At 50.1% G+C, this 240578-nt stretch overlaps 2 protein-coding genes and 1 non-coding gene across 3 annotated transcripts; 2 read left to right on the forward strand and 1 right to left on the reverse strand.

Annotated features, from left to right (window-relative positions):
- Positions 1-50768: 50768 nt before the first annotated feature.
- On the forward strand, positions 50769-50932 carry LOC138755900 (U1 spliceosomal RNA). The gene has a single exon (XR_011352612.1). It is a non-coding gene; the product is annotated as a U1 spliceosomal RNA (small nuclear RNA).
- A 29380-nt stretch (positions 50933-80312) lies between these two features.
- On the forward strand, positions 80313-205350 carry LOC138754754 (regulator of G-protein signaling 3-like). The gene is made up of 7 exons (XM_069919539.1): positions 80313-80414; positions 121832-122332; positions 191592-191671; positions 192492-192560; positions 196023-196084; positions 200869-201035; positions 202013-205350. Exons 2-7 carry the CDS (start codon positions 121832-121834, stop codon positions 202196-202198), a joined length of 1065 nt encoding a protein of 354 aa, XP_069775640.1. The 5' UTR covers positions 80313-80414; the 3' UTR covers positions 202199-205350.
- Positions 205351-214835: 9485 nt separating this feature from the next.
- LOC138754755 (prostaglandin E synthase-like) lies at positions 214836-220656 on the reverse strand. The gene is made up of 3 exons (XM_069919541.1): positions 220475-220656; positions 218770-218852; positions 214836-216866 (listed from the first exon to the last, which is right to left on the reverse strand). The coding sequence occupies exons 1-3, from the start codon at positions 220589-220591 to the stop codon at positions 216617-216619; spliced, it is 450 nt and encodes a 149-aa protein (XP_069775642.1). The 5' UTR covers positions 220592-220656; the 3' UTR covers positions 214836-216616.
- Positions 220657-240578: the final 19922 nt, after the last annotated feature.

Below are 240578 nucleotides of genomic sequence, written 5' to 3' on the forward strand. Positions count from 1 at the left end.
TTTCTATGATGAACTTCGCTGGCATTTATTCTCTGCACCCCCCTCCCCATTAAGAGATCAATGAAGATTCGGCCACGTTGGTGGGTGAGAAACTGCGTGTTGACCAAAACTACACTTCTCTCTGAAAGGTTTCGTTAATCAGATGGGGATGATTTTATTTTGGATTCGGCTTATTTTAGCCCCCAAGAATAAATCTCTATTGTAAAACCCCTGGTACCAGGAATTCAAGCGACCGGCAAAAAAATAGGCAAAATAAAGTTTAAAAAATTCAAATAAAATAATAGGTAAAACTACACGTTTAAAATTGTAACAGTAAATGTTCTCCAAAGTAACTCATAGACCTTTGGAGAAAATATTCAAGTGCCTTTGTCGGGCTTTGTTCGTTTGGATAAAGTTGTGTCAAACAGCATCGGCCTTGCCCGGGATGAAGCGCCAGTCAATGCCTCTCACCATTGGGTTGCCTCTCTTAATGTGTCTCCCTATCCCTGCTGAGTAAGAGTTGCCTCCGTCAGAGGCTCTATCTGTAAACTTGGTGGGGGGGTTTTAATTATCCATAATGTTATTGTTCGTCTTCCGGGAGGCTCCGTGGAGGGGGAGGAACCGGCAGATGCAGCAACGGTTAAATGTTTTCAAAGAAAGTGACTGAAAATAAAGTAAAAATGCTTTCAGGCTTATGAAAATGAAGTTTGTTCAGTGTATTTTTGTCTTTTAAACTGTTTATTCTTGAATGCAGGTGCATAGTAATCTATGTCTCAAGCAACCAGAAAATACACTTATCCGGCATTTACCAATCCCCATATTTGCCAGATAATAGGGGTTTTACTGTATATTTGAGTATCTTAATTTAAATTATTGCTAGGGGATTTTGACTCACTGAATCCGGATCAGAATTTATTGTCATGAACATGTCATCAAATTCACTGTTTTGCAGAAAAATTACAGGTGCAAGTATTGCAATAAATTACACTTTGAAAGAAATAAATTCATGCAAAAGAAGAAAAGTTGGTGTCTGTGGTTCATTGTCCCTTCAGGAATCTGTTGGCAGAGGGGAAGGAGCTGTCCCTGGGCCGCTGGGTGCTCGTCTTCAGGCTCCTGGACCTCCTTCCCGATAGTAGCAGAGTGAAGAGGGCACGGACTGGGAGGTGGGGTGGTGATCCTTGGGGATAGAAGCTCCTTTCTTAAGAGACCCCCTCCTGTAGATGTCCTCGATGAAGTGGTCTGGTGCCCGTCGTGGCGTTGGTCGAGTTCGCGACTCTCTGCAGCATGTTCGAGTCCTGTTTTTTTTTTAGGTCCGTGCCAGAAAGGGATGGAACTTGGAACTGGTCAGAAATCTCTCCACAGTGCACCTGTCGAAATGGTCTTTGGTGATGTATCAACTCTCAGATTTCAGATTTATTATCAGAGTACATACATGACATCACATACAACCCTGAGATCCTTTTATCTGTGGGTGCAGCAGAATGACCACTTATTCAAGTGCTAACAAAAACTGGGCATGTGTAAACAAATAAAGAAATGTAAACAAACTGACTGTGCAATACAGAGAGAAAAATATAAATCAATAACGTGCACAAATAAGAGTCCTTAAATGAGTCCCTGATTAAGTTTGTCAAGGAGGAGTCTGAAGGTGGATGGGGAGCAGCTGTTCCTGAACTGGTGGTGAGAGTCTTGGGGCACTGATACTTCTTTCCTGATGGCGGCAGCGAGAACAGAGTGTGCGCTGGGTGGGTGTGGGATTCTTGATGATGGCTGCTGCCCTCCGACAGCAGCGTTCCCTGTAGATGTTGTCGATGGTGGGGAGGGTTTTTGCCTGTAATGTGCTGGGCTGTGTCCACTACATTGTGCGGGGCTTTACGCTCAGGAGTATTGGTGTCCCTAAGCCAGACCACGATGCAGCCAGTCAGCGCGTTTCCCACCACACCTCTGTAGAAATTTGCCCGGGTTTCCATTGTCATAGCCAACTCCCGAGGAAGTCGAGGCGTTGACGAGCTTTCTTCATAGTGCCATTGGTGCGTTGGGTCCAGGAAAGATCCTCCCAGATAGTGACTCCCAAGAACTTAAATTTTCTCATCCTCTCCACCTCTGATCCCCCGATGATCACTGGATCATCCACCTCTGGCTTTCCATTCCTGAAGTCAACAATCAGCTCCTTGGTTTTGGAAACATTGAGTGTGAGGTTGGTGTTGGTGCACCATTCAGCCAAGTTTCCAATCTCCCTCCTGTACACTGACTGATCCCCTTCCTTTATACAACCCACCACCGTGGTATCTTCGGCAAATTTGTAGATGGTGTCACTGTCGTATCGAGACACACAGTCATAGGTGTAAAGTGAGTAGAGCAGAGGGTGAAGAACCCTGTGGTGCTCCAGTACTGATGGAGATTATGGAGGAGAAGTTCTCACCAATCCCCACTGATTGGGATCTGGAGGTGAGGAAATCCAGGATCCAATTGTACAGCGGGGTCCTGAGTCCCAGGTCTTGGAATCTCCTCAAATTCCTCACGAAGTATAGCCACTAGCGAGCCTTCTTCATGACTGCATGAGTCAGGGATGACAAGCCCAGCAGCCTAATCAGGGGGCTCACTGCTTTAAAAGGCAGAGGGTGGGTGAGGGGGGCCCATGGTTCAAAATGAGAGCTGCTATCCTGTTTGTCCCCGGCTCAGCAAGTGAGTTCCCTGGTAGTGGGCTGCACTGATCCATGAGCAAACTGGGTCACGGAGGTACAGGCTCGCACTGGGCTGACGTCTCAATGGTCCTGGTGGGTGGGGCCAAAAAGAATCATGGGAGTGGTGCTGATAAGCTCTCGGAGAGTTCCAGTAAAGCCAGTTGGTTGGTTCAACCCACTCACAGCTTCTGAATGGTTTTTTTTTCTTTTGTTCACTGCACAGCACACAGTGGTGACCCCAATGGTCCAAAACTTGGCGCAGACTTCCTTCAAGCCCGCTGCCTCCTGGTGGACCTGAAAGAGCACCGTATAGTCAATTCGAAGACCTTGCAGACCTTCACCCTTCTAGAAGCCAAGTTCCTGGCCCCCACTCCCCCCCACCTCAACTTGGTAACTTTATCGGGCAATGAGTTTGCCAGAATCCTGGCAGGATTTCCGACCATTATAACACCACAGTTCTCCACCATGGTCACAAAACATGACATCCAGAATCACATCCCCACCACGCTGACTGCTGCCACACACCCAGGCATGCAGGCTTCTTCCCGACACGCCAAGGAAGATGGAGGAGATGGAAATCATTTGGTGTTCGGACAGTCCAAGTCTCTTCCTCCACACATGGTGCCAAAGTCTTCGGAGGGAGGGGGGGGGGGGAAATAGGGACCTTGTAGGGACTACTGCCGGTTCAACGATGAAATTACAGCTGATCAGCAACCAGTTCCACACATCCAGGAGATCACAGCCAATCTACATGGAACAAGGATCTTCTCAAATATCGACCTGGTCTGGGGGTACCACCAGATCCCCAAGCGCCCCAGCGACATCCCCAAGACAGCACTCGGTACTCCGTTTGGCCTTTTCGAGTTCCTCCACATGCCATTCAGCCTCAAACGTGCAGCACAGACTTTCCAGAGACTGATGGGCTTGGCCTGGATTTTGTTTTTATTTACCTCATTGCTAGTCGCTCGTGACAGGAGCACCTAGTACACCTGCATCTGCTATACAAAGCACTGAGCTACTACGGCCTAGTCACCAGCCCAGTGAGATGTGAGTTCGGCCTGGCGGCCATCGATTTCCTTGGGCATCGATCGACACGGGACGGACCCTCTTCCATTAAAGGTTGAGGCCATCCATATATTCGCCAAGCCAACTGCTTTGGTTTGCAGGAGTTCATTGGGATGGTTAACTTCTACCACTGGTTCCTGCCGTCGATCACCAGGATCACGCAAACTCTTTTCAAGAACTCAGCTGGGACGTGGAGACTTTGGCAGCCAAGGATGCTCTGGCCAGAGCCACCCTTCTAGTGCATCCATGCATTGATGTGCCCTCCCAGTCTGTGCATCCAATATGGCCGTCGGTGGCATCTTGAAGCAGCTGATTGATGGAGGTTGGAGACTGCTCACTTTCTTCAGCAGATGCCTGCAACCCTTTCCCTCCCCACCCCGGAGCAATAAGTATTAGACAGTGAGTTGCTCGCCCTCCACCTCACCGTACATAATTTCCGCTATTTCCTCGAAGGACGGGATTTCATGGGCCTCGCCAATCACTTTTGCCTTTGGACCCATGGCAGTGGCATCGCCTCTCGGCCACCAAGCACATTTCCGGCAAGAGCAATCTCAGTCCCCCCCACCTCTGCCCGTCCTGTCGGCGCGCTCCGTCCTGGGACTGACCAAACCAGTGCTCACAGCAGCAGGACGGCGAGATGCCGGCCCATCGCCACACCACAGTCTCAGGGTTACAGCTGGGAGACATGCGTCTCGGGCCATCGCTGTGGCATGCCCACTGGCCATGCGCTCCCGCCACGTGGGGTACGTTTTCCTCCCCCGCTTCTGCGTGGTTTATTTTCTCTCTCTTTTTGTTCGCTGCTCAGCGCACACTGACCACAGTCCCTTCAACAGCTGCAACCACAGTAGATAAGCCTCTGCTGTGAACGGAAAGAAAAATCCCTCCATCTTCCATAAATGTCGGAGGGCAGGCGGAGAATTCCCTGGAATTTTTTTAAAAAGTACGCAGAGAAACAGGCTTTAGCAAAGAAACAAAAAAACCAAAAAGTGGGGCTGGAGGTTGAACGAAGGAGAGGGGAATGCGATCGATCACATTACAAGGCTGGCATAGCCCCAGAGGTTGACAAACAAGGCACCGCCCTGCATTCCAATGCATCGCACTTAGCACAGTACAGGCCCTTCGGCCCACAATGTCATGCAGACCTAAATATACTTACCAAAAAAGTACTAAACCCTTCCTACCTCTATTTTTCTTCCATCCACGTGCCCGTCTAAGAGTCTCTTAAAGCCCCTAATTTTCCAACCTCCACCACCAAGGCGTTTCAGGCTCTTGCGACTCTCCGTGTTAAAATCTTACCCCTGACGTCTTCCTTTAAATTTCATTTTATCCTCTGGTGCTTGTTACCCCCCGCTCTGGGGTGAAAGGTGCTGGAGGTCCACCTTGTAATCTAGTAGACCTCCATTAACCATATAACAATTTACAGTACGGAAACAGGCCATATCGACCCCTCTAATCGCACTGATTTACGTGAAACTCCATCTACCCACTCCCTTGCCTGTAACCTTCCAAACCCCTCACATCCATGTACCCACCTAACCTCCTCTTAAATGACAGAATTGACTCTGCCGCAACTACCTCTTCCCGAAGGTCATTCCACTCAGCCACCACTCTCTGAGTGAAGAAGCATCCTCTTATATTACTCCTAAAGTTTTGCCCCCTAACCTTTAACTTATGACCCATCATTCCAATCTCCCCTACCCTCAGGGGAAAGAGTCTATTCTATCTATCTATTCCCTTCATAATTTTAAATACCTCTATCAAATCCCCTCCCAACCTTCTACACTCTAACGAATAAAGTCCCAGCCTACTCAATCTTTCTCCGTATTCAAGATACTGCAATCCAGGCAACATTTTTGTAAACCTTCTTTGCACCCTCTCTACTTTATTGATATCCTTCCTATAATTTAGAGACCAGAACTGCACACAATACTCCAAACTTGGCCTCACCAATGCCTTAAACAGTCTCAACATCACCTCCCAACTTTTATATTCTATGCTACGATTTATAAAGGCCAGCATACAAAAAGCCTTCTTCATGGGAATCGCCTTCAAGGAACGCTGAACCTTTATTCAAGATCCCTCTGTTCCTCAGCATTCCTCAATGCCCTCCCCTTCACTGCATACATCCTATTTTGGTTACCTCTCATCCTTCTTTGTACAAAGAGAAAAGTCCCAGCCCTACTAACCTTACTTTCCAATCCCGGCAACACCCAGGTGGATCTCCTCTGCCCCCTCTCCGTAGCTTCCACGTCCTTCCCATAATGAGGCGATGCGGGTACAAGAGGCTGCCTGGAGGGGCGACCTGGAGCAACTGCCTGTGTGTCGCCAGCACTTCGGGCCAGTCGCCTGCCTGCATCGGGCCATCCCTTTGCTGCTGCTTGGCCCGCTGAGTTCCTCCAGCAGATCACTTTTTTCTCTCGGCATCTCAGCAGTGCCCAACCCCCACCCCCGCAGAGGCAGGTGTCCCCACAAAGTTGTCCAAAGCTCCGAACAAGCCAGCCAACAGCAGCCAACTGCCACGGACTAGAGGGAGGGAGAGATTTTACACTGGAAAGTGTGCGGTTTTATGCTTTGGTAGAAGATGGGTGGACTATTATTTAGATGGGGAGAAGTTCAAAATTTGGACATGCAGAGGGGGCCAGGAGTCCTCATGCAGGTTGCACTAAAGGTCGAGTCGGTGGTGAAGAAGGCAAATGCAATGCTGGCATCCATATCTAGAGGGTAGCGTACAAGAGCAAGGATGTGATGTGGAGATTCTATCAAGTGAGACCTCACTTGGAGTACGGGGCACATTTTTGGACACCAAGTTTGAGTGTGGGCTTTGGAGACAGTTCAGAGATTTACTGGAATGATACCTGGATTGAGTGGGTTAGCAAGCAAGGAGCATCGGATGGCTCTTGGACTGTACCCAGGAGGACAGAGGATAAAGGGGAGACCTCATGGAGGCAATTTGAAGGCTGAAGGGCCTGGACAAAATGGCAAGGGGTTGGGGAGTCTTGGACAAGAGGGCGCAACTTCAGGATGAAAGGGCATCAGTTTCTTTCACCGGAGACAATCATTCCCTCCCATTGTGCCGAAGGGGACCACCAAAGGATTAAAGCAGTGGTTCTCAACCTTTTTCTTTCCACCCACATCCCACCTTAAGCAGTTCACAGAGCACCGATGGCCTCAGGAATACTTGAAGTGGGATGTGAGTGGAAAGAAAAAGATTGAGAACCACTGGATTAACGGGTGTCATTTTAAAACAGATGCCAAGAATTTCTTTCCCCAGAGGGTCGCGAGGCTGTGGAACTGGTTGCCATGGGAGGCTGTGGAAACGAGGCCATTGGGTGCACTTTAAGGCAGGGATTGACATCATTCGGGGCATTGAGGGTTACGGGGAGGGAGGACGGGGCTGAGTAGGAGGAATTTGTACTTCCTCCCCGTGTCTGCGTGGGTTTCCTCCGGGGGCTCTAGTTTCCTCCCGACCTCCAAAACGTTTCGAAGTTTGTAGGTCAATTGGGTGTAATTGGGCAGCTCAGGATCGTGGGCGGGAAGGGCCTGTTACTGTGGTGTATTTATAAACTTAAATTTCATGCAAGCAGCAAGGGCCTTTACTGGGGACTGTTGCCATGCTGTAGAATCCTGTGACTGTCCTGTTAAAGGATCTGTGGTCATGCACTTTGAATGACAAACATTTTCACTGAAATTCATACTTGTTGCAGTCAAACAGGTGGTTATAAAGAAAATCCAGTTGAGTTAAATCAAAAGAAACAGTAAATGCATAAGATAGATGATAAATATTTGTCTGCACGATGGGCAGGTCACTTTTTGTACAACGATCGAGGCTGTGACCTGCCCACCTTGCAGACAGAGCTGGGAGCTGTGTTCAGATCAGTTTCTCACGGAGTAGCAAGGAAGTACTTAGGATGGCATTGAGAACCTAGAGTCTGTGTGATTTGCAAGCACACACACGCGCACGCTCTCTCTCTCTCACACACACACACACACACACACACACACACACACACACGCACACACACACACACACACACACCCACATACACACAATCACACTCACAGACAGACACACACACAAACATAAACACATATACACATATACACACACTAACACAGACACACATGCACAAACACAGACCCACACACATGCAGACACCCACACACACATACACACACACGCAAACACACACCCACACCCACACACACATACACACACACACACACACACACACATGCACGCACACACATACACACACACACACACACACACACACACACACACACACACACACGCACGCACAATGTTACATAGATGGTGTGCAATCTGTTTTAATGACCATTTTGTAGACACTCACATTGGGAAGAGGAACAGCTTGGAGAGTCGTCTGATCCTTTGTGGGGGGGGTGTGCGTGAGGGGGGTTGATTGGGAGAGCTAAAAAGATAGATTAGTCAGGGGCCACCTCCGGTGGGAGATGAGCAGAGGGGAGGGTGGTCCAAGTCGAAGTGGGCAGTGCCCTGGGAAGTTCCATCCTCATGGGACTTCCCCCTGCAGTACACACGTCTCCATAGGTCACCGACAAGGCAACACCATCGAACTTCTCCATCGAACTTCGCCTCAGCCAGTGCGAGTGCTCCCTGCTCCAAGTCTCTATAGGGGTTCTTCAAAGTTTTTCCAAAGGCACCCAGAGCCTGGACTGTCTGGCTTGAGCTAAGCTCTTGCATTTCAAATAAGATCTGTTTTGAAGTGTTTGTATCTGTGTGTGACCTTCACTAAAAAAAATCTGCCACAATTTATCTCCTTTAAAACATATCAATATACAATATAAAATACAACGTAATCTGTCACTCCACCGATACCCAACAATAATATTAAAAGTGTTTGGAAATTGGAATTCCAAGAATTGCTTCCAGACAATCAATGGGATTATATTTTTTGACAAGTACATACTTCATCAATCCATGCCCATCATTCCTTGACTCAGTTCAAGGTGGTACATGGGGCCTGTACGTCTAAAGATAAGTTGGCCCGTATTTTTTCCCCAAGGAAAACCCTACTTGTGACAGGTGCAAAGTTGAGATAGCCACTTTAACTCACGTGTTCTGGTCTTGTTCAAAGCTGGGTCATTTCTGGAAAGGTGTCTTTGAAACCCTGACAAAAGACCTAGGGTTCAAATTATAACCCAATCTACTGGCACACCACCCCAGCGGAGGCTGGGCCTGTCTCTGCACAGCCCCTACAACATTATCGGCTTGAAAACCCCGATTACTCAAATAGAACCCACCGGCTCGACTTCCATGGCTCTCTGCTGGTCGCATCATGGTTAAGCTTAGAGAAAATGTGGAGTTGGGCGTTTAAATTCGAAGATGCTTGGTGCCCGTTCAATCAATATTTCCACCTAGTTTAAGAATCATTACCTTACACTGGATTCTCTTCTTGTCCCTTATGGTAAATTTGGTTTGGACCAGGAAACCCTTTGCTTTCCCACTTTGCGCTCAGAACAGGCAGCCCAGTCCCTCTTTAGTTTGGATTAGTTAGAGGGGGATTTTGTAATAACAATTATTTTTTCCTCTTAATTTTATGAGAATGACTAATATATACAGGGAGCCATCGACTTCCAAGCTACAGGAATTACGTCTACCCACACAAACGACCAAGAACAATTTTTTTTCAATCTATATAGGGCCTTGAGAATTTTTTTTCAATCTATATAGGGCCTTGAGAATGAGGACCTGACTAAAGATACATTTAATAGATATTTGGGGTCAGGTAGATGGGGAACTTGGAAGTATGTACCAACCTATACCCCTTTGTTTGATACCTTTCTTGCGAGATAACAAATTTTTGAAAGTGTGGTCCGATAAAAGAGTTAGACTTATTGAAGGCTGTCGTGAACAGAGACAGTAATGTCCTTTATTCAAATATGGAATGCCAAGAAACACACTTTTTTGGCTACTTTCAAATAAAAAAATTTTTAAGAGACAAATTAGGATCAGGAGTCTGTTGCCCCCCCCCCCCCCCCCCCCACCACCCACCTCCCATGAAGTGAAGTGAAAACTCTTATTAGACGAGGAACAGCAGGGAAATTTACTTCTGCAATGTACCTTCTACTACAAAGGGAAACTTGTAAACCTGGACTTTATAAATCTAAACAGAAATGGGAACAGGATTTGAGGATTATCATCGAGGAACAAACATGGATGAATCTGTGCAATACAATCAATGTATGATATAGGTTGGTCCAATGTAACTTTTGGCACCAATTATATATCACACTGTACAAATTGCAAAAAATAAAATCAGATTTATCAAATATGTGTTTTAGATGTGATTTAGAAGGTACTATTTTTAACATGGGCGTGCCCAAAATTGAGCCCTTTCTGGGTGAGAGTAGGGGATTTGTTAGAACAAATCATTGGGATTTTATCGCCACAAAATCCTGATATATTTTTATTAGGGAATGTGGAAGGGACAGCCCTTGAATGGAAACTTTCACCAAATCAAAGGACGATTGTGAGAATAGAATCGGCAGTGACAACAAAGTGAGTTGCGGTGACTGGGGAAGTCGGACTCGTGTCTGGGTGTCGACATGCGGAAACTCAAAAGTCCCTCCCGTTGGGGAAAAAAAAATCACTTATACTTTGAGAAATAATTACAATATATAGTTACAAATGTGGAGCCCATGCGATAGGGTATTGTGGTTTGATCTTGTCTTTTTCAATGGCTGATTCCTACAATCCCACCCGACAGTGCAGATAACTACTTGATGGTTCAGTCTTTGGTGAGCCATGGCCTACCCTAGAACAATCCAGCAGGGTTTCTTGTCCCTTCTTTCTTTTTCATTAATGTGTTATTATACAACATAAAATGTATAAGTAATGCAATGTATAATGTGTAATGTGTCTTTCTTTCTCTTCTCTCTTTGGCTTGGCTTCGCGGACGAAGATTTATGGAGGGGGTAAAAGTCCACGTCAGCTGCAGGCTCGTTTGTGGCTGACAAGTCCGATGCGGGACAGGCAGGCACGGTTGCAGCGGCTGCAGGGGAAAATTGGTTGGTTGGGGTTGGGTGTTGGGTTTTTCCTCCTTTGCCTTTTGTCAGTGAGGTGGGCTCTGCGGTCTTCTTCAAAGGAGGTTGCTGCCCGCCAAACTGTGAGGCGCCAAGATGCACGGTTTGAGGCGATATCAGCCCACTGGCGGTGGTCAATGTGGCAGGCACCAAGAGATTTCTTTAGGCAGTCCTTGTACCTTTTCTTTGGTGCACCTCTGTCACGGTGGCCAGTGGAGAGCTCGCCATATAACACGATCTTGGGAAGGCGATGGTCCTCCATTCTGGAGACGTGACCCATCCAGCGCAGCTGGATCTTCAGCAGCATGGACTCGATGCTGTCGACCTCTGCCATCTCGAGTACTTCGACGTTAGGGATGAAAGCGCTCCAATGGATGTTGAGGATGGAGCAGAGACAACGCTGGTGGAAGCGTTCTAGGAGCCGTAGGTGATGCCGGTAGAGGACCCATGATTCGGAGCCGAACAGGAGTGTGGGTATGACAACGGCTCTGTATACGCTTATCTTTGTGAGGTTTTTCAGTTGGTTGTTTTTCCAGACTCTTTTGTGTAGTCTTCCAAAGGCACTATTTGCCTTGGCGAGTCTGTTGTCTATCTCATTGTCGATCCTTGCATCCGATGAAATGGTGCAGCCGAGATAGGTAAACTGGTTGACCGTTTTGAGTTTTGTGTGCCCGATGGAGATGTGGGTGGGTTGGTAGTCATGGTGGGGAGCTGGCTGATGGAGGACCTCAGTTTTCTTCAGGCTGACTTCCAGGCCAAACATTTTGGCAGTTTCCGCAAAGCAGGACGTCAAGCGCTGAAGAGCTGGCTCTGAATGGGCAACTAAAGCGGCATTGTCTGCAAAGAGTAGTTCACGGACAAGTTTCTCTTGTGTCTTGGTGTGAGCTTGCAGGCGCCTCAGATTGAAGAGACTGCCATCCGTGCGGTACCGGATGTAAACAGCATCTTCATTGTTGGGGTCTTTCATGGCTTGGTTCAGCCTTGGTTTATGTGTAATGTGTAGTGCAATGTATAATGTGTAATGTGTAATGTGTAATGCAATGTATAATGTATAACATGTAATGTATAATGTACATGTAATGTAATGTGTAATGTAATGTTTAATGTGCAATGTCTAATGTATGTGTAATGTAATGTATAATGTGTAATGCAATTTAAAATGTGTAATGTATTATGTGCAATATCTAATGTATGTGTAATGTAATGTATAATGTGTAATGTAAAATGTGCAATATCTAATGTATGTGTAAAGAAATGTATGATGTGTAATACAATATATAATGTATAATGTGGAATGTGTAATGCAATATATATTGTGCAATGTGTAATGTGCAATGTAATGTATAATGTAAGTAATATAAAATATGTAAGTAATGACTGATTTTGTTTTGGGGTTTGGGGTTAGGGAGGATTTTTGTTTTAATGGGAGGGGGTGTAATTCTCTTTTGTAGTCAGAGTTCATCTGTACTAATATGATAGATGTTATCGAATGTTTACACATTACACATGTGAAAATTCTAAAATGAAGTATTCCAAAAAGAATCTTTATTGAAACTACTGTGCAAGTTCATATTTTATATTGAAAGTACTGTATAGAATGGTCACCACTCCCAGCGGTTGCCCAAAGTCCCCGCTCCCCATTGGAAGCCCAAAGTCCTCAGTCCCGGTGGCAGCCCGAAGTCCCCGTTCTCTGCAGTAGTGCAAGATCCCTGTTAAAGGTTCATTTGTTGAATGTTGCATGACCTCGGGCATGGGCAGGGGTGCGAATCCAACTTATGGCCAACCCAAGTTATAACCAATCCCTCGGTCCCCATTACGGCCATAAGTCAGGGACTATCTGTATTTGCTAAATACTAATACGTTCCTTTTCTTGTAAATATATGAATGTAATGTAACTGTCCTCTTGTATATATCTTCGATATAACTCAATAAACAGATAGAAAAAGAAAAAAGAATGAAAGAGAGGTGAGAGTAGACAACTAGAAAATGATGCTGGAGAAATAATAATGGGAGACAAGGAGACAGCAGAGGAACTATTTTGATCAGTCTTCACTGTGGAAGACACGAGCAGTGGGCCAGATGTCAAAGGGTATCAGGGAAGGGAAGTCAGTGCAATTGCTATTTCAAGGGAGAAGTTGCTCAGAACGCTGACTGGTCTAAAGGTGGATTAGTCTCCTGGATGGATTGGACCCTTGGGACCTGAAAGAGGTAATGGTAGAGATTGTGGAGGTGTTGGTGATAATCTTTCAGGAATCGCCAGAGTCTGGCATGGTCCGGGCGGACTGGGAAAATCGCAAATGTCACCCCACTGTTCAAGAATAGAGGGAAGCAGCCCAAAGGAAATTCTAGATCACTTAGCCTGACGCCAGTGGATTGTTAAGGATGAGGTTACGGAGTACAGGTAGTCCCCAACTTAGGACCATCCATAGATACGACCAGAAAAAAAACTATAATTTTTAAACAATAAAGAAAAAATATATTAAATATAAAAATCACACATTTGGGGTGAAATTAGGGGTGGGAAAATGCGGTGGAGGGGGCTAACCTCCCACGAGAGCTGGCCTTGCGGGCCGCCACACTGCGTTTGACGCACGGCAAAATGGGGGTGGAGGGTGGTGAATTTCCGACTTACATCCGTTTCAAGATATACGACCAGCCGGTCAGAATGGGTCATAAGTCGGGGACCACCTGCACTTGGAGGCCAAGTGAAGGGAGAACTTGCTTGATGAACCTATTGGAATTCTCTGAGGAAGAGACCAGCTGGCTGGTTAAAGGGGGATGTTGTGAATTTGGATTTTTTAAAAAAGGCATTTGAAAAGACATGGTTGTGGAAGAGGTTTAAATAGGTCAACAGAACATTGATTGTGTGGACAGCCAGAGGCCTCTTCCCCGGGGCTGAAATAGTTAACATGAGGGGGCATCGTGAGGTAAAACAGCAAAGTCCGCAGGCTGTAAAACCACACATTGCTGGAGAAACTTGGCAGCGTTCTTTACACCGCAAAGATACATAGCTGAGGTTTCGGGCTTGATCCCTTCGTGTGGAAATATGTCGGCAGGCATCTGAATAAAAGGGGTAAAGGGGAGATGTGGCCGCAAAGGCAAGAGGAGAGAGGTGGAGGAGGGAGGGAGGACATAGTAGTGAGCAAGGGGAGGAGGGACGGCCGGGTGAAGAGAGAGGGAAGGGGGTGGGGGGGGAGAGCTCACAGGGGGGAGGGGAGAGAGGAGAGCAGGTGAGCGAAAAATGGAAAAGTCAACGTCAATGCCACCCCGGCTGGAGAGCGCGACCGGACAGAAAATCAGGTGTTCCTCCAATTTACACGTGGTCTTGGTGGGATAGAGCCACGGACAGACATGCAAATGCAGGAATGTACACTGCAGAATTGAAATGGTTGGTCACTGGGAGGTTCCTGTCACTGGTGCGGCCAAGCAATCTCCCCGTCTCCACCCAGTCTCTCTGATGTGGAGAAGGCCACAAAGGGAACACCGGATGCAGTAAATTAGTCTTGCCAATGAACAAGTGAAGTGTTGCTTCATTTGAAAGGCCTGTTTGGGGCTCCCGGGCCATGGTGAGAGAGAAGGAGTAGGCCCGAGTGTGGCACCTCCTGCGGCCACTGGAGAAGGTGCTGGGGGGAGGTGGGGGGAGGGATAAGTGCTCAAGGGAGTCACAGGTGGAGTGGCAGAAAGGGGGAGATGTGTCCTGCCGTGGAATCCTATTGCAGTATCTAGAATATGGAGAAAGATTGAGTAGACTGGGTTTTTATTCATTGGAGCGTAGAAGGTTGAGGGGGGATTTGATAGAGGGATTTAAAATTATGAGGGGGATAAACAGAGTAGATGTGAATAGGCTCTTCCCCTTGAGGGTAGGGGAGATTGGAACGATGGGTTAGGAGGCAAAAATTTAGAAGTAACATGAGAGGGGGCTTCTTCACTCAGAGAGGGGAATGACCTTCTGGAAGAGGTGGTTGCAGCAGGGTCAATTCTGTCATCTAGGAGGAGGTTGGACGTGCATGGATGGGAGGGGGTTGGAGGAGCAGGTAGGTGGGACTAGAGGAGATCACTTAAATCAGAGTGGACTAGAGGGGCCAAGATGGCCTGTTTCCAGACTGTAATATCTTGTTCTATTAGATAGGCCCGCGGAACTGAGGTACGCAGTAGGGAAATTCTCAGCAGCTGTTCGAGTTGGTTATTGGGTCTGCACATCACTGTGGGCTGGAGGGCATGTACTGAGCTGCAGACTGTTATCTTGTATCGTGGGCTGAAGGGGTACACTCTGCTGTAGGGCTCAGTGCTCGAAATGCCACCTTGTATCATCATGACTGCTTCCCACAAGCGAGTCCTCACTCTTGAGTTTTAATTACCCAAGCCCACAGGCAGATGCCTGCTCCGCCCATTCCCATGCGAGAGCTGCGGCTGGGAGCAAACCTGTGGGTGCCGTTCACCCTGTCCCTACTGACACCAGCACTTGCTGCCCGTTCTCCGACGTGGAAGTTCCAGGAGAGGCTGTCAGAGCCTGTAGAAAACCGTGCGCAAGGCAGGGAACACACGGTATGAAACCACAGATCTTCTCCCCCCCCCCCCACCCCTGCCCAATTCGTTCTCCCTTCCTGCTGTCTCTCCCGCTCCTGCGTCCTCTGCTGCACTGAGGTTAAAACTTTGGCCCATGGTATTTCACACCCACTCAGGTTTCCTTTCCCTTCCAATTCTGACCTACATTTCGTGACCCAGCTCCTTAAAGAGAAAGAAGACTTTCTGCTCGGGCACCTGCCTGTGTTGGGCTCAAGCCTGAAATGTTGGTTCTGCATCTCGATCTTTGCTATACACAGTTTCCCTGCTTGACCTACTGAGTTTCTCCAGCTTTGTGTCTTTTAATTTGGTGTAATTTAACCTGTGGTTCGGTCTTTTGGCTGAGATCTCCTCCACAGTGGCTCACCTGAGCACAGACAGTTGGTCTAAAGAGGCTCTAGAGTCAGCAGAATGAACATAGCTTCCAATTTAATGGTCCTTCCCACCCCACCCAACCAAGCTCTCTGTCTGTGTCCTGTTACAGCAAGGCCCTGAGGAACCAAACATCTGGACTGTTAATGAATTCTCCACTCCTCTTTTACCGAACAGGCCCATCGACCCTCGATGTTGTGCCGACCTATACGTTCCTACCAAAAAATAACCAAATCCCTCCCTACCTCCTAACCCTCCAATTTTTCCTTCGTCCATGTACCTGACTAAGAGTCTTTTAAATGTCCTTATTATCCAGCCTCCACCACCATCCCCTGCATTCTAGGCACCCATAACTCTCTGTGTAAAAATACTTAGCCCCTGATGTCTCCCCTAAACCTTCCTCCCTTCACTTTGTGCAGATGTCCTCCGGTGTTTGCTATTCCTGTCCAGGGAAGAGGCACCGGCCGTCCACTTTATCTATGCCTCTCGTGATCTTGTCGACCTCTATCAAGTCTCCTCTCACCCTTCTTCGCTCCAGAGGGAAAAGTCCCAATTCTACTAACCTTGCCTCATAAGACATGTTTTCCAATCCAGGCAACATCCCCTCTCCACAGATGAGGTGACCAGAACTGAACACAATATTCCAAGTGTGGTCTCAGCAAGATTTGTAGAGCCGCAGCAGGGCCTCTCCAACACAGTCGCCAAGCTAATGAAGCCCAGCATCCCGTAGGCCTGCTTAACTATCTTTCTGTCTGCATCAGGACTGCGCTGTTCATCTGCAATTCTGCCTTCAATCTGATGTGGCGCACTGAGGTAGCAGTGAGCAAGCACAAAACTCGAAATATTGTAGAACAGGCTTTATTCGGGTAAAAGTCTGAACACCAGTTCATGCTTCGGAGGCTCCCTATGTGACCAGCTCAGGAGGGGGCAGCTCAGGTCTCTATTTGGGTTGGCTGATTCACAGCTAGCCAGGTGGAGTCAGCCTCCTAGGAGGGGTCTATTCAGGTCGGCCAGGTGGAGTCTTAGGTGGTCTTCCCGTAGGCTCAGAGATGGCTCCATGCAGTCGGCAGGTGGTTGTATCACCATAATTGAGACTGCTGGTAACTGCCTATTTACCCGTTTGACCTGGTCTCATCCTGTCGCAGATATTTCCTTCGTTCTGCCAGTCTCTGTTTCCTCTGTAGCTTTGCGTCTCCCTTCCCCAGTTCTGGCCCGAGGTCTGGGATAGGAACAGCCACCGTTTTCAGATGGCTTTGTGAGTCGGGTAAATACAGGCGATGATCTGAGTCCTGTGGAGGGGAAAACGAAAGTCTGCAGATGCTGCGATTGTAGCAAAAAGTCACAGAAATGCTGGAGGGCCTCGGCTGGCTGCTCTGCTAGCAGAAAAACAGGCAGGCGAAACGCCCGTGGAGGCCTCCTCTCCGTTGGAGAGGCTGAGCGCAGACTGGAAGACAGCTTGGTGGACTGCCTCGGCTGCGACCACCGCAGTAGCGTGGATCTCCCAGCGGCCACCCATTTCAACTCCCCAGCCCACCCCCTTGCTGATGTGCCTGACCAGGGTCCCGCGTGCCGCCAGACTGAGACCACTCTCAAACTGGAGTAGCAACACCTCATCCGTCTGGAGCTCCCCTCCAACTGGATGGCATCAACGCCGTCTTCAGTTCAACCCCGTCTTCCCACCCCCACCCTCTACCTGTCTCCTTCCCTCTAGTTCTGACTCTCTCCCTTTCACCGCACCACCCCCCCCCCAACCACCACTCCCCCTCTGTTTCCTTTCACGGAGCCAAAAGCATTTCTCACCTTTTCCTCTTATTGAATCAAATTAACACCTTTTTTCTGTTGGTCTGGACTCCCTCCCCCTCCCATTCATCCCCCCCCCCAGTCTTTATTCAGACCTCAGCCTGCTTTTCACTTCCACCTTGAGGAAGGGTTCAGGCCCGAAACGTCAATAATATAGATTTACCTCCTGTGAATGCACATTAGTTCCTCCAGCATTTTCCATCTAAATCCCGTGACCTGGACAGGAGATGCAGCGGGAAGATGGTGATGGTGGTGGTGGGGGGGTGGGATCTGACTTGGGACTTGTGGGTCTGCACCCTCATTTTCATAAAGGCGATCATTGAACTAAATATTACAGAGCAGGAACAGGCCCCTTTTGGTAATTTTTATTTGCCTTGTCCCACTGACCTGTCCCCTCCCCAGTCCACACCCCTCCCCCATCCATTCACCTGCCCAAATTCTTCTTAAATGTTAAAATGGAGCCTGCGTTCATCACTGCCACTTGTTCCACACTCCCACCGCTTTCTGTGTGAAGAAGCGCACCCTCGTTTCCCCCGTTCACCATTAAACCGTCCTCTGATTTGTATCTCACCCATCCTCAGTGGAAAAAGCAAACCTACGTTTACTCTGTTCATCCCCCACATTATTTAAATACCTCGATCAAATCTCCCCTCATTCTTCTATGCTCCAGAGAATAAAGTCCTAACCTGTTTAACCTTTCCCTATAAACTCAGTCCCTGAAGTCTTGGCAATGTCCCAGTAAATTTTCTCTGCACTCTTTCGATCTTACTGATATCTTTCCTGTAGTTCGGTGACCAAAACTACACACAATCCTCCAAATTTGGCCTCACCAATATCTTATGCAACTTTACCCAATTCCTATACTTAATACTTAGATTAAGATGCCAAAAGTTTTCTTTCCAACCCTGTCCACCTGTGACGTCACTTTCAGGGAATGACGTATCTGTATTTCCAGATCCCTCCGTTCTACCGCACACCTCAGTGCACTATCGTTGACCATGTATGTCCTTTCTTGGTTTGTCCTTCCCAAATGCAACACCTCACACTTGTCTGTATTCAATTCCATCTGCCATTTTTCAGCCCATTTTCCCAGCTGGTCCAGATCCCTCTGCAAGCTTTGAAAACCTCCTTCGCTGTCCCCAACTCCTCCAATCTTAGAGTCGACCGCTCTAAACATTTAAAAATTTTAATTAAAAAAAATTTTTTTAATCACAATCTGGTTGCTATGTGGTCAAGATTTGTAACTCTGAATCTATTTAAGAAACTTTCCAATAAATTCACGAGAGGTCACTATGGCACTGGCGTCACTCAGGAGGAGGGGGGTCAGACCGCACTGAGCGACACCATCAGAGAGGGTGACACCAAAATGACTGTCTATAAAATTTTTGTACGGATATTTAGTATTTTTATTTTAAAAATCTCTGTTGTTAATTATATCATCAAAAATATTTTCCGTCAGCCCAGCTGACATGGATCAATAGACCCACGAGGTTAAAACTTGAGGCTCATTTACTTTTTGAACTTCATCAGAGGTCAGAGCTGTTGTTATGAGTCAAGGACAGCGACGCTTCGAATCCCATGGCTTCGTCTGCACAAGCAAGCGCTGTTGTCTTTGTGGCTGCCAATGTTTTTAGAGTCGCTGCTTTGGTCAAATGTTCTGGTGTTTTAGCTACAATCTTGCAGTCACTAGTATTTGTGAATGGAGATCAAGAACTGTTTTGAGAACGAAGTCGCAAATAAAGGAAAAGAAGGCAGAAAAAAAAATCAAAAAAGATGTGTGCTCAGTTACAAATAATGTTGTGATTCAATGTAGAAATACCTTACAAAACAGTCTTGTTAGAATTCATATAATCTGAGAAATATTACATTATTCTGATGTAGTTCTTAAACATTTTTAAGAAGAATTCAATTGTCTCCATACCAAATTTTCACTTTAACCACATGAAAGGATGGAAATGTAAATACTGATACGAGCCCAGGGAACCCCAAAACCCAGCAGCAATAGATATTCACCAAGACAAATGGTTACTTAAACAAAAATTGCTTTTAATTATCTTTAAACATGCAAACAGAATCACACCTTAACTTAACTTACCTAACTTAACCCCCTTCTAATTCTAAGCGCAAGTGTGTGTAAGTTCAGAAAAGTTCTTTGGTTCACAGTCCAATCTCACTTCTCATTCCTCCCAAGTTCACTGGTTGCAGGCAATTCTTATACTGTGCATAGAATTTAACATTTATAAAGTTCACCAGGCTTTTGTGCTTGAAAGGTAAATGGTTACTGCTCAGGAAGGTTCTTGTTGGTTTTCAGAGAGAGATTTGTTGTTCCAGGACATCTATAACTGATGTACTTCCATCAGCCACTTCAGTGTCTTGCTGACGAAACTTGCCCCATCAGGGTTTTCCAGATGATAACCTCTTTCTTTCAGGTCACCACAGAGTTACTTTTTGTTTCCCTTATTCCAAGTGTAACATTAGACAGCCAGTCCTCTCCTCTTGCATGAACCACAAGGGCTTTGACCAGGCCATCTTCCAAATGGGGCTTTCCATAAGCTTGCCAGCTTGTCCTGTTCCAGTTTCAGTTGCTCCTGCTGGCTATAACACTGTACAAGTGATCTCTCTCTCTCTCTCTCTCTCTCTCTCTCTGAGAGAAAGCCTGTTTGACTCTCTGTTTGCATGACCATCATAGAAAAACAAGTTCTCTTCTAGACAATCTGTGGCTCCAACAAGATCTTTCATCTGTTGCCTTTTGTAAATAACAATCCATTAGTGAAGTCTCTTGGGCGCTCTCCAAAGGTTTTGCAAAAGCTCTGTAGCCGATATGTCTAGCATGGGTTAGAGCTCCAGTATTTCAAATAAGATTTGTTTTAAAGTGTTTGTATGTGATCCATTCAAACAAACCTTTCCCAATTTATCTCCCAAAACCATATTTATATACTCTGTCACATTCCCACCATTCAAAAACTTAGGGCTTTGTAGGTTAATTGGGTTTAATTGAGCGACATGGGCTCATGGGCCAGAGGGTCTGTCATCTCATTGTTTGTTTATGCCTAAGTTCATCAAAAGGCTGAAGTCCACTGTTCTTGGCTGATTGGAGAATGCATGGAGGGACTCACTGAGACTTGGTGCAGTCAATGCAAGGGGCTGTGGAAGGGCTACAGTGTGGGCTGGGGCCTTTTCCACTGCTGGGCTTTGAGGGGCTGAGATGGGTGAGGAAACTCATCAAATGAGATTCAAAGTTCCTTTTATTCTCGCTTAATGTGGACATACTTCAACTTTCGCCTGTCTTAAGGTAGACAAAGAATCACTAATATCAATGCCCTTAGCCCCTAACAACAAGAGAGAGCCCCTTCAGGGACACTGAGTGTTATGGGATTTGCCTGCAGCTCTCCCACAGCTGCACAGACTCCTGTTCAATCCATCGCCTGCCCAAGCTCCCTGTCCGAACCTCCGACAGCGCCCACGGCCCTTCGAAAAGCCCTTCTTGTTCAGCACCCTTTCAAATCCCGGTACCTGGTTTCCATGATCCAGCAGCCTATGTGGGTTCCCTTTGAGCCCATCGCAGGTCCACCACCATGGTCACAGTCCCGTCGGGTCGTCTCCTCTGCTTCTCCTCAACGGTGGGTGGGGGGATCTCTCCACAGTTTCTGGTGCCCAGCGTCCATCCGCTGCATCCCCTCAAGGCACGCTGCCCAGCACGGGCGTACCATCTTGGGCACAAATCAAGATTCAAAGCCAAAACACCGGGTGGGCTCCTTTAGCAGACTGTTTAAAACCTGTCTGGAGCCATTGACATCAGAACCAGGCAGAAAGGCCCCGAGGAGGAGCGCTGAGTCTCCGCTCCCAGATCCTCCCAGGTCCACAACAGCGGCAGTGCTGCCAATGTATAATACACAATATCTTGGCTGCTGGAAGGATGTCTCCTTTCACGGAACGTACAGCACAATACAGGCCCTTTGGCCCACACTGTTGAATTACCTATGTAAACCAGTGGTTTTCAAACTGCCCCTCCCCCAAGCTCATATTCCACCTTAAGTAATTCCTATGCCATCGGTGCTCTGCGGTTAGTAAGGGATTGCTTCAGGTGGGATGTGAGTAGAAAGAAAAAGTTAGAAAACCACTCTTTTAATTGACTCATTATGTGCAGTTTCAGAAATGGGTCAATGACAATTTTTCTCAAGCAAAATATTTCAGTAACAATTGGGTCTAGAGCAGGGATCTCAACCTTCCCTTCCCACCTGAAGCAATCCCTTACTAATCACAGAACACCAACGACCTAGGGATTACTTCAAGTGGGATGCAAGTTTCGCGGGCCCGTTTTAATACCTCTGACATAAACCAACTCCACAGCAACCTAACCCTTCCCACGTGCCAGTCCAAGCATCTTTTGAACATCCTCTATCGTACCAGCCCTCCACCACCACCCCCTGTGAGGTATTCCAGGCCCCTCTACCATTCTCTGCATCCAAAACTTACCCCCCACCAACGTCTCCCCTAACCTTTCCTTCCCCCCCGCTCAAAGTTCGCGGGCCCCCTTCCCTGCAAGGCAGCCACATTTTGGTCCCTACCAACGACAACACAGGGGAGAGAATTTTTCATTTAAAGGCAGCACGGCTAGCGCAGCGGTCAGCGCGACGCTGTTGTGGCGCCAGCGATCGGGGTTCAAATCCAGCACTGTCCGTGAGGAGTTTAAATGTTCTCCCCATGACCTGTGTTTCCCCCCCACTGGGTGCTCCGGTTTCCTCTCACCCTTTGACCCTTTGAAATGTACAAAATGGTGGGGGTGGGGGGGTTGATGGTCAATTGGGAGCAATTCAGCACCATGGGCCAGAAGGGCCTGTTACCGTGCTGTGAGTCTAAATTTTTAAAAATATGAAGAGATATTCTCCAGTATTTGCTCGCCGGCTAAACGCAGCCCGCTCTTGTCAGCTCTGCAGAGAGCCCCTCTGGGTGTGCTTCTCTCCCTCCAGCTCATTGCCTGCTGAATATAAATCAGTCCCACAGTGCCATGAGTCAGAAGGTGAAAGTGCTAAGGTTGAGACAAACTAAAACCCCAAGAGCACTCAGCCATCGCAAAGGCTCTGTGTACGTCAGCGATTCCATGACGTGTCCAGGACGTTAATAGCAAAAAACTGACTAAATTTATCCCCAACAGTTAGAAGAATCCTTTGAATGTGGCTGGCAAGTTTGACAGGGTGGACCAGCTTTACGGCGAGAGAAGGCAAGCGACCCTGGTTCCTTATCCCATCCCTCACCATGGAGTGTTGCAGTCCTTGTAGTCTGTGCCAAAATATAATTCTGCCTCGTCCCACTGACCTGCACCCAGTTCATAGCCCTCCCGCCCATAGGCCTGTCCAAATTTGAGGCCGCATTCACCACCTCAGCCGGCAGCTCGTTCTCCCACTCCCGCCGCACTCTGTGTGAAGCAGCTCCACCTTGCGTTCCCCTTAAACCTTTGCCCTTTCACCCTCAACCCATGCCTTGTACCTCACCTAAAAGTCTGCTTGCATTTACTCCGTCTATAACCCTCCTAATGTTGTGCACCTCGATCAAATCTCCCCTCATTCTTCTACGCTGGAAGGAATGAAGTCCTAACCTGTTTAACCATATAACAATTTACAGTATGGAAACAGGTCATGTCGGCCCTTCTAGTCCACACCGATCTACGTGAAACTCCATTAGTTCCACCTACCCACTCCCTTGCCCATAACCCTTCAACCCCCTCATATCCATGTACTCATCTAACCTCCTTTTAAGTGACAGAATTGACCCTGCCACAACTCTCTCTTCCGGAAAATCATTCCACTCAAACACCACTTTCTGAGTGAAGAAGCATCCTCTTATAGTTTTGCCCCCTAACCCTTAACTGTCTCCTTAACCTTTCCCTGTAACTCAGTATATGAAGTCCGGGCAACATCCTAGTAAATCTTCTCTGCACTCTTTCAATCTTATTGATATCTTTCCTGTCATTAGGTGACCAAAACTGCACACAAAGCTCCAAATTTGGCCTCTCACAATGACTTGCTCCCTTCCCTGTATATCTGCCTTCTGCTTTAATGTTCGCGATGAGGTGGACCAGAGAGCGATTAAAGGTTGGGGGGGGGGGGTGGAACCAGAACCAGGGGACATCGCCTCAAGATTCAGGACGGAGATGAGGAGGAACTGCTTTTTCCGGGGTGGTGGGGGTTGGGGGGGGGATCTACAGAATTCACTGCAACCTCAGTAAATAGATTTTAAATGACTTTGGATAGATTTTTACATAGTCTGGGATTTAAGGGATATGGGGAACAGGCAGGTGGGTGGAGATGAGCACATCGTCAGATCAGCCATGATCTCATTGAACGGCAGAACAAGCTTGACGGGCCGAATGGCTGACCCCTGCTCCTGTTTCTTGTGTGAAGGAATATATTTGGGGACTGGTGGAGGGACCTACAAGCAGGGCTCATATTTGCCTCCTCACCTGTACAGTTTGAAGGATTCCAATATGGTTCAACAGCGTTGATTCAGGCCCTTCTGCCCACGTTGTCCATGTTGATCAGTTGTAATCCCATTACCCAGCACTTACATTCAAATGTACACAGTAACAGGCCCTTCTGGCTTACGAGCCTTTGCCGCCCAATTACTCCTACAATCCCGGGTACATTTTTAAAGGTGGGAGGAAACCGGAGCCCCTCCACCGGAGGAAAGCCACGCAGACATGGGCAGACGTCCTTACAGACAGCGGCAGATTTGACCACAGGTCGCTGGTGCTGCAACAGTGTTGCCTTATCCACGAGGCTAACTGAGCTGCCTCTTCTTTTTAAAGACGCACAGCGCGGTAACAGGCCATTTCGGCCCACGGGTCTGTGCCACCCAACCCCGGCGCGCTTCGAACGGTGGGTGAAAGCCAGAGCCCAAAGGGAGAACCCACACAGGCCTTGGGGAGAACGCACAAACACACAGGGCTCCAACCCTGGCTCTGACCCCTGATCGCTGGTGCGGTTAAGGCGCATCTCACCCACCCTTGTAGCTTTCTAGACACTTGCTTGGATGCTTCTGAAGGAGAGGATGGCCTGGTCAGCGCAGCGGTGAGTGCCACGCCATTTTAGCAGTAGCGGCCGGGGTTTCAATCCAGCGCTGTCTGTACTTTCTCTCCGTGTCTGCGTGCTCCAGTTTCTTTCCAAGAAAACATACTGAGGATGTAGGTCGATTGGCTGTAATTTGGTGGCACAGGCCAAAAAGACCCGTTACTGTGCTGTATGTCCGTATTAAAATAAAGATAAGTTTAAATACAGTGCAGGAGAAACTCAGCAGGTACTTTATACAGCAAAACTATGACCAACATTTCGGGCTTGAGCCCTTCATCAAGATATATCCAACGTATTTTATCTTTTCTACATACAGATAGTTACTTGCAGTTTTGCGACTTACGATATTTCGAGATCCACAATGATCAGAATCCATTTGGAATTGAGGCAAGTCGGGGTCGACCTGCGCCAATATGGTGGCTCTCCCTCCTCCTGTCAAAGATCACCAAGCGCCCGTTTTTCTTGAAACGCAGCTTGCCATTGCTGGCGAGGGAGGGAGAGAGAAGGGGGCGGGATCGGCCCGGGCCATGTGCTTCTGAGTTCCCAGATGGCGCCAACGCCCCCTAGTGAGGAGAAGGTGGTGAGTGAGGGGGGGGGGGCGTCTCAGTCTCCGCAGCCCGTCCATTCAATAATTGTTTCGACACTTGTGTCGCCGACTGCTGCAGCCCTCGTTAGTTCCACTGCTAACAGGTGGACTTACGATCGTTTCCACTTGCGATGCAAGTCCCGGGACCGAACCCCATCATAAGTTGGGGTCCACCTGCCTAGTATGCTGTTTGACCTGCTGAGTTTCTCCAGAGCTGGTTTTTTTTTATTTCAATCACGGTGTCTACAGACAGTCATATTTTATACCTGACGTATATCTGGGTGTCTTAACGTAATTAATGGGACTTAATTCGAGCTCACTGAATCCAGCAAACCAACTAAGCAGGAATGCTAACCTTCTGCATGCATTGAACTTTTGAGCCTTTTGGCTTTAGAGGCTGGGTGTACATTTAAGATTAAAGAAATGATAAGCTAAAGGTCAGAACCTAAACTTGTAATTTGGAAACCCTAACACAGCAGCCCAATCTCTGCTACCCTCAACAGGAAGGAAAGAACAGGCCAAGTGAGAAGAGGCCCCAATTGACTAATCTCAAGCCTTTGGTATTGAGGGAGCTTGTGGGTTGGAAGGTGTGGGTGGGGAATTCTCTTGCCATCTGAACGCAGTGAGGGAAAAAAATCTTTGGGCTGTTCTTCCCCTTCTCTCTCTGCTCTGTTGAGTTAAAATGGAAAGGAGTTGTGGAAGGTGAGATCAGGGCTGCTGTGGCTGGGAGAGATGTTTCGCTTTGAATTGCCTTGTTTGTGATTTGCAAGTGACTGCTTAAAATGTTAAATTTAGACATGCAGCAGGCCATTTCGGCCCATAGGCCCATGCCACCCAATTTACACCCAAATTAATCTACAATCCCTGGTATGTTTCGAACGGTGGGAGGAAATCGGATGCTCCCCCCCCCCACCCCGCCCCACCGAGGAAAATCCATGCAGACACGGGGAGCACATACCAACTCCTTACAGACAGCGCGGGATTCGAACCCCGCTCCCCGATCGCTGGCGCTGTACTGTGCCACATCAAAACCTATGGGTAGTGTCAAGCCCGTTGGAGAGGGAAGGAAGGTGGGTGCAACGGGTCAGCGCAGGGGGGTTGGCGCCATGCCCTTACAGCGCCAGTGGCCGGGGGTTCGAATCCAGCTCTGCCCCGGGAGGAGCTTGTACATTCTCCCCGCATCCGCGTGAGTTTCTTTCAGGTGCTCCGGTTTCCTCTCACTGTTCAAAATCGTACCCGGGGGTGTCGTTCAATTGGGCAGCATGGAATCGTAGTACGAAAGGGTCAAAAAGTTTTAAATCTTTTAAAAAATCTGCAAATGTACAGGGATAGGAGGGATATGGTCCGGGTAAAGGTCAATAGGACGAGGCTGAATAAGAGTTCTGCACCGACTAGATGGGCTGAAGGGCCTGTTTTTGCTCTGTAGACCAGCCATTCTCAACCTCTTTTGGCAATATCTCCCCAAACACTCTGCTCAGAGTTTATGGGCCCCTTTCCCTGGGATGCAGTCTCTCTTTTTAAGATATTTTTGCAGTATAACCAATAAAACAGAACAATTATACAAGGTGTTGCAAGATTCAAAAAATATAGATATTTGGATGTAATTCTCATGATCAGGAAATCCAGAGCACAGTCAGGACAATAAAGTAAAATTTAACAGCCAAAATAAAGCCCCCAAAAAAGGAAAGAGAGAAACAAATTTCAAAACCTCATCCTCTTAGCAAGGTTAAAAGTTGACATGTATAAATCACGTTGGAGAGGGATGACACGGCACCAAAATCACACAGCAACACTACCATATTTGACAGCATATAGGACCCACCGGCGTATAGGACACCATTCCCAACCCCCTCCATTTTTAGCGCGAGATTTCAGGAAAAAGTTGTTTTAGTGTATTTATCTCATTCAATTTACTCAGGGGTCTCGACTCCCCCTCCCTCCTGTCACCCACTCCCTTCCTCCCCATCGCACACTTACTCCCTCCCATCACTCATTCCCTCCTCGTCGCTCGCTCCCTCCCACCCTGTCACTCGCTCTCTCCCTCCCTCCATTCTGTCGCTCCCTTCTGTCATGCTTCTAGGGGCTTCAATTATCAGGCTTTGTTCGAAGACCCTGTTCAGGAGAGAGCAAGCGACGAGAGGAACAGAGCGATGGGACACCCTCTCCCCGAGCAAATTGAAAGAGGCATGGTGGGGGTGGGGTGGGGGGTGGCAGAGAGCGAGTGGCTACCCGCCCCTCATTCAGTCTGTTTGGGGAGCCATGCTCATTCACCGAGGCTCCTCAAAGCACTGTGGGAGGGAGTGAATGATGGGAGGGAGAGAATGATGGAAGGGAGAGAGAGGAAGAGAGAGAGAGAGAGAGAGAGAGATGGCGGATGGGAAGGAGGGAGGGAGAGAGAGATGGCAGGCAGGGAGAGAGTGAATGTCGGGAGGGTGAGAGTGAGTGACGGGAAAGAGAGAGAGAGAGAGAGATGAGAGATGAGAGAGAGAGAGAGAGAGAGCTGACGGGCGGGAAGGAGGGAGAGAGAGAGAGACCTGACGAGTGGGAAGGAGGGAGAGAACGAGCCTTCTTACGGGGGGAAGTGAGCGACAGTGGATCGGAAAGCATGGGCGAGTAGTTTGAGCGCTTTCCTCCTGCTGCCATCTTGCAAAATGGCGGCTTCAAAATGTCACCTTTGCATATAGGACCCGGGGTGGTTTTTGAGGCAATTTTTTGGGAAAAAAGGGGGGGTGGTCTTAAATGCTGTCAAATATGGTAAGATTACGCGAAGAGTCCATAATGGGCACCATATCTTTTGAAACCATATTTGAATCCTTGATAACATGTTCAATTTTTTCCAGAGTTAAACAAGACCTAATATCCCTTATCCATTGTGTACGGACAGGTGGAGTATTATCCGTTGTGTACGAGCAGGTGGAGTATTATCCGTTGTGTACGGGCAGGTGGAGTATTATCCGTTGTGTACGGGCAGGTGGAGTATTATCCGTTGTGTACGGGCAGGTGGAGTATTATCCGTTGTGTACGGGCAGGTGGAGTATTATCCGTTGTGTACGGGTAGGTGGAGTATTATCCGTTGTGTACGGGTAGGTGGAGTATTATCCGTTGTGTACGGATAAGTGGAGTATTATCCATTATCTGCCAATTTATTCAAAATTGCACGTCTGGCCATCAATGAAATAAAAAATAAAATTTGCTTTGAGCTGAAGTCAATAAAACATCATCACCTTGAAGTGATCCAGAAAGAGCAATTAACTGGCAAGGTTCCAATTTCAACTTTAAGAATTACCGATAATGTTTGAAAAACATCTTTCCAAAATCCTTCTAGGCTCAGGCAGGTCCAGAACATCTGAACTAAAGAAGCATCAACTATTTTACTGTGAAGCAGTCACGTTTAGTTGGTTTGTTCTGTGATTCTCTCCCACCGACTACGTAAAAACCATAAAAAACAGTTTATTTTATCTTTTTTTAAGACAGACATGAGTCCATGCTGCCCAGTTACACCCCATTAACCTACACCCCCGGTATGTTTCGATCAGGGAGGAGGAAACTGGAGCCCCGGGGGGAAAAGCCCATGCAGACACGAGGGGAGAGCGTACAAACTCCCTGCAGACAGTGCGGGGTTCGAACCCAAGTCCTGATCGCTGGCTGTGAAGGCTGCAATGCCAAACTTGCTGCCCGGCATATGAATACAATCTGTGCTCCCCCCCCTTAAAAGCACTGTGGCTTCCAATGTGGGCCTATTGCCTCAGTTGAGAGTGGTTGCACGATGGTTCCGTTGCTGACGAAGGTTTGAAGCCTGATCCGTGGTCGCCATTTCCTTCCTGTGGACGCTGCAAATCCTGGTGAGTTTCTCCAGCACGTTTGTGTAATTGTACTTCACACCAGCACTGCCAAAGTTCTTGCTTGACTCTTGACAGCCATCAATCCTCCCTCCTCTCCCTACCCATGTTACACTGCTCAAAAATTGACAGCAAGCAGTCCGTTCAGCCAGCCTACGAAAGAAACTTGGGTTCTTTTATAACAACCCTATTAGCTACCAAACACGCGACTTCGTGGAGGCATCCATTTTGAACCAACTCCTAGCTGCAACATCTCATCTCTGACTCCCTCTTGTGGTCAGGAGGATCACTAGCACTCTCTCATTGCATCCCTGTACCCTGAGATGTTTAGCAACACGACACACTAATAAGATGAAGAAAACTAATATGGATATATGTGTAATTAATAAAGCCAGTATGAATAGGATAAGGATAGATAATAAAATGTAGGAAGTAAAGTTAGTCTGAATAAGATAAGGGTCTTCTAGCCTTTTAGACAGAATTAGCAAGTTCTGCTATTTCTTTGGCTTGGCTTCGCGGACGAAGATTTATGGAGGGGGTAAAAGTCCACGTCAGCTGCAGGCTCGTTTGTGGCTGACCAGTCCGATGCGGGACAGGCAGACACGGTTGCAGCGGCTGCAGGGGAAAATTGGTTGGTTGGGGTTGGGTGTTGGGTTTTTCCTCCTTTGCCTTTTGTCAGTGAGGTGGGCTCTGCGGTCTTCTTCAAAGGAGGTTGCTGCCCGCCAAATTGTGAGGCGCCAAGATGCACGGTTTGAGGCGATATCAGCCCACTGGCGGTGGTCAATGTGGCAGGCACCAAGAGATTTCTTTAGGCAGTCCTTGTACCTTTTCTTTGGTGCACCTCTGTCACGGTGGCCAGTGGAGAGCTCGCCATATAACACGATCTTGGGAAGGCGATGGTCCTCCATTCTGGAGACGTGACCCACCCAGCGCAGCTGGATCTTCAGCAGCGTGGACTCGATGCTGTCGACCTCTGCCATCTCGAGTACTTCGACGTTAGGGATGAAAGCGCTCCAATGGATGTTGAGGATGGAGCGGAGACAACGCTGGTGGAAGCGTTCTAGGAGCCGTAGGTGATGCTGGTAGAGGACCCATGATTCGGAGCCGAACAGGAGTGTGGGTATGACAACGGCTCTGTATATGCTTATCTTTGTGAGGTTTTTCAGTTGGTTGTTTTTCCAGACTCTTTTGTGTAGTCTTCCAAAGGCGCTATTTGCCTTGGCGAGTCTGTTGTCTATCTCATTGTCGATCCTTGCATCTGATGAAATGGTGCAGCCGAGATAGGTAAACTGGTTGACCGTTTTGAGTTTTGTGTGCCCGATGGAGATGTGGGGGGGCTGGTAGTCATGGTGGGGAGCTGGCTGATGGAGGACCTCCGTTTTCTTCAGGCTGACTTCCAGGCCAAACATTTTGGCAGTTTCCGCAAAACAGGACGTCAAGCGCTGAAGAGCTGGCTCTGAATGAGCAACTAAAGCGGCATCGTCTGCAAAGAGTAGTTCACGGACAAGTTTCTCTTGTGTCTTGGTGTGAGCTTGCAGGCGCCTCAGATTGAAGAGACTGCCATCCGTGCGGTACCGGATGTAAACAGCGTCTTCATTGTTGGGGTCTTTCATGGCTTGGTTCAGCATCATGCTGAAGAAGATTGAAAAGAGGGTTGGTGCGAGAACACAGCCTTGCTTCACGCCATTGTTAATGGAGAAGGGTTCAGAGAGCTCATTGCTGTATCTGACCCGACCTTGTTGGTTTTCGTGCAGTTGGATAATCATGTTGAGGAACTTTGGGGGACATCCGATGCGCTCTAGTATTTGCCAAAGCCCTTTCCTGCTCACGGTGTCGAAGGCTTTGGTGAGGTCAACAAAGGTGATGTAGAGTTCTTTGTTTTGTTCTCTGCACTTTTCTTGGAGCTGTCTGAGGGCAAAGACCATGTCAGTAGTTCCTCTGTTTGCGCGAAAGCTGCACTGTGATTCTGGGAGAATATTCTCGGCGACACTAGGTATTATTCTATTTAGTAGAATCCTAGCGAAGATTTTGCCTGCAATGGAGAGCACCGTGATGCCCCTGTAGTTTGAGCAGTCTGATTTCTCGCCTTTGTTTTTGTACAGGGTGATGATGGTGGCATCACGAAGATCCTGAGGCAGTTTTCCTTGGTCCCAACAAAGCTTGAAAAACTCATGCAGTTTGGCATGCAGAGTTTTGCCGCCAGCCTTCCAGACCTCTGGGGGGATTCCATCCATACCTGCTGCTTTGCCACTTTTCAGTTGTTCGATTACCTTATATGTCTCATCCAGGGTGAGGACCTCATCCAGCTCTAGCCTTAGAGGCTGTTGAGGGAGCTGGAGCAGGACGGAATCTTGGACTGAGCGGTTGGCACTGAAAAGAGATTGGAAGTGTTCTGACCATCGGTTGAGGATGGAGATCTTGTCGTCTGACTTTGCCGTCTGAGCTGCGCAGCGGGCTTTGGACTTGGGGTGAGGGGCCGTACACAGCCTTTAGAGCCTCGTAGAAACCCCTGAAGTCGCCAATGTCCGCGCTGAGCTGGGTTCGTTTGGCGAGGCTAGTCCACCACTCATTTTGGATCTCCCGGAGTTTGCGCTGAAGATGGCTGCATGCGCGACGGAAGGCTTGTTTCTTCTCTGGACAGGACGGCTTTGTAAGGTGAGCCTGGTGGGCAGCTCGCTTCTTTGCCAGCAGCTCCTGGATTTCCTGGCTATTTTCGTCAAACCAGTCCTTGTTTTTCCTGGAGGAGAAGCCCAGTACCTCTTCAGTGGATTGCAGTATGGTAGTCTTCAACTGATCCCAGAGGGTTTCAGGGGACGGGTCCGTGAGGAGGGTTGCATCGTCGAGCTTTGCTTTGAGGTTTGCCTGGAAGTTTCCTCTCGCTTCGTCTGACTGCAGGTTTCCAACATTGAACCTCTTTCTGGGGGCTTTACTGTTCCTGGGCTTTGGCTTGAAGTGAAGGTTGAGCTTGCAGCGAACCAGCCGGTGGTCAGTGTGGCTGCTAAAAGAAGTTAGTAAAGCCGTGAGGGTTGGGAAGGTGTGAATAAGGACAAAGGCAGGTTTGTGAATAAGGACAATAGGGACAATGACATGATGGGACACCGACAGGATAACCCCACACAGAAACACCTTGAGCAGGAAAGGGCTTTGGCAAATACTAGAGCGCATCGGATGCTGCCCAAAGTTCCTCAACATGGTTATCCAACTGCACGAAAACCAACAAGGTCGGGTCAGATACAGCAATGAGCTCTCTTAACCCTTCTCCATTAACAATGGCGTGAAGCAAGGCTGTGTTCTCGCACCAACCCTCTTTTCAATCTTCTTCAGCATGATGCTGAACCAAGCCATGAAAGACCTCAACAATGAAGACGCTGTTTACATCCGGTACCGCACGGATGGCAGTCTCTTCAATCTGAGGCGCCTGCAAGCTCACACCAAGACACAAGAGAAACTTGTCCGTGAACTACTCTTTGCAGATGATGCCGCTTTAGTTGCTCATTCAGAGCCAGCTCTTCAGCGCTTGACGTCCTGTTTTGCGGAAACTGCCAAAATGTTTGGCCTGGAAGTCAGCCTGAAGAAAACGGAGGTCCTCCATCAGCCAGCTCCCCACCATGACTACCAGCCCCCCCACATCTCCATCGGGCACACAAAACTCAAAACGGTCAACCAGTTTACCTATCTCGGCTGCACCATTTCATCAGATGCAAGGATTGACAACGAGATAGACAACAGACTCGCCAAGGCAAATAGCGCCTTTGGAAGACTACACAAAAGAGTCTGGAAAAACAACCAACTGAAAAACCTCACAAAGATAAGCGTATACAGAGCCGTTGTCATACCCACACTCCTGTTCGGCTCCGAATCATGGGTCCTCTACCGGCATCACCTACGGCTCCTAGAACACTTCCACCAGCGTTGTCTCCGCTCCATCCTCAACATTCATTGGAGCGCCTTCATCCCTAACATCAAAGTACTTGAGATGGCAGAGGCCGACAGCATCAAGTCCACGCTGCTGAAGATCCAGCTGCGCTGGGTGGGTCATGTCTCCAGAATGGAGGACCATCGCCTTCCCAAGATTGTGTTATATGGCGAGCTCTCCACTGGCCACCGTGACAGAGGTGCACCAAAGAAGAGGTACAAGGACTGCCTCAAGAAATCTCTTGGTGCCTGCCACATCGACCACCGCCAGTGGGCTGATATCGCCTCAAACCGTGCATCTTGGCGCCTCACAGTTCGGCGGGCAGCAACCTCCTTTGAAGTAGACCGCAGAGCTCACCTCACTCACAAAAGACAAAGGAGGAAAAATCCAACACCCAACCCCAACCAACCAATTTTCCCCTGCAACCGCTCCAACTGTGTCTGCCTGTCCCGCATCGGACTTGTCAGCCACAAACGAGCCTGCAGCTGACGTGGACATTTAACCCCTCCATAAATCTTCGTCCGTGAAGCCAAGCCAAAGAAGCCCTGAGAGTCGGGAAGGTGTGAATAAGGACAAAGGCAGGTTTGTGAATAAGGACAATGAGGATAATGACATGATGGGACACTGACAGGATACCCCCTGGTCCTCCAAGTTCACAGAAACAGCACGAAGGCAGACAGGATTGCCTAATGCCAAACTCATCCAGGAGGCAGAAGAATGTAAGGGGGAGTGTACTTCTATACTGAAATAAACTGTATAAAAGTTGGATGAGCCCCAGTTTATGTGTGTATTCCAGGGTAAGGGGAAGCACCCAACTTTGCATTGTTGTATAATAAATGTTTTTTGTTCTCAATTCTGTGAAGGTACTTCTTTTTCTCACAAATGGGGGCTCGTCCGGGATCCCACTCCCTCCACTGACAGAGTGCCCGACGACGAGGGTAGGTGCACCCCAGCTGATTCAGCTGGACTCATGGACGGCGGGTGACTTATCAGTGGACAAAGCGAGTGATATCCGAGAAGAGGCATTGAGAACAAACGACGGGAGGATGTTAAGGAAGCGCACTAGGAATAGCTACTGGATCCCGGTAAGAGGAATTTTACTTACCTGTTAGTATGGGAGGTGTGGGTAGCAATGGAAATAGTCCTAAGGAAGGACGGGACAATCAGATAACTAAGCAAAGTCCGTTAGGATTAATGCTATCTGATTGAGGTGCAGGGAAAACCCGTGGGAAAGACAAACAGACCATGGTCAGGTATTGCTGTCTGGAATGGGTTAAAAAACCCGATAAAAGGGAATTCGGTATATTGGCCAAAGTTCGGATCTGATGAGGACTGGATGTATCAGGCATTGAACATCTGGCTCTATCAAAATCAAAGAGATAATATTGAGAGCAGAGAATATACAGCCTGCTGGCTCAGTGGATCGGTTGATCAACTGGTTTTGAATGAAAAGGAATGAAGGATGAAGAACCTTTTGTCCCTGAAACACAAGGATGGGATGTGTTACATTCCCTTCCTCCACCTTATGCTCCTCCTATGCCGGCTCCTATCTTTCCCCTCTCTCCTATCCTATGCTCTACCCTTCTTCACCTTCCCTTCCTCCCCCACAGCTAAAGAAAGGAGAAGAAAGTAGGGGTGGTATGATGACCTGTTCACAAAGTACTCGATTACCACCTCAATTGACAAGAGAGGGAGGAGACTTTGATTCAAAACAGTATGAGACCCTCCCGGAGGGAAGGGCAGAACCCTTTGATTCATTTCCCGGAGATCAGGAATCAAGACATTATAAAGGAGAGGATAAGCCAGAAATTAACTGGATGAGACCTTTACGTGAAGTTCCCATGGGAGGGGGTCTCAGTTTCGTAAATGTGCCCCTGACTAGTACGGAGGTGCGTAATTTTAAGAGAGAATGCCCAATAAACAGAAAGGAAAGGCTAAGATTTTGATGCAGGCAGTCAAGGAAGTCGTTGAGGGACAGCAAGGAAAGGGTAGGGGCTGTGTGCCAGCTCCTGGACATTGGGAGGAGCTCCGGGAGTGGGAGAGTAGAGACCAGAGCAGGGGCAAGGTCGAGGGGAATTCCAGGGATGACGACCATTCCCGGGACCTCATGGTAATCCCAGTAGGAATTGGGAAACAGGAGCATTAGTTTGCTACCATTGTAAAAAGGAGGGACATTTTAAGAGAGAATGCCCAATGCAAGCCAGGGAGACGCGATCTTACGCACTGATATGTTGGAATATAGGGGTTAATTAATCATAGAAAATATGTAGAATATATGCTTATGTACTATTCAGTTTGTATCATGAATCCAGTACTATGTAACAATTTAATATTTACCTCATGGTGAAGGGAAAGAGTAATGTAAGTAAGGGGCAGCCACAGTATGTAGCAAAGTTGGTTTAGAATTGCCTGCTCCCAAAATACAAAAGAGAGGATATGTATGAAACAATTTAGTAGGAAGGTTAAGGCAAAAGGAGGTGTTGATTAGCACAAACAAAAAGAATCCTGACAGAGACTGTCAGAAACAAAGAGAATGGAGTAAGAAGCTAAGACAGAAGGAGGTGTTTAGTAGAACAGAAGAATATGGCCAGATGAGAACAGAAATAATTAGAAATATCTGGGGTATGAATTGATTTCTGATCAAAACAACAGGATATTCTGACCTTGAGGATTAAGATGGGAGCTCTACACCCTAGATAACTGCAGAGCAGGAAATTACTTGTGATAAATCTTATGCAAGAAATCTAGCAAAGAAAGCCAACTTTTGTTCTGTATGATAAGGTTGAGCTATATAAACTGTAGAGACTGGATAGTATAGGTCAGTCTTGGGGAATAGCTCACTGTGCAGGTGATCTACGAACTAACGACTGAACCAGAGCTCTGTTAAGCTTTATTCTTGTGGGGGGGGGAGTCACGTGATGGAGTAGTGGCCGGACGGTGAACTCCAGCCCTCTCCAGAAAAGTCGGGAAAAACAAGAGAAAACACAAAGGCACAGAAATAAAAGTTAAAGAAAAGTGAGTATAAAGGTGGAAAGAAGATGGCGACAAAAAAAGAAAAATCGAAAGCAACGGCAAGAAGAGAGGAAGAGAAGACAAAGGAGGAAAAAGGTGAAGGCCTTACCTGTCCGAAGAGGCCCGCTGCGGAGAGAGAAACCCGCTCCCTCAGGTCGGTAAATAATGGACTACAAAAATGGCTCGCTGAGCCGAGTAAAAGTGCGCAACCGCGCATGTGCGATATTTCGCGCATGCGCGATGCGAATGAAAAAAAACACACCGACGGGAGGGGGGACCAGCTGGGGAGTCGATCTCCACAGCCGGCAACGACAGCTGCAGAACACCTGCAGCAAGAAGAGACCACAGAAACAAGAAAGAAGAGGAGGAAAGGGCACCAAAGAAACAACAGATGGTCAACCCAGAGGAAGAAGAAGAGGAAGAGGAAGAGTACAGGGAAATAGAAGAAGAAAAGAAAGGCAAGGTAAAGGATATACTTGCTCTTATTAAAGGATACATGGAGTCATTTAAAGAATGGCAAACACAGGAATTTAAGGATTTAAGAAAAAGAATAAACAACACAGAAGAGAAAATAAATAAAATGGAGATGACCTTAACAGAAATGGGAAAAAAAATGGACAAGATGGAAGAGCGGGCAGTAGCAGCAGAAATGGAGGTAGAAGACTTAAAAAAGAAATTGGAGAAATCTAATAAAAAAACTAAAGAGACACAAGAACTACTAGCTCAAAAAATAGATACAATGGAAAACCATAACAGAAGAAATAACATAAAGATAGTGGGCCTTAAGGAAGATGAAGAAGGCAAGAATATGAGGGAGTTTATAAAAGAGTGGATCCCTAAGACCCTAGGATGTCCAGAACTACAGCATGAAATGGAAATAGAAAGGGCACATAGAGTATTGGCCTCTAAACCACAACCACAACAAAAACCAAGATCTATTGTAGTAAAATTCCTAAGATATACTACAAGAGAAAAGGTACTGGAGAAGACAATGGAAAAAGTAAGAGAGGGCAACAAACCACTGGAGTATAAAGGGCAAAAAATCTTCATTTATCCAGATATAAGTTTTGAACTCCTAAAGAAGAGAAAAGAGTTCAATACAGCAAAGGCGATTTTATGGAAGAAAGGGTATAAATTTATACTAAAGCATCCAGCGGTATTGAAAATATTTATTCCAGGACAACAAAACAGACTATTCTCAGATCCAGAAGAAGCACGAAAATTTGCAGAACAATTACAAAAATAGACTGAGGGAGGAAGACGGGTAATGAGAGTTAAAATAATCACGATTGATATGTATGTGGGTAAAGACAAAAATAGACTGAGGGATGAAGACGGGTAATGAGAGTAAAAATGATCACGATTGATATGTATGCGGGTAAAGAGGTATAAGAGTGAATAGAGACAATGAGCATACATGAATGTATCTGTACTTAGAGGAAAATATAGATAGTATAGACAAGAATTAATAAGGGAAGGTAATGGAATAGAGAGAATAAAGAGGGAATTAAAAGAGTGACCTTTGTGACATATGAAATGAAATCTTTTCTGGGGGAGGCGGGGTGGGGGGAAATAGCGGTCACTGCAAAATCAGTTGACGCTTGCGAGTGGATTCGCAAATCCAAATGGAGAGATGTGGTTGTCTGACAAGGGATAAAGGACAACTCAGGAGGTGAAGGGGAGATTGGGGATAAATAAGATAGAAATAGGAGAATAAGGAAAATGTTAGATGTTGTAGGAATGTTGTCTTATAAAGAGTTGAAAATAAGAAAACAGAAATGGAAAAGGAGGAAAGGTAATGATGGAAAAACGGAAAGAGAAGATAAACAAAATATAAAAGGGCTACGCTGAACTATATGTCTTTAAATATTAATGGAATACATAACCAAATTAAGAGGAAGAAACTACCAAATTTAAATGAATAAATGTATTCCATTAGAAAAAATAACATATTGGTTAAGAAATAATATTGAAATATTCGAACAAGTATAGGAGCCTTACATTAAATACAATAGCGAAAACCTACCGGGGACAAACATTACCTAAGTTGATGGAAGGAGAAGGAAAGAAAAGAATGGACTCAGTAGAATTTCTGGTGTAATTTTGTTGAATGACAACATTGTCTGACTGGCTTAATGCAACCTAGATTGTATACCTAAAATGGATGAGAGTGGGGGTGGGGGGGTGGTTTGGGAGGAAAGGGGGGCGGAGAAAAAGTCACTGTATATGTGTGAAAAAGAAATAGTGTATATCATGGCTAATGTGATTTATGGTGTGAAAAATAAAAAAATTTAAAAAAAAAAATGCAACTGAGTCAAAAAAAAAAGCTTTATTCTTGTGCTGTGTAATAAACTGATTGTTGAACCGAATACCTTCTCCTATCACTTCATTTAACGAACACGCTGGACTCAGATGACACATAGACTAAATTAAGGGTAGGGTAAAGCCAGAGTCCGACAGATGGAAGCAGATTATGAATAAGGGGGGTCACGGTTCTCAGTCAATACACACCGTGGGGCTGCACAGAGAACCATTGGTAAATTTAAGCATAGAACCCCATAGTGACAAGATGACCTTTTTAGTAGATTCTGGGGCAGCCCAGACTAGTATTTTACAACCACCCTTGGGTGTTAAGATAAAGGGGACAGTGATGATTTTGGGAGTAGGAGGAAGAGATTTTACGGTTCCTGTATTAAGGGATGTAAGAATATAAATGGGAGAGAAGATAGTAACGGAGGACATTCTACTGGTTCCCCAAGCTGGAGTTTGTTTGTTAGGACGAGATTTACAGGACCAATTGGCTATCGGCACCAGACCACAGGAATCAGGTATCGGGGTTCAATTGTATGTATTAATCGAGGAGGATCGGTAACTAATAAATCCTGGAGTATGGGCAAAAAGAAGCAATAGAGGAGTGTTAGATATTCCTCCCCTGCAAGTTCATTTAAAAGATCCTGAGCAAGTAATTAGACGAAAGCAGTATCCAATTCCGATGGCTGGCCGAAAAGGGCTGCTGCCAGTAATTGACCAGTTGGTGAAAGATGGTATACTCGAACCTTGTATGTCACCTTTTAATACCCCTACCCCTGAGGCGAACGACCAGTACATATCCAAATATTTAAAGGGACTTTCTGCCTCTCTATATGAATTAAAATGGAAGGGATTATTAGCACAAAACCCACCCCTGGAGCATCCTATTCATTTTATTAAATATGGTGATTGGGTATATGTAAAAGCATGGCAAGATCACCAACTAAAAGCTGTCTGGGACGGCCCCTATTGTGTACTTTGGATTACAGACACTACAGTGCGAACGAAAGAAAAGGGGTGGACTCACATAGAATGAATTAAACAAGTTGCTGATCCATGGACTAAAGATTGATAATCTATCCTCCACCTGGCATGCAGTCCTTCATCCTTCTGATCTGAAAGTTACACTACATCGGGAAAAAGTGCTGTAATGTTGTTTTTACCATTTGCTGTTTTGTTTAATTGTTGGTTCCCAATTTTTGGGAAATCACCAAATTACTCACGATGTATTAAGTCCTCCTGGAATAGGGGCAGCAGAGGTGACAATTATTTACCTTTAGAATGCAGACAGGGCGCAGGTATAGAGTATAGTCATAGTGGGGTATGGGTTAATATAGGATCCCAACATGGACCAGGGGAACAGAACGGCCCTAGGGGAGTAGACTTGGTTTGTATTCCGGCCTCTACAGATATTAAAAAGAGGAGTTTTAAAGAGATAGCACAAAGAAGATGGTGGGACAATGACAGACAGAATGTTAGCTAATGTTCACAGACAGGCTGCAACTCACAGGTTCAGTGACAAGAAACACCCCTCCCCAACTTGGTCTCCTGTAAATCATCCTTTAGGTCACACAGACATTCGGAATGTTAAGAACCACCACTGTAAGGGGAGTTCCAGTTGTAAACGACATAAGCTGCTCCGGAACACCACAGCTGCTTGGCATTTAAATTGTTTAATCAGACTCCAGCCTTGGCGATCATCACCGAACAGACAGTGATGGCCCTGAATTTATGGGCTGAAGAAAGACGACAGATACGAGCCACAGTTCAACAAAACTGCCTGGCTCTCGATTACTCGTTGGCTGCTGAAGGCAGCGTTTGTGAAAGACTGGTTAAGGACAATGCTCACAACGGTCAGGCGGTTAAAGACACTTCTTCAGGAGTTCGAAAGATCTTCCCATGCCCAGGTTCAGACTTGGCAACCTTGGTCCGGTGTGGGATGGGCTAGACTTTTTATTAGTAACTGGAGTCTGATACCCACAGCCCTTATAGCAGCTGGACTCGCTATTCTGGCCATTATGGTGCTCCCCTGCCTAAAGACTTGTGTGCAGTATTTAATTCAACAGTCCCCTCGTCAGATCACTATAACCCAAAGGATGTATGTTTCCCAAATTCTGTCTGATGATGCTGAGACTGCAGTTCGTTTACTGACTCGCTGGGAAAAAGACCAAGTTTACAAGTAATACATTCCAGTTGAGAATTCACGAAGCGTAGCTAAAAGAAAAGTGAGGATTGTGAGAGATGAGTAAAACTAATATGAAAATATGAAAGATGAAGAAAACTAGTATGGGATAATAGAATGTAGGAAGTAAAGTTAGTCTGAATAAGATAAGGGTCTTCTAGCCTTTTAGACAGAATTAGCAAGTTCTGCATATAAGAAGTTAGTAAGCCCTGAGAGTCGGGAAGGTGTGAATAAGGACAAAGGCAGGTTTGTGAATAAGGACAATAAGGACAATGACAAGATGGGACACCGACAGGATACCCCCTGGTCCTCCAAGTTCACAGAAACAGCATGTAGGCAGACAGGATTGCCTAATGCCAAACTCATCCAGGAGGCAGAAGAATGTAAGGGGGAGGGTACTTCTACACTGAAATAAACTGTATAAAAGTTGGGTGAGCCCCAGTGTGTGTGTGTATTCCCAGGGTAAGGGGAAGCACCGAACTTTGCATTGTTGTATAATAAATGTTCTTTGTTCTCAATTCTGTGAAGGTACTTCTGTTTCTCACAATTTTAATTTAAAGTTCAACACAAATGTAAACACAAACTTTTAGAGGTTCAGCCTGTCAGGTGCTTTGATAATGTGTTCTGGATCTTCTTAGCACAAGTGCTCTGCTAATAATTATTAATGCACACTCCTGGTACCCTTCACACTCCTGGTACAATGCACACTCCTGGAGCCATGTTATGTTTATTTTATTGTACGAAAGCAACTTGGGTTCTTTTATAACAACCCTATTAGCTACAGAACTGATGACCTCGTGGAGGCATCCATTTTGAATCTACTCCTAGCTGCAATAACTCATCTCCAACTCCCCCTAGTGGTCAGGATTATCACCAGCTCTCCAGCATTACCCTTACCAAAACACAATGGACTTGGTGAAGAGATTAGCGTGTGAGGAACGTTTAACAGCTCTTGGACTCCTTGGAGTTCAGAAGAATGGAGAGGGGAGGGGGGGTGGAACCTCCTAGAATGTTGAAAGGCCTGGACAGAGTAGATGTGGCACACCTTTTTCCCATGGACAAGAGAGCCATTGTTAAAGGGTGCCCTTTAAAACAGAGCAATTTCTTTGGCCAGAGAGCGGTGAACCTCTGGAATTTGCGGCCACGGGTGGCTGTGGAGGTCGGGTCGCTGGGCGTGTTTAAGATTTCAGATTTATTGTCAAAGTATGTCCATGACATCACATACAACCCTGAGGTTCTTTTTCTGGCAAGCGAGGCAGTGTCCAAAAATAATCTGTATTCAACGCACACACATAAACAAATAAAGAAATGTTAACAAATTGACTGTGCAATACAGAGAGATTTTAAAAAACAATAAAGTGGAAAAGTAAGGTGAGTCCCTGGTTGAATTTGTGGTTGAGGAGTCTGTCAGTGGAGGGGCTGCTGAACCTGGTGGAGCGAGGCTTGTGACACCTCCACCCCTTTCACAAACAGAGCATGTGCTGGGTGGGTGTGGGATCCTCGATGATCTTGGCTGACCTCCGACGGCAGCGTTCCCCATAGGCATTCTCAGTGGTGGGGAAGGGGGGAGGGTTTGCCTGTGATGCCCTGAGCTGTGTCCATTACTTTTTTGGAGAGCTTTACACGGTGGTGGGGAGCGTGGGTATTGGTGGCCCCTGTACCAGACCATGGTGCAGCTGGTCAGCACACCTCTGTAGAAATTTGCCAGGGTTTCGGATGTCACGGGCCACTCCTGCACCTAATGGCCTAAATGAAAATCTGCAGACACTGTGCTTGTAGTTTACACAAAAATGCTGGACACACTCAGTTGGCTCCACAGTGGGGTACTAATCACAGAGCGCCGACGGCTTAGGGAATACTGACAGAAAAAGGTTTAGATTGTTGAGTAGGTTTATACAGGTCAGCACAACACCATGGGCCGAAGGGCCTGCAGTGCCCTGGAATGTTCCATGTTTCTATTATAGCACAGGAACATTGAGTCCACGCCAAACCGTTATTTCCCTTCCGTGCACCCATCCAAATTCCTTGTCAATGTTAAGATCAACCCCGCTTTCACCACTTCGGCTGGCAGCTCGCTTCCCACCCCCACCGCCCTTGGAGTCAAGAAGGCTTCCCTCCAACATTTTCACCCTTCGCCCGTGTCCTTTTCACTCCTTCCTTGGCCAAAAACCCGATGGAAGAAAAGCCCACTTGCATTGGGAAATTTGTAAATCCCCAGAGCATAGGACAGCTGGGAGTCCTTGCACAGGGTTAGGGTTAATGTGCGCAGGACGGCTTGAAGGGGAAATGTCCAGGATAAGTCAGAGGGTGAAGAAGGCAAATGAGATGCTGGTGTTTATTTCAAGGGGAATAGGATACAAGAGCAGGGATGTGGTGTTGAGGCTTTATAAGGCCCTGGTGAGTCTTAACTTGGAGAATTGAGAGCAGTTCTGGGCTCCTCTTTTAAGAAAGAATGTGAAGACTTTGGAGACTGTTCAGAAGAGCTTCACTGGGATGATTCCGGGAACGAAAGGGTTAACACACAAGGAGCCCATGGCCTGTGCTCGTTGGAATTTAGGAGAATGGGGGATGGGGGGGAAATCTCACTGAAACCCTTCAAATGTTGAAAGGCTTGGACAGAGTTGATGTAACAAAAGTTGTCCCCCCCAAGGAAGTTGGGGGTCCGGCTCAAGAGGACACAGCTTCCGGATTGAAGAGGCGCCTGCTCGGAAAGGAGACGCGGAGGGTGGCGAATCCATCACAGGCGGCGGCGGAGGCTGGGCCACTGAGCGCGCTTAAGGCGGAACCTGACAGGCTCTTGATTGGCCAGGGGGTTGTGGGGGCATCTAAGGTTCTGGGGAGAAGGCCGGGCAATGGGGCCAAGTGGGAGAATGGATCAGCTCATTGACTCAACAGCCTATTTCTGCCCCCGTGTCTTATAGTTTTGTGCTAGTATAATTTTGCATAACTCAATGAAATTTCCCCCATTCCACAGGGAGTAAAGATGTAACCTAATAAAAACCCTTCCCGTTCACTGAGCTCCATAGCTTGAATCATTTTTATTCTCCCAGTCGGTTTGTTTACATTCATTTTCTGTTTACAGCTCTTTTATTTGTTTACACGTTTTATGCTGTGTCCCATTTATTTTTTTGCGCTACCAAGTGGTGGTAATTCTGCCGCTCCCGCGGGTATCTCAGGGTTGTATGTGATGCCATGTACGTGCTCTGACATGAAATCTGAAATCTGAGAATCTCAAGTTCTGCAATGTCCTTGCTGATTTTCTCTGCCTGCTTTACGTTTTATCAATAAATTTTCCTGTAGGCCTTTGTCAAGGCCCAGTACGTTGGCTATGTTTCTCTACCTCTCTTGGACCTGCCGCATTCCGCCAGCCCCACAACCACAGTGTCTTGCCTCACTGACGGGGCTGTTACTGCGGTTAACGTCCATGGCAGCGAAACGCAGTGGGACTGCACTCACTGAGATCACAGTGAGGCCAAACGCTGGAGGAAGCTAGCCGGTCTTGCAGCATCCATGGAGGGTGGAGATGCGTCACCGACATTTCGGCCCTGAGCCCTTCTTTCAAGGTATGGGCAAAAATCGGTCAAGCATCTGAATAACTGGGGAGAAAAAGGGGGAAGGAGGGAGGAGTCCAGACCAACAGAAAAAGGTCTTAATTCAGGGAATTAGGATATGATCAAGGAATTATACCAGGGATGGAAGGACTTGCATATGAAGATAGACTAGGCTTGTATTCTCTGGAATTTAGAAGATTGAAGGGGTGTGATCTTATAGAAACATATCAAATTCTTAAGGATTTAGACAGACTAGACGCAGGTAGGTTTTTTCCAATGCTGGGAAAAACCAGAACCAGGGGTCACAGTTTAAGGATAAGGGAGAAATTTTTTTAGGAACTGAGATGAGGAAAAATTTCTTCTCTCAGAGGGATTCTTTGCCACAGGAAGTCGTTGAGGTAAGTTATATTTAAAAGTAGGTTAGATTTGGCCCTTATAGCTAAGGGGAACAGGGGGTCTGGGGAGAAGGCAGGAACCGAGGACTGATCGGCCATGATCATATTGAATGGCAGGGTAGGCTTGAAAGGCAAAATGGCCTTCTCCTGCACCTATTTTTCTATGTTTCTGTGAGAATTAATTGGGCTCTGTGAAAGGAGATGGAGGTGGGGGGGGGAGAAGGGAAGAGAGAGAAAGAGAGAGAGATCTGGGGGAAATGGAGGGAAAGAGAGGAAGGTGAACGAAGATGGGAGTTGGGAAGGGGGGAGGGTTTTAATGGAAACCGGAGAAGTCGATGTTCACATCATCCCAGTGTTTCTCCAGGTGGCTTCAGTCTGGCCACGGACAGACACGCCAGCAAGGTGGGGGGGGGGGGATATTGAAATGGGTGGCCACCGGGCACGTTGGAGAAAGAAATAATTTTGGCCCAGTTTCTGCATTTTACACTCGGAGAATAGCTGCGAAACCTGTCTTAACAGCCAATCTCCCCAAATAAACGCCTGCAAAGTTTCATTTCCTAACTGCCCGTCTCTCATCGAGAATATTCGAGAACTCTCTTAAAACGAAAGCAAAACTCGCAGGAAAACCATGCTCACGAGCAAGAATGTGGGTGACTGTCACAAGGGTGATGGTGGAAATTCGATTGCTTTCGTTGGGGGCAGGAGAGGGGGCCTGTACTATTTTTGGGAGTCAGAGCGTGCACAAATCTGACATCTTTCCCTGTGACAACAGTATGTGCTCCCTGAATGCTTGTGCAGATGTAAACTTGAAACTGTTTCAAGATCATTTTGGCTTAATCAAAACTGGCACGTTTTGAAAGAATGTATGTATAATTAACATCATGTTTAACCGACTGATGAGTGAACAAAAACGGTTCGTTGTTGTGAGTGAGGAAACAGGTTTGGTAGGTCTCAAAGGCAAGGACTCTGAACACAGTTTTGATGTAGGGAAGGATTTTATTTACAGAAGGCAACTGATGCTGAGCGCACACACACACACACACACACACACACATACACACACACACACACACACACACACACACATACACACACACACAATGAAATGGTGCATAAAATGATCAGGGAAAAATCACTCCGATGCCCCACCACCCCTAGACTCAGGCTCTAAGCTACAAGGGACGCTAATTAAATGCTCCCAACCTTTTTAACAGTGCACATCTTACCAACAGTTTCTCCAGCACCCTTCCACATTTCTAGGCCTGGAGTGAAGCAGGGTGGTCTCAAGCTGGCAAAGAGAAAGAACAAAGAACACATGGCACCTTTCTAGTGCTGGAGGGACAAGCCCAAATCATTTACTGGAGGAGCCAATAGCTCAGTGGCAGGAGGGTTAATCTTATTACAACAGCAAATGGCCCAAAGCTAAGTCCAGGCAGGCTGGAGAGTGCAGTCCAGGTCATTTACATGTGCCCATCAGCAAGGTGTGCACTAATAGGTGGGGCGGAACCAAACCTTGATTGACAGCTGGTGTGACCTCTGACTTGGTAGGGGGGGAAACAGGGCTGTCACATGACCCTTCCCAATACAAAGTGGTTATTTTCAATAATTATTAATTACTGCATTATTTTGGGCTGCAAGACGTGCGGCGGGTTCAGAGCATTGGGGAAACCCTGGTTCGCTGTGCAGAGGAGGGGATTGGAAGGGAGACTCGGAAGTCAAGGAGCAGCAGGGGGTCTGATAGCTCCTCGACTGTGGCTGATCCAATGCAGCTGTCGAATGGTGGGTGTGGACCCAGGAGATCAGAGAGCTGAGACCCAGTGCTACCCCTCAGGGTTCAACCGCCCGGTCCCCCCATGCCGGTGGCCCTTTCCAGGCAGTAAACGGCACGTTGAAGGAGCCCAGGGCGGTTAAATTTGGCCTGTGCCCAAGACGGCAGCGCCTGTGCTGGGCAGCATACCACGAGGTGGGGTGGGTGGGTTGCAGACTCCGGTGGTGGGGGGTGTGGGTGGGGGGAGGAGCAGTGGACCGGCGCGGAGCACCAGGAATGGGAGCCGGGATCCGAGGGGTCGCAGAATGGCCCCCCGAAGGGCCTCGGCCTTCCCGATCGTGTCGGAAGTTTGGATTTGGAGCTTGGGGTGGCCGATGGATCGAGCTGCGGGGGAGGGGCTTTTCAGCTGCAGGAGCGCTGGAACTGAATCCATGGGGCACTCGCTAACTTTGAAGGGACTCTCATACTGTGAGGGGAGCCGGGCAGCACTAATGGGGACCATTTGTCTGCCTTACTGCAGCCAGCAGGCAATGTCATGGAACATTACTTGTTCTGTGTAAGGGAATCTTGACATCTTGGATACCACGCATCACCTCTGCCTTCACTGCAGTAAAGAATTCCAAAACTTCTTAACCTCCGGGGAGAGGAAATTCCCCCTCATTTCCATCTGAACCAGGCAACCCCCTGTTCTGAAATGTGATTCGACGTAGTTCACAAAGTGCAACACCCAGCCTGCATTCACCCTTCCAGTGCTCCCCCCCCCCCCCACCCATTGGAATTCAGTAAAAAAAATCCCTGGGATCCGACACCCATGTTGTACCAGATAAGTGATTTTGCCGATTGCTTGAGATTGGGTGCTGCGTTATTTGAGAACTAACCACTGTTTCCGGGGGGAGGGGAGTCAGTTTTAAACTTCCGCGCTTTTTAACCTTTTTACTTTACTGTCGTTCATTCTAACAACAAAAACATTTTCCGTCAGCCCAGCTGACATGGAATGATAGACCCACGAGGCCAAAACTCGTTTACTTTTGGAACTGCCATTATGATCCAACACTTCGAATCCCATGGTTTCATCTGCACAAGCAAGCACTGTTGTTTTTGTTGCTGCCTGTGCTTTTAGAGTCGCTGATTTGGTCAAATGTTCTGCCGTTTTAGTTACAATCTTGCAGTCATTAGTGTTTGTGAACCTGGATAAATAACTGTTTTTAGAATTAAGTAGCAATTAAAGGAAAAAAAAACTCAAAAAAAGATTTCTGCTCAGTTACTAATGATGTAACTAAGATGTATGGGAGGGTGAGGTGGGGGATGATGCCGTGAGTTATTGCACTGGGTGATTCCACTGCTCACATGCAGACAAGCAATGCATATGCAGGATAAGTATTCATATGTCCAAATAAATAAATATCATTCTGTGAGTATGAGAGTCTTGGAGGGTCAGTGTCAGCAATTCCCTTGACCGTTTGGCATTCTTGCTGCCCGCAGGGAGAAGCCGTTCCTCGGCCTGGTGGTGCTGGCTCTGATCCTCCTAGATCTCTTCCCCCGACGGGAGCAGCTGAAGGACAGCGTGTGCAGGGTGGAAGAGGGTTCCTCAGTGCGCACCACCCACCCCCACCACGCCTGAGCGTGTTGGAAGCCCGAGCCCTCTGTCAAGCTCCTTCTGAAGAACAGGCAATAAACAGCATTCCCCGTTGATGCGGTCGATGGTGGGGACAATAGCAGTTTATATTAATATCCTTATTGAGGAAAGATAGACTGGCCTTGGAGTTGGTGCAGAGGAGGTTCGCCAGGTGGATTCCAGAGATGAGGGGGTTGGCCTTTGAGGAGAGATTGAAGGACTGTACTCACTGGAATTTAGAAGAATGAGAGGGGATCTTATAGAAACATAGAATTATGAAAGGCATAGATAAGATAGAGGGAGGTAAGTTGTTCCTGTTGGTGGGGGGGAGACCAGAACCAGGGGACATTGCCTCAAGATCCAGGCGAGTAGATTTAGGATGGAGAATAGGAGGAACTGCTTTTCCCTGAGGGTGGGGAATCTACTGAATTCACTGCCCGTTGAAGCAGTGGAGGCTGCCTCAGTGAATATATTTAAGACAAGGTTGGATCAATTTTTACATAGTAGGGGAATCAAGGGCCATGGGAAGCAAGCAGTTCGGCGGAGATGAGCCCGTTACCTGATCAGCTGCGTTCTCATTGAACGGTGGAGCAAGACCTCACAGGCAAAACCCTTCCCCACCATCGACCGCATCAACGGGGAATGCTGTCGTTGGGAGAGCAGCAGAGATCATCAGGGACCCTCACTCCCCAACACATGCTTGATTCTCACTGCTGTCCTCAGGAAAAATGGTACAAGACTCGTACCACCAGGTTCTGGAATAGCTGCTACCCCTCCACCATCAGACTCAACAACAAACTCAATCAGGGACTCATTTAAGGCCTCTGACTTGTGCACTTTATTGATTTTCTTTGTTCTCTCTGATTTGCACAGTCAGTTTGTTTGCATCTGTTATCTGTTTACAGTTTTTTTTATTTGTTTACGCTGCGTCCAGTTTATTTTTTGCATGACCAATTAGTGGTAATTCTGCCACGCCCACGGGGAAAAAGGAATCCCATGAAGGTACTGGGACAATAAATCTGAAATCCAAGTTGTGACTCAGCAGCGCCTGCTGCAGGCAGTGTCAGGGACTGCGCCAGTTCAGCCAGCTGAATACTGGTGCCCCTCCAGAGTTCTCAATGCAGGGAGAGGGCTTGCTTTTCTCCTGTCTTTCATCACCCAGGCGGGGTGCCTGAGAGTTCTTCAGGGTTGACAGAGTGCTGCCTTTGTGCACAGAGATCCTGTTCTAGCCTCACCAAAGTTGGTGGGGGGGGGGGGGGGGGCACTGTAACAGGCCTCAATGACCTCCGCCATTGGGAAAATGCTGATGGAACGAGACGCAGGGCCCATTTCAATTCATGGACGTTCTGCAGGCCTTGCCCCTTCACTCCATCCCGCCAGGCTGCTGTTCATCAGTGCTTAATACAATCATTCCCTGGAGGTGGGCAGAGATGCCGCCCCTTGCTGGGACTCCACGCCCTTCTCTGCAACTGGAACCTGGTCTTCCTAACACTCAGTGGCAGGACGCCGAGCAACAGGGCCATCAAGTCTGCAGACGGCAGGACAGGGGTCAGCCTTGTTTGCAATAACGATGAGTCGCACTGCAGAGAAGGGGTGGAAAATCTCAGGATGGTGCGGGAGGAACAACCCAAATCTCAAAGTGGACAAGATGAAGGAGATGACCGTAGGCTTCAGGAGGACCAGGAACGACCACCCTCCACTATACAACAACAACTCCATAAGGGAGAGCAGCAAATTAACTTAAATAGCAACCTATCGTGGACACTTGACGTCTCCTCACTTGACAGGAGGACGCAACAGCGAATGCACTTCCTGAGAAGACTGAAGCAGGCAAGGCTATTGGCCACCATCCAACCTTCTACAGGAGCTCTATCGAGAGCACTCTGGGCGGCTGCATCACCATGCAGGTACGGTCGCTGCAGAGAAACAGATTGGAGCTCAATCCACTGGACCATAAGAGCGGCAGAGAGGATCACTGGAGCCTCTTTCCCCATCCCAATCGATGTGATCGACCAAGATTGTTGTCTGAAGAGGGCTGAAAAAAACCCTTCCACCACGCAGTCAGCTTCTCCCGTTGGGGAAGAGATACAGGAGGATCAGAGCCAGCACCACCAAGCTGAGGAAGAGCTTCTCCCCGCGGGAAGTGAGAACGCTGAATGACTAAAGGAATTGCTCACACTCTCATATATACTAAGTAATATTTATTTATTCACAGATGAAGACTTGTCCCGCACATGCATTGTTTGCCTGTACGTGCGTTCTGTCCGGCTGTGTGTCTGCGTGTTTTGCGCCGAGGATCGGAGAATGCTGATTCATCAGGTCGTACTTGCGCAATTGGATAAACCTGAGGACTTCTCCTATAACGAGGAGGCTACGTTCAGGCAAGATCCCGACAGAGATGCGGAGATTTCGCTTGCGGAGACGAGGGCTTGCAGGCTCCGCCATGGCCTCGCCGGCAGCAGTGGATCAACGCGGCCCTCCGCCGTCAGATCGTGGACCGAAATCAGGGCACCTGGGAGAAAAGCCGCACGGTCCGTGGCAGGGAGAGCCAGCAGACTCCACGCAGTGAGCATCAGAATTGAAGCCAGGACCCTCACCGCTGCACTGGTGCATCTGCTTTGATGTGCACCCAACAGGCCAAATCATCAGCATATTGCAACTGGGTCAGTGCAAGCCAGTACCTTTTAAATGTCATGCTAAAATACTGCCCTGGTGAGTATTAAGCATGCGCCGGGAGCAGGGTGTCACTCGGGGGTGAGTGTCCAATTGCAGGCGGGCCTTCTGGTACTTGTCTTTCCTTATAAGGTATATATGCAAATTAGAGAAGCGAAAGAAACATCTAAAAGATATCAACAATTAAGAAAAATATTAAAGACTAAATATGAAGGTTAAACTTTTAATGGTGGATTTGTGCAAGACGGAGGTTTACAATTATGACTCCTAATGATGTTAAGGTGTGTGGATGGAGGTTGGGATCATGAGTCTGAGAAAGCTGAAGCATACTTACCTGGCAGGGGAGAATCGGTGGTCATGATGGCCGATCTCCCAGGACGAGGCTAACCCATTGCACTTCGGGTGTGCTGACGCCTGCGATGTCCCCAAATGCGGGATACTCGACTGCAAAATTTGTGGTAGTGGGGGACTGCGTTCGCGCTCTCCCCTGATTTTTTTTCCAAAGATAGAGATAGTTCGTGTTGGGTCCACGCACTCCCGTGTGTCTAGCAAAATTCTACACGTACTCAATATGCAGAGGGAAAATATACGTGAGGGGAAACTGACAGAAACTTGGGGAGTTACAGGAACATGTTCTTCTTTGGCTTGGCTTCGCGGACGAAGATTTATGGAGGGGTAAATGTCCACGTCAGCTGCAGGCTCGTTTGTGGCTAACAAGTCCGATGCGGGACAGGCAGACACGGTTGCAGGGGAAAATTGGTTGGTTGGGGTTGAACATACATGCTCAACAATCAGATCAAGGTGATGTTACTACCCCTTGACCGGTACAGACACGGCTCACCCCAACCCAATGTGGAAGGTGCCACAAGGAGTCCAGAGAGACAGAATGAAGGGGTGCGTGGTCCTTTATGGTTCTAGGGGGGGAGGGGGCAATCGTAAGGGTCAGTGTGGTTGCTGCGGCCAATGGCTCGAAGCCAAGTGAAGGGGGTGATTCACCTGGGCCAATGGGGTGAAGGTCTGGGCCGGGTCCGGGCGGGCTGTCTGGACTGCAGCACCTGGTGATCAAAGGTCACCTTGATGGGGTTGGGGAAGATCTTTGACCTTGACCAGCAGGGAGTGGGTCCCCTGAACAGGAGCGCAGTAGCGCCGCCCGCTGGTGGACACTGCCTGTCCATTATACTGTTCAAGCCTCGGACATTGCAGGCTTGATCTGTTGGGTCGCTCCAGTGATGAGTTTAAAAGGTTCGCTGCTTATCTTGTCCCCAATAATTCAATAATCTTTTGGCTGGTGTTTTCGCTCACACAAGAATGCTGCAGAAACTCAGCAAGTGTATTATCAAAAATAAAGATAAGATTAGATGCTGTTCTGCGGACAGGAGTTATTTATGTCTTTTAGATTGAAAAATCGTCGAAGAAAGGTTTCTGCCTGTGTGGTCGCTCAGTCAAGTCGCGTTTATTCGTCGGTTCAGCGTACAGTGAAAGCAAGATCCCGTTTCTCCAGGCCATGGAGCTAGTTATTTACGAAGATAAGTTGCCTCAGACATTTTTTTAAAATATAAATAGCGTCTCACTCATTAAACATTGTGTTACATGTGCTTGCCCGGGAGTTAAGAAGCCTCAGGGCTTGGGCGGCGGGGGGTGCCGTCTCGCAATCTGGTCGTCAGGGCCCGAAAGCTTCGGTGCCTCTTCCTGGATGGCAGGAGGGAAAACAGATTGCGGGAGGGGCCTCTCGTGATGTTTGGGGCTTTCCGTGACCAGCGGCCGTCGCGGCGGGGAGAGAGACCCCCAATGATCCCCCCTCAGCAGTCCTTCTTCTCCGCTGCAGGGACTTGCGTTCTGGGATGGCGCGGTTCCCGGACCGGGCAGCAAGGCTCTCAATGTAAAAGGGGGGTGGAGGAGGGTGGTCTTTCCTCAACCTCCACAGGAAATAAAGGCCTTTGTTGGGGCCTTCCTGGCAATGGATCTGGTGTTGAGGAGATCATCCGCCAGGTCAGCGGAAAGTGGTCCCCCCCCCCCCGGGCTCTCTTGCAGTCAACCACCATCCCCTTTGTCTTGCTGCCGTTCAGGTATAGGTCATTGTCTCTGCACCCGCCTGCTAGTGAATGCCCCCCATCCCACCCGTGAGCTGACTCACGGCCGTGCCATCAGTGAACTCGATGATGTGATGAGAACTGCATCTCGCTGCACGGTCGTGGGCCAGCAGGGTAAACGGCTGAGCACGCAGCCCTGGTGGGGGTTGGAGGGGTGGGGGGTGCGCGTGCTTTGTGTGATAGTGTTGGACGTGGTGTTTCCGATCCGGAATGATTGAAATCTTCAGGTCGGGAAGTGGAGGATCGAGGTCACGTGACGGCGTAGGGAACGCAGCGCGCCCTCTCAACTCCTGGGGACTTTAATTAAAAATTTGTTAATTAAGTTTTTAATTATTAAAGTTACTTTAAAGTCTTTTTAAACTAGTAATAACTTTAACTACAATGATCCGATAAAAGAAAAAAAAAACACCAAAAACGACAGTGAAGGAAACTCGTGAACTGACGAGAGCAAAAGAACCTGGGCTGACCTCTGTAATAGTATCACCAATGTGTCAATGTACAGATGGTCGTGTAGGATGACTGTGATTGGCTGAGAGCGTAGCCACACCTACTGGCAGGTCTTAAAGGCTTGCTCCTAGCCAGACCAGGTCATTCTGGACTGGTCGACCTACATGTGATATGCTCCAGCTTTTTAGTTAATAAAAGCTTTGGTTTGGATCAACAAGTCTTTGGGTCTTTCGACGCGCTCTACAATCTCTTCCACGAGGCCGGCCGTCAGAGTTCTTCCTCGACCTGCTGGAGGCAGCCGTGGAGGGGGGTGTCTCACGGAGCCATCCCTGCGGCTTCCCCACAAAGATGGAGCCACCCCCGGAAACTACTTCCACCCCGCACGTGCGCGGGGAGCCGCACTTGCCCACTGTGGAGGGGAGAAAGAGAACCCAGTGGCAGAGGAAGGTGTTTAACCCCCCCTCCCCCAGCATGGGGTGCAGGTTGGACGTCCAGTCAAGTGGACGACTGTCAACAAATCTTACCAGCTACGATTTCCCTCCAGAAAAAGTTGGAGGGGTCCTGCAGGATAAATCAACTCAAAATCCCTGGACATTCCCTGTGTCACGGCAAAATTCCTGGACTGCCCTGTTTCACGCCTGCAGCCCATTCCGCCACCTAGCTTGGTGTCACCCGCAAATTTGGCCACAAAACCATTCATACCCCAATCCAAATCATTAATATAAATTGTAAACTGCAGCGGCCCCAAGACCAACCCCTGCGGAACACCACGAGTTACAGGCAGCCATCCAGAATGGGAATCCTTAATTTCAACCCTTTGCTTCACTTCTCTCTCCAGTTTAATAAATTCCTTGTAATTCCATCTTATTGAGCAGCCTAATCTCATTATCCACTTCTGTTTGGGGGCCTGTAGGTGAAAACTCTTGCAATAAATCCGAAATCCTCTCCCTCAAGGCTCTCGTTCTCAAATCCAACACACCCCGTCTGTCTCTGCCCCATGATCCCAGCGATTAGAAAGCTGAGAACCTCTCTCACGATCTGGCCTGGGATCTGATGAGGGGCTGAAGCCCGAGACGTCAGTTCTGTATCTTCGTATTCACTGTGTAATGGATACCGTTTGACCCGCTGAGCGCTGTGTTTTTATTTCAGCCACAGTGACTGCAGACTCTCCCTCGCTGCCGCGATGGAACGGCATGAATTTGATTTTGTAAGGATATCTGCTTTCACTCCAAGTAACAGTCAGTTCACCCAGCTCTGGCCTCGTCTCCATCCGGCCATCTCTGCAAGGCCGGAAATCAAAATAAAATCAGACATCTTCCTGGAACTGGTGTGAGAGAGAGAGAGGGTGGTGGGGGAGAGACGGGGGAGGTGGGGGGAGGGGAAGGGAGGAGGGACTGGAGGTATGGAGAGAGCGCGAAGGGGAAAAGGGAGGAAGGACTGGGGAGGAGGAGAGTGAGGGAGGGTTGGGGGGTGAGGGGAGATTGGGGAAGGGGAGAGGGAGTACAAGGCAGGGATGGAAAGGGAGAGGAAGGGAAGAGGGGAGGGGGAGTGCAAATGTGGAAGAGAGAGAGAGTGAGGGGGAGGGAGAAAGAGGAAGGGTAAAGGGGAGGGTGAGTGGGGGGGAGGGGAAGAGTGAGGGGGAAAGTGTGGGGAGAGGAGAGAGAACGAAGGCAGGAAGAGGGAAAGTGAAGGGGAGAGCGAGGGGGAGAAGGGTGGAGGGGAGGGGGAAGAGAGAGACTTAGAGAATGAGGGGAGGAGAGAGAAAGTGTGGGGGGAGATGGGAGCGGGCCAGATGGGAGGGGGAGAGAGAGACAGGGAGAGGAAGAGAGAGGAGCATCATCTCTCTGCAAAGTCAAACAGTCTCTTCTTCCCCGAGATCAGTCCTTGTCGGCTATCTCTGTTGCCACGGAGACCAGATAAAAGATGGCAAAGTCCCTGTTGTGTCTCGGCCCCCCTGCAATTCTGGCGAATCTCAGCGATCACTGACTCCTGCCTGCCTAATCTCTGAATGGAGCAACTCCAGTTTAAATTCCATATGGAACTGAACCCAGAACCAAAAGGAAGAGAATCATAGGCCCAGAGGATGGGATGGCCCCCACGTTCTCCACAGACGGTGAAGATTAAATGGGGATGGCAATGAGGGAATTCAAACCATAGAACATTGCAAAACAGGCCCTTCAACCCTTCCAGTCTGTGCTGAGCTATTTTGCCTTGTCCCCACCCAGGCAATATCCATCCACACCCCTCCCATCCGTGTGCCTGTCCAAATCCTTCCTAAATGTTAAAACTGAGCCCACATTCACCACCTCAGCTGGCAGCTCATTCCACACTCCCACCGCTCTCTGTGTGAAGAAGATCCCCCTCATGTTCCCCCTAAATATTTTTCCCCTTTCATCCTTAACCCAAGTCCTCTGGCCTGTACCTCAGTGGAAAAAGCTAAATCTCCCCTCATTCTTCTGCACTCCAGGGAATAAAGTCCTAACCTGGTTAACCTTTCCCTGTAACTCGGTCCCTGAAGTCCAGGCCACATCCTAGTAAATCTTCTCTGCCCTCTCTCAATCTTATTGATATCTTCCCTGTAGTTTGGTACCAAAACTGCACACAATGCTCCAAGTCTAACCTCACCAACGTCTTATTCATAGCATCCCAACTCCTGCACTCAATACTTTGAGTTATGAGGACAGGCAATCCAGCAAGTCAACCCAAACATAGTCTGGCGATAAATTGTGAGGGTGCCAACCAAGATCAGTATGAGGGAATGGTGGGTGGTTGGGGAGGGGGAAGAGGGAGAGACAGACAGACAGAGACAGGGAAAAGGAGACTGAAAGGAAGGGAAAAGGAGACTGAAAGGAAGGGAGAAGTTGGAAGGGGGAGAAAGTGGGAGAGAGAAAGAGAGAGGAGAGTGACAGAGGGAGTGGGAGAGAGAGAGAAAGGGAGAAGGGAGGGATAGAGAGGGAGGGAGAAAGAGGGAGATGGAAAGAAAGGGAGAGGGAGGGAGAAAGAGGGAGATGGAAAGAAAGGGAGAGAGAAGGAGAAAGAGAGGAGGGAGGGAGAAAGAGGGAGATGGAAAGAAAGAGGAGAGAGAGGAGACAGAGGGAAGGGGAAAGAGCGGGGAAGAGAGAGGGAGAGGGGAGTGAGGGAGAAGGAGAGAGGGAGGGGAAAAGGAGAGGGGAGAGGGAGATGGGGAGAGGGAGGAGAGGGGAAGGGAGAGGCAGGGGGAAGGGAATGGGGGTGAGAGGGAAGAGGAAGGGGAGGGAGACAGAATGGAAGTGGGGGGGAAGTGAGATGGGAGGGAGAGGAGGAAGGAGAGGGAGGGGGAAGGGAGAGGGGAGAGAGAGAGAGGGAGGGGGCAGGAGAGGGGGAGGGCAGGTGGACTGCGCTTTCAGACCATCATCATTGAAAGATAAGCAGGAAGTGCCAGTGATGTCCAATCTCCCCAAAAATGAGTAATGTTTTTCGAGATTCAGGCCCTTCTTGCCCACGAACCCAGGTGGCCAAAAAATACACCCACGTGAACAATTAACCTACCAATCTCATCCGTCTCTGGAAGACATGAATAAAAATATCACTGTGGAGGGCAGTTCAGACTTGGCCAGATTGTGGGTTTCGGGTCAGAATGGATGAGATGAGGATGGCAGATTTCCTCCCCGAGGGATTGGTTTTACTTTGAAACATTCTGGCACTTTCAGACTTGCTAATCATTAGCTGCTGATTTACTTATTGAATTTAGATTTCCACGGGGGAATTTGAACTCATCAAGAGCTTTGGCTGTTCCAATGGGCGGAAAGCCAGGCCTAACTTCCTCACCTCCATCCCTGTGCCAGACAAGCTCCTCCACAGCCCGTCCCAATGATGTGATGGCGTTCTGTCTTGCGGAACTCAGGACAGGAGTTGTGGGGGGGGGGGTGGAGAGAGGCTTATCACCGGCCGGGACCCCGACCAGGGTTCTGCGAGGTACCCACCCCGACTTCCTCCATCAAGGCTTTTGGCCACCACATCTCTCGCACCCCCCCCCCCACCCCAGTCACCTCAACAATTGTGACTCTCTGCAGGAGGGTCCGCGAGGACGATTCCAGGATTGAAAGGGTTGTCGCCCTCTTAAAGGGCTGACACTGGCAATCAGCACCGGGGTTCAAATCCCACGCCGTCTACAAGGAGTGTGCACATTCTCCCCGCGAATGTGTGGGTTTTCCCCAGAAGGGGAAGGGCAGGCTCCAGTTTCCTCCAACCATTCGAAACGTTCCGGGGAGTGTAGGTCAATTCAACAGCATAGACTTGTGGGCCGAATGGCCTATTACTGCCTTGTATGTCTAAAAATATCATATGAGGAGCATTTGGCCTGCACGTTGGAATTTTGGAGAATGATTACAGATCTCAGATTTATTGTTAGAGGACACACATGGGATCATGTACAACCCTGAGATTCTTTTTCCTGTGGGTGAGGCAAAATTACCACTGATTGGCAGTGCAAAAAATAAACTGTACACAGCTTAAACATGTAAACAAATAAAGAAATCTAAACAAACTGACTGTGCAATACAGAGAGAGAAAAAATCAATAAAGTGCACAAGTAAGAGTCCCTGATTGAGTTTGTCGTTGAGGAGTCTGACAGTGGAGGGGGAGCAGCTGTTCCTGAACTTTGTGGGTGCGAGTCTTGTGGTCTCTGCACCTCTTTCCTGATGGCAGCGGCGATAACAGGGCGTGCGCTGGGTGGTGCGGATCCTCGATGATCACTGCTGCTTCCTGCCGGATATTCTAGACTGGGGGGTGGGGGGAGGGTTTTTTTGCCTGTGACGTCCACCACCTTTTGCAGGGCTTTCCACTCAAGCGGTATTGGCATCCCCCATACCAGGCCATGACACCGCACTTTCCACCACGCACCTGCGGAAATTTGCCAGGGTTTCCCGGCATCATACCGAACCTCCGCAATCTCTTGAGGGAGTAGAGGTGCTGACGGGCTTTTTTCACGACACCGTCCATGGACCCCAGAATGATTCTCCAAGATAGTGACTCCCCAAAACTTAAATTTGCTCATCCTCGCCACCTCTGATCCCCCACAATTGCTGGAGGGAACTCGTTGAAACATTTCGAATGTTGAAAGTCATCTTTCTGCTGCTCCTGTCGGGGAAAAGATCCAGGAGGATCAGAACCAGCACCGCCAGGCCGAGGAACTGCTTCTTCCCATGGGCAGCAAGAATGCTGAACGACCAAAGGAACTGCTCGCACTCACCATTCATGAAACAATATTTTTTGATATTTATGAAGACTTGTCCTGAATGTGCACTGTTTGCCTGCAGACGTGTTGTGTCTGGTTGTGTGTCTGTGTGTTTTGCACCGAAGACCGGAGTACGCAGTTTCATCGTGGCATACCTGTGCAATCAGATGGCAATAAACTTTAGAAAAGAGGAGGGGTGGAAGGGTGGAGGCATGCAAAGCAGATGAAGGGACGGAGTGAGGTAGGGGGGAGGGCACAGAGGGAGGGTGGAGGGGGTGAAAAGGGCAGAGAAGTGGGTGGAGAGAGGGAGTGCAGAGGGCAGAGAGGGAGGGGTGTTGAGGAAGGGAGCAGGGGAGGGGAGAGAGGAGGAGGGAGGGAATGGGGAGGGAGGTGAAGGAGAGGTGAATTCAGGCTCTGTGACTTTCGTTAGAAGGTAAAAGATCTCTGAGGGTGCGGGGAACAGAGGATTTAGAATTCTATGACTTTTACATGAATCACCATGGATGCAGTTGCCAACAGAATCAAGATATGGTCTTGAAATTTTAAAATAGGACTGGTTTCTTGAAGAGATTAAGATTTAATAAAAGGGCTCTGTGATTTAATCGTGCTCAAGGCCGGTAGATTCACATTTTCAGGGCACAAAGCCCTGGAAATATAAATCAGCGGGAGCTCTTAAAGGGACCGCTCCATGGCTTATGCCCAGGAGAGGCGGGAAAGGAATGGGACGGTGGGGGGGGGGGGGCGGAATTATACACCCGAAGAGTGGCGGGAACCAGGAGCGGGAATTGGGAGGCAGTGAGGGGAGAGTGCTGTGAGGTGGGAGGTTAGTAGCTGCCCGCCAGCTGCAGAAGGTGGGAGTGAGGAGAGTGGGCGGAGGGTGAAGGGGCAGTGATGAGAACAATGCTGCAGACCATTCAACTCTGTGCTAGCCCCATCACTTCTCCATCCCTCCATGAATTAACATTTTCTCCATTTAAATAAGCATTTAAATGCAGCACGGTAGCAAGCCCTTAAGCCCTCAAGCCCATGCCGCCCCAAATACCCCAGTCAACCTACAAATCCCCCCCACCCCATATATTTTGAACGGTGGGTGGAAACAGAGCATGCAGAGGAAACTCTCGCAGACACAGTGGGGAAAACATTCAAACTCTTTAAAGACTGTGCCATATTCGAACCCGAGTCACTTTTCAACAGCATCACGTTCACCATCACACTAACCGGCCCCCCGTGCATAGAAGTCCAGTTAAGGGTGACACGGTCAGTGCGGTGGTCAGTGCAATGGCTTTATAGCCCCAGCGACGTGGCCAGGTTTCGAATCCCGCGCTGTCTGTAAGGAGTTTGTACGTTCTCTCCCCGCATCACTTCAACGCAGATCTCATTTAAAATGCCAGAGCCCTGCTCAAGCCAGACAGTCCAGTCTCCAGGTGCCTTTGCAAAAACTTTGAAGGGTGTCTATAAGCACTTCACAAGTATGTGGTAATTGGAAGTGCTGTGGAGAAATGGATTATTGTTTAGGAAAACAATAATTGAATGGACTCGGAAGATCGGGTCCAGAGCCACAGTCTATCTGAGTGCAGTTGGCTGTTCTAGGAAGGTCATGTGTTTTGCAAGTGGAGAGAGTCAAACAGGCTTTTGTCTGAGAGAGAGCAAGAGAGAGAGAGAATTCAGTTCTACAGTTCAGCAGCACCAGCTGGGACTGGAACAAGACCAGTGGCTTTTGAAAGCTGGTTTGAAACCCCCCCTTTTGAAGATGGGTTGTGACTTCTGAGTTCAGCCTGTTCAAAGCCCTTGAGGTCCATACAAGAGGAGATGGCTGGCTGTGTGGTGTTTCGCCTGAGATAAGGGAAACAGAAAAGGAACTCTGTGGTGACCTGAAAGAAAGAGGGTATCATCTGGAAAACCCTGATGGGGCAACGTTCTTCGGCAGGACACTGGTCGGAAGGAATCAGTTTGTGTCCAATGTGAGCAACAAATCTCTCTCTCTGAAAGCCAACAAGAACCTTCCTGAGCAGTAACCATTTACTTTTCAAGCACCAAAGCCTGGTGAACTTTATAAATGTTAAATCCTGTGCACAGTCGGTGAACTTGGAGGAGTGAGATTGGACTGTGAATCAAAGAACTTTTCTGAATATACACACATCACATACACATGCGCTTAGAATTAGAAGGGAGTTAGGTTAATAGTAATAAGTTAAAATTTGATCCTGTTTTTAATGTTTAAAGAAAATTAAAAGTAACTTTTGTTTAAGTGACCATTTGTCTGGGTGAATTTCTATTGCTGCTGGGTTTTGGGGTCCTCTGGGCCTGTCCCACCCTGTTCTAACCATTGAAACCACTAGTTTTGAGTGTGGACTTGGGCATGGGGCTCCCCCAAGTCACAAACTGGATGACACCTCGGAGAAATCCATTTGCATATGCGTTGAGAGTGCAAATGGACCAGGAGGGCCCGGCAATTGTGTTCGGCGGGGGGGATGTCTCACACCCTACCTTTATGGTAGAGGTTTCACTCTCATTACCGGCCATCGGCATCTTTCAAGCATCGGGAGATTCCCCGCCCCCCCCCCCCCCCCCACCATCCCCCACTGCTGCTCAGCTTTGCTCCACATCAGATCGAATATCGACCTTCGTCTCGCCAGGCAGACCCAGTGAGTAGGTGTCCCCCCCCCACCCTGACGACTGCTACTCCTCATCCAGATGAGATGCACGCACACCAAACTACAGTCGACCGGGGTCCAGAAACTGCGCAGCAAATCACGGATCGAGCGAGAAAAAATTGGGTCTTTTTTTTTTTGAAAAAGCGCATGAGCACCCCCCTGTCAGGGCCAGGCAAATTCCAGTGAGGACGCGCCGCTGCCACCAGATTTCACGCGACGGCATGAGCGGTCCTTGGGAGATGGGGTTGACAAGTTGCGAGCGCCGGCACTTACTCAATGAGATACGTGAATGTCATCCTGATGTGAGCTGAGGGATCGCGTGATCGTTCATTTGGTGGCCTGGTAGCGACCAGGATATCGAAGACACAGGGCACACTCGTTCTCTTTGCGTTGAAACTCATAGCCCATCTGAACAAGTTCCATGGCTATGCTGGCCTTGGAGCCATGGATCCCGGGCAGAGAATTCACATTGGCTTTGCGAAAGTCAAAGGGAAGCAATTTCTACATCCGAAGGGGCTGAGAGCATTTCCGAGGAGTAGCTGCTCCCATCCCTGCGTGGCGATCCACTTTGGAACGCCTGGGCAGATCATAAGTGATAATGGCCTGCAATTTACAACCGGGGAGTTTGCCTCATTCCTGAAGCGTAATGGCTTCAAGCATACCCTTTACCTACCCCTCCCCCTACCAATCCCACCTGGCCAGCAATGGTCTCGCCAAAAAGCTCTTGGTCTCCAGATGCAGATCATCTGATCCCAGATGACTCTAGGACTCCAGATGTAGATCATCTGATCCCAGTTGACTCTAGGTGCAGATCATCTGATCCCAGATGACTCAAGGAGTAATGAATCTGTAGATGACCCATCTGAACCCCACACACATGTTGATGCAGTCCCGACACTCAGTTCACACTCAGCTCTTCACTCCAATCTTAGTAGCAAATCACTCCCCAGCGCAAATTGGCAAGGAAATCCCACTCGCCCTTACATGATCAGGCAGAATCATCATGAACTTTGAGCTCGCGGCATTGTGTAACGATCGGCCCATGTACGAATATACTGCAATAAGCAAAAAATACTCGGTCGTTGAGTAATTGATTTGGAATTGAAACAGCAGAAACTAAATCCTAGATATGGTTAAAAGGATAAGGTACAATACCTACTGTACCAAGTTTAAAAATGTGATCGCATATTCTCAGGACAATGCGCGAGTTATAGAAGTCATGATCTGGAAGGGAGAAAAGTCACATCCTGTAAGTCAGCGTCTGTGCTGATATAAGTATCTTGTGACTATGTAAAAATGTTGAACCATTAACCTCATTGTTTCATGCCTATGATCTGTTGTATCATTAGAACTCAGGGAATGTCCACCATTGGCCAAATGTAAGCTCTGAACAGCCATGACTGAACCACCTTGGAATGTGACTTGACCACTGCTTGGTCCTTGTGCCAGGTGAATAAGCCACTTGAGTTTCAGATCTCACTCTTCCCCAGAGGTTCTCAACCGTTTTCTTTCCACTCACCCACCACTTTATGTCATCGTCCGGTGCTCTATGATTGTTTACAGTGGGATGTGGGTGGGAAGACAAAGTTTGAAGACTCCTGTTTCAATCCTCCCTCATTGACTCGTTACGTGCACGGTTTCCAAAGGAAATGGACCAATGACAATTTTTCTCAAGCAAACTATTTCAGTCACAATTGGGTCGAGAGCAGCGATTCTCAACCTTCCCTTCCCACCTTAAGTAATCCCTTACTAATCACAGAGCACTTATAGCCTTGGGATTACTTAAAGTGGGATGTGAGAGGAAAGGTTGAGAACCACTGTCCATCCATGTTCTTTTGACTGTGAAACGGCAATGACTGGAACTTCAAACTACACTCATAGTTTCTCCAGTAACCAAAGGTTGGCCATTATTGATCGCTCCCTTGGCACCTTCCCCTGCAGCCATGGGAAGCGCCAACCTTGCGCCCGGACTTCCTCCTTCGGACGCAACAGAAAAACAGGACTCCCCTTGCCCTCGCCCACCACCCCACCTGCCTCTGCATCTGACACATCTGTTCTCCGTAATTTTCACCACTGACAACATGATCCCACCATCTATCCCTCACGAGATTCACCCTCAGCACTTCTGCAGAGTCCAGTCTAAACTATCAGTCACCTGAGCTCCAGATCCAAACCCCCGACACGGTCAGGGACCCCTTCAGTGCCTTCAGCATCCCCTTGCATCCCCGGTTCCAATACCTGGTACTCAGCGAGCCAGTCTCCAGCAGCCCACAGCCCGGCGCGAGTCCCCCTGACATCAGTCTCCACCGGTCCCCCCCCAGCCTCCGTGGGTTCCTCGCCTCGCGTCTCCAGCAGCCCCACCGCATGCGAGGGTCTTTCGGCCCCCCTCACTGGTCCTGCCACTGCGGTCATCGTCCCCCGCTTCTCCTTCTCGGACGGGGGTGGGGGATGGCTTCCCCATTTTCTGGTCCTCCACTCCCCTGAATCCCCTGAAGTCTGCAAACTCCTGGTGGCTGCTGCCGACTACAGATACCGCCATCTTGGCCACAGACCCCCCTCCACCCCCCACCGCGGTCGCAGGATTTAAAACTAAGACTACCTTGGGCTCCTTTAACGGGCCGTTCGAAGCCTGTGCAGAGCTGAGGGACCCCGCGGGAGCTCCAACAGCACTGCCATTTTCCCTCCCTGTTCCCTCTCCACCTCCCTGCATGACTCACCTCCCCCCCCTTCCACTCTGTCACCTTCCCCCCTCACCCCACCCCCCCGCACCTCCTGCCCCAAACAAACAGAGCCAGGTTGGAGGGGAACAAAGGCGAAGATAGGCGGAGGGGTCAAGGAGGCCCTGCACTCTGGGACTCCAGACCATGTTGGTTGCCAAGGGAACCGGGGGGTGTCGGTGCCTCAGAGACTTGGGTCACTGGGTTCTGACGTCACCCCCAAGGAATGCTTCAAAAGTAATCAGATTTAAAAATAAACCCATTAGGCTGCAGATGAACAGCAGAGGATTCTTTCCTGCAACGCTCCGGTTCTGGAGAGAGCAGCTGATTGACATCGTCCTCTCCTGTTTTTTCTAATCTTCCCTTCCCTCTAGCTCTCCACCTCCTTCCCCTCTCACTTCTCCTCCCCAGGCTCGAGGCTGTGCCCTCTCTCACCTGCCTTTGGGACCGTGCTCTCCCCACCGCCTTTACCTTTCTGTTCGGATGCCACCCCATCTCCGGGTCCCTTGTGCGCTCATCCCGCCCTCCCGACCGTGGCCGCAGGAAGTGCCACACTTGCGCCCTCTCCACTCCCTCCCTCCCTCACCCCACTCAAGCAGACTGAAGCAGCACCCCCCCCCCCCCCCAGCGTATCCGCAGGAGCATGCTGCGGTATCCGGCTCCATCTGCTTCAGTGACAGGGGCCTCCCAGTGGCCGGCCGTTTCAGGTCCACGCTCCCGCTTCTGTCCACAACCTCGTGTGCTATCGCACCAAGACCACCCTCAAATTGGAGGAGCAGCACGCGATTTTCCGGATGGCATTAACATCTACCTGTCCGGTTTGTGCTCACTGCTCTACTTCCTTTCCCTTCCCCACCTTGTCTTCTTTCCCTTAGCTCTCCACCCCCTTCACATACCACCCCCATTCCCCCTGTTTGCTGGTGTCCCCTCCTTCCATTCTCCACCAATTACCTCCCCCTGCCCCTCACCCCCTACCATTATGTTTGGACGCCTCCAGCGATGAAGGGCTGCAATGGCACAGGCCGCGCCCACCACCTGGTGGCGCCGCGGTGCCCCATTCGGAGGACATACTACCCGCCAATCCAGGTCCAAGGCTCACTCCCCCCCCCCCCCGAAGCCATCAAGATGACCCTTGAGTCTGGCCCACCTAAATCACCAGGTGCTGCAGTCCCCCAGGACTTGACCAATTGGCCCAGGTGAATCGCCTCGGCTGACCCCTGCACTTGGTTTCAAGCCAGCAGCCTGCCCCAAGTGATTGCCATTTCCCCCCCCTCCCCCACCCCAAGTACTGCCTGCTGAACTATAAAGGACCTTCATTCTGCCTCTTTTGGACTCCTAGTGGCATGTAATTAGCACCTTTCGATGAGTCCCAAGGTTAGGTAGCAAGAGCCATGTCCGTACTGGTCAAGGGGTGGGGGCACATGGTATCACCTTGACCCTGACTGTTGAATGTGTGTGCTCCTGTAATTTCCCCCAGTCTCTGTCAGTTCCTCCCACATTATCCGGTGTATATTTACCCCTAGGTTTGCCTAACATGTTGACCCTGTTGTTCCGTTTGCATCCCCGAAATAAATGTGTGCTTTGTACCTCAACTTTGGTCTGGTTCTTAACCTGTGGGGCCCCGCATGAACCCAAACAACGAAGGCTCAAGCCCGAGAAGTCAGTTCTGTACCCTTCCAACCTGCTAAGTTTCTCCAGCGTCGTGTTGCCACTTTAACCATGCCGTCTGCAGACCTATGTGGCTTATCCCATACCAAGTGCCCCAGATTGGCTGACGCTGCTTGGGAGGGGAGGGGAGCTTCTAAAATTAGCGAGACTTTGAGTTCTGTCTGTCTGCGGGGGATTTGGTCAGGAAGTGCCAGATCAGGCCTCCGCCTGGGTATGAGGTAACTGACTGATCAGGAGAGGGTGAGCAAGCCAGGGTCAGGATAGGCCCCATCAAGTGGAATCGCTCTGGTGTGAGTCATTTCTGCAAGGCCGTCGAGCTGAGGTCATGGGGAACATTTGCTGGCCTCACTGCTGCTGAGAGAGAGAGAAAGCAGAAGGCTGGAGGAACTCAGCAGATCAAACAGCGGGCTCGATCTATAGAATGCCTCGCTTGGAGAATAGGGCGCAATTCTGAGTCACCTCACTGCCAGAAGGGTGTGGAAGCCCTCGAAAAGGGCGCAGAGTAGATTCACAAGGATGTTTCCTGGTTTAGGGAACAGGCCTCATGAAAACTTGGCCTTTACTCCCCCCCGCCCTCCCGAGGATGACCTGATAGAGGTGTTTCAGATGATGAGAGGCATTGATCATGTAGATCGTGTAGCAGAAATGAGGACACGGGAGGAGACTTTAGGGGTAGGTTTTTTCCACAGACAGTCCATGGAATAGACTGCCGGCAGTTATTCTTTGAGAGACTTTTCAATAGGTATTTGAAGCTTAGAAAAATCAAAGGCCTAGTCATTTCCAAGGTAGTGTATTGGGAAAGGTTGTGGCTGTCACATGACAGCATTGCCCCCCCCCCCCCACCTTGTCAGAGGACACACCAGCTGCCAATCAAAGTTTGGTTCCGCCCACACCCATTAGTGTACACCTTGCCGTTGGGATGTAAATTACCTGGAACTGCACTCTCCAGCCTGCCTGTACTTGGCCTTGGACATTGGCTGTGGTAATTGGATGAACCTTCCTGGCCCCGAGCCATTGGCTCCTGCTAACGAGCTGGGATAGACCCTCCAGCACTATAGAGGTGCCATGTGCTCCTTGTTCTCTCTCCTTCCGGTTTGGGACCACCCTGCCTCACCCCAGGCCTATAAATGTGGAAGGGCACTGGAGAAACTGTTGGTAAGATGTGCACTGTTAAAAGGGTTTGGAGCATTTAGTGTCCCTGAGACAAAAGGGTTGGGAGCATTTAATTAGTGTCCCTGAGACAAGGGGTTGGGAGCATTTAATTAGTGTCCCTGAGTCAGGGGGTGGTGGGACATAGTAGTGATTTTTTTCCTTGATCATTATGTGTACCAGTTCATTGTGTGTGTATATTTTGTTCCCACACTATTTCCCCTACATTCATTATTAATTGTCCGCTATTTCTTTTCTACAACTGATGTGAACTGTGTGCGTGCGCGTGTATATATATGTGTGTGTGTGTGTGTGTGTGTGTGTGTGTGCGTGCGCGTGTGCGAATGCTTGTGTGTGTGTACTGCATCAGTTTCCATTTCCCATACTTGACTTCTGTAAATAAAATCCTTCATTTCAAAAATACCTGTTCAGAGTCCTTGCCTTTGAGACCAGCCGAACCTATTACCTCACGCACAACCTGTAGGGACATGTTCAGCACAACTTTGTGGGGCTGAAGGGCCTATATTTTTGTGGTGCAGCAAACAGCACAAAACTCGAAAGACTGTATAACAGGCTTTAATCAGAATGTAGGGATGTACGTGTAGCCTCCGGTTCCACGTGCCCGACTGGTTTAGGAAAGGGCCAGCTCGAGTCTTTATGCAGGCCGATGAATGACAGTCGTCCAGGTGGGGCCAGCCACCTACCTGCAACTACAATGGTCGCCCCCTGCAGTCGGCTGGTGGGAGTGTGGCTATGGTGGTGAACTTTCTACGTTCCTATAACCAACATTTCGGCATTGAGCCCTTCGTCCGGGTAGGGTGAAGTTGAGGTGGTTGATGTCTCGGTGACGGTTGCAAAGAAAAAAAGATCCGGAGCCGGCAACTGGCCAGGACAAGGCGTTCAAGGGGGGGGGGGGGGGAGGGAGAAAGCTTAAAGCGGGAGAAAGGGTCTTGGATGGAGGGGGGCAGAGAGTCACTGTCGTGGAAGTAGGCCTGGAAACGGAGGCGACGGAAGAAGATTTTGGCATCATGCCATGCCAAATATTCACTGAGGTATGGGCGGAGGGGACAGAGGTGCCTTGATGAAGGGCTCAAGCCCGAATCGTTGGTGATGTATCTTTGTCTTTGGTGTATAAAGGACATTGCCTGAGTTTCCCCAGTATCATGTTTTTACTTCAATCACGGTGTCTGCGGACTCTCATGTTTTACTTTCCATTTCTGAGGGTTGAAAGCTCTAAATTCCTGGGAGTCACCGTCTTGGAGGACCTTTCCTGGACCCAACAGGCCAACGGCATCGTGAAGAAAGCCCATCTGCGCCTCTACTTCCTCAGGAGCTTGCAGAGGTTCGGTGCAACGTCGGGCACCCTGGCAGATTTCCCCAGAGGTGCAGTGGCAAGTACGCCAACCGGCTGCATCATGGTCCAGTATGCTGGCACCGATTTACCCACGGAAATCCCTGCAAAAGGCAGTGAAGGCCGCCCAGGACATCACAGGCAAAAAAACCCTCCCCACCATTGAGAAGATCGACGGGGAGCGTTGCCGTTGGAGGGCAGCAGTGATCGTCAAAGACCCTCACCCCACCCAGCCGGCGCTCTGTTCTCGCTGCTGCCATCAGGAAAGAGGTGTCAGGGCCACAAGACTCGCACCCACCAGGTTCAGGAACAGCTGCTACCCCTCCACCATCAGACTCCTCAACGACAAACTGAGACAGGGACTCATTTCAGGACTTATTTCCGCATTATTTATTACTGAGATTTATTTTTCCGTAGAGCAGTCAGTTTATTTAGGTTTCTCTCATTTGTGTATGGGCCTTGAATACAGTTCACAGTTGGGACATAAGAATTAAGAGCAAGAGTCGGGCATCCAGCCCGTTGAACCTGTGCCACCAGTCAATGAGATTATGGCTGATAGGCTCATCTCCACCTACCTGCCTTATCCCTTAACCCCCACTATGATGTTAAAATCGATCCAAACCTGTCTTAAATCTATTTACTGAGGTCGCCTCCACTGCTTCAATGGGCAGCGAATTCCACAGATTCCCCACCCTCTGGGAAAACCAGTTCCTCCTCATCTCCATCCTAAATCTACTCGCCTGGATCTTGAGGCTATGCCCCCTAGTTCTGGTCTTCCCTTCCCCCCCCCCACCAAAAGAAATAATAATTTACCTCAGTCTATGTTATCTGCACCTTTCATAATACATTTCTAAAAGGTTGGTTTCTGGGTGCAGCAGGTGATCAAGAAGGCAAATGAAATGTTGGCCGTCATTGCTGGAGGGATTGAGTTTAGGAGCAGGGAGGTTATGCTGCAACTGTACAAGGTTCCGGTGAGGCCGCATCTGGAGAACCGTGTGCAGCTCTGGTCTCCTTCCTCGACGAAGGATGGACTGGCTTTGGAGGCAGTGCAGAGGAGGTTCACCAGGTGGATTCCAGAGTTGAGGGGTCAGCCTATGAGGAGAGGTTGAGTTGTCTGGGACTGTATTTGCTGGGATTTAGAAGAATGAGAGGGGATCTGATCGAAATGTATAAAATTATGAAAGACATTGATGTGGCTAAGTTGTTTCCATTGGTGGGGTGGGGGGGGTGGTTGGTGGCAGACCAGAACCAGGGAACATCACCTCTTGATCCAAGGGAGTAGATTCAGGACGGAGATGAGGAGATGAGGGTGACCTCAGTGAATGTATTTAATGGATAGATTGTTTTTTAAATGCTAGGGGAATTGAGGGATATGGGGAAAAGGCAGGCAGGTGGAGATGATTATGAGATCAGCCGTGATCTCATTGGATGGTGGAGCAGGTTTGCCCCCCCCCCCCGCCCCCTGATTAGATCTCCCCTGACATCAACTCGGCTGCCAACGTGAAACATGAAAGTCTGCAGACGCTGCGATTGTAGTAAAAGCGCATGGACACGCTGGAGGGACTCAGCCGGTCTTTTCAGCATCCATAGGAGACAAAAATACATTGCTGACATTTCGGGCCTAAGCCCTTCCTCAAGGAAATAAGCAGGATGAGCCCGAAGCCCTCCGGACGCTGAAAATCGCAGAAGAATTCCTACAGGTGAGGGCGCCACGGTTGGCGCAGTGGGCTAGCACGACATCTTTGCAGCGCCAGCGGTCAAAACTGGGGCCCGAATCCCGCACTGTCTGTAAGGAGTTTGAGTGTTCTCCCCGCATCTACGTGGGTTCTCGCCGGGGGGGGGGAGCGCTCCGGTTTCCTCCCACCGTTCGAAACGTGCCGGAGGGGTGTAGATTATGGGGTGTAAATTGAGCATCACGGACTCGCAGGCCAAAATGACCCGTTACCGCACTGTAGGTCTAATCAATTTTTTTTTAATGCCGCAAGACTTTCCTGATTTTGTAAACATCCTCTTTCAATTGATGCACCAGAGGCAGAATGAGTCTTTTGTGTTTACTGCACAGGGACGCACAGATCTCTCTGGGCACCAGCCTCCTGCAGTCTGTTTCCCCGTTACTCTGATTGAAGAAGACAACCCCACCCCCCGCACCGTCAAGGCAGTGGCATGTAAACTGCAGGTTATTGCAGTCACATCCCTGCCTGCCAGTTTATGAGAGAGCCTGCAATATCAAAACATACATTGCAAAGGGCAGCTTGCAGCGATTTCTTTTGTAAACGAGGCTTGCTTCAGATCAGATTCTCCTCTTAAAATTTGCAATAACAATCCTTCCCCAGCATCCAACACCTCCTCCCTATCTGCACACCATTGTTTACCCACAAACGCTTTCTGTTGCAGAAATTAATTCAAAGAGGAGACTTAGAAGTTCACTCCAACAGCATTGGAATTTATTGTCACGAACAAGTCGTGAAATTCGGGGTTTTGCGGCAGCATCGTAGCGCAAACATTCATCTTGTGACGTTACTATAAAAAAGTAACAATATTCGTGCTCGAAAAGTGAGGCTTTGTCTTCGGTTCATTCAGGACTCTGATGGCGGCGGGGAAGAAGCCGTCCTTGTGCCGCTGAGTGCTCGTCTTCAGGCTCCTGGACCTTTCCCCTGATGGTAGCAGAGTGAAGCGGGCATGGCCTGGGGGGGTGGGGCCCTTTTTTTTTAAAAAGACCCCGTCTCTTGTCGATGTCCTCGATGGAGTGGAGTCTGGGGCCTGTGATGTCACAGGCCGAGTTCACAACCCGCCGGAGTTTATTCTGGTCCTGAGAGTTGGCGCCTCCCTACCAGGCAGTGGTGCGACCGGCCAGAATGCTCTCCGCAGTACCAGCTGGAGAGTCTTTGGTGACGTTCCAAATCCCCTCAGTTACCTCATAAAGTATAGCTGCTGGTGAGCCTTCTTCATGATTTCATCGACATGGAGGCTCCAGGACAGATCCTCGGAGATGTTGCTGCCCCTCTCCACTGCTGAGCCTTCAATGAGGACTGGGCCGCGTTACCCCTGAAGTCCACAATCATCTCCTTGGTTTTGCTGACGTTGAGTGCAAGGGTGTTGCCGTTGCACCATCCAACAAGCCGATCCATCTCCCTCCTGTACCCTTCCTCTTTGCCGTTTGTGATATCATGGCAACCCTAACAGCAGCTATTCTCAAACTTCTGGATACCCCTTTCAGACTTTGCTCGATGTTCATGGGCCAGCTTCCCTGTGAAGCAGTTCAGTTTAGATTTCCCCTGGCTTCGTACAAAAAAAACCAGTTACATCATGTGAAGTGAAAAGAAAACAAGGATTTTACTTCAATGTGCTGTGGCCCACGTCTAAACCGCCATCGGAACTCAAAGTTTCCGCTGTTCCAAGTACATAAGATAGTTAAGATGTCCTATGGGATATTTGGCTTCATTCATCGAGGGATGGAGTTCGAGTCGGTGTTAAGGTCAGCGAGAGAACAAAGAGCAGAGATCAATGGCAGAACCAAGACAACGTACACCAGCTTCTTTATTAACACCTCTGTAACGCTAGCGGGGGAGAGGGGATTCAAGACAGAGTCCAGTGTCTCGTTCTCCACACTGAGCCCCACGCTCAGAGCATTGGAGTGTTCATCCTACAATTATACCTACTTTGGGCAGGGGTCTGCATGGGACCCTCGCAAGTTTCACACGGGCCTCACACACCTGCATTTTGTGTTTACCGTTACGTTACCCTGTAATGTCGACGGATGTTCTGGGGAAAGTCAGAGTGTCTTGAACCCAAGGTTCATTGACATACTTGTGAAGTCAGCCACCAATTCACCACAGCCCAAATGTTAAAAAGGCAATTATATTCCCTCTAGTGCAAAAACAGCCACTGTACCTTTACCTAACATATTTGTAAAACTTATTCTTTCACAGCAAGAGGTCAGGTTTCAACTGTACTTATCTCTGGTGAGACCAGAGGATTGTGTTCAGTTCTGGTCACATTATCGGAAGGATGTGGAAGCTATGGAGAGGGGGCAGAGGAGATTCACCAGGATGTTACCTGGATTGGGAAACAAGTCTTGATGAGGCAAGGTTAGCAGAGCTGGGACTTTTCTCTTTGGATGAGGGGAGAATTGATAGAGGTCGACAAGATTCTGAGAGGCCTAGATAGGGTGGACTGCCAGCGCCTGTTTCCCTGGGCAGGAGAAGCAAACACCAAGGGATGTCCGAATTCCTCCAGCATTTCTGTGTTTTGACATGTTAATCAACTGATTGATCCTGGGTCTGGATTAACTGTCGACTTAGTCTTGTTGAAACACCGCTAAGTTTGGTAAAAGACTGATTATGCTAACCCACTGGAAAAAATTCATCAGACACTTCCTACTGAAAGATTCATCAGACACTTAACGAGGAATGTGGAAACTATCTGGGCAACTATACTGTACAAATATGGAACATAGAACACCACAGCACAGTACAGGCCCTTCAGGCCTCGATGTTGTGCCAACCCATGTATTCCTTAAAAAAATACTAAACCCTCCCTACCCCGTTACCCTCTATTTTTCTTTCATCCATGTGTCTAAGAGCCTCTTAAATGCCCCTAATGTTCCAGCCTCCACCACCACCCCTTGGCAAGGCATTCCAGGCCCCCACAGCTCTCTGTGTAAAATAAAATGTACCCCTTAAACCTCCCTCCCTTCACTTTGTACACATGCCTTGGTGTTTGCTTCTCCTGCCCTGGGAAATAGGTGCTGGCCGTCCACCCTATCTAGGCCTCTCAGAATCTTGTCCACCTCTATGAAGTCTCCTCTCAGCTTTCTATGCTCCAAAGAGAAAAGTCCCAGCTCTGGTAACCTTGCCTTATAAGACATTTTCCAATCCAGGCAACATCCTGGTGAATTTCCTCTGCTCCCTCTCCATAGCTTCTACATCCTTCCTGTAATGAGGTGACCAGACCAGGACACAATACTCTAAGTGCAGTCTCACCAGAGATTTGTAGAGATGCAACATGACCTCCCTACTCCTGAACTTAATCCCCCTCCCACCACAATTTATGAAGGCCCATCGGCCTTCTTAACTATTCTATCCATCTGCATCACAACTTTGAGAGTTGTATGGATTTGGACCCTAGGGACCCACTGTTCCACCACGCTGTTAAGTATCCAACCATTAACCCTGCACTCAGCCTTCAGGTTTGACCTTCCAAAATGCATCAGCTCACACTGATCCGGATTGAGCTCCACCTGCACTTTCCCGCCCAACCCTGCCTCCTGTCCGTATCCTTTCATAACCTACGCCGACCTTGAGGACCATCCACAATTCCACCAACCTCCGTAGCATCCGCAAACTTACTGCCCCAACCTTGCGCTTTTTCATCCAGGTCATTTATAAAAGAATCACAAAGAGCAGGGATGCCAGAACAGATCCCTGCAGCCCCCTTCACCAGTCACTGGCCTTTGGGCAGAATGCTCTCCGACCACTGCTATCATCTGCTTTCTACAGGCAAGACGATTCTGGATCCACACGGCTAAGTCTATGCATGGGTCTACCCAGACCCACTGTCTGCTTATTCACTGCATTGTGTGGCATTGCTGGATAGAATCCATTTGATTTGACAGATGCTGAATAACTTGATTTTGATTGTTGTCACCAGCACAGGAAGTCTGTTCCCAAAGTTGGCCACTGGCCACACACTTCTTTTCTTTGGCTTGGCTTCGCGGACGAAGATTTATGGAGGGGGTAAAAGTCCACGTCAGCTGCAGGCTCGATTGTGGCTGACAAGTCCGATGCGGGACAGGCAGACACGGTTGCAGAGGTTGCAGTGGAAAATTGGTTGGTTGGGGTTGGGTGTTGGGTTTTTCCTCCTTTGTCTTTTGTCAGTGAGGTGGGCTCTGTGGTCTTCTTCAAAGGAGGTTGCTGCCCGCCGAACTGTGAGGCGCCAAGATGCACGGTTTGAGGCGATATCAGCCCACTGGCGGTGGTCAATGTGGCAGGCACCAAGAGATTTCTTTAGGCAGCCCTTGTACCTCTTCTTTGGTGCACCTCTGTCACGGTGGCCAGTGGAGAGCTCGCCATATAACACGATCTTGGGAAGGCGATGGTCCTCCATTCTGGAGACATGACCCACCCAGCGCAGCTGGATCTTCAGCAGCGTGGACTCGATGCTGTCGGCCTCTGCCATCTCGTGTACGTGCACAAAGTCTCTCTAACCTGTTCTTAGCACTGTGCTTGATACATCTCACTGACTCTCTAATTCGGAGGTTCTCAACCTTTATTCTTTCAACTCACGTATCACTTTAAGTAATCTGCAATTAGTAAGGGATTGCTTAAGGTGGGATGTGAGTGGGAGGAAAAAGGTTGAAAACCACTGTTTTTAATCGTCCCTCATTGACTCGTTATGTGCAGGGTTTCAGAGCTCCAAAGGAAATGGACCATTTTTCTCAAGCAAAATATTTCAGTAACAATTGGGTCTAGAGCAGTGATTCTCAACCCTCCCCTCCCACTCACATCCCATCTTAAGCAATCCCTTAATAATTACAGAGCACCGATGGCATAGGGATTACTTAAAGTGGGATGTGGGTGGAAAGAAAAAGGTTGAGAACCACTGGTCTCATCGATCATGGCACATTCCCTCTCTCTTATCGAACCATAAAAAGTTACTGCACAGAAAAACAGGCCACTCGACCCTTTTGATCTGTGCCCACCAATAAAACTAGCTGGTCCCACTGTCCTGCTCTCATTCCATAATCCTCCAGACCTCTCCCATCCCTGGATTTATCCAATTTATTTTTAAAACAAAATTTGTATCTGCATTCATCACATCAGATGGCAGCTCATTCCACACCCCCTCCACTCTCTGGAGTAATGAACTTTCCCCTAACGTTCCCCTTCTACCAGTGGTTCTCAACCTTTTTCTTCCAACTTTAAGCAATCCCTATGCCATCGGTGCTCTGTGATCAGTAAGGGGTTGTTTAAGGTGGGATGTGGGTGGGAAGGGAAGGTTTAGAATCGCTGTTCTAGACCTAATTGTGACGGAAATATTTTGCTTGAGAAAAATGGTCCATTTCCTTTGGAGCTCTGAAACCCTGCACATAACGAGGCAATTAGGGACGATTCAAAGTGGTTTTCAACCATTTTCTTTCCACCCACATCCCACCTTAAGCAATCCCTTACTAATCACCGATGGCAGAGGGATTACTTAAAGTGGGATGTGAGTGGAAAGGAAAAGGTTGAGAACCACTGCCTTATGCCCCTCCCCTTTCAGCTGAAAGCTGTGACCTCTCATATTTATCTCCCCCAATCTAAGTGGAAACATCTGACTCACATCTACACTGTCTATACCCCTCATCATCCTATAAACCTCTACCAAGTCTCCCTTCACCATTCGTTCCAAGGAGCATAGTCCTAACCTTTATTCTTTCAACTCACGTACCACTTTAAGTAATCTGCAATTAGTAAGGGATTGCTTAAGGTGGGATGTGAGTGGGAAGAAAAAGGTTGAAAACCACTGTTTTTAATCGTACCTCATTGACTCATTGTGTGCAGGGTTTCAGAGCTCCAAAGGAAATGGACCATTTTTCTCTCCCGAACACAATAGTCCAATCCCAGGCAACTTCCTGGTAAATCCACGTCAAAGTTCAAAGTCAAAGTTTAAACTTATTGTCAGAGGCATACAACCGTGAGATTCTTTTTCCTGCAGGCCAGGCAGAATTTCTATTTGTCAGTAGTTGTAAACTGTACTCCAGAAAAAAAAAGATATTTATACAAAAGAGAGATATGTAAAAAAACAAATAAATGTAAACAAACTGACTGTGCAAGTCAGAAAAAAATAAATATTTGGTTATAAATAATTTTTAAAGTAAAAGTCTTTAGAAGAATCCCTGATTGAGTTTGTCGTTGAGGAGTCTGATGGTGGAGGGGGAGCAGCTAGTCCTGAACCTGGTGGGTACGGGTCTTGGGCCCCCTACACCTCTTTCCTGATGGCAGCAGCGAGAACAGAGTGCTTGAACTGGGCGTTGTGGATATCCTTGATGGTCGCCACTGCCCTCCAACGGCAGTGTTTTCCCCCCCCAACCCCCCCGTAGACAGTCTCGATGGTGGGGAGGGCGATGTCCTGGGCTGTGCCTGTGACCTTTTGCAGGGGGCTTCACCCTCAGGGGTTCTGGTGCAACCCCACCCCCCTCCTGTCGCCAGACCGTGATGTACCCAGTCAGCACACTCTCTGCCACACCTCTGCGGACATTTCTGACAATAGAGCAGACCTCCGCAAACTCCTGAGGAAGTTGACGTGCTTTTTTTACGATGACATTGGGTGTCAGAAAGGTCGTCCAAGGTGGTAACTCCAAGGAATTTACTGCACCGTCTCCTTTGCAGTCTTCCAGGACAGCGACCAGAAATGTGTACAACACTCCAGGAATGGAACAACTCCTATCTTATAAAGTTCAACATAACATCCAAACTCTTTTACTCTATGCCCCATCTCACCACCTTAAATATAAGATATATTTAATAGGATATAGAAAATTAGGATGCCCTAAAGGTTAGCCTTCATGTTGGGTCAGCAGAGAAGGAACCGAATCCAATGTTGGCGTTCACTTCTAGAGCACAGTTCTTGGCGCCTTATTTGAGAAAGAACGTGCTGGCATTGGAGAAGGTTCAGAAATTTACTTAAATTATTCCAGGAATGAAAGGGTCTCCAAAGTGGTCGATATCGACCCTCTTGGGGGGGAGGTTCAAAGGGATTATTGAAGGAGTCAATCAATCAATGCCAAGGGGCAGTGAGTGGGGGGGAGGGTTAGATTGATCCTTTGCGGTGGAAGGCAGGGGTGGATCTATGGAAAATAGCGACCCTGGCCGTGCTGGCAGGCAAGGGCAGGCCTCGGGGGCTGCAAGTTGAATTTGGCTTTGAATAGGTTGAGAGCTAACGGGAGGGTGGACGGAGCATAGAGGAAAGATGCAAGTGTTCTTTGCACCTCTGGTAGCGCCCACCCCACCCCCGCTCCCCCGTTCAGTGCCGCCACCACTGCTCCTATGCAGTATCATCACCGCCCCCCCCTCACCTCGTCCAGTGCTGGGATTCCATGCCTGGGGGTCAAAGAGAGATCTAGCATTCCATGAAGGGGTGGATGGTTTAAAAATGTTTGGGGACCCCTGGGTTCCATATGAGGAACATTTGTTGGCTCTTGGACTGAACCTCTTGGACAGAAGGATGGGGGGTCCTCATGGAGGCATGTTGAATGCTGAAAGGCTGGACATAGTAGATGTGGCGAGGTTGTTTCCCCCGGTCGGGGAGTCTAGGACAAGAGGGCACAACTTCAGGGTAAAAGGGCATCAATTTAAAACAGAGATGTGGAGAAATTTCTTCAGCCAGAGGGTCGCGAGTCCATGGAACTTGTTGCCATGGGCGGCCATGGAAGTGAGGATGTTGGGTGTATTTAAGGCAGAGTTTGACAGGTAGCTGATTAGTCAGGGCATTGAGGGTTACGGAGAGAAGGCCGGGGACTGGGACTGAGTGATAAGGAGAGAGAGAGAGAGAGAGGGGGGAACCAGTAATCTTCTCTGCTCAGTGCCCTATCCAGCACGGTGAACACTCCCATCTGACAACAGCTGGAGAATTCAGTCCTGGTCTCTCAGACCATCTCTGTGCTGAGAGCCACATTATTAATCACGATCTTATCTCCAAGGTTCCACCCTCCAACATTAGCACAACACAGAATGTCACTGTGGCATGTACAGCACACTAAGGGCAGGCACGTGTGCACACACACATAACTCATATGCACACGCGCACTTACACACACGCTCACATATGCACACACTCACTCACACGCACACACACTCATGCACGCACATTCACACACACACACAAACACACAGGCTCTCACACGAACACACACACAAAGACACACACACACACACACACACACACACACACACACACACGTGCATATTTCACCACAAATGCATGCATGTGCCCCGTACAAATAAACATGTACGTGTACACATTTTCACAATCACACACTCACGCATGGGTTGACACCACCACGAACGGGCCTTGACCCTCTGCAATGGGTGTAGAGCTAATAACTCCCGAACCGAGGGTCACAACCAAAGAATAGAGTGTCCGCCTCAGCAGTGGGAGATGAGAAGGTGCAGAATCTTCACAATATGTTGCCCAGGAGGTGGCAGAACCTCGAACACAATGGGCCGATTACAGAGTGGGAAATTCTTGGATGGTAATCCTGCCACACTCACACAGACTGGGGGAAGGGAGACCGCTCCCTGAGTACCCAGTATGCTCTGCGCACCTACAGGCGAGGGGTGTCCGAGGAGACATGAGGAAGCTGTCCGGGGCCACACTTGCTCCTAGACCGGGTCGCTGCCATTCCGGCCTCAGCTCCACATGTACAGCTTCATTCTTTGAAAATCTATTTATCCCATAGCCTTTACAGTGCGAGCGATCCCACACTGTTTGTACGTTCTCCCCTGTCTGCGTGGGTTTTCCCCCCCGGGGGTGTCCGGTTTCCTCCCACTGTTCAAAATGTACCAGGTATATAGGTTAATGGGGTGCAAATTGGGCGTCACGGACTCGTGGGCCAAAATGGTCTGTTATCGTGCTTGAATTTAAATCAAAATTTAAAAAAAAACAACTCGCTAGGGAGAATTCCAAAGTCTCGTGGGTCACACAGATTTCGGAGCATCGGCCCATCGACTGCGCTCCACCGTTCAAATCCTGAGCTGATCCATCCTCCCACTCCCCTGCTTTCTCCACACTGATGCCCTGTCGGTCTCTGCCCTAAATAGGCCCAATGACATCACAGAGTTGAGTGGAGAAGTGCCAGATGCAGTTCAATCCCGATAGGCGTGCGGAAGGTCAAGCCTGAACAGGGTGGGTGCTAAGGGAGGGGGCATTTGCCCACCACCCCCCCCCCAGCGAGGTGCTGTTCCCCCCCATATGGCCTTTGCTCGCCGTCAGACTCCCCCCACCTCCTCCCGCATCACTAGGAGCTAATGGCTCGACACAATAAATGCACCGCTCTTGCCACTGACATCAGAGGGGCAGATGATGGTAACAGCACCGCCCCTCCCTGCTGTGCATTTATGAGCATTGCACTGTGCCCCTCCCTCACACACTAATGTCCCCCTTCTAACATTCATTCTGGTGCCAACACTGAGGACAGGGTTAATGGTAAGGTGTTCAACAGTGTAGAGGAACTGAGAGACCTTGGGGTCCAAATCCATACATCTCTCAAGGTCATCATGCAGGTTGACAGGATAGTTAAGAAGGATACTGGGCTTCATTCGTCAGGGGATTGAGCTCATGTCGAGAGGTCATGTTGCAACTCTACAAACCTCCGGAGAGACCATTAGAGGATTGTGTTCAGTTCTGGTTACCTCATTCCAGGAAGGATGTGGTTGCTATGGAGAGGGGGCAGAGGAGATTCACCAGGATGTTGCCTGGATTGGAAAATGAGTCTTACGTGGCCAGGTGAGCAGAGCTGGGATTTTTCTCTTTGGAGGCAGCGAGGAATAAGAGACTTGATCGGGGTCTACAAGAGGCCTAAATTAGGTCGACACCCAGCACCTTTTTCCCAGGGCGGGAGCAGCCAGTGAACGGCATGGTTCGGCGTAGCGGTTGCGTGCCTACCCCTCGGGGTGAGGGATGACGGGCCTTGTTAATTTCCCACTGAGTGAAGATGCCCACATGGGTAGCTGTCCAGCGTGTGTGCCTTTGATGGTGCGTCGTCCCCCGGAGGCGCACGTCGCTTCACCGGTGCATGGCGTGGAATGCGCGGGGTTTTTTTTTAAATTTTTTATTTTTCACACCATAAATCACATTAGCCATGATATACACTTTTTCTTTTTCACACATATACAGTGACTTTTTCTCCCCCCCCCCCCTCCCTCCTCCCAAGCCACCCCCCCACCCCCCCCCCCCTCATCCATTTTAGGTATACAATCTAGGTTGCATTAAACCAGTTAGACAATGTTGTCATTCAACAAAAATACACCAGAAATTCTACTGAGTCCATTATTTTCTTTCCTTCTCCTTCCATCAACTTAGGTAATGTTTGTCCCCGATAGGTTTTCGCTATTGTATTTAATGTAAGGCTGAATGCGCGGGTTGACGGGGCTTGCCGCCGCCAAGGGGGCCTTGGCCGGATGGTTCCCTGTCGGGGACCCCCGCCCAAGTCCCCCTGGGACCACATGAGCTGCTCCAGCATGACAAAGGCGAGCGACTGGTGGGGGGGGGGGGGGGTTCAAATCCGACGCTGTGTGTACGTTCTCACCGTGTCTGTGTGGGTTTTCCCCTTCCGGTGGGGGGGGGGGGGGGGGAGGGGTTTGTAAATTGGGCCTGTTACTAAATTGAAGTTCACCGAAGACTTATTTTTCTTGCAAAGTATCTGGGAGAAGTGGCCTTTTAGACAGGGAGGAAGTCTTTGGTGGCTCATTGAGGAACCAAATCTTTGGCTGTATCTGGAATCCAGCCTCATTAACTGCAGATTGGTGTGTGAGCTCTGCTGATGCAAAAATACTTGTGGGTGTGACCACAAAGATTTTCTCTTTTCAAAACACAAGGAGGTTAGAAGCAGTGTGTGTGTTTGTACAGGAGGCAAGCAGGCAGCGCCAGACCTTGTCGCTCTCCCCACGTCCCACACTGCAGCGAACCCCTGGGCTGGTCAAGGTACAGGACTGACTCTCTGATGGCTGGGATCTTGGGGGTGGTTCTGGGAAGGGGGAGGGGAGGGGGGAAGTGGGCGTGAAATTGGACCAGGGCAAAGTTTGAGGAGCCTGGGATGCAGGCAGAGACAGGGAGGGAGTGAATCCAGGTGATTTCTCAGCGCACGGGCGCCCGAACTTGGCAGCGGGTTGATGGGGAAGGTGGGAACCGTGGGAGGGGCTTCAGAGGGAGGGAAGGGGGAAGTAGAAGGGTTGGGTAAAGAGGGGAAGGGTGGGGAAGTGAAAGGAGAAATGAGGAGGGGTGGGGTGAGGATGGAGGAGGAGAGGCGAGGGTTCGAGTCCGGCGCTGCCTAGGAGGGGCTTGGACGGTCTCCCCGGGGGTCGCCTCCGCGGGCTCCGGTTTCTTCCCAAAGCGGACCGAGATTTGGCGATTTGTTCAGCTTCCAAATGCTTGGAATTGGCTGGAAATGACATTTATCTAGAGAGAGAAAGGGAGATGGAGAGAGAGGGAGGGAGAGAGAGGGAGGGAGAGAGAGGGAGGGAGAGAGAGGGAGGGAGAGAGAGGGAGGGAGAGGGAGGGAGGGAGGGGGAGGGAGAGAGGGGGAGGGAGAGAGGGGGAGGGAGAGAGGGGGAGGGAGAGAGGGGGTAGGGAGAGAGTGGGAGGGTGTGGGATGGAGGGAGAGGGGAGGGGGAGGGAGAGAGGGGGAAGGAGTGGGGAGGGAGGGAGGGAGATAAAGACCAGAGGAGGGAGGGAGGGAGAGAGAGAGGGTGGGAGGGAGAGTGGGGGGGTGAGTGGGATGGAGGGAGAGAGAGGGAGGGAGAGAGAGGGAGGGAGGGAGAGAGAGGGAGGGAGAGAGAGGGAGGGAGAGAGAGGGAGGGAGAGAGAGGGAGGGAGAGAGAGGGAGGGAGAGAGAGGGAGGGAGAGAGAGGGAGGGAGAGAGAGGGAGGGAGAGAGAGGGAGGGAGAGAGAGGGAGGGAGAGAGAGGGAGGGAGAGAGAGGGAGGGAGAGAGAGGGAGGGAGAGAGAGGGAGGGAGGGAGAGGGAGGGAGAGAGAGGGAGGGAGAGAGAGGGAGGGAGAGAGAGGGAGGGAGAGGGAGGGAGGGAGGGAGAGGGAGGGAGGGAGGGAGAGGGAGGGAGGGAGGGAGAGGGAGGGAGGGAGGGAGAGAGGGGGAGGGAGAGAGGGGGAGGGAGAGAGGGGGAGGGAGAGAGGGGGAGGGAGAGAGGGGGAGGGAGAGAGGGGGAGGGAGAGAGGGGGAGGGAGAGAGGGGGAGGGAGAGAGGGGGAGGGAGAGAGGGGGAGGGAGAGAGGAGGAGGGAGAGAGGGGGAGGGAGAGAGGGGGAGGGAGAGAGGGGGAGGGAGAGAGGGGGAGGGAGAGAGGGGGAGGGAGAGAGGGGGGAGGGAGGGGGAAGGGAGAGAGGGGGAGGGAGAGAGGGGGGAGGGAGGGGGAAGGGAGAGAGGGGGAGGGAGAGGGGGAGGGAGAGAGAGGGAGGGAGAGAGAGGGAGGGAGAGAGAGGGAGGGAGAGAGAGGGAGGGAGAGAGAGGGAGGGAGAGAGAGGGAGGGAGAGGGAGGGAGGGAGGGGGAGGGAGAGAGGGGGAGGGAGAGAGGGGGAGGGAGAGAGGGGGAGGGAGAGAGGGGGTAGGGAGAGAGTGGGAGGGTGTGGGATGGAGGGAGAGGGAGGGGGAGGGAGAGAGGGGGAAGGAGTGGGGAGGGAGGGAGGGAGATAAAGACCAGAGGAGGGAGGGAGGGAGAGAGAGAGGGTGGGAGGGAGAGTGGGGGGTGAGTGGGATGGAGGGAGAGAGAGGGAGGGAGAGAGAGGGAGGGAGGGAGAGAGAGGGAGGGAGAGAGAGGGAGGGAGAGAGAGGGAGGGAGAGAGAGGGAGGGAGAGAGAGGGAGGGAGAGAGAGGGAGGGAGAGAGAGGGAGGGAGAGAGAGGGAGGGAGAGAGAGGGAGGGAGAGAGAGGGAGGGAGAGAGAGGGAGGGAGAGAGAGGGAGGGAGAGAGAGGGAGGGAGAGAGAGGGAGGGAGAGAGAGGGAGGGAGAGAGAGGGAGGGAGAGAGAGGGAGGGAGAGGGAGGGAGAGAGAGGGAGGGAGAGAGAGGGAGGGAGAGAGAGGGAGGGAGAGGGAGGGAGGGAGGGAGAGGGAGGGAGGGAGGGAGAGGGAGGGAGGGAGGGAGAGGGAGGGAGGGAGGGAGAGAGGGGGAGGGAGAGAGGGGGAGGGAGAGAGGGGGAGGGAGAGAGGGGGAGGGAGAGAGGGGGAGGGAGAGAGGGGGAGGGAGAGAGGGGGAGGGAGAGAGGGGGAGGGAGAGAGGGGGAGGGAGAGAGGGGGAGGGAGAGAGGGGGAGGGAGAGAGGGGGAGGGAGAGAGGGGGAGGGAGAGAGGGGGAGGGAGAGAGGGGGGAGGGAGAGAGGGGGAGGGAGAGAGGGGGGAGGGAGGGGGAAGGGAGAGAGGGGGAGGGAGAGGGGGAGGGAGAGAGACAGAGAGAAAGAGGGAGGGAGAGAGGGAAAGAAAAGAGACAGAGAAAGAGGGAAGGAGAGAGACAGAGAAAGAGGGAGGGAGAGAAACGCAGAAAGAGAGCATGAGAGTGGAGGAGAATAAATGACCACAGGGTGCCAGAGAGAGAGGAAAGGAGAGGGAGGGATGGAGTAAAAGAGAGGGGAGGGGGGAGCAGGGGAAAAGAATGTGAATATAGAAGAGAGCAGAGCGGCAGGTTGAATGCTGGGGGGATAGAAAGAGACAGAAGTGAGGTTCTGATTGGAATGGAACTGGTTGGGAGTAGCTGTGGGGAGAGAGCAGGAATTTGGGGTTGAACCAGGGTCAGGGAATCACTGAGGTGAGTACAGAAGAGGGAGAGATAGAAATGGAGCCAGAGAAAAGAACAGGTAGACAGCGCAGAACAAGTCAAGGTAGAAAAACGCAGAAACGGCAGAACAGATTGAACTGAACAGCTTCTGGCAATTGTTGTGTGATGATTAATTTAATGAGGCAATTTGGCACGAGGAGCGTTCTTCTGGTGGAACTCTGGCGAGGAAGTGTTGGCATGGGGACCCCTTCTGAATCTGGGTTTTTGGATGGACTCGGTGTATCTGCAGAATATCTGCAATAGCCCAGGTTGCTTCTCAAGGGCAGCTGTGCCCACTCTGTAACCAACCCCCCCCCCCCACCCTTTCCCTGTGCCTGGCTGGGCAAGCACAGCATAACTGCTGGCAACTTGAGGGGAAACAGAACCAGGCAGTGGAAGAGGGTGAACGCTGCACTGGGCACACTGGATGCTGGCACAGTTCGGATGTTAGACCCTGGCTAGGCCACATGGACCCCATGCAGGCCACTATTTGATGTGCACTGGGCACCAGTAATGGTCAAGGACTGTACCGACCCTCACAGGACCCGAGTGACCTGACCTCTGTTCAGTGAGGCCAAGGTGGTTTGTGGATAGAGGAGTGAGCATTTATATGTTCATGTGTGTGCAACTGCATGCGTGTGTGTGTCTGTGTGTGACTATGTATGTCTGTGTGTGTCTATATGTGTGTGTCTGTGTGTGTCTATATGTGTGTGTGTATGTGTCTGTATTTATATTTGTGTGTGTGTATGTGTCTGTGTATGAATATCTGAGTGAATGTATGTACCTATGCGTCTAATTTGTATGTGTGCGTGATGGTGTGTGTGTGAATTAATGTAGGCCAGTGAATGAGTATGTGTGTCTTTGTGTGTGTGTGAATGTCTAAGTGTATGTGCATGTTTTTGTGAATTTGTGTGCATCTACTTGTATGTGAGTGTGTCGGTCTGTTGTCTATGTATGGGTGCATGCCTGTCTGGGGTGTGTATGAGCAAATTTTTGGTCTGTGAGTGTAATAGATGTGAATTTGTGTGTAGGTGTGAGAATACTTACACCAATTAAGCAAATCTTTCTCTTGATTAACTAGAGTCTACCTTAAAAATCATCCTTGGTCTCTACTTCTCTACTTCCACTGCCTTTGAGATAGAGAATTCTGAGAGAGAAAAAGACATTTCAACTGATCTTGTAAAAGTCTTCACTCTCAATGCATCATGAAAGCAACTCACTCCAGCTGTGTCACAGCACTGTACGCAGGTCACCAGCAAGGAGGCAGTGTGGTGGGGAATCAGCCTGGGAAGTGGGGGGTTGGGGGTTGAGGAGAGAGGTTCAAGGACATTCCGCTACTCTGGATGGTGGAGCCGCAGGCGTTTGGGGAGCGGTGGGAGAGGCGGGGATTGGAGGAGTGCTGGAATCTCGGAGGGACTGCCGGGGAATTTGGGAGGGAGCATTGGGAGAGCTTTGTAAGTGGGGGAAGGGGGGAGGGTGAGCACTTCAAAATTGGGGTCCAGTGGATTGGAGGTTGAATTGGTGCACCACGGGCTCTTGGGCTGAAATGGCCCGTTACAGTGTGGTCCGTCTGAATTTAGTTAAAAGGCTGGAGAAGTTAAGGGCAGGAGGAGAAGTACAGACGAGGTGGTAACTGGATGTGGAAAAGAGGACTGGTGAGATTGACCAGGGGGAAGGGAGTGGTTCGGGGCTCTGTGGAACCAGAGCTGCGGGAAAGGGGAGAGAGACAGAGCTTGTGGAAAGGAGGTGTAGGGAAAGAGAAGGGGGGGGCAGGCTTGGTAAACAGAATGCAGTTAATGCCACCCAGTCGGTGGGGGGGGGGGAGGGGTATCCAGACAGAATATGAGGCACTGTTCCTCCAATTTCTGAATCAGAGTTAGAATTGATTTGTCACGAACATGTCACGACTTGCGGGTGGTCTCAATCTGGCAGTGCAAAAGTAAATATTCAGTAAATAAATAACAAGCAATCTAAGAGTCATTAAATGAGTCTCCGAATGAGACTGACAGTGGAGGGGTGGCAGCTATTCCTGAACCTGTGGCCACCCCCACCCTTTTCCTGAGGGCAGCAGCGGGAACAGAGCGCGTGCTAGGTGATGAGGGCCGTTGACGGCTGCTGGTCTCCAACGGTAGCTATCCCCCCGCCCCCCTTCCCCCGTAGATGCCCTTGAATTCAATTCCCCTTGCCCGCTACGGGACAGCAGAAGTGATATGGCGTGACGCTGTTGCAGTGCCTGTGGCCCTGATCCGAATCTTGGGCGTTCCGCAAGGGAGTTTGTACCTTCTCCCCATATCTGCGTGGGTTTCTCCGGGTGCTCCAGTTTGCTCCCCCGCCTTTCAAAGTTTACAGGACATGAGGGTTACTTGGGAGTATTTGGGCGGCGCGGGCTCGTGGGCCGGAAGGGCCTGTTACCATGCTGTAAGTCTAAATTTAAATTTAAAATTCAGTGGATAGATAAATTAATATTCACAGTTACCTTTGGTGCAAAAGAAATAGTACAGACAGTATTTCACAGGACATTACTACAGAAAAACAGGCCCTTTGGCCCATCTAGTCTGTGCCAAAACACCTCACTACATACCACAGAGTTCTTTTGGAGGTAGGTGCAGTACAGGCTTCTGTAAAAACACACATTATCAGAATCAGAATTTATTGTCTTGAACAAGTCATGAAATTCAGGGTTTGCGGCAGTATCACAGGGCAACCATTCATATTATAACCATCTTATGACATTACTGTAAAAAATTAACAGTGCACAAAAACTAAGGCAGTGTATGTGATTCATTGATCATTCAGGAATCTAATGGCAGTGGGGAAGAAGCTGTCCTTGTGCCGCTGAGGGCTCGTCTTTAGGCTCCTGGACCTTTTCCTCGATGGTGGCAGAGTGAAGAGGGCACGGCCTGGGTGGTGGTGGGTCCTTGAGGATAGAGGCTGCTTTTTTTAAGACACCACCTCATGTTGATATCCTCGATGGAGTGAAGTCTGATGTCTGTGATGTTGCAGGCCAAGTTATTCTGGTCCTGAGAGTTGGCGCCCCCATACCAGGCAGTGATGCGACCGGCAAGAATGCTCTCCACGGTCCACCTGTCAAAGTTTACGAGAGTCTTCTGTGACGTACCGAATCTCCTCAGACACCTCACAAAGTATAGTCGCTGGCAAGCCTTCTTTATGATTGCATCAATGTGGAGGCTCCAGGACAGATCCTCGGAGATGTTGACCCCCAGGAATATGAAGTTCATGATCCTCTCCATTAACGAGCCCTCGATGAGGACTGGGTCGTATTCCTCCGACTCCCTCCTGAAGTCCACAATCATCTGCTTGGTATGGCTGATGTTGAGCACAAGGTTGTTGTTGCGACGCCATCCAATGAGCTGATCCATCACCCTCCTGCACGCCCCCTCGTTGCCGTTTGTGATTCTGCCAACCGCCGTGGTGTCATCGGCGAACCGGTAGATAGCAATGGAATTGTGAATGTTTAATGAGTAGAGGAACTCAGCCAGTCTAGCTGTGCCCATGGGAGGTAAAGCTATTATGACCGACGTTTCGGGTCTGCGCCCTTCTTCAAGGTTTAAGCCTGGCCTCTCCACCTTAGAGGGGACTGCAGCCCGGATTCAGAAGATGGAGCAATCACCATTCTTGATTGGTCATGTGTGGACCCAGTGACCTTGGTCCTTATCCTCAGCTCCTTTTGGCAAACCTAACGAGAGGGTTGAGGGGGTGGTGGGGGTGAGAAATACAAAATTTGCATTTTTGAAGGACAAACCAAGGTAGGACGTACACAGTGAGGAATGCGATGGAATAGAGGGATCTGGGAATACTGATACATAATTCCCTGAAAGTGGCCTCACAGGTGGACAGGGTTGTAAAGAGAGATTTTGATTCATTGGCCTTCATAAATCAAAGTATTGAGTACAGGATTTGGGATGTTACAGTAAAGTTGTATAAGACAGGTGTCATGGTGGGCATAGCGGTCAGTGCCACGCCTTTACAGCGCCAGCGATCGGGACTGGGGTTCGAATCCCACGCTGTCTAAAAGGAGTTTGTACGTTCTCTTCCCGTATCTATGTGGGTTTTCCTCTGGGGGGAGGAGGGCTCTGGTTTCCTCCCACCTTTAAAAAAAAAGTAACAGGAGTTTCGAAAAATTGGGTGGCACGGACACGTGGGCCGAAATGGCCTGTTACCGTCTTTAAATTTAAAGACATTGGTGAGGTCAAATTTGGAGGATTCCGTGCAGTTTTGGGCACCGATCGACAGGAAAGATATCATTCGGATTGAAAGAGTGCAGGGAAGATTTACTAGGATGTGGCCCGGACTTTGGGAACTGAGTAACAGGGAGAGGTTAAACAAGTTAGGACTTTATTCCCTGGAGCGTAGAAGAATGAGGGGAGATTTGATGGAGGTATTTGTGAAGGGAAGAGACAGAGTGAATGTAGACAGGCTTTTTCCATGGAGGATAGGTGAGATACAAACCAGAGGACATGGGTTGAGGGTAAAAGGAGAAAGGTTTCGGGGGAAGATTAGGGGGAGCTTCTTCACGCAGAGAGTAGTGGGAGCGTGGAATGAGTGCCAGCTGAAGTGGTGAATACGGGCTCAATTTTAACATTTGGACAGGTACATGAATGGGAGGGGTCTGGAGGGATAGGGACTGGGTGTAGGGAAGAATAATAGTTTGGCACAGACCAGAAGGGCTGAAGGGCCAGATTCTGGTGCTGTAATGTTCCCATCCTCGGAGATAGTTGAATCACTGCCAACTTGTGGCAGCTCCTTGAATTCTAAAAGAAGTCCCCTTGTGGTGTCTACATAATGCTCGCCAGAAAATCTTCCTCGTTGCTAAGCAACTGACACCAGGAGGCTTTGGAGAAGTGTGATCGTTATTCTTTCGCCATCCCACTGAATTTAGGTTATCACCCTCCCTCTTCTCCTCCGCTGCCACCCGCCGAGAAGGCTGGGACCGCCTCAAGGATCCGGTTTTCGCTCCTTGGGCTCCCGAGGCCCTCCTGCGGCAAGGGGCACGGAAATGAGACCCTCAAATTCTGGGACTTGAAACAATGCCGACAGCACCAAAGGCTTCCCTGGCAGAACAGACTGCAAAGGATGAGTCCTCAACTTTTTGATTTAGACGTACAACTTGATAACAGGCCATTTTGGCCCACGAGTCTGCGCCGCCCAACTTTACAACCCCCTCCCCGGTACGTTTGGGATGGTGGGAGGAAACCAGAGACCCCGGCGGAAACCCACGCAGGCACGGGGAGAGCATACAAGCTCCTCACAGGCCATGCGGGATTCGTACACCCCCGATCGCTGGCGCTGTAAAAGGTGTGCTACGCCAACCGTGGCTGCCACCTATCTTGTTACCACTCTCACCATGTCCCTGCACTTCACAGAACCATGGAAGGCTACAGCACAGAAATAGACTCTTCGGCCCTTCTCGTCTGTGCAGAACTATAATTCTGCCTTGTTCCACCGACCCACACCTGGGCCATATCTCCCCCCCACCCCCGTCCATGCACCCGTCCAAATTTTTCTTAAATGTCAAAATTGAACTCGCGTTCACCACTTCAGCTGGCAGCTCGTTCTTTGGGATTTGAAGAGCTGTTGCATAGACCACAACAGCACCATATAGGTCCTTCGGCCCTTGCTGTTGAGCTGACCCTAAAATTAAAATGTACTAAACCCTCCCTACCCTGTAACCCTCTATTTTTCTTTCATCCGTGTCCCTGTTAAAGAGTTTTTTAAATGCCCCAATGTTTCAGCCTCCACCACCATCCCTGGCAAAGGCATTCCAGACACCCACAACTCTGTGTCAAAAAGACTTTCCCCTGGGAAGGGTTAATCAGGTTCGGACTTTATTCCCTGGAGCATAAAAGAATGAGGGGAGATTTGATATTTAAATTTACAAGGGGGATAGACAGAGTAGATGTCGGTCGGTTTCTTCCACTGAGGGTCGGTGAGATACTAACCAGAAAAGTTTAGGGCAAGCATTAGGGGGAAGCTCTTCACGCAGAGTGGTGGGAGTGTGGAAGGAGCTGAAGTGATGAATGCGAGCTCGATTTTTGACACTGGGACCGGTACGTGGATGGGCAGGACGTGTGGAGGGCTGCAGACTAGGTGCAAGTCAGAGGGACGAGGCGGAATAAAGATCCGGCGCAGACCAAAATGGCAAAGGGGCCTGGGCGCCGGGCCACGGTTCTCTCAAGAAGGATCAACGATGCAGTGTGTGGGCGAGGTTTGATCTCGTGGCCGATCTGGCCACCAGAACATTGGGAGGACCCTTCCTTGGCCTCTCTGACTCTACAGGCACCTGGGAGGATGGAGCTCTGAACCCCAAGGAGAAGAGCGTTTCATCATGGTGTTGGGGGGGAGCAGAAGAAAGAGTAAGATTTTAAAAATCCTGCAGTTCTCCACCACAGTTACATCAAAACAACATCCACAGAACCACACAGAGAAATGCCTTTTGTCTGTGCTGAACTATTATTTAATCCCAGGCCTTGATAACCTTATGTAAGCTCGAACGTAGGCCACCATTTTATAGGGGTGTGAATGTCAACAATCGCACATTGTATTTATCTAGCAACCTGCTTTTCACAAATCGACTTGAGCCACCGATTCCTACCAAAGGTGATATTAATGGGATATTTTCGGCTGGGACCGAAAGGGAGGGGAGTAGGGGCTGGAAGGGACAGGGGTGAAAATGGCTGGAAGAAGTAACAGAGAGAAGGAGGGTTGCAGGGGGCCAGAGGGGAGCTACAGAGACAGTGAGGAGAATCGGGGCTGAAAGGGGTTACAGAGAGCGGGAGGTGTGTAGGGGACCGGGGGGGGGGAGGGATTCACAGGGAGGGAGTTACAGAGGCAGAGTGTAGGGAAACAGAGAGTTTTGCAGAGATAGAGAGGGATGTAGAGGAATGGAGGGAATTACAGAGATAGGGAGGGGTGTAGGGGAATTGAGGGGATTACAGAGACTGGGAGGGGTGTCGGGGAATAGAGAGGGTTACAGAGATGGGGAGGTGTATAGCAGAATGGAGGGGGTTACAGAGACAGAGAGGGGTGTAGGGGACCGGAGTAGGTTACAGAGACAGGGAGGGGTGTAGGGGAATGGAGGGGGTTACAGAGACTGGGAGGGGTGTAGGGGAATAGAGAGGGTTACAGAGATGGAGGTGTATAGCAGAATGGAGGGGGTTACAGAGACAGAGAGGAGTGTAGGGGACCGGAGTAGGTTACAGAGACAGGGAGGGGTGTAGGGGAATGGAGGGGGTTACAGAGACTGGGAGGGGTGTAGGGGAATAGAGAGGGTTACAGAGATGGAGGTGTATAGCAGAATGGAGGGGGTTACAGAGACAGAGAGTGGTGTAGGGGACCGGAAAGTCTTACAGAGACAGGGAGGGGTGTTGGGGACCGGAAGGTTTTACAGAGATAGGGAGGGGTGTTCATGGACTTGAGTAAGTTACAGAGACAGGGAGGGGTGTCAGGGTACCGGGGAGGGGGCTCCAGAGAAGGAGGGGTGGGCACATCGGAGGAGAAAATAGACTCGAGGGGGAACATCATGGCTGGAGAATGTTCCAGAGAGAGGGACCGATGTAAAGAGTTTACTGGTGGATGGTGAGAGATGAGGACATTCAGCCCCTCAGCTGGTCTGTGCTGTACTTGCTCCGGGGATATGACTCTCAGCTCCTGTCCTGAACCAGCGAAGCTGCCACTCCTGATTGTCGACATCACGTGATTTAATTCCGGTCCCAGGGCTGACCACTCCCTGACGTTGCGCCACAGTGCAGACTCAGGGGGATGGGACTGAGAGCGAAGACCTTGGCAATTCTCCAGGTCTTCCCTTCTGGCGGTCAAGAGCAAGAGACCGTGGCTTTTAGCTGATGTTGAAATCTGGCCAAAGCATTTCGAATGTTGAAAGGCGGGATGGAGTAGATGTCGAAAGGTTATTTACCCTGGTGGGAGAGTCGAGGACAAGAGGGCACAACTTCAGGATTGAAGGGCGTCCACTTAGAACGGAGATGTGGAGGAATTTCTTCAGCTAGAGGGCGGTGAATCTGTGGAATTTGTTGCCACAGGTGGTTGTGGAGGCCGGGTTATTGGTTGTATTTAAGGCAGAGGTTCTTGATTAGCCAGGGCATCGAAGGTTGTGGGGAGAAGGCCGGGTGGGGGGTGGGGTAGGTGGCTGAGTGGGGAAAATGGGTCAGCTCATGATTAAATGGTGGGTAAGACTCGATGGGTTGAATGGCCTATTTCTGCTCCTATGGTCTTCCTAAAACAGACAATCTGTTTCCTGTTGCACTGGGGAGATCCTGCTGTGCAGTGATTGCCAACTGTTTTATTTTTGGGGTGGTGTTTCATTTAGACATACAACACGAAAATACGTCCTTTCAGCCCACGAGCCTGTGCTGTCCAATTACACCCTATTGACCTATTGGAGGGTGGGATGGGAGGAAACTAGAATGCCCACACTGACACGGAGAGAACAAGCCAACTCCTTACAGCACTGTATTCGAAACCCCGGTCGCTGGCTCTGTACAACATTGCGTGAACCATGCCTCCCCATCTAATGCTGACTTGTTTTCCAGCGTTTCTCGGTGGGAAGGAATGTATTTCTGGGATTTGTCAGTGGCGAGGAATGCCAAACGGAAGGTGGTCACTCCAAAGCAGCACACAAACGTGGTGGAGAAACTCGGTCGGTCCCAGGAAGGAATGGGTAACCAAAATTTCGGGCCTGGGACAACTGGGGACGGGGGACAGAACGGTTGGCGTAGCGATAAGCGCAATGCCATTACAGCGCCAGCGATCGGGATTAAGGTTCAAATCCTGTGCTTCTCCGGGGTTTTCCAGTTCCCTCCCACCATTCAAGACATACTGGGGGGGGTTGTAGGTTAATTGGGTGTAAATTGGGCGACAATGTCATGTGGGCCGAAATGGTCTGTAACTGTGCTGTTGGTCTACATTGGTATATCTCATCAATCTCCTTTCCGCCTTTGACCAAGCATGGATTCAGAGGCACTTTATCAGAGTGGCCTCCCAACAGCCGCATTTGGGTATTTTAGGCGGCTTTACGTTGAGGTATTCTGTCCACCTGAAAGCGGCTCAAGTTTGACCTGCTGAGTTTCTCCAGCATTGTCTTTTTACCTTAATCTGCAGATGTTTTACTCAGGAGCTTTCAGTGGGGCTGTTCTGTTTTTTGGCCCTAAATTAAGAAATATTTCTTTTGTGAAATATTATCATTCTTAGGTTTTCAAAGCCACGTAATTTAAAAAAAAAAACCGACATCCAACCCAGTAACAGGCCCTTCTGGCTCATGAGGCCTGTGCAATCCAATCACACTCGATTGACCTACAGCCTCCCCTGTTATCCCAGAGGAAACCCACACAGACACATGGTGGGGGGGGGTGGTGGCGAGGGGAGCGTAAAAACCCATCCCAGACACATTTGCTGCCAACGCCACACTTGTCGGCAGAATCGCCAATGGCAATGAAGGTGGTGTGTGTCCGAGGGAGGTCGATCAGCTCATTGGGTGGCGTCATGACCTGGTGCTCAACAAGGGGATGATGGCAGACCTCAGGAAGGAGTCGGGAGGAAACACAGCCCCGGTCCTCATTGAGGGCTCAGCGGTGGAGAGGGTCAACAAATTCCTTGGGGGGGGGGGGGGTCGGCATCTCTGAGGATCTGTCCTGGGGCTTCCTCATTGAAGCAATCACAAAGAAGGCTGAACAGACAGTGGCTGGATTTCGTGAGGTGTTTGAGGAGATACAGTCCACCGAAGACTCTTGTAAACTGCAGGTGGACTGTGGAGAATATTATGGCAGGTTGCATCACTGCCTGGTACGGAGGCACCAACTCTCAGGACAAGAATAAACTCCAGAGGGTTGTTAGTGATGCATCATCAACTACTCCAAAAGCTAGAAGTTGTAGAGAAACTGACAGGCTTTTATTGACAACAGACTGGAGGCAGGTCCATCCTGGTCGACTGTCCTGGACTGAGGAGAGGGGCTGTGGCACAGCCACCTTTATTCGGGGGCCTATGGGAGGTGCTTCAGGCACAGTCCACAAATGGGCATGTCCTATCACAGCCAAACATACACACGTTAACTCGGCCTGCATCATCTCAGGCATCAGATTTCACTCCTTTGAGGACACAGGCAAGAGGCGGGATCTTAAAAAAAAAGGAGCACCTGTCCTCAAGGACCCCCACCCAGGCCGTGCCCTCTTCGCTCTGCTACCATTGGGGTAAAAAGTCCAGGAGCCTGAAGATGAGCACTCAGTGGCACAAGGACGGCTTCTTCCCCTCCGCTATTGGATTCCCGAGTGAACCAAAGACACTGCCTTACTTTTTGTGCACAATTATTTTTTTTATATATAGTATTGTGGTAAGATGGTTATAATATGAATGTTTACTCTGTGACGCTGCCGCAAAACCCTGAATTTCATGACTTGTTCATGGCATTAAATTCTGATTCTGACAGCCCGAGATTCGAACCCGAGTCGCTGGCACTGTAACAGCACCGCGCTAATCCCTGCGCTCACCGCGCTAATCCCTGCACTCACCGCGCTAATCCCTGCGCTCATTGATCCGCCCCAACTTGAAATGAATTCTGCGTCCACAATGATGAAAGTCTACCTTAAAATCCCAAATGCACAAGCCCTAGTCCCACCAAGCTCGTTAATGGTCTGTCCTGCAATCAAGGTAATAACATCGATTTCCCAGTCATCCAGGCCCTTGTTCGTGCTGCACGGGACCTCCCGCCAACCTTTTCAGTCAGATGGATGATCCTTGAAATTATGGAATGTCGGCAGCTCCGTCGCGACCAACGTTTCATACCCGTGACGGGCAGTGACTGCGGGGAGCCACACTGATGCTTCGGGCTGAGGTGGCCCAGTGGGACCGCAGGGAGTTTGGGTATTTATATCCGTCCCCTGGAGATCAGAATCAGAACCAGAATTTATTGTTATGAATGAGCCACAGTGCAAACATTCATATTAAAACCATTTTACGAGATTATTGTTAATAACAATAATCTTGCACGAAAAGTCAGGCAATGCCTTTGGTTCATCGATTGTTCAGGAATCGGATGGCGAAGGGGAAGAAGCCGTCTTTGTGCTGCTGAGAGCTCGTCTTTAAACTCCTGGACCTTTTCCCCAATGGTAGCAGAGTGAAGAAGGCATGGCCTGGGCGATGGGGGTCTTTGAGGATAGAGGCTGCTTTTTCAAGACACCGCCTCGTGTCAATGTCCTCGATGGAGTGAAGTCTGGTGCCTGTGATTTTGCAGGCCAAGTTCACAACCCGCCGGAGTTTATTCTTGTCCTGAGAGTTGGCGTCTCCGTACCAGGCAGTGATGTGACCAGCCAGAATGCTCTCTACAGTCCACCCATAGAAGTTTCCAAGAGTTTTCGGTGACGTAACGAATCTCTTCAGACCCCTTTATAGCCACCTTTGTGATTGAATCGACGTGGAGGCTCCAGGACAGATCCCCAGAGATGTTGCCCCCCCCTCAGGAATTTGAAGTTCCTGACCCTCTCCACTACTGAGCCCTCAATGAAGACTGAGTCAGTGAGGACTGGGTTGTATGGAGGACCTTTTCCATCCAGCGCACAGTTTCTTTAACTCACCAGCATCGGGAAGGAGGCCCTGCAGATAGACCACCCTTCTCTCATCCCTTCCCGGGACCCTTCCCGTACCCTTCGGCCTGAATGTTACCGGGGGCATCTGGAGCTTCTAGCTGCCCCACCTTTACAGTTGTAACAGAGCAGGGTTGGCAGTGAGTGCTGAACCCAGTATCCTGCCCTGCACCTCACACACGGCTGGTCCCACTCCATAAATACAATTCTCAATGGATCTATTGTGACTCTCCTGTTAAATATTTGGCTTGTGATGCATATGTCTGTGTTTCAGTCATGGTTTACAAGGTAACATATACACAGGGCACTTGCCAGGAATCTGTTTCCATGGAGTCTGGCAACTTTTCAGATTCACTCCACTGGGAGAATTAGGAGTAAGAGCAGGTCATTTAACCCATCAACAACTCCACAGTGGAGAGAGCACAAAGTTCCTCGGAGTTCACTTAACTAGTGACCCACCGTGGACACTCAACATCTCCTTGCTTGTCAGGAAGGCGCAACAGCGACTGCCCTTCCTGAGAAGGCTGAGGCGGGCGAGGCCATCGGCCTTCAACAGGAGCTCTATTGAGAGCGCCCTGGCCGGCAGAAATGGATGGGGGGGTGGTGGGGCTCAATCCGCAGGACCGTAAGTGCAGCATAAGTCTCCCTCCATCACCCCATCGGCGTCTGAAGAGGGGGCTCAAAATCGTTGCGGCTGCTCCCGCAGGGGAAGAGATACGGGAGGAGTATCAGAGCCAGCACCGCCGGGCTGCGTCCCACTGCCAGTGAGAACGACGAAAGGAACTGCTCGCCCTCACCACCCGAGGGCCCTCATATCCATGAACTAATATCTATTCGTACATATGAAGACTTGCCCTGCGCGTTCATTGTTTGCCTGGGTGTGTGTTATGTCTGGTTATGTTTTGCACTGAGGACTGGAGAACACAGTTTCGTGGGATCACGCTTGTGCGATCAGATGACTTGAAGAAATAGAGGTGGAAGATGTAAGATACTCAAGTTCATCATCATCTGACAGGTGACACATGCCAAAAGTTTGAAGTTCAGATCTATTGTACGTCCATGACATCACATACAACCCGGAGATTCCCTTTTCCTGAGAGCCAGGCTGAAATTCTACTTATCGGTAGAACGATTAAAAACTGCACTGAAGAAATTATACATATATAAAACAGAGAAACAAGGAGATGCAAACCAGAAAATAAATACTCAATAATGGCAACTCTTTGCCCAGGCAGAAGGCCATTTTGTTTAATATTACATGTTCCGTACGAGCTGTCATATCGGTCTCCGAGGACGATGTTAGAGCATCATTCCAGAGGGCGAACCCTCGCAAGGCATTCAGGCCCCGATGGCGTTCCCGGCGATCAACTGGGTGGGGTGTCCATGGGACATTTTCAACCCCTCGTTGCCTCCGAAAGATGTTCCCACCTCCAAGGGCTTCGATCATCCCGGTGGCCAAGGAGAGCAGCATGGGCAGCCTCAACGCTAACCACCCAGTAGCATAACCTCTGCCGTGGCGGAATGCTTTGAAAGGCTGGTCGCGGCCAGAATTAACACAGACCTGAGCAAAGGTCTGGATCCACTGCAATTCGCCTGTCGTCGCAATCGCTCCACGGCAGATGCTATATCGCTAGCTCTCCACTCAGCTCTGGATCACCTCGAAAACAGCAACTCGTACACATGGCCGCTTTTTATCAATGATATCAATGGCCTTCAATACCATTATTCCCTCAGTGCTGCTCAAGAAATTACAAACTCTAGGCCTCTGTACCCCACCTCTGTAACTGGATCTTTGACTTTCTCATCGGCAGATCACAGTCCATACGAATTGGAAACAATGTCTCCTCCTCACTGATCATCAACACAGGTGCACCCCAAAGATACGTGCTTAGCCCACTGCTCTACTTGTTATACGCCCACGACTGTGTGGCCAGACTACAATTCCATTGCTATCTACAAGTTCACCGATGACACTACAGTTGTTGGCAGAATCACAAACGGCAACGAGAAGGCGCGCAGGAGGGAAATGGATCAGCTCATTGGATGGTGTAATGACAACAACCTCGCCCTCAACATTAGCAAATCCAAGGGGATGATTGTGGACTTCAGGAGGAAGTCAGGGGAACACGACCCAGTCCTCATCGAGGGCTCAGTAGTGGAGACGGTCAAGAACTTCAAATATCTGGGCGTCAACATCTCCGACGATCTGTCCACATTGATGCAATCATGAAGAAGGCTCGCCAGCGGCTATACTTTGTGAGGTGTTTGAGGAGATTTGGTACATCTCCGAAGACTCTCGTAAACCTCTACAGGTAGTACCATGGAGAGCATTCAAGCCGGTTGTATCACTGCCTGGTACGGAGGGGCCAACTCTCAGGACCATAATAAACTCCAGAGGGTTGTTAACTCGGCCTGAGAAATCACAGGCCCCAGACATCCCCCCCATCGAGGACATCAACATGAGGGTGGAGTCTTAAAAAAGAACCGCCCAGGTCATGCCCTCTTCATTCTGTTACCATCGGGGAAAAAGTCCAGGAGCCTGGAGACGAGCACTCAGTGGCACAAGGACAGTTTCTTCCCCTCCGCCATCAGATTCCCGAATGATCGATGAACCAAAGATACTGCCTTACATTTCATGTGCTATTAATTTTGTTTTTTTTTTACAGTAATGTCATAAAATGGTTATAATATGAATGACTGCATTGTGACACTACTGCAAAACCCTGAATTTCGTGACTTGTTCATGAAAATAAATCCTGATTCTAATTCTATAACATGACAATAATTGAACCTTTTTTTAAACTTTTTTTATTTTTCACACTATGAACCATACTGACCAAAATACACACAAACATTTCCATCTTGAATATACAGTGTCATTTTCTCCCCTTTTTCTTCGCTCCCTCCTTCATCCACCCCCCTCCCCACCCACTCAACGTTCAACATATATGATACATTAAACCCATTAAACAATGTCCTCACATAATTAAAATAAACAAGAAAATTGTGTCATCTACTTTTACACACTGGGTCAGTTCATTTCGTCGTCTTCTCCTTCTGTCATTTTAGGTGGTGGAGGTCCGCGGTAGGACTTCTCTGTTGTGTTCCATGTACAGTTCCCAAATTTGTTCGAATACTGTGACGTTATTTTGTAAATTTTAAGTTATTTTTTCCAATGGAATACATTTATTCATTTCCATGTACCATTGCTGTACTCTCAGGCTCTCTTCTGATTTCCAGGTTGATATTATACATTTTTTTGCTACAGCTAAGGCTATCATAATAAATCTTTTTTGTGCTTCATCCAGTTTGAGGCCTAGTTCTTTACTTCTTATATTACTTAGAAGAAAGATCTCTGGATTTTTTGGTATGTTGCTTTTTGGGATTTTATTTAATACCTGATTTAGATCTTCCCAAAACTTTTCCACTTTCTCACATGCCCAAATTGCATGTACTGTTGTTCCCGTTTCCTTCTTACAGCAAAAACATTTGTCTGATACTGTTGGGTCCCATTTATTTAACTTTTGGGGCATGGTGTATAGCCTGTGTAACCAATTATATTATATCATGCGTAACCTCGTGTTTATTGTATTTCTCATAGTTCCGGAGCATAGCTTATCCCATTTTTCATTTTTTATCTTTATGTTTAGATCTCGTTCCCACTTTTGTTTGGGTTTACAGCTTATTTCCTCATTCTCTTTCTCTTGCAGTTTGATGTCCATGTTTGTTATAAATCTTTTAATTATCATTGTGTCTGTAATCACATATTCAAAGCTGTTTCCTTCTGGTAACCTCAGTCTGCTTCCCAATTTGTCCTTTAATTAGGCTTTCAGTTCATGGTATGCAAACATTGTACCGTGAGTTATTCCATATTTGTACTTCATTTGTTCAAATGATAATATATTATTTCCCAAAAAACAATTTTCTATTCTTTTAATTTCTTTTCTCTCCCATTCTCGAAAGGAAAGGTTATCTATTGTGAAAGGGATTAGCTGATTTTGCGTCAATAATAATTTTGGTAGTTGGTAATTTGTTTTTTTTTCCTTTCTACGTGAATCTTCTTTCATATGTTGAGTAAGTGGTTCAGTACTGGTGAACTAGTTTTTCATCCCACTCATAAAGTATATGTTCTGGAACCTTCTCCCCTATTTTATCTACCTTTCTCTTGGTCCAATCTGGTTTTACCCTTGTTTGACAAAAATCTGATAGATACCTTAATTGTGCTGCTCTATAATAATTCTTAAAGTTTGGGACAATAATTGAACCTTGATGTACAAACCAACGAAAAAGAGTTTCTCTGGACCACTGTGCACATCTTCACACGCAACACACGTGATAATCACAAACGGTAAAACTCCTGGTAGCTGGGAGTCAAGCAACCAGCAACAAAATGGAGGAAAATAAAATTTAAAAATTAAAAAAGAATAAGATTGAAATAATAGGTAAAAGGTATGTAAGTTCCAAAATTGTGAAATTAAATGTTCTCTGGAGTAACACATGAACCTTTGGTGAAGATGGGATCAAAACGTAGGTTAATGGGGTGTAAATTGGGCGGCATGGACAAGTGGGCCAAAATTGCCTGCTACAGGGATGTATGTCTAAATTTAAATATAAAATATTCAGCCAGCGATTGCTTTGCTCGTAACAGCGGTTTGGATAAAGTTGTGTCAAACAGCAATGGCGTCGCCCGGGATGAAGAGCCGGTCGATGCCATTCGCCATTGAGGTGACTCTCTTAGCATGTCTCCCCATCCCTGCTGAGTCAGAGTTGCCCCGGTCAGCGGATTTTCTGTAAAAACACAATGCTGGAGAAACTCAGCGGGTATCGTGTCAAGCCTGAAATGTTGGTTATCTATCTTTATCTTTGAGGTATAAAGTACACCATTTGACCTGCTGAGTTCCTCCAGCGTTGTGTTTTACTTCAACCATGGCTTCTGCAGACTTTCGTGTTTTTCTTTAAACTGTGTGGGGGGGGGGGAGTTTAATTATCGATAATGTTATTGTTCATCTTTCGAGCTACTCCATGGAGGGGGAGGAACCTGCAGACGCAGCGACAGTTAAATGTTTTCAAAGAATGTGACTGAAAATAAAGTAAAAATGCTTTAAGGTTTATATATTCATGCAAGTGAAGTTTGTTTAGTGTAAGGTATTTTTGTCTTTTAAACTGTTTATTTTTAATGTGGGTGTATTAGTTAGGTCTAGTTAGATAAGTTTCAGGCAACCAGAAAATACACTTATCCAGCATCTAACAATCCCCATAGGTGCTGGATACTGAAGATTTACTGTATGGACATAAATATATAACTTTACATAAATATTTATTAATATTTGGGATGATTTGCTCTGTTATGGGATAAATTTAGACATATAGCACGGTAACAGGCCCCAACAACCGATGAGCCCATGCTGCACAATTATTCCCAATTCACCTACAACCCCCCGGCACATTTTGAACGGTGGCAGGAAACCGGAGCCCCCCCACCCCAGGGAGACACTGGGAGAACATAAAGATGGACAGTGCAGGATTTGAACCCCCCCCCCAGTCCCAATCGCTGGCGCTGCAATGCTGCCACACTGATCAGGCCACCCATCGATCTCACAGCCCGCGGGAAGGAGCTGATCCGTAGCCTGGCCGCCCCCAATCCTGATGCTCCTGTCACGCCCTGGCTGGCTTCAGGGGGGGGGCTGCTTCCCGGGGGTGGGGGTGGGGGGGGGGTCGGCAGCTGCTCTGTCACGAGCAGGGGTGGGCCAGCCCATGTAAAATGCCGCCCCTGAAACTGTGGACAGCCTGCTGCTTGCATCCCAGTGGCCTTGGCAGCTCATTAGCACAGCTGCTGCCAGCTGGAGCGCTTCCCCTCCCAGCCTGGAGACGCATTGCCGTTCAGAGTCAGAATTTATTGTCATGAACATGCCACAAAATTTGTTGTTTTGCAGCAGTATCACAGGCAAACATTTCTGTAAACCACCTTGCAAAATAAATGGAAATAGTACAAAAGTCACAGTCGGGCAGTGCCTGTGGTTCATTGTTCACAAGATAACAAGAAAAAAGGAACGGAAGCAGGCCATGGCCCATCGAGTCTGCTCCCTGAGCTAAACTGCTCCAAGTTCCGGCCTAGTCCCTGTGTCCCTCGATACCTTGGGTAATTAGATACCTGTCAACTTCCCCTTTGAACTCCTCTGGCCTCATATGGCAGCTGCATATGGCAACGAATTCCACAAATCCACCACCCTGTCGCTAAAGAGATTTCTCCTCCTCTCCGTTGTAAATTGGTACTTTCTAATTCTAAGACTGTGCCCTCTTGTCCTGGAATCACCCGACAGGGGAAGCATCTCATTTAGATCCAATCCATTCATTATTGGACATGTTTCTATGAGATCCCCTCTCATTCCTCCACGTTCTAATCAACGGAGTCCAAGAGCCGCTAAACGTTCCTCATACGTTAACCTCATTCTTGGAATCGTTCTCCTCTGTACCCTCTCCAACCTTGCTATATCCTTTCTAAGATATGGGGCCTAAACTGCACCCAGTAAATAAGGTCTCACCAGGGCCCCATAGAGTCTCATCAACCCGTCTTTATTCTGATACACCATCCCCTTTGAAATGAACGGCAACATAGCATTCGCCTTCTTTACTGCTGACCCAACCTGGCGGCCAACTTTCAGGGTATCCTGCACAAGGAGCTCCCCCCCCCACCCCAAGTCCTTCTGAGGTTTGAATTTTCTCCCCATCCAAATAATAATCCGACCGTTTATTTCCTCGACCAAAGTGCCCAACCGTACGTTTCTCAACATTCGCCATTTCTTTTCCCCGTTCTCCTAAGCCGTCCAAGTCTCTCTGCGAGCTTTCGGTTTCTTCTAAACCGATCAGTGTGGGGACATCTGTAATGTACTTCAAATTTTGGCTAGGCTGTGATGTTCAATGTCTCCCGACAGCGCTGTATCGGTCCCCAGACTGATCCCACTGCCCCGCTCCCCACTGTCCCCGTGTCAGTCCCCACACTGATCCCACTGCCCCGCTCTCTCCCCACATCCACGTGTCAGTCCCCACACTGAGCTCACTGCCCCACTCTCTCCCCACATCCGCTTGTCGGTCCCCACACTGATCCCACTGCCCAACTCAAGCCCAAAACACTGGTGATGTATCTTCACCTTTGCTTGACCAGCTGAGTTTCTCAGATGTCGCGATTTTTTTATATTATTTTACTCTGAGCTGCTCAAAGAAGGATCAGGAGGAAGTTCTCGGTATGGATGTGTGTCAAGGACAGGTTGGATTCTTACTACCGGCCCAAGAGTGTCCTCAGGCTGCCCCCGGTTATGTTTGAGAACAACCTTTCATACGGAGTATTATGTTCGGTTCTGGTCACCTCATTGCAGGAAGGATGTGGAAGCTGTAGAGAGTATGCGGAGGAGATCAGCTAGGATTGTAGAGTGTATTCCTATGTAGCAAGGTTAACAGAGCTGGGGCTTTTCTCTTTGGAGTAACTTAATGGAGGTCTACAAGATTTACGAGGGCAGCTCTTTTTACCTGGGGTGACGATGGCAAATGCCAGAGGTGTCTGTTCGAGGCGAGGGGAGGAAAGCTTAGAAGTGTCGAGAGGGCGAATTGTTTTAACTCTGAGAATTGGGGACCCCTGGAGTGCATTGCCTGAGGTCCGAAGCTCTGGCCTCCCCGTCAATGCAATCATGAAGAAGACTTGCCAACAGCTCTGTAAGGGGTCCGAGGAGGTTTGGTAGGTCACCGAATGCTTCTGCAGGTTAACCCTGCCAGCTGAGTCGCACTGCTGCCTGAAGTGGGGTGCCAACGCTCTGGACAAGGATAAACTCCAGGGGGTCATTAACTCACAGGCACCGGGCTTCACTCCACCGAGGACATCGACACGAGGCGCGGCCTTGAGAGCAGCCTGTAACCCCATCAGCCGGTCATGCCCCCTTCGCTCTGCTAGCATCGGGAAGGAGGCCCAGGAGCCTGAAGATGAGCACCCAGCGGCACCAGAACAGCTCTTTCCCCTCCGCCATTGGACTCGTGAATGATCAATGATCAAAAGACACAGCTTCACTTTGTCTTTTCCTTGCACAGTTTTTATTTATTTGGTCAGGCAGTTTGCACGGTGATGCTGCCGCAAAACAACGAATTTCTTGGTGTGTTCATGGACAATAAATTCTGCTTCTGATTTTTTTTTATTTTTATTTTTTTATTTTTTTATTTTTCACACCATAAATCACATTAGCCATGATATACACTATTTCTTTTTCACACATTTACAGTGACTTTTTCTCCCCCCCCCCTCCTCCCAAGCCACCCCCCCACCCCCACCCTCATCCATTTTAGGTATACAATCTAGGTTGCATTAAGCCAGTCAGACAATGTTGTCATTCAACAAAAATACACCAGAAATTCTACTGAGTCCATTCTTTTCTTTCCTTCTCCTTCCATCAATTTAGGTATTGTTTGTCCCCGGTAGGTTTTCGCTATTGTATTTAATGTAAGGCTCCTATACTTATTCAAATATTTCAATATTATTTCTTAACCTATATGTTATTTTTTCTAATGGAATACATTTATTCATTTAAATTTAGTAGTTTCTTCCTTTTAATTTGGTTATGTATTCCATTAATATTTAAAGTCATATAGTTCAGCGTAGCCCTTTTATATTTTGTTTATCTTCTCTTTCTGTTTTTCCATCATTACCTTTCCTCCTTTTCCATTTCTGTTTTCTTATTTTCAACTCTTTATAAGACAACATTCCTACAACATCCAACATTTTCCTTATTCTCCTATTTCTATCTTATTTATCCCCAATCTCCCCTTCCCCTCCTGAGTTGTCCTTTATCCCTTGTCGGACAACCACATCTCCCCTCTCCATTTGGATTTGCGAATCCACTCGCAAACGTCAACTGATTTTGCAGTGACCGCTATTTCCCCCCACCCCGCCCCCCCCAGAAAAGATTTCACTTTTCATATGTCACAAAGGTCACTCTTTTAATTCCCTCCTTATTCTCTCTATTCCATTACCTTCCCTTATTAATTCTTGTCTATACTATCTATATTTTCCTCTAAGTACAGATACTTTCACGTATGCACATTGTCTCTATTCACTCTTATACCTCTTTACCCGCATACATATCATTCGTGATCATTTTTACTCTCATTACCCGTCTTCGTCCCTCAGTCTATTTTTGTCTTTACCCACATACATATCAATCGTGATCATTTTAACTCTCATTACCCGTCTTCCTCCCTCAGTCTATTTTTGTAATTGTTCTGCAAATTTTCGTGCTTCTTCTGGATCCGAGAATAGTCTGTTTTGTTGTCCTGGAATAAATATTTTCAATACCGCTGGATGCTTTAGTATAAATTTATACCCTTTCTTCCATAAAATCGCCTTTGCTGTATTGAACTCTTTTCTCTTCTTTAGGAGTTCAAAACTTATATCTGGATAAATGAAGATTTTTTGCCCTTTATACTCCAGTGGTTTGTTGCCCTCTCTTACTTTTTCCATTGTCTTCTCCAGTACCTTTTCTCTTGTAGTATATCTTAGGAATTTTACTACAATAGATCTTGGTTTTTGTTGTTGTTGTGGTTTAGCGGCCAATACTCTATGTGCCCTTTCTATTTCCATTTCTTGCTGTAGTTCTGGACATCCTAGGGTCTTAGGGATCCACTCTTTTATAAACTCCCTCATATTCTTGCCTTCTTCGTCTTCCTTAAGGCCCACTATCTTTATGTTATTTCTTCTGTTATAATTTTCCATTGTATCTATTTTTTGAGCTAGTAGTTCTTGTGTCTCTTTAGTTTTTTTATTAGATTTCTCCAATTTCTTTTTTAAGTCTTCTACCTCCATTTCTGCTGCTACTGCCCGCTCTTCCATCTTGTCCATTTTCTTTCCCATTTCTGTTAAGGTCATCTCTATTTTATTCATTTTCTCTTCTGTGTTGTTTATTCTTTTTCTTAAATCCTTAAATTCCTGTGTTTGCCATTCTTTAAATGACTCCATGTATCCTTTAATAAGAGCAAGTATATCCTTTACCTTGCCTTTCTTTTCTTCTTCTATTTCCCTGTACTCTTCCTCTTCCTCCTCTTCTTCCTCTGGGTTGGCCATCTGTTGTTTCTTTGGTGCCCTTTCCTCCTCTTCTTTCTTGTTTCTATTGTCTTCTGTGGTCTCTTCTTGCTGCAGGTGTTCTGCAGCTGTCATTGCCGGCTGTGGAGATCGACTCCCCAGCTGGTCCCCCCTCCCGTCGGTGTGTTTTTTTTCATTCGCATCGCGCATGCGAGATTCCTCGCGCATGCGCGGTTGCGCACTTTTACTCGGCTCAGCGAGCCATTTTTGTAGTCCATTATTTACCGACCTGAGGGAACGGATTTCTCTCTCCGCAGCGGGCCTCTTCGGACAGGTAAGGCCTTCACCTTTTTCCTCCTTTGTGTTCTCTTCCTCTCTTCTTACCGTTGCTTTCGATTTTTCTTTTTTTGTCGCCATCTTCTTTCCACCTTTATACTCACTTTTCTGTAACTTTTATTTCTGTGCCTTTGTGTTTTCCTTTGTTTTTCCCGACTTTTCTGGAGAGGGCTGGAGTTCACCGTCTGGCCACTACTCCATCACGTGACTCCCCTCTGCTTCTGATTTTTGAAGGGTAATTCAATAGGGGCATCTTTTAAAGCGCAGGCAAATGGATGCCAGAACAATGAGTTAGATTGTTGAGTAAGTGATGCGACCACCAACCGACTGCAAGGGGCGACCTTTGTACCTGCAGGAAGACTGACTCCACCTGGCTGGCTGTCAATCAATATGGGTCAGCACAATATTGTGGGCCAAATGGCCTGTCCTGTGCTGTTCTATGTTCTCCTTTCTACTACTGTATACGTGTCAGAGTAGACTTGCGAAACGAGCCCTTTTTCACTGCATGAAAGAATGAGGAATTCAGAGACGTCAGTGCAGAGCTGATTGGCCACTCGTTCCAAATTCCCTGTGGGACCGGTGCCCTGGATCATGCCCTTCGTGTCTCCAGAGAGGGATCTGACCCTCTGGAAGTGAGAAAGCTAACATTTCATTAGAGACCAGAGAATGTGCTGGTTTGTATTGGCAGGAGATTCTGACAAGGGAGTAGCTGCCCAAATTAAATTAGTAGCTGATTTGTTCTGGCACTCAGTAGCAGAGTGACAGCACTCGCTTCTGATCGCAAAGGAAGCTTGGACTTAATTCCTCTGTCTAATGTCTGTCTGTCTGTCTCTCTCTCTCTCTCTCTCTCTCTCTCTGTCGTCTCTCTCTTTTTTCTCTCTGTCTCTATCTCTCTCCTCTCTCCTCTTTCTCTTTCTCCCTCTCTTTCTCTCTCCCTCTATATCTCTCCCCACTCACTCCTTCTCTCCATCTCCATCTCCTCTTTCTCTCCCTCTCTATATCATTCTCTTTCTCCTCTCACTCCCTCTCTCCCTCTTTCTCTCTCCTTCTCTATATATCTCTCTCCCTTCTCTTTCTCCCATCTCTTTCTCTCTCTCCCTCTCTATATATCTCTCTCTTTTCTTTCTCTCCTCTCTCTCCCTTCTCTTTCTCTCTCCCCCTCTCTCTAATTTTTTTAAAATTTAGACACACAGCACAGTTACAGGCCCTTTTGGCCCATGCTGTCCAATTACACCCAATCGACCTACAAACCCCCCCCCCCCAGTACGTTTCTTTGAAGGATGGGAGGACCACCCCCAGGGGGGAACCCCGCACGGGCACAGGGAGAACGTACAAACTCCTGCCAGCGCAGGGATTCGAACCTCCACCCTGGTCCCAATCTCTGGCGCTGTTAACAGCGTGGCACTAAACATGACGTTAACCATGTCACCAAGGTTCCTGGGACCAAGGGCTGACAGAGTTTTTTTTTGACCAAGGACTTCCTGTTTCTTTGTTAAAACACCCCAATTTTGTGCACTATTGGGAGCCCAGCCAAAACGATGTCATCAAACTGCTCGAACAGCCAATCAAATTGAAGGATTCTCACAAGTAACATGCAGGAAATCAGCATTTTCACTAGTTCATCAAAGTGTATTTGGGACTAAGTTCTCGACCAAGGGGGAAGTTGACTAATCCAGGCAAATTTTATTTATATTTTTAAATGTTGAAATGATTATGTGAGGATAAGTCTTTTAGAACTGATATGAGAAAAAAATTCTCTCAGAGACTGGAATCATAAGTTAAGGGTTAGGGTGGGGGGGGTGGGTGGTTTGGGGAAAAGGAAGGTACAGGTACTAAGTAGACAATCAAAATGAATGGCAGTGCTGTTCAAGAAAGGTTGTGCTGGTATTGACAAGGGTTCAGAGAAGATTCATGAGAATTCTTCCTGGAATGAATGGATTAGGACATATGCCCATATAACGATTACAGTACGGAAACAGGCCTTCTCGGCCCCTCTAGTCCGCACCAATTTAAGTGAAACTCCACTAGTCCCACCTACCTGCTCCCTGCTCCTAACCCTCCAACCCTCTCACATCCATGCACTCATCCAACCTCCTCTTAAATGGCTGCGACCACCTCTTCTGGAAGGTCATTCCACTCAGCCACCACTCTCTGAGTGAAGAAGCTTTCTCTCATGTTACTTCTAACATTTGGCCCCCTAACCCTTAACTTATGACTCCTCGTTCCAATCTCTCCTACTCTCAAGGGGAAGAGTCTATTCACATGTACTCTGTTTATCCCCCTCATAATTTTATACACCTCTATCAAATCCCCCCTCAACCTTCTACGCTCCAATGAATAAAGACCCAGTCTACTCAATCTTTCTCCGTATTCTAGATACTGTAATCCAGGCAACACTTTCTCTGAACCCTCTCTACCTTATTGATATCCTTCCTATAATTTGGAGACCAGACCTGCACACAATATTCCAAATTTGACCTCGCCAATGCCTTGAATGAGGAATAAAACACAAACATCTGTAGACACTGGGGTTGAAGTAAAAACACACATTGCTGGAGAAACTCAGCAGGTCAAACATGGTTCTCTATGCAGCAAAGGTCGAGCCCTTCATCAAGGTACGGAAAAACGTTGACAGGCGTCCGAGTAAACAGGGGAAGTGGAGAGGAAGGGGTGGTCGCAAAGGTGATAGATGGAGAAGGGGACTGCAACAATCAAGGGGAGGAAGGACGGCTGGGTGAAGGGTTGGAGGAGAACCGGAGAGGGGGAAGGGAAGGGGGGTATATGCAGAAGCCAGAAAAGTCAATGTGGATGCCACCTAGCCAGAGAGCACCTGGACAGGAAAATCGGGGGTGGTTCCTCCAATTTTGTGGGTGGGCTCAGCAGGATCATACCCAAGGCCATGGGCAGACGAGTGTGGGGCACAGAACTAGCTGGCCTCTGGGAGGTCTCTCTCCCCATCTGCGCCCAGTGTCTCCGATGTAGAGAAGGCATTGACAAAGGGCTTAAGCTTGAAACATTTTGGTTATGAGTTTTTACTTTGTGATATAAAGGGCTGTGACTAACTGCAGAGCGAACAACAAGCTCGAACTATGAAGGCTGTAATTAGCTTAAAACCTGCATACAAGGTTTAGTGTCCCTCCTGGCTCCAGGTGCTCCACTCCTGCCCCAGGGATGGCGTGATGGGGCCAGTGATTGATGGGGAGTGGGCGGAGCCAACCTCCCCAGCAGGTACAGTGGGTCACCCCCTGCAGGAGGCAGGGCAGGTGTGCGGACAGGTGGTCACCCACAGTTCGGTGATTGTCTGCTGAGTTTCTCCAGCATTGTGTTTTTTACCAATTCCTAAAAGTGTGTCTGGGACAGGGGCTCGATGGAGGGGGAAGTTGACTACTCCAAGTAACAAAATCTTCATTTCGTTTTTAAAAATGTTGGGGTGTGGGGTACAGTTTTGGGCTCCTTGTTTGAGAAGGTTTGTGCTGGCATTGGAGAGGGTTCAGGGAGGATTCATGAGAATGATTTCTGGAATGAAGGGATGTTTGACGGCTCTTAGACTGTACTGCTTGGGGTTCAGAAGACTGATTCAAGATCCTTTTTTTGGAACGTAATGAGACAGAAAATGTAATATTACACATTTCCTTCAGATGACTTTAAGTTAAAGAGTACTGGCGCTCCTCAGGGCTGCGCGCTCTGCCCACTTCTGTTCACGCTGCTGACCCTCAACTCCATCACCCCATCCAGTTCCAACAGTGTTCGCAACCGGCTGCCGGCCTCATCAGCAACAACGAGGAGGCGCCCGACGGAGAAGAGGTGGAAACGCTCGTGACGTGCCGCGAGAGTAACATTCTGAGACAAGGGAAGGCCCGCTGCCCGCCCTTCTCCCCACAACCTTTGATGCCCCCGGCTAATCAAGAACCTATTAATCTCCACCTTAAAACATGCCCAACAACCCGGCCTCCACCCGTGGCCACAAATTCCACAGCTTCACTGCCCTCTGGCTGAAGAAATTCCTCTGCGTTTCTGTCCTAAACGGACACCCTTCAATCCTCTTGTCCTTGACTCTCCCACCGTGGGAAACAACCTTTCTACATATGCTCTGTCTGCAACCCATGGGCATCCGAACATTATACTGCATGAGACCCTCATATTGACTCCCCACAGTAGCTCTGGACAGTGGAGCCCTGCTGGGTGAGAAGGCCTGGCGCACCTTCCCTGCACAAATGTCATTTACCGGCCACACTGTGCAAATGGGGACTGGCGTAGTGGTCAGCGCCCAGCTACCATAGTGCCAGTGAGTTGGGATTGAATCCGCTGCTGTTCGCCAGGAATTTGTCCGTTTCTCCCCTCCCTGCATGGAATTTCTTCTGGGTGCCCCAATTTCCTCCCACGTTCAGACGTATGGGGTTAGTCGGTTGAATGGGACGCGTGGGTGGATTAGGGCGGCAGGGGTTTGTGGGCCTGTTAACATGCGGTATTTACCGTAAATATTTGAGTATAATGCAAAATAAATTTGTACCAAAATTCAAGCTCAAAGTAGGGGGGGGGGGTCACATTATACACGGGAGTAAATTTAAAAAAAATTATGCCAGTTTTAACGATAAGTAAGATTATCGGCAGCCGCCTACATTGACGGCAGGCCAACTGGGGGGGGAGGCAGGCGGAGAGATGGCAGCGCGACTCAGGCGGGTGGAGAGACGGCAGCACAACTCGGGCGGGCAGAGAGACGGCAGCGTGACTTGGGCGAGCGAGAAGGGAGAGACGCTAGCGTGACTCAGGCAGGAGAGGAGAGGGGGTTCGTATTATACATGGGGGTAAAATTTTTCCCTTCAAAAATGGAGGGGGATGTTGCAATATACACAAATATTTATGGTAAGTTTAAAAATAAATCTTTGTCATGTGCAGAATGGTGGTTCCTAAATTTGAAAACCACTCATGTTCCCTTTAAAATTTTCCCCTTTCAACCTTAACCCGTGTCCTCTGGTTTTTATGTCCACTGAACCTTAGTGGTAAAAACCGACTGACATTTACTCTCTATATGTCTCTCATAATTTTGCAAACCTCTATCAAATGTCCCCTCGTTCTTCAAGGAATAAAGTCCTGACCTGTTTAACCTTTCCCTGTAACTCAGTTCCTGGAGTCCGGACAACATCCTGGTAAATCTTTTCTGAACTGGGAAGTAATTGGATTTCAGAAGTTTTGTGTCACTATCTAAGGAAGGATGTTCTCCGCTGGTGTTGGAGAAGTACCAGAGGAGGTTGATGAGAATGACCATGACATACTTAAATGATCTGGACAAGGGGACACGGTGTAGAGTGGAGACCTGGGTCAAATCCGATGCTGCCTGTGAGGAATTTGTATGTTCTCAAGTTTCCTCCCACATTCCAAAACATATGGGAGTTGTAGGTTAATTTAGATATAATCGGGCAGCATGGGTTTAAATGGTCGGAATCAGCTTCTATTGGGCTCTCAATAAAAACAAATTGAATGGTGAAGCAGTGTTGAATAGCCTCATTCTGCTCCTGTGATTTGTCTTCTTTTGGGAAAACAGAGCTGAAGGCAGGATTGGATCATCCGCGATCTCGTGGAATAGGGCTACAGCCTTGGCAGGGAGGGGGGGAGCCGGACGGCCTCCTCATTCTCCGTGTTCTTTGGTTTGACCGACCTGGAATTGTCGTTTCCCAAATGTGAGCAAGGGGGTGATCAACTGGAACAAGCCCCACGCTGGGACGGAACAGCTGGGGTTGGGGTTGAGAGAGAGAGAGAGAGAGAGAGAGAGAGAGTGAGAGAGGGAAAGAGGAAGTGTGAGGGGGAGAGGGGGAGAGTGAGGGGGAAGAGAGAGAGGGAGAGGGAGAGAGAGGGAGAGAGAAAGAGGGGAGAGATGGAGAGAGAGAAAAAGAAAGAGATGGAGAGAGAGAGATGGAGCAAGGGGGAAAAAGGGAGAGAGAGATAGGGAGAGAAAGTTTTGTGGACCATTTTCTAACTTTAAATTTATGGGGTTGACTAATTCATGGATACTACTTTTGACCTTGGCAAGTACCTGCGTCGTTGAAGGCATCAGGAGTTCAGATGAGCAGGCAGCCAATTGGGACTGGGTGGTAAGCCTTTGTTCGAGGTGTCAGGTGCTTGGATGAGCGGTGGGGGGGGTGGGGGGGAGCCTGGCCAAAAATAAGGAGGTCGACCATTACACACTATCGAAAGCCAGAGGTGCACAATCCAGTGATCACTGGGGGATCGGAGGTGGAGAAGGGTGAGTTCTTGGGAGCCACCATGTCGGAGGATCTGTCCTGGACCCAGAACACCAATGGCATCATGAAGGAAGCCCGTCAGCGCCTTTACTTCCTCAGGAGTTTGCGGAAATTCAGTACGATGCCAGAAACCCTGGCAAATTTTACAGAGGTGCAGTGGAAAGTGTGCTGCCCGGCTGCAACCCGGTCTACAATGGGAACACCAATACCCCTAAAAGGCAGTGGACACAGCCCAGGACGTCCCAGGCAAAACCCCCTCCCCACCCATCGAGAACATCTGCAGGGAATGCTGCTGTCGGAGAGCAGCAGCCATCATCAAAAACCCTCACTACCCAGCACGTGCTCTGTTCTCACGGCTGCCGGCAGGAAAGAGGGATAGGGGTCACAAGACTCGCCAGGTTCAGGAACAGCTGCTCCCCCTCCACCATCAGACTCCTCAACGACAGACTTGTACACTTGATTGATTTTCTTTGTTGTTCCTTCTGCGTTGCATAGTCAGTTTGTTTACATTTGGTATCTGTTCACAGTTCTTTATTTGTTTACACCGTGTCCGGTTTATTTTTCGGTGCTACCAATTAGTGGTGATTCTGCCGCGCCTGCAGGACAAAGGAATTGCGTGTGATGTCATGTACGTACTGGGATAATAAATCTGAAATCTGACTTTTACACGGGTATATTTGAAAATAGCCCGCAGCTCAAGGGACAGAGAGCAGGAGCAGAGTCTGGGAACGATAGGCTGCAAAAAGCGACACACAGACACAAGGTTATTGTGTCAAGTGATTGATGGGGCCTGCTCAACTCTCGGGAGATTTGAAGCGGTCCGGCTAGACTTCATTAAAGCTGCCCTCCTTTTTTAACAGCTGGAGCTGGGTGTTCATTAGCAGAGACCTGACACATTCTCTTTCACCTCACTGACCCTGAATTGGAATCGGATTCATTGTCCACGCAGCGTCGCAGTGCAAGCGTTTGTAGACACCGCCTGACAGGATAAATGAAGAATAGGCCCAGAGGAAGGATCGAAGTGAAGGCCACGCTTATGGCCCTTCTGTCCACTCAGGAACCTGATGGCGGTGGGGAGGAAGCCATTCTTGCGCCGCTGGGTCCTTGTCTTCAGGCTTCTGGACCTTTTCCCCGCTGGTAGCAGAGTGAAGAGGTGGTGGTGGAGGTGGGGAGGGTCCTTGAGGATAGAGGCTGCTTTCTTAAGACACCGCTTCATGTAGATGTCCTCGATGGATTGATGTCTGGTGGCCTGTGATCTCACAGGCTGAATTAGCAACCCCCTGGAGTTTTTTCTCTTGCCCTGAGGGTTCTGTCTCTTGGGAGGCTTCTTAAATAACTTAGAGATGCAAGATTCAAATTACAGAAGAGATCTTGCTTACTGATGTCTTCCACCATCTCAGGAAAATGTTCACGCACATTCATATGCATATGCCCCACAGTGGTGTTACTACAGTGAGAAGGGTGTATTCTTACACAGTTACAAAATAGTTCACATTATCTTAACTATATAACAATGAGCGCTGGCGCATCCACACTGGACAGTGATGCTGATGCAACCAGCTGGAATGTTCTGTAGAACCTTTAGAGAGTCTTTGGTAATGCACCGAATCTCCTAATGAAGTATAGCCACTGGTGGGCCTTCTTTTTGTGATTGTATCGACCTGGAGGCTCCAAGACAGATCTTTGGAGATGCTGACTCCCAGGAACTTTAAGCCACTGACTCTCTCCACTGCTGACCCCGCCTTGATGAGGACTGGTTCGCATTCTCCTGGTTTCCCCCTGAAGCCCACAGCCATCTCGTTGGTTTTGCTGACTGTGGTGACAGTAGGCGCTTTCAAGCTGCTGTGAAAAATGGGGTTAACCGGGTGACTTGCCCAGATAGTGCCCTACTCACGCAGCAGCTTGAATGGGGTCCGACCCGGTCAGCATGGTCCAAATCCCACCGGGTCCATTCCCTACCTCGGAGGTCATCAGGGAGACCCAGTTAAACTTACCCAGGTCTCTTCCGCTGGCAGCTTGCAAATGGAAATGGCCGGCCCGCTTATTCCGGTGATGTGTGCAGCACATAGGCGCCAAGTTCGAGCATAGAGGAGGAACCAAGCAGTGCAGGTCAGGAAAGGGGACATTATAACGTGGGTGAAATGTGCTTCCCAGGAAGAGGAAGGTTAAAATCTTTTACTTCATCTCATCCAGTAAATGCATGGCGTGTCACTCACCATGTCAACGCAGGGGGGGAAGGGCAGGATTCCCCTTAAATCGCCAGGTTGCCGATTTAATGGGGCAACCCCCCGCAAGATGAAAGGTGCTGGCAGCACCTTGGATCCATTAAACACACCAGGTGCGGCGGTTTAAAAGCACCGAGTGTCCCCAACCCTTGGAATCCCCTAGTAAAGGTGCTTACACCCAGATCCCTCCCCTAGTACGAGCTCTGTACATGGGCCCAAGTAACATGGTACAGTTTTAAACAATTAAAAGCCTATCGTTCTGGCAACTTTCAACGTTCAAAATGTTTCAACAAGATCTCCCCTCATTCTACTAAATTCCAATGTGTACAGGCCAAAGGCTGTCAAACGCCCCTCTTGTGCGGACCCTTCTGCTTACACCAAAGAGTAAACCAACGTTTCTGCAAATACAGAAAAAAAAATTCACTAATACCTAGTGCAAAGTAGAGTCACATGTAGATAGGGTGGTGAAGAAGGCATTTGGTATGTTGGCCTTCAGAAATCAAAGTATTGAATACAGGAGTTGGAATGTCATGTTGCAGTTGTATAAGGCATTGGTGAGGCCAAATTTGGAATATTGTCTGCAACTTTGGTTGCCGAATTATAGGAAGCATATAAACAGAATAGAGAGAGTGCAGAGGAGACTTGCAAGAACGTTGCCTGGATTTCAGAGTTTGATTATTAGGGAAAGGTTGACCAGGCTGGGACTTTATTCCCTGGAGGATAGAAGATGGAGGGGTGATTTGATAGAGGTACAATACAACTCCGATTATCCGGAATTGGATTCTCCCAAATCCTCAGTTATCCAAAATTTTTTTTAAAATTTCATAAATGAGGATTATCCGAAACAAATCAGAAATTCTCAAAGGGTTTTGGAGCCAAACTGGCCCCGGCGGCAGAAGCAGCGGAAACCTAGGGCTCTTGGCGGGTGGTCGCAAAGGGCCACGGGCTCCCAGCACCGGCAGCGATGCTTGGGCTCAAGGGCAGGTTCGGACTCTCGGGCTCCTAGCACGAGCGGGGCCTTGGGTAGGGAAGTGTCAGTGATCGGCGGCAGCCAGCGGGTTTTTTTCCAGATGAGAATTAAACATTATTCTAATGGTTTAAAAAGCCTTCACTTGTCGTCTGTTGATGTTTAAACCCTGTTACAAGTGATTTTGCTGTTGCTACTGGGCTATTTTTTTTAAATGACCAGTTCTCTGAACAAACTGTTTATCCAAACTAGGCCCGGTCCCGACCATTTCAGATAATGGGAGTTGTACTGTATTTAAAATTCTGAGGGGGACAGATAGGGTCAACGTGGACAGACTTTATCCATTGAGAGTGGGGGAGATTCAAACAAGGGGACGTGGATTGAGAATGAAGGGGAAATTTCTTTACAGGCGGAAATGAGCTTCTGGCCAAAGTGGTAGACGTGGGCTCGATTTTTAATATTTAAGGTATATGGATGAGAGGGGTATGGATGGTTATGGGGTGGGTGTGGGTCATTGGGACAAGGTGGGAGAAGGTGTTAGGTATGTACTAGAAGGGCCGAACTGGCCTGTTTCTGTGCTGTAATCGTTATATGGTTAAATGAGTCTCTGACCAGTGGAGTCTCTGTTTAGGAGTCTGAGGTAGAGAGCATGAGCAAGTTTAAATTGCTGGGAGAACCCTTCCAGGTCCCAACATCGCAATGTCATTGTGAGAGATTTATTGTCCCAGTATGTACATGACATCACATACAGCCCTAAGATTCCTTTCTTCCGCGGGGCGCGGCAGGAAGAAAGAAGGAAGAAAGCAGTATGGAAAAAACTAACTGTGCAAAGGGGCAGAACAGTGAGCGGAGCAGTGAGCGCAGCACTGTTACGGTGCCTGCAACTGAGGGGTTCAAATCCAGTGCTAAGGAGTCCTTGCATCTCCCCGCGTCCGCGCGGGTTTCCTCTGGTTTCCTCCCACCCTTCAAAAACATACCGGTGGGGGGGGGGGGGGTAAGTTGGAGGTCAATTTGGTGCAACTGGGTGGCACAGGCTCATGGGCCGGAAGAACGTTGCTGTATGTCTATTAAAATGACATCACATACAATCCTGAGATTCTCTTTCCTGCAGGCCAGGGAGAATTTCTAATAACTGGCCATTCAAACTGTAGTCAAACTGACAGTGAAATTCTGTAATAATGAACGAGGAAAGTAAGGGTCCTTAAATGAGTCTCTGAGTCGACTGTTGAGGAGTCTGACAGTGGAGGGATAGCTATTCCTGAATCTGATGGTGAGGGGGCCAAGTGCGATAATATTTTCCACAGTTCAGAGTGAGAATTCATTGTCATGAACAAGTCACAGAATTCAATGTTTCGCAGCAGCATCACAGGGGAAATTTTCATATTATAACCATCTTACGACACTACAAGAACTAACATATAGTGCACGAAAAGTCAGGCAGGGTCTGTGGTTCATTGATCGTTCGGGAATCGGATGGCAGAGGGGAAGAAGCTGTCCTTGTGCCGCTGAGTGCTCGTCTTCAGGCTCCCGATGGTGGCAGAGTGAAGAGGGCACGACCTGGATGGTGGGGGGGGGGGGGGGGGGGCGGTCTCTGAGGATAGAGGCTGCATTTTTAAGGCACCGCCTCATGTCGATGTCCTCGACGGAGTGAAGTTTGGTGCCCGTGATGTCGCAGGCCGAGTTAACAACCCTCTGGAGTTTCTTCTGGTCCTGAGAGTTGGCGCCTCTGTACCAGGCAGTGATGCAACCAGCCAGAATGCTCTCTGTAGTCCACCTGTCGAAGTTTACGAGAGTCTTCGATGACGTACCGAATCTCCTCAGACACCTCACAAAGTATAGCCACTGGCAGGCCTTCTTCATGATTGCATCAACGTGGAGGCTTCAGGATAGATCCTCGGAGATGCTGACACCCAGGAATTTTAAGTTCTGGACCCTCTCCACTACTGACCTCTTGATGAGGACTGGGTTGTGTTCCCCTAACTCCCTCCACAATCATCTCCTTGGTTTTGCTGACCTTGAGCGCGAGGTTGTTGTTGCAACACCATCCAACGATCTGATCCATCTCCCTCCTGTACGTTTCCTCGTTGCTGTTTTTGATTCTGCCGACAACTGTGGGGTCATCGGCAAACCGGTAGACAGCAATGGGATTGTAGCCTGGATGTACAACGAGTAGAGCAGTGGACTAAGTTAGAGAGTGTTGGGACTGAAAGGGTGTGTTTAACAGATTGACCAGGAATTGAACAGCAAGGAAATTGAATTGTAAACATTTCATTTACTCGATATCCCGATGTGCAAACATTCTTCTGATCCAATTACAAGCTGGTGATAAACCGCAGCGCCCTGCTGGTTAATATCAGAGTGGTGGTGTTTGGCTAATGAGTGGCAGCGAGATGCTGGCACCGTGCCAGGCCTGGAGACAGGTGCTCATTGGCATCAGCATCTATCGCGTTTGAATATTAGCCTCCCATGTCTTGGCGCTCTCGTGCCCTGAGTCAGGACCATGCTGGTGTTTAGCCCCTGTGCACGAAATCGCAGCCCAGACTGAGTCACATCCAGTCGGGTTTGTTGTCAGCTGACAGCACGAAACAGCGTTCTCCAGTCTTCGGTGCAAAACACACAGCCAGACAGAACGCACGTGCAAATAACTGAAGGATAAGGTATTTTATCTATTAAATTAAATGAAAAAATATTGTGGCCATACTAATGTCAGAGGGTGGGTGTGAACAGTGATCGTTCAGCGTTCTCACTGCCCGCGGGAAGAAGCCGCTCCTCAGCCTGGTGGTGCTGGCTCTGATCCTCCTGGATCTCTTCTCCGATGGGGGCAGCTGGAAGATGCTGCATGTAGGGCGGAAGGGGGTCCTCAAAGACTTTCCTCGCCCTCTTCAGACAGCAATCATTTCGATGGGGGGGGGTTGGCTGGCAAGGGGGACCCCAGCGATCCTCCCCACCACTCTTACGGTCCTGTGGATTGACCTCCGATCCATTCCCCTGTGATTACCGTACCTGTACTGTGATGCAGCCAGCCAGGATGCTGTCGATAGGGCTCAACAGAGGGAGCGCTGCAGCAGACGTCTGAATAAAGAGGTGGGAGGTGGAGGAGGCGAGGAGGGAGGAAGGCCTGGAATCGTTGGTTATCTTTTGCTCCCTGTAGATTCTGTGGGACCTGCTGACTTTCTCCAGCACATTTGGGTGTTCCATTTGATGTCCTTGTAAGAGATATTATATTAACACAATCCAGTCCTCATCGAGGGCTCAGTAGTGGAGAGGATCCAGAACCTCCTGGGCGGCAACATCTCCGAGGATCTGAAGAGCTTTGGTAGGTCACCAAAAACTCTCATAATTCCCTTGGACCCCCTCACAAAGTCCAGCCACTGGTGGGCCTCTTTTGTGAATGCATCGACGCGGGGGCTCCAGGACAGATTCTCGGAGACATTAACCTCCCCCCCTCCCCACCACCACCCCAAGAATCTGAAGTTCTTGACCCTCTCCACTGCCAAGCCCTCAATGAGGACTGGGGTCGTGTTTCCCCCATCTCCCAACCCCCTCCTGAAGTCCGCAACCATCTCCTTGGTTCTGCAGACATTGAGCGCAAGGTGGCTGTCGCGATGCCGTCCAACAAGCTGATCCGTCTCCCTCCTGCACACCCCCCCCCCCCCGTTTCCTTTGGTGATCCTGCCTACCGCTGTGGTGTCATCGGCAATTGGGTAGAAGGCACTGGAATTGTAGCCTGGCCACACGGTCGTGGGGGCATAACAAGAGAAGCATCCTTTGGGTGCGCCCGTGTGGATGATCAGCGAGGAGGAGACGTTGTTTCCGATTCGTGATGACAGGGGTCATCCGGTCAGCAAGTGAAAGATCCCAGCTGCAGAAGGCCCAGAGTTCGTAGCTTCTTGGCCAGTGCTGAGGGAATACTGGCATTGAAGGCTGAGCTGTCATCGACGAGGAGCGGCCGTGTACGAGGTGATCCAGAGTGAAGTGGAGAGCCAGCGATATTGAATCCTGCTGTGGATACACCAAACAAGTCATATTAATGCAGTAATTGATCTCGGATATATTAATGCTGTCAACAGAGTTTATGTTACAATGGAACATGCATCAACACAACAATGTACGGGATATAGAGTGTATTTCACATTTACGACAAGTAAGCAGTTGATTTTATAATAAGCAAAGTCTATTTATGTTGTAAATGGTCGGTTTTCACAGTACACACTCCCCCTGCCGTGGGAAACTGCCTTGCCCCATCGACTCTGTCCAGGTCCTTCAGCGTTCCAAACGTCTCCACGAGGCTCCCCACCTCCCCACCCCGTCCTTGTACGCCAACGCACCGCAGCGGAGAATCCCGAGCTATCACAGATGGCGCATAACTAACCAGATGCTCCGCAGAAGAGCTGGAAAAGTCAAGCAAGTCGGCTCCAATGGTGTTTGCTTCTGGGAGGTTGCCTCGTGGATCAGTGTTAAAATTCGCATGTGGGGTCTGGCTTCGACATGGGGATGCTGCAAGAGAGGGATATCAGAAGTGTGAACAGTCCATTTGGACGATTCTGGGATTCATTCAGTCCTTGAGAAGAAAGGAGATTCAGATTTTCGATTTCCGGGGTCAGAGAACGTACATGACGTCACGTGCAACCCTGAGATTCCTTTTTCCCACAGGCACGGCAGAATTACCACTGAGTAGTAGTGCAAAACCTAAACTGTATACAGTGTTTACAGGTAAACATATAAAGAAATGTAAGCAGATAACGAATGTAAATAAACAGACTGTGCAATGCAGGGAGAGCAAAGAAACTCAATAAAGTGCACAATTAAGAGGCCCTGATTGAGTTTGTCGTTCAGGAGGCTGATGGTGGAGGGGGAGCAGCTGTTCCTGAACCTGGTGGTGCGAGTCTTATGGCCCCGACACCTCTTTCCTGATGGCAGCACAAAACTCCACGTGAGGTCTCACCAGTGCCTTGTAAAGCCTCAACATCACATCCCTGCTCTAGAATCAGAATCAGAATTTATCGTCATGAACAAGTCATGAAATTTGGTGTTTTGAGGCAGCGTCACAGGGCAAATATTCATATTACAACATTACTATATTTTTTTTAATGCATGAAAAGTCAGGCAGTGTCTTTGGCTCATTGATCGTTCAGGAATCTGATGGCAGAGGGGAAGAAGCCGTCCTTGTGCTGCTGAGAGCTCGTCTTTAAGCTCCTGGACCTTTTTCCCTGATGGTAGCAGTGTGAAGAGGGCGTGGCCTGGGTGGTGGGGGTCTTTTGAGGATAGAGGCTACTTTTTTAAGACACTACCTCATGTCGATGTTCTCGATGGAGTGGAGGCTGGTACCTGTGATGTCACAGGCTGGGTTAACGACCCTCTGGGGTTTATTCCTGCCCTGAGAGTTGCCACCTCCCTACCAGGCCAGAATGCTCTCCGCGGTCCACCTGTCAAGTTTATGAGAGCCTTCGGTGACATTTCAAATCTCCCCTGAGACCTCTCAAAGTCTAGCCACTGGTGAGCCTTCGCGATCACGTCGACATGGAGGCTTCAGGACAGATCCTCGGAGACGTTGATACCCAGGAATTTGACGTTCTTGCCCATCTCCCCTACTGAGCCCTCAATGAGGAATGCCAGCATTACATTTTCCTTCTTCACCACCAATTTTCAGGCAGTCCCTACATGAGGACTCCCAGGTCCCTCCGCAAATGGCTATCTTTAATTTTCTCCCAATGTAGAAAATAGTCTGGCCATTTATTTCCAACATTGTCACTACTCTGCCCATTCTCCTAATTTGTCGAAATCCTTCCGCAGCTCCCCTCCCTCCCACCACCACCCTGCTCCTCCACCCCATCTCCCAACCTGGCCACAAACCCATTCATTCTGTAGTCTCTGGTATTTAGAAAAATGAGAGGGGATCTGATAGAAATTAGAAAAGACATTGATGTGGCTAAGTTGTTCTCATTGGTGGTGGGGGGGTGTGGTGTGGGGGTGGGGAGACCAGTACCAGGGGTCATCGCCTCCAGATCCAGGGGAGTAGATTCAGGATGGAGATGAGGAGGAACTGCTCTACCCAGAGGGTGGGGGTGGGGGGGAGGCGAAAAGTGTGGAATTCACTGCCCATTGAAGCAGTGGAGATGACCTCAGTAAATGTGTTTAAGACGAGGTTGCACAGATTTTTACTTAGTAGGGAAATTAAGGGATATGGGGATGGAGATGAGCCCATCATCAGATCAGCCATGTTCGCATTGAACGGCGGAGCAGAATCGATGGGCCGGATGGTTGACTCTTGCTCCTATTTCCTAAAGTCTTACAATCTAAATCAGTGGTTTTCAAACTTTTTCTTTCCACTCATATAAGTTTTCCCTCTGCTCTGTGATTAGAAAGGGATTGCTTAAGGTGGGATGTGGGTGGAAATAAAAAAGTTTGAGAACCCCCTGTTTTAATTGACCTTAATTGACTCGTTAAGTGCACGGTTTCAGAACATTTTTTCTCCAGCAAAATATTTCGGTAACAATTGGGTCTCGAGCAGAGGTTCTCAACCTTCCCTTCCAACTCACTTCCCAACTCTACCCTCCTCATCCCCTCCATCCTCTTTCCAACCATCCCTAACCCCTCTAGCCTCCCCTCTGACCCCTCTCCCCTCTCCTTCTTCCCCTCCCTTCCTTCTCTTCCCCTCCCCTCCTGCTCTCCTCCTTAACCTCCCTTCCCCCTCCTATCCATCCCACTTTTTTGTCCCCTCTCCTCTCCCTCCCACCAACCCCTCTCTCCCCTCTGCATCACCTCTCCCCTCCCCTCTTGCCCTTCTCCCCACTCCCCCATATCCCCTCTCTCACCTTCCCCTCATTTCCATTTCCTCTCTCCCACATATCCACACCCCTCCTCACTCCCCTGACCCCTCCCCACCTCCCTGACCCCTCCTCATCCCTCTCTCCCCTCCTCATTCCCTCCTCCTCCTCCCCTCTCCTCCTCCTCCTCCTCCTCCCTCTCTCTCCCCTCCTCATCCCCCTCTCTCCTCCTCATCCTCCCTCTCCGCTCTCTGCCCTCCTCACCCCCCTCTACCCTCCTCATCCCATCTCTCCCCCCCCTCCACTCCCTACCATATCTATCAACTCTCTCCATTCCATCCTGGAGGTGACCATCTCCCTCACTTTCTCTCTCCCCCTTGCAGATGCTGAGACATGAGGGAGGGACCCTGCAAAAGGTGGGCTCAGAGGGCAGCCTAGTGGACTTCCTGGCCTCCCCACGGCCCTGCCGGCCATCCCGACTGTGCAGACAGTCATCGGAGGCGATGGGGAGGACCATGGCGATCCCGGAGGTGCGGATCCAGCGGGAGTACAGCTTGAGTGTGGATACTCTGCACCAGCTGGCGTCCCAGAGCCAGGGCTCGGACACCGGGCAGGGCGGCGGGTGCCCGGGGAGCGAGGAGGCAAAGGAGGAGGTAGGCCGCCTGGGTGTCAGTGACGCAGCCATGTGGCGGACCTGCAGCGACGGCAACCTGGCCTGGGACAGTGGGGAGATGAGGCCCGACCCTTCCATCCACCGGCTCGGCAGCAAGGCGGAGAGTGGCTGGAGCCTGCCGTCACCAAAAACACTGCGCAAGGAGCGGGAGGTGGGCAGAGTGGCGGCGGCCAAGCAGCATCTCCGCTCCTTCTTCACCGGATCCCGCAAGGTAGTCTTGAACACAGCCCTCCTCTCTCTTCCCCTCCCCATACCCTCCCCTCTTCCCTTCCCTCCCTCCCTTCTCCCACCCCCTCCTACACACCCCCTCCCCTTCTCTTCATCTCCTCTTCCCTCCCTCCCCTCCACTCTTCTCTCCCCTCCCCACTCCCTCTCCTCACTCCTCTCTTCCCACCCTTCCCACTCCCCTCCTCTCCCCACCCAATCCCCCTCAGTCTCTCCCACTCCTTCTCCCCTTCCCGTCCTCTCACCCTCTCCTCCCTCCTCTCCTCTCCCCTTCCCTCCCTACCTACCACCCCCCACTCCTTCCCCTCCACCCCCCATTGCTCCCTCCCCTCCCCATCTCCTTTCTTACTCTGAGGGAGGGGTAGTGTTGAGTGGAGGTAAGGGAGGGGCAGTTCTGAGGGGTGGGAGAGGGAGGGGTAGTGCAGTAGGAGGATGTGAGGGGAGGGAGAGGAAAGGTGGTGCTGAGGGAGGGATGAGGGAGGGGCAGGACCAAGGGAGGTGCGGTGCAGAGGGAATTGTGCCATCCTTTACCTCACTGACTCCCGATCATGCCGTCATTGTCTCCTGAACATGCCGACAGTACCGGCACCACCAGGATTTGTCACGGCACCCCCACCCTCCACAAAACCCCAAACCAGTCCTGCTAGGAGCTCCTCATCTGACAGCCACACTAGACCTGGGGAGAGCCAGACAACGTGGATCTGTTCCCTACCTTGTGGTCTCAGTGCCAGAGCACACCTGTATACCTAGGTACTGACGGGGTTAAAGCAGACAGACCAGTATGATCAGGTATAGACAGAGCTAATGCAGACAAACTTGTGTGATCAGGTACTGACAGGGATAACACAAACAGATCTGTATGCCCAGGTACTAATGGGGTTAATGCAGAGAGACCCATGTGCCCAGATACTGACGAGGTATAACACAGATAGACCTGTGTGCCCAGGTACTGACGGGATTAATGTAGACAGGTCTGTGTGATCAGGTACTGACAGGGTTAACACAGATAGACCTGTGTGTCCAGATACTGATGGGGTTAATGCGGACAAAACTGTGTGCTCAGGTACTGACAGGATTAACGCAGACAGACCTGTGTGCCCAGGTACTAACGGGGTTAATACAGACAGACCTGTGTGATCAGGTACTGACAGGCATAACACAGACAGACCTGTGTGCCTAGGTACTGACGGGGTTAATGCAGACAGACCTGTGTGCTCAGGTACCGAATGGGTTAACACAGACAGACTTGTGTGCACAGGTACTGACAGGGTTAACACAGACAGACCTGTGTGCCCCGGTACTGACAGGGTTAACGAAGAGTGGCTTGTGTGCCCCGGTACTGACAGGGTTAATGCAGAGTCTCCTGTGTGCCTAGGTACTGACGGGGTTGTCACAGACAGACCTGTGTGCTGCGGTACTGACGGAGTTAATGCAGACAGACCTGTGTGCCCACCTACTGAAGGGGTTAACACAGATAGACCTGTATGCCCAGATACTGACCGGATTAACACAGACAGACCTGTGTGCTCAGGTACTGACGCGGTTAATGCAGACAGACCTGTGTGACCAGAAACTGACGGATTTAACACAGACAGTCCTGTGTGCCCAGGTACTGACAGGGTAAGTGCAGACAGACCTGTGTGCCCAGGTACTGACGGAGTTAATGCAGACAGACCTGTGTGATCAGGTACTGACAGGGTTAACGCAGACAGACCTGTGTGACAAGAAACTGACGGGTTTAACACAGACAGTCCTGTGTGCCCAGGTACTGACAGGGTAAGTGCAGACAGACCTGTGTGCCCAGGTACTGACGGCGTTAATGCAGACAGACCTGTGTGCCCACGTACTGACAGGGTTAACGCAGATAGAACTGTGTTTGTCCAGGTACTGACGGGGTTAATGCAGACAGACCTGAGTGCCCAGGTACTGACGGTGTTCACGCAGTCAACCTGTGTGCTCAGGTACTGACGGGATTAACGCAACAGACCTGCGTACTCAGGTACTGACAGAGTTAACAAAGATAGTCCTGTGTGCCCAGGTACTGACGGTGTTAATGCAGACAGACCTGTGTGCCCAGGTACTGACGGGGTTAATGCAGACAGACCTGTGTGATCAGGTACTGACAGGGTAAACGCAGACAGACCTGTATGCCCAAGTACTGACAGGGTTCACGCAGATAGACATGAGTGTGTCCAGGTACTGACGGGGTTAATGCAGACAGACCTGTGTGCCCAGGTACTGACGGGGTTAATGCAGACAGACATGTGTGCTCATGTACTGACGGGGTTAATTCCGACAGACTTGTATGCCAAGATACTGATGGGGTTAACACAGATAGCCCTGTGTACCCAGGTACTGACGGGGTTAATGCAGACAGACCTGTGTGATCAGGTACTGATAGGTTTAACACAGACAGACCTGTGTGCCCAGGTATTGACGGCGTTAATACACACAGACCTGTGTGCCCAGGTACTGACAGGTTTAACGCAGACAGACCTGGGTGCCCAGGTACTATCGGGGTTAATACAGACAGACCTGTGTGATCAGGTACTGAACAGTTTAACGCAGACAGTCCTGTGGGGCCAGGTACTGACAGGGTTAACGCCTGCAGACGTGTGTGCTCAGGTACTGACGGGGTTAACAGAGACAGACCTGTGTGCTGCGGTACTGACGGGGTTAATGCAGACGGACCTGTGTGCCCAAGTACTGCCGGGGTTAACACAGATAGACCTGTGTGCCCAGATACTGACCGGGTTAACACAGACAGACCTGTGTGCCCAGGTACTATCGGGGTTAATACAGACAGACCTGTGTGATCAGGTACTGAACAGTTTAACGCAGACAGTCCTGTGGGGCCAGGTACTGACAGGGTTAACGCCTGCAGACGTGTGTGCTCAGGTACTGACGGGGTTAACAGAGACAGACCTGTGTGCTGCGGTACTGACGGGGTTAATGCAGACAGACCTGTGTGCCCAAGTACTGCCGGGGTTAACACAGATAGACCTGTGTGCCCAGATACTGACCGGGTTAACACAGACAGACCTGTGTGCTCAGGTACTGACGCAGTAAAGGCAGACAGACCTGTGTGACCAGAAACTGACGGGGTTAATGCAGACAGACTTGTGTGCCCACGTACTGAAGGGGTTAACACAGATAGACCTGTGTGCCCAGATACTGACGGGTTTAACACAGACAGACTTGTGTGCCCAGGTACTGACAGGATAAGTGCAGACAGACCTGTGTGCCCAGGTACTGAGGGCGTTAATGCAGACAGACCAGTGTGATCAGGTACTGACAGGGTTAACGCAGACGGACCTGTGTGACCAGATACTGACAGGTTTAATGCAGACGGGCCTCTGTGCCCACGTACTGACAGGGTTAACGCAGATAGAACTGTGTGTGTCCAGGTACTGATGGGGTTAATGCAGACAGACAAGTGTGCTCAGTTACTGACGGGGTTAACGCCGACAGACTTTTATGCCAAGATATTGATGGGGTTACAACAGATAGCCCTGTGTGCCCAGGTACTGACGGGGTTACTGCAGACAGACCTGTGTGATCAGGTACTGACAGGATTAACACAGACACACCTGTGTTCCCAGGTACTGATGGTGTTCACGAAGACAGACCTGTGTGCTCAGGTACTGACGGGATTAACGCGACAGACCTGTGTACTCATGTACTGACAGAGTTAACACAGACAGACCTGTGAGCCCAGGTACTGACGGTGTTCACGCAGACAGAACTGTGTGCTCAGGTACTGACGGGGTTAACGCAGACAGACCTGTTTGCCCACGTACTGACAGGGTTCACGCAGATAGACCTGTGTATGTCCAGGTACTGAAGGGGTTAATGCAGACAGACCTGTGTGCCCAGGTACTGACGGGGTTAATGCAGACAGAAATGTGTGCTCATGTACTGACGGGGTTAATTCCGACAGACTTGTATGCCAAGATACTGATGGGGTTAAGGCAGACATACCTGTGTGTTCAGCTACTGACAGGTTTAACACAGACAGACCTGTTGGCCCGGGTGCTGACGGTGCTCACGCAGACAGACCTGTGTGCACAGGTACTGATGGGATTAAGGCGACAGACCTCTGTGCTCAGGTACTGACAGAGTTAACACAGACAGTTCTGTGTGCCCAGGTACTGACGGGGTTAATGCAGACAGACCTGTGTGCTCAGGTACTGACGGGGTTAACAGAGACAGACCTGTGTGCTGCGGTACTGACGGGGTTAATGCAGACAGACCTGTGTGCCCAAGTACTGCCGGGGTTAACACAGATAGACCTGTGTGCCCAGATACTGACCGGGTTAACACAGACAGACCTGTGTGCTCAGGTACTGACGCAGTAAAGGCAGACAGACCTGTGTGACCAGAAACTGACGGGGTTAATGCAGACAGACTTGTGTGCCCACGTACTGAAGGGGTTAACACAGATAGACCTGTGTGCCCAGATACTGACGGGTTTAACACAGACAGACTTGTGTGCCCAGGTACTGACAGGATAAGTGCAGACAGACCTGTGTGCCCAGGTACTGAGGGCGTTAATGCAGACAGACCAGTGTGATCAGGTACTGACAGGGTTAACGCAGACGGACCTGTGTGACCAGATACTGACAGGTTTAATGCAGACGGGCCTCTGTGCCCACGTACTGACAGGGTTAACGCAGATAGAACTGTGTGTGTCCAGGTACTGATGGGGTTAATGCAGACAGACAAGTGTGCTCAGTTACTGACGGGGTTAACGCCGACAGACTTTTATGCCAAGATATTGATGGGGTTACAACAGATAGCCCTGTGTGCCCAGGTACTGACGGGGTTACTGCAGACAGACCTGTGTGATCAGGTACTGACAGGATTAACACAGACACACCTGTGTTCCCAGGTACTGATGGTGTTCACGAAGACAGACCTGTGTGCTCAGGTACTGACGGGATTAACGCGACAGACCTGTGTACTCATGTACTGACAGAGTTAACACAGACAGACCTGTGAGCCCAGGTACTGACGGTGTTCACGCAGACAGAACTGTGTGCTCAGGTACTGACGGGGTTAACGCAGACAGACCTGTTTGCCCACGTACTGACAGGGTTCACGCAGATAGACCTGTGTATGTCCAGGTACTGAAGGGGTTAATGCAGACAGACCTGTGTGCCCAGGTACTGACGGGGTTAATGCAGACAGAAATGTGTGCTCATGTACTGACGGGGTTAATTCCGACAGACTTGTATGCCAAGATACTGATGGGGTTAAGGCAGACATACCTGTGTGTTCAGCTACTGACAGGTTTAACACAGACAGACCTGTTGGCCCGGGTGCTGACGGTGCTCACGCAGACAGACCTGTGTGCACAGGTACTGATGGGATTAAGGCGACAGACCTCTGTGCTCAGGTACTGACAGAGTTAACACAGACAGTTCTGTGTGCCCAGGTACTGATGGTGTTAACACAGACAGACCTGTATGCCCAGGTACTGACAGGGTTAACACAGACAGACCTGTGTGCCTACGTACTGACGATGTTAACGTAGACAGACCCGTGTGCTCAGGTACTGATGGGGTTAACACAGATAGACCTGTGTGCCCACGTACTGAAGGGGTTAACACAGATAGACCTCTGTGGCCAGATACTGATTGGGTTAATGGACACAGATATGTGTGCCCAGGTACTGAGGGAGTTAATGCAGACAGACCTGTTAGATCAGCTACTGAACAGTTTAACGCAGACAGTCCTGTGGGGCCAGGTACTGACGGGGTTAATGCAGACAGACCTGTGTGCTCAGGTACTGCCGGGGTTAACACAGATAGACCTGTGTGCCCAGATACTGACCGGATTAACACAGACAGACATGTATGCTCAGGTGCTGACGCAGTTAACGCAGACAGACCTGTGTGACCAGAAACTGACGGGGTTAATTCAGACAGACCTGTGTGATCAGGTACTGACAGGATTAACACAGACAGACATCTGTCCCCAGGTACTGACAGGGTAAATGGACACAGATTAGTGTGCTCAGGTACTGAGGGAGTTAATGCAGACAGACCTGTGTGCCCAGGTACTGACGGCGTTAAGGCAGACATACCTGTGTGTTCAGGTACTGAGAGGTTTAACACAGACAGACCTGTGTGCCCAGGTACTGACGGTGTTCACGCAGACAGACCTGTGTGCTCAGGTACTGACGGGATTAACGCGACAGACCCGTGTGCCCAGGTACTGACGGTGTTAACGCAGACAGACCTTTGTGCCCATGTACTGACGGACTTAACACAGATAGACCTGTGTGCCCTGATACTATCGGGGTTAATACAGACAGACCTGTGTGATCAGGTACTGAACAGTTTAACGCAGACAGTCCTGTGCGACCAGGTACTGACAGGGTTAACGCCTGCAGACGTGTGTGCTCAGGTACTGACGGGGTTAACACAGACAGACCTGTGTGCTCAGGTACTGACGGGGTTAACGCAGACAGACCTGTGTATCCACGTACTGACGGGGTTAACACAGATAGACCTGTGTGCCCAGGTACTGACGGGGTTAATGCAGACAGACCTGTGTGCCCAGGTACTGACGGGGTTAATGCAGACAGACCTGTGTGATCAGGTACTGACAGGGTAAACGCAGACAGACCTGTGTGACCAGATACTGACAGGTATAAAGCAGACAGACCTGTATGCCCACGTACTGACAGGAATCACGCAGATAGACATGAGTGTGTCCAAGTACTGACGGGGTTAATGCAGACAGACCTGTGTGCCCAGGTACTGATGGGGTTAATGCAGACAGACATGTGTGCTCATGTACTGACAGGGTTAATTCCGACAGACTTGTATGCCAAGATACTGATGGGGTTAACACAGATAGCCCTGTGTACCCAGGTACTGATGGGGTTAATGCAGACAGACCTGTGTGATCAGGTACTGATAGGTTTAACACAGACAGACCTGTGTGCCCAGGTATTGACGGCGTTAATACACACAGACCTGTGTGCCCAGGTACTGACAGGTTTAACGCAGACAGACCTGTGTGCCCAGGTACTGACGGGGTTACAACCGACAGACCTGTGTGCCCAGGTACTATCGGGGTTAATACAGACAGACCTGTGTGATCAGGTACTGAACAGTTTAACGCAGACAGTCCTGTGGGGCCAGGTACTGACAGGGTTAACGCCTGCAGACGTGTGTGCTCAGGTACTGACGGGGTTAACACAGACAGACCTGTATGCTGCGGTACTGACGGGGTTAATGCAGACAGACCTGTGTGCCCAAGTACTGCCGGGGTTAACACAGGTAGACCTGTGTGCCCAGATACTGACCGGGATAACACAGACAGACGGCGTTAATACACACAGACCTGTGTGCCCAGGTACTGACGCAGTTAAGGCAGACAGACCTGTGTGACCAGAAACTGACGGGGTTAATGCAGACAACCTTGTGTGCCCACGTACTGAAGGGGTTAACACAGATAGACCTGTGTGCCCAGGTACTGACAGGATAAGAGCAGACAGATCTGTGTGCCCAGGTACTGAGGGCGTTAATGCAGACTGACCTGTGTGACCAGATACTGACAGGTTTAATGCAGACGGGCCTCTGTGCCCACGTACTGACAGGGTTAACGCAGATAGAACTGTGTGTGTGCAGGTACTGACGGGGTTAATGCAGACAGACATGTGTGCTCAGTTACTGACGGGGTTAACGCCGACAGACTTGAGTGTGTCCAGGTACTGACGGGGTTAATGCAGACAGACCTGTGTGCCCAGGTACTGACAGGGTTAATGCAGACAGACATGTGTGCTCATGTACTGACGTGGTTAATTCCGACAGACTTGTATGCCAAGTTACTAATGGGGTTAACACAGATAGCCCTGTGTACCCAGGTACTGACGGGGTGAATGCAGACAGACCTGTGTGATCAGGTACTGATAGGTTTAACACAGACAGACCTGTGCCCAGGTATTGACGGCGTTAATACACACAGACCTGTGTGCCCAGGTACTGACAGGTTTAACGCAGACAGACCTGTGTGCCCAGGTACTGACGGGGTTAAAACTGACAGACCTGCGTGCCCAGGTACTATCGGGGTTAATACAGACAGACCTGTGTGATCAGGTACTGACCAGTTTATCGCAGACAGTCCTGTGGGGCCAGGTACTGACAGGGTTAACGCCTGCAGACGTGTGTGCTCAGGTACTGACGGGGTTAACACAGACAGACCTGTGTGCTGCGGTACTGACGGGGTTAATGCAGACAGACCTGTGTGCCCAGATACTGACCGGATTAACACAGACAGACCTGTGTGCTCAGGTGCTGACGCAGTTAACGCAGACAGACCTGTGTGACCAGAAACTGACGGGGTTAATTCAGACAGACCTGTGTGATCAGGTACTGACAGGATTAACACAGACAGACATCTGTCCCCAGGTACTGACAGGGTAATTGGACACAGATATGTGTGCTCAGGTACTGAGGGAGTTAATGCAGACAGACCTGTGTGATCAGGTACTGACGGGATTAACGCGACAGACCTGTGTGGCCAGGTACTGACGGTGTTCACGCAGACAGACCTGTGTACTCAGGTACTGACGGGATTAACGCGACAGACCTGTGTGCCCAGGTACTGACGGTGTTAACGCAGACAGACCTGTGTGCTCAGGTACTGACGGGGTTAACGCAGACAGACCTTTGTGCCCATGTACTGACGTAGTTAACACAGATAGACCTGTGTGCCCTGATACTGACGGGGTTAATGCAGAGAGACCCGTGTGATCAGGTACTGACAGAGTTAACACAGACAATCCTTTGTGCCCAGGTACTGACGGTGTTAACGCAGACAGACCTGTGTGCTCAGGTGCTGACGGGGTTAACGCAGACAGACCTTTGTGCCCATGTCCTGACGGAATTAACACAGATATACCTGTGTGCCCTGATACTGACAGGTTTAACGCAGACAGACCTGTGTACCCAGGTTCTGACGGGGTTAAAACTGACAGACCTGTGTGCCCAGGTACTATCGGGGTTAATACAGACAGACCTGTGTGATCAGGTACTGAACAGTTTAAAGCAGACAGTCCTGTGCGGCCATGTACTGACAGGGTTAACGCCTGCAGACGTGTGTGCTCAGGTACTGACGGGGTTAACACAGACAGACCTGTATGCTGCGGTACTGACGGGGTTAATGCAGACAGACCTGTGTGCCCAAGTACTGCCGGGGTTAACACAGGTAGACCTGTGTGCCCAGATACTGACCGGGATAACACAGACAGACGGCGTTAATACACACAGACCTGTGTGCCCAGGTACTGACGCAGTTAAGGCAGACAGACCTGTGTGACCAGAAACTGACGGGGTTAATGCAGACAACCTTGTGTGCCCACGTACTGAAGGGGTTAACACAGATAGACCTGTGTGCCCAGGTACTGACAGGATAAGAGCAGACAGATCTGTGTGCCCAGGTACTGAGGGCGTTAATGCAGACTGACCTGTGTGACCAGATACTGACAGGTTTAATGCAGACGGGCCTCTGTGCCCACGTACTGACAGGGTTAACGCAGATAGAACTGTGTGTGTGCAGGTACTGACGGGGTTAATGCAGACAGACATGTGTGCTCAGTTACTGACGGGGTTAACGCCGACAGACTTGAGTGTGTCCAGGTACTGACGGGGTTAATGCAGACAGACCTGTGTGCCCAGGTACTGACAGGGTTAATGCAGACAGACATGTGTGCTCATGTACTGACGTGGTTAATTCCGACAGACTTGTATGCCAAGTTACTAATGGGGTTAACACAGATAGCCCTGTGTACCCAGGTACTGACGGGGTGAATGCAGACAGACCTGTGTGATCAGGTACTGATAGGTTTAACGCAGACAGACCTGTGTGCCCAGGTACTGACGGGGTTAAAACTGACAGACCTGCGTGCCCAGGTACTATCGGGGTTAATACAGACAGACCTGTGTGATCAGGTACTGACCAGTTTATCGCAGACAGTCCTGTGGGGCCAGGTACTGACAGGGTTAACGCCTGCAGACGTGTGTGCTCAGGTACTGACGGGGTTAACACAGACAGACCTGTGTGCTGCGGTACTGACGGGGTTAATGCAGACAGACCTGTGTGCCCAGATACTGACCGGATTAACACAGACAGACCTGTGTGCTCAGGTGCTGACGCAGTTAACGCAGACAGACCTGTGTGACCAGAAACTGACGGGGTTAATTCAGACAGACCTGTGTGATCAGGTACTGACAGGATTAACACAGACAGACATCTGTCCCCAGGTACTGACAGGGTAATTGGACACAGATATGTGTGCTCAGGTACTGAGGGAGTTAATGCAGACAGACCTGTGTGATCAGGTACTGACGGGATTAACGCGACAGACCTGTGTGGCCAGGTACTGACGGTGTTCACGCAGACAGACCTGTGTACTCAGGTACTGACGGGATTAACGCGACAGACCTGTGTGCCCAGGTACTGACGGTGTTAACGCAGACAGACCTGTGTGCTCAGGTACTGACGGGGTTAACGCAGACAGACCTTTGTGCCCATGTACTGACGTAGTTAACACAGATAGACCTGTGTGCCCTGATACTGACGGGGTTAATGCAGGGAGACCCGTGTGATCTGGTACTGACAGAGTTAACACAGACAATCCTTTGTGCCCAGGTACTGACGGTGTTAACGCAGACAGACCTGTGTGCTCAGGTGCTGACGGGGTTAACGCAGACAGACCTTTGTGCCCATGTCCTGACGGAATTAACACAGATATACCTGTGTGCCCTGATACTGACAGGTTTAACGCAGACAGACCTGTGTACCCAGGTTCTGACGGGGTTAAAACTGACAGACCTGTGTGCCCAGGTACTATCGGGGTTAATACAGACAGACCTGTGTGATCAGGTACTGAACAGTTTAAAGCAGACAGTCCTGTGCGGCCATGTACTGACAGGGTTAACGCCTGCAGACGTGTGTGCTCAGGTACTGACGGGGTTAATTACGACAGACTTGTATGCCAAGATTCTGATGGGGTTAACACAGATAGCCCTGTGTACCCAGGTACTGACGGGGTTAATGCAGACAGACCTGTGTGATCAGAAACTGACAGGATTAACACAGACAGACCTGTGTGCTCAGGTACTGACGCGGCTAATGCAGACAGACAAGTGTGACCAGAAACTGAAGGGTTTATCACAGACAGACCTGTGTGCCCAGGTACTGACAGGGTTAGCATAGAGTGTCCTGTGTGCCCAGGTACTGACACGGTTAATGCAGATGGTCCTGTGTGCCCAGGTACTGACGGGGTTAACACAGACAGACCTGTGTGCTGCGGTACTGACGGGGTTAATGCAGTTTGACCTATGTGCTCAGGTACTGACGGGGGTTAATGCAGACGGACCTGTGTGATCAGGTACTGACAGGTTTAACACAGACAGACCTGTATGCCCAGGTACTGACAGGGTTAACACAGACAGACCTGTGTGTGTCCAGGTACTGAAGGGGTTAATGCAGACAGACCTGTGTGCCCAGGTACTGACGGGGTTAATGCAAACAGAAATGTGTGCCCACATACTGACGGGGTTAACACAGATAGACCTGTGTGGCCAGATACTGACGGGGTTAACACAGACAGACCTGTGTGCTGCGGTACTGACGGGGTTAATACAGACAGACATGTGTGCCCACGTACTGCCTGGATTTACACAAATAGATCTATGTGCCCAGAAACTGACAGGGTTAACACAGACAGTCCTGTGTGCTCAGGTACTGACGCTGCTAATGCAGACAGACAAGTGTGACCAGAAACTGAAGGGTTTAACACAGACAGACCTGTGTGCCCAGGTACTGCCGGGGTTAAAACTGACAGACCTGTGTGCCCAGGTACTATCGGGGTTAATACAGACAGACCTGTATGATCAGGTACTGACAGGTATAACACAGACAGACCTGTGTGCCTAGGTACTGACTGGGTTAATGCAGTTTGACCTGTGTGCTCAGGTACCGAATGGCTTAACGCAGACAGACTTGTGTGCCCAGGTACTGACAGGGTTAACACAGACAGACCTGTGTGCCCCGGTACTGACAGGGTTAACGCAGAGTGGATTGTGTGCCCCGGTACTGGCAGGGTTAATGCAGAGTCTCCTGTCTGCCTAGGTACTGACGGTGTTGTCACAGACAGACCTGTGTGCTGCGGTACTGACGGAGTTAATGCAGACAGACCTGAGTGCCCACGTACTGAAGGGGTTAACACAGATAGACCTGTATGCCCAGGTACTGACCGGATTAACACAGACAGACCTGTGTGCTCAGGTACTGACGGGGTTAACGCAGACAGACCTTTGTGCCCATGTCCTGACGGAATTAACACAGATAGACCTGTGTGCCCTGATACTGACAGGTTTAACGCAGACAGACCTGTGTGATCAGGTACTGAACAGTTTAAAGCAGACAGTCCTGTGCGGCCAGGTACTGACATTGTTAACGCCTGCAGACGTGTGTGCTCAGGTACTGACGGGGTTAACACAGACAGACCTGTGTGCTCAGGTACTGACGGGGTTAACGCAGACAGACCTGTGTGCCCACGTACTGCCTGGATTAACACAGATAGACCTATGTGCCCAGAAACTGACAGGATTAACACAGACAGACCTGTGTGCTCAGGTACTGACGCGGCTAATGCAGACAGACAAGTGTGACCAGAAACTGAAGGGTTTAACACAGACAGACCTGTGTGCCCAGGTACTGACAGGGTTAGCATAGAGTGTCCTGTGTGCCCAGGTACTGACAGGGTTAATGCAGATGGTCCTGTGTGCCCAGGTACTGACGGGGTTAACACAGACAGACCTGTGTGCTGCGGTACTGACGGGGTTAATGCAGTTTGACCTATGTGCTCAGGTACTGACGGGGGTTAATGCAGACGGACCTGTGTGATCAGGTACTGACAGGGTTAACGCAGACAGACCTGTGTGACCAGAAACTGACGGATCTAACACAGACAGTCCTGTGTGCCCAGGTACTGACAGGGTAAGTGCAGACAGACCTGTGTGCCCAGGTACTGACGGCGTTAATGCAGACAGACCTGTGTGATCAGGTACTGACAGGGTTAACGCAGACAGACCTGTGTGACCAGAAACTGACGGGTTTAACACAGACAGTCCTGTGTGCCCAGGTACTGACGGCGTTAATGCAGACAGACCTGTGTGCCCACGTACTGACAGGGTTAACGCAGATAGAACTGTATTTGTCCAGGTACTGACGGGGTTAATGCAGACAGACCTGAGTGCCCAGGTACTGACGGGGTTAACGCCGACAGACTTTTATGCCAAGATATTGATAGGGTTACAACAGATAGCCCTGTGTGCCCAGTTACTGACGGGGTGACTGCAGACAGACCTGTGTTTCCAGGTACTGACGGTGTTCACGCAGACAGACCTGTGTGCTCAGGTACTGACGGGATTAACGCAACAGACCTGCGTACTCAGGTACTGACAGAGTTAACAAAGATAGTCCTGTGTGCCCAGGTACTGACGGTGTTATCGCAAACAGACAAGTGTGACCAGAAACTGAAGGGTTTAACACAGACAGACCTGTGTGCCCAGGTACTGACGGGGTTAATGCAGACAGACCTGTCTGATCAGGTACTGACAGGGTAAACGCAGAGAGACCTGTGTGACCAGATACTGACAGGTATAACGCAGACGGACCTGTATGCCCACGTACTGACAGGGTTCACGCAGATAGACATGAGTGTGTCCAGGTACTGACGGGGTTAATGCAGACAGACCTGTGTGCCCAGGTACTGACGGGGTTAATGCAGACAGACATGTGTGCTCGTGCACTGACGGGATTAATTCCTACAGACTTGTATGCCAAGATACTGATGGGGTTAACACAGATAGCCCTGTGTACCCAGGTACTGACGGTGTTAATGCAGACAGACCTGTGTGCCCAGGTACTGACAGGTTCAACGCAGACAGACCTGTGTGCCCAGGTACTGACGGGGTTAAAACTGACAGACCTGTGTGCCCAGGTACTATCGGGGTTAATACAGACAGACCTGTGTGATCAGGTACTGACCAGTTTAACGCAGACAGTCCTGTGGGGCCAGGTACTGACAGGGTTAACGCCTGCAGACGTGTGTGCTCAGGTGCTGACGGGGTTAACACAGACAGACCTGTGTGAGCAGAAACTGACGGGGTTAATGCAGACAGACTTGTGTGCCCACGTACTGAAGGGGTTAACACAGATAGACCTGTGTGCCCAGATACAGACGGGTTTAACACAGACAGTCCTGTGTGCCCAGGTACTGACATTGTTAACGCCTGCAGACGTGTGTTCTCAGGTACTGACGGGGTTAACACAGACAGACCTGTGTGCTCAGGTACTGACGGGGTTAACGCAGACAGACCTGTGTGCCCACGTACTGCCTGGATTAACACAGATAGACCTATGTGCCCAGAAACTGACAGGATTAACACAGACAGACCTGTGTGCTCAGGTACTGACGCGGCTAATGCAGACAGACAAGTGTGACCAGAAACTGAAGGGTTTAACACAGACAGACCTGTGTGCCCAGGTACTGACAGGGTTAGCATAGAGTGTCCTGTGTGCCCAGGTACTGACAGGGTTAATGCAGATGGTCCTGTGTGCCCAGGTACTGACGGGGTTAACACAGACAGACCTGTGTGCTGCGGTACTGACGGGGTTAATGCAGTTTGACCTATGTGCTCAGGTACTGACGGGGGTTAATGCAGACGGACCTGTGTGATCAGGTACTGACAGGTTTAACACAGACAGACCTGTATGCCCAGGTACTGACAGGGTTAACACAGATAGACCTGTGTGTGTCCAGGTACTGAAGGGGTTAATGCAGACAGACCTGTGTGCCCAGGTACTGACGGGGTTAATGCAGACAGAAATGTGTGCCCACATACTGACGGGGTTAACACAGATAGACCTGTGTGGCCAGATACTGACGGGGTTAACACAGACAGACCTGTGTGCTGCGGTACTGACGGGGTTAATACAGACAGACATGTGTGCCCACGTACTGCCTGGATTTACACAAATAGACCTATGTGCCCAGAAACTGACAGGGTTAACACAGACAGACCTGTGTGCCCAGGTACTGCCGGGGTTAAACCTGACAGACCTGTGCGCCCAGGTACTATCGGGGTTAATACAGACAGACCTGTATGATCAGGTACTGACACTGCTAATGCAGACAGACAAGTGTGACCAGAAACTGAAGGGTTTAACACAGACAGACCTGTGTGCCCAGGTACTGCCGGGGTTAAACCTGACAGACCTGTGTGCCCAGGTACTATCGGGGTTAATACAGACAGACCTGTATGATCAGGTACTGACAGGTATAACACAGACAGACCTGTGTGCCTAGGTACTGACTGGGTTAATGCAGTTTGACCTGTGTGCTCAGGTACCGAATGGGTTAACGCAGACAGACTTGTGTGCCCCGGTACTGACAGGGTTAACACAGACAGACCTGTGTGCCCCGGTACTGACAGGGTTAACGCAGGGTGGATTGTGTGCCCCGGTACTGGCAGGGTTAATGCAGAGTCTCCTGTCTGCCTAGGTACTGACGGTGTTGTCACAGACAGACCTGTGTGCTGCGGTACTGACGGAGTTAATGCAGACAGACCTGAGTGCCCACGTACTGAAGGGGTTAACACAGATAGACCTGTATGCCCAGATACTGACCGGATTAACACAGACAGACCTGTGTGCTCAGTTACTGACGCGGTTAATGGAGACACACCTGTGTGACCAGAAACTGACGGATCTAACACAGACAGTCCTGTGTGCCCAGGTACTGACAGGGTAAGTGCAGACAGACCTGTGTGCCCAGGTACTGACGGCGTTAATGCAGACAGACCTGTGTGATCAGGTACTGACAGGGTTAACGCAGACAGACCTGTGTGACCAGAAACTGACGGGTTTAACACAGACAGTCCTGTGTGCCCAGGTACTGACAGGGTAAGTGCAGACAGACCTGTGTGCCCAGGTACTGACGGCGTTAATGCAGACAGACCTGTGTGCCCACGTACTGACAGGGTTAACGCAGATAGAACTGTATTTGTCCAGGTACTGACGGGGTTAATGCAGACAGACCTGAGTGCCCAGGTACTGACGGGGTTAACGCCGACAGACTTTTATGCCAAGATATTGATAGGGTTACAACAGATAGCCCTGTGTGCCCAGTTACTGACGGGGTGACTGCAGACAGACCTGTGTTTCCAGGTACTGACGGTGTTCACGCAGACAGACCTGTGTGCTCAGGTACTGACGGGATTAACGCAACAGACCTGCGTACTCAGGTACTGACAGAGTTAACAAAGATAGTCCTGTGTGCCCAGGTACTGACGGTGTTATCGCAAACAGACAAGTGTGACCAGAAACTGAAGGGTTTAACACAGACAGACCTGTGTGCCCAGGTACTGACGGGGTTAATGCAGACAGACCTGTCTGATCAGGTACTGACAGGGTAAACGCAGAGAGACCTGTGTGACCAGATACTGACAGGTATAACGCAGACGGACCTGTATGCCCACGTACTGACAGGGTTCACGCAGATAGACATGAGTGTGTCCAGGTACTGACGGGGTTAATGCAGACAGACCTGTGTGCCCAGGTACTGACGGGGTTAATGCAGACAGACATGTGTGCTCGTGCACTGACGGGATTAATTCCTACAGACTTGTATGCCAAGATACTGATGGGTTTAACACAGATAGCCCTGTGTACCCAGGTACTGACGGTGTTAATGCAGACAGACCTGTGTGCCCAGGTACTGACAGGTTCAACGCAGACAGACCTGTGTGCCCAGGTACTGACGGGGTTAAAACTGACAGACCTGTGTGCCCAGGTACTATCGGGGTTAATACAGACAGACCTGTGTGATCAGGTACTGACCAGTTTAACGCAGACAGTCCTGTGGGGCCAGGTACTGACAGGGTTAACGCCTGCAGACGTGTGTGCTCAGGTGCTGACGGGGTTAACACGGACAGACCTGTGTGAGCAGAAACTGACGGGGTTAATGCAGACAGACTTGTGTGCCCACGTACTGAAGGGGTTAACACAGATAGACCTGTGTGCCCAGATACAGACGGGTTTAACACAGACAGTCCTGTGTGCCCAGGTACTGACAGGATAAGTGCAGACAGACCTGTGTGCCCAGGTACTGAGGGCGTTAATGCAGACAGACCTGTGTGATCAGGTACTGAGAGAGTTAACGCAGACGGACCTGTGTGACCAGATACTGACAGGTTTAATGCAGACGGGCCTCTGTGCCCACGTACTGACAGGGTTAACGCAGATAGAACTGTGTGTGTCCAGGTACTGACGGGGTTAATGCAGACAGACATGTGTGCTCAGTTACTGACGGGGTTAACGCCGACAGACTTTTATGCCAAGATATTGATGGGGTTACAACAGACAGCCCTGTGTGCCCAGGTACTGACGGGGTAACTGCAGACAGACCTGTGTGATCAGGTACTGACAGGATTAACACAGACAGACCTGTGTTCCCAGGTACTGACGGTGTTCACGCAGACAGACCTGTGTGCTCAGGTACTGACGGGATTAACGCGACAGACCTGTGTACTCAGGTACTGACAGACTTAACACAGACAGACCTGTAAGCCCAGGTACTGACGGTGTTCACACAGACAGAAGAGTGTGCTCAGGAACTGACGGGGTTAACGCAGACAGACCTGTTTGCCCACGTACTGACAGGTTTCACGCAGATAGACCTGTGTGTGTCCAGGTACTGAAGGGGTTAATGCAGACAGACCTGTGTGCCCAGGTACTGACGGGGTTAATGCAGACAGAAATGTGTGCTCATGTACTGACGGTTTTAATTCCGACAGACTTGTATGCCAAGATACTGACGGGATTAAGGCGACAGACCTCTGTGATCAGGTACTGACAGAGTTAACACAGACAGTTCTGTGTGCCCAGGTACTGACGGGGTTAATGCAGACAGACCTGTGTGCTCAGGTACTGATAGGTTTAACACAGACAGACCTGTGCCCACGTATTGACGGCGTTAATACACACAGACCTGTGTGCCCAGGTACTGACAGGTTTAACGCAGACAGACCTGTGTGCCCAGGTACTGACGGGGTTAAAACTGACAGACCTGTGTGCCCAGGTACTATCGGGGTTAATACAGACAGACCTGTGTGATCAGGTACTGAACAGTTTAAAGCAGACAGTCCTGTGGGGCCAGGTACTGACAGGGTTAACGCCTGCAGACGTGTGTGCTCAGGTACTGACGGGGTTAACACAGACAGACCTGTGTGCTGCGGTACTGACGGGGTTAATGCAGACAGACCTGTGTGCCCAGATACTGACCGGATTAACACAGACAGACCTGTGTGCTCAGGTGCTGACGCAGTTAACGCAGACAGACCAGTGTGACCAGAAACTGACGGGGTTAATTCAGACAGACCTGTGTGATCAGGTACTGACAGGATTAACACAGACAGACATCTGTCCCCAGGTACTGACAGGGTAATTGGACACAGATATGTGTGCTCAGGTACTGAGGGAGTTAATGCAGACAGACCTGTGTGCCCAGGTACTGACGGTGTTAAGGCAGACATACCTGTGTGTTCAGGTACTGACAGGTTTAACACAGACAGACCTGTGTGGCCAGGTACTGACGGTGTTCACGCAGACAGACCTGTGTACTCAGGTACTGACGGGATTAACGCGACAGACCTGTGTGCCCAGGTACTGACGGTGTTAACGCAGACAGACCTGTGTGCTCAGGTACTGACGGGGTTAACGCAGACAGACCTTTGTGCCCATGTACTGACGTAGTTAACACAGATAGACCTGTGTGCCCTGATACTGACGGGGTTAATGCAGAGAGACCCGTGTGATCAGGTACTGACAGAGTTAACACAGACAATCCTTTGTGCCCAGGTACTGACGGTGTTAACGCAGACAGACCTGTGTGCTCAGGTGCTGACGGGGTTAACGCAGACAGACCTTTGTGCCCATGTCCTGACGGAATTAACACAGATAGACCTGTGTGCCCTGATACTGACAGGTTTAACGCAGACAGACCTGTGTACCCAGGTACTGACGGGGTTAAAACTGACAGACCTGTGTGCCCAGGAACTATCGGGGTTAATACAGACAGACCTGTGTGATCAGGTACTGAACAGTTTAAAGCAGACAGTCCTGTGCGGCCATGTACTGACAGTGTTAACGCCTGCAGACGTGTGTGCTCGGGTACTGACGGGGTTAATTCCGACAGACTTGTATGCCAAGATACTGATGGGGTTAACACAAATAGCCCTGTGTACCCAGGTACTGACGGGGTTAATGCAGACAGACCTGTGTGATCAGGTACTGATAGGTTTAACACAGACAGACCTGTGTGCCCAGGTATTGACGGCGTTAATACACACAGACCTGTGTGCCCAGGTACTGACAGGTTTAACGCAGACAGACCTGTGTGCCCAGGTACTGACGGGGTTACAACTGACAGACCTGTGTGCCCAGGTACTATCGGGGTTAATACAGACAGACCTGTGTGATCAGGTACTGAACAGTTTAACGCAGACAGTCCTGTGGGGCCAGGTACTGACAGGGTTAACGCCTGCAGACGTGTGTGCTCAGGTACTGATGAGGTTAACAGAGACAGACCTGTGTGCTGCGGTACTGATGGGGTTAATGCAGACAGACCTGTGTGCCCAGATACTGACCGGGTTAACACAGACAGACCTGTGTGCTCAGGTACTGACGCAGTTAAGGCAGAAAGACCTGTGTGACCAGAAACTGACGGGGTTAATGCAGACAGACTTGTGTGCCCACGTACTGAAGGGGTTAACACAGATAGACCTGTGTGCCCAGGTACTGACAGGATAAGTGCAGACAGACCTGTGTGCCCAGGTACTGAGAGCGTTAATGCAGACAGACCTGTGTGATCAGGTACTGACAAGGTTAACGCAGACGGACCAGTGTGACCAGATACTGACAGGTTTAATGCAGACGGGCCTCTGTGCCCACGTACTGACAGGGTTAACGCAGATAGAACTGTGTGTGTCCAGGTACTGACGGGGTTAATGCAGACAGACATGTGTGCTCAGTTACTGACGGGGTTAACGCCGACAGACTTTTATGCCAAGATATTGATGGGGTTACAACAGATAGCCCTGTGTGCCCAGGTACTGACGGGGTTACTGCAGACAGACCTGTGTGATCAGGTACTGACAGGGTTCACGCAGATAGACATGAGTGTGTCCAGCTACTGACGGGGTTAATGCAGACAGACCTGTGTGATCAGGTACTGACCAGTTTAACGCAGACAGTCCTGTGGGGCCAGGTACTGACAGGGTTAACGCCTGCAGACGTGTGTGCTCAGGTACACACGGGGTTAACACAGACAGACCTGTGTGCTGCGGTACTGACGGGGTTAATGCAGACTGACCTGTGTGCCCAAGTACTGCCGGGGTTAACACAGATAGACGTGTGTGCCCAGATACTGACCGGATTAACACAGACAGACCTGTGTGCTCAGGTGCTGACGCAGTTAACGCAGACAGACCTGTGTGACCAGAAACTGACGGGGTTAATTCAGACAGACCTGTGTGATCAGGTACTGACAGGATTAACACAGACAGACATCTGTCCCCAGGTACTGACAGGGTAATTGGACACAGATATGTGTGCTCAGGTACTGAGGGAGTTAATGCAGACAGACCTGTGTGCCCAGGTACTGACGGCGTTAAGGCAGACATACCTGTGTGTTCAGGTACTAACAGGTTTAACACAGACAGACCTGTGTGCCCAGGTACTGACGGTGTTAACACAGACAGACCTGTGTGCTCAGGTACTGACGGGGTTAACGCAGACAGACCTTTGTGCCCATGTCCTGACGGAATTAACACAGATAGACCTGTGTACCCTGATACTGACAGGTTTAACGCAGACAGACCTGTGTTCCCAGGTACTGACGGGGTTAATACTGACAGACCTGTGTGCCCAGGTACTATCGGGGTTAATACAGACAGACCTGTGCGGCCAGGTACTGACATTGTTAACGCCCGCAGACGTGTGTGCTCAGGTACTGACGGGGTTAACACAGACAGACCTGTGTGCTCAGGTACTGACGGGGTTAACGCAGACAGACCTGTGTGCCCACGTACTGCCTGGATTAACACAGATAGACCTATGTGCCCAGAAACTGACAGGGTTAACACAGACAGTCCTGTGTGCTCAGGTACTGATACTGCTAATGCAGACAGACAAGTGTGACCAGAAACTGAAGGGTTTAACACAGACAGACCTGTGTGCCCAGGTACTGCCGGGGTTAAACCTGACAGACCTGTGTGCCCAGGTACTATCGGGGTTAATACAGACAGACCTGTATGATCAGGTACTGACAGGTATAACACAGACAGACCTGTGTGCCTAGGTACTGACTGGGTTAATGCAGTTTGACCTGTGTGCTCAGGTACCGAATGGGTTAACGCAGACAGACTTGTGTGCCCAGGTACTGACAGGGTTAACACAGACAGACCTGTGTGCCCCGGTACTGACAGGGTTAACGCAGAGTGGATTGTGTGCCCCGGTACTGGCAGGGTTAATGCAGAGTCTCCTGTCTGCCTAGGTACTGACGGTGTTGTCACAGACAGACCTGTGTGCTGCGGTACTGACGGAGTTAATGCAGACAGACCTGAGTGCCCACGTACTGAAGGGGTTAACACAGATAGACCTGTATGCCCAGATACTGACCGGATTAACACAGACAGACCTGTGTGCTCAGTTACTGACGCGGTTAATGGAGACACACCTGTGTGACCAGAAACTGACGGATCTAACACAGACAGTCCTGTGTGCCCAGGTACTGACAGGGTAAGTGCAGACAGACCTGTGTGCCCATGTACTTAAGGGGTTAACACAGATAGACCTGTATGCCCAGATACTGACCGGATTAACACAGACAGACCTGTGTGCTCAGTTACTGACGCGGTTAATGGAGACACACCTGTGTGACCAGAAACTGACGGATCTAACACAGACAGTCCTGTGTGCCCAGGTACTGACAGGGTAAGTGCAGACAGACCTGTGTGCCCAGGTACTGACGGCGTTAATGCAGACAGACCTGTGTGATCAGGTACTGACAGGGTTAACGCAGACAGACCTGTGTGACCAGAAACTGACGGGTTTAACACAGACAGTCCTGTGTGCCCAGGTACTGACAGGGTAAGTGCAGACAGACCTGTGTGCCCAGGTACTGACGGCGTTAATGCAGACAGACCTGTGTGCCCACGTACTGACAGGGTTAACGCAGATAGAACTGTATTTGTCCAGGTACTGACGGGGTTAATGCAGACAGACCTGAGTGCCCAGGTACTGACGGGGTTAACGCCGACAGACTTTTACGCCAAGATATTGATAGGGTTACAACAGATAGCCCTGTGTGCCCAGTTACTGACGGGGTGACTGCAGACAGACCTGTGTTTCCAGGTACTGACGGTGTTCACGCAGACAGACCTGCGTACTCAGGTACTGACAGAGTTAACAAAGATAGTCCTGTGTGCCCAGGTACTGACGGTGTTATCGCAAACAGACAAGTGTGACCAGAAACTGAAGGGTTTAACACAGACAGACCTGTGTGCCCAGGTACTGACGGGGTTAATGCAGACAGACCTGTCTGATCAGGTACTGACAGGGTAAACGCAGAGAGACCTGTGTGACCAGATACTGACAGGTATAACGCAGACGGACCTGTATGCCCACGTACTGACAGGGTTCACGCAGATAGACATGAGTGTGTCCAGGTACTGACGGGGTTAATGCAGACAGACCTGTGTGCCCAGGTACTGACGGGGTTAATGCAGACAGACATGTGTGCTCGTGCACTGACGGGATTAATTCCTACAGACTTGTATGCCAAGATACTGATGGGGTTAACACAGATAGCCCTGTGTACCCAGGTACTGACGGTGTTAAAACTGACAGACCTGTGTGCCCAGGTACTATCGGGGTTAATACAGACAGACCTGTGTGATCAGGTACTGACCAGTTTAACGCAGACAGTCCTGTGGGGCCAGGTACTGACAGGGTTAACGCCTGCAGACGTGTGTGCTCAGGTGCTGACGGGGTTAACACAGACAGACCTGTGTGAGCAGAAACTGACGGGGTTAATGCAGACAGACTTGTGTGCCCACGTACTGAAGGGGTTAACACAGATAGACCTGTGTGCCCAGATACAGACGGGTTTAACACAGACAGTCCTGTGTGCCCAGGTACTGACAGGATAAGTGCAGACAGACCTGTGTGCCCAGGTACTGAGGGCGTTAATGCAGACAGACCTGTGTGATCAGGTACTGAGAGAGTTAACGCAGACGGACCTGTGTGACCAGATACTGACAGGTTTAATGCAGACGGGCCTCTGTGCCCACGTACTGACAGGGTTAACGCAGATAGAACTGTGTGTGTCCAGGTACTGACGGGGTTAATGCAGACAGACATGTGTGCTCAGTTACTGACGGGGTTAACGCCGACAGACTTTTATGCCAAGATATTGATGGGGTTACAACAGACAGCCCTGTGTGCCCAGGTACTGACGGGGTAACTGCAGACAGACCTGTGTGATCAGGTACTGACGGTGTTCACGCAGACAGACCTGTGTGCTCAGGTACTGACGGGATTAACGCGACAGACCTGTGTACTCAGGTACTGACAGACTTAACACAGACAGACCTGAAAGCCCAGGTACTGACGGTGTTCACACAGACAGAAGAGTGTGCTCAGGAACTGACGGGGTTAACGCAGACAGAAATGTGTGCTCATGTACTGACGGTTTTAATTCCGACAGACTTGTATGCCAAGATACTGACGGGATTAAGGCGACAGACCTCTGTGATCAGGTACTGACAGAGTTAACACAGACAGTTCTGTGTGCCCAGGTACTGACGGGGTTAATGCAGACAGACCTGTGTGCTCAGGTACTGAGGTAGTTAATGCATACATACCTGTGTGTTAAGGTACTGACAGGTTTAACACAGACAGACCTGTGTGCCCAGGTGCTGACGGTGCTCACGCAGACTGACATATGTGCACAGGTACTGACGGGATTAAGGCGACAGACCTCTGTGATCAGGTACTGACAGAGTTAACACAGACAGTTCTGTGTGCTCAGGAACTGACGGGGTTAACGCAGACAGACCTGTTTGCCCACGTACTGACAGGTTTCACGCAGATAGACCTGTGTGTGTCCAGGTACTGAAGGGGTTAATGCAGACAGACCTGTGTGCCCAGGTACTGACGGGGTTAATGCAGACAGAAATGTGTGCTCATGTACTGACGGTTTTAATTCCGACAGACTTGTATGCCAAGATACTGACGGGATTAAGGCGACAGACCTCTGTGATCAGGTACTGACAGAGTTAACACAGACAGTTCTGTGTGCCCAGGTACTGACGGGGTTAATGCAGACAGACCTGTGTGCTCAGGTACTGAGGTAGTTAATGCATACATACCTGTGTGTTCAGGTACTGACAGGTTTAACACAGACAGACCTGTGTGCCCAGGTACTGACAGACTTAACACAGACAGACCTGTAAGCCCAGGTACTGACGGTGTTCACACAGACAGAAGAGTGTGCTCAGGAACTGACGGGGTTAACGCAGACAGACCTGTTTGCCCACGTACTGACAGGTTTCACGCAGATAGACCTGTGTGTGTCCAGGTACTGAAGGGGTTAATGCAGACAGACCTGTGTGCCCAGGTACTGACGGGGTTAATGCAGACAGAAATGTGTGCTCATGTACTGACGGTTTTAATTCCGACAGACTTGTATGCCAAGATACTGATGGGGTTAAGGCAGACATACCTGTGTGTTCAGCTACTGACAGGTTTAACACAGACAGACCTGTGTGCCCAGGTGCTGAAGGTGCTCACGCAGACTGACATATGTGCACAGGTACTGACGGGATTAAGGCGACAGACCTCTGTGATCAGGTACTGACAGAGTTAACACAGACAGTTCTGTGTGCCCAGGTACTGACGGGGTTAATGCAGACAGACCTGTGTGCTCAGGTACTGAGGTAGTTAATGCATACATACCTGTGTGTTAAGGTACTGACAGGTTTAACACAGACAGACCTGTGTGCCCAGGTACTGACGGTGTTCACGCAGACAGACCTGTGTGCTCAGGTACTGACGGGATTAACGCGACAGACCTGTGTTCCCAGGTACTGACGGTGTTAACGCAGACAGACCTGTGTGCTCAGGTACTGACGGGGTTAACGCAGACAGACCTTTGTACTCATGTACTGACGGAGTTAACACAGATAGACCTGTGTGCCCTGAAACTGACGGGGTTAATGCAGAGAGACCCGTGTGATCAGGTACTGACAGAGTTAACACAGACAATCCTGTGTGCCCAGGTACTGACGGTGTTAACGCAGACAGACCTGTGTGCTCAGGTACTGACGGGGTTAACGCAGACAGACCTTTGTGCCCATGTCCTGACGGAATTAACACAGATAGACCTGTGTGCCCTGATACTGACAGGTTTAACGCAGACAGACCTGTGTACCCAGGTACTGACGGGGATAAAATTGACAGACCTGTGTGCCCAGGTACTATCGGGGTTAATACAGACAGACCTGTGTGATCAGGTACTGAACAGTTTAACGCAGACAGTCCTGTGCGGCCAGGTACTGACAGTGTTAACGCCTGCAGACGTGTGTGCTCAGGTACTGACGGGGTTAACACAGACAGACCTGTGTGCTCAGGTACTGACGGGGTTAACGCAGACAGATCTGTGTGCCCACGTACTGACGGGGTTAACACAGATGGACCTGTGTGCCCAGGTACTGACAGGGTTAATGCAGACAGACCTGTGTGAACAGGTACTGACAGGTTTAACACAGACAGACCTGTTGGACCAGATTCTGAACAGTTTAACGCAGACAGACCTGTGTGCCCAGGTACTGACAGGGTTAGCACAGAGTGTCCTGTTTGCCCAGGTACTGACAGGGTTAATGCAGATGGTCCTGTGTGCCAAGTTACTGACGGGGTTAATGCAGTTTTACCTATGTGCCCAGTTACTGACGGGGTTAATGCAGACGGACCTGTGTGATCAGGTACTGACAGGTTTAACACAGACAGACCTGTATGCCCAGGTACTGACAGGGTTAACACAGACAGACCTGTGTGTGTCCAGGTACTGAAGGGGTTAATGCAGACAGACTTGTGTGCCCAGGTACTGACGGGGTTAATGCAGACAGAAATGTGTGCCCACGTACTGACGGGGTTAACACAGATAGACCTGTGTGGCCAGATACTGACGGGGTTAACACAGACAGACCTGTGTGCTGCGGTACTGACGAGGTTAATACAGACAGACCTGTGTGCACACGTACTGCCTGGATTAACACAAATAGACCTATGTGCCCAGAAACTGACAGGGTTAACACAGACAGTCCTGTGTGCTCAGGTACTGACGCTGCTAACGCAGACAGACAAGTGTGGCCAGAAACTGTAGGGTTTAACACAGACAGACCTGTGTGCCCAGGTACTGACAGGGTTAGCACAGAGGGTCCTGTGTGCCCAGGTACTGATGGGGTTAACTCAGACAGACCTGTGTACTGCGGTACTGACGGGGTTAATGCAGTTTGACCTGTGTGCCCAGGTACTGACGGGGTTAATGCAGACGGACCTGTGTGACCAGATACTGACATGTGTAATGCAGAAGGACCTGTATGCCCACGTACTGACAGGGTTCACGCAGACAGACCTGTGTGCTCAGGTGTTGACGCAGTTAACGCAGACAGACCTGTGTGCCCAGGTACTGACACCGTTAATGCATACAGTCCTGTGTGCCCAGGTACTGACGCGGCTAATGCAGACAGACAAGTGTGACCAGAAACTGAAGGGTTTAACACAGACAGACCTGTGTGCCCAGGTACTGACAGGGTTAGCATAGAGTGTCCTGTGTGCCCAGGTACTGACAGGGTTAATGCAGATGGTCCTGTGTGCCCAGGTACTGACGGGGTTAACACAGACAGACCTGTGTGCTGCGTTACTGACGGGGTTAATGCAGTTTGACCTATGTGCTCAGGTACTGACGGAGGTTAATGCAGACGGACCTGTGTGTCCAGGTACTGAAGGGGTTAATGCAGACAGACCTGTGCCCAGGTACTGACGGGGTTAATGCAGACAGAAATGTGTGCCCACATACTGACGGGGTTAACACAGATAGACCTGTGTGGCCAGATACTGACGGGGTTAACACAGACAGACCTGTGTGCTGCGGTACTGACGGGGTTAATACAGACAGACATGTGTGCCCACGTACTGCCTGGATTTACACAAATAGACCTATGTGCCCAGAAACTGACAGGGTTAACACAGACAGTCCTGTGTGCTCAGGTACTGACGCTGCTAATGCAGACAGACAAGTGTGACCAGAAACTGAAGGGTTTAACACAGACAGACCTGTGTGCCCAGGTGCTGCCGGGGTTAAACCTGACAGACCTGTGTGCCCAGGTACTATCGGGGTTAATACAGACAGACCTGTATGATCAGGTACTGACAGGTATAACACAGACAGACCTGTGTGCCTAGGTACTGACTGGGTTAATGCAGTTTGACCTGTGTGCTCAGGTACCGAATGGGTTAACGCAGACAGACTTGTGTGCCCAGGTACTGACAGGGTTAACACAGACAGACCTGTGTGCCCCGGTACTGACAGGGTTAACACAGAGTGGATTGTGTGCCCCGGTACTGGCAGGGTTAATGCAGAGTCTCCTGTCTGCCTAGGTACTGACGGTGTTGTCACAGACAGACCTGTGTGCTGCGGTACTGACGGAGTTAATGCAGACAGACCTGAGTGCCCACGTACTGAAGGGGTTAACACAGATAGACCTGTATGCCCAGATACTGACCGGATTAACACAGACAGACCTGTGTGCTCAGGTACTGACGGGGTTAACGCAGACAGACCTTTGTGCCCATGTCCTGACGGAATTAACACAGATAGACCTGTGTGCCCTGATACTGACAGGTTTAACGCAGACAGTCCTGTGTACCCAGGTACTGACGGGGTTAATACTGACAGACCTGTGTGCCCAGGTACTATCGGGGTTAATACAGACAGACCTGTGTGATCAGGTACTGAACAGTTTAAAGCAGACAGTCCTGTGCGGCCAGGTACTGACATTGTTAACGACTGCAGACGTGTGTGCTCAGGTACTGACGGGGTTAACACAGACAGACCTGTGTGCTCAGGTACTGACGGGGTTAACGCAGACAGACCTGTGTGCCCACGTACTGCCTGGATTAACACAGATAGACCTATGTGCCCAGAAACTGACAGGATTAACACAGACAGACCTGTGTGCTCAGGTACTGACGCGGCTAATGCAGACAGACAAGTGTGACCAGAAACTGAAGGGTTTAACACAGACAGACCTGTGTGCCCAGGTACTGACAGGGTTAGCATAGAGTGTCCTGTGTGCCCAGGTACTGACAGGGTTAATGCAGATGGTCCTGTGTGCCCAGGTACTGACGGGGTTAACACAGACAGACCTGTGTGCTGCGGTACTGACGGGGTTAATGCAGTTTGACCTATGTGCTCAGGTACTGACGGGGGTTAATGCAGACGGAGCTGTGTGATCAGGTACTGACTGGTTTAACACAGACAGACCTGTATGCCCAGGTACTGACAGGGTTAACACAGACAGACCTGTGTGTGTCCAGGTACTGAAGGGGTTAATGCAGACAGACCTGTGTGCCCAGGTACTGACGGGGTTAATGCAGACAGAAATGTGTGCCCACATACTGATGGGGTTAACACAGATAGACCTGTGTGGCCAGATACTGACGGGGTTAACACAGACAGACCTGTGTGCTCATGTACTGACGGGGTTAACGCAGACAGACCTTTGTGCCCATGTCCTGACGGAATTAACACAGATAGACCTGTGTGCCCTGATACTGACAGGTTTAACGCAGACAGACCTGTGTACCCAGGTACTGACGGGGTTAAAATTGACAGACCTGTGTGCCCAGGTACTATCGGGGTTAATACAGACAGACCTGTGTGATCAGGTACTGAACAGTTTAACGCAGACAGTCCTGTGCGGCCAGGTACTGACAGTGTTAACGCCTGCAGACGTGTGTGCTCAGGTACTGACGGGGTTAACACAGACAGACCTGTGTGCTCAGGTACTGACGGGGTTAATGCAGACAGATCTGTGTGCCCACGTACTGACGGGGTTAACACAGATGGACCTGTGTGCCCAGGTACTGACAGGGTTAATGCAGACAGACCTGTGTGAACAGGTACTGACAGGTTTAACACAGACAGACCTGTTGGACCAGATTCTGAACAGTTTAATGCAGACAGACCTGTGTGCCCAGGTACTGACAGGGTTAGCACAGAGTGTCCTGTTTGCCCAGGTACTGACAGGGTTAATGCAGATGGTCCTGTGTGCCAAGTTACTGACGGGGTTAATGCAGTTTTACCTATGTGCCCAGGTACTGACGGGGTTAATGCAGACGGACCTGTGTGATCAGGTACTGACAGGTTTAACACAGACAGACCTGTATGCCCAGGTACTGACAGGGTTAATACAGACAGACCTGTGTGTGTCCAGGTACTGAAGGGGTTAATGCAGACAGACCTGTGTGCCCAGGTACTGACGGGGTTAATGCAGACAGAAATGTGTGCCCACGTACTGACGGGGTTAACACAGATAGACCTGTGTGGCCAGATACTGACGGGGTTAACACAGACAGACCTGTGTGCTGCGGTACTGACGAGGTTAATACAGACAGACCTGTGTGCACACGTACTGCCTGGATTAACACAAATAGACCTATGTGCCCAGAAACTGACAGGGTTAACACAGACAGTCCTGTGTGCTCAGGTACTGACGCTGCTAACGCAGACAGTAAAGTGTGACCAGAAACTGAAGGGTTTAACACAGACAGACCTGTGTGCCCAGGTACTGACAGGGTTAGCACAGAGGGTCCTGTGTGCCCAGGTACTGACAGGGTTAATGCAGAGTTTCCTGTGTGCCCAAGTACTGATGGGGTTAATTCAGACAGACCTGTGTACTGCGGTACTGACGGGGTTAATGCAGTTTGACCTGTGTGCCCAGGTACTGACGGGGTTAATGCAGACGGACCTGTGTGACCAGATACTGACATGTGTAATGCAGAAGGACCTGTATGCCCACGTACTGACAGGGTTGACGCAGACAGACCTGTGTGCTCAGGTACTGACGGGATTAACGCGACAGACCTGTGTACTCAGGTACTGACAGAGTTAACAAAGATAGTCCTGTGTGCCCAGGTATTGACGGTGTTAATGCAAACAGACCTGTGTGCTCAGGTACCGACAGGATTAACACAGACAGACCTGTGTGCTCAGGTGCTGACGCAGTTAACGCAGACAGACCTGTGTGCCCAGGTACTGACGCCGTTAATGCATACAGTCCTGTGTGCCCAGGTACTGACAGGGTAAACGCAGACGGACCTGTATGCTCAGGTCCTGACGGGGTTAATGCAGAGAGACCTGTGTGATCAGGTACTCACAGGGTTAACACAGACTGGCCTATGTGCCAAGGTACTGATGAGATTAACACAGACAGACCTGTGTGCTGCGGTACCGACGGGGTTAATGCAGACAGACCTGTGTGCTCAGGTACTGACGCGGTTAACACAGATAGACCTGTGTGCCCAGATACTGACCGAGTTAACACAGACAGACCTGTGTGCTCAGGTACTGACGCAGTTAAGGCAGACAAACCTGTGTGACCAGAAACTGACGGAGTAAATGCAGACAGACTTGTGTGCCCACGTACTGAAGGGGTTAACACAGATAGACCTGTGTGCCCAGATCCTGACCGGATTAATACAGACAGACCTGTGTGCTCAGGTACTGACGCGGTTAACGCAGACCGACCTGTGTGATCAGGTACTGACAGGATTAACACAGACAGACATCTGTGCCCAGATACTGACAGGGTTAATGGACACAGATATGTGTGCTCAGGTACTGACGGGATTAACGCGACAGACTTGTGCACTCAGGTACTGACAGAGTTAACAAAGATAGTCCTGTGTGCCCAGGTACTGACGGTGTTAATGCAAACAGACCTGTGTGCTCAGGTACTGACAGGTTTAACACAGACAGACCTGTGTTCCCAGTTACTGATGGTGTTCACGCAGACAGACCTGTGTGCTCAGGTACTGATGGGATTAACGCGACAGACCTGTGTACTCAGGTACTGACAGAGTTAACAAAGATAGTCCTATGTGCCCAGGTACTGACGGTGTTAATGCAAACAGACCTGTGTGCTCAGGTACTGACGGTGTTAACGCAGACAGACCTATGTGTCCACGTACTGACAGGGTTAACACAGATAGACCTGTGTGCCCAGGTACTGACGGGGTTAATGCAGACAGACCTGTGTGATCAGGTACTGATAGGTTTAACACAGACAGACCTGTGTGCCCAGGTACAGACGGCATTAATGCATACAGACCTGTGTGCCCAGGTACTAACAGGTTTAACACAGACAGACCTGTGTGCCCAGGTGCTGACGGTGCTCACGCAGACAGACCTGTGTGCACAGATACTTTCGGGATTAAGCAAAAGACCTGTGTGCTCAGGTACTGACAGAGCTAACACAGACAGTCCTGTGTGCCCAGGTACTGACAGGGTTAATGGACACAGATATGTGTGCTCAGGCACTGAGGGATTTAATGCAGACAGACATGTGTGCCCAGGTACTGACGGCGTTAAGGCAGACATACCTGTGTGTTCACGTACTGACCGGTTTAACACAGACAGACCTGTGTGCCCAGGTGCTGACGGGATTAATGCGACAGACCTGTGTGCCCAGGTACTGATGGTGTTAACACAGACAGACCTGTGTGCCCATGTACTGACGGGGTTAACACAGATAGACCTGTGTGCCCTCGAACTGATGGGGTTAATGCAGAGAGACCTGTGTGATCAGGTACTGATAGGTTTAACACAGACAGACCTGTGTGCCCAGGTACTGATGGCGTTAATGCATACAGACCTCTGTGCCCAGGTACTGACGGGGTTAAATCTGACAGACCTATGTGCCCAGGTACTATCGGGGTTAATACAGACAGACCTGTCTCATCAGATACTGAACAGTTTAATGCAGACAGTCGTGTGGGGCCAGGTACTGACAGGATTAACGCCTGCAGACGTGTGTGCTCAGGTACTGACGGGGTTAATGCAGACAGACCTGTGTGCCTACGTACTGCCGGGGTTAACACAGATAGACCTGTATGCCCAGATACTGACCGGATTACCACAGACAGAGCCGTGTACTCAGGTGCTGACGCAGTTAACGCAGACAGACCTGCGTGAACAGAAACTGACGGGGTTAATTCAGACAGACCTGTGTGATCAGGTACTGACAGGATTAACATAGACAGACATCTGTGCCCAGGTACTGACTGGGTTACTGGACACAGATATGTGTGCTCAGGTACTGAGGGAGTTAATGCAGACAGACCTGTGTGCCCAGGTACTGACGGCGTTAAGGCAGACATACCTGTGTGTTCAGGTACTGACAGGTTTAACACAGACAGACCTGTGTGCCCAGGTGCTGACGGGATTAAGGCGACAGACCAGTGTGCTCAGGTACTGACAGAGTTAACACAGACAGTCCTGTGTGCCCAGGTACTGACGGTGTTAACGCAGACAGAACTGTGTGCTCAGGTTCTGATGGGGTTAACGCAGACAGACCTTTGTGCCCATGTACTGACGGAGTTAACACAGATGGACCTGTGTGCCCTGATACTGACGGGGTTAATGCAGAGAGACCTGTGTGATCAGGTACTCACAGGGTTAACACAGACTGGCCTATGTGCCAAGGTACTGATGAGATTAACACAGACAGACCTGTGTGCTGCGGTATCGACGGGGTTAATGCAGACAGACCTGTGTGCTCAGGTACTGACGCGGTTAACACAGATAGACCTGTGTGCCCAGATACTGACCGAGTTAACACAGACAGACCTGTGTGCTCAGGTACTGACGCAGTTAAGGCAGACAAACCTGTGTGACCAGAAACTGACGGAGTAAATGCAGACAGACTTGTGTGCCCACGTACTGAAGGGGTTAACACAGATAGACCTGTGTGCCCAGATACTGACCGGATTAATACAGACAGACCTGTGTGCTCAGGTACTGACGCGGTTAACGCAGACCGACCTGTGTGATCAGGTACTGACAGGATTAACACAGACAGACATCTGTGCCCAGATACTGACAGGGTTAATGGACACAGATATATGTGCTCAGGTACTGACGGGATTAACGCGACAGACTTGTGTACTCAGGTACTGACAGAGTTAACAAAGATAGTCCTGTGTGCCCAGGTACTGACGGTGTTAATGCAAACAGACCTGTGTGCTCAGGTAATGACAGGTTTAACACAGACAGACCTGTGTTCCCAGTTACTGATGGTGTTCACGCAGACAGACCTGTGTGCTCAGGTACTGATGGGATTAACGCGACAGACCTGTGTACTCAGGTACTGACAGAGTTAACAAAGATAGTCCTATGTGCCCAGGTTCTGACGGTGTAATGCAAACAGACCTGTGTGCTCAGGTACTGACGGGGTTAATGCAGACAGACCTGTGTGATCAGGTACTGATAGGTTTAACACAGACAGACCTGTGTGCCCAGGTACAGACGGCATTAATGCATACAGACCTGTGTGCCCAGGTACTAACAGGTTTAACACAGACAGACCTGTGTGCCCAGGTGCTGACGGTGCTCACGCAGACAGACCTGTGTGCACAGATACTGACGGGATTAAGCAAAAGACCTGTGTGCTCAGGTACTGACAGAGCTAACACAGACAGTCCTGTGTGCCCAGGTACTGACAGGGTTAATGGACACAGATATGTGTGCTCAGGTACTGAGGGATTTAATGCAGACAGACATGTGTGCCCAGGTACTGACGGCGTTAAGGCAGACATACCTGTGTGTTCAGGTACTGACCGGTTTAACACAGACAGACCTGTGTGCCCAGGTGCTGACGGTGCTCACGCAGACAGACCTGTGTGCACAGGTACTGACGGGATTAATGCGACAGACCTGTGTGCCCAGGTACTGATGGTGTTAACACAGACAGACCTGTGTGCTCAGGTACTGATGGGGTTAACGCAGACAGACCTGTGTGCCCATGTACTGACGGGGTTAACACAGATAGACCTGTGTGCCCTCGAACTGATGGGGTTAATGCAGAGAGACCTGTGTGATCAGGTACTGATAGGTTTAACACAGACAGACCTGTGTGCCCAGGTACTGACGGCGTTAATGCATACAGACCTCTGTGCCCAGGTACTGACGGGGTTAATTCTGACAGACCTATGTGCCCAGGTACTATCGGGGTTAATACAGACAGACCTGTCTGATCAGATACTGAACAGTTTAATGCAGACAGTCGTGTGGGGCCAGGTACTGACAGGATTAACGCCTGCAGACGTGTGTGCTCAGGTACTGACGGGGTTAATGCAGACAGACCTGTGTGCCGACGTACTGCCGGGGTTAACACAGATAGACCTGTATGCCCAGATACTGACCGGATTACCACAGACAGAGCCGTGTACTCAGGTGCTGACGCAGTTAACGCAGACAGACCTGCGTGAACAGAAACTGACGGGGTTAATTCAGACAGACCTGTGTGATCAGGTACTGACAGGATTAACACAGACAGACATCTGTGCCCAGGTACTGACTGGGTTAATGGACACAGATATGTGTGCTCAGGTACTGAGGGAGTTAATGCAGACAGACCTGTGTGCCCAGGTACTGACGGCGTTAAGGCAGACATACCTGTGTGTTCAGGTACTGACAGGTTTAACACAGACAGACCTGTGTGCCCAGGTGCTGACGGGATTAAGGTGACAGACCAGTGTGCTCAGGTACTGACAGAGTTAACACAGACAGTCCTGTGTGCCCAGGTACTGACGGAGTTAACACAGATAGACCTTTGTGCCCTGATACTGACGGGGTTAATGCAAAGAGACCTGTGTGATCGGTACTGATAGGTTTAACACAGACAGACCTGTATGCCCAGGTACTGACGCCGTTAATGCATACAGACCTGTGTGCCCAGGTACTGACAGGGTAAACGCAGACGGACCTGTATGCTCAGGTACTGACGGGGTTAATGCAGAGAGACCTTTGTGATCAGGTACTCACAGGGTTAACACAGACTGGCCTATGTGCCAAGGTACTGACGAGATTAACACAGACAGACCTGTGTGCTGCGGTACCGACGGGGTTAATGCAGACAGACCTGTGTGCTCAGGTACTGACGCGGTTAACGCAGACAGACCTGTGTGCCCAGGTACTGACTGGGTTAATTCTGACAGACCTATGTGCCCAGGTACTAACAGGTTTAACACAGACAGACCTGTGTGCCCAGGTGCTGACGGTGCTCACGCAGACAGACCTGTGTGCACAGATACTGACGGGATTAAGCAAAAGACCTGTGTGCTCAGGTACTGACAGAGCTAACACAGACAGTCCTGTGTGCCCAGGTACTGACAGGGTTAATAGACACAGATATGTGTGCTCAGGTACTGAGGGATTTAATGCAGACAGACATGTGTGCCCAGGTACTGACGGTGCTCACGCAGACAGACCTGTGTGCACAGGTACTGACGGGATTAATGCGACAGACCTGTGTGCCCAGGTACTGATGGTGTTAACACAGACAGACCTGTGTGTTCACGTACTAACCGGTTTAACACAGACAGACCTGTGTGCCCAGGTGCTGACGGTGCTCACGCAGACAGACCTGTGTGCACAGGTACTGACGGGATTAATGCGACAGACCTGTGTGCCCAGGTACTGATGGTGTTAACACAGACAGACCTGTGTGCCCATGTACTGACGGGGTTAACACAGATAGACCTGTGTGCCCTCGAACTGATGGGGTTAATGCAGAGAGACCTGTGTGATCAGGTACTGATAGGTTTAACACAGACAGACCTGTGTGCCCAGGTACTGACGGCGTTAATGCATACAGACCTCTGTGCCCAGGTACTGACGGGGTTAAATCTGACAGACCTATGTGCCCAGGTACTATCGGGGTTAATACAGACAGACCTGTCTGATCAGATACTGAACAGTTTAATGCAGACAGTCGTGTGGGGCCAGGTACTGACAGGATTAACGCCTGCAGACGTGTGTGCTCAGGTACTGACGGGGTTAATGCAGACAGACCTGTGTGCCTACGTACTGCCGGGGTTAACACAGATAGACCTGTATGCCCAGATACTGACCGGATTACCACAGACAGAGCCGTGTACTCAGGTGCTGACGCAGTTAACGCAGACAGACCTGCGTGAACAGAAACTGACGGGGTTAATTCAGACAGACCTGTGTGATCAGGTTCTGACAGGATTAACATAGACAGACATCTGTGCCCAGGTACTGACTGGGTTACTGGACACAGATATGTGTGCTCAGGTACTGAGGGAGTTAATGCAGACAGACCTGTGTGCCCAGGTACTGACGGCGTTAAGGCAGACATACCTGTGTGTTCAGGTACTGACAGGTTTAACACAGACAGACCTGTGTGCCCAGGTGCTGACGGGATTAAGGCGACAGACCAGTGTGCTCAGGTACTGACAGAGTTAACACAGACAGTCCTGTGTGCCCAGGTACTGACGGTGTTAACGCAGACAGAACTGTGTGCTCAGGTACTGATGGGGTTAACGCAGACAGACCTTTGTGCCCATGTACTGACGGAGTTAACACAGATGGACCTGTGTGCCCTGATACTGACGGGGTTAATGCAGAGAGACCTGTGTGACCAGGTACTCACAGGGTTAACACAGACTGGCCTATGTGCCAAGGTACTGATGAGATTAACACAGACAGACCTGTGTGCTGCGGTATCGACGGGGTTAATGCAGACAGACCTGTGTGCTCAGGTACTGACGCGGTTAACACAGATAGACCTGTGTGCCCAGATACTGACCGAGTTAACACAGACAGACCTGTGTGCTCAGGTACTGACGCAGTTAAGGCAGACAAACCTGTGTGACCAGAAACTGACGGAGTAAATGCAGACAGACTTGTGTGCCCACGTACTGAAGGGGTTAACACAGATAGACCTGTGTGCCCAGATACTGACCGGATTAATACAGACAGACCTGTGTGCTCAGGTACTGACGCGGTTAACGCAGACCGACCTGTGTGATCAGGTACTGACAGGATTAACGCAGACAGACATCTGTGCCCAGATACTGACAGGGTTAATGGACACAGATATGTGTGCTCAGGTACTGACGGGATTAACGCGACAGACTTGTGTACTCAGGTACTGACAGAGTTAACAAAGATAGTCCTGTGTGCCCAGGTACTGACGGTGTTAATGCAAACAGACCTGTGTGCTCAGGTACTGACAGGTTTAACACAGACAGACCTGTGTTCCCAGTTACTGATGGTGTTCACGCAGACAGACCTGTGTGCTCAGGTACTGATGGGATTAACGCGACAGACCTGTGTACTCAGGTACTGACAGAGTTAACAAAGATAGTCCTATGTGCCCAGGTACTGACGGTGTAATGCAAACAGACCTGTGTGCTCAGGTACTGACGGTGTTAACGCAGACAGACCTATGTGTCCACGTACTGACAGGGTTAACACAGATAGACCTGTGTGCCCAGGTACTGACGGGGTTAATGCAGACAGACCTGTGTGATCAGGTACTGATAGGTTTAACACAGACAGACCTGTGTGCCCAGGTACAGACGGCATTAATGCATACAGACCTGTGTGCCCAGGTACTAACAGGTTTAACACAGACAGACCTGTGTGCCCAGGTGCTGACGGTGCTCACGCAGACAGACCTGTGTGCACAGATACTGACGGGATTAAGCAAAAGACCTGTGTGCTCAGGTACTGACAGAGCTAACACAGACAGTCCTGTGTGCCCAGGTACTGACAGGGTTAATGGACACAGATATGTGTGCTCAGGTACTGAGGGATTTAATGCAGACAGACATGTGTGACCAGGTACTGACGGCGTTAAGGCAGACATACCTGTGTGTTCAGGTACTGACCGGTTTAACACAGACAGACCTGTGTGCCCAGGTGCTGACGGTGCTCACGCAGACAGACCTGTGTGCACAGGTACTGACGGGATTAATGCGACAGACCTGTGTGCCCAGGTACTGATGGTGTTAACACAGACAGACCTGTGTGCTCAGGTACTGATGGGGTTAACGCAGACAGACCTGTGTGCCCATGTACTGACGGGGTTAACACAGATAGACCTGTGTGCCCTCGAACTGATGGGGTTAATGCAGAGAGACCTGTGTGATCAGGTACTGATAGGTTTAACACAGACAGACCTGTGTGCCCAGGTACTGACGGCGTTAATGCATACAGACCTCTGTGCCCAGGTACTGACGGGGTTAATTCTGACAGACCTATGTGCCCAGGTACTATCGGGGTTAATACAGACAGACCTGTCTGATCAGATACTGAACAGTTTAATGCAGACAGTCGTGTGGGGCCAGGTACTGACAGGATTAACGCCTGCAGACGTGTGTGCTCAGGTACTGACGGGGTTAATGCAGACAGACCTGTGTGCCTACGTACTGCCGGGGTTAACACAGATAGACCTGTATGCCCAGATACTGACCGGATTACCACAGACAGAGCCGTGTACTCAGGTGCTGACGCAGTTAACGCAGACAGACCTGCGTGAACAGAAACTGACGGGGTTAATTCAGACAGACCTGTGTGATCAGGTACTGACAGGATTAACACAGACAGACATCTGTGCCCAGGTACTGACTGGGTTAATGGACACAGATATGTGTGCTCAGGTACTGAGGGAGTTAATGCAGACAGACCTGTGTGCCCAGGTACTGACGGCGTTAAGGCAGACATACCTGTGTGTTCAGGTACTGACAGGTTTAACACAGACAGACCTGTGTGCCCAGGTGCTGACGGGATTAAGGTGACAGACCAGTGTGCTCAGGTACTGACAGAGTTAACACAGACAGTCCTGTGTGCCCAGGTACTGACGGTGTTAACACAGATAGACCTGTGTGCCCTGATACTGACGGGGTTAATGCAAAGAGACCTGTGTGATCGGTACTGATAGGTTTAACACAGACAGACCTGTATGCCCAGGTACTGACGCCGTTAATGCATACAGACCTGTGTGCCCAGGTACTGACAGGGTAAACGCAGACGGACCTGTATGCTCAGGTACTGACGGGGTTAATGCAGAGAGACCTTTGTGATCAGGTACTCACAGGGTTAACACAGACTGGCCTATGTGCCAAGGTACTGACGAGATTAACACAGACAGACCTGTGTGCTGCGGTACCGACGGGGTTAATGCAGACAGACCTGTGTGCTCAGGTACTGACGCGGTTAACGCAGACAGACCTGTGTGCCCAGGTACTGACAGGTTTAACGCTTTCAAACCTGTGTGCCCAGGTACTGACGGGGTTAAAACTGACAGACCTGTGTGCCAAGGTACTATCGGGGTTAATACAGACAGACCTGTGTGCTCAGGTACTCAACAATTTAACGCAGACAGTCCTGTGTGCTCAGGTACTGACGCAGTTAAGGCAGACAGACCTGTGTGACCAGAAACTGACGGGGTAAATGCAGACAGACTTGTGTGCCCACGTACTGAAGGGGTTAACACAGATAGACCTGTGTGCCCAGATACTGACCGGATTAATACAGACAGACCTGTGTGCTCAGGTACTGACGCAGTTAAGGCAGACAGACCTGTGTGACCAGAAACTGACGGGGTAAATGCAGACAGACTTGTGTGCCCACGTACTGAAGGGGTTAACACAGATAGACCTGTGTGCCCAGATACTGACCGGATTAATACAGACAGACCTGTGTGCTCAGGTACTGACGCGGTTAACGCAGACAGACCTGTGTGATCAGGTACTGACAGGATTAACACAGACAGACATCTGTGCCCAGATACTGACAGGGTTAATGGACACAGATATGTGTGCTCAGGTACTGACGGGATTAACGCGACAGACTTTTGTACTCAGGTACTGACAGAGTTAACAAAGATAGTCCTGTGTGCCCAGGTACTGACGGTGTTAATGCAAACAGACCTGTGTGCTCAGGTACTGACAGGATTAACACAGACAGACCAGTGTTCCCAGGTACTGATGGTGTTCACGCAGACAGACCTGTGTGCTCAGGTACTGACGGGATTAACGCGACAGACCTGTGTACTCAGGTACTGACAGAGTTAACAAAGATAGTCCTATGTGCCCAGGTACTGACGGTGTTAATGCAAACAGACCTGTCTGCTCAGGTACTGATGGTGTTAACGCAGAGAGACCTATGTGCCCACGTACTGACAGGGTTAACACAGATAGACCTGTGTGCCCAGATACTGACGGGGTTAATGCAGACAGACCTGTGTGATCAGGTACTGATAGGTTTAACACAGACAGACCTGTGTGCCCAGGTACAGACGGCATTAATGTATACAGGCCTGTGTACCCAGGTACTGACAGGGTTAACACAGACAGACATGTGAGCCCAGGTAGTGACGGTGTTCACACAGACAGACCTGTGTGTTCAGGTACTGACGGGATTAACGCGACAGACCTGTGTACTCAGGTACTGACAGAGTTAACAAAGATAGTCCTGTGTGCCCATGTACTGACGGTGTAAACGCAAACAGACCTGTGAGCTCAGGTACTGACAGGGTTAACGCAGACAAACCTGTGTGACCTGATACTGACGGGTTTAATGCAGACGGACCTGTGTGCCCAGGTACTGACGCGGTTAACGCAGACAGACCTGTGTGATCAGAAACTGACGGGCTTAACGCAGATAGACCTGTGTGACCAGATACTGACGGGTTTAATGCAGACAGACCTGTGTGATCAGCTACTGACAGGTTTAACACAGACAGACCTGTGTGCCTAGGTCTCTCTTTGGCTTGGCTTCGCGGACGAAGATTTATGGAGGGGGTAAAAAGTCCACGTCAGCTGCAGGCTCGTTTGTGGCTGACAAGTCCGATGCGGGCAGACAGACCTGTGTGTCCAGATATTTAAAAGTTTAACGCAGACAGACGTGTGCCGAGGTACTGACGTGGTTAACACAGTCAGACCTGTGTGCTCAGGTACTGACGGCCTTAATGCAGAGAGACCTGTGTGCTCAGTTACTGACAGGGTTAACACAGACTGACCTGTGTGCCCAGGTACTGACGGGGTTAACGCACACAGACATGTGTGCTCAGGTACTGCTGGAGTTAACGCAGACAGACCTGTGTGCTCATGTACTGACGGGGTTAACACAGATAGACCTGTGTGCCCAGGTACTGACAGGGATAATGCAGACAGACCTGTGTGATTAGGTACTGACAGGATTAACACAGACAGAACTGCGTGCCCAGTAATGACGGGTTTAATGGACACAGAACTCTGTGCTCAGGTACTGAGGGAGTTAATGCAGACAGACATGTGCGCCCAGGTACTGATGTGGTTAATGCAGATAGACCTGTGTGCACAGCTACTGACGGGGTTAGCACAGACAGACCTGTGTGCCCAGGTACTGACGGTGTTAATGCAGACGGACATGTGTGATCAGGTACTGACAGGTTTAACACAGACAGACCGGTGTGCCTAGGTACTGACGGGGTTAACGCAGACAGACATGTGTGCCCAGGTACTGACTTGGTTAACACAGACAGACCTGTGTGCTCATGTGCTGACGGGGTTAACACAGACAGACCTGTGTGCCCAGGTACTGACAGGGTTAACACTGACAGACCTGTGAGCCCCAGTACTGACAGGGTTAACGCAGACAGACCTGTGTGACCTGATACTGACGGGTTTAACGCAGATGGACCTGTATGCTCAGGTACTGACGGGGTTAATGCAGAGAGACCTGTGTGATCATGTACTCACAGGGTTAACACAGACTGGCCTATGTGCCAAGGTACTGACGAGATTAACACAGACAGACCTGTGTGCTGCGGTACCGACGGGGTTAATGCAGACAGACCTGTGTGCTCAGTGACTGACCCGGTTAACGCAGACAGACCTGTGTGCCCAGGTACTGACAGGTTTAACGCAGACAAACCTGTGTGCACAGGTACTGACGGGGTTAAAAATGACAGACCTGTGTGCCCAGGTACTATCGGGGTTAATACAGACAGACCTGTGTGATCAGGTACTCAACAATTTAACGCAGACAGTCCTGTGAGGCCAGGTACTGACAGGGTTAACGCCTGCAGACGTGTGTGCTCAGGTACTGACGCAGTTAAGGCAGACAGACCTGTGTGACCAAAAACTGATGGGGTAAATGCAGACACACTTGTGTGCCCACGTACTGAAGGGGTTAACACAGATAGACCTGTGTGCCCAGATACTGACCGGATTAATACAGACAGACCTGTGTGCTCAGGTACTGACGCGGTTAACGCAGACAGACCTGTGTGATCAGGTACTGACAGAATTAACACAGACAGACATCTGTGCCCAGGTACTGACAGGGTTAATGGACACAGATATGTGTGCTCAGGTACTGAGGGAGTTAATGCAGACAGACATGTGTGCCCAGGTACTGACGGCGTTAAGGCAGACATACCTGTATGTTCAGGTACTGACACGTTTAACACAGACAGACCTGTGTGCCTAGGTACTGACAGGGTTAACGCAGACAGACCTGTGTGTCCAGATATTTAAAAGTTTAACGTAGACAGACCTGTGTGCCGAGCTACTGACGTGGTTAACACAGTCAGACCTGTGTGCTCAGGTACTGACGTGGTTAACACAGTCAGACCTGTGTGCTCAGGTACTGACGGTGTTAACACCGACAGACCTGTGTGCCCAGGTACTGACGGCCTTAATGCAGAGAGACCTGTGTGCTCAGTTACTGACAGGGTTAACACAGACTGACCTGTGTGCCCAGGTACTGACGGGTTAACGCACACAGACATGTGTGCTCAGGTACTGACAGGGTTAACACAGACAGACCTGTGTACCCAGGTACTGACGGTTTTCACGCAGACAGACCTGTGTGCTCAGGTACTGCTGGAGTTAACGCAGACAGACCTGTGTGCTCATGTACTGACGGGTTTAACACAGATAGACCTGTGTGCCCAGGTACTGACAGGGATAATGCAGACAGACCTGTGTGATTAGGTACTGACAGGATTAACACAGACAGAACTGCGTGCCCAGGTAATGACGGGTTTAATGGTCACAGAACTCTGTGCTCAGGTACTGAGGGAGTTAATGCAGACAGACATGTGCGCCCAGGTACTGATGTGGTTAATGCAGATAGACCTGTGTGCACAACTACTGACGGGGTTAGCACAGACAGACCTGTGTGCCCAGGTACTGACGGCGTTAATGCAAACGGACATGTATGATCAGGTACTGACAGGTTTAACACAGATAGACCTGTGTGCCTAGGTACTGACGGGGTTAACGCAGACAGACATGTGTGCCCAGGTGCTGACTTGGTGAACACAGACAGACCTGTGTGCTCATGTGCTGACGGGGTTAACACAGACAGACCTGTGTGCCCAGGTACTGACAGGGTTAACACTGACAGACCTGTGAGCCCCGGTACTGACAGGGTTAACGCAGACAGACCTGTGTGCCCAGGTACTGACGGGGTTAATGCAGACAGACCTGTGTGATCAGGTACTGATAGGTTTAACACAGACAGACCTGTGTGCTCAGGTACTGACAGGTTTAACACAGACAGACCTGTGTGCCGAGGTACTGACGTGGTTAACACTGACAGACCTGTGAGCCCAGGTACTGACAGGGTTAATACTGACAGACCTGTGAGCCCCGGTACTGACAGGGTTAACGCAGACAGACCTGTGTGCCCTGGTACTGACGGCGTTAATGCAGACAGAACTGTGTGCTAAGGTAGTGACAGGGTTAACACAGATATACCTGTGTGCCCAGGTGCTGACGGGGTTAATGCACACAGACATGTGTGTTCACGTACTGACAGCATTAACGCTGCCAGACCTGTGTTCCCAGGTACTGACGAGGTTAACACAGATAGACCTGTGTGCCCAGATACTGACGGGTTTAACACAGAAAGTCCTGTGTGACCAGCTACTGACAGGATTAACGCAGACAGACTTGTGTGCCTAGGTACTGATGGGGCTAATGCAGACATGCCTGTGTGATCAGGTACTGACAGGGTTAACGCAGACAGACCTGTGTGACCTGATACTGACGGGTTTAACGCAGACAGACCTGTGTGATCAGAAACTGACGGGATTAACGCAGATAGACCTGTGTGCCCAGATACTGACGGGTTTAATGCAGACAGACCTGTGTGTTAAGGTACTGATAGTTTTAACGCAGAACCCCTGTGTGGCCAGGTACTGACAGGGTTAAAACTGACAGAACTGTGTGCCCAGGTATAACAGGGTTAATACAGACAGACCTGTGTGATCAGCTACTGACAGGTTTAACACAGACAGACCTGTGTGCCTTGGTACTGACAGGGTTAACGCAGACAGACCTGTGTGTCCAGATATTTAAAAGTTTAACGCAGACAGACCTGTGTGCCGAGGTACTGACGTGGTTAACACAGTCAGACCTGTGTGCTCAGGTACTGACGGTGTAAACACCGACAGACCTGTGTGCCCAGGTACTGACGGCCTTAATGCAGAGAGACCTGTGTGCTCAGTTACTGACAGGGTTAACACAGACTGACCTGTGTGCCCAGGTACTGACGGGGTTAACGCACACAGACATGTGTGCTCAGGTACTGACAGGGTTAACACAGACAGACCTGTGTACCCAGGTACTGACGGTTTTCACGCAGACAGACCTGTGTGCTCAGGTACTGCTGGAGTTAACGCAGACAGACCTGTGTGTTCATGTACTGACGGGGTTAACACAGATAGACCTGTGTGCCCAGGTACTGACAGGGATAATGCAGACAGACCTGTGTGATTAGGTACTGACAGGATTAACACAGACAGAACTGCGTGCCCAGGTAATGACGGGTTTAATGGACACAGAACTCTGTGCTCAGGTACTGAGGGAGTTAATGCAGACAGACATGTGCGCCCAGGTACTGATGTGGTTAATGCAGATAGACCTGTGTGCACAGCTACTGACTGGGTTAGCACAGACAGACCTGTGTGCCCAGGTACTGACGGCGTTAATGCAGACGGACATGTGTGATCAGGTACTGACAGGTTTAACACAGACAGACCTGTGTGCCTAGGTACTGAAAGGGTTAACGCAGACAGACATGTGTGCCCAGGTACTGACTTGGTTAACACAGACAGACCTGTGTGCTCATGTGCTGACGGGGTTAACACAGATAGACCTGTGTGCCCAGGTACTGACGGGGTTAATGCAGACAGACCTGTTTGATCAGGTACTGATAGGTTTAACACAGACAGACCTGTGTGCCGTGGTACCGACGGGGTTAATGCAGACAGACCTGTGTGATCAGGTACTGACAGGTTTAACACAGACAGACCTGTGTGCCTAGGTACTGAAAGGGTTAACGCAGACAGACATGTGTGCCCAGGTACTGACTTGGTTAACACAGACAGACCTGTGTGCTCATGTGCTGACGGGGTTAACACAGATAGACCTGTGTGCCCAGGTACTGACGGGGTTAATGCAGACAGACCTGTTTGATCAGGTACTGATAGGTTTAACACAGACAGACCTGTGTGCCGTGGTACCGACGGGGTTAATGCAGACAGACCTGTGTGCTCATGTACTGACGGGGTTAACAACGATAGACCTGTGTGCCCAGGTACTGACAGGGTTAATGCAGACAGACCTGTGTGCTCAGGTAAAGACGGCGTTAATGCAGACAGAACTGTGTGCCCTGGTACTGACCGCGTTATTGCAGACAGAACTGTGTGCTCAGGTAGTGACAGGGTTAACACAGACATACCTGTGTGCCTAGGTACTGACGGGGCTAATGCAGACATGCCTGTGTGATCAGGTACTGACAGGGTTAACACAGACAGACCTGTGTGACCTGATACTGACGGGTTTAACGCAGACGGACCTGTGTGCCAAGCTACTGACGCGGTTAACGCAGACAGACCTGTGTGATCAGAAACTGACGGGTTTAACACAGACAATCCTGTGTGCCAAGATACTGACAGGGTTAACTCAGACAGACCTGTGTGTCAGGTACTGACGAGGTTAACACAGATAGACTTGTGTGCCCAGATACTGACGGGTTTAATGCAGACAGACCTGTGTGATCAGGTACTGATCGGTTTATCACAGACAGACCTGTGTGCTCAGGTACTGACAGGTTTAACACAGACAGACCTGTGTGCCGAGGTACTGACGTGGTTAACACTGACAGACCTGTGAGCCCAGGTACTGACAGGGTTAACACTGACAGACCTGTGAGCCCTGGTACTGACAGGGTTAACACAGACATACCTGTGTGCCCAGGTGCTGACGGGGTTAATGCACACAGACATGTGTGTTCACGTACTGACAGCATTAACGCTGACAGACCTTTGTGCCAGGTACTGACATGGTTAATATAGAAAGACCTGTGAGATCGGGTACTCAACAATTTAACGCAGACAGTCCTGTGAGGCCAGGTACTGACAGGGTTAATGCCTGCAGACGTGTGTGCTCAGGTAGTGACGGGGTTAACACAGACAGACCTGTGTGCTGCGGTACAGACAGGGTTAATGCAGACAGACCTGTGTGCCCAAGTACTGCCGGGGTTAACACAGATAGACCTGTGTGACCAGAAACTGACGGGGTAAATGCAGACAGACTTGTGTGCCCACGTACTGAAGGGGTTAACCCTGTCAGTAACTGAGCACACAGATAGACCTGTGTGCCCAGATACTGACCGGATTAATACAGACAGACCTGTGTGCTCAGGTACTGACGCGGTTAACGCAGACAGACCTGTGTGATCAGGTACTGACAGGATTGACACAGAGAGACATCTGTGCCCAGGTACTGACAGGGTTAATGGACACAGATATGTGTGCTCAGGTACTGAGGGAGTTAATGCAGACAGACATGTGTGCCCAGGTACTGACGGCGTTAAGGCAGACATACCTGTATGTTCAGGTACTGATAGGTTTAACACAGACAGACCTGTGTGCCCAGGTGCTGACGGTGCTCACGCAGACAGACCTGTGTGCACAGGTGCTGACGGGATTTAGGCGACAGACCTGTGTGCTCAGGTACTGACAGAGTTAACACAGACAATCCTGTGAGCCCAGGTACTGATGGTGTAAACGCAGACAGACCTGTGTGCTCAGGTACTGACAGGGTTAACGCAGACGGACCTGTGTGACCAGATACTGACAGGTTTAATGCAGACGGGCCTCTGTGCCCACGTACTGAAGGGGTTAATACAGATAGACCTGTGTGCCCAGGTACTGACGGGTTTAACACAGACAGTCCTGTGTGCCCAGGTACTGACAGGATAAATGCAGACAGACCTGTGTGCCCAGGTACTGACGGCGTTAATGCAGACAGACCTGTGTGATCAGGTACTGACAAGGTTAACGCAGACGGATCTGTGTGACCAGATACTGACAGGTTTAATGCAGACGGGCCTCTGTGCCCACGTACTGACAGGGTTAACGGAGTTAGAACTGTGTGTGTCCATGTACTGACGGGGTTAATGCAGACAGATTTGTGTGCTCAGGTACTGACGGGGTTAACGCCGACAGACTTTTATGCCAAGATATTGATGGGGTTACAACAGATAGCCCTGTGTGCCCAGATAGTGACGGTGTTCACGCAGACAGACCTGTGTGCTCAGGTACTGACGGGATTAACGCAGACAGACCTTTGTGCCCATGTACTGACGGAGTTAACACAGATGGACCTGTGTGCCCTGATACTGACGGGGTTAATGCAGAGAGACCTGTGTGATCAGGTACTCACAGGGTTAACACAGACTGGCCTATGTGCCAAGGTACTGATGAGATTAACACAGACAGACCTGTGTGCTGCGGTATCGACGGGGTTAATGCAGACAGAACTGCATGCCCAGGTACTGACGGGGTTAATGGACACAGAACTCAGTGCCCAGGTACTGACATGGTTAACATAGGAAGACCTGTGAGCTCATGTACTGACGGGGTTAACAACGATAGACCTGTGTGCCCAGGTACTGACAGGGTTAATGCAGACAGACCTGTGTGCTCAGGTACTGACAGGATTAACACAGACAGACCTGTGTTCCCAGGTACTGATGGTGTTCACGCAGACAGACTTGTGTGCTCAGGTACTGACGGGATTAACGCGACAGACCTGTGTACTCAGGTGCTGATAGAGTTAACAAAGATAGTCCTGTGTGCCCAGGTACTGACGGTGTTAACGCAAACAGACCTATGAGCTCAGGTACTGACGGTGTTAACGCAGACAGACCTGTGTGCCCACGTACTGACGGGGTTAACACAGATAGACCTGTGTGCCCAGGTACTGACGGGGTTAATGCAGACAGACCTGTGTGATCAGGTACTGATAGGTTTAACACAGACAGACCTGTGTGCTGCGGTACCGTCGGGGTTAATGCAGACAGACCTGTGTGCTTAGGTACTGACGCGGTTAACGCAGACAGACCTGTGTGATCAGAAACTGACGGGTTTAACACAGACCGTCCTGTGTGCCCAGGTACTGACAGGGACAACGCAGACAGATCTGTGTGCCCAGGTACTGACCGGGTTCACGCAGATAGACCTGTGTCCCCAGATACTGACGGGTTTAATGCAGACAGACCTGTGTGCCCAGGTACTGACGGCGTTAATACAGACAGACCTGTGTGCTCAGTTACTGACAGGGTTAACACTGTCATACCTGTGTGCCCAGGTACTGACGGCGTTAATGCAGACAGACATGTGTGCTCAGTTACTGACAGGCTTAACACAGACAGACCTGTGGGCCCAGGTACTGACGGCGTTAATGGACACAGAACTCAGTGCCCAGGTACTGACATGGTTAACATAGGAAGACCTGTGAGCTCATGTACTGACGGGGTTAACAACGATAGACCTGTGTGCCCAGGTACTGACAGGGTTAATGCAGACAGACCTGTGTGCTCAGGTACTGACAGGATTAACACAGACAGACCTGTGTGCCCTGGTACTGACGGCGTTAATGCAGACAGAACTGTGTGCTCAGGTAGTGACAGGGTTAACACAGACATACCTGTGTGCTTAGGTACTGACGGGGTTAATGCACACAGACATGTGTGCTCACGTACTGACAGCGTTAACGCTGACAAACCTGTGATCCCAGGTACTGACGAGGTTAACACAGATAGACCTGTGTGCCCAGATACAGATGGGTTTAACACAGAAAGTCCTGTGTTATCAGCTACTGACAGGGTTAACGCAGACAGACTTGTGTGCCTAGGTACTGACGGGGCTAATGCAGACATGCCTGTGCGATCAGGTACTGTCAGGGTTACAACAGACAGACCTGTGTGACCTGATACTGACGGGTTTAACGCAGACAGTCCTGTGTGCCAAGATACTGACAGGGTTAACTCAGACAGACCTGTGTGTCAGGTACTGACGAGGTTAACACAGATAGACCTGTGTGCCCAGATACTGACGGGTTTAATGCAGACAGACCTGTGTGATCAGGTACTGATCGGTTTAACACAGACAGACCTGTGTGCTCAGGTACTGACAGGTTTAACACAGACAGACCTGTGTGCCGAGGTACTGACGTGGTTAACACTGACAGACCTGTGAGCCCAGGTACTGACAGGGTTAATACTGACAGACCTGTGTGCCCTGGTACTGACGGCGTTAATGCAGACAGAACTGTGTGCTAAGGTAGTGACAGGGTTAACACAGACATACCAGTGTGCCCAGGTGCTGACGGGGTTAATGCACACAGACATGTGTGTTCACGTACTGACAGCATTAACGCTGACAGACCTGTGTTCCCAGGTACTGACGAGGTTAACACAGATAGACCTGTGTGCCCAGATACTGACGGGTTTAACACAGAAAGTCCTGTGTGACCAGCTACTGACAGGATTAACGCAGACAGACTTGTGTGCCTAGGTACTGATGGGGCTAATGCAGACATGCCTGTGTGATCAGGTACTGACAGGGTTAATGCAGACAGACCTGTGTGTTAAGGTACTGATAGTTTTAACGCAGAACCCCTGTGTGACCAGGTACTGACAGGGTTAACACAGACTGACCTGTGTGCCCAGGTACTGACGGGGTTAACGCACACAGACATGTGTGCTCAGGTACTGACAGGGTTAACACAGACAGACCTGTGTGCCCAGATACTGACGGGGTTAATGCAGACAGACCTGTGTGCCCAGATACTGACGGGGTTAATGCAGACAGACCTGTGTGATCAGGTACTCACAGGGTTAACAAAGACAGACTTATGAGCCCCGGTACTGACAAGGTTAACGCAGACAGACCTGTGTGCCCAGATACTGACGGGGTTAATGCAGACAGACCTGTGTGATCAGGTACTCACAGGGTTAACAAAGACTGTGTGCCAAGATACTGACGAGGTTAACACAGTAAGACCTGTGTGCTCAGGTACTGACGGGGTTAACACGGACTGTCCTGTGTGCCCAGGTACTGACAGGGTTAACACTGACAGACCTGTGAGCCCCGGTACTGACAAGGTTAACGCAGACAGACCTGTGTGCCCAGATACTGACGGGGTTAATGCAGACAGACCTGTGTGATCAGGTACTCACAGGGTTAACAAAGACAGACCTATGAGCCCCGGTACTGACAAGGTTAACGCAGACAGACCTGTGTGCCCAGATACTGACGGGGTTAATGCAGACAGACCTGTGTGATCAGGTACTCACAGGGTTAACAAAGACTGTGTGCCAAGATACTGACGAGGTTAACACAGTAAGACCTGTGTGCTCAGGTACTGACGGGGTTAACACGGACTGTCCTGTGTGCCCAGGTACTGACAGGGTTAACACTGACAGACCTGTGAGCCCCGGTACTGTCAAGGTTAACGCAGACAGACCTGTGTGCCCAGATACTGACGGAGTTAATACAGACAGAACTGTGTGAACAGGTACTGACAGGGTTAACGCAGACAGACCTGTGTGACCTGATACTGACGGGTTTAACGCAGACAGACCTGTGTGATCAGACACTGATTGGTTTAACACAGACAGACCTGTGTGCCCAGGTACTGACAGGGTTAACGCAGACAGACCTGTGTGCCCAGGTACAGAGGAGGTTAACACAGATAGACCTGTGTGCCCAGGTACTGACATGGTTAACACAGACAGACCTGTGTGCACAGGTACTGACAGGGTTAACACTGACAGACGTGTGAGCCCCGGTACTGACAGGGTAAACGCAGACAGACCTGTGTGCCCAGGTACTGACGAGTTTAACACAGAGAGACCTGTGTGCCCAGATACTGACGGGGTTAATGCAGACAGACCTGTGTGCCCAGGATCCGACGGGGTTAATGCAGACAGACCTGTGTGCTCAGGTACTGACGCGGTTATCGCATACAGACCTGTGTGATCAGAAACTGACGGGTTTAACACAGACAGACCTGTGTGCCCAGGTACTGACAGGGTTAACGCAGACAGACCTGTGTGCCCAGGTACAGAGGAGGTTAACACAGATAGACCTGTGTGCCCAGGTACTGACATGGTTAACACAGACAGACCTGTGTGCACAGGTACTGACAGGGTTAACACTGACAGACGTGTGAGCCCCGGTACTGACAGGGTAAACGCAGACAGACCTGTGTGCCCAGGTACTGACGAGGTTAACACAGATAGATCTGTGTGCCCAGGTACTGACATGGTTAACACAGACAGACCTGTGTGCTCAGGTACTGACGGGGTTAACACTGACAGACCTGTGTGCCAAGGTACTGACAGATCTGTGAGACCCGGTACGGACAGGGTTAACACATACAGACCTGTGTGCCCAGGTACTGACGGGGTTAATGCACACAGACATGAGTGCTCATGTACTGACAGGGTTAACACAGACTGGCCTATGTGCCAAGGTACTGACGGCGTTAATGCAGAGCGACCTGTGTGCTCAGTTACTGACAGGGTTCACGCAGATAGACCTGTGTGCCCAGACACTGACGGGTTTAATGCAGACAGACCTGTGTAATCAGGTAATGATGGGGTTAAAACTTAAAGAACTGAGTGCCCAGGTACTAACAGGGTTAATACAGACAGACCTGTGTGCTCAGTTATTGACAGGGTTAACACAGGCATACCTGTGTGCCCAGGTACTGACGGCGTTAATGCCGACAGACCTGTGTGCTCAGTTACTGACAGGGTTAACACAGACAGACTTGTGTGCCTATGTACTGACGTGGTGAATGCAGACAGACCTGTCTGCTCAGGCAGTGACAGGGTTAACACAGACATACCTGTGTGCCCAGGTACTGACGGGGTGAATGCAGACAGGCCTGTGTGATCAGGTACTGACAGGATTAGCGCTGACAGACCTGTGTGACCTGATACTGACGGGTTTAACGCAGACGGACCTGTATGCTCAGGTACTGACGGGGTTAATGCAGAGAAACCTGTGTGATCGGGTACTCACAGGGTTAACACAGACTGGCCTATGTGCCAAGGTACTGACGGCGTTAATGCAGAGCGACCTGTGTGCTCAGTTACTGACAGGGTTCACGCAGATAGACCTGTGTGCCCAGATACTGACGGGTTTAATGCAGACAGACCTGTGTGATCAGGTAATGATGGGGTTAAAACTGAAAGAACTGAGTGCCCAGGTACTAACAGGGTTAATACAGACAGACCTGTGTGCTCAGTTATTGACAGGGTTAACACAGGCATACCTGTGTGCCCAGGTACTGACGGCGTTAATGCCGACAGACCTGTGTGCTCAGTTACTGACAGGGTTAACACAGACAGACATGTGTGCTCAGTTACTGACAGGGTTAACACAGACAGACCTGTGTGCCCAGGTACTGACAGGGTTAATGCAGACAGGCGTGTGTGACCAGATACTGAACAGTTTAACGCAGACAGACCTGTGTGCCCAGGTACTGACATGGTTAATATAGACAGACCTGTGTGCTCATGTACTGACGGGGTTAACACAGATAGACCTGTGTTCCCATGTACTGACAGCGTTAATGCAGACAGACCTGTGTGATCAGGTACTGACAGGATTAACACAGACAGAACTGCGTGCCCAGGTACTGACGGGGTTAATGGACACAGAACTCTGTGCTCAGGTACTGAGGGAGTTAATGCAGACAGACCTGTGTGCGCAGGTACTGACGACGTTAACACAGATACACCTGTGCGCCCAGGTACTGACAGGGTTAACACTGACAGATCTGCGAGCCCCGGTACAGATAGTGTTAACGCAGACAGACCTGTGTGCCCAGGTACTGACAGGGTTAATGCAGACAGACATGTGTGCTCAGTTACTGACAGGGTTAACACAGACAGACCTGTGTGCCCAGGTACTGACGGCGTTAATGCAGACAGACATGTGTGCCCAGGATCCGACGGGGTTAATGCAGACAGACCTGTGTGCTCAGGTACTGACGCGGTTATCGCATACAGACCTGTGTGATCAGAAACTGACGGGTTTAACACAGATAGATCTGTGTGCCCAGGTACTGACATGGTTAACACAGACAGACCTGTGTGCTCAGGTACTGACGGGGTTAACACTGACAGACCTGTGTGCCAAGGTACTGACAGGGTTAACACTGACAGATCTGTGAGACCCGGTACTGACAGGGTTAACACATACAGACCTGTGTGCCCAGGTACTGACGGGGTGAATGCAGACAGACCAGTCTGCTCAGGTAGTGACAGGGTTAACACAGACATACCTGTGTGCCCAGGTACTGACGGGGTTAATGCACACAGACATGAGTGCTCATGTACTGACAGGGTTAACACATACAGACCTGTGTGCCCAGGTACTGACGGGGTGAATGCAGACAGACCAGTCTGCTCAGGTAGTGACAGGGTTAACACAGACATACCTGTGTGCCAAGGTACTGACAGGGTTAACACTGACAGATCTGTGAGACCCGGTACCGACGGGTTTAACGCAGTCAGACCTGTATGCTCAGGTACTGACGGGGTTAATGCAGAGAAACCTGTGTGATCAGGTACTCACAGGGTGAACACAGACTGGCCTATGTGCCAAGGTACTGACGGCGTTAATGCAGAGCGACCTGTGTGCTCAGTTACTGACAGGGTTCACGCAGATAGACCTGTGTGCCCAGATACTGACGGGTTTAATGCAGACAGACCTGTGTAATCAGGTAATGATGGGGTTAAAACTGAAAGAACTGAGTGCCCAGGTACTAACAGGGTTAATACAGACAGACCTGTGTGCTCAGGTACTGACAGGGTTAACACATACAGACCTGTGTGCCCAGGTACTGACGGGGTGAATGCAGACAGACCAGTCTGCTCAGGTAGTGACAGGGTTAACGCAGACAGACCTGTGTGCCCAGGTACTGACATGGTTAATATAGACAGACCTGTGTGCTCATGTACTGACGGGGTTAACACAGATAGACCTGTGTTCCCATGTACTGACAGCGTTAATGCAGACAGACCTGTGTGATCAGGTACTGACAGGATTAACACAGACAGAACTGCGTGCCCAGGTACTGACGGGGTTAATGGACACAGAACTCTGTGCTCAGGTACTGAGGGAGTTAATGCAGACAGACCTGTGTGCGCAGGTACTGACGACGTTAACACAGATACACCTGTGTGCCCAGGTACTGACAGGGTTAACACTGACAGATCTGCGAGCCCCGGTACAGATAGTGTTAACGCAGACAGACCTGTGTGCCCAGGTACTGACAGGGTTAATGCAGACAGACATGTGTGCTCAGTTACTGACAGGGTTAACACAGACAGACCTGTGTGCCCAGGTACTGACGGCGTTAATGCAGACAGACATGTGTGCCCAGGATCCGACGGTGTTAATGCAGACAGACCTGTGTGCTCAGGTACTGACGCGGTTATCGCATACAGACCTGTGTGATCAGAAACTGACGGGTTTAACACAGACAGACCTGTGTGCCCAGGTACTGACAGGGTTAACACAGACAGACCTGTGTGCCCAGGTACTGACAGGGTTAACGCAGACAGACCTGTGTGCCCAGGTACTGACGGGTTTAACACAGACAGACCTGTGTGCCAAGGTACTGACGGGGTTAACACTGACAGACGTGTGAGCCCCGGTACTAACAGGGTAAACGCAGACAGACCTGTGTGCCCAGGTACTGACGAGGTTAACACAGATAGATCTGTGTGCCCAGGTACTGACATGGTTAACACAGACAGACCTGTGTGCTCAGGTACTGACGGGGTTAATGCACACAGACCAGTGTGCCAAGGTACTGACAGGGTTAACACTGACAGATCTGTGAGACCCGGTACTGACAGGGTTAACGCAGAGAGACTTGTGTGCCTATGTACTGACAGGGTGAATGCAGACAGACCTGTCTGCTCAGGTAGTGATAGGGTTAACACAGACATACCTGTGTGCCCAGGTACTGACGGGGTGAATGCAGACAGGCCTGTGTGATCAGGTACTGACAGGATTAGCGCAGACAGACCTGTGTGACCTGATACTGACGGGTTTAACGCAGACGGACATGTGTGCCCAGGTACTGACTTGGTTAACGCAGACAGACCTGTGTGCCCAGGTACTGACGAGGTTAACACAGATAGATCTGTGTGCCCAGGTACTGACATGGTTAACACAGACAGACCTGTGTGCTCAGGTACTGACGGGGTTAATGCACACAGACCAGTGTGCCAAGGTACTGACAGGGTTAACACTGACAGATCTGTGAGACCCGGTACTGACAGGGTTAACGCAGAGAGACTTGTGTGCCCAGGTACTGACAGGGTTAACACTGACAGACCTGTGAACCCTGGTACTGACAGGGTTAGTGCAGACAGACTTGTGTGCCTAGGTACTGACGGGGCTAATGCAGACAGGCCTGTGTGATCAGGTACTGACAGGGTTAACGCAGACAGACCTGTGTGACCTGATACTGACGGGTTTAACGCAGACGGACCTGTATGCTCAGGTACAGACGGGGTTAATGCAGAGAAACCTGTGTGATCAGGTACTCACAGGGTTAACACAGACTGGCCTATGTGCCAAGGTACTGACGAGATTAACACAGACAGACCTGTGGGCTGCGGTACTGACGGGGTTAATGCAGACAGACCTGTGTGCTCAGGTACTGACGCGGTTAACGCAGACAGACCTGTGTGATCAGAAACTGACGGGTTTAACACAGACTGTCCTGTGTGCCCAGGTACTGACGGCGTTAATGCAGAGCGACCTGTGTGCTCAGTTACTGACAGGGTTCACGCAGATAGAACTGTGTGCCCAGATACTGACGGGTTTAATGCAGACAGACCTGTGTGATCAGGTAATGATGGGGTTAAAACTGAAAGAACTGAGTGCCCAGGTACTAACAGGGTTAATACAGACAGACCTGTGTGCTCAGTAACTGACAGGGTTAACACAGGCATACCTGTGTGCCCAGGTACTGACGGCGTTAATGCAGACAGACCTATGTGCTCAGTTACTGACAGGGTTAACACAGACAGACCTGTGTGCCCAGGTACTGACAGGGTTAATGCAGACAGACATGTGTGCTCAGTTACTGACATGGTTAACATAGACAGACCTGTGTGCTCATATACTGACGGGGTTAACACAGATAGACCTGTGTGCCCAGGAACTGACAGGGTTAATGCAGACAGACCTGTGTGATCAGGTACTGACAGGATTAACACAGACAGAACTGCGTGCGCAGGTACTGACGGCGTTAATGGACACAAAACTCTGTGCTCAGGTACTGAGGGAGTTAATGCAGACAGACATGTGTGCCCAGGTACTGATGTGGTTAATGCAGATAGACCTGTGTGCACAGCTACTGACGGCATTAATGCAGACGGACATGTGTGCTCAGGTAATGACAGGGTTAACACAGACATACCGATGTAACCAGGTACTGACTGGATTAACAAACAGAGACATGTGTGCTCATGTACTGACAGGGTTAACACTGACAGACCTGTGTGCCCAGGTATTGACGGTGTTAACGCAGACAGACCTGTTTGCTCAGGTACTGACGGGGTTAACACAGATAGACCTGTGTGCGTACGTACAGATTGGCTTAACACAGACAGACCTGTGTGCCCAGGTACTGACAGGGTTAACGCAGACAGACCTGTGTGCACAGATACTGACGGGGTTAAAACTGACAGACCAGTGTGCCCAGATGCTAACGGGGTTAATACAGACAGACCTGTGAGCCCCGGTACTGACAGGGTTAACACTGACAGACATATGAGCCCCGGTACTGACAAGGTTAACGCAGACAGACCTGTGTGCCCACATACTGACGGGGTTAATGCAGACAGACCTGTGTGATCAGGTACTCACAGGGTTAACACAAACTGGCCTATGTGCCAAGGTACTGACGAGGTTAACACAGTAAGACCTGTGTGCTCAGGTACTGACGGGGTTAACACGGACTGTCCTGTGTGCCCAGGTACTGACAGGGTTAACACTGACAGACCTGTGAGCCCCGGTACTGACAAGGTTAATGCAGACAGACCTGTGTGCCCAGATACTGACGGGGTTAATGCAGACAGACCTGTGTGATCAGGTACTCACAGGGTTAACAAAGACAGACCTATGAGCCCCGGTACTGACAAGGTTAACGCAGACAGACCTGTGTGCCCAGATACTGACGGGGTTAATGCAGACAGACCTGTGTGATCAGGTACTCACAGGGTTAACAAAGACTGTGTGCCAAGATACTGACGAGGTTAACACAGTAAGACCTGTGTGCTCAGGTACTGACGGGGTTAACACGGACTGTCCTGTGTGCCCAGGTACTGACAGGGTTAACACTGACAGACCTGTGAGCCCCGGTACTGTCAAGGTTAACGCAGACAGACCTGTGTGCCCAGATACTGACGGAGTTAATACAGACAGAACTGTGTGATCAGGTACTGACAGGGTTAACGCAGACAGACCGGTATGACCTGATACTGACGGGTTTAACGCAGACAGACCTGGGTGACCAGACACTGATGGGTTTAACACAGGCAGTCCTGTGTACCCAGGTATTGACAGGGTTAACGCAGACAGACCTGTGTGCCTAGGTACTGACGGGGTTAATGCAGACAGACCTGTGTGCCCAGGTACTGACGAGTTTAACACAGAGAGACCTGTGTGCCCAGATACTGACGGGGTTAATGCAGACAGACCTGTGTGCCCAGGATCCGACGGGGTTAATGCAGACAGACCTGTGTGCTCAGGTACTGACGCGGTTATCGCATACAGACCTGTGTGATCAGAAACTGACGGGTTTAACACAGACAGACCTGTGTGCCCAGGTACTGACAGGGTTAACGCAGACAGACCTGTGTGCCCAGGTACTGAGGAGGTTAACACAGATAGACCTGTGTGCCCAGGTACTGACATGGTTAACACAGACAGACCTGTGTGCACAGGTACTGACAGGGTTAACACTGACAGACGTGTGAGCCCCGGTACTGACAGGGTAAACGCAGACAGACCTGTGTGACCAGGTACTGACGAGGTTAACACAGATAGATCTGTGTGCCCAGGTACTGACATGGTTAACACAGACAGACCTGTGTGCTCAGGTACTGACGGGGTTAACACTGACAGACCTGTGTGCCAAGGTACTGAGAGGGTTAACACTGACAGATCTGTGAGACCCGGTACTGACAGGGTTAACGCATACAGACCTGTGTGCCCAGGTACTGACGGGGTGAATGCAGACAGACCAGTCTGCTCAGGTAGTGACAGGGTTAACACAGACATACCTGTGTGCCCAGGTACTGACGGGGTTAATGCACACAGACATGAGTGCTCATGTACTGACAGGGTTAACACATACAGACCTGTGTGCCCAGGTACTGACGGGGTGAATGCAGACAGACCAGTCTGCTCAGGTAGTGACAGGGTGAATGCAGACAGACCAGTCTGCTCAGGTAGTGACAGGGTGAATGCAGACAGACCTGTATGCTCAGGTACTGACGGGGTTAATGCAGAGAAACCTGTGTGATCAGGTACTCACAGGGTTAACACAGACTGGCCTATGTGCCAAGGTACTGACGGCGTTAATGCAGAGTGACCTGTGTGCTCAGTTACTGACAGGGTTCACGCAGATAGACCTGTGTGCCCAGATACTGACGGGTTTAATGCAGACAGACCTGTGTGATCAGGTAATGATGGGGTTAAAACTGAAAGAACTGAGTGCCCAGGTACTAACAGGGTTAATACAGACAGACCTGTGTGCTCAGTTATTGACAGGGTTAACACAGGCATACCTGTGTGCCCAGGTACTGACGGCGTTAATGCCGACAGACCTGTGTGCTCAGTTACTGACAGGGTTAACACAGACAGACTTGTGTGCCTATGTACTGACGGGGTGAATGCAGACAGACCTGTCTGCTCAGGTAGTGACAGGGTTAACACAGACATACCTGTGTGCCCAGGTACTGACGTGGTGAATGCAGACAGGCCTGTGTGATCAGGTACTGACAGGATTAGCGCTGACAGACCTGTGTGACCTGATACTGACGGGTTTAACGCAGACGGACCTGTATGCTCAGGTACTGACGGGGTTAATGCAGAGAAACCTGTGTGATCGGGTACTCACAGGGTTAACACAGACTGGCCTATGTGCCAAGGTACTGACGGCGTTAATGCAGAGCGACCTGTGTGCTCAGTTACTGACAGGGTTCACGCAGATAGACCTGTGTGCCCAGATACTGACGGGTTTAATGCAGACAGACCTGTGTGATCAGGTAATGATGGGGTTAAAACTGAAAGAACTGAGTGCCCAGGTACTAACAGGGTTAATACAGACAGACCTGTGTGCTCAGTTATTGACAGGTTTAACACAGGCATACCTGTGTGCCCAGGTACTGACGGCGTTAATGCCGACAGACCTGTGTGCTCAGTTACTGACAGGCTTAACACAGACAGACCTGTGTGCCCAGGTACTGACGGCCTTAATGCAGACAGACATGTGTGCTCAGTTACTGACAAGCTTAACACAGGCATACCTGTGTGCCCAGGTACTGACAGGGTTAATGCAGACAGGCGTGTGTGACCAGATACTGAACAGTTTAACGCAGACAGACCTGTGTGCCCAGGTACTGACATGGTTAATATAGACAGACCTGTGTGCTCATGTACTGACGGGGTTAACACAGATAGACCTGTGTTCCCATGTACTGACAGCGTTAATGCAGACAGACCTGTGTGATCAAGTACTGACAGGATTAACACAGACAGAACTGCGTGCCCAGGTACTGACGGGGTTAATGCAGACAGACATGTGTGCTCAGTTACTGACAGGGTTAACACAGACAGACCTGTGTGCCCAGGTACTGACGGCGTTAATGCAGACAGACATGTGTGCCCAGGATCCGACGGGGTTAATGCAGACAGACCTGTGTGCTCAGGTACTGACGCGGTTATCGCATACAGACCTGTGTGATCAGAAACTGACGGGTTTAACACAGACAGACCTGTGTGCCCAGGTACTGACAGGGTTAACACAGACAGACCTGTGTGCCCAGGTACTGACAGGGGTAACGCAGACAGACCTGTGTGCCCAGGTACTGACGGGTTTAACACAGACAGACCTGTGTGCCAAGGTACTGACGGGTTTAACACAGACAGACCTGTGTGCCAAGGTACTGACGGGGTTAACACTGACAGACGTGTGAGCCCCGGTACTAACAGGGTAAACGCAGACAGACCTGTGTGCCCAGGTACTGACGAGGTTAACACAGATAGACCTGTGTTCCCATGTACTGACAGCGTTAATGCAGACAGACCTGTGTGATCAGGTACTGACAGGATTAACACAGACAGAACTGCGTGCCCAGGTACTGACGGGGTTAATGGACACAGAACTCTGTGCTCAGGTACAGAGGGAGTTAATGCAGACAGACCTGTGTGCGCAGGTACTGACGACGTTAACACAGATACACCTGTGTGCCCAGGTACTGACAGGGTTTACACTGACAGATCTGCGAGCCCCGGTACAGATAGTGTTAACGCAGACAGACCTGTGTGCTCAGGTACTGACGCGGTTATCGCATACAGACCTGTGTGATCAGAAACTGACGGGTTTAACACAGACAGACCTGTGTGCCCTGGTACTGACAGGGTTAACGCAGACAGACCTGTGTGCCCAGGTACTGAGGAGGTTAACACAGATAGACCTGTGTGCCAAGGTACTGACGGGGTTAACACTGACAGACGTGTGAGCCCCGGTACTAACAGGGTAAACGCAGACAGACCTGTGTGCCCAGGTACTGACGAGGTTAACACAGATAGATCTGTGTGCCCAGGTACTGACATGGTTCACACAGACAGACCTGTGTGCTCAGGTACTGACGGGGTTAATGCACACAGACCAGTGTGCCAAGGTACTGACAGGGTTAACACTGACAGATCTGTGAGACCCGGTACTGACAGGGTTAACGCAGAGAGACTTGTGTGCCTATGTACTGACAGGGTGAATGCAGACAGACCTGTCTGCTCAGGTAGTGATAGGGTTAACACAGACATACCTGTGTGCCCAGGTACTGATGGGGTGAATGCAGACAGGCCTGTGTGATCAGGTACTGACAGGATTAGCGCAGACAGACCTGTGTGACCTGATACTGACGGGTTTAACGCAGACGGACATGTGTGCCCAGGTACTGACTTGGTTAACGCAGACAGACCTGTGTGCCCAGGTACTGACGAGGTTAACACAGATAGATCTGTGTGCCCAGGTACTGACATGGTTAACACAGACAGACCTGTGTGCTCAGGTACAGACGGGGTTAATGCACACAGACCAGTGTGCCAAGGTACTGACAGGGTTACCACTGACAGATCTGTGAGACCCGGTACTGACAGGGTTAACGCAGAGAGACTTGTGTGCCCAGGTACTGACAGGGTTAACACTGACAGACCTGTGAACCCTGGTACTGACAGGGTTAGTGCAGACAGAATTGTGTGCCTAGGTACTGACGGGGCTAATGCAGACAGGCCTGTGTGATCAGGTACTGACAGGGATAACGCAGACAGACCTGTGTGACCTGATACTGACAGGTTTAACGCAGACGGACCTGTATGCTCAGGTACTGACGGGGTTAATGCAGAGAAACCTGTGTGATCAGGTACTCACAGGGTTAACACAGACTGGCCTATGTGCCAAGGTACTGACGAGATTAACACAGACAGACCTGTGGGCTGCGGTACTGACGGGGTTAATGCAGACAGTCCTGTGTGCCCAGGTCCTGACAGGGTTAACACAGACAGACCTGTGTGCCCAGGTCCTGACGGGGTTCACGCAGATAGACCTGTGTGCCAAGATACTGATGGGGTTAATGCAGACTGACCTGTGTGCCCAGGTACTGAAGAGGTTAACACAGATAGACCTGTGTGCCCAGGTCCTGATGGGGTTCACGCAGATAGACCAGTGTGCCAAGATACTGACGGGGTTAATGCAGACAGACCTGTGTGCCCAGGTACTGACGAGGTTAACACAGATAGACCTGTGTGCCCAGATATTGACAGGGTTAACACAGGTAGTCCTGTGTGCCCAGGTATTGACAGGGTTAACACAGACAGACCTGTGTGCCTAGGTACTGACGGGGTTAATGCAGACAGACCTTTGTGCCCAGGTACTGACGCGTTTAACACAGAGAGACCTGTGTGCCCAGATACTGACGGGGTTAATGCAGACAGACCTGTGAGCCCAGGTACCGACGGGGTTAATGCAGACAGACCTGTGTGCTCAGGTACTGACGCGGTTAACGCAGACAGACCTGTGTGATCAGAAACTGATGGGTTTAACACAGACAGACCTGTGTGATCAGGAACTGACAGGATTAACACAGACAGAACTGCGTGCACAGGTACTGACGGGGTTAATGGACACAGAACTCTGTGCTCAGGTACTGAGGGAGTTAATGCAGACAGACCTGTGTGCGCAGGTAATGACAACGTTAACACAGATAGACCTGTGTGCCCAGGTACTGACAGGGTTAACACTGACAGATCTGCGAGCCCCGGTACAGACAGTGTTAACGCAGACAGACCTGTGTGCCCAGGTACTGACGGGGTTAATGCAGACAGACATGTGTGCTCAGTTACTGACAGGGTTAACACAGACAGACCTGTGTGCCCAGGTACTGACGGCGTTAATGCAGACAGACATGTGTGCTCAGTTACTGACATGGTTAACATAGACAGACCTGTGTGCTCATATACTGACGGGGTTAACACAGATAGACCTGTGTGCCCAGGAACTGACAGGGTTAATGCAGACAGACCTGTGTGATCAGGTACTGACAGGATTAACACAGACAGAACTGCGTGCGCAGGTACTGACGGCGTTAATGGACACAAAACTCTGTGCTCAGGTACTGAGGGAGTTAATGCAGACAGACATGTGTGCCCAGGTACTGATGTGGTTAATGCAGATAGACCTGTGTGCACAGCTACTGACGGCATTAATGCAGACGGACATGTGTGCTCAGGTAATGACAGGGTTAACACAGACATACAGATGTAACCAGGTACTGACTGGATTAACAAACAGAGACATGTGTGCTCATGTACTGACAGGGTTAACACTGACAGACCTGTGTTCCCAGGTATTGACGGTGTTAACGCAGACAGACCTGTTTGCTCAGGTACTGACGGGGTTAACACAGATAGACCTGTGTGCGTACGTACAGAATGGCTTAACACAGACAGACCTGTGTGCCCAGGTACAGACAGGGTTAACGCAGACAGACCTGTGTGCACAGATACTGACGGGGTTAAAACTGACAGACCTGTGTGCCCAGATGCTAACGGGGTTAATACAGACAGACCTGTGAGCCCCGGTACTGACAGGGTTAACACTGACAGACCTATGAGCCCCGGTACTGACAAGGTTAACGCAGACAGACCTGTGTGCCCACATACTGACGGGGTTAATGCAGACAGACCTGTGTGATCAGGTACTCACAGGGTTAACACAGACTGGCCTATGTGCCAAGGTACTGACGAGGTTAACACAGTAAGACCTGTGTGCTCAGGTACTGACGGGGTTAACACGGACTGTCCTGTGTGCCCAGGTACTGACAGGGTTAACACTGACAGACCTGTGAGCCCCGGTACTGTCAAGGTTAACACATACAGACCTGTGCGCAGCTGTACTGATGGGGTTAATGCAGACAGACCTGTGAGCTCAGGTACTGATGCGGTTAACGCAGACAGACCTGTGTGAATATAAACTGACGGGTTTAACACAGACAGTCCTGTGTGCCCAAGTCCTGACAGGGTTAATACAGACAGACCTGTGTGCCCAGGTTCTGACGGGGTTCACGCAGATAGACCAGTGTGCAAGATACTGACGGGGTTACGCAGACAGACCTGTGTGCCCAGGTACTGACGAGGATAACACAGATAGACCTGTGTGCCCAGATACTGACGGGGTTAACATAGACAGACCTGTGTGCTCAGGTACTGACGCGGTTAACGCAGACTGTCCTGTGTGACCAGACACTGACGGGTTTAACACAGAGAGAACTGTGTGATCAGGTACTGACAGGGTTAACGCAGACAGACCTGTGTGCCCAGATACTGACGGGGTTCACGCAGATAGACATGTCTACCAAGATACTGACGGGGTTAATGCAGACTGTCCTGTGTGATCAGAAACTGACGGGTTTAACACAGACAGTCCTCTGTGACCAGCTACTGACAGGGTTAACGCAGACAGACTTGTGTGCTGCGGTACCAACGGGGTTAATACAGACAGACCTGTGTGCTCAGGTACTGACGCGGTTCACGCAGACAGACCTGTGTTCCCAGGTACTGACGGGGTTAAAACTGACAGAACTGTGTGCCCAGGTACTAATGGGGTTAATACAGACAGACCTGTGTGATCAGGTACTGACAGGTTTAACACACACAGACCTTTGTGCCTAGGTATTGACAGGGTTAACGCAGACAGACCTGTTTGACCAGATACTGAACAGTTTAACGCAGACAGACCTATGTGCCCAGGTATTGACGTGGTTAACACATTCAGACCTGTGTGCTAATTAACTCAGACAGACCTGTGTGCCCAGGTACTGACAGGGTTAACACTGACAGACCTGTGAGCCCCGGTACTGACAAGGTTAACGCAGAGAGACCTGTGTGCCCAGGTACTGGCGGAGTTAATGCAGACAGACCTGTGTGCCAAGGTACTGACAAGGTTAACACAGACAGACCTGTGTGCAGCTGTACTGACGGGGTTAATGCAGACAGACATGTGAGGTCAGGTACTTACGCGGTTAAGGCAGACAGACCAGTGTGAATATAAACTGACGGGTTTAACAGAGACAGTCCTGTGTGCCCAGGTCCTGACAGGTTTAACGCAGACAGACCTGTGTGCCCAGGTCCTGTCGGGGTTCACGCAGATAGACCTGTGTGCCAAGATACTGACGGGGTTAATGCTGACTGACCTGTGTGCCCAGGTACTGAAGAGGTTAACACAAATTGACCTGTGTGCCCAGGTCCTGACGGGGTTCACGCAAATAGACCAGTGTGCCAAGATTCTGACGGGGTTAATGCAGACAGACCTGTGTGCCCAGGTACTGACGAGGTTAACACAGATAGACCTGTGTGCCCCAGATACTGACGGGGTTAACACAGACAGACCTGTGTGCTCAGGTACTGACGCGGTTAACGCAGACAGACCTGTGTGACCAGACACTGATGGGTTTAACACAGGCAGTCCTGTGTGCCCAGGTATTGACAGGGTTAATGCAGACAGACCTGTGTGCCTATGTACTGATGGGGTTAATGCAGACAGACCTGTGTGCCCAGGTACTGACGAGTTTAACACAGAGAGACCTGTGTGCCCAGATACTGACGGGGTTAATGGAGACAGACCTGTGTGCCCAGGATCCGACGGGGTTAATGCAGACAGACCTGTGTGCTCAGGTACTGACGCGGTTATCGCATACAGACCTGTGTGATCAGAAACTGATGGGTTTAACACAGACGGACCTGTGTGCCCAGGTACTGACAGGGTTAACGCAGACAGACCTGTGTGCCCAGGTACTGAGGAGGTTAACACAAATAGATCTGTGTGCCCAGGTACTGACATGGTTAACACAGACAGACCTGTGTGCCAAGGTACTGACAGGGTTAACACTGACAGATCTGTGAGACCCGGTACTGACAGGGTTAACGCATACAGACCTGTGTGCCCAGGTACTGACGGGGTGAATGCAGACAGACCTGTCTGCTCAGGTAGTGACAGGGTTAACACAGACATACCTGTGTGCCCAGGTACTGACGGGGTTAATGCACACAGACATGAGTGCTCATGTACTGACAGGGTTAACACTGACAGACCTGTGTGCCCAGGTACTGACAGGGTTAACGCAGACAGACTTGTGTGCCTATGTACTGACGGGGTGAATGCAGACAGACCTGTCTGCTCAGTTAGTGACAGGGTTAACACAGACATACCTGTGTGCCCAGGTACTGACGGGGTTAATGCACACAGACATGAGTGCTCATGTACTGACAGGGTTAACAATGACAGACCTGTGTGCCCAGGTACTGACAGGGTTAACGCAGACAGACGTGTGCCTATGTACTGACGGGTATAATGCAGACAGGCCTGTGTGATCAGGTACTGACAGGATTAGCGCAGACAGACCTGTGTGACCTGATACTGACGGGTTTAACGCAGACGGACCTGTGTGCCCACGTACTGGCGAGGTTAACACAGACAGACCTGTGTGCTGCGGTACCGACGGGGTTAATACAGACAGACCTGTGTGCTCAGGTACTGACGCGGTTAACGCAGACAGACCTGTGCGCCCAGGTACTGACGGGGTTCACGCCGATAGACCTGTGTGCCAAGATACTGACGGGGTTAATGCAGACAAACCTGTGTGCCCAGGTACTGACGAGGTTAATACAGTAGACCTGTGTGCCCAGATACTAACGGGTTTAATGCAGACAGACCTGTGTGATCAGGTACTGATATGTTTAACGCAGACAGACCTGTGTGCCCAGGTACTGACGGGGTTAAAACTGACAGAATTGTGTGCCCAGGTAATAATGGGGTTAATACAGACTGTGTGCCTAGTTATTGACAGGGTTAACGCAGACAGACCTGTGTGACCAGATACTGAACAGTTTAACGCAGACAAACCTGTGTGCCCAGGTACTGACGTGGTTAACACATTCAGACCTGTGTGCTAAGGTACTGACGGGGTTAACACAGACAGACCTGTGTGCCCAGGTACTGACAGGGTTAACACTGACAGACCTGTGAGCCCCGGTACTGACAAGGTTAACGCAGAGAGACCTGTGTGCCCAGGTACTGACGGAGTTAATGCAGACAGACCTGTGTGCAAAGGTACTGACGAGGTTAACACAGACAGACCTGTGTGCAGCTGTACTGACGGGGTTAATGCAGACAGACCTGTGAGGTCAGGTACTTACGTGGTTAAAGCAGACAGACCAGTGTGAATATAAACTGACGGGTTTAACAGAGACAGTCCTGTGTGCCCAGGTCCTGACAGGGTTAACACAGACAGACCTGTGTGCCCAGGTCCTGACGGGGTTCACGCAGATAGACCTGTGTGCCAAGATACTGATGGGGTTAATGCAGACTGACCTGTGTGCCCAGGTACTGAAGAGGTTAACACAGATAGACCTGTGTGCCCAGGTCCTGATGGGGTTCACGCAGATAGACCAGTGTGCCAAGATACTGACGGGGTTAATGCAGACAGACCTGTGTGCCCAGGTACTGACGAGGTTAACACAGATAGACCTGTGTGCCCAGATATTGACAGGGTTAACACAGGTAGTCCTGTGTGCCCAGGTATTGACAGGGTTAACACAGACAGACCTGTGTGCCTAGGTACTGACGGGGTTAATGCAGACAGACCTTTGTGCCCAGGTACTGACGCGTTTAACACAGAGAGACCTGTGTGCCCAGATACTGACGGGGTTAATGCAGACAGACCTGTGAGCCCAGGTACCGACGGGGTTAATGCAGACAGACCTGTGTGCTCAGGTACTGACGCGGTTAACGCAGACAGACCTGTGTGATCAGAAACTGATGGGTTTAACACAGACAGACCTGTGTGCCCAGGTACTGACGGGGTTAACGTAGACAGACCTGTGTGCCCAGGTACTGAGGAGGTTAACACAGATAGACCTGTGTGCTCAGGTACTGACATGGTTAACACAGACAGACCTGTGTGCCCAGGTACTGACGGCATTAACGCAGACAGGCCTGTGTGCTCAGGTACTGATGTGGTTAAAGCAGATAGACCTGTGTGTTCAGGTACTGACAGGGTTAACACAGACATACCTGTGTGCCCAGGTACTGACGGGGTTAACGCAGACAGGCCTGTGTGCTCAGGTACTGACGGGGTTAACACAGACAGACCTGTGTGCCCACATACTGACAGGGTTAACACAGATAGACTTGTGTGCGCACGTACTGACGGGTTTAATGCAGACAGGCCTGTGTGCTCAGGTACTGACGGGATTAACACGGACAGACCCGTGTGCCCATGCATTGATGTGGTTATCGCAGATAAGCCTGTGTGCTCACCTACTGACGAGGTTAACACAGACAGACCTGTGTGTCCAGGTACTGACAGCGTTAATGCAGACAGACCTGTGTGCTCAGGTACTGACAGGTTTAATGTAGACAGACCTGTCTGCCCAGATACTGATGGGGTTAATGCAGATTGACCTGTGTGCCCAGGTACTGACGGGGTTATCACAGACAGACCTGTGTGTCCAGGTACTGACAGGTTTAACACAGACAGACCTGTGTCCTTGCCTTCTATTTTACTTTGGAGGAGAGTCGGTGGGGAATCAGTGAGTTCTGCATGATTGTAACTCTTTCCCCACCTCTGCACTTGGGATTTAACATTCACTTCCTGATTTTTGACGGAACTCTCCCCCACTCCCGCCCCACCACTCTCCCACAGCCTCTCTGCCCTGTCAGCTGCGGGGGCTCGATGTTGTAGTGCTGGGGATCTGATGCCTCTAGGTGGTGGGAGTCTGGAGGTCCCTTGAGAAGAGGCTGCAACCACTGACTCGAGGTGACCTATTTTCCAGCATCTGGCGTCCAGCGTTGGGTCAGACCTGGGTCTGGACTACGGAGATGACGGTGGCCGGATCGGGCGGTGGAGACCCCTGTGAGTGTCGCCAGTGGTGGGAAGAGAGGCTCGAAGCTCGAAGGAGAAGGGGAAATACAGGCAGAGGGTAGAAGGTTGTGTGAGATGGTACGTGTGTGTGTGTGTGTGTGTGTGTGTGTGTGTGTGTGTGTGTGTGTGTATGTTTAATACAGAGATTGACAGGTTCTTGATGAGCTAGAGCATCACAGGCTATGGGGAGAAGGCCGGGCAGTGGGGCTGAGTGGGAAAATGGATCAGCTCAGGATTGAATGGAGGGACAGACCCGATGGGCTGAATGGCCTACTTCTACTCCTATGTCTTATAGGTGATATGTGGAGCAAGTTTATTTTGCAGAGTTACTTGGCCAGTGCAGATTTCTTAGCCGAAAGGGCCTGTTACTGTCGTGTATGTCGAAATTTAAATTATAGATTTAGGGGGTAGGTGCCTGTAACTGGTGGAAACGGACACAATTCAAGAGAAACACAGACGGGCAACGAGGGGTGGGGTGTGGATCACATACAGGTGGATGGGATGAGTTTGAATTGGCATTGCGGTCAGCATAGTTATCATGGGCCAAAGGGCCTCTTAAAGTGCTGTATTGTTTTGCGGACAGGTCAAGGATTGGGGGTACGGACTTCCCCACCCCTGGTTCGGATGTGGAATCCTCTCCGTGAGTGGGGAGAAGGGGAGAAGGCGGAGCGGGAAGAGAGGGGGCAGAAGGGGAGAGCACTTGAGAATGACACATACTGTCCCATCGGCTCACGGGACTGGCCAATTGCATTCAGGGATGCAAACCAATTTAATCCTGTTCTTCCCCCACCCCCCTTATTCCCTCGCCCAGGGTCAGTCGCCTGGGGTTCCTGCAGCGATGGAATGAGTCCGGGGGGCTTGGCGAGTTGGAATCTCTGAGGTGAGTGGCGCGATGCCTCAGAGGTTTAAGTGCGGGTTCGACCCTCCCCTCCCCATCATCCTAACATCTCCGCCCCCCCCCTCCACTTTGGCTGCTCCCCTAACTTTGGTCCCCCCTGTTGACTTTCAGCATTTTCTCTCTCAGAACCAGGATTCGACAGATTGCTGAGGGCAAGAAGGGCTTTCAAAGGGCCTTATGAAGCCATTCGGCCTATCGAGCCTGCTCCACCCTTCAATGGCTAATCTGATTATGGGCTCATCTCCATCCCCAAATCCCTTAATTCCCCTTCTATGTAAAAATCTATCCAACCTTGTCTTAAATGTATTTTCTGAGGTTGCCTCCACTGCTTCAACGGGCAGCAAATTCCACAGATTCCCCACCTTCTGGGAAAAGCTGTTCCTCCTCATTTCTGTCCCCTAGATCTTGAGATAATGTCCCCTGGTTCTGGTCTCTCACCCCCCCCCCCACTCCCCACCCCCATCAATGGAAACGACTTACCTACCTCTGTCTAATCTACGCCCCTCATAATTATGTATGTTTCTGGACGGGAGAAGACAGAGAGTGGTGGTGGACGACTGCTTCTCAACATGGAGGCTTGTGACTAGTGGTGGGCCCCAGGGATTGGCGCTGGGACCATTGTGGTCTGTCGTCTCTATCAATGATCTAGATCACACATGTCAAACTCTGGCCCACGGGCCAATATAATTATATTTGGCCCGCAAGATCATATCAAAAATGTATTAGAGGTGGCCCGCTGGCTGCCGTGCCAGTATAGCACATGCACAGTAACCGCTGTGACCCAGGGTGAGAGAGAGAGAGAGAAAAATCCTGGTCCTTGAAAAGTAGTGGTGGGTGGTTTTATAAACACGCTGTCGTGTCCCCCCGCCCACCCCCCCACCGCAGTGCGGCCTGGCCGGTGTCAGGGGAAGCCAAGGCCGTTTCCCAGCGCCCGGAACCCCAGTGGCACAGCGTTTCTTGGAGCTGCAGATGGAGTTGGGTCGCCGGAGGGAAGATTGGGGCTCCCCGCCGGGCAATGGGGGCGCCGGCCGCCGGCCGCCCTGCGCCTTCCCACCCGACCAGCGGCTGGTGCCCAGAGTACACGTGGAGAGCGAGGCTGGTCGGGCAGGTAGGGTGGAACCCCCCCGCCAATCTCGGGAGTGGCATGGGTTGGATCGGGATTAGCCACGCTCACCTGCTCCTCCACCGCTGACCGGGATCCCAGCGCGGTCCTGAGCGCGGAGACTGCCCTGGAAAGGTCCTGGGACAACGGCACGGAAAGAAAAGGGGGTCCGCGAGAAACTCAGCAGGTCAAGGGGGCTCCGGGAGAAACTCAGCAGGTCAAGGGAGGTCCGGGAGAAACTCAGCAGTCATAGGGGGATCCGGGAGAAACTCAGCAGGTCAAAGGGGGATCCGGGAGAAACTCAGCAGGTCAAAGGGGGGTCCGAGAGAAGCTCAGCAGGTCAAGGGGAGGGGTCCGGGAAAAACTCAGAAGGTCAAGGGAAGGGGGTCCGGGAGAAACTCAGCAGGTCAAGGGGGTTCTGGGAGAAATTCAGCAGGTCAAAGGGGGATCCGGGAGAAACTCAGCAGGTCAAGGGGGGTCCGGCAGAAACTCAAGGGGGGCCTAACCTCGCCAGGACCGTTGCCTACTCCCCCTCCGTGCCGCAGGCTGATCTGCCGAGATGCCGCCCTGCAGCGAGAGCCGATGCCCCCGCACTGTCGTTGTCCAACCCGATCGCCCGCAAACCCTGCCCTCCCGCACACAGGCCTGAGTAAGGATTATGAACTTTAATCTCAGGATAAAACGATCTTCCAATAGTTTCATGTCACAGTGATAAATATATTCCTGGTTAAAAATGGTCCTGCACCTGGATACAAGCTCATTAGGCATAAAACTTGAAAAGTGTGTAAATCAAAGGATATCTGTACCAATGGAAAAAGGGCATGGCAAATAACCCTGCTAGAGTTCATGCCCACAATCAGTCACCCATTTGATTGTTTCAGGAATCATGATATTCTCCAACATTCTCAATAGCCCTCAGATTTTACTATTCGACAGCACACTAGCAACATTTGACAAATCCTCTATAGAGAAATGTTATTTATTGAATATTTTATTTCTCATTTGTTAATGCTTCTGGAAAGAGTTTATCCAAAACTATTATTAAACATTTATTTTAATAAGAAAAAGTTTAACATTACATATGTTGAAAGAAGAGAAAACATGCAGATGTTGTTGAAAATTTTCAATAAGTATTTAGTTCGTCCCTCGACTTAGTCCAAGTTTTTAATTTTGGCCCTCCGTGAATTTGAGTTTGACACCCCTGATCTAGATGATAATGGGGTAGATTGGATCAGCAAGTGTGCAGATTCGAGGCGTTGGTGACAATGAAGAAGGTTTTCAAAGCTTGCTGAGGGATCTGGACCAGCTGGGAAAATGGGCCGAGAAATGGCGGGTGGAATTTCATGCAGACAAGTGTGAGGCGTTGCATTTTGGAAGGACAAACCAAGAAAGGACGTACACGGTGAATGGTGGGGCACTGAGGAGTGCGGTAGAACTGAAAATACAGATACATAATTCCCTAAAAGTGGCGTCACAGGTGGACGGAGTTGTAAAGAGAGCTTTTGGCATATTGGCCTTCATAAATCAAAGTATTGAGTACAGGAGTTGGGATGTTCTGGTAAAGACAATGGTGAGGCCAAATTTGGAATATTGGTTGCCAAACTACAGGAAGGATATCAATAAGATTGAAAGAGCGCATAGAAGATTTATGAGGATGTTGTCCGGACTTCAGGAACTGAGTTACAGGGAAAAGGTTAAAAAGGTTAGGACTTTATTCCCTGGAGCGCAGAAGAATGAGGGGAGATTTGAAAGAGGTATTTAGAATGATAAGGGGTGTAGACAGAGTAAATGTAGGCAGGTATTTTCCACTGAGGGTGGGTGAGACTTCACGCAGAGAGCGGTGGGAGTGTGGAATGAGCTGCCAGCTGAAGTGGTGAACGCGGACTCAGTTTTAACATACAAGAGGAATTTGGATGGGAGGGGTACGGACAGCTATGGACTGGGTCCAGGTCAGTGGGACTAGGCAAAAAAATGCTGGTTCTGCACAAATAGAAGGGCCGAAGAGGCCTGGTTCTGTGCGGTAATGTTCTATGGTTCTATAAGATCCCCACTCATTCTTCTAAATTCCATTGAGTATAGTCCCAGACAGCTCAATCTCTCCTCAAAGGCCAACACCCCCCCACCCCACCCCATCTCTGGAACCAACCTGGTGAAGCTCCTCTGTACCTAATGGGATCCCCGGGCAGTGGGTTAAACTCTGGCAGCATCCCAGAATCCTTTTGTGTGGGGATGACTAATCCCCACATGGAATCTTTCTATGCTTCCCACCCGCCCCCCACGACCTGGCCCAACCTCCCCACCACCCCCCCCCCGCCCTCTGACCACTGTGCTCCGTGTTGCAGGCCAACAGCTGAGGAGGCACGGCAGTGGGCAAAATGCCTGGATGCGTTGCTGGCTCATCATCGTGAGTACCTGGGGCCTGGGGGGTGTAGGCATCAGGGTCAAGTCAGGAGAGTGTGTAAGAGGGAGAGGAGGGGAGTGTGGGAGGGAGGGAGGGAGACAGAGGGACTGAGGGAGAGAGGGGAGAATGAGGGAAAGTAGGAGTGGGAGGGAGGGGAGAGGGAGTGGAAGGGAGAAGGGGAGAGGAAGCTGGTAGAGGTTGAGAGGGGAGAGAGGGAGGGGAGAGAGAGAGGAGGAGAGAGTGAACGTGCAAATTGGGGGAGAGATGGGGAAGTAGAGAGGGAGGGTGAAAGAGGCAGGGATTGAGAGAGAGGGAGAGTGGCCGAGATTGAATGTGGGAGAGAGTATGTGTGTGAGGGAGAATGGAGCGAGAGAGAGAGAGGGGGAGAGAAAGAGAGGGAGGGCGCGGGTAGAGAGAGGGGGGTGGAGAGAGGTAGGATGAGGGGTGGAAAGTGAGAGGGGGGACTTTGAGAGAGGGAGAGAGGTCTGGAATAGACCGAGAGGGAAGTTACGTGGGGAGTCCGAGCAAGATGGGGAGAGTTGGTAGCGACACGTGCAGGAAGATGGGTGACTGGCTGGATGGAGGAATCAGTGCAGAATCAGTGCAGAAAGGTGTACGATGGACCAGACATGGAGGATTGCGAGCAGTTCTGGTCACCCTTTTTGCAAAGAAGACATCAGAAAGCTGGAAAGGATCCAAAAAAAGATGCACCAGGAGTGGAAAATAGGTCCTTACGAGGCAAGGTTAGCACAGCTGGGACTTTTCTCTTTGGATCGAAGAAGGACAAGAGGAGACTTAATAGAGACCTACAAGATTCTGAGAGGCATAGATAAGGTAGACGGCCAGCACCTTTTTCCCTGGGAGGGGAGTAGCAAACGCCAGGGGACGTCTGTACAAAGTGAAGGGAGGGAAGTTTAGGGGAGACGCCGGGGTAGGCGTTTAACACGGAGTTCATTTTTTTTTAAATTTAAGCCTACAGCGCGGTAACAGGCCATTTTGGCCCATGGGTCCACGCCGCCTAACTTACACCCCATTAACCTTCACCCACCTCCCCCTCCACTCCTTCCCAGTACGTTTTTGGAGGTTGGGGGGAAACCGGAGCTGCCCCCCTCCCCCCACCCCACTCCGGGGGAAAACCCACACAGCCACAGGGAGAACATACAGGCAACCCTGGTCCCGATCGCTGGCGCCATAAAGGCGCTAACTGCTATGCTGATCCTGCCGCACTTGCGGGTTGTGGGTGCCCGGGAATGCTGGGGGCAGGGGGGGTACTGGTGGCGGAGGCCGAAATATTCGGGGCATTTAAGAGAGTCTTAGACCGGCGCACAGATGAAAGCAAAGTAGGGGGTTACGGGGTAAGGAGGGCTTTGTTCTTTTTCTCCCCTTTGGTAGGAATACATAGGTTGGCATAACATCGAGAGCCAAAAGACCTGTACTGTGCTGAAGTGCTCTATTATGGAGGGTGGGGGGTGGAATTGAGATGTATCGTCTCCCTGGGAGCTGAGGGGGATCTTATCAAAGTTTATAAACTCGTGAGGCTGTTAACATCAGCCCACACTGTAAGAAACCAACAGCAGAACCAAGTCAATGTACACCAGCTTCTTTATTAACTCCTCTGAAATGCTAGTGGGAGAGGGAATTCAGATCAGAGTCCAGTGTCTCGTTCTCCACACGCTCAGAGTATTCATCCTACAATTATGGCCACTTTGGGCAGGGTATTCACACCCCTGCATTTTGTGTTTTACCGTTACATGTTACCCTGTAAAGTCGACGAACGTTCTGAGAAAGTCAGGGTGTCCCAAATTCAAGCCTTATCGATGTACTTGTAAATTTAGCCATTTTTACCCTGGCCCAGATGTTAAGAAAGCAATTATATTCCCATCTTAAGAAGTCAAATGGGAGGAGCTTCGATGAGCATCATGGTCAACACAAAGGAGCAGTTTCTACGAGAGAACAACTGTATAAGGTATTGGTGAGACCGCACCTGGAGTATTGTGTCCAGTTCTGGTCTCCATATTTGAGGAAGGATATACTGGCTTTGGAGACGGTCCAGAGGAGGTTTACTAGGTTGATCCCTGGGATGAAGGGGTTGACTTATGATGAAAGATTAAATCGTCTAGGATTGTATTCGCTCGAGTTCAGAAGAATGAGAGGAGATCTTATAGAAACATATAGGATTATGAAGGGTATGGATAGGATAGATGTAGGAAGGTTTTTTGAGCTGGCTAGGGAAACTAAAACGAGAGAACACAGTCTCAAGATTCGGGGGAATAGATTTAGGATAGAGATGAGGAAAAATAGTTTTTCCCAGAGAGTAGTGAATGTTTGGAATTCTCTAACCAGGGAAGTGGTTGAGGCTGCCTCATTAAACATATTTAAAATTCGGTTAGATAAAATGATAGAGGAATTGGGGGATATGGGGAGAAGGCAGGTAGGTGGAGTTAGGTCATAAATTAGATCAGCCATGATCGTATTGAATGGCGGAGCAGGCTCAATGGGCCATTTTTGGCCTACTCCTGTTCCTACTTCCTATGTTCCTATGTTCCTAACATAGAACATTTGAGCATAGTACAGGCCCTTCGGCCCACGATGTTGTGCCGACTATATAAACCTTCCCAACAATCTAACCCTTCCCCACCTCACACCCTTTTCCATCCATGTGCCTGTCTAAGAGTCTTTTAAATGTCCCTGTTGTACCATGACCCTTGGCAAAGCTGTCCTGCCAGCCACCACTCTGTGTTTTAAAAAAAACTTAGGTCTGATGTCTCCCCTTCACCTTGTTCAGACGTCCACTGGTGTTGGCTATTCCTGCCGCTGGGGAAAAGGCAACGGCCATCCACCTTATCTAGGCCTCTCAGAATCTTGTCGACCTCTATTAAGCCACCTCTCATCCTTCTTCGCTCCAAATCCCAGCTCTGCTAACCTTGCCTCCAATCCAGGCCATATCCTGGTGAATCTCCTCTGCACCCTCTCCACATCCTTCCTGTAAGGAGGTGACCAGAAATGGACGCAATGGTCTCACCAGAGCTGCAAGATTACCCTGGGACTTGCCCTGGCGAATGAAGGTGTTCCTAATTGCCATGCCAACCTGCCCAGCAACCTCGAGAGATCTGCAGATTTGGACCCCCCCCCCCCGAGGTCCCTCCATTCTTCATCACTGTTCGGAATCCTGTCATTAACCCTGCACCCCACTTTCCAAACTGCATCACATCACACGTAAGCTTTATCGAGCTCCATCCGCCACTTCTCCGCCCAAGTCTGCCTCCCGTTGTAACCTACGGTAACCATCGACACTATCCACAACGGCTCCAACCTTTACGTCTTCTGCAATGTGGTGAAATACATTACAGTGGTGCAGGCAGAGAGTGACGGAGCTTCCCCAGCTTTGTATCACAGGGTCTGCAGATGTCCGTGCTTTAATTCTGTCTCTCTGCATCTGGGTCTACTCAGCAGGTCAAACAGCGTACTTTATACAGCAAAGATAAAGATGCATAACTGACGCTTCAAGGAATACCGCTGAGCACCAGGAGATGGCGGATGGTGTACAGTCTTGCCATGAGGGCGAGGTGCTGACGGAATCAGAATTTGTTGTCAGTTTTGCAGCTGAAACTTTATACAATTCATCTGACCCAAATAAATAGGCGTCGTGCAAGAAAAAGTCAAAGTCAGGCCTTGTCTTTGGTTCACTGATCGTTCAGGAATCTGATGGCGGAGGGGAAGAAGCCGTCCTTGTGCCGCTGAGTGCTCGACTTCAGGCTCCTGGACCTTTTCCCCCAATGGTAGCAGAGTGAAGAGGGCATGGCCTGCAGGGGTGGAGGTCTCTGAGGATAGAGGCTGCTTTACTTAAGACCTCGCTTCATGTCGATGCCTTCGATGTAGTGAAATCTGGTGCCTGTGATGTCGCAGGCCGAGTTAACACCCCTCTGGAGTTTATTCTCGTCCTGTGTGTTGGTGCCTCCGTGATGCGACTGGCCAGAATGCTCTCCACAGTCCGTCTGTGGAGGTTTTCGAGAATCTTTGTACTGAATGTCCTTGATCTCCTCGCAAAGTCTAGCTGCTGGTGAGCCTTCTTCGTGATTGCATCGACGTGGAGGCTCCAGGACAGATCCTCGGAGATATTGCCCCCCCCCCCCCGCCTTCACCGCTGAGCCCTCAATGAGGACTGGCCCTCTCTAATGGCTTGGACCCCGAACCTGCAGCACGGGGAAATGCAAGAGTGATTTTCCTCTCTGCGAATTCACGGATAGCACCAGTTTTTTTTTGGGCTCGAGGGGGGGAAAGAGGCGGGTAAAAGTGGTCGCTGCCGAGGTGATATCAGTCAGGCGTAACACTTTCTTACATGGAGCTAAACAAGAATGTCTGCAGACACTGGGAGATGCACACAAGTCCTCAGCTTTACAGGCGCCCCCCCCCCCCCCAACCCCATTAAGGGTTGAAGGAAACCAGAAACTGGAACCTCCCCCCACCCCTCCGCGCAGACAATGAAACTCCTTACAGACAGCACGGGATTTGAGCGCAGGTCCAGTCCTGATTGCTGGTCACTCTAAAGGCATTGTGCTAACCACTACGCTGACCAGGCCATCCTGTAACTCAGTTCCCCGAGTCCAGGCAACATCCTAGTAAATTTTCTCTGCTCTCTTTCCATCTTGGCAATATCTTTCCTGTGGTTCAGTGACCAAAACTGCACGCAATGCTCCAGATTTGGCCTCACCAATGTCTTTACCGGAACATCGCTACTTTGATTTATGAGGTGCTCTGCTTCTCTGCGGCATGTCCTTTCCCCACAGATGGAATCATCGCGTTCAAGGGCTTCTTGCACGGGGAGTTCAGTGAAGAGAACATAGATTTCTGGCAAGCCTGTGAGGACTACCGACACACCAAGTCCTCCAGCAAGCTGGTCTCCAAGGCCAGGAAGATCTTTGCCGAGTTTGTGGCCATCCACGCCCCCCGAGAGGTAAGGGTAGATGACGGGAAACATCCCTCCTCCATCCACCCCCAAACCCCCACCAATACTGAGAGTGGACTAGCCCCTCACTGGTTGACCGGAAGCAAACCATCGGGGGAGGTACTTTCCGAAGGGACCCACCCCCTGTCTCCCCCTCCCTCCAATCCCCTCCCCCTCTCTCGTATACCTGGATGCCTTTCCTCCCATCTGCTCCAAACTTCCCCAACACCTCACCAATTCCCCCGCTCCCCTCCTTACTCCCCTCCTCTTCCCTCCTCTCCCAGCTCCTGCTCCCTCTCCTCTCCCCTCTCTTCCCTCCTCATTACGCTTTGTTCTCCTCTCCCATTTCTTCCAACCCTCCTCCTCCTCTTCCCCTCCTCCTCTTCCCCTCCCCTCATTTGCCTTCCGAGCTTCTGACAGAATGGAGGGTGGGTTTGTTGACTGGCATTTCCCTTGGACTGATCCTCTCTCCCTCCCCCTCCTCCCCTCCCTCTCCCTCTCTCCCCCTCCCCCTCTCCTTCCTCCTCTCTCCCTCCCTCCTCCCCTCTCCCTTCCCCTCTCCCTCCCCCTCCTTTCCCCTCTCTACCTCCCCTTCTCCCTCCTCCCTCCTCTCTCCCCCTCTCCTCCCCTCTCCCTCCCCCTCTCCTCCCCCTCTCCTTCCCCATCCCTTCCCCCTCTCTCCTCTCTCCACCCTCTCTATACCCCCCTCTCCCTGCTCTCTCTCCCCCTCCCCTCTCCCCTCCTCTCTCCCTCTCCTTTTCTCCCTCCCCCTCTCTCATTCCCCCTCTCTCCCCCTCTCTCCTCCCCCTCTCCCTCCCCCCTCTCCCCCCCCTCTCCCTCCCCCTCTCTCCCTCTCACCTCCCCTCTCCCTCCCCATCACTCTTCCCCTTTTCCCCTCTCTCTCCACCCTCTCTCCCCGTCACTCTCTCACCCCCTCCCCCCCACCACTCTCCTACCCTCTCACTCCCTCCTCCTCGCCGCCACAGGTCAACCTGGACTCCACCACGCGGGAAGTGACCTCCAGCAACATCCTGAACCCAAGCCGCTCGACCTTTGACCTGGCTCAGCGGCGCATTTTCACCCTGATGGAGTCGGACTCTTATCCTCGCTTCCTGCGCTCTGATTTCTACCTGAAGCTTGCCAATCCCAAGCAGCTGAACGGGCTGGCATAGGCTGGTGCACCTCGAGGACATGGATGGGGCTGGTGACCACCCCACCCCCTTTTACGCCTCCCCTTCTCCACTGCATGGCTTGTCATCCCCAGCACACCTTTTGAGGGGCAAGGGCACCCACACCCTCGCTGACTGGAAGGGAGGAATTAACTCAGGTGCGTTGGGGTGAGGGGGGAATTATCCTCTGGTTACTCCCCCTCCCCACCTCCATAGCTTTGGTAGAACACCTGCCACCTCCTCTTTGCACTGGTTTATTTATCGTGAACCCTCTGATGGATGAGGGGTCTGCATACGGGAGAGGAATTGTCTGCCTGGCCGCCTGTGTGCTCCCCGTGCGCAGATAGACGCCGATCAACACGAATAAGTTGGGCCAAACGGCCTGCTCCCCTGCGGTACTACGACGCTGCCCCTTCTCCACATGCAGCCAGCGTGCCTTCCGGCAGGAGAGATGGAGACGAGGGACGTGTGCTGGGAACCTGGCGGCATAGGGGCTGGGGGAACGTTGAAGGGTCTGACACTGTCTTGATCACAGGAGTCTGGGCTAGGTTCCCAACGAAGGCGCCCATGATCTGGGGTCTGCAGGGAACTGGATCCACCAATTCCCCACAGTCCCATCAACGTCCCCTCCCTCCACACCCCTGAAACTTATCTTCCCTTCCATACCCTCCCCTCCCTTCACACCCTCCCCTCTCTCCACACCCTTCAACATTCCTTCCCTCCAAACCCATCAAACTCCCTTCCCCTCCAAACCCTCCCCTCCCCACCACTCAATGTCCCCCTCCCTCCACACCCCTCTACATTCCCTCCCTCCAAACCCCTCAAACTCCCTTCTCCTCCATTCCCACCCAACGTCCCATCCTTCCACACCTCTCCTTTCTCTCCACACCCCTCCACCTTTCCTCCGTCCAAACCCCTCGAACTCCCTTCCACTCCAAACCCATCACCCCCTCCCTCCAAAACTCTCAGTCCCCTCTTTCCATACCCCTCCCCTTCCTCCAAACCCTCCCCTCCCTCCACACCCCTGATCTCTACAAAAAAGACTGCAGTAGGTTTGTCGGGTGTGATTTCCCTTTAAGGAAACCACGTTGACTTGGGGGCTATCTTTTCACGCACCTCCTGGTATCCCTTAACCTCGTTCTTGACCATCGGCTCCAACAGCTTCCCAACCACCAACGTCGGAGGTTTCAGTTTTGAGATTTCAGATTTATTGTCAGAACATGCACATACAGGTTGATTCTGTGGTTAAGAAGGCATCCAGTATATTGGCCTCCATGAATCGGGGGATTGAATTTAGGAGCCACGAAGTCATGCTAAAGCAATATAGGACCCTGGTCCAACCCTACTTGGAGTCTCCTGTGATCACCTCACTACCGGAAGGATGTGGAAGCCGAGGAAAGGGCACAGAGGAGATTCACAAGGATGTTGCCTGGTTTAGGGAGCAGGGCTTCATGAAAACAGGTCGAGTGAACTCGGCCTTAGTGGAGGACGAGAGGTGAGCTGAGAGAGATGGGCAAAATGGTGAGAGGCGTTGATTGTGTGGGATAGTCGGAAGCTACCCCCCCCCCCAGGCTGAAGTGGTTTCCTTCAGAGGACATGGGTTTAAGATGCTGGGTCGTAGGCGCAGAGGAGATGTCAGGGGTAAGTTTGTTTTTAAACGCAGAGAATGCATGGAACGGGGCTGCTGGCAACGGTAACAGAGGCGGATGCGATAGGGGTCCTTGAAGAGACGTTTGGATAGATGCATGGAGCTTAGAAAAATAGAGGGCAATGGGAAAGCCTAGTAGGGACATGTTCAGCACAACTTTGTGGGCCGTAGGGCCTGTATTGTGCTGCAGGGTTTTCTATGGTTCTATACGGAATCGGACATTTTGGCGTCCACAGTTTGGTGCTAGATATTTTGGCACTCGCGTTTGGCATTTAATTTATTATATTTTTAATTAAATATAATGAATATAAAATTATTAATTGTTATCATTTTAATTAGGGTTAGGGTGTGGGTCAGGGTCACGTACAGGGTCGGTGCCAGACTATTTTGCACCCTAGGCCAGGGCTTGAGGGCAGGGTGGGTGCTGAAGAAAGGGGGAAAGGGGCTGACCCCAGGGGGGTGGAGTGAACCGGGTTGATCAGTGGCATTAGTCAGAACCACATCATTGACGATGCTGTTGGCATCTCCCTTCAACTGCACCCCTTCAAGACGTTGCCCTAGGTGGCTACGTAGTTGGCTTGACGGTAGGGTTGATTCTTAACTCCCCTCTCCCCACGGTGATCTCCGCACTCCCCTCTTCCCTGCTGTGAAATCCACCTAACTGTTGGCACCAGAACGTCCAGTGGCAAACTGTGGGCGGTAAAATGTCCGCCGCCAAATTGTGGAAGCCAAAATGTCCAAGACCCGTTTCTACGACCCTGAGATTCTTCATGGATCTGAAGGGTGTTTTTCTTACACAGAGGGTGGTTGATATATGGAACCAGCTGTCAGAAGAGGAAATGGTAGAGCTGGATCCAATCATTACGCTCGATAGGCATTGAAGTGGTTCTTATGGATATGGTTCTCTGGGGAAAATTTGCCTAGATTGGATGTTCAACCCCCTTCCCCCCCAACCAGACTACCATCCGCAGACTTCCTTCCCCCCTTCCCCACCTTTATGAAACCACAGTATCCAAAGGGGTTTTCCTCCTTCCCAATCCTCCCCAAGACCCCCTTCTTCCGCCCCCATAGACCTCTCACCCCTGACCATTAACCCTGAGGGATGGAGTGTTCTTCCCCCGCCCCCCCCCCCCCGAGATTTGGGGAACATCTGTGCAGTGGGGCTGAGCCTCTGGGGTGACCAAGGAGTGAAACTCAGGGACCCCCCCCCCAACCTGCCCCACCTCCCACCTTACGCGTCGTTGTCTGACGCTGTCCGGGAACAGCTAATCCTATGGATGAGGGATTCTGAAGATGGCGGGCACTGGGATCAAAGCCAAACCTGCCGGGTTTGGGAGGGACGATGGGAGGGGGAACTCAGCATATCAAGCAATGAGAGTGAATGGAGAAGGGACGGTCAACGGTTCAGGTCAGAGGCCTTCATCAAGACTCGCATGTGACTGGCACAAGGAGTTCGGGCAGCAATGACTACCTCCGTCATGTATCTTGAAATAAAGATGTAACACACTCCCTGTGTCAGTGATCACCTCACCTGTAGCTGGTACATTTACAAATGCAGGTACAATAAAATCCCCGTTAACCGTAATTCAAGCAACTGGCAAAAAAAATCCTGTAAAATATAAAGGTTTCAAATTGGCACGCCTCAATGTTATACGCTGCAGTCTCAAGCAACCAGAAAATTCATTTATTCGGCATCTACCAATTACCCCATCGGTGCCGGATACTTGGATGGGGGGGGGGGGTGTTTACTGTACATGGATAGGAACGACAAGGCGGCGAAATTAGCCAAATGCAGGCTATTGGGTGCGCATGGATGAGATGGGCCAAAGAGCCTGTTTCTGTGCTGAGAAGCTCCATGCCTGGTTTGTTCCAAGTTCAGATTGATTGCCCAGGTACATAGATGACATCACCATACAACCCTGAGATTTTTTTTCCTACGGGTGAGGCACAATTGGTTTGGTTTCCTGCTTGACAATAACCCCTGGGATTTCTTGGGGTGGCACAATTAGGGTAGTGGTTACAGCACCAGTGACCTAGGTTCGAACCCCACGCTGTCTGTAAGGGGTTGGTACGTTCTCCCTTTATCTACGTGGGCTTCCTCCGAATGGTCAATAAACGTGCCAGGGTCAAAGGTTAATTGGGTGGCACAGGCCTGTAGGTCGAAAGGGCCTGCTACCAAGTTAGTGCAATGCCTTTACAGCACCAGTGATCGGGACTGGGGTGGGAGGAAACTGGAGCGCCTGGAGGAAACTCACACAGACACAGGGAGAACGTACAGACTAACCACTAGATTAATATTAAAATAGTGTCTGCATTGCTTGTTCACACTCCCACCACTCTCTGCGTGAAGAAGTCCCCCCCGCTACCCTGCTGTTCTCCCTAAACCTTTTCCATTTCATCCTCTGGTTTCTATCTCACCGACCCTCTGTTCTACCACACTCCTCCGTGCCCGACCATTCACCATGTGTGTCCTTTCTTGGTTTGTCCTTCCAAAATGCAACACCTCACACTTGTCTGCATTAAGCTCCGTCCACCAATATGCAGCCCATTTTGTCTGCTTTGATAGCCTTCCTCACTGTCCACAACACCTCCAAACTTTGTGTCATCTGCTAGGGGGTGCTTCATTAGTGCAGACAGATGCTCTGCACACGACACACTAATCAATAATCTATCGCAGGGGGCCCCCAGCACTGGGTGGACCTCCCTCCAGTCCGTAAGGCTCCAACACCTCCGAGCAGAAACAGGCCATTCAGCCCATCCAGTCTTCCCCACTTAATTAATCATGAGCCGATCCTTTGTCCGACTCAGCCCCGTTCCTCATAAGCCTTTGATGCCCCTGTCAATCTCTGCTTCAAATGACCTGGCCTTCACAACCGCCTGTGGCAACAAATTCCACAGATTTGCTGCCCTCCGGCCCGAAGAAATTCCTACTCTAAGCGGACACCCTTCAATCCTGAGGTGGTGCCCTCTTGTCCGACACTCTCCCACCAGGGGCAACAACCTTTCTATCTCGACTGTGCGCGCCTTTCAACATTCAAAAATGTTTCTATGAGATCCTCCATCATTCTCCTAAATTCCAACGAGTACAGGCCAAGAGCTGTTGAAAGCTCCTCATATGATAACCTTTCAATACCCAAATCATCCTTGTGAACCTCCTTTAAACCCTTTCCAACGTCAATGCATCCTTTCTTAAACAAGGAGCCCAAAACTACTCACAATTCTCCACGTGAGGTCTTATAGACATTCTATTCCTTTCGAAATGAAGGCCGACTTTGCCTCACCGCCCTCTCCTCCAGGCCCTCCTCACCACTGCCCTTCCCCTCATGTTACAGCTGCACAAGGTGCGAGTGAGTGCCGTTGTGGTTGGTAAGGGTGTGATTAGGGTAGGGCAAGGTGCAGAAACCATTCACAGTTGGCATGGTTGGCAGTACCCTGACAGCGCCAGCGACCAGAACCGGGGTTTGACTCCCGTGCTCTCCCTGAGGAGTCTGGACGTTCTCCCCGTGCCTGCATGTGCTTCCTCCAGGGGGTTCCGGTTTCCTCCCACCGTTCAAGATGTACCGTGGGGTTGTAGGTTAATGGGGTGTAAATTGAGCGGTGCGGACTCGTGGGCTGAAATGGCCCATGACTGTGTTGTACGTCTAAATTTAAAACTTAACAAGCATGATTGAGGACTTAAGACCATATAGAAGCAGAAATAGACTATTCAGCCCATCGAATCTGCCCCGCCATTCAGTCAGAGCTGATCCATTTCCCTACTCAGCCCCACTGCCCAGCCTTCGCCCGATAATCTTTAGGCCCTTTCCTGCCAAGCCTCCGCTTGGAGGCCAGCTTTAAGCGCAGGAGGAAAACAAACTTACCTTTCATCCAGCAGCCCTAATTGTGTTGTATTTCTGACGAGTAGGTGCCTCATAGCGCCCTCAGGATCCAGAGGCAGGACGACTGGTGGCGCAGCGCTGCCTGTCATAAGTACACAGCTGGAACCACTCTGTTTCCCAAAACGGTTCCAGCAGCATGGGGGATTATGGGTAGGGAAGGTGGCCATTGCTCTGTCACGTTTTGAGCCGTTGTTGAGCGGCCTGGTGAGGTGCCGGAGAGGCTGTCACAGCCCGCACCGGCTGCCCCCCACCCCCCGACGGCCCCACCTGTCCCTGCCTTGACAGCCCCCCTCCCACCCTGACAGCACCCTTCAGCGCTCCCGGCCCACCCTGACCTGAGAGGGTCATGGAGGGAGAGGGGTGAATGGGTGGGAAAGAGAGAGGAGATTGGCCATTGGCTTGTACATTCGTGATAGATGACGGAGATTATCCTTCCCCCACGCTTTACTAGAGGCAAGTCTCCCAATGTAAGGGCTGAGAAATCTCTGCCTTCATTCAGGTTTTTACACTGCCCTTTGATGTCCTGCCTAATTAAGAGCCTGTCAATCTCTGCATTAAGTACCCAATGACCTGGCCTCCACCACTGCCCGTGGCAACACATTCCACAGATTCTCACCCCCCCCCCCGCCCCCCTCACCCCCCCACCCCCGTTGGCTGAAGGAATTCCTCCAGGTAGATGCCAGGGCGATGATTGTACAAAGGCAGCTGTACAAGCATGTTCATCAAAAGGCAAAGAAGGCAGGTGGTATGTGGGCCTTTTAGAACAAGGATATTTGAATGCAGGAGGCAACACACCAATTGGGGTCTAGAGTTTGGGAGTGAGTCAGCCAGTCAGAAAAGGAGGAGGGACAGGCCAGCACCAAGAGCTTCGGAGAGTGCCCAAGAGACTTCACTAATGGATTGTTGTTTACAAAAAGGCAGCAGATGAAAGAACACGTCAGAGGCACGGGCTGTTGGGAGTGGAACTTGCTGTTTGCAAGCAGAGAGGGTAAAACAGGCTTTTTCTCCAAGCGAGACAGAAAGATCAGTTCTACAGTTTTGTAGTCAGCAGCTGGGACTGGAATGGGACAAGCTGGCAAGCTTGTGGAAAAACCCCATTTTGGAAGATGGGTTGCAAGTGCTTAGTTCAGCCTGGTCAAAGCCCTTGTGGTTTATGCAAGAAGGGAGGACTGGCTGCCTAATGTTTCACTTGTAATAAGAGAAACAAGAAGGAACTCTGTGGTGGTGACCTGAAAGAAAGAGGTGATCATCTGGATTCCTGAGGGTCAAGACATTGAAGTGGCTGGTTACAAGGAATCAGTTTTGTGGGTGTCCAGCGACTAACAAATCTCTGTCTGAAAACTGACAAAAACTTTCCTGAGTGGTAACCATTTACCTTTCAAGCACCAAAGCTAGGTGAACTTCATTCTGTGCACAGTATAAGAATTGCCTGCAACCAGTGAACTTGGAGAAATGGAAAGTGAGATTGGACTGTGAACCAAAGAACTTTTCTGAACTTACACACACTTTACATACAGGTGCGCTTAGAATTAGAAGGGGGTTAAGTTAGGTTAGTGAAGTTAATAGTGATAAGTTAAAGTTTGATCCTGTTTTTGTGTTTAAAGATAATAAAAGCAACCTTTGATTAAGTGATCATTTGTCTTGGTGAATTTCTACTGCTGCTGGGTTTTGGAGTCCTCTGGGCTTGTAACACCATGTACGTTTATTGATTTTACCCCAGTAATGGACTGTGTGAAAGGCCTGATGAGTCACCATAAAGGAGGGAGATTGAAAACTTGGCAGCAAAGTGTATAAAACTTCTTACTCAGTGTCACCAAGACCCAGGAACTGAGAGTGGACTTTATGAAGGGGAAACCAGAGGTGGACGATCCAGTGATCATTGTGGGGGATCGGAGGTGGGGAGGATGGGAGCCACTATCCTGGGAGCCACTATCTCAGAAAATCCTGGACCCAATGCAAAAACGAGGAAAGCCCATCAGCGCCTTCACTTCCTCAGGAGCTTGCTGAGGTCTGGTATGACATCAGAAACCCTGGGTAACCTGAGGTGCTACTGGCTGCACCACCATTCTGATATGGGGACATCAAACCCCCCCTCTTCTGACCGTAAATCCCTCCAAAAGGTAATGGGCATCGCAGGCAAAACCCCTCCCAACCATCGAGAACGTCTACGGGGAGCGCTGCTGTCTGAGAGCAGCAACCATCATCAAAGTCCCTCGCCCACCCACCCCATGCTCTCTCCTCGCTGCTGCCATCAGGAAGGAGGTGTAGGGGCCACGAGACTCAAACCCACCAGGTTCAAGAACAGCTGCTCCCCCTCCACCATCAGACTCCTCAATGACAAACTTAATCCAGGACTCTGACTTTTCACATTACCTTCATCTCCATTTTATAGTCAGTTAGTTCTTCCTTTCTTTATGCAATGTCACTGGATAAGCCTTTTCCATAACAGAGGGGAGGAAAATACCCATTGGAGCTTACAGAAAGGGTGATTATAATGGAAGTGACTTCATCTATTTTCCTGCTGGGAAAGCAGCTCCTCTTCAGTGCCATCCCAGATCTGCTACCCTGGATCTTGAGGCCATGTGCGGTAGCTGCTGGTAGGCCAGTGGCACTGTACGGCTGGCCCACCTCCTCTCTGTACCTCCACCGCCTGGAATTCCCCGGTAATGGTGGTTACGCCCAAGTCCCTCCTTCAGCACAGATCCTGGAATCGGGCCAGCAATGGGAGCCTGTGTCCGGTAACTCCAGTCTGTCGGTGTTATTGATAGCGCGTTACTATGTCCTTTTGTTCTGGTCTCCCCCACCAATGGAAACATCTTACCCAACCTCTACCTTTCATAATTCTGTACGTTTCTAGCAGATCCTCCTCTAAATTCCAGCGAGAACATCCCCCTACCTCTCCTCATAGGCTATCCCCCTCATCTCTGAAATCTACAGGGTGAAACCCCTCTGCACCGCCTCCAAAGCCAGTCCACCTTCCTCGATGGAGGAGACCTGAGCTGCACGTGATTCTCCAGATGCAGCCTCGCTGGGACCTCATGCAGATGCAGTAGAACCCCCCCTGCTCCTAATCTCAAATCTCTCCAACAGTGACAGCCAATGCTCCATGTACCTCCTTGATAACCTGCCGCACCTGCAAACCAACCTTTCATGATTCATGTGCAGGCCCTCCCGGAGACATTCCATGCAGCAGCACGCTGCAGGTGCTCGCCATTTAAATAATAACCTAATCTTCCATTTTTCCTTCCAAAGCAGATAAAAAGCCTCTCATTAGGCTGCATTGGCCAGACCATTGCCCACTCACTGAACCTAACTATATCCCTCTGCAGACTCTCCATACCATATAACCATATAACAATTACAGCATGGAAACAGGCCAATTTGGCCCTTCTAGTCCACACTGATCCAAGTACCCTCCTCTAATCCCACTTACCAGCACTCTGCCCATATCCCTCCATCCACCTCCCATCCATATACTTATCCAACTATTTCTTACATGACAAAATTGACCCTGCCTCCACCACCTTTCCCGGAAGCCCATTCCACACAGTAACCACTCTCTGAGTAAAGAAGATCCCCTCATGTTACTCCTAAACCTTGGCCCATCAACTCTCAACCCATGACCTCTTGTACCCATCTCTCCTACTCTCAGTGGGAAAAGCCTTTCCACGTCAACTCTATCGATCCCTCTCATTATCTCAAACACCTCTATCCAATCCCGTCTCAGCCTTCTATGTTCCAAGGAATAAAGACCTAATTTGCTCAATCTTTCCTTGTATTCCAGATGCTGAAACACAGGCAACATTTTTGTAAATTTTCTCTGCACTCTCTCTATCTTGCTAATATCCTTCCTATAAATCGGGGATCAGAACTGCACACAGTACTCTAAATTTGACCTCACCCATGCCTTGTACAGTTTCATCATTACTTCCCAACTCCTATATTCTATGCACTGATTTATAAAGGCCAGCATACTAAAGGCCTTCTTCACCATCCTATCCACATGCGCTCCTACCTTCAGGGAACAATGCACAGTTATTCCTAGATTTTTCTGCTCCACTGCATTCTTCAACGCCCTCCCATTTACCACATACATCTTGCTTTAATGTCATCAGCAAACACTCTGTCGCCTCTTCAAGATCGTTGATGTTAAAAATGTGATTGGGGTGTAGAAAGTGCTGAGAATTTAACAATAATAATAAATAATTATTGTAATCCATTTTGTATATATTCACCAAATCCGTCCCCGCAGCAATCAAACAGGGGCATTGCACAACAAATACAAAGAAAGCAATTTTTTCATCGCCTTTTCCACTTCCCCCCCCCCCATCTCCTTTCTTCTAACTCGGTCTCCCTAGCCCCTTTTCCACGTGCCCCCTGTTCCAAGACTTTACTGGGACACGGTCCAGTGGAAAAGGTATGCCTCTCTCATTGAGGAAGGGCACCATTAAAGAAGGCAGGTTTCATGAGAGGATGACACCCAAGCTCAGGGAAACGGGGTCTAACAGGGATGAAACTCGGGTAATCTACAAACTCAAGACACTTAGGAGGCGGTTCTATCAGGTTACGGACCATAACGAGGAACCGATTGGCCTTATTTCAACCAGGCTTAAAGTATCTGGGGCGACCATCTACCAAACTCCAGAGCACAGTTTTGTGACCAGAAGTGGAGGGACCTGAAGTTGCATCCCCACTCCACAAGGGCCTCATCCACTGCCAGCCAGTCCACAGGCCGCAACAGTCCAGAAAAATGGGAAACTCGTCAGTAAAAATTGTTTGCCGTCCGTTCAATCTTGGCCCGTGGACATGACGTGGCCTGTAAATCTCGTGTGTCTTACAATTGTTCTCCAGGAACCGAAGGGAGGAGAAAACACAGGAGGTTGCAGCCGAGCTCCGAGGGCTCCTTCGCAAACTAGACCTGGTGGAGCAGGAACAAGAGTGTAGGGAGAGGTAGGCAGAGATGATGCAGGCGGGAACGTGAACAGGCAGCAGCGCCAGGCCAACAGCAAAGGACTATCAGACCCGATCAATGAGATCAGACAGGAGATGTGGGCCCAGATGGGCATGATGGGGAACCTGGCGCCTTCGATCGATCTGATTGGCCTTGCCTTCCACCAGCGAGCCGTCCCTCCGGCACCCTCCCTCCCAACAGGTCTGCCTCCTCCCTTGCGCCACCATCCTCCATCCTCTCCACGCCATCCTCCCACCTTCCACAACCTGTCCCCCTCCCAAATCCTCTCCTCCTCCCGCCGTCATCAGCCTGCACCTGCGTGCCCCACCTACATCCCCCCCACCACCCACCCCCCAGGAAGGGAACGCCAGGCACAGGGCGCTGACGAAGGTTCAGCAGACGACTGCCTCCTCTTCCATCCAATTTCTGGAGGAAAGGATGAGAACACCAAGCAAGCAATCGCCCAGGTTCTGCAAGAAAATCGGGAGTGGCTTTCTAAAGTCGAAATGTTTACATTCGCTATTGGAAGTATTAATTGAGTGTGGAACGAGTTGCCAGCTGAACGCGGGCTCAGTTTTAACATTGAAGAAAAATTTGGTCAGGTGCACAGATGGGAGGGATGTGGACTGGGTGCAGGTCAGTGGGACAGGACCAAATAATAGTTTGGCACAGTCTCGAAGGGCCTGTTTATGTCCTGCAGTGTTCTCTGTTGATGGGCTCGTTTCCTGACCCTCTGGAATCGAGAATCCCAATGGTGCGCCACACCTCAGCCTGAATGCCTCTTCTCAGCACCCACCCCCCCCCCCCGCCCCGATACCCACTGCCATTGCATTGAAACCAAGCTCAAGGCAATCAGCGGGTCAAGCAACACTGCTGGGAGAAAAGGCATTGATCAGATTCTCCCATTGGCGTCGCTTAGCCCACTGAGTTCTCCAGGAGGCCACGTTCGGATTCAGATTCCAGCATCCATGGCCCCCCCTAATCTGTGCACTGAAGAAGTGTTTGACACCTCTTGGCCTGTACCCATTGGAATTTAGGAGAATTGAGGAGGGGGGTCTTATTGAACCATTTTGAATGTTGAAAGGCATGGACAGAGTAGATTTAGAAAGGTTGTTTCTACAGCAGGAGAGTCTCGGACAAGAGGGTACAACTTCAGGATTGAAAGGCATCCGCTTAGGACAGAGATGTGGAGGAATTTCTTCAGCCAGAGGGTGGTGAATCTGAGAAATTTGTTGCCACAGGTGGTTGTGGAGGCCAGGTCATTGGGTGTATTCAACACAGGTTCTTAATTAGCCAGGTTATGGGGAGAAGACCGGGCATTGGGGCTGAGTGGGAAAGTGGATCAGCTCATGATTAAATGGTAGGGTTGTCTTGATGGGCCAAAGGGAAGTGTACAGGAGGGAGATAGCTCATTGAATAGTGTCACGCCAACAACCTTGCGCTCAAAGCCAAGGAGAGGATCGTGGACTTCAGGAAGAAGACAGGGAAACATGACCCAGTCCTCATCAAGGGCTCCGTCATGGAGGGGGAGCAAGAAATTCCAATTCCTGGGGGTCAACATCTCCGAGGATCTGACATAGAACCTCCATGCTGATGCAATCACGAAAAAGCCTCGCCAGTGGCTATACTTTCTGAAGTGTCTGAGGAGATTCGGTCTGTTACTGAAGAACATATGGAGCATTCTGGCCAGTCACACCACTGCGCAGTGGGGAGGCACCAACTCTCAGGACCAGAATAAACTCCGGCGGGATTGTGAACGCAGCCTGCGACACCAGACTTCACCCCACCGAGGACATCGACATGAGGCAGTGCCTTAAAAAAAAGCTGCCTCAATCCTCACACCCAATCTCACCCCCCAGGCCGTTCCCTCTTCACTCCACTACCATCGGGGAAGGAGGTCCAGGAATCCAAAAGACGAGTACCCAGTGGCACAAGGATGGCTCCTTCCCCGCCACCATCAGATTCCAACGACCCAAAGACACTGCCTTAGTTTGGCCTTTCGCACACTATTTTTATTTATGGCTGTAAGGTGGTTGACATGAACGTTTTCCCTGTGACGCTGCCGCCAAACGGCAAATTTTGTACTTGTTCGTAAATTCTGATTCTGACACCCTCATAAAATGTGGAGCTCAGAGCCTCTAATAGCAGCAGGGAGCCAGGTGGTTAAACATTTTCCAAATTTAATTTATTATTTATCAAAAAACACCCCCATTCAATATTTCAACATTTTACACTCAATATTTGCTAACAAAATATTAACAATAAATAAATAATATCAAATATCTCCAAATTGGTAATCAATATTTTTTAAATAACATTACATTTAAATGTAAAGGTCAAGCTTCCATTGTTGTCACATAATACTACATTTAGAATGAAACACACCTGAAATTCTTTAACCCTTGTCCGCCGTAAGGTGGACCGAGAGTTGCCACTTTGTCCAGTGGCCCCCTCGCAATTGAATATAGTTAAACATCATGGTGGTCTACAACGAAGACAGTCCCATCCAGGGCAGAAGGTGTAATCCACAGAAATGGCGGATAAACTCAGCATGTTGCGCCGCGGCCTTGTAAGATTGGGACCTGCCACGGCTGGAGGGGGTGGCGTTTGTGAGTTAAATCCACACGACCGGGGCTAGTTTTGACCCAAAGCATCGACTTTGTTTCTCATGGGAGTGAGTGAGACTTTCCTCTTTCCAATCCCTCACCAGAAAGTATCCATTCTCAACAGGCGCACCCCACACCCCCCCCCCCCCCCACCCAGTACTCCACCAGGGGCCACAGCACATTTAAGTAAAAGTCTTGTCTACTTTTTTTTGGTTGGAATATATGGGTCAGCACAACATTGAGGGTCAAAGGGCCTGTACTGTGTTGCAGTGTTCCATGTTCTGCTTTTGCTTCCAGCCTCTGCGCTGCTTGTGTTTGACGGTCAGCGGATGGCTTAGATCTCTTCCCCTTGGAACAGAGGGGGGAGGGGTGCACGGAGGACATGCTGGAAGCACGTCGAATTCTGTCAGTCATAGACTGGGTGGACAGTGTGGAGGTTTACCCCTTGGCTCTGGTGTTTGGAACCAGAGGGCATAGGGGATTTGAAGGGGCACTTTGTCCCTTCCGGGGGGGGGGGGGCGGAATTCGGAACCCAGTCCCTTTGAGGGGCGGGATGTGCTCTTGAGGGCATTTAAGGAATAGCTGCAGTCTGAGAGGGCTGGATACCGGATGGCACTCACAGAAAAGACCGGACGTGGCGGTTGGCCTTGCGCTTAGTGCAACGTTTTCACTGCTCCAGTGATCGGGACCGGACCTGAGTTCGAACCCCGCGCTGCCTGTAAGAGGTTTGCGCGTTCTCCCCACATCGCATGGGTTTTCTCCGGGGGGCTCCGGTTTCCTCCCACCCTTTAAAAACGTACCGGGGGTGTAGGTTAATGGGGTGTAATTTTGGTGACACAAACTCGTGGGGCCGAATTGGCACACCCTGCCCAACTGAGACCACCTGCAAATCGGAGGAACAGCATCTCATCTTCCGTCTGGGTGCCCTCCAACCGGACAGCATTAACATCGACCTCTCTGATTCCCATTAAGCCCCCCCTCCCTGACCCATGTCATTCCTTCCAGCTTTTTATCATTCCTTGCCCCCTCTGTCTCCTCCCAAAGAGGCAAAGTCAATTCTCACCTGTCCTCTTATCAGATCCAATGAACACCTTTTGTCTGTTTGCCTGGGTTCCTCCCCCTCCCAACTCTTCCCCCTTTCTCTCCCCAGTCTTTATTCAAGACACCTGCCTGCTTTTTGAGGACAGGCTCAGGCCTGAAACACCGGTTATAACCTCTTCCTACAGACACTGAGTTCCCCCTGTATTTCTGTGGGATTTTTTAGATGTCAAAGGGGGAGAGGGGAAGAAGGTTGAAGCACTGAAGTCACTCTAAGCTGCAGATGCCAGCCCGGCCCCGTCACCAGAAGGAGGCCATGTTGACCAGGATCTTCAGGGCCATGGAGAAGCAGGGGATTTGCCCGACCATGTAGGCCAACGACCGGGTGGGAGCCTTCAGGGCACATAGGTAGGCCACGCCGTGCACCATCCTGGCCAAGAAGAAGATGCGGAAGTGAATCCTCGCAATGGATGGGCTGGGATCCAACAGGCAGTACATGACCCCCAGGAAGAGGAAAGGGTAGATACATTCCATGTCATTACGGTGAGCTCTGCGGTAATCACAAGGGGAAAGATTAGTCCATCACCCCGATCTCTCTCCTATTGAGCTGCAAAACCGTTGGGAGATCATTGAAGACAAATGGAATATTACTTTTTTGAGATTTATCTAATTTTAACTCTAAATGCAATGGTTTAAAATAACCCAATGGAAATATCGCAGGGTCGAATTTTAAATTTAAACATAACTTCCAAGAGTTCTTTAATTTTATTCCAAAAAGGTTTAACCGTCTCACATAACCAAAATGAATGTAAAGAAATGTTCCCACTTCCTTATGACATCAACCTGAATTAACGTAACGAACCAAACTGTATCACACATTCACAATTTTAGTCAGAACTACTTTCACATATCGACATCCAATGTGCTGGGGAGATAGATATTCCTAAGTCTTTCTCCCATTTCAGTCTAGTTTTATCTCCATCTGGCTTTGGCATTTTAACCTGCAATAAACTATACATGTTTGACATAAAACCTTTCTTAACGCCTTCGGTAAGTAAACTCTCAAATTTAGATCTTCTCGGAAGGCACAGAGTACATCCAAAATTATCTAACCATATAACAATTACTGTACGGAAACAGGTCATCTCGGCCCTTCTAGTCTGCACCGATTTAAGTGAAACTCCACTAATCCCATCTACCCGCTCCCTGCCCATAACCCTTCCAACCTTCTCACATAGATACACTCATCCAACCTCCTCTTAAATGACAGAATTGACCCTGCTGTGACCACCTCTTCTGGAAGGTCATTCCACTCAGCCACCTCTCTCTGAATGAGGAAGCACCTCATATTTCTTCAGAAGTTCTTCCCTCTAACCCTTAACTTATGACCCCTTGTTCCAATCTTCCCTACTCTCAGGGGAAAGAGCCTATTCACATCTACTCTATCTATTCCCTTCATAATTTTAAATAAAATACCTCCAACAAATCCTCGCTCAACTTTCTATGCTCCAATGAATAAAGACTCATTCTTTCTCCGTATTCTAGATGCTGCAATCCAGGCAACATCTTAGTCAATCTTGTAACGTTAAAGCTTTAACTTGATAAAAAGTTAAAAAGAGTACTTGAAGGTTCATCATTATTTCTTTCTCATTCTTTGGAAAGAAATAAAATATCCTGCCTCCTAACAATCTTTTATAAGGTTGGTGCTAGCAGTAGCTAGGAAATATCGTAAAGTTACATGGAAGAATGAGATTAAATTGAATATTCAACGATGGCACACGCAGAGATGAGGACATGCATTCCTTTAGGGAAGGTAACATATAATTTACAAAATAATTATCCTTTTTTTGTGCAAGTTTGGAGCTCGTACAGGGATTGGATGTGTTCTAATTATCCCAATCCACCACACATACCCGAATATAATTGCTCTCTTCCGCTCTCTCTCTCTCTCTCTCTCTCTCTCTCTCTCTCTCTCTCTCTCTCTCACTCTCTCTCCTTTTTTTGGGGGTGTAGTTTAGTGGTGGGTTGGGTGGGGTAGGAGCGATAGGGTGGGGGGTTTTATTCAATAAAATATGTATCGAATTATACTTTGATGTATCATTTAATATTGATTATAAATAAAGTTTTCCAAAAAAAAAATTTTTTAATTCTCTTATGTTTAAATTTAGACATACAACACGATAACAGGCACCCAATTGACCGACAACCCCTGCATATTTTGAAGGGTGGGAGGAAATCCCATGGTGGGTGGCAGAAATGGCGGCGAAGGTAGCGCCTTTTTTGCACTTTATTGAGTGACAACAGGGAAGGACAGCACTCTCTGCCACACCAGAACTGAAGTCATGGCCAGGGCAGGAGTGGCGATGCTCAGGGGAGGGGGCAAGTCAACAGCAGCAGGGCAGCTTGGCCTCTGTGGCCATGGCGACCGAGGGGCGAAACAGCCCAGAGCTCACCTCCGGCAGCGCTCTACTAATGGGTTGGCCCGGCAAAACTTCAGGCCTCCGTGTCTCAGGGCGTCCTCGGGGTTGGCAAAAGCCTGTTGGAGGGAGAGGGACAATCTGGTCAGACTAGAGGCAGTGTTATCTTTTCCACGCCCCCCACTCCACTCCCGTTACCCCCCCGCCCCCTTCCACCTGCCCGGGTTCCTCTGGTGGAACTCAGAGGCACCACTCAAACCTGAGGATGCGTGAGGTTGTTACCTTGTGGGAGGAGTGGTACTGAGGGAGGGTCAGTGGAGGAGGGGTGATACAGAGAGAGGGTCATTGTGGGATGGGTGATACTTAGGGAGGCGTCAATGTGGGAGGGACTGCACTGAGGGAGGGTTGCCATGTGGGGGACATTCCCGGTGGCAAAAATCAGTAGTGCCGCTATGGTGAAGCTGTTCACATTTTACTGGGAGCTGCAGTGTGGTGTCTGCCGGGGAGGGTGGTCCCCGTCCCACAGCGATGGCCGCCAGGGGGTTGGAGCAGTCCAAACTGCGCTGACCCCCGATCAGCCACGGGTGCTTGTTGTGCCCAAAGCCTGACAGGTTTTTTGCGGGAACTGGTCCGGCACAGCGCTCTCCACCTCGAGCAGAGATTCACGCTGCGCAATTCCGATGCGTGGCAAAACCATTCCTGCATGCTTTCCACTTCCTCGCCCTCATCAGTCGTCTGGACACGCTGTGGCGGTCAGTTTTACCACCTGGCATCGAGTGAGGGGAGTCCCCAGTGGGAGTTCCAGTATGCAGGAGTCCTTCCCCTTTGCTTCAGGGACTCGGGGTGGAGAGCGCTGCACTGAGCAGTGCCGGGTAACCGATTCCTAAGTTGCTTCACCGTCACCCCGGCCGCCCGTCACTCCTGCAGTCGGGAGGAGACGGTGGAATGAGAGAGGTTTCAGCCCCACCTGAAGGGCCTGCTTCTCAAACTTTGGCTGCACTTCAGCTCCCACGGTCCTGACCTACGGCCGCCCAGTGCAGGGGGAGCGGGGTGTTCAGTGGATCTCCATGCAGGGTTGCTGCTGCAGGGGGTGGAGGAGGTTGGCCAAATTGGTTATTCGCAGGTCGAGGCGATGGGCAGTCGAGGATGCAGGGCATGCTGACGGCCTGACCATCTTTCAGGGTGATGTCTGGGCATTGGAACGGGAACACGCGGTATCCAAGGGGATGGTGGCCAAGTTCAGGGAACAGCGGGCCCCTCCTGGGGATCGAGTATGTGGTCGATGATGAAAATCACGTTTTAATTTGATGTGTGATATTGTGTAATAGAGAGGTGGTTCTACTCACATCCCACCTGAAGCAATCCCTAGGCCATTGGTGCTCTGTGATTGGTAAAGGATTGCTTCAGGTGGGATGTGAGTGGGAAGGGAAGGTTGGGAACCACTGCTCTAGACCCAATTGTTACTGAAATTCTTTGCTTGTCATTGGCCCATTCCCTTTGGAGCTCTGAACCCGTGCACATAATGAGTCAACGAGGGACGGTTAAAACAGTGGTTTTCAACCCTTTTCTTCCACCCACATCCACCTGAAGCAACCCCTTACTGATCACAGAGCATCGACAGCAGAGGGATTACTTCAGGTGGGATGTGAGTGGAAAAGAAAAGGTTGAGGACCATGGGGTTAACAGAACACGAGAGGTGATACTCGGAATGAAGGAATCTCTGATCCAGCAGCGTCCTTACCTTCTTGCGAAGTCTGACTTGCCCCGTGAGAATCGCGGTGGCGAACATCTTCACGAGCAGCAGCGATGAGTAGAATATATACGAGCAGAAGGCTTCATTCTTCAGGTTCAATGTCATGCTCGCTGAGGGCAGGCTGCAGCCACTTCTGAACTGGATTCCACTCCCAACATGGTTTATAGCTGGGAAAGAGGGCGGAGTCTTCTCCAACCTGCCAAGACTTGTGCAAGAGCTGTGAACAGACGCAACCTTCTGAAGAAATTTTTTTTTAAATGCTGGAACAACCCGTCCGGCTCCCCATTGAGGCAACAATGTTCAAAGAGGAAGTATAACATCAAGCCGAATGTTTCATTAACATTGCGGTTACAGTGAAATTTGCTGCAACCGTAAAGTTTATGGCCCCCAAGATGACTCTTACATCTTTGCTGCCATAGATAATTACAGAACCACACTGCATGAAGTTCAAGTTTTAAATTTAAATTTAAACGTACAGCACAGTGACAGGCCCTTCTGGCCCATGGGCTGCCCATTTGGAAGGCCAGTACAGACCAGGACCAGAATAAACTCCAGAGGGTCGTTAACGCAGCTTGCGACTTCACGGGCACCAGACTTCACTCCTCCGAGGACCTTGACACGGGGCAGCATCTTAAATAAAGCAACCTCAATCCTCAAAAGCCCCCCCCCCCCCCCCACCACCACCACCACCCAGGCCATCCCCTCTTCCCTCTGCTACCATCAGGAGCCTAAAGACGAGGACAGATTCTTCCCCTCTGCCTGAATGGACAATGAATCACAGACACTGCCTTACTTTTCATGCACTAAAATTATTATTATTTTATTTTTTACTGTAATGTGGTAAGATGGTTATAATATGAATGTTTGCTCTGTGACGCTGCCACAAACCCTGAATTTTACGGCTTGTTCATGACAATTTCCTGATTTGGATTCGGATTCTGATTATACCCAACGCACTGACAACCCTGTATGTTTTGCAGGGCGGAGGGTTGAGGAAAGCTGGAGAAATCGATGGTTGGAGAGTATCCAGATGCGCCGTTGATAGAACTGGCTCAATGGGCGGGGGGCATGGGGGAGGCAACGATTACCATATTTGACAGCATATGACCCACTTTTCTCCCCTCAAAAATACGCCTCCCCTTCCCGAGTCTTATATGCGAAGTCGGAATGGAGCAGGCCGCTGGCTCCTCGCCCAGCTTCAAGGAGAAGCAGCTGCTGTCCATAAAGTGGCCAGCTCTGAACATCCTTGGAGCGGGGCGGGGACCAGACATGATTCTCTCACCTGAGGCAGTCGTCTCTCTGCCAGGGAATTGCAATGAATCACGTTCAACCTCAGAATCAAACAAAAATTTAACTCTGGCTACATATAAACCTTTGAGCACGCCCTGGCAACCACCAATAGATCGCTGGATGTGTCAGGCACAAGCCCATACAAGACCAACTGCATGTCCCAGGAAACACCTCAGACCAGAGAACTAAAGTTCAAGGGCTAAATGATTTATGGATCTCAAAGAACTTTGGCTGCGCCCACCACCCCACCCCCCCCCCAACCAATCGATCCTCTTTCCGCTATTTCGCTGAGTTCTCACAAGACAAAGGAACATAAGTAGGCCACTCGGCCCATCAAATCTGTTCCGTGAATCTACACTAAGCTACTCTACACTAGTTCCAGTTTCCGGCCTTGTCCCCATATCCCTTGATGCCCTCACTAATGAGATACTTGTTTATTTCTTGTTTAAACACTCCCAGTGATCTGGCTTCCATTGCTGTGGCTGCCAGATCCACGACCCTCTGGCTAAAGTTCTTCCTAATCGCTGTTTTATATGGATAGCCTCTAATTTTCAGACTATAACCCCTTGTCCTCGATTCACCCACCAAGTGAAACATCTTACCCACCCTATCTAAACCTTTCAAAATATGAAAAACCTCTATGAGATCTCCTCTCGTTCTCCTAGACTCCAGCGAATACAACCCAAGAGCTGGCAAGCGCTCCTCGTACGTAAGCCCTTGCACTCCGGGAATCATCCTGGTAAATCTCCTCTGCACCCTCCCCAACAACATCACATCCTTTCTAAGATAGGGGGCCCAAAACTACACACAATTCTCCAAATGGGGCCTCACCAGGGCCTCACCAGTGGCACCATCAACGCCTCTTTACTTTTATACACTATTCCTCTTGAAATGAATGCCAACATAGCATTCGGTTTCTTCATGACCAATTCCACCTGGTCATTAACTTTTAGGTTTCCCTGCACGAGGACACCCAGGTCCCTTTGCAAATCCGAGGTCTGAATTTTCACCCCATCCCAATTGTATTCTGCCTGTTTGTTTCCACTGCCAAAGTGTACAACTCTTCATTTCTCTATGTTAAATGTCATCTGCCATAATTCTGCCCAGTCTCCTAATCTGTCTATATCCTACTGCAACTTCACGGTTTCTGCTACACTTCGGGGATGGTGTAAAGTTAATTCATGCTCTCATGGAACACCGACCGTCGGGGGGCACGGTTAGCGCAGCAGTGTTGGAGCGCCAGCTATTGGGACCGTGCTGACTGTCTGCACCTTCTCCCTGTGTCACCGGGGGTTTCCTCCGAGGGCTCTGGTTTCTTCCCACCCTTCGAAACGTACCAGGTTGTACATCAATTGGGTGGCATGGGCTTGTGGTCCGAAAGGGCCTGTTACCGTGCTGTAGGTCTAAATTTTACAAATTTAATGGAACCCTACACCACAGTACAGACCCCTTTAGGGTTCGATGTAGTGCTGACCTACATAGTCCTACCAAAATAAAAAATCCTCACTACCCCGTAACCCTATTTTATCCATTTGCCTGCCTTAAACACCCCCAATATTTCAGCCAGCAAAGGATCCAGGCCCCCATGACTCTCTGTGTTTAAAAAAAAATATCCCTGACGTCTTCCCTGAAATTTTCTCCCTTCACTTTGCTCAGACATCCCGTGGTGTTTGCTGAATTCGCCCTGGGAAGAAGGTGTTGGCCATCCACCCTATCTATTTCCTCCCATAATCTTGTAGGTCACCTCTCATCCTTGTTCACTCAAAAGAGAAGCTCTGTTGACCTTGCCTCATACAATCTAAGCAAAGTCCTGGCGAATCTCCTCTGCACCCTCTCTGTAGCTTCCACACCCTTCCTATAATGAGGTGACCAGAACTGAACACAATACTCTTAAGTGCAGTCTCACCAGAGATTTGTAAAGTTGCAACAGGACCTCTCTACAGAAAATGGTGCCTAAGGCGGGGGGTGGTCAACCCTCCACGCATCAAAATAAATGACGACAAGGAAGTCTCGCAAGATCGGGCTGTAGGTCGAGGAGAAGAGGGGGCGCTGGCTGGGGGGACTGGTAGGGGGGGAGTGGGCACTGGCCGAGGAGGGCACAGATGGGGGTGGAGGTGGCGCTGGTGGGAGGAGTGGGGGAAGGGGGCTGCTGGCCAGGCTGGTGGCGCCGACTGGGGGTCGGACTCGGTCTAGACGAATCGGTCCTCCGCCTAAGCTGATCGTGCCTCCTTCCATGCGCCATTTCCAGTCATCGTGGGAAGTATGGGGACGACCCAGGGGAGGCACGAGGCGGTGAAGGAGACCACCAGGGGGCAGAAGTGATGCCCACGACCCTGCCCTCCCACTGCTCTATCCAGGCGCTGCTCATCCCTTAATGAAGGCCCCAGGCCTGAAACGCTGGTTATGTAGCCACGAAAGACGAAAGACGTGGCTTGACCTGCTGAGTTTCTCCAGCATTTTGAAACTAGTGCCATAGTGTCTGCAGACTTTCCTGTTTAACTGTCAGGTGCATTTTTTTAAGTGTCTGATGAGCAGCTACAAAGATGCGGTGAACCTGAACACAGGACTCATTATCTTGGCTTGAATCTGGCTGAAGTGAGTGGGAGGGTGGGGGGGAAACCAGGTATCAGATCCAGGATGTGAGGGGGTTGCCGAGGGCCGCTGGAGGCTTCCTGACCAAGTTGGAGGTTCGGATCGGGTTGCTGATGGTTTGGATTGGACTGGCCTGCAGGAGTGCTGGAGGTGAATCTGTGGAGACTCTGGGTGGGGGGAGGGGGGGTGGGGGGAGGGGGGGTGGGGCGATATCTCTCTTTTGCTTCTCATTCCTTGACTGTAAGAGGCGCTTCAGGCAATTCCTGCCAGTGGTGAACCTGTCTGCAAAAGCAGTTACACATAACATGACCCGGTTTTTATGACATAACCCATTAAATCTTTGATCTTGAATCTTGTGTGGTAAGAGAAAGCCTGCAGAGGAAATGCACAGTTGCCGATCTTCCTGTTCCACCATGCTCCTCAAGCACTATTGCACCAAGAAGGAAAGACGCCACGGGTGGACGGAAAAGATTCACATCCTGTTATTTAATCTGCACAGGGGCACAGCATGATCCCAACTACAACAAGGACAGAGCTCTGCCCATTCAGCAAAATCATCCCTGATTTGACAGTAAGTTCAATCCACGTGCAATAAAACTCCTGGTATCCAACAGACTGATAGATGTCGGATGTGATAGTACAGATTCTATCACCAATGTGTCGGATGACTGTGATTGGCTGAGAGTGTAGCACCACCTACTGGCAGGTCTTAAAGGGTTGCTCCTAGCCAGACCAGGTCATTCTGGACTGGTCGACCTACTTGTGATATGCTCCAGTCTTCTAGTTAATAAAAGCCTTGGTTTGGATCAACGAGTCTTCGGTTCTTTCGACGCACTCTACACCAGATAAGTGTACTTTCCGGTTGCTTGAGATTTACAGTGCTTAAATAATACACCTCCTTGAGAATAAACAGATTGAAATATAAAATTATTCTCCTGTACTTACACTGAACAAACTTCACTTGCATGAACATAGGCCTATTGGACATTTCAGCACAGAAAGCAGGCCCCTTTCGGCCCTTCTAGGTCAAACTATTATTCTGCTTAGTGCCATTGACCTGCACCTAGTCCATTGCCCTCCATACCCCTCCCATCCATGGGATTTAACTTCTTAAATGTTAACCGAGTTCATCACTTCAGCTCGTTCCACGCTCCCACCACTCGGTGTGAAGTTCCCCCTAAACCTTTTCCCCTTTCACCCTTAACCCAAGTCCTCTGGTTTGTATCTCAGTGGAGAAAGCCTTCCTGCTTTTACTAACCCCCCTCATAATTTTAAATGCCTCAATCAAATCTCCCCTCATTCTTCTATGCTCCAGGGAATAAAGTTCTCGCCTGTTTGACCTTTCCCTGTAACTTAATCCTGGCAACATTCTAGTAAATCTCTGCACTCTTTCAACCTCATTGATATCTTTCCTGTCGTTAGGCGACCAAAACTGAACGCCTGAAAGCATTTTACTTCCTTTTCACTCACATTCTTTGAAAATATTTAACTGTCGCTGTATCTCAAGTCAAGAAAAGTCACCTTTATTTTTCGTTCATACCATAAAGACAAGATAGAATTTCTCTAGGACCACGGAGCATATTTACATAAGTATAGGTTAGAATAGAAGTTCAATATTTTTAAAATATTATCAGTCCACAGTACCCAATCCCCAAATGTTCTGGGAGTTCAGGAGTGCGATGGCTTGGTGGTGGGGGGGGGGGAAAGCTCTTGCCCACTCTGGGCCCAAGGGCTGAAGAACCTCCTACCAGATGGCAGAAGGGAGAACTGTTGGTGTGAGGGATCCGTGGGGTCCTTTCGCCTGCATCGAGTGCCATTGACACCCGTCATGGTAGGACATGAGCCCCGGCGGCCTTTTCCCACTGACCCCACCATCCTCTGTGGGCCTCGTGGGTTCTGCAGGTTCCTCCCCCTCAATGGAGCTGCCTGAACATTATCAAACTTCCCCTTCCCACCCCCCTCCCAAAGCTTATGGATGAAGCCCCTAACCGGAGCAACTCCAACTGAGCAGGGATAAGGAGACATGTTAAACAGAGTGAAGAGCAAGGAGGGGCCTAAAGTTGAGGTTCTGGATTGGAGAAGAGCAAATTTCGAAGGAATAAGAAGGGATTTGGGGAGTATTGAGTGGGACAGGATATTTTCAGGTAAGGATGTAAATGAAAAATGGAGGATATTTAGAAAAGAAATTTTGCGGGTACAGAGTAGATATGTCCCAGTGAGGATCAAAGGAAAGGCTGGAAGTCACAGGGAGGCTTGGTTTTCGAGGAATATTGGAAATTTGGTTAGGAGAAAAAGGGAGGTGTACAAGAGGTATAAAGAGCAGGGAGCTGAGAGTTTGAAGGAGGACTACAAGGAGTGTAGAAGGAATTTTAAGAAAGAAATTAGAAAGGCCAAAAAAAGGCACAAAGAGGCTTTGGCAGAGAGAGTAAAAATAAATCCAAAGGGTTTCTATAGGTACATTAAAAGTAAAAGATTAGTGAGGGATAAAATTGGACCCCTTGTAGATAGCGAAGGTAGGCTGAGTGAGAAGTCAGAGGAAATGGGGGAAATTTTGAATGATTTCTTTGCCTCGGTATTCACTAGGGAAAAAAATATTGTACCAGTTGAAGTAAAGAAAAATAGTGGGGAGGTCATGAAGTATATAAGGATAACCGAGGAGGTAGTGATGGCTGTGTTGAAAAAGATAAAGGTGGATAAATCTCTGGGACCGGACAAAATATTCCCAAGGACACTCAGGGAGGCTTGTGGACAGATAGTGGGGCCATTAACAGAGATATTTAGGATGTCACTGGTCATGGGGGTAGTGCCAAAGGATTGGAGGGTGGCGCATGTGGTTCCGCTGTTTAAGAAAGGGTCCAAATGTAAACCTGGGAATTAAAGGCCCGTGAGTCTGACGTCTGTGGTGGGTAAGTTGATGGAAAGTGTTCTGAGGGATGGTATTTACAAATATTTGGAGGTACAGGGATTGATAGGGAGTAATCAGCATGGTTTTGTCAGGGGTAGATCATGCTTAACAAACCTGATTGAGTTTTTCGAGGGGGTTACAAAAAAGGTTGATGAAGGGAAAGCTGTAGATGTTGTCTATTTAGACTTTAGTAAAGTTTTTGACAAAGTTCCCCACAGGAGGTTAGGAAAAAAGGTGGAGGCATTAGGTATAAAGAAGGAGGTAGTGAAATGAATTCAGCAATGGTTGGATGGGAGGTGTCAGAGAGTAGTGGTAGAAAATTGTTTGTCCAATTGGAGGCCGGTGACTAGTGGAGTTCCTCAGAGATCGGTACTGGGTCCACTATTGTTTGTTATATATATTAATGATCTGGAAGTAGGGGTGGAGAATTGGATAAGCAAGTTTTCAGATGATACAAAGATTGGTGGTGTTGTGGACAGTGAGGAAGATTACCGTAGATTAAAAGGTGATTTAAGAAGGCTGGAGGTGTGGGCTGAGAAATGGCTGATGGAATTTAATACAGATAAGTGTGAGGTGTTACATTTTGGAAAGGCAAATCTAAATAGGTCATATGCATTAAATGGTAGGCTATTGAGATGTGCAGAACAACAAAGTGATTTAGGAGTGATGGTAAATAGTACCCTCAAGGCTGATACTCAGGTAGATGGTGTGGTGAAGAAGGCATTTGGAATGTTGGCCTTCATAAATCGGAGTATTGAATTCAAGAGTAGGGAGGTTATGATGAAATTGTACAAGGCATTGGTGAGGCCAAATTTGGAGTAGTGTGTACAGTTTTGGTCACCAAATTATAGGAAAGATATAAACAAAATAGAGAAAGTACAGAGAAGGTTCACAAGAATGTTGACAGGATTTCAAGGTTTGAGTTACAGGGAAAGGTTGTGCAGACTGGGGCTTTTTTCTCTGGAGCGTAGAAGATTGAGGGGGGACTTGATAGAGGTGTTTAAGATTTTAAAAGGGACAGACAGAGTAAATGTGGATAGGCTTTTTCAATTAAGAGTGGGGGAGATTCAAACTAGACATGGTTTAAGATTGAAGGGGGAAAATTATAAGGGGAACATGAGGGGAAATTTCTTTACGCAAAGGGTGGTGGGGATGTGGAATGAGCTTCTGGCAGACGTGGTCGAGGCGGGATCATTGGTTACATTTAAGGAAAGACTGGATAGTTACATGGAGAGGGGAGGACTGGAGGGGTATGGACTGGGTGCTGGTCAGTGGGACTAGGAGGGTGGGAATTTGTTACGGCATGGACTAGTAGGGCCGAACTGGCCTGTTCTGTGCTGTAAGTGGTTATATGGTTATATGGTTATATGGTTAAGAGTCACCCCAACGGCGAAAGGCATCGACCGGCGCTTCATTCTGGGCGATTCACACAACATTATTCAAACAGCTGCTACAAGCAAAGCCCGGCCAAGGCCTTCCGCTGGCTGAATATTCGCTCCCATCTTCAACAAAGTGCTACTCCAGAATTTTAAACGTACATATTTTTAAACAATTTTTAAAAATTATTAATTATCCTCGATATTTTTGGCAGTTTCTTGAATTCTGGGTAGCGGGGGTTTTGCTGTATCGAGCTTACCGACAGTAGCATTTTGTGTGTCTTCCCCCCCCCCACCCACCACCAAGATGGGACGGTTAGTGCTGCGGTTAGCAGAACGCTGTTAGAGCGCCAGCAAAGCAGGTTCGAATCCAGCGCCGTCTGTTTGTAGGTTCTCCCCATGTCTTCATGGGGAATCCTCTGGATGCTCCAGTTTCCTCCCACATTCCAAAGATATCCGGACGGAAGATGATGTTCGGGAGCAGTTCCGAGCCCAGAGGATCCCAAAACCCAGCAACAATAGATATTCACCAAGACAAATAGTTACTTAAACAAAAGTTGTTTTTAATTATCTTTAAACATGAAAATAGAATCAAGCGTTAACTTATCTCTATTGACTTAACTAACCTAACTTAATCCCCTTCTAATTCTAAGAGACGTGTATTTAATGTGTGTGTAAGTTCAGGAACGTTCTTTGGTTCACAGTCCAATCTCATTCCTCCAAGTTCACTGGTTGCAGGCAATTAGGGGCATTTAAAAGACAGGCACACTGAAGAAAGAAATATAGAGGGTTACATGGAAGATAAGGTTTAAATTTTAAATCAGAATCAGGATTTATTGTCAAGAACAAACCGCGAATGTTGGGGTTTGCGGCAGCGTCACAGTGCAAACTGTGACTGTAAAAAAAGTAAGGCAGTGTCTTGGGTTCATTGATCATCAAGAAATCTGATGCCAGATAACAAGCTATTCGGCCCATGGGCCAGTGCCGCCCAGTCGGCTTTGGACGCGGGTACAGTAACTTTGGGGTGTTTTTTTGTAGAAATAAATAGGTCAGCACAACAGTGAGGGCTGAATGGCCTGTACTATGTTCTATGTTCTTCCTGGAACACCGCTCAGACTGGCTCGCCCACCCACTGACCCGCTCTTCTGTCTGGCGCAACTTGTTCTCACCCCAAATTACTTCTCATTTGGTGTCTTTCAGGGGCTTCCACCCAGGGTGGTAACTCATGGTGTCAGCCCCCAACCCCCTCCCCCCGCCATGGACTTGAATGGCAATAGTAATGAGATAAACAGCCAGCAAAATGAAACTTACACCTTTAAATTAGAATATAATGCAAATATTATATGAATATTAACAAGACTGTTTTTTACATTGAATCACAACATTATTCATGACTGAGCAGAAGCCTTTCCAATTTTTCTCCTTTTTTTCCTTTAATTATGACTTCATCGCCAAAAAAATTCATTGATGTCGATTCACAAATACTAATGACCACAAGGTTGTAGCTAAAACACCAGAGCATTTGGCCAAAACAGCGATTCTAAAAACACCGGCAGCAACAAAAACAACAGCGCTTGCTTGTGCAGGTGAACCCATGGGATATGAACTGTCATCATCATTGGGTCATAATGACAGCTCTGACCTGAGGTTCAAAATGTAAATAAGCATCAAGTTTTGGCCTCATGGGTCTATCGATACATGTCAGCTGGGCTGATGGAAAATGTTTTTGTTGATGGAACTAGCTAGAACCATAGCACAGAAAACAGGCCATTCGTTCTCTCTAGTCTGTGCTGACCATCATCTCCCTAGTCCCACTGACCTGCCCCCATTCCATAACCCTCCAGACCTCTCCCATCCAAGTATCTATCCAATTTATTCTTAAAACACACAATCGAACCCGCATTCACCACATCAGATTGTTCCACACTCCCCCCACTCTCTGAGCAAAGAACTTGCCCCTAATGTTCCCGCTAATCCAGGGGTTCTCAACCTTTTCCTTTCCACTCACATCCCACCTTAAGCAATCCCTATGTCATTGGTGCTCTGTGATTAGTAAGCAATTGCTTAAGGTGAGTAGGAAGGGAAGGTTGAGAATCACTGCTCGAGACCCAATTGTTACTGAAATATTTTGCTTGACAAAAATTGTCATTGGCCCATTTCCTTTCGAGTCATGAAACCACGAGTCAATTAGGTGCGATTAAAACAGTGGTTCTCAACCTTTTTCTTTCCCCCCACATCCCACCTTAAGCAATCACAGAGCACTGATGGCATAGGGATTACTTAAAGTGGGATGTGAGTGGAAAGAAAAAGGTTGAGAACCACTGCCCTAAACTTCTCCCCTTTCAGCTAAAAACTATGACCTTGTGCTGACTCACCACAAGGCAGGCGAACCGGCCCCGCTTGTAAGCCACACGGCGGGGCAGCTTGCCAAAATGGCGCCGTTGGGAGATTCCCTTCCTTCCAGCTCGGGGCTCAGAAACCCGTGCTTGGGGACCATGTGATGCACGGGTGACATCAGTGACCTCCAGCGCGGTTCTCAGCCAGGTCCGGGCTGGGATTATAAGTGCAGCCCAGCAGCCTGCAATAAACTAGTCTGCTCACTGAGCTCAACCCATCTGGTTGCATGTATTATTGCAGGAGCAATGTAGCTGCTGCTACAATTGGTGACCCCGACTGGTTCAAATGTCTTTGAACCCATCATGAGTGAGCCTGGGATCAGTGCTATAGCTGTGAAACTTTCTGAATTCTGCATTCAGGAGCCAGAGACCTGGTTTGTCCACACAGAGGCCCAGTTTCACTTCCACCAGATTTTGTCTGACACGACCAAATTCTACCATGCGGTCGCTGCCCTGAACCAGGCCACCACCAGATGTGTGCTGCACCTTGTTCAGCACCCACCTGCTGAGGACAAGTACAAGACCATCAAGCGAGTGCTTACTGAGTCCCTCAGACTATCCAGACACCAGCGTGCCGCTCGGGTGCTGCATCTTGATGCCCTGGGAGACAGGTCCCCAATGGAACTGATGGCTGAGATGCTCGCGCTCATAGGTGAGCACACCAACTGCCCACTTTTCGAGTGCATCTTCCTCGAACATATGCCCGTGGACATACGGCCACTGCTGATTCAGGAGAGCTTCATTGACCCAAGGAAGGTCGCCCAGAAGGCCCAAGAGCTATGGCTTGTAAATTCTAGGAAGGCTCAGTGGTCCAGCAGGTCACGAGGGACGGGCACGAGGAATGACCATGCCAAGCCCACCCCTAACACTGCAGTAGAGCACCTGGCCCCTGCAGGGGCCCCCAAGAGCAGAACCAAGGCCACAGCATCCGCTTCAGGCCTCTGCTTCTACCACCAGTGCTGGGGAGCCAAGGCTTGGAAGTATCATCAGCCCTGCTCGTTCCAGGGAAATGACCAGGTTGGCCGCTGTTAATGGCTGCGGCAGCTGGCCAAGGACACAGCCTTCTCTACCTGCGGGACTCAGTCAGCGGCCTGCGGTTCCTTGTTGACACTGGAGTCCAGATCAGCATCATACTGGCCATGGCCATCGAATCCAGGAAGCGACCTCGTGGACCTCCCCTCCATGCGGCCAACTCAATGGCAATCCGGACGTATGGAGACAAGACAGTCCACTTCCAGATCGGCCAACAGAATTTTGCGTGGAGGTTCACCAACTTGTCCCTCCCGATTGCCATCCTGGGTGCAGACTTCTTCCTTGCACACGGGCTTCTGGTGGACATTCGAGGTAGGCACCTGGTGGATACCCGTACCTTCCAGGGCATTAACCTCGACGCCTCCCGCTCGGAGCAACTGCAGATGGCCACAATCAGCATGCCCAGAGATGAGTTCCAGCAGATCCTGGACAAGTTCCCGACACTCCTCAAGGCACAGTTCTCCGCTGCCTCGCTGTGCCACAGGGTGTTCCACCACATCCCGACCCAGGGCCCGCTGGTTCATGCCAAGGCACGCCGGCTTCCACCTGACAAGCTCCAGGTAGTGAAGAAGGAGTTCTCACACCTGTTGGAGCTGGGGATTATTCGGCGGTCTGACAGCCCATGGGCCTCGCTGCTCCACCTGGTCCCGAAAGCCTCTGGTGGCTGGCGTCCCTGCGAAGACTATCGACAGCTCAACAAGGCAATTGTTCCTGACCGTTACCCCATCCCTCACATCCAGGACTTTACGGCCAACCTGCACAGCACAAGGGTCTTCTCCAAGGTTGATCTGGTGCGCAGATATCACCAGATCCTGGTGCACCCCGAGTACATATCCAATATGGCCATCATCACCCCCTTTGGCCTGTTCGAATTCCTGCGCATGCCATTCGTACTCAAGAATGACGTTCCGACCTTCCAGCACCTCATGGACTCAGTGGACAGGGACTTGGATTTCGTCTTTATTTAATTGAACGACATCCTTGTCGCCAGCAAGGACCGGGCGCAACACAAGGCCCACCTATGTGTCCTTTTCTCCCAGCTGGCCGACTTCAGCCTTACCATCAACCCGGCCAAGTGCCAGTTCGGGAAAGAATCCATGCAGTTCCTGGGACATAGCATCACGGCCGAAGGAGCCACGCCCGCCGCTGCGAAGGTTGCCGCCATCAGGGAGTTCCCACACCCGGACAGCCTCAAGGGGCTGCAGGAGTTTGCGGGTATGGTCAACTTCTACAACCGATTCATCCCAGGAGCTGCGCGCATCATGCAGCCGCTGTTCACCCTCTTCGCAGCCAAGCACAAGACACTAGCTTGGAACCCAGAAGCCTGCACTGCATTTGAGGCCACAAAGGACACCCTCGCAAAGGCCGCCATGCTCTCCCACCCGCACACCGACCTGCGTATAGCGCTGTCTGTCAATGCTTCTGCCACAGCCGTCGGTGCCATCCTGGAGCAGCAGGTGAATGGACATTGGAAGCCACTTGCATTCTTCAGCTGCCTGCTCCACCCGCCGGAATGCAAGTATAGTGCCTTCGACCGCGAGTTATTGGGCATGTACCTGGCGATGTGGCATTTCTGCTATTTTTTGGAGGGGAGGACTTTTACCATCTTCACTGACCACAAACCCCTCACCCAGGTGCTCACGATGGCAAAGGATCCCTGGTTGACCCGCCAGCAGAGTCACCTCTCCTTTGTGTCGGAGTTTACCACCGACAATCGGCACAAGGTGGGGAAGGACAATGTGGTTGCTGATGCATTCTCGCGACCAGCCATCTGCGTGCTGATGCCCGGCCTCGACTTCGACCACCTCGCCCGGGACCAGGAAGCTGATGAGGAGACAAGGGCCTTCAAGACAGCCATCACCGGCCTGCAGTTCTGAGACCTCCTAACTCCGAGCGGCGAAGGCACCATCCTGTGCGATATCTCCTTGGGCACCCCGCGGCCAGTGGTTCCGCTGCAGTGGTGGAGGCAGGTCTTCTGTCACATCCACGACCTTTCACATCCGTCCATCAGGTCCACTGTCCGGATGGCGGATGGTGGCAGAACAGTTCGTATGGCATGGGCTGTGGAAGCAGATCACGGGCTGGGCCAAAACATGCACCCATTGCCAGACGTCCAAGGTGCACAGGCACATCAGGGTGTCCGTACAGGAGTTCGAGCATGTCCGGGAACAGTTCAGCCACATTAACATGGACATCGTTGGGCCCTTACCTGTTTCCCGGGGCAACTGTTACCTGTTTACGGTGGTAGACTTCACCACTCGCTGGCCCGAGGCGATCCCAATGCCAGACACCTCCACCGACTCCTGCTCCCGAGCCCTGCTGCATGGTTGGGTCACCCAGTTCGGCGTCCCAGCTCACCTCACCAGCAATCAGGGCACCCAGTTCACATTTGCGCTCTGGGCACAGCTCGCCGACAGGTTGGGGATACAGCTACACCGCACCACAGCCTACCACCCTCAGGCCAATGGACTGGTCGAACGTCTACACTGCCACCTTAAGTCAGCGGTCATGGCCCACCTCACCGGTCCCGACTGGACAGACAAACTGCCTTGTGTGCTCCTGGGCATCCGCTCCACTCCCAAGGAAGATCTGCAGGCATCATCCGCTGAGCTGGTCTACGGTGCGCCACTGGAACTACCTGGTGAGTTCGTCAACGCACCTCACAATCCCCAGCGGTCGCCACATGAACTACTTCCTCACCTCAGGGCACGCTTGGACTCGTTCGAACACTCACTGCCACCCAGGCATGGCACCCACCCGTCTCACGTTCCCGGCGAACTGCTTTCCGTGAAGTTCGTTTTCGTTCAGCGGGGCCCGACCACGGCACCTCTACAGCGACCATACGAGGGGACGTACAGGGTTGTGCAGCATTTCAGCTCGACATTCACGCTGGACATTGGCGGCAGGCATGACCTGTTTACCATGGACAGGATGAAGCCAGCGCACCTCGATCCCACCGAGCCCGTGGTCATTGCCCAGCCCAAGAAGGGAGGCTGCCTGGCAAAAAGGACATTGGCGCCGGTTCTGGGGGGGGGGGCTGTGTGGCGGCTCACCACAAAGCAGGCGAACCAGCCCCACTTGTAAGCCACATGGCGGGGCAGCTAGCCAAAATGGCACTGTCGAGGGTTTCCCTTCCTTCCAGCTTGGGGCTCAGAAACCAGCACTTGGGGACCACACGATTCACGGATGATGTCAGCGCCCTCCAACACGGTTCTCAGGCAGGTCCGGGCTGGGAATATAAGTATAAACTAGTCTGCTCACTGAGCTCAACCCGTCTGGTTGCGTGTGTTATTGCACGAGCAGTGTAGCCGCCGCTACAACCTCTCGTATTTATCTCCCCCAATCCATGTGGAAGAAGCCTATTCGCATCCACTCTGTCTACACCTCTCATAACCTCGTAAGCCTCGATCAAATATTCCCTCATTCTTCTACGGTCCAGGGAATGAAGTCCTACATCTTATCTGCACTCTTTCTATCTTATCAACCACGGAGATCTTTTTATAAAACATAATAAAATTCTGCTGAAACACTGCACAAAAATGTTATAGACAGTCATTTTGGTGTCACCACCCCCCTCCCCCCAATGATGGTGACCCCGGTGCGGTCCGCACTCCCCTAGTGATGTCAGTAGTGCCACTCACCTCTCAGATTAAGATTCTGTTGACACCAGTGATTAAGTGAAAAAACATACTAACGCTGGAGAAACTCAGCAGGTCAAACAGTGCCTTTATGTAGCAGAGATACATCACCGACGTTTCGGGCCTAAGCCCTTCATCGAGGTGTGGGGGGGGGCAACCACGAGAGATATCCGAACTAAAGGGGGGAGGGGGGTGGTGAGGGTGGGAGATGATAGGTGGAAGGGAGATTGCAGGAAGGGGGGAGAGGAGTCTAGGCTGGGTGGAGTAGGAACTGGAATGACTAGTTAAAAGTGGGGTCGGGGGGAGGCGAGCTGATTAGTGGAATGGAATGAACTCAATGTTCATGCCCTGGGGTTGGAGGGGGCCCAGACAAATAATGAGGTGTTGTTCCTCCAATCTCTCCATAAAAGCAACGCTGGAACGGCCTTGTAGGCCTTCTCCTCTTCCATCATCAGGGTCCTGGGTCCCAAACCCTCCTTCCTCGCCCCGGTGCAAGGTCCCAAACAGATCTTTCAGGTGTAGCAACACTTCACCTGCACCTCCAAAGAAATCACTAACTGCATCCGGTGCACCTTCTGTGGCCTTCTCTACGTCGGGGAGACCGGTGGCAGATTAGGAGATCGCCTCACCCCAGCTCCTCCCTTCCATCCGCCACAAAACCATTTTGATTCTGAGTCACCCTCTCGAGTTCTGTCCATGGCCTTCCGCACTACCCCCCCCCCCTTTGGTTCAGACACCTCTCATGTTTCCCCCCACACCTTGATGATGGGCTCAGGCCCGAAACGTCGGTGATGTATCTCTGCAACATAGAGGACACTGTTTGACCTGCTGAGTTTCTCCAGCATTCGTGTGTGTTTCAAATCAGAGGTGCTTCCGTGGGGCGCTTGCATGGGGCCCAACGATGCCCGCTTTTTTTTTGGTGGGGGACGTGCAGCAATCCTTGTTCTGAACCCATTTAATTAATGGCTACAGTAGGTCTGCTTCCTGCGCCCGGGTCAAATCTGTCAATTCTAACTCCCCCAGCTTGAGGTTTCCTGTGTGACTCCGATTTGAGTCAACCTGTGTGTGCAAAACCTCCTGAAGGAAATGCATACGCGCCTGAGACGATGCAAGGGACAGAAGGTGAAGCCAGTGGAAGTGACAAGATCAGCCCTGCCCGCACAGGGAGCAGAGGAGCAGATGTGGAAACAGGCCTTACTCACCAGCAACTGTGGGAAGAGTTACATCATGATATCTGGTGCCGGCTTGAGGCTGTGAAATGTTTCTGACCACCAGATCCATGAGATGGAGCATTGTCCAAGGGACAGTGAAGTCTACAGCATAGGCCCTTCGGCCCTCGATGTTATATGGACCCATTTATTCCACACCCCCTCCCCCACCCAAATAAGCTCCTGCGTTCAGGGCAAAAGGGTAAAAGGTTTAGGGGGAAGATCTTCGCCCAGAGAATGTGGGAACAAGCTGCCAGCTGAATGCGGGCTCAGTTTTAAAATTTGAAAAGAATCTGGGCAGGTCCGTGGATGGGAGGGGTATGGACCGGGTGCAGGCCAGTGGGACTTGACAGAAAAATAGATTGGCACCATCTAGAAGGGCCTCTTTCTGGGCTATAATGTTCTGTGGTTCCAATCGTTTGGACATATGACTCTATCATCCCAAGCATTCTCCCTTTTTTAAGCAAGGGAGCCACATTTGCTATTCTCCAATCCTCCGGCCCCTCCCCTGGGAGATCATCGTCAATGACCGAGCTACCCATTTCCTCCCTTCCCACAGCAACCTGGGGTAAATCGCATCCGGCCCCAGGATATTACCCTTCTTCTGTCCAGCTTGTTCTATTCTGACCTCACCCTGACCAAGGTCCTTTTCTCTGGTGAATACTGAAGCAAAATATTAATTTAGGACTGTCCCTGCCTCCTCTGCCACCAGGCACACATTGCCTCCTTTATCCTTAAGCGGTCCCACCTTCACTCCCTCAACCTTCTGTTCTACACATATGCATAGAACGCCTTGGGGTTCTCCTTGATCCTACATGACAGGCCCCCTTCGAGTTCTTACGTTCCTTCCTGGCTATCATATAATTTTCATGAGCCCTTCTTGTTTCCTCTTTTCTAAATCTAACATAGGCTTCCTGTTCATCAGTAGGTTTGCGGATGATACGTAGGTTGGAGGAGTTGTGGATAATGTTGAAGATCGTAGGTTACAAGACAGGCAGAAAAGTGGCAGATGGCGTTCAATCCAGATAAGTGTGAGATGATGCATTTTGGAAGGTCAGTTACTTAACAGTGCGGAGGAACAGAGGGACCTTGGGGTCCAAATCCATACATCACTCAAGGTCGCCACACAGGTTGACAGGATAGACTGTGGGATGTTGGGCTTTATTAGTTGAGGGATTGAGTTCAGTATCTCTGGTGAGACCGCAGTTAGAGAATTGTGTTCAGTTCTGGTCACCTCATTGCAGGAAAGATGTGGAAGCTATGGAGAGGGTGCAGAGGAGATTCACCAGGATGTTGCCTGGATTGGGAGACAAGTCTTAGTTATGAGGCAAGGTTAGCAGAGCTGAGACTTTTCTCTTTGGAGAGTAGAAGGATGAGAGGAGACTTGATAGAGGTCTACAAGATTCTGAGAGGCATAAATAGGGTGGATGGCCAGCACCTCTTTCCCAGGCCTCCAGCGCTCCCTTAGCCGCCCAGACTTCCGTCCAAACCATTGGCCGCCTGAGCTCCAGACATGCACATTTGACAATGATCAGGAAGCCCTTGGCACCCTCTCGCATCCCAATTACAGTGCCTGGTACTCCCTTCGGCCAGACTCCAGCAGCCCCCGCAGCCTGATGTGAATCCCTTTGACCAGCAGCCCCCGGAGCCTGCGCGTTCCTCAGCCTTAGTCCACCCCATCCCCTCCTCATTGGCCCACCGCCGCAGTCACCATCCCATAGGGGGCCCCTCCTCTGTTTCTCCTTCTCAAACTGGGGAGGGGTGGGGGAGAAGTGTTCTGCCCGTCTTCTTGTGCCCTGCACCACTCGTCCGCTTCTGGAATAGTCGCTGCTGATCACAGGTGCCGCCATCTTGGGCCCAGATCCTGCGGTTGCAGAACTTTAGGATAAGCCACCGTCAGTTCCTTTAATGGGCCTGTACAGAGCCGACAGCAGTAGCACTGGGTGGTAGGACCCTACAGGGGGAGAGGTGTGTCTCTGCTCCCCTCTCTCGGCGGGTCCACACCAGCTGCAGAGCTGCCGTTACAACAGCTCTGGCAGCCCCGCCATGTATTTTTGTCCCAGTAACGCTCTTCATTGCTTTGGGACAATAGTTCAGGTTTCAGATTTATTGTCAGAGTACGTACATGACATCACATACATCCCTGAGATCCCTTTTCCCAAGGGCGAGGCAGAATTGCCACTAACTGGTAATGCAAAAAATTAACTGTACACAACGTAAGCATGTAAACAAAGAAATGCAAATTGATAACAAATTTAAACAAACTAACTTTTCAATACAGGGAGAACTAAAAAGAAAATCAATAAAGTGCACAAATAAGAGTCTCCAATTGAGTTTGTCGTTGAGGAGTCTGATGGTGGAGGGGTAGCAGCAGTTCCTGAACCTGGTGGGAGCGAGTCTTGTGGCCCCTTACAGCTCTTTCCTGATGGCAGCAGCGAGAAACGAGTGTGGACTGGGTGGTGTGGCTCCTCGATGATTGCTGCTGCTCTCCAATGTTCCTCATGGGTGTTCTCGATGGTGGGGGGTGGAGGGTTTTGCCTGCGATGTCCTGGGCTGTGCCCGCTACCTTTTACAGGGCTTTACGCTCAGGGTGGGGGTATTGGCGGTCCCCCATAACAGACCACAATGCAGCCAGTCAGCGCACCTTCCACCGCACCTCTGTGGAAACTTGCCAGGGTTTCCGGAATCGTACCAAACCTCCGCCAACTCCTGTGAATCGACCGTTTGATCCAATGCTAATTTTATTAGAGGGGGATGTTAAGTCATTTGCTTCATGACTGAGACTGACTTTGTATGAAATTGAATTTTTACGTTTGGCTCTGGCCGTTTCTAAAAAAATGTTTGGCTATGATTTGGAAATTTGCTTTAGTGTTGGGAAAGATGGCGTGCTGAAATGAAATCCTGCATCCCTTTCGAAAAGATAGCGTATAATTTAAGAGATAAATTTCATTTTTCTTGTAAAAGTATGGAGCCCATATTTAAAAGTTCAGTTTGAAGATTTTACCTCTCGGTCGGCATCTCGATCTCCGCAGCTAAGAAATTGATTAATATTGTCTTTAAGTGATTTTAACTGATGATCTCCTTTCTTCTTTTATGTAGGTGGGAAGGGGGAAGGAGGACAGGTGTTAGTGGGGTGGATGTGGGAGGGTTTTACTTAATTATATAATATTGTGATAGAATATGGATGTGATTTTGGGAGATAAATTGGGGAAGGTTTGTTAGAGTAGGTCACATACAAACACTTCAAAACAGATCTTATTTAAAATACTGGAGCTCTGCTCATGCAAGACATGTTGGGGCCTCAGAGCCTTTGCAAAAGCTTTGGAGAGTGCCCAAGAGACTTCACTAATGGACTGTTGTTTACAAAAAGGCAACAGATGAAAGAACGTGTCGGAGCCGCATTCTGTCTGGAGAGGGACTTGCTTTTCTAAGAGGATCATGTGGTTTTGCAAGCAGAGAGAGTCAAAGAGGCTTTCTCTCTGAGAGAGAGAGAGAGAGAGAGAGAGAGAGAGAGAGAGAGAGAGAGAGAGATCATTCTACTGTGTTACAGCCAGCAACAGCAGCTGGGACTGGAACAGGACAAGCTGGCAAGCCCGTTTGGAAGACGGCCTGGTCAAAGCCCTTGTGGTTTATGCAAGAGGAGAGGACTGGCTGT

The sequence above is a fragment of the Narcine bancroftii genome, chromosome 2, assembly GCF_036971445.1.
Source record: "Narcine bancroftii isolate sNarBan1 chromosome 2, sNarBan1.hap1, whole genome shotgun sequence".
In the NCBI taxonomy this organism is placed as follows: domain Eukaryota; kingdom Metazoa; phylum Chordata; class Chondrichthyes; order Torpediniformes; family Narcinidae; genus Narcine; species Narcine bancroftii.

What these genes read in the sequence shown, in the direction of transcription:
- LOC138754754 (XM_069919539.1), top strand. Translation starts at nt 121,832, where the DNA reads ATGCTGAGACATGAGGGAGGGACCCTGCAAAAGGTGGGCTCAGAGGGC. An exon ending in TCTTCACCGGATCCCGCAAG is followed by an intron (nt 122,333 to 191,591) that starts GTAGTCTTGAAC and finishes CCTATTTTCCAG; the next exon opens with CATCTGGCGTCCAGCGTTGG. An exon ending in ATCGGGCGGTGGAGACCCCT is followed by an intron (nt 191,672 to 192,491) that starts GTGAGTGTCGCC and finishes TCCCTCGCCCAG; the next exon opens with GGTCAGTCGCCTGGGGTTCC.
- LOC138754755 (XM_069919541.1), bottom strand. Translation starts at nt 220,591, where the DNA reads ATGACATTGAACCTGAAGAATGAAGCCTTCTGCTCGTATATATTCTAC. An exon ending in AAGTCAGACTTCGCAAGAAG is followed by an intron (nt 218,853 to 220,474) that starts GTAAGGACGCTG and finishes TCCCTCCAACAG; the next exon opens with GCTTTTGCCAACCCCGAGGA. An exon ending in TTAGTAGAGCGCTGCCGGAG is followed by an intron (nt 216,867 to 218,769) that starts GTGAGCTCTGGG and finishes TGATTACCGCAG; the next exon opens with AGCTCACCGTAATGACATGG.